Genomic DNA, 288,358 nt, shown 5'->3' with positions numbered 1-288,358 from the left:
AATAACTCAGATTACAACCAGCCTAAGTGATGATGTCTGACACTTTCTGGAATCCTGGCAAACAGCTTGCTGTGGCCTTTTTCTTGGAGGGAGGCATTTGAAAAACCTCATTTTATATATAATTCAAGATATTAAAATAAAGGGCAAGGATTATTAAATGTCTGATATATATATATATATATATATATATATATATATATATATATATATATATATACACACACACACACACACACACACACACACACACACACACACACACCTGAAATGACTTTGCTGGGGAGATACACATGTAGTGTAAACTTTGAAAAGTTTGTAAAACTTCAAAAAGACATGCAACATTAAAGTAGACTCATAAATCTCTAGTTTGTCCTGATCCATACTGTATATCAAATTATGCAGTTTTTCTGTGTGCTAGATATTTAAAGGGGGAAATGAAAAGGCTCTTCTGTTCTTCTGCCATTTTGCATTGGGTTTGTGTCCACACAGTTACTTTTAAAAAATGAAATGTTATAAGAGAACATTGATGTGTAACTGCTGCTCTCCCACAACAATGAGATACTGAGTGTCCATTTCAGTCAGAGTGGCACAACTTCAGCCCTCCAGCGGCTCTTGGATTACAGCCCCATTATCCCTTGCCACAGTGGCCAAAAGTCAGGGATAATGGGAACTGTAGTCCAACAACTTTGGCTGGAGGGCCAAAGTTGTGCAGCCCTGATTTAAGTTTTTAAAACTTAATTTTTAATGTTGGTTTTAAGTGATTTTAATGTTTACATGATTTTAATGTTTACATGATTTTGATTGTTTAATTGATTTAGTTTTGATTTTAATTGTTTTGTTTTAATTTTGATGTAAACCTCCCTGCACCATTTTTGGAAGGGCAGTATATAAACAAACAAACAAACAAACAAACTTATCATGGCTAATAGCCGTTAATCGACCTATCCGCCATGCTATTATCAAAACCCCTTTAGAGGCAACTACACATGTTCATTATATAGTATGCTGAGACCCTTCTGTCTATAGCTCTCTGTACACATCTATATATTTGTTTCTCTTTAGACATACCCGTTGCTGATCCCATGCGTGGCAGCTCTTGCGAGAGTTCGGAGAGCTGCCGGATAGTGATGGGGATGATAGCGATGAAAATGGACAGCAAACTGGTGGGCCTGGAATTAACAGTGGCGGCAGGCAGGCAAACGACGGTGCCGGTCAGCTGGAGAGTGAGGAGGCAGTGGCGGCGGAGGCAGGTGGACAGGGAGGAGGCAGTGGAGGTGGGTGGGGACTGGGATGAAACTGCAGCGGAGGTGAGTGAGTAAGAAGGAGGAAGGAAACAGTGAGGGGGCAGGCAGCTGAGCGGGAGGGTGAGATGGGGCGGGCAGGAGAAAGCTGCGATGGCGATGGGCGGGGGGAGGAAGGAAACGGCCAAGCGGGGAGAACTAGAGGCACAGATGCTCCGCGCCCAGCCCAGCTAGTTATAATGAATGCAAATAGGCTGAGGAAGGAGCTTGCTGCTGCAGTGCTGTACCCTCATGTATATTCATTTCAGCTCCTATAACATCTGGAAAGGGTTTTAGACTATGACAAGGACCAATAAGGGGTCCAGCTGGAGTAGGCCCCATATGCTGACAAGAACTGAGAGACACCAGAAGATAGTCTAGAGAAGCAAGAAAAGGAGACAGAACAAATGACAGACCCTGAGACTGGAGTGGAGCAGAAAAGTAATGGCAGCCAAAAGACAATACCCTTGCATACATTTAAGAAGGGATAATTTGTTTTAGCAAAAATGAATGCACCAGAAAGATTGTGTGCAATGTTTTTAGCCTACTTTTCAAAAGGAAGAGAGTTATTGATTCAGAGTGGCCCACACTTGGTTCTCTACTCTGGAGTGCTTTAACAGAAAGAACGCACTGGGCCGATTCACTCAAAATGCTTGTCTTTATATAGAGTCTGACTATTGGTTCATCTAGCCCATTATTGTCTCCTCTGACTGGCAGTGGCTCTCCTAGATTTCAGGCAGGATTCTTTCCCAGTCCTACCTGTAGATGCCAGGGATTGAACCTGGGACCTTCTGCATGCAAAGCAAATGATCCACAACCACTCAGTAACAGCCACATTCCCTAAGTTTGGTTCTAGTTATCTGAAAGATAGCTTTCTTCCCTATCCTACTCATCCTCATCTGTGGAAGCCAGGCAACCAGTCAGGGCTCAGGGACCAAACTAGTAGCCAGAGTTCAAGCTGAACAGAAGTCAAGAGTCTAATCAAAGAGTCAAATCAAACCGGTAGTCAAATGTCACAAACATACCAGAAGTAAAAGCCAAAAAGGAAGGAAAGAAGGAAGGGAGGGACAGAGGGAGGGAGGAAGACCAAAACAAAAAGACCTTGGCATTGGTCTCTTTGCCTGTCTCAGAAAGCCTCTTATCCTTCCTGCTACAGGGGCAGCCAGAGGGTGATCCCACAGAGTGGGGCTTGCCCAATGCCTAAAAGACCTGGAGCCTGCTGTAGTTCAGCAAGCTGCCACAAGGAGCAGCAACGTGCAGACCCTCAGGCAGAACAGATTGATTTTTATTAGCGAATGCTTAGCATATGATTTACAAAAGCAATGCAGCAATGAATAAAATTTCCCGATAAAACATGGACGCGTGCAAATGAAGATATGGTTGCAATAGCAGAGAGAAAATACTCCTGTACATGGGTTCCTATGGGTTTGGGTAGAGTCCAGTTAAAAGAGTTCAGTGAGAGGAATGTCCAAAAGGCCCAAGGGCGGGTCAGATCCCGGCCTCACCTTGAGTGTGGCCGGCAGGGTCGTGCCAGTCTTCTTCTGCCAATTGCAGCCTCTGGGAGTGGGTCCTCGATGGCAGAGGTTCTTCTCCAGGTCCAAGGGATCCTCCAGGGATGCTGTCAGCGAGAGTTCCTGGCATTCTTGGCCGTTGTGCTGGTGCAGTTAGCTTAGTATTATTTGTAAAATAAAATAATAGCATGCAAATATGCTAGAGACCACATTCCCGAAGCATGAGGTTAAAACGTGCAGGTCAAAAGGACTATAAGAAAACAAGTGTCCTTCTGAACTAGTCGCGAGCTGTAAGGCATCACCAATGTATGCAAGTCCTCCTTCAGTTTCATGTGTATGTGAATCTGGACAGAGTCCAGGGTAGAGTCCAAGCCAGGGGAGCAGGGGAACCCCATCTCATCTTGTCGTCTGGGGTGTCCTCTGGGGATTGCCAGGCAGTCCGGCATCCTCCTGCAGGGGGAAAACCTCACTGGCCTTGTCCACAGCTCCGGTAGAGCTCCTCTCTACCAGGGTAGGGTGGAGCGTGTGGTGGCTTGCCCCCTGTGGGTGCAGAAGGGCAAGCCATAGGAGGCTCCCCTCCTCAAGGTTTAGGAAGGTGAGCCTTGTCTCCATGCACCCAGTGGCCCCTCCCCTCTGGGGTTAGGGGAGGGGGCTGGTTTGGCTCCCCCCTCAGGCATTAGCGGGGGTGCGATCTGGTTCCTGGTACTGGTGGTGTTCCGGAATGTGTTCTGTGAAGATGTCTCAGGACCACTGAATGCATCAGACACCATCAGATGGCACATGTGTTTGGCATAGCATTTACGCACTCCGCAAGCTCTCAGTATTGGCTCGTTGCTGGGGTCCCAGCCCCCCAGGGCCCCGACCAGTAGGACATGAACAGAGACCTCATAGCCCCACTTTCTGAGTGCCTGTGCCAGTGGGGCATACTTCCGGTGCTTCTTTTCTCTGGCCTCCAACCTTGCTGCTTTCCAGTTTTCAAATGGAATGGTGACGTCAACCATGATTTTCTTCCGTTCCTCATCACAGACCACAATGTCAGGCCGCAGCTGGCTTCCCATCCCAGACACAGCTCAGTTGATGGAGAGCGTGCCTTTGGAGGCTGGGATGGCCACGGCCAGGCGGTGCATCACTGCATCGTGCTGGTGCCTCCAAGCCATCAAGTGGGGTTGGCAGCAGCACAGCACATGGGGCAGAGTCTTGTTAGGGTGGCAGCATTTGTCTCTGCTACCAAATGCAAAGCACGTGAAGCCACCCCAGGACATGAAGTGGTTACTGGTGTCCCACTGCAAGGTAACCTCAAACACTTTGCCCTGGTCTGGTTTCCACTTCAGGTCAGTGCAGTATTTTTCAAGGACCACTGATCTGAGGGTGCTCTCCAAGAACCTCCTATCCCAGGCAGCAAACATCTTTAGTTCTGGAGGATCTTCGCAGATCAGTGTCACCTTCAACTCCCTCTCTCCTCGATCCCAGGCCCACTGGCAGCCAGTGCATTTGTGCAGCCTGCTGGTGGCATTCCAGGTGCAGGTCCAGAGGCTGGCAAAGTCTCCTCCATCATGGCCAAACTCTCCCTCCAGGCATCCGCTCAGGTATGTGGCCAGTTATTCCTCAGAGGGATATCTGGCCATTCTCTTCCATGTTGCAGTGTTGAGGGCACCAAAGGCCACAGACCTGATGGTTATACAAAGTATATACAATACTTTGTATACAACCCAGTGTGTTAAATGCTCCATATGTCTTCTGGAGATCTGAGTTGGGAATCATTTTCAAGCCCAGAAAGCAAATATATACAATACCTGACAAAGCAACCAATGCACACCATACACACGCACAAACCAATTATGTCCATCTCATATTTCCTTCCCAAGTGAATCACTTTCCAAGTGAATAAAGCCCTTAATGACTTGGGTCTGGGGTACGTAAGAGGGTGCCTTCTTTGTCATGAACCCTGCTGCCTATTAAGATCATCTGAGGAGGTCCGGTTATGGTTGTTGCTGGCCCATCGGCAACTTGGAACCGAGCCTTCTCTGTGGCTGCCCCAGGGCTTTGGAATGCACTCCCTGTCAAAATAAGAGCTTCACCATCTCTGATTGTTTTTTTTACAAGACCCTTAAGACGTATCTGTTTTTTCAGGGTTTTAATCAAAACTAATTTTAAACTGTTTAATTGTTTTACTCTGTGAAATTGTTTTAATTGTTTTTATACTGTGAAAGTGTTTTACTTGTTTATATTCTGTTTTTATATTGTATTTTGGATTATGTACATTGCCTAAAGAGATATATGTCAGGTGGTATATAAATATGATAAATAAATAAAAATAATAATTTTCCTCTTCAAGAAAGACTTGGGAACTATAGTCATTCCTAATGATCAATGCCTTTACCAGATAACTGCTTTTAAAGTTGGAGGAAGAAACATCAATAACCTACGCTACGCACATGACAGCACTCTGATAGATCTTGCAGATCTGTCTGATTACTAGATTATCTGCAAGCTCTAGTAATGAAAGTCAAGGAGCACAGTGAAAAAATGGGACTATAACTAAATGTAAAGAATCCTAAACTAATGACAATGGGAGACTCAGACTCAACCAGACCCAACCAGACTCAGAACTGATAATGAAGACATTGAAGAGGTGGATAGCTTCTGCCTTTTAGGATCAAGCATCAACAGTAAAGGATCCAGCAATCAAGAAATACGCCACAGACTAGCACTTGATAGGGTTGCAATGAAGGCCTTGGAAAGGATATTTAGATGCCATGGCGTGTCTATACCTACAAAGATTAGCATCGTTCGGACAATGGTTTTTCCTGTGACACTCTATGGATGTGAAAGCTGGACTTTGAAGAAGCAAGATAGAAAATGTATTGATGCTTTTGAACTTTGGTGCTGGAGAAGACTTTTGAGGATATCATGGACAGCTAGGAAAACAATCAAATGTATAATAGAACAGATCAATCCAGAATTTTCACTCAAGACACAAATGACCAGGCTCAAACTATCATATACCAGACACATTATGAGAAAACCCAGCTCCCTTGAGAAGTCCATAATGCTGGGGAAAGTTGAAAGAAAGAGAAGAGGATGACCAGCAACAAGGTGGTTGGACTTGATTATGACAGCAATGAATGCACCACTGAGAGACCTTAAAGGCCAAGTTGAAGACAGATCATCCTGGAGAGAATCTATCTATGTGGTCGCTAAGCATCGACACTGACTTGACGGCACTTAATCATCAATCAATGTCTACTAATTTCTCTCCACTGAACAATTAAATGAAATTATATAGACATAATAGTTGCTTGTCTGGTATTCCTGAACATTTCATGATTCTACATTGAATTGCCACAGGCACTGTGCAATAATTCTGCCTTTCTCACACCTTCTTTCTAGATTCAGGCATATAATAGTGGAAAGGAGCCAATTACCTAAGCATCAGTTTTTCAGTAATGCTTACATTAAGTGTCTGTCTACTTGCACTATAATTACATCTATTATGCCAACAAATACCTACATACAGGTCTTTGGAGACCAGGTGTACCTAATATGTACTTGTTTTATCTACCGGGAAAGATACTCAGTGTTGTACAGAGGAATTTGACAAGCTTTGAAGTGATTACACCAAACATTTCAACAAAACCAACCATACACTTCAAACTTCTCAGTTCACATTGTTGCATCTAGCAATAATGTCTACCGATATCATTTAAAACAGAACATAGCTCTGTGAGAGACACTTTCCTACTGTTTACTGATAATTCCATAATTATAGTCACTTCAGAAAGTGGCTCTTAAGTTCTCTAGTGTTCGTCAAGGACATGTCCAGTTAGATTCTTAGCAGTCTGTGGATTGTCAACAGCCACGGAACTTGTCAGCATTTTCATGAGTCAGGAGATATGTTTATTTATATTATTTATACATTTGAGAGGAGCAGATTACCAGTCATTTCACAAAGGCCTTCTTTCTGACTAGGAGACGTGCATCTTTATCAGATGCACTACTGCAGTGGTGTTGATCTGAATGGTGCAGAGGGAAGTCTGTGAAGGTTTGTGGAAGGGAAACAGACTTGTGACCAAAGTCAGAGTTGGAAAGGACCATGGAGATCCTCTAGTACAGGGTGGTGGTACTCCAGATGCTGCTGAACTACAACTCCCATCATCTCCAGCCACAATATAGTTGGGGATGATGGGAGTTGTAGTTCAGCAACATCTGGAGTACCACCATTTGAGAACCCCTGTTAGTACAACTCCCTACTTCATGCAGAAATCTGCCTCAGCATTCCTGAGAGATAGCATCCCAGCCTTTGTTTGAAAAATTCCACTGGCAAGCCCACCACTGTGTGTGGCAGACTTGTTCCATTATCAAACAACTCTTAACAGTTAGGAAATTCTTCCTGATGACTAACTTGAATCTGCTTCCTTGTAATTTCAACCCATTGGTTCTAGTTCTTTCCTCAGGAGCAACAGAATATGCACCTTCTCCTATGTGATAGTCCTTCAGATATCTGAAGATAGCCATTATATCTTCTCTTTGTATTCTCTTTTCTATGCTAATCATTACCCATCTGATTTAATGGTTCCTCAGAGGAATGGTCTCAAGACTCCTCACCATCTTTGTTAGAATGTCTTAGAATCATAGAATGTTAGAGTTGGAAGGGACCTTGGAGTCTTCTAGTTCAACTTCCTGCTCAGTGCAGGAAACTGCTCCACAGCCCGGACAGGGAGCTGTCCAGCCTCTCTTTCAAAACCTCCAGTGAAAGAGAACCTACCACAGCATGACTGTTCCACTATTGGAGGAGAGATGGTCTTGTGGTAGCAAACATTATTATTAATTATTTATTATTATTTATTCACAGAGTCAGACAGGTGTTATTGACTGGTTTGTTTTCTCCAGACATCGAGTCCTTCTCAAGGACCTGGGATGCCAGAATTTTATTGTCAATGTTGTTGCTGTTGTAGATATCATCACAGAATATAGGCTGTTCCCAGTAAAGTTGCTTTTTGTAATTGGCTGGTGGTGATTTCTGTGGCCCCTATGGTGTTGAGGTGCTCTTCAAGGTCTTTTGGAACTGCACCCAGGGCACCAATTACTACTGGGATTATTTTGGTCTTTTTCTGCCACAGCCTTTCAATTTCAATTTGTAGATCTTTGTATTTTGTGATTTTTTCTATTTCATTTTTTTTCTTCTATTCTGCTATCCCCTGGTATTGCTATGTTGATTATTTTAATTTGTTTTTCTTTCATCTCGACTACAGTTTATCTGGTGTATTGTGTGGCATATGTTTGTCTGTTTGTAGTCGGAACTCCGAAGTCCCATAATATTTTTACATTTCATTTTCTTCAACCTTTTCAATTTTATTATTATTTTTATTTACATTTTATATCCTGCTTTTCCTCCAAGGAGCCCAGAGCGGTGTACTACACACTTAAGTTTCTCCTCACAGCAACCCTGTGAAGTAGGTTAGGCTGAGAGAGAAGTGACTGGCCCAGAGTCACCCAGCTAGTTTCATGGCTGAATGGGGATTTGAACTCAGGTCTCCCCAGTCCTAGTCCAGCACTTTAACCACTACACCAAGCTGGCCTTGAATTGTACATGAATTGTCCCCTTTGCTAAGCTGGCACCACATTCGCAAGTAATGGCAACCTGCTGGTAGATGAACTCACTGTTAATTTTTGTAACCGTAAATTGGCATTGCAGACTTTTGTCCAGCTGTAGCCCAACAACTTCTAATTTCAGGATAAGTGATCCCCTCCCTCTTCCTGGTCCAGTGAGTTCACATCCCAGCAAGGTCCGTAGAACTTGCATCAGAACATCTGCAGGGTGGCAGCCATTTGCCACAATCTTGAAGGGGGCGTGTCAAGCATGATTGTGCCGTTCCAGAATGGACTGCCCACCCTTGGCAGGGAAAGGGCATTTAAATCCCTTTAAATGGCATGCAAGTCCTTATTCCAACTGCAATTGCACCACCACCCTTGTGAGAGCCCTGGATCAAAACAGTCCTGCACAAGCACAATTTCTGGTAACAGGGGGATGTAGAGGGGCACTATTTTCTATTCCTCCAGGGAGGACTCACGAGGGCTTCCTAGGAGGAAATATGTATTTTATTTATTTATTTATTTATTTATTTATTTATTAGATTTATATACCGCCCTTCCAAAAATGGCTCAGAGTGGCTTACAACAAAATAAAAACAATTAAAGCCAGTTAACAATTAAAATCAAAACTATAAAAACAGAATAAAACCACTTAAACATTCAATTTACAGATTAAAAACCCTGGAAAACCATGGCAAACATTTAAAACAATTTAAAACAGTTTACAACAATGTAAAAACCCTGGAAGTCCAGGTCAAACAGATAAGTTTTAAGGGCTCTCCTGAAAGACAATAATGAACTCAAATTACAAATTTCTGCCAGGAGTGCATTCCATAGCTCAGGAGCAGCTAGAGAAAAGGCCTGCCTCTGAGTCGCCACCAGGCGAACCGGTGATAACTGGAGATGGACCTCCTCAGATGACCTTAATGTGAGGTGAGGATCAGGCAGAAGAAGGCACTCTCTAATATAACTCAGACCTAAGCCATTCACGGCTTTAAAGGTAATAACCAGCACTTTGTATTTTGCTCGGAAACATATCGGCAGCCAGTGTAACTGTTTTAAGACAGGCATAATATGGTCTCTCCGGGTTGCCCCAGAGACCAACCTGGCTGCTGCATTTTGAACTAACTGAAGTTTCTGAACTACGTAGAAAAGCAGCCCCACATAGAGCACATTGCAATAGTCATGCCTGGCGGTTACCAGCTGATACACCACTGGTTTGAGGTCATCTTCTTCAAGGAATGGGTGCAGCTGTCAAATCAGCCAAAGCTGATAGAAAGCACTCCTGGCCATGGCCTCCACCTGAGATACCAGGGTGAGGCCTTGGTCCAGGAGTACTCCTACGCTGCGGACCTGCTCCTTCTGGGGGAGTGTAACCCCATCCAGTGCAGGAAGATCTAACTCACTCCTCTGATTCTGAGCCCCTACAATAAGCACCTCCATCTTGCATGGATTCAGCTTCAATTTGTTATCCCTCATCCAGCCCATTACTGCCTGTAGGCAGGCATTTAGAGAATGAGTGCCATTTCCTGAAGATGAAAAGGAGAAGTAGATTTGGGTGTCATCAGCATACTGATAACACCCAGCACCAAACCTTCTGATGACCTCACCCAGTGGTTTCATGTACATATAGAAAAACATTGGTGAAAGTATATGAGGGAGGGCAAAGGATCCTGGGATCTGGTCCACTGTGACCAAAGATGCTCTTGTGATGGCAGGTCCTAGCAAAGCAGTCCAGGAACACCCAAGCAAAGTCCTGCCCCCATGTCAGCTTGCCACCCGGGGATTAGTCCTTTTATGAGAGGCCCAGTCCACTGGGGAGGACCAGATGCTCCAAGACCTCTGGTCCTCCCTGTCAGACTGCGCTCTCATGGTCTTTCATCAGACTGCACTCTCATGAGGTAAAGTGTGGCGTCAAGTTGATTTTGACTCCTGGCGCCCACAAAGCCCTGTGGTTTACTTTGGGTAGAATACAGGAGGGGTTTACTATTGCCTCCAGGCCATACAAATCAAGGGAGGCGTGCTTGTGTGAGGCCCCTGTTCTCTCTGGTAAATAATAGCCCTTTGCCCAATTCCTATCAAATAATTCTGGTAGCTTCCTTGCCCACCTTGGGAACCACCACCCACCACCCTCCAATCTAGGCTACCCCTTCCCCACAACGTGAAGCAATATATTTGCTGGAATCCTCAATTTTCCCTATGAGGAATTCAAAAATACTTTAAAAATTTACCAATAATTGGAGGAGTGTCTGGTTGCCTTGGGGTTTGATGGGTGGTAGGCACCCCTGAGTGCCTACCCCACTTTTGTGCCCCTAGGTGCTCCACAATAGGGGATAATGGTCTGGTTCGAGTCCCATTATACCGTAAGAGAAAAATAATTAAAAATATTTCAAAAATTCATTTTAAAAAATCATAGGAGTGTCCAATTGCTTCAGAGTTTAGGTGGTAGTTGGCACCCATGGGTGCTCCACAATAGGGAATAATGGGCTGGTTCGAGTCCCATTATACCCTATGAGGAAAAAAATTCAAAAATTCATTTTAAAATTGTATGAGTGTCCGATTGCTTTGGGGGTTGGATGGTAGGCACCCATGGGTGCCAACTACCACCTCACCCACTTTGGGAGGTTTGAACCAGTTTAAAATGGTTCATAATGGTTCAAATTCGAACTGAACCAGAGGGTTCAAGCAAAACCAAAACAGAACCTCCCCCTCCTGGTTCGAATTTGAACAGATCCAGGTGAACCAGTTTTGTGCACATCCCTACTGTGTACCAGTTCTTCTGAGTAATGCCATAGTGTGTTCTTGCACCCAAGGGGTGCACCCAAAGGGCTGGGGCCCCCTTTCCCAACTTTATTGTACAAAAAAATAGAGAAGAGACATTAAAGAATTCCTGGGTTGGGCTGCCTTTTAAAGCAGACACTGAGTATTGCTGCCCTGCCATTTGTTATCTTCCCAGCTATGTAAGTGGGTTGCCTGGTTTATGGTGCCACCGCATCTGCATGTGCTTGTTGAACAGTATGTTGAACATACTGTTTTATCAATTTATTTTTGGTCACCAAAACACATAGTGCCTGTCCTTCCATCCCACCCCCTTTCTCTTCTGGTTGTCAGAGGGGAGAACAAGAGGCACAGTGGAACTCAGGCATCCCACAATGTGACTTGTCCCTTTGACAGCCTTAGAAGCTAGGGCTGGAACAAGGCAATGGCTTGAGATAGGGGGCAAGTGTTCAGAGAGGCAGCCAGCACATGTAATTTTGGTTCCAGGGGGTGCGGCCACCCTGGGAAGAGCATTTGCATGCTTGCACACAGAAGATGCCAAGTTCCCTCCCTGGCATCTCTAGATTGGGGTAAGGGAGTCTCCTGCCTGTAACCCTGGAGAAGCTGCTGCCGGATTGTGTAGACAATACTGAGTTAGATGGACCAATGGCCTGACTCAGCTTCCTATGCTCCTATGAACAACTCTTAAAGTTAAGAGGTTCTTCCTGATGCCTAGCCTAAGTCTGTGTCCTTGTAATTTCAACCCATGGGTTCTAGTCCTGCCCTCAGGAGCAACACAGAAATCTACTCCTCTTGTGTGACAGCCCTTCAGATATTTGAAGACAACTATCATATCTCCCTTTAGTCCTCTGTCTCCAGGTTAAACATACCCAGCTCTTTCATCTGTTCCTCCTGGGCACTTGGTTTCCAGGCCCCTATCTATCTATGCTGCCCTCCTTTAAACCCATTGGACTCTTCCTTGGACCCCCAATTTTTCTCAGGGCCTATGGTGCAGCAGGGAAGTAACTTACCTAGGGAGCAAGAGGTTGCTGGTTCAAATCCCCGCTGGTATGTTTCCCAGACTATGGGAAACACCTATATCAGGCAGCAGCGATATAGGAAGGTGCTGAAAGGCATCATCTCACACAGCATGGGAGATGGCAATAGTAAACCCCTCCCGTATTCTTCTAAAGTAAACCACATGGCTCTGTGGTCACCAGGAGTTGACACCGACTCGATGGCACAACTTTACCTTTATCTTTATGGATGTCCTAATTCTGTACTTACCATACATACATCCCAGAAAAACAAAGGTAGCTCATTAGGAATTAAAATTTCTAGTCACTTTAGCCACAGTTTGCCCCAAAGTTCTTAAATATTCTTTTATGTCCAGGGATAATTAATTGCTCCCACAAATCATTCTTTTTCTGAATTAATTCTTTCTTTTACTGAATTAATGAGCCCTTTCTCACAATTACAGAGAAAGGGCTTGATGGAGAGCTGGGAAGAAGCCATGAAATGCTTACCTCCTCTTCAGCACCTTGGGATTGCCCGCCAAGACTATTGCCAGCTTCTTCTGGCAGTGGGGAGCATTGTGGGGGGCAGGAGGCCCCAGAACTCCCATAATGCACTGTGTGAGTACACAGTGCATTATGGGAATACCCCCAATGCCGGCCAGGAGCCCTGCCATCCCCAAGCCCCAGCTGCAAATAGCCAGGGCTGGCAAACAATTGGGAAAATTGTTGTTAGCCACCCAGAGACATACGTTTGGGCGGGGTATTAATTAATTAATTAATTAATTAATTAATTAAGATGAGGTTAAGGAAGTGCTTGGTCCTTTAACCGCATTTTGAATGCGGGCTCCGGAGGCACATTTGCCACCGCAGGCGAAACCGGGCTGGGCTTCCTTAGCCTGGTTTTGTCTGTGTGTGAGAATAGCCTCAATGTTTGCATGGTACAATTTCAAATCTTTAACTGGCTGTCTTACCTATGAGCCATTGAATGTTTGTGAACCTATGCTAAATATTCTCTTTTTCATATAGGAAACTATAGTTCTGTGGTATTGTAGGCAAACAATCACTAATTCTAGTCTAAATAAAGCTACTGCTCACCATATATGTTTGATTACATATCATTTTTGTGTGCTAGAGTAAAATAAAAGTGGAGATATGTTTAATAAGGAAAGCCATGAGCCAAAATTATTAATGGCTTTCCTGCAAACCATTCCAAATTCCTGAAAGCCATACAATTAATCCAATATGCCGTGTAGCCAAACAGAGTATTTATCCCAAGTTGTAAAATTCCTTTAAGTGGTATAAAAGTTATGTTTGAGCAAATTGGGGATTTTGTATCACTTTGATATCAAAGTTTACATCTTAATTAAAAACAGCCAAATTCAGTGTTGGAGGTCTTTCATATTTTGTTAAATAGTGTGTGCCATGTATGTCATGTGGTCTTTATTAACTGAACTTACTTTCTTTTTACCCTGGTCTTGACCTTGTCTTGGGAACCTCATAGCACATGCTATTCCAAATCCTACACCAATTTGTGGCTGGTTTTCTACAGAGGTACCTCTACCTGCAAGCTACGCCAAATATAACCATGCATTGTAACAGATTCACACCTGTTGGTCTACCATACTGGTTTTCTTTATACATCACTGCAGGGTGCTTTCCAGACTAGCTGCTCAACAGTGGCAAAATGCCTACGTTCAGGCAAGCTGCATTTGAAATGTAAACAGCAGGGGGAGCAGTCTCACAGAAACTAACAACCCAAAAAACCAACAACTTTCTTACGCCGGATATACAACATCCTAGCTCTATATCACAGCGATTAAATTTGAAACAAGGCATTGGAAATGTGAACGGCACCCTGCTGTCCATGTAGGGATGGCCATGTCATAACACAGGAAATGTGGAAGCACACTTCCAAGATACAATGTGACCCCGTTGCAGGATCTAATCTGGAAAGCGCCTGAGTCAAACCATAACATATACATGGTGCTCACAGGACATACAGTTATATCCCATACAAATCAACAGAGCAAACCAGTAAATGTGTTTTTACAAATGTGGTCACCAGGGATATGCACTATATCCCTGGTATTGCAAACGGTGTGGAGGTGAATGTTGTGAGGTGTCTCTGTGTGTGTGTGTGTGTGTGTGTGTGTGTGTGTGTGTGTGTGTACACATACAATGATCAGCAGATTAACAAATTCAGTGTACAACCCCCTCCATTCCTTGGGAGAGTTTACACACATACAGGTTTTTAATGTTATTTGGAGGATTAACCCCACACACCAAGAGCTTCCGTGTGTAAAATCCCTTCCCACTCAGAAACACAAAGGTTTAAATGAAAAGGTTTTAGACACCTTTACCCCTCAGAAGCAGAAGGGGTTGTGACCGTCTTGAGGAAGTATTCTTCAAGTTGAGAAGTTTCCCCCTCTTTTTGTTCAAACCCTCTTCCCCTCTCTTTGCCACTGAGTTCCATTAGCTCCGCCCAACTGGTTGCTTGTTAAGTGCCCTCTGAGTCTGTCAGCAGCTCTCCAAGGTTTCAGGCAGGAGTCTTTCCCATTCCTACCTGGAGATGCCAGGGATTGAATCTGGGACCCTGTGCAAGAAAAGCCTATGCTCTACCATATGCCCTTTGACAACAAAAATGCTAGAACAAAATGCTCTTCTGTTGTTTTGTTTGCAACTAGGATTGTTCTCACAACCACAGATTCCTGGGTAGGAGGAGGGAGTTAATGCAGAAATCCGTGGTCATCTGGGACAGGGGGAGTCCTCCCAACCCAGCAGTTCTGAACCTGTGTAGCCCAGATCCACTACCCAGGTTTAAAGTGAGGAAGGGCACAAAGAGAGCTGACCTACCTTTTTCTTTGGGTCATCTGGAGCACCAACATGTTTTAAATTGTTCCCAGGCAGCTTTACCAAAGAGTTCTGTGTTAAGTGAGGCCAGGGAGAGAAGGGCAGCTGCAGTACTAAGCATGCCTCTCTGCTGTTCCCACAATGCATTGTGGTATATGTGGAGGCCCCAGCTCCCAATTTCAGTAATGGAGAACACTGCTGCATTGTTTGTGTGAGTGCATGAGCTGCAGCCTGCAGAGTCCAAAGGAGGCTCTGGTCATCTGGGAGGCATGAGGTAAGAGCATGCCTAAAAGCCAACTGCCTTGAGGCTGGTGACAGCCAACACCTGGATGGCTTTAAGAAGGGTTTGGATAACTTCATGGTCTATCATCGGCGACTAGTTGGAGGGCTATAGGCCACCTCCATCCTCAAAGGCAGGATGCCTCTGAGTACCAGTTGCAGGGGAGTAACAGCAGGAGAGAGGGCATGCCCTCAACTCCTGCCTGTAGGCTCCCAGTGGCATCTGGTGGGCCACTGTGTGAAACAGGATGCTGGGCTGGATGGGCCTTGGGCGTGATCCAGCAGGGCTGTTCTTATGTAACGGATTGGCCAGGATGTTCCATATTACAGCAGGGAAATGGTCATCCGGGATACCATTGCCCCTGTATTTAGGCTGGTGCAGGGGTAGGCAGCAGCTCTCAAATTGCCCACCCAGCACCAACCAACGCAAAGCTCTCCCCTCATGCCTGCAGCCATCTGGAGGCTCTCCAGAGCACAGGGAGAGCCAGGCTTCTACTCCTGCCCCACCCAATGATCAGCTGTAAGTTGTGTGAGCAGGACTTGCAGAGGCAGAACAATGTGTGGGGAAAGCCACACTACTGTCCCTGGGCTTGCCTGCCTGTTACTGCTCTCCACTCCAGCCAGGTCTGTGAATCAAGAATGCTGTGTGAAACTATGGGGTTCTCCCCCCATCAGATGCAGTCTTTCCCAGACCTGTGGGTTTGTGGTGAATGATCAAGAAGGTGTGTGGATCCATTGGGGGTTGTGCAGTTATTTCCCTAGAAGTGTTCTGTGCTGCACTTGGTGTGTGTGAATGGTTCAGAAGGTGTGTGATATAATTATTTTTCTACAAAATATTGTGTTGCACTTGGTTTGTATGATTGCCCATGCCCCTGAGATGGCTCCACCCCTGAGATCCCCACCCCCGACTTGTTTCCCTTATTTGGGCAAGGGAATGTTGGCACGCCTAACTGCATGCCTTCCCTCCAGCGCACCCACATATGTCCATGAGAAGGAGCCACTGTAGTGCGGCTGCTTCCAGCCATGCAGAAAGAAGTCATTCTCCAGGATCTCCATAAACATGGCAAAATTAGGGTCCTTGAATTGGTGTGATGCAGCATTCAGCCATGGCAGTAGTCTCTGTCACCTCATTCCAGATAACATATCACCTGACTCAGACTACAGCTTCAGTCTATTTATATGGAATGTGAATGCCATCTTCAAACATGCTTTGCCTCAAGGAAAAACACCAGACTCAACACACACCATTTCCTAGTAATATTATGATCCTTAACCAAGATTAAGCGATGTTTTCTTTCTAGCCGTGTTTGCGCTCTTTTGTTTACCTAGGTGTGTTCCTTTGTTTCTTTGACTGTTTTCAATAAAAGGTGTGCAAAACTCTTGCAGTGCTGGTTTTGAAAGAGTGAGGTGGGTAGTTCCTTCCCACACAGTAACTAAATTCTTTGCTGGCAAAAAGTGCTGAGAACAAACAACCAACAAACAGTGGGGGAATGCATGGTAATGAGGAAGGGGAGGCAAGTGGGTTGTGTTTCAGGAGTTCAGCCTACATGCTCACAGCTTTTCTACTTCACAATTTGACCTTATCATCTCACAGAATTTAACTGACAGACTGCTTGTGAAGGAGAAACCACCATTGCACAGGGCAGACTCTTTCAATGTCAAAAAGCTTAGAGTTAAGAAGTTCTTCCTAGTGTCTAGCCTAAGTCTGCTACCTCGTAATTTCATCCCATTGGTTCCAGTCCTAGTCTCTTTAAGAAGCAGGAAGGTTAGGAACACAGGAAGCTGCCATATGCTGAGTCAGACCATAGGTCCATCTAGCCCAGTATTGTCTACTCAGACTGGCAACGGCTTCTCCAAGGTTGCAGGCAGGAATCTCTCTCAGCCCTGTCTTGGAGAAACCAGGGAGGGAACTTGGAACCATCTGCTCTTCCCAGAGTGGCCCCATACCCTGAGGGGAATATCTTACAGTGCTCACACATCAAGTCTCCCATTCATATGCAACCAGAGTGGGCCCTGCTTAGCTAAGGGGACAAGTCATGCTTGATACCACAAGACCAGCTCTCCTCTGTAAGGTTCAAAATACAGTAACAGGGATTTTCCAAGGGCCAACGCTACCATTATTATTTGTATCCCAGCCTTCTTTCACTGAGTTGAGGGTGTCTTTTAAGGATTCTACCACTTTATCCACATACTGGGACCATTCACATGACCTATGAGGGGGCGGGCAGGCAGATGGGGGACAGGGGGAAGGCTTCACAAACCTACCTTGCCCCTCCCCAGACAAACATCCTGTCCTTAGTGGAAATGTGGAGCATGCTCCCACATTATCTGCACTGCTCCATGCAGCATAGAGCAGAGCAGATTGCTCTGAGGTCAGCACTCATTATCTCAGCCTCCAGGTGCCTCACTGTGCGCTGAGCTGCACCCAGGGAAGGGCACACGAGGCCTCCATCTCTGTGTCAGCACAAGCTGCAAATAGTCCTGGCATCCGGGTTAAGGGCACATTTGGACCCTTAACCTCAGCTAAGAGCCAGGCTTTGGTGCTGGGCTTGGTGCTGCGGCACTGCCAAGTTCCACGTGGATCCCAGCAATTGGCTGTCTAAGCCAACAGAACAGCCTCACTGTGGGAGACAGTGATTGGTCCGACCCAGTGAGCTTCATAGCTGAGCAGGAGCCTGACCTCTGACCTCTTTAGTCAGAGTGAAAGGGGACATCTCAAGCAACAGATGTTAAGTACGCTACTAATGGCAGCAAATTGTCTATTCTTTCTTTATCCTTATTTTAAACCACCATATTTTGTATCAATTCATTTTTCTGCCTCAGGCACCTGAATATCTTGGACCACCTTTGAGGCTAGGGATTAAAATGCCATCTTGAAAACGAATCCCACAGCCTAGTGGTAAACTAGCAGTGAACCCCACAGGATTTATTGCTACCCACACAACAGACTGGCATTACACAATGCCACCATCACCTGCTTATGGGTGGAATATAGGAAGATGCCTTACACCAAGTCAGATCATTGGTCTATCTAGCTCAGTATTCTGGCCAAGGATTAAACCTGGGATCTTCTGCATGCATGCAGATGCTCTTCCACTGAACTCTGGTCCCAGCCCCCAAGAGGAATATCTTCCAGTACTCACATGTAGTCACCCATCAAAATACAAACCAAGGTGGACTCTGCTTAGCAAAGGGGACAATTCATGCTCGCTATCACAAGACCAGCTCTCCTTCCCTGGTGATGTGAGGAAAGACTCAATATAACTTTAGATGCTGCCTAGAACTTCCCTTTCACTTCGCTTAAGTTCTTTAGCTACATTGACTCATATAGGGAAGTGGCTGGTAGATGTCTATTTTGCTAAGCTGGTAATAATCAGATGCATGTCTCTCGTGTGTGTGTTCAGCAACCTTATTGTAAGCTGGTGTCTGTGTCTGCATCTGTGCACAGTGAAGTCCAAAATGCTATGCATATTCTGGACATTTACACATCTCCTAGGGGAAAATGGAGAATGACTCTTATAGCCAAATAAGCCAGTTGGAATGTCCAGTCCCTACCCATCACAGATGTATATAGCCAGATTCCAGCGCAGAGCCCAAATTCTAATGCTACAGAATCGAGGATGTACAATGTCAGCACATGTGACTAGTTCCAAAATTAACCACCTATTTTTCATCTATGGTGAAATTGCTGCTTTCCTTAAACAACAGATACGACCTTCAGTTCAGCAGTCTCCTCCTGACATCAGTTAGGACACTTCATAGATTGACAGTTTTCTCATTTTACTTTGGCTCCTTCAGTCAAGCAGAAAGATATACAAGCAATGAAGCAAGCATGGTGATTTTTCTTCCTCAGAATTTTGTAACCTTCATTTTTCATATGTCACTTGTCCTAAGGTGCCTTTCCTAGTTTTGGACACATTTTACTAAAATCCATTAATTGACAGATGAAATAAATTGTGATCTTGAAGAAGAAAAAAAGATCACAGTTCTTTCACTAAATTCTTTCACTATTCTTTCACTAAAAGAAATCTAGGTGGTATTTAAACATAGTAGGAGCCTTCTGCAGCAATGTCCACCTTTAAAAAAAAAGATAAGGATAACTGATGGCAGTGAAATAATAATGCCTTGCTCTTTGATGCCTGAAAGCTATTTGCAGATGCTATTTTTGAATTAGCCTTCCTTTCTAAACTGTCACATGATGGAGGCTTATTCTCAAATACCCCTTTGTGCTTATGTACTATATTTCACTTATGTACTATATATACAACAATCTTTTTTTTTTTCTGCAGAGGGAGCTTCTCCCCATGTGAACTGCACATTTTATTTTTCAAGCACCTGCATGTGTAGCTGATCAAACATTTGTTCAGCACTTTGTTCTTTTAAAAATCAGGGTTTTTTACACTTGAAAATCTGCTCCAAGAAGCAGAAGAGGTTCTATGCTTAATACAAGGGCCAAACCATTAGTAGTGTGCACAGTTCCTTTGACTACAAACTGGAAGAATGGATTTCTCCTGAGCTTGATCCAGGGGAGAAGAAAATTGTATGCCTGCTGCCCAAAACACAGAGGGCAGGTTCACACATAGTGTGGGGAACCTGCAGTTCAAGCAGCCCAAGTTGTAGCTGGAACCTGAATTTGGCACTAAAGACAGTCACATATCTTGGTTTGTTGGAAGTAGCTGAGCTGAGCCAGAGGTACACCCCACATCCACACTTCCCAGTGTGTCTTTGAATGCTATTCCAGCCTGACTTGCACTGCTCTTCAACCGGCAAGCCTTCTCTATGTCATCCACTTTGCAGTTATTGGTCATAGGAACACAGGAAGCTGCCATATACTGAGTCAGAACATAGGTCCATCTAGCTCAGTATTGTCTACAGACTGGCAGCAGCATCTTCAAGACTGCAGGCAGGAATCTCTCTCAGCCCTACCTTGGAGATGCCAGGGAGGGAACTTAGAACCTTCTGCTCTTCCCAGAGTGGCTCCATCCACTAAGGGGAATATCTTACAGTGCTCACACATCGAGTCTCCCATTCAAATGCAACCAGAGCAGACCCTGCTTAGCTAAGGGGATAAGTCATGCTTGCTACCACAAGACCAGCTCTCCTCCATTTTCCTAACTGCAAAGGGTGCTGGCTCACTTGGAACAAACCAGGGGGTCATTAAGAGTGTAGATTCAGATGTAGAACAACCTAAGGTGGAGCATTAGTAGGGCTGACAAGCCAACTTCAGTTCTTGGTTACACATCAAGGTTTCCCATCCTGAGGGAACATGCAAGTCCTGCCATAGAGCAGGTTCACACAATTATAGACATCTGGGTAACCGAGATTGGGTAGCTGGGTAACCTACATGTAGACACCCCACCCACCCACCCACCCCCCGCAAGTGAGTGTGATTTCACAGCACTCAGATCATTATTCTTCCTGAAGTTTCAGGTCCCAGACATCATGGACTTAACCTTCCTCACCTGGAGTAGTGATGGCTCTCAGCTTTTTTTTCAGTCTGAATACCACCTGCTTCTTCATGGGCTTTCACTGGAGTTTGAAAAGGACATCAGACTTTTTAACTGCAAGGTTTTTCTCAACACATCTAGATTATATGTCTAATTAGGTGTCAGAAACCTGCAACTGGATCTATTGTCTTTTTTGCATTTTAGCAAAAAGCAGCCACAAGAAGAAGGGGTAATTCAGACTGGAACTGTGGATCTGGAGGAGGATAGATACTTTCTCCTAGCACTGTGGTTTTGCCAATGAAGATCACACACATTCACACCAATGCTTTTATTTGTTATTAGGAGGAACCTACATGCTCCACATAATGGTGTAAATAGCAGTTTGGGGGAAGGTTTTCATGCAGAAAATGGTACTGAGATAGAATTAAAACTCAGCATCATGGTCCCAACCTGAATTTGGATCCCCTCCCCCTTGCCATGGCTGCTTTTTGAGAAAACGTAAAGAGATAGACGATCATAGCATAGATCTGCATCTGCTTCTCTAGTTAATACCATTTCAAAAGTATGTAAAAATCGCTCCATAACTTACAGACAGGATATGCAGTGCTGCATTCACAGCTGCCTTATAGCCCTAAAACAGGGCTATGCAACTTTGCCCCTCCAGCTGTTGTTGGATTACAACTCCCATTATCCCCAACCACAATGGCCAATAGTCAAGGATCATGGGAGTTGTAGTCCAACATCTGCAGGAGGGATATAGTTGTGCAGTCTTAGGCTAAACTGAAAAACAATTGGAAGTGGAAACACCAGAAAATAAATGGTGGAAATGCATTTATTGAGCTAATTTGTTCCCATGTGTCTAGAATATTTCAGCTTCTTGTTAAAGAAGAACATCCACTGGAAAATAAGTGAGAGGGGCTGGGTTTTTTAAAAAACTCTATGGCCACATTCACACATCACATGAAACCGGAGATAAAGGGACCTCTGATTTCATTTTCAGTACATCCGAATGCGGGCAACCACAGTTTCGCAGATAAATGGACCCACGGTTTCCCTCCCCAGACAGTGATTTGTACCTTCAGTTTGTAGTGAGGACCGCCGCCTGGACCTCCGGTTCCATGGTGCCAGTGTTACATCTGAACGCTGGCACTGCAGTCTGGTTGCTTTGCAAGCGGAGTTGAGGGAGGAAGCTCCTCGCTCACTCCAGCTGCTTTTGGCTGCCAGGGCTGTCCTTTAGTAAAGAAGGATGCCCAGGCACCCAGTTCCCCCTCCTCTCTGCAGTCAGCAAGACTACAGAGAGGGAGTTCTCCTGAACATCTGAATTTGGATGGGAGAACAGGGGGCCAAACCGCGGGACTGTTGGACCCATGTTCCATGTTACGCCCGAAGGCAGCCTATGTATAAAACAATTGCAGTTTGTTTAATTTGTTTTTGAATCAGAAGAGAGGCAAGGGAGTAGGCACAAGAGTCACTTACATAAGAGTGGGAAATCCTCTCCACTGAATACTGACAAATGCTACTGCAGGATTTTCCTGTGCCTTTGCTGACTCACTGCAGCACTGATTTTTTTTTTTTAAAAAAAACCCAAACTTGCCACACAAGGCAAGGCTCAAGGTCTGCCAGTCTGTTCAGTGAATCAGCTCTTTTAATATAGTTTTTGGGTTAGATCTTCAATAAAGCTGTGCTCCAATAATCTTACAAATGCCTTGGGCTATTTAGGTCCTCCTAAATGTCACCTAGATGGTTATTTTTCACTCTCGTTGTGCTTATACATTCTGTCCTAAGCACCTTAATGTCCCTAATGGAATATTAAGATGAAACCTCCTCCCACTGCAGAAAATTATGATATTTCCTATTACCAAATTAATATTGGCCTCCAAAAGCTCCCATTAAGGGTGGGTGAGTATTTGGGGGTGTTTGGAGGGACCACAAGGCATGTCCGAAGTGTTAGTTTTGGAGAGGGATCTGGATATGACCTCAGGGAAAAAAATCTCCAAAGAAGCAGAGAGTGCCTATAATTTTCAGTCATGGAATGTTCGAACAAAGGTTCCAAAAGGAAGCTTTTCTCCTCCTGTCAATCAACAGGCCACAACCAATAACACTGGAAATTTGGGGGGGATGGGAGAGAAAGAATTCCATTCTCACCAGACTCTCCCAACTTTACATTCACCTTCACCTTCCTGCTGTCCATCAATGCCCTGTTCTGTCCCTTCCTCACCAATGAGATTTCTGATCTTATGTGATATTTGTATCATGTGTTCCACTTGCTGTTGTTGCTGTTGTTGTTGTTGTTGTTGTTGTTAAGGTTTTCCCTACTTCTCTTTGAACATGTTATCTCTGCAGGCTATAAAGCACATGAATGTAGACTGATTCGTCAGCTACAAAATGGCCATGGAAAGCCCTTCTGAGAGGATGGATCTTGTGCCATTTTGGTAACAGCTATGACTACCTAGGTTCATAGCTACGTCGGAAGCTGCCTTCTCCCAAGTCAGACCATTGATCCATCTGGCCACATTGACTGGCATTAGTTATCCAAGGTTTCAGTCCCATGTCTTTTCCAGCACTGCCTGGAGATGCCAGGGCAAGGACCTGGGACCTTAGATGCTCTACCACTGGAATACAGCCGCAGCCCCTACTACCCCATGGTCTGAGCAAATGGCAAATGGCATAATTGCTTTGCACCCCAACATCAACAGACCCCAGGAAGGGGAAATGCTGGTGTGGAAATAGCCATGTAATTGGTCAGACCCACATGGATCCTGTTTGGTGTGGGGCAAAACCACACCAAACTCAGGTAACTTATGAGTAAAGCCTCACTTTAGCTCTCCATACAAACACTGACTGCATTTAGTGGACAGTGAGACTCCAGTGGCAACTCCACCCTGACTGACATGGGTTCACTAGACAGTATGGCCTCTACACACATGTAAGTTGTTCAGTTATAGGTTCTATGTATCCTGTCTTGTCCCATGTATCCTGTCCTTCTCGAGTCCATGAGGTCTATAAGGCAAGGCAAATTGCAGCACCACAGACAGTTCTGTGGGACAAGTTACTCCAACAGCAGTCAGAAGTAGACTGAGCTCTTAAATACCTCTGAGCTCAGGCTACCCATCCTGGGCTCTGCCTCCCCACCTGGAAAGTGGATGTCTTAAAGGGGCAACCTTCTGGTCTGAAGTCTTGCACTATTCCTCCTCTATCTGTTGCTGGCACTGGCATGCAGATATCAGGAACTTCAACCATGTGGGAAGGGACAGCTCCTCAGGGAGCTCAGGTTCCAAAGGAGCTGGTTCAGGGGGATCAGGCTCTGAGGGTACTATTTCATGGAGTTCCAATTCTGAGGCTCCCTGATGTTGAGACCCGGGACTGTGTCCAGTGCTGACCCTGCCTCCTCAGGCTCAGACTCAGAGTTGCCTCCCCAAGCCGAGGGTCATAACTGTGTATGGCTGGTTTTTGCTGGGGCCTAGACCACACATATAGAGCCTATGGGTGTACACTTTGCCCAAGGACTATATCGAAGGCCCAATGAATGTGCAGAGTGGCAGTGCTTATTGCTGGCCTCCCCCTCACAAACGCCATCAAGAACTCCTTCATTACTACCCAATGAGTCATTTGTGACTGCATTGGCAGTGGATCACCATTCTCCTTACTCTGGAAGATAAAGGTCAGGCACAAGTGCAGCCATCATATATGCTCCCTGCAGAAAAGATCACTTGCATACCTCACAGAGCAGCACCTTGGCAAGGTGATATGGCAAAGACTTCTTGTGGTGTACCAAGTTTTATTCAAGCAATATAAGTTCCCCATTCCGTTCATTCATTCATTCATTCATTTAGATTGTGAGCCCTTTGGGCTTTTAACATTGTGTGTGGGGAGGGGGGATCTGTTAACCGCACTGAGCTCATGGGATAGAGTGGGTTATAAATCAAACAAGCAAGCAAGCAGCAAGCAAGCCCACTCCATCCTATGCCTGCTGACTTCATATGTATTTGGTCATCTGAAAAGTGTTGGGGTTTTTTAACATGGAAGTTGTGCAAAACTGTATTAATATAGTTCTCTGCTGCTTGCTTTTTAGTTTATCCTTTTAACACAACCCAACATCACAAGGAAAAGGATCAAGACAATAAGGTTGGTCTGGCACTCAGCCTAACCCAGGCTAGGGCAGCCTAGCCTGGGTTAGGCTGCACATGTGAAACACTAGGATCTGTGTGGATCCTAGCACTCCTGCCCAGCCAAACCTTACTTTTAAGCCAGGCTTCTAGCCAGGGTTAAGGGCACAAACACGTCTTTAACTTGGCTGCCAGGATCGTGTGTGTTCTCAGTCTATTTACAGCCTGAGGGCACACAGAGATGAGCCCCTAGAATGCCTGTCTCATGTGAGTATCCCCCAATGCACCAAGCTCATTGTGTGGTGTATTGTTGTATATGTGGAGGCCAGGATAACACATTCCAGCCTCCGGAGATCCGCATTGCTTCCAGCAGTGCACAGAGGTGTATCTAGAGAAAATAGTGCCTAGGGCAAGCACTGAAATTGCGCCCCCTGTCCAAATATCTGACACCCATCTTTCAGATAACTTTACCATAATATCAGCTCAAAAATACAAGTCAAGGTCATTAATATGTTAATATTTCAAAAACTATTTAGCAATGCACATAGCCAGACCAAAAAATGCTGGAAAACTACAAATTTCAGTATGTGGGGGCTCATGAAATACCCAAATACTATGTAGAGGTGTACTTGGAAAACTAAACAGAAGTGCCTGTCTAATTCTCTACTATGCATTGTAGCATCACTATTATATAAGTTTTTAAAATAAATGAAGAATTTGACTTTTCCCAGATACTCTATATTCTAGTATTTCAGAAAGACAGTTAAATATTCTAGTATTTCATATATGAATATATGAAATATTCTAGTATTTCAGAAAGACAGTTAAAATGAGAGAAAGAGAGCAAGAAACTCCCAGTAGCCTTAATACTATGGATTTCACACTGATTCAAAGACAAACTCACAATTAACAGCCATATTATTAAGACATCACATTTAACTCACTTATCACAAGAAGCAAAGTAAGAGCAAATGAATACAATCCTAGCTCATAAGCTTCAGCTGAGTATCCACGAGCCCTGATTCTCTGTACATAGTGCCAAACTGAATATGTGTACAGTGACTTATATTATATTAAATTTTTTTAAATAATACCTGTAGCCCCTTCGGGGGCTTCCTAAAGGCTGTGTGTGTGTGGGGGGGGTGCCTGTAAAGGTTCCCCCTCCCCCCACCGGCCTCTTAATTCACCACCACAGCCCGTCCTGGGCTGATTTTCGGGCCTCTTTGGGCCTGCAAAGATTGGCATGGTGGCCATTTTGGAGACTGCCATGCATGCTCAAATGGCCTCTGTGAGGCCTGGCAAGGCCTAGGGCCTCGCAGGGACCATTTGAGCATGTGTGGTGGCCATTTTTTAAAAAAAGAAATTTTAATGGCTGCCACAAACAAAATGGCTGCCACACATGCTCAAATGGCCTCTGTGAGGCCTGGCATGGCCTAGGGTGTCACAGAGGCCATTTGAGCATGCCTGGTGGCCATTTCTTTTTTAAAAAATTCATTTTAAAAATGGCACCCCCCTTCAAGTGGCACCCGGGGCACGTGCCCTGCCTGCCTCACCCTAGATACGCCCCTGGCAGTGCAGATCATGTAGGAGTATGGCCCACACTTCCCACCTACATGGGATGCATGGGAAGGTAAGGGGTTTTTCCCCCTAAGCTCTATACCTTGGATAGCATTTCCAGATCACCTGAGGCTAAGAGACTAAGATTCAAGGGAGTGAAACCGGGGAACTCAAGCATCCCTTGGGAAAGGAGATGAAGCCTGGCAGTACTCTTTCTAACTGATCTAACTGATCCTAATAATGCAGGATTGTTGCCCTATTTTCCACAGGTTTGCAAATTTGTTTATATCTGTGCTGATGCCTGCCTTTCCATCACTTCTACACACAGACTTCTTCATTCAAAGAACATGCTAAGATAAAGAGGGGGGTTAAATGTTAGGATGGGGGAGAAGATATGATCTTGTAAGAAAAAGAGTAGGGGTTAAATTTTAGGATGAGAGGGCCTGAAGATATGATATAGACTCCCTTGCCAGAGATTTTGCCCTTTGCACCGGAAACCCTGAGAAAGAAGCAAAAAAGCACCTCTGAAACCAGATCAAATCTGAGATCCAGGAACCCTACTCTGCCCCCTTGACCCACCCAGCAGTTAAATCTAATTCTGGCCCTGCTGTGAAGAGCTGGAATCCATCTTGGTTCCAATCCCCGCTCTATTCTCAAGGCTCTACTCTCAGCCCCCTTCCCAATTTCTATTTTTATTTTTAATTTCAAGAGTTGTCACTTCTACTGCTTAGCTATTCAGGAAGTGAGAACATTGGTTGGGCGGATGCATAGAGCATCACTTTCCTAGTTGTCATCCATATGAAATATTTAACCAAATAGTCCATCTGAGCTCAGAGTTCCAATCTTTCCAAAAGCAGTGCATGGCTTCTGATCTTCCTTTCATTTCCAAGAAAAACATGTAGTGATATTTCAATGCTTTTACTGTTATTGTGCTCCTCTGAGGTCTAAATTACCTTATTTTGCATTTGTCATCTTATATCAGAATTTTAATTATTGTTAGGGTTATGATTATTGTGTACTGTCTCTTTAAGAAGCAAGGCCTCCGGATTTGGCAGGACATGTATGGAAACATTTATTATTTATTATTTATTATTTATTATTTATTACATTTATATATCACCCCATCCAAACAACTCTGAGCGGTGCACAACAACAAAATAAAACCCACAAATCCATCCTTTGAAAAACAGCTAGCTGATCCAGCCCAGAGCATCTGCACCCCTAGTCCATTCTCCTCCCTCACCTTCAGCTCCAATCCGTTCTCCTCCTCCCAGGCCGCTTTCCCTCCAGCAGGGCCTTCCCTCGTCGGCCAGCGTGGCTGGCACTTTCCCTCCCTCCCCGTTCACCGGCAGCACTTTCTTTCACTGGCCACCCTGGCCGGAGCTTCCCTTCCCTTCCCCACCCACAGCGCTTTCTCTCGCGAGCCAGCCAGGTGGCCTGGACAGTGCTGCCCTTCCCTTCTCTTCCCTTCCCTCCCCCACCCCCCACCTGCCAGCAGCGCTTTCTCTCGCCGGCCAGCCTGGTCGGCACTTCCTTTCCCCACCCGCCCGCTGGCCAGCACTCTCCCTCACTGGCCAGCTGGCACTTTCCCTCCAGCCAAGCGGCTGCCACCATCATTTTCTCTCCCATCCCCGTCACTATCCCCCGGGCAGCTGCTCGTAAACTCTTGCAAGAGCTGCCACGTATGGGATTAGCGACGGGTACGTTTAGGAGAATTATATCTAGAGATCATTACAGAACAATTTAAAAACAGCATAAAACTATTGACAAAACATTTAAAACAATTTAAAAACCCTGGAAGGCCAGGCCAAACAGATAGGTCTTAATGGCTCTCCTGAAGGCCAATAACGAACTCAGATAACGGATTTCTGCCGGGAGTGCATTCCACAGCCCAGGAGCAGCTACAGAGAAGGCCTGCTTTTGAGTCACCACCAGACGTACCGGTGGTAACTAAAGACAGACCTCCTCAGATAACTTTAACATACGGTGAGGATCATGCAGAAGGCAGCACTCTCTAAGGTAACCCAGTCTATCAGAGGAGGGCTGGTCTTGTGGTAGCAAGCATGACTTGCCCTCTTAGCAGGGTCTGCCCTGGTTGTATATGGATGGGAGACTTGGTGTGTGAGCCCTTAGGGGATGGGGCTGCTCTGGGAAGAGCATGTAGATTCCAAGTTCCCTCTCTGGCATCACCAAAATAGCACTGAGAGACATTCCTGCCTGAAACCTTTGAGAAACTGCTGCCAGTCTGTGTAGATATGGCAGCTTCCTAGGTTCCTATGACCTAAGCCATTCAGGGCTTTAAAGGTGATAACCAACACTTTGTATTTTGCCCGGAAACATATCGGCAGCCAGTGCAACTGTTCTAAAACAGGCATAATATGGTTTCTCCAGGTTACCCCAGAGACCAGTCTGTCTTCCAGCCCGGACAAAGGGCAGCCTGCCTGCCTGTTGTCTTGTTCCAGCTGGCTGCCTTCCAAGATTGCCTGACACTGACTACCTGTCACTTGGTTCAGGAGTTTCTCATGAGAGGAGGGGCTGTTGGGTTCTTGGAGGTATTTATACCAAGAAGGCACGCCTGAGGCATAGCTGGCAGTCCACCTGCAGACGGCTGCCAAAGCCAGCCACCAAAGAGGGGGCGGCCTTTAGTGCTGGGTCTTTGGGATGGAACTGAGGTCTGCAGGGGGAGGTTATATTAGGGTGGGGCAGGAGGTTTGGACTGGAGTTTTAAGAACAGCCCTGCTGGATCAGGCCCAAGGCCCATCTAGTCCAGCATCCTGTTTCGCACAGTGGCCCACCAGATGCCGCTGGAAGCCACAGACAGGAGTTGAGGGTGTGCCCTCTCACCTGCCATTTCTCCCCTGAAACTAGTATGCAGAGGCATCCTGCCTTTGAGGCTGGAGGTGGCCCACAGCCCTCCGACTAGTAGCCATTGATAGACCTTTCCTCCATGAAGTCATCCAAACCCCTCTTAAAGCCATCCAGGTTGTTGGCTGTCACCACATCCTGTGGCAGAGAGTTCCACAAGTGGATCACGCATTGTGTGAAAAAGTACTTCCATTTGTTGGTCCTAGACCTCCTGGCAATCAATTTCATGGAGTGACCCCTGGTTCTAGTGTTGTGTGAGAGGGAAAAGAATTTCTCTTTCTGGTTTTCTGGTTCTCTATTTTTATTGGGGTGTGTCAGGCCTCTCTGCAGGTATGTGTTTGGGCTCTCTTGAGAGGGATGGTGCCAGGGGTGTGCCCGGTGGCTCTGGAGCAGCTATTACTATAGTGGTGAGGAATAGAAGAATTGGTGCTGGCAGAGCACCTGGCCATTTCTGAGAAAGGGGAAGCAGTAATTTAGTAACTGCTTCCACTTCCAGCTGCCCTGTCAACTCTCAGGCCTTGGGGAACAGTTCCAACTACCCACAGAGTCTAACTCCTCTGCAATGCCAGGTCAGTTCAAAATAAGACCGAAATTGTCTATGATTTGATCATGGATGAGGGAGCTGACCTGGCATGTATAACTGAGACCTGGTTGGGGGAGGCAAGTTCTCCAGCTTCTTGCACCAGGTTACTCTAGTGTGGAGAAAGCATGGGGAGGGGGGGGTGGAGTGGCTGTGGCCCATAAGAATACTATCTCCCTTACAAGGGCCTCTGTGAGACATATTGAGTGCGTATTTCTGAGGCTGGCAACTAGGGATAGATTGGGGGTTCTGTTGGTGTACCGTCCACCCTGCTGCCCAACTGACTCCCTAACTGAGCTGACAGAGCTGGTCGCAGAGTTGGTGTTGTAGTCTCCCAAACCTTTGGTGTTGGGGGTCTTCAATATCCACTTTGGGGCTGGCTTGTCTTGTGCAGCTCAGGAGTTCATAGTGGCCATGACAAATATGGGCCTATCCCAATTAGCAATAGCAATAGCAATAGCACTTACATTTATATACCGCTCTATAGCCGGAGCTCTCTAAGCGGTTTACAATGATTTAGCATATTGCCCCCAACATTCTGGGTACTCATTTTACCGACCTCGGAAGGATGGAAGGCTGAGTCAACCTTGAGCCCCTGGTCAGGATCGAACTTGTAACCTTCTGGTTACAGGGCGGCAGTTTTACCACTGCGCCACCAGGGGCTCTTTGAACCAGTTTTTATTAGTTTTTGAACCAACTCATGTTGCCAGCCACACACTTGGTTTAGTCTTTTGTTCAGATCAGGGGGGTGTTCTGAGGGTGGGGGATCCTGTGGTTTCCCCATTGTCATGGACAGTCCACTACCTGGTTAAGGTTGGTTTTACAGTCACAATCCACCCCTGCAGGGGTGGTGGACCTATTAGGATGGTCCACCCAAAAAGGCTGCTGGACCCAGCAGGTTTCCAAAATGCCTTGGAGGATTTTAATGTTGGTGCTACCAGTGATTCTGTCGATGCCCTGGTGGGAACCTGGAATAGGGAACTCACCAGGGTGGTAGGCATGATTGCTTCTAAGTGTTCCTTCTGATCTGCTTCAAAATTGGCCCCTTGGTATACAGAAGAGTTGCGAAGGCTGAAGCAGCAGGGTAGGTGACTGGAACATAAGTGGAGGAGAACTCAGCTCAAATTTGACAGGACACAGCATAGGACCCATTTGAAGGCTTATGCAGTGGTGGTGCATGCAGCAAAAATGGGTTTTGGTCTGCACACATTGCGTCTGCAGGTTCGCATTCAGCAGAGCTATCCTGGATTGTGAGGAGTTTAATTTCCACTCCTTCTTTCTTAAATCAGCCCCCAGAAACGTTCTGCTGTGCTGCTTTTAATGGGTTCTTTGCGGACAAAATCTCTTGTATTCAGTCCGACATGGACTCCACTATTTCTGCAAAGTCTGTGAAAGGGGTGTCCAGCAATCCCTCCTGCAGTGTTAGATTGGGTTAGTTTCAATCTGTGATTCCTGAGGATGTGGGCAAGCTGCTTGGGGCGGTGCAGCCTACCACTGGTTCTTGGGCTGCTTCTATCTAGCAGGGAGATTGTTGGAGGTTAACATCATGAATGCATTGCTGAGGAGGGTAGGGTGCCTCCTTGTTTGAAGAAGGCAGTGGTTAGACTGCTTCTTAAGAAGCCTTCCCTGAATCCCTTAGCGATGGATAGTTATAGGCCAGTCTCCCTTGATTGGGCAAGGTGATTGAGAGGGTGGTGGCCAACCAGCTCCAGGCAGTTTTGGAGGAGACTGATTATCTAGACACATTTCAAACTGGATTTAGAGCTGGCTATGGGGTTGAGACAGCCTTGGTCAGCCTAATGGATGACCTTTATCAGGGAATCAACAGAAGGAGTGTGACTCTGCTGGTTCTTTTGGATCTCTCAGCAGCATTCGATACCATCAACCATGGTATCCTTCTGGATTGTCTGGGGGAGTTGGAGATAGGGGGGCACTGCTTTGCAGTGGTTCCGCTCCTATCTCTCGGGTAGATTCCAGATAGTGGAGCTTGGTAGGGGTGTGCACGGACCGGTCCGGGGCCATGCAAGAAGCCTCCAGACCGGTCCAGAATTCAGGCAGTCTGGCGGGGGGGAGTGTGGCTTTAAGGGTGGGGGGTAGTACTTACCCGCCCACACCGCTCTTCCCCCTCCAGCACTGGACTTTGCTAAGATGTTTTTGGTGCAGCAGAGTTCCTCCCTGCCGCCCCTGCCCCCGTCGTTGTCTCCGAGTTTGCAAGTAGTAGAAGCTGGCACCACACATGCGCCCATCACGGCACGCACCCATCGCCGCCACCGGCGCGCACACACCGCATACATTATTGTGATGTATGTGGGGCGTGTGGCGGCAACAGGCACACACGCGCCACGACGGGTGCATGCATGGCGCCAGCTTCTACTACTTGCAAACTCAGAGACAACGACGGGGGCAGGGGCAGCAGTGAGGAACTCTGCTGCCCCAAAAACATCTTAGCAAAGTCCAGCGCCGGAGGGGGAAGAGCAGCGGAGGCGGTTAAGTACTACCCCCCCACCCTTAAAGCCACACTCCCCCCGGTGCCGGACCACGCCTCCGTGGTTCCATGCACATCCCTAGAGCTTGGTGACAGTTGCTCCTCAAAACAGGAGCTGTTATATGAAGTCCCTCAGGGCTCCATTCTGTCAAAAATGTATTTTAATATCTACATGAAACCACGGGGTGAGGTCATCAGGAGATTTGGTACTGGGTGTTATCAGTATGCTGATGACACCCAAATCTACTTCTCCTTGTCATCTTCATCATCAGGAAAAGGCATTCATTCCCTAAATGCCTGCCTACAGGCAGTATTGGGCTGGATAGCAAATTGAATCCAAGCATGACGGAGGTGCTCATTGTAGGGGCTCAGAATTTGAGGGATGAGTTAGATCTTCCTGTGCTGGATGGGGTTACACTCCCCTGGAAGGAACAGGTATGCAGTTTGAGGATACTCCTGGACCCAGGGCTCACCCTGTTATCTCAGATGGAGACTATGGCTAGGAGTGATTTCTACCAGCTTTGGCTGATTCAACAGCTGTGTCCATTCCTTGAAGAGGATGACCTCAAACCAGTGGCACATCAGCTGGCAACCTCCAGGCTTGACTATTGCAATGCGCTCTACATGGGGCTGCCTTTGTACATAGTTTGGAAACTTCAGTTTGTTCAAAATGCGGCAGCCAGACTGATCTCTGGGATAAATACAGTTTCTCTTTTACAGCAGAAGGATGTGTGACTAGGCTGGGTTCAGACAAAATAAGAAAATGGAGATTCCTTCACCTCTGGTTTCACTAACCGAATGTCTGAACTCGGAGAACTACAGATAAAGGAAAAAATGGACCCATTGTTTCCTTCCCCAAACTCCATTTGTCACCTTCAGTTATCTTTAAGTTTCATTGTCCCAACCTCTGGTATACCTGTGGCAGCAGTATGTTCTAACGTGGCACTGCTGACTTCTCCCAAGCCATAGTTGAGGGAGGGAGGTCCTCCCTCACTCCAAATGATAGTGGCTGTGTGGGTTGTCCTTCAGGACAGTTGTAAGCAATACATAGTTGAATTATCCAAGAAGCATAGTGAGTGCTACTGTTTTCACAAAATCCTAAATAGCAATGTTATTACTGTAGGTTAATAATATCAGGATGTGTTATATTTCATGTGCTGCTTTGAAGCTTCTGCAGGAGGTATAGAAATTTCATAATGTAAAACAAACTCTTTAATGATCCTAATAAAACAGTTTCCTCTGAAGACCATGACAACATTCCTAGTAAAACCTGGTTGCTTAACGTTTCTCAAAAATTATTTGCTGTTATTTTTAATGAGTAAATTAAAGTCAAGTCTGCTAAGCTCCTAAGTGGAGATTAATTAACAAGCTGCATTCAAATATTTGTCTGCAAAGAAAAGACTGATCTAATCAAGGTGACTTTGCTCACAAGCAAAGCAGGGAAAATTTTATTTGCTGCAATAGCCTTTATTGGTCTTGCAAAGATTTTATACGGTCAACTTGCTAAGAAGCTTCATAACGCTTTCTGCATATGAATAACTGTAAAGATCAGTGCAGTGTATGGCAATTTTAGAATGAAGATGCATTCCTCTTACAACTCTTAAGTGCAAGATGTTCCATATATTGATGCAATAATCTTCTTAACCTGATCTGGTCGCTAATGGATGCAAGTGTAACAAAGGGACTAAATTTACAATCCTAAACACATGAATTAGAGAGTGGGTTAGGCTGCATGTAAGTACTGCCAGGATCGGGCAGAGCAGCGCTACCTAGCCCAGCTTTTAGTTGGAGTTAAAGGTGCCAGCACACCATTAAAACTGGCTCCCTATTGTGTGCAAGCTCAGGCTGTTTCCAGCCCGGCCCCACACAGAGATGGGCATCTAGAGCACCCATCTCCTGGGGGAATCCCCCAATGAAACACTCCACCAACATTCAGCATATAGTACATTGTGGTACACCCAGAGGCTGGGATATGTCCCACCCTCCGGAGCTCATCTAGGAGCACAGTCTGCTGCTCATCCGGGAGCAAAATCTGCGCTCCCAGCAACATGTGTGTGATCGTCTGGGGAGAAAGTAAGATTTGTGCAGCCTTCCACTTGCCTGCCCGGTTATGTGAATAGCCCCAGTGAGTCACATAGAACTCAGTGAGTCTTACTTCTGAGTAAACATGCTCAGGATTGCAGTGCACAAGACTGAGCTATACAACAAGAAGTCTCATCCCATTTGAGATGTCTTTTGCAACCAGGAACCAATGGGCTTCTGGGTCTCATAATCACTGCCTGCAAATGACATGACTCCAGTTCTCTCCAACTGGAGCAGGCATCCCCAAACTGCGGCCCTCCAGATGTTGTTGAACTACAACTTCCAGCATACACAGCCACAAAAAATTATGTCTAAGGATGCTGGGAGTTGTAGTTCAGCAACATCTGGAGGGCCACAGTTTGGGGATGCCTGAACCGGAGGAATGAGACACACAGTTCAGAGCATACAAGACACTGGGAAGAACCTATGACCCAGGCCTTGCTTGACCCTGCATTGCCAGGACCCCCCACACCAAGAGAACTACGGGGGCCATAGCAAGCACCCTCACCATATCCCAAGGACACAGTCCTCCATTCATCCTCTGGCTTGGAGGAATCATCCTCTGAAGATCTGCCAATCCAAGCAGAAGTCTCCCAGTGCCACCGGAGCCAATGCTTAGAAAACCATACAAAGTTCCTTTAAACAACAAAACCTTCCCCAGAGAAGGGGCAGGGCCAATCCACTCTGTTTGGTTAGCAGCTATAAAAGTCAGCAGTGAACTCCAAGTGTCTGCTGGGACTTTTACACACAGCAGGCTTTACCGCCAGTTTACTGGGAGGCTTTACTGCAAACTCAAAGTTGTCCCAAAAAACCAACGCAAATAGTGGATTTTTTTACCCTGGATATAAATTGAGCTACACTCTAACGTGCTGTGAAAAACCCGAATTGTGTGTGAACTACTCCCCAATAACAAACAGGGACTTTGGGGTACATCTGGCCAATATGTGAACACACATATCCTCCATTCCAAAGATGCAGGTTAAAAACCCGCATTAAAAGGCTTTTTAAAACCCATGTGAAAAACTTCCTGGAGCAACATCCATCTTATGCTTTTGTATCCAGATTTTTTGCTTGGAGCTATCCAAGGTCCTAATCTCTTTTCCTGGAGCTGTCTGAGGCCAGTGCCCTTCCAGATCCTGCCTCAGCAGAGGACCCAACTCACTCTGGAACAGGGCAGCAAGTGGATACAGCTGCAGGGCCTTCTCTTAGCTGTGTGGAACTGACCTTTGCACCCAAGTCCTATGATCCCCAACTACATTTGATGCTCCACTCACCCAACAGGCCCCTGCAAGGCCTCTTTGGCAGAATGAACTTGTAAAAATGGGTGCCTTCTTCAGGCTGACTGGAATTCAGTGAACACTCAAAAAAGCCTCAGTATTTGTTTATTTATAGTGCAGGGTTAGGGTTTGCAGCACTCAAATCAGACCAGTTTATTTTGGGGTCAGCAAAAGCAGGTAAACCATGTAGGCTTCTACTCAGCCTTTTTGTTTTCTTCTATGTGTCACATTAATCATGATCGTAACTTGTATAGTGCCGGGCACTTTAGGACACTCAGTCACTCTCAGTTATTTGTTTTAATGAGAGACTTGTCTATCCCATCAATCCAAAATCCCCACTGCTTCCCAGAGCATTATGCTCTGAAGAGTGGATGAGTCAGTGGTGCCATATAGGGGTCCACCAACATGGATAGGTGATGGAACATGACTTTTGGCCATGTCTCACTTTACATACCAAAATGGATCGCAAGAATAAACAATCTCAAGGCTGTCCTTAACTTTAGGGGATGATTGCCTGAGAATACTTTAAAGACATTGGGGGTTTGGGGTTGTTTGTTTGTTTGTTTGTTTGTTTTTCTGCCAGATCATCTGTTTCAGAGCAAATTCTGACATATTTCATCAGATTCTTAATAAAAATGCCTTTTTTCATATCAAAATGTGTTTAGAATATTCCCATGTATCATTTGAAACAATCTTTTTGTTTATTCCATCTGCACACCAAGCTCAAATGACTGAGGCATCCAAAGTAGTGGTTTTGATGGATGCTGCATAACTGTGGAACTCGCTAAGCCTGCTCTCACAGGTGGGCTGGAGGGGAGACATGTTCTTATCCTGTGCCTCCCAGAAAATCCAAGCCCCCAGTTGGGTTTTCTTACCCAACCCCCACACTCTCAGGCTGCCGCATGCTCTGGGTGGGAAGAAAAACTCGAGCTGGGTCCATAAGTATCCCACAATGCATTGTGTGAGCACCAGACAATGCTCTTAGTATAGCAACAGCTCTCATCTCCCTGGCCCCACTTTCCACCCAATAGTTTACCTGTCTGCCAGCTGCCCGGGAACAGTTTAAAATACACTGGCTGCACAGACAACCAAAACAAACAGGTAGGAAGGCTCCATTTTCATCCTACCTCACTTTTAACCTGGTAGCAGGTTAAAAGCACAGATCCCCTCTCTAGCCCGCACCCATTGTGAGCTTCTCAGAAGCACTGAAATGTCTCCTATTATATTTTTTAGGGGCTGAATGTGTATGCACTGCACTGTTCAAGCAAGAGAATTCACACATAGCACTATAGCACCAGGCACACATCTCTCTCTCTCTGAAGCAATACACTAGAATCTGTAATACTTTTCAATCTCTTCATTCCCTCTCACCAGCATTGTGAACCTCTTCCGTTTTAAATTGCAGCAGACATGAATAAAGCCATCCCACAAAGCAAGGCTAAGTGCAGACTGGATAGCATGCCATCACCACTGGAATTAGGCTAGCTCCAGCATAACATGAAAGGAATCGTGTGGGTTTCTTCTTGTTTGAGTCTTGGGAGATCATTTTGTCCTAATTCTTCTCTTCTCACAAAAAACAGCCATCCGCTTGTGCCAAGGATATCTCGTTTTTCATTAGATGCCCACTAGAACATTGTGTTAAATTCTGGTGTCCACATTTATAGCACGGAGGATATTGCGGAGAATAATTGGATGGCTGGGAAAGAAGCCTTAGTTGAACAGATTCACAGAGGGCAATCAGAATGTGCAATCTGCTTATCTTATGCAAAAGTGCAGAAGGGGGTTTGATTGCAGAGCATAACTTTAACCTTCATGGGAAGAAAATGTGAAGACCTACAGGGCTTCTCCTTCTCCTCAGTCTAGTAGATGAAAGCATAACTGGAATCTATCTGTGAAGCTAAAAACCAACACATTTCAATAAATTGCAAGACACTTCAAAATAAAAATACCCAAAGGAATTATGAAAGGGGGTGCGAATTCTCCATCTTGTACAGGCTGAAAATGCAACAGAGATACTTCAGTTACATGCAGTTTAACTGGTTTGACACAGTAATAAGAGGAAGACATTAACTTTGCCTGTGTTCTACAGGAATTTACATTAAATTATGTCAATGGCCTCTTGTGACTGCAAAACCAATTGAATCTTGGTCACAGTCCTGGTCCTATTAATAGAAATGGGGAAATCCCATTGACTTCAGAGTAAGAGCATCATGCCCTTTGGGTACTGCACTCAATATGGAAGCAACTTAGGTTTTAACAATATTATTTCCAAATTAATTCTCAGTCCCTTATGGGATTGCAACAGTGGGTTTGTCCGTGCCAAAACCAGAATTGCCCAAGAGATGTGCGGTATCAAATGGCAGACCAAGAGGTGTACCTCAAGATCCCTTGCAATATTGTGGAGGAACACAAGTGTTAGGAGACAAGCACCTCCCTAGACAACCTTTGCTGCATTGCAAAAGACTCCAGAATGCACCTCTCAGATCTCATGGTGCTTGACTGGCAACCTTTAAAATATTGCCACCCCAGGCAACCATTTAAGCTGTTTATGTATTCAAGGAGGGAACAAGGCAGCACCCAAAAAATAACCTAGAGGAAGGAAGAAGAAGCAGCATCCAGCTGGCACTGGAAAGCAATAATTTGTTTTGTGCAGGGTGCCCCATATATTTTTACTATGAGTGCACTTTGGGGGCAAAGTATCTTTGTATAACTTATTCTGGTAAGGGTAAGGTAGAAGTAACTCAGGTTGCTACTGGTGGGGGACTCAATGTTCATTTTGGGACCAGGTTGTCAAGAACGGCTCAGGAGTTCATAGCCATGACAACTATAGGCTTATCCCATTTGGTTTCTGGACCAGCACATGATGCTAGTCACACGCTCGATTTGGTCTTTTGCTCTGATCAGGGTGGTGTTGCATGGGTAGGGACTTATGCCATCTCCACATTGTCATGGATGTATGGCCATCTGGTTAAGGTAGGACTTGCAGCCACAACCCACCTCTGCAAGGGTGAAGGACCCATTAGGTTGGTCCACCCAAGAAGGTTATTGGATCCAATAGAATACCAAGAAGCCTTGGAAGAGTTTGGAGTTGGTTCTGCTAGTGATTCTGTCGACACTCTGGTGCAAATATGGAATAATGAACTCACTAGAGCAGTTGGCACAATCACTCCTAAGCATGCTCTCCGACCTGCTTCAAAGTGAGCCCCGTGGTATTCGGAAGAACTATGGGAGTTGAGGTAAACAACTAGAGCACAAATGGAGGAAGACTCAGCATAAGTCTGACAGGTTGCAACACAGAGCACATTTGAAGATTATCTAGACCCATTTCAAACCAGCTTTTGTGTGGGCTGTGGGATTGAGAGTGTCTTGGTTGGCCTGATGGATGATCTCAAATTGGCTATCAACAGAGGGTCTGTGACTTTGCTGATCTTTTTTAATCTCTCGGGGGGCTTTGATACTATCAACCATGGTATCATTCTGGGTCACCTGAAGGGTCACCTCCGCCTTCACGCTTTGGTGTATGTAGTCAAGTCAGCCCTGAATGGCCAACCCACTCTCCACCCCGCACTACAATCACATTATTTTATTTGCATTTAAATTGATATTCTATTTTCTGCCCCAAACTACTCAAAGCAGAAGCCATATCTTTGTACCGTAATTGCCTCATAGATACAGCTCAATCATAACTCTCTTAAGAGCAACTAGGATTTGTTTCTTTTAAACTGCCAATACATAGAGGCACAAATGTTAGGAAAACACCTTGATGGAACTGCAAGAAAATACCCATTTTCAAAATTCTATAACAATATATTTATACAAAGTACATATTTCCGTACATATTTACACACAGTTACAGAGTATCAAGGGAATGACACCAATTTGTTGAGACTGCTCTTTGTATGAGTTTTAGAGAGGTGTCAGATCAACAGCACTAGAATATATGAAGGCTCCTATATGTCCAAAGCATAGGAATAGCAGCAAAAAAAGCGCTTTCCCACATTACCCCCACCCAGCATAGTGCACTCTCCAGGCATCCAAGTACAACAGTATAAGAAGAAGCTTTAGCTATTTGCTTGCTAGAAGAAATAAGACTTGACTGGAATAAGCAACCATCTCCAGTGAACAGGTTGATGAGGCCAGAGAACTGGTGGACAGGGATCCACCACTGATGTTTTGGAGGTCAACCAGGGTGGCCCTTCCATGAGGCAGGGTGAGGTGGTTGCTTCAGGCATGGGTGTGAGGAGGGATGCAGGGGCCAGCAAATGCTGCCCATCCAGCCACCATTGGCACCCCACAGTGCCCTCCTCAAGAAGCAAAACTTCTTTGACCTCCTGAGATCAACACCCAAATATCAAGCAGAGGAGAATGTCTTTGTGTTAATTAAGGGAGTTAAGTTCCAGGACTCACCTGAGCACATCTCACACTGCTATTATAGGTGCTTAAGCCTCCAAGAAATGCTCACCACATCAGCAGGACAAGGGGAGTGGGCAGTGTATCTTTCAATCCTATTTTGGGGATTATTGCATAAGGAAAACTAGGGTTTGCTAGCTTCCATTCCCAGCCAGTACTGGGAAATAAAGTTCAAGTGAACACATACCGTAAGAAGTGAACTGTGGAAGTTAATTCTGGTATAAATGCAGAAATGGGATTTTGTTTTACAGAAGCAACCAATTAAACTTTTGTTTTACCTCTGTTAGACACTACGAGAAAAGACTCTATAGCCTGCTACCATGTATCAGAGCATTCATTTGCAAGATGATGTCTATGATATTTCCATATCTACAAAAATTCAATAGGTATATACACACCACTATGGGTTATTTGAATAAATTGATTACAGTTTATTGTATCAACTGCCATAAATTCATAACATTTTTTCTTGCTTATTTTTAATCCTTTCTTTAAAAATACAAAAAATAAATTAAATAAAAAACATGTTAAGTAATATTAATGATCTGTCTCTATGATCAAAAATACCAGCAATTTCCACATTAAGGCGAAAAAGTATGGTCTTATTATTCTGGTCAGTTCATAACAAGGTTGACCTTAGTTGTGGGTGTCCTTAACATTTTTGTGGACTTAGTGCAAATCCAGATACTTATTGCTACTTGAATCCACCTTTATATGATAAATATATAAACACACCTGTTTACTGCTGGATGGTGAACATGCTATATGTCCTTTAATGTCATTTCTTCAGTTAGAACAGAGAAGAACATCATCTTCTGATCCAAATTATTGAAGACCCAAATGGAAAGTAATTTACAACTAGGTAGGCCCATTGGGGACCATGGAATTATTCCAGATAAAGTGGTTTGATTATTATGGTCTTACAGCAGGCCTGCACAACTTGGGACTCACCAAGGCCTTCCAGGTGCTTGACAATCTCCCTATTTTTGCCATCGCAGGCAGACCGAGAAAAAAGGAGATGATCAAGCTTCAGGTGGGACGCCATATAGGGCTGGTAGACTGGTCTGGTGGCACATGTCTGTGTTGTGGAAATGTTAAAATGCAGCCTGTTTCATATCTATTTCAATAGTGATGCAAAGATTTAAAACAAACAACAGGTATTGGTAGTGCAAGAGCCACAATAAAAGGGATAAAGTTCTTGAATGATAATAAAGTCCTGTTCAACAGTCAAATCACTCCATATTGCTTGTAGTCAAAAGTGTCCTGGCACTTATTTACCTAATGTTCTTCGCAACGAATCTAGCTGTCAATTATTTACTTAATAAGATCTAATCCACGTCTAATATCCAAACATTTATAATGAATTTGCAACATATTAAGTTTGCTTAAGGTATGAGCTGAGAAAAGATTAGCACTAGCTTTTCACTTTAACACAATTTCCCCCTGTCCTGATCCCACTCAGGGGGAGTTGATACATTATGGTGCTCACATAACTATTTCAGTTATTAGTTACGAATGGGTGGAACTGATCTCATCAGTTTAGCATAGATGTCTACATATTATGAAATCTGAAAGTTACCCAACATTGGGTATTATGGATTGGCTAGCAGTAAGTAGCGGTGGGGCGGGGGGACTACACAATACATACGGTACAGGGCTGCCACTAAAAACAGTCTTCCCGCTCCCCTGCATTGTTTAAGCATACCTAATTCATCATCACATTTTCCTGTCCCTTCTCAACAACATTGGCTGCCACTAGCATGAATGGGGAAATGCACAACTTCAAGACAGCACAATAAGGGTAAGCATGGCCCATTGTAATGGTGGAAATGGACAAGAACGGCACAGGGACACCATTTTTGTCTGTGGCCTCATGTGGAACATAGTGTGACATTCCATCCTAAAACTGAACATGTGAACTCACCCAATACAACAGTCTATTTTATAACATACTTCTTTCCAGTGGACAAGTGTGCAACCAAGCAAAAGAACACTGAATTCATTTTGAACTTATCGATCACTATATCCAATAGGTTCACAAAGGGTACTTAATCTCTTTCTGCACTGGGCTCCAATTTTATTCTATATAGATTGAAACTTCAGTCTTGAAACCACTTGCTTGCTAAAATGTCCATGATACACTCAAGATGGACTGGTCACAATATCAGAACTGTCAGTAATTCCAATGGAAGTAGAATTAGATCATGAGACCATAATTGTCAACCCACTTAATCTACAGCAAGTAGCCTTAGGCAAACTGCATGAGCCATCCCTCCAGCTATTTTAACCACTGACTGCAACCCAAAGAAGCACAAGTTGCTCACATGAAGGAAGGTACACAACATTCCAGACTAAACAGAATCCAGGCAATGATCAAAGCCACGATGAGCTGACTGCATTAGTCCACAACTTTGTGCATTTCTTCTGCACACTTGTGTATATTTTTCTTGGAACAGCATTACAGTGTGTTGGACTGCAGTCATTATCAGCACTACTGCCTGCTTTGTGTTTTTCTCAAGGTTTTCAACAACCAGTCTCTTTTCTTAGGGCAAGTTCCAAAATTATAACCACTAACAAAAGGCGTGTTTGCACTTATAACGTTACATAATCCTAATGACAATACATTATGCAGTAGAGCCTGCATGAAATACTTTAGGAAATAAAACAAGTATAGTACTTTCCCCCTCATTGCAATTCTCAATAGAGATTTATTAGTTTCATTTTGCAAGAGTCTTACTTTAAGAAGGGTGCTAATATGTATTATGACAGTTCACACTGAAAGCAGTTTTTTCCATAAAAGATGTTACAATAATAACCCCTATGGAACTTGTATAATTTCAGAGTAGATAGTCAAGTGCACAATTAAACAAGTTTACAAGAGTGAACCTTGTCCCTGGCTTCTTGTACTAGTTGTGAGAACCTTAATTAGTACAAAATGTCAATATTAGGATGTTTCTGGCATTCTGCTTAAATAAAAAGAGCATATTTATCATTTAGCTTTGGTATAATCTGCAGTAGGTTTTAACAAGTAGAATATATACCAATCCTATTTTCTTTTTTGTCTTCTTCTTCCACAACTGTGAAGCTTACAAAGATGGAATAAGTCGCTTATCAAAGAGGAAATATTACAGACACAGAATTAAAGTTTTGAAGACCCAGTTTTATATTTAATCCTTTGAGAGGGAGGAAGAGGGGGGAATTTAAGCTATGAAACAAGCAGTCAGAAGAGTGAGCACTCAGTGTCATGAGTGGTGTGCATACTTTGACAATAATATGGGCACAAAAGAGATTGTCGCCTTTCGTACATTTAGGGTCACTAGATTTCTCTTTGCCTCCATGCACCTTTATGGTTGACTTGCATGAATTTTATCACAGGTTCAGAGTGGCCTTTGCCACTAAAATGTTTTACAGAGGCTAAAGCTTCCAAACTGCCTATCTGGCCTGTACATATTTCATTAAAAATAAACTCTATATAATAAATAAATATATAAAATAAATAAAATGTTGCCTTTGGAATTTCTATAAATAAATTTAACTTTTTATTTATTTTTTTATTTTTTTTTCTCTTTTTAAATTTTACTAAGAGGTCTTTGCTTTAAACTCAGTGAGGGGTGACTCTCACCTGAGCAGTCAAACAGAAAATAAGTATCTTGTGTTGTTTAAGTAAGACCGTATCCTCCATGCCTTTTTTTTTTTTTAAATGCAGCGTACACTTGAGCAGGCCACCAGCCAAAATTCCTGATGAGTCAAAGTATGGCAGCTATGCTGATATAGGATGAAGTACAACGGATCAAAAAAGTTAAAAGCGTGTCTACTTCCCAGCATGCATCAGGCCTTCCCCCCCATCCTTCTTGCTTCAGCTTCTCTCTTTCATCCTCTTTCTCTTTCATTCTCACACATCCTCATTCTTCCTTCTTTTCTCTCATAATAAATCAAGCGAATGGGCATAGACTCTCCTCCAGGAAGACAGACCCTTTAAGTGCAGAACAAAATCAGCATGTTCCATCCAAGCTTCCATCATACATTATGCATGCGACAAAGTTTGGCAACAGTGGAGCTGATGTGATGACACAGCTAATCAATTAAGAACCCACCGCATGAAACCTTTATAGTGGTTAATTTTTTTTAAGGGCTCAAGTGAAGGAAACGTCTTTGTCAACTTTGGCTTAAAATATCCTTATATAGTTCGGGGACCTTTTCGGGGTCCACAGGTCTAGGTAAAAAATGGGTGAACTTTTGATGCCGTTTAGTCCTAGTCCCTTCTCTTGGAGTCCCGTCTTTATTTAATGCAACATAATAACGTCTTCCAGTGTCCACATGCTTATATAGGTTCGATGAATATGTGTTATACCAGTTCTCTTCAAATTGTTCTCTGAACACACACTCCTGGGTTAACTTTTCCTGTAAAAGGAAACAGAAAAAAAGCAGTCAGGAACAAATGCAGAAACAGGTTTCCAAACACCAACCAGAGAAACCTGGGATTGTCATTTTGGGGTGAGGTGGCTGCTTCCTCCACCCTTACTCCAGTTTCGGCTCACATTTGAATATTATTCAGGAGCACCTATATCTCTAGCCAGCTCCCTGCTTCTACATGTCAAATAACTATTGTTATTACCTCAAGTTCAAGCAGCAGCCAGGACTCTGACCCAGAGGGAGAGGAGCCAGATGAAGAGGACCAGCAGCATAAGCTGTAGAGGCCTTAGACCCAGGCCCAAACCCAAGTCCCCAACCAAGATTTTGAGCCAGATTTGGCTTATTTTAAGCCAAACTGAGACAGCACTCCTAGGCCAGATTTTTCCACGTGTCCAGCGCCCTCCACACTAGAGGCTTCACACTCTCCAATACCTACTTATTAGCACACACAACACATCGGACAGGAATCAAAGGAGAGTGCTAGGCCCCAGGACAAAGTGCTGCCCCTTTAAGGCTCTTCAGGAAGGAGGCAGAATCTTGGAATCTAGGCCAATATGTATATAAGACCTCTCATACTCCAACAGACTTGGTTGGAGCAAGTTGCCAACTTGGAGCTGTCTGAGGTCCTGCAACTCATGCCTGGCCTACTACCCTCACTCACTGACTCACTAACAATGAATTTCCTCACTACTGTTGCTGATGTGTTGGGCATCTCCTCATGTCCTGTGAGAAGTGGTGTGCAAGGAACCAGTGCCTGCCAGTCCAAAGGTGGAGGGGAATATCTTTAAGGGTGGGGGAGTGTGCTCTTACCCCTCCCGCCATGTTTCCCCCACCAACACTGTCTTTTAAAATGGTTCAGTGGGGTGGCAGCATACCTCCTTGCCACCCCAGTGCTTCCTTGGGCCGGAAGTGCCTGGACGTGCCCAGTGTGCACATCATGCTTGTGTGCAATGTGCGTGCAACATGCAAGTGCACCAGGCACCTCCAGCCACTCCCGGTCCAAGGAGGCACTGGGGCATCAAGGAGGTACACTGCCACCCCACCAGACCATTTTAAAAGACAGTGCCAGTGGGGAAAATGTGGCGGGAGGGGTAAGAGCACCCTCCCCCATCCTTAAAGATATCCCCCCACCTTTGAACCGGCCAAACCACCAGACATTCAAACTGGTTTGGAGACCCATAAAAGGGCCTCCGAACCAGTTCAGGCACATTTCTACCTGTGAGTTCCCACTCATTGTCAGGACAGGGCAACTAGTGTAATAAACAGATAAAATGGGCCATTGCAAAAATGTACATGTCAGAAACAAATTAAAAATACAGGAGCACAACCTGCACAGCACCGTTTTGCATCTCCCTGGAAGCTAACAACAGAATTAGTAGTAGAGCAATTTTATTTGGGGGAGGGAGTTGTACCATCCTTAGTACCCTCCCATGCTTTCCTTCTTTTCCCTCCTCTCATACTTCTGCTATATTCATCCCTGAAACACACCTTTTCCCAGAATTCCTTGGCCAACCCCTTACTGTCCACTTGATATGGTACCTAAGCCTACATTCATGTACATGAAATAATTGTTCTTCCCCGTTTTCCCCTAACTGGCCCTATCCACCCCCAGCACAGTACCTCCAGTGACTTTTGCTCGTCTATATTCTATGTTTCTTTTTGGATTGTGAGCCCTTTGGGGACAGGGATCTATCTTATTTGTTTGTTATTTCTCAATGTAAACCGCCCTGAGCCATTTTTGGAAGGGCGGTATAGAAATCGAATGAATGAATGAATGAAAATAACTCCACATTCCTCCTCTTCCTCTGTTGACTCCCTTCAACCTCTTTTTACACTGTGACCCCTTGGGCAGGGAATGGTCTTCTTTTTGGAGAATAGCCTTGTTACTGTGCATCAAGTGCCAAGCACACAAATGGTGCTATATAATAACAACCCATACTTTATTTATTACACTATTCCAAGCATATTTGCTTAAACTATAAGAACACCAGTGGGCACTTCCGGGGCCCAACACTGGCTTTACCAGCTGTTTCCACTGAATTTGCTGTGATAGTAATATACTCACATTGGATCACATTCAATAATGGAAAATAAAAGAGACTGTTTATTTCTACATACCCAAATTTCAGTGTAGTCAATCCCTCATTCTTAAAAAATGTATGGCTTATTTGACATTTTGCGAAACAAATACAGTTCATAATGACAGAAATTAAAATAATATGTACACAATGCAGAGTTATCATATTGTAAGGACATAATTCCAAAATGTATAAATCCTGCATTATTTCTCTAGGTTATAATGCTCTATTATCTAGGAGATTAGTAGGAGATATTTGAGGGCTGAAACAGATACAATAGGGGAAACAGGTAAAACACCTGCCTGTTTAAACCATCCATGCATACTTTATCATATATAAATGCACTTACTATGCAGGGTAACACAGGAAGCATGCCAGCAGACTCTTGACATGGTGTTTATTTATTTATTCCACCCTTCCTCCAATGAGCTCAGGGTAGCACACAGCATTTCCACCCATTTTTTATCAGCTTCGGCTGATAAGCCAACTGTGTCCATTTCTTGAGATAAATGACCTCAGAACAGTACATCTGCTGGCCACCTCCAGACTTAACTACTGCAATGCACTCTATGTGGGGCTGCCTTCGTATGTAGTCCGGAAACTGCAGTTAGTCCAGAATGCGGCAGCCAGGTTGGTCTTTGGGTCATCTCGGAGGTCATTTATATCACTCCCATCTTAAAAGATCTACACTGGCTGCCAATAGGTTTGCGGGCAAAGTACAAGGTTTTGGTTATAACCTATAAAGCCCTAAATAGCTTAGGCCCAGGGTATTTAAGAGAATGTCTTCTTTGCTATGAACCACACCACCCACTGAGATCTGGAGAGGTTCGTCTGCAGTTGCCACTGGCGCCTCTGGTGACTACTTGGGGACGGGCCTTCTCCATTGCTGCCCCGATGCTTTGAAACACACTTCCTGCTGAAATAAAAGCCTCCCCATCTCTTACAACTTTTTAAAAGGCAGTCAAGATGCATTTGTTCACCCAGGCTTTTAATTAGACATAGTTTTAATAGTTTTAATGTTTTAAATTTTAATTGTTGAAATGTTTTAATCTTTTTATGGGTTGTTGTTTTTTTGTCTTGTTGTAAACCGCCCAGAGAACTTGCATTTTGGGCAGTATAAAAATGCATTAAATAAACTAACTAAATAAATAAATTTTATCCTCACAACAAGCCTGTGGGGTAGGACAGACTAAGAAAGAGTGATCTATCCAGAATCATCATGACTAACCAATGATCTGACACTGATCATAGTCCAGCTATATCACACAGGCTCTAATTGTATTTACTGAATATAATATGAGGAGGGGGTGCATGTGGAATGCCCCTACAGACAAGAAGTACTGTTAACCCATGGCCTTTGTCTTTTCTGCATCAACCCAAAATCTCATATTGAAGCAGTACCAATGGATTTGCACACTGAGACTGAATTCAGCAAAAAAAAAGGTAAAAGCTGAATGTGTTCTAATAGTCTTCCATAGCTTAACTAGAGAGAAGAATGCAGGCAGCTTTGTAATCAATGTCTTCTTTATATTTTTTGAATAGTCTTTAAATGCAGCTCTTGTTGTCTGAACATTTCTTGGATCAATTTTTTAAAATTACTTTATGTCATTTCAATTGCAAAAGCAGATGCTGAGCAGAAGTAGTGCATGCTGGGCTCCAGCTTCGGAGGGGGTGGAACATGAAACTCATTCAAATTAAGTTTTTCTGCTCTCTGCAGGCAAATCAGGTCACATGATGAGCACTGCAGAACTGCTTGGTGTTAAAAAAAAAATAGCAAGAGAAAACTCTTCTTAAAATGTCATTCTGTCCTTTCCGAAATCAGTTAATTACCCACTTCATCAACTTCTCATATACACTGATAAAGAGTTATTTGAAACCAAATGTGTATTTTAATACGTATCTTTTTCTCCAGAAAGCTTCAATCAGTTACGATACTGCAGTACACACCACCCGGCTGCCACTAAAAGTTATATCCTTTTACAAAATGGAAACAAGGGGTCTGTATAAAGTACTGTAACACAATATATAATAACACAGAACACACTAAAATAAGGCGTAACACCAAGGTACTGAAGAAGCCAAGATTATGTATGTTGTATTAGTTATTGAATATTACTCTCAAAGTTTTGTTTTAAAAAAATAGTAAACCTTTTTTAAAAAAAAGATTATATCACTCAGGGTTTTATATTCACTTTGCATTTTTACCATAAAATTAATTTTTTTATATATATATATATATATATATATATATATATATATATATATATATATAATTATTATTATTATTATTATTTTAAAGATTTCTGTGGTCACAGACATTGCCAGAATGGCAAAAGCAACAATCACAGAAGATACAATAGAAATAAAATTATTTCCAACCATTAAAAAAAAAACCTCTATTGCACCTCTGCTCAGCAACAGCAGCTCATATAGGATCACTCTTGTCCTTTGGGGTACAATGGATAATTTATTTCCCTGGCACTCTCCCCTAGCACACCCAACACTAGTGCAAGCAGCCAAGCCTCAGCAAAGCCATGAGAGACTAACTTGGAGCCATCAATCAATCAACCAACCTTTATTACAGTCATAGACCAGCCACCAATCAACTGCCTTTCACCAAAACTTCCCCATTTTTACCTTGGTAGTTTCCCAATTGGACAGACCAGTTGCCACAACCCCAGCCAATGAGCACTGCTGTTATTTTTGATAGTAGTGCACTGAATGTGCATGGGTCCCTTACAGGCACACAAGAAGACAAGTCCTCAAGGGCACCCTCCCCACCCCGGACTTCCAGGTGGAAGTCTGATCCCACCGAGGGGGTCCCAAATGCTCTTTAAAATGTCCCAGGGGGTGGACACACCACATCACCAACCCACACTGTGCCAGATGGTGCGTGACTGCAACCAACTCACGACCCACCCAATCTCCTCTCACTCGGCTGGGGTCTGACTGAGGGCCGGTCGAGTGCAGCCAGCCCAAAGCTGCCTGCTTCTGCGGTAGTGGCCATGCCGGGCTTGGCCAGGTAAGCAGGAGCAACCCAAGTCACTACTCCTGGTCAGCAGCGCACCTGCGCAGTGCAGGCAAGCATGTGACCTGTGCGTCGGTCAAGCTGGAGCATGAGGCGGGAGCGGAGCATGCTGTGAGGGGGCAGGTCTCCAGTTCCAGTGAGGCCAGCTAGGTGGTCTTCTCTGTGAGCCTCCCTTTCCTCCCTACAATGCGGGTTTTGGCTGCTCTGCACCAGGTGCCTTCCTTCCTGCCTGGGACAGGGGCTGAGAAGGACGCAGGGACACCCCAGACAGAGCCGCTGAGGTGGGCAGCAGCAGGTGATTTGTGCTAGTCTTTGCTGAGCAGCAGCAGCAGCGAGCCAGCTTGCAGGCGCATCTCTCTTCTTCCGACAGTCCTTGGAGGAGCCAGACTCGAGCAGGATGTAAAGAAATGTGACGTGGCCCAACCAGGGTCCTTAAACAAAATGGGGCTCGCCCACAGTTTGTCTAGGTTGGCCATTGCGGCCTCGGAGAATCTAACCCAGAAAGTTTCAAAAAGGGGACACTTTCCCAGATATTCCCTCAAGGTCTTCACTGGAAGCTCTCCCCAACTTTCAAATGCAGCTCTCTGTGCTCCTGTCTAGTGCAGTTTTGGGGAGGTTTGCCCACTCTCCCAAAAACTTGGTGCTGTTTATTGCTATTGCAATTGTTTAAAATCTGAGAGTCTAAAGTTGCCGGTTAACTCACGCTACTAAGCATGATTTGTCTGTGTGTGTTTTTAAGGGAGTTCTGGGGTGTGTGTGGGTGTGTGGGTGGGTGGGTGTGTGGGGGTGTGTGTGATGCTTATCTGGCAGTGGTGGGCCTAAAAGGCCTCTAGGTCCAGAATCCACAATTACCTAGGTGCACCTCTGCAAGTCCCTGCTAGTGATGACCCAAGACTTCTGTGCGCCTGAGACAGGACACCAAATGCCAAACCCCTCCCCCCATGCCTGGATGCTCCTCCCACTCTTTCCATGTCCCGCCCCTGCTGTCAAACTTGATTTCCTGCACTCACACAAAGATATATGGCACATGCATCCTTCTCCACCTTCCCCCTTAAGTGATGGACTGATTATGAAAAGGAGGAGGGAGCAGAAGAGGAAATTATGAAAGGGCAGTATACTAGATACACTACAGTGTCTTCAGTACTCAATTGCCCTTTCCTTTTCCACTTCCTCCCCCTTTTCACAACCAGCCCAGTGCTCAAGGGAGAAGGTGGAGGAGATGAAGGAAGGCACACACACCCTACACCGAGGCAGGTAATGGTAAAGAGGAGAAGGAGAGTGGTGCCTCTTTGCTGAGTGGGGACAGCGGGGGGGCATTAGGGGGAATCTTGCCATCCCTCTGGCACCCCAGTAATTCACTGCTTGAGGCAACTGACTCGCCTTGCCATATGGGAAGACCATTCTGGCCCCTGCCTAAAAGAATTTACAATCTAAAGGCAATAGAATGAGGGGAAGAAGATGGAGAAGAAGGTAAACCAATAGTAATGTAATCAGAAGTTTCCCTGATCTCTTATGTGAGAGTAAGGGAACTATGCACTACTGGTTCTTTCTTCTAAAGTTTCTCTGCAGAAGTTCCCACAACCAATGAGTTAAGTTGCCATCCCATTTAAAAACTGACTTTTTTTTTTTTGTGGTGGCCTGTACTTTGAGTGAGAAATCTGAAGTATATCAAGGTAGAACAATTAACCTGACAGACTGTCAGGGATGCTTTATATGTAATCTAATATCTGAAGCACTGTTTTAGTTTTTCCTGTTTCTATTCACCTTAAAATAATATTTTTAAGAAGTTTTTTGGGAGCTTATTTTCTGCATCATGTAAGATTTACTTTAAGAGAGTTCAAGAAATGGGGTGGGGTGGGGGGAATCTCCTATACAGCTTTGTCTCACAAATAGGCTAAAACAGCTGTTTCACCTTTCATTAAAGTCTAGCTAAGCCTACAGTCTTTTGTTGAACATATCTCCTGTGCTGGAATCCATCAGTAATTGGTCAAGACTTTATCCACAGTTAATCTCAACTTTGATGAAACCTTATGTCAATTACTTAATAGATAATTACATATTCATTAAAATTTCAACCAAATTGATGAGTGAAGAGGTCAGAGAACAGGCAGCCATCTTGCCAGATGTCATGTGACCCTTTCCTGTACACAAAAATATTCTGTGCTCGGGCTCTGAACTACAAAACGTATTTGTGTGATTATTTTACTATTTTTGAAAGGCTGCACAGGTGGCCAGAGAGACAGGCTTGTTTTTCAGCATTATACCCTATTAAAATAGCTAAAATAAATTCCTTAACATTAGTGGGTTGGTTTGTTTCAAATCAAAAATATTGTTTAAACCCAGAACAAGCACTAGACAATCAGGCGCACACAAATGTTTACAGAATAAACTGTAAATAGATACTGGGGGTATTCACACGACTGCACGCATGCACGGTCAGTTAGGCGGGGGGAGGCAGGGTTCGAACTATCATCCCCCAGATGACTGTTCTGAGCCCCTGCAGCACACAAGCCACATGCCCACATGAACTATCTGCAGTCTCCCAGCAGTACGGATAAACAGAGGCCAGGACTTGTTGTCCCAGCCTCCACATATCCCACAGTGCACCGCACGGCAAGGGCAGTGCAGTGGGGGATTCCCTCAGGGGACAGACACTCTAGCCATCCATCCTCTGTCAACCCATCTCTGTCAGCAGCTTGTGCTGACATATGATTCTGGGAGCCAGGTGAAGGGCGTGTTTGTACCCTTAAGCTCAGCTACGAACCAGGCTTCAGCACTGGGTTTAACACCACAGCATCGCTGGGATCTACACGGATCCTAGAGGATCTCACTGGCAGCCAAGGCCCGGTTTGGCTGCTCATGAGATCAGCCTCACTATAAATCACCATTTTCCAATCAAAGTGTTGCAGCACACTAGTGAGCTGCAAGACACTGGCCAGAGAATGCTGTGACATTCAGAGTCAACTCCAAAAGCAAGGAGTTTAAACACCCTGCCTTTGGAGCCGATTCACCCCATAATGTACCTCTCCTGGTGCATGAGGGACCAGGCCAGCTCCAAAAGTGGGACATTTAAGCTTTTGAAGCAGTAACACTGGCTCCCAGTGCATTACCAAACTAGAATGAGGCCAAGACAATTGTGTTTTGCTCATTCCTTTCTCTCTCCTAGCACAATGTCTGGTCCTCAAGTATTGCAAAATACAATGGTGGGTATTAGCTAGGGATATGACATACCCCAGACAATTAACACAGAACACAGGAAACTGCCTTATATCAAGTCAGACGATTGGTCCATCTAGTTCTTCAAGATTTCAGGCAGGAGTCTCTCCCAGCCCTACCTGGAGATGCCAGGGATTCAACCTGGGGGACCTTCAGCATGCAAGCTCTACCACTGAGCTATGGCCCCATCCCCTACTCTCTACGCAGTAGACAGTGCTCCTATGTAACCACCCATGGAGAACCCTGCTTAGCAAAGGGGACGATTCATGCTCACTACCCCACAAAGCCATCTCTCCACCCAATGCTACTCCCATGCAATATGTAAACATACCCTTGAATTATTGGGCATTGAGTCCTTTGACTACTAAAAGAAGTAGTATCTAAGTAGTATCTTTAGTACTACCAAAAGTAGTACTAAAAGAAGTGAGAATCATAAGATGCTTGTAACAGGACCACTGCTGGCAGGGCTGAATGCCATGTCATCACTTCTGTGTTATGCCACTGTGTGCTATGATCTTGCATTTCATAATAAACTAAACAAGTGAGGTCTGTGGAGCACATGGAGCAAAGCCTTCCAAAGACAACCAAGGACTGGTGGTTCAGTGCTCTTTCCCCAAAGTCAATAGAGAATGAAAAGGATGTTAACATACAGCACACTGCCAAGATTTCAAATGACAAAATAATCTGCAAAACAAGCCCTTATTTTCAGATTTAATGAAAGGCATGTAGTTGACAGCACTCATGGCTGATTACCTGTTGCCAGATCCATATATATATGGATCTGGCAACAGGTAATCAGCCTATATATATATATATATATATATATATATATATATATATATATATATATATGAGACTCAGGTTTTAGAGGGCTGTCTTTGGGCCTCTGCACACTTTGTGCAACCTTTATGCCCTTCTTTTAAAATGTAGGTACCATAAGTCCCTAGTATTTTTTTCCTCACAAGGAAACTAACCCTGTAAAATCACAGATGGTATTTCCTAACCTTCAAAGAAGCAGGGATCAGAAAGCACTGCTGACATCCAGACTAACATTTTGTGCACCAAAAAATGTTTCATGTGTGCATCGTGGGAGATTTTTGCTGATCCCCCCCTGCAGTCCTTTGTTCCTTTTGAAAATAAGTCCTTGAGGGTCCTGCAAGTTAGTTCCGGGGCACAGAGGAAGATCAGATAAAATTGCCTCTTCCTCATTGGATCTCCGCCTTTCTAAATACCTTTCAAAAATGTAGTCATCCTACTTCAAAGCACATTCTCAGCTCTCCTATGTAGGGGAACATCATTAAGCCTCATAATATACTATATTATCTCTCTTTGAAAACATAAGCAGTTTGGCCAACAGTTATCTGCAAGGTTATCATTTGTTTCCTATCTGTTTTCACGCTATATCCAAACGAAGCAAACGGGTTTCCCAGATTATATGGTTCTTCTTTTTCCTTTCATAAGAATAAGCATTTATCAATGCCGGGTCATATATCTTATTTCGTGCCCCCCGTTGTTTTAAATTCAAGGTCACTATAATGTGCTCTGGTACACATTTTAAGGAGAAGGGAGATCAAGTTGCATCAGATGCCTGTATGCTGACAGGAAGAATCCCCATGAGCTGAATGTATAAAATGGACTGCATGGAATGCAAAGCTTGCTACCTGACTTCCAACGACTCCAGGGTCTTCTTGGATGCAATAGATGCAGACGAGAATCAAGGTCACTGCAAGCAAAGGTTCAAGCCAGTAAGTCAGATCTTCTTGGGAAGAAGGCCAGGCAAGTTCCCTCAAAGTCCTGAAGCAGAATGAGCCTTTTTTTTTTAAAGGGGAGTGGAGCCCGGCCACACCCCTTCCTCTGGAGGGCTGAAAAGCTTAAAGGGCCTGTGTCCTATTCTGCAGATGCAGGGTGTGGCGGGGCAGGGGAATCTCCCCCTCAGCTAGTGGGTTGTCTGCAGAGTCCTCTGAGTCCGAGGATACGTAATGATAATGATCATGAGGATCATTAGGAAGGGGATTGAAAATAAAACGGCCAATATTATAATGCCCTTATACAAAACTATGGTGTGACCACACCTGGAGTACTGCGTACAATTCTGGTCACCACATCTAAAGAAGGACATTGTAGAACTGGAAAAGGTGCAAAAGAGGGCAACTAAGATGATCAGGGGCCTAGAGCTCCTTTCTTATGAGGCTAGGCTACAACACCTGGGGCTATTTAGTTTAGAAAAAAGACGACTGCGGGGAGACATGATAGAGGTCTATAAAATCATGCATGGTGTGGAGAAAGTGGAGGGAGAGAAATTATTTTCCCTCCCACACAACACTAGAACCAGGGGTCACTCCATGAAATTGATTGCCATGAAGTCCAGCGCCAATAAACGGAAGTACTTTTTCACACAATGCGTGATCCACTTGTGGAACTCTCTGCCACAGGATGTGGTGACAGCTAAAAACCTGGGTGGCTTTAAGAGGGGCTTGGATAACTCCATAGAGGAGAGGTCTATCAACGGCTACTAGTCGGAGAGCTATAGGCCACCTCCAGCCTCAAAGGCAGGATGCCTCTGAGTACCAGTTGCAGGGGAGTAATGGCAGGAGAGAGGGCATGCCCTCAACTCCTGCCTGTGGCTTCCGGCAGCATCTGGTGGGCCACTGTGCAAAACAGGATGCTGGAGTAGATGGGCCTTGGGCCCGATCCAGCAGGTCTGTTCTTATGATACCGGCTGGGGTACATCCTCTGGTCATAGTGGAGGGATAGAGCTGGTACAGCTGGAGCTTCCCATCTTGACTCATTTGCATCACTACCTGGCTGCAGTGCCTTGGGATATGAAGCGTCCCATCCCAACTCGTCCCTTTAATGGTCTACATCACCCCCTGGCTGAGGGAGTTCAGGGCCCACTTGCAAAACGGCAGCATTTGGCAACCTGTCTCAGCCACCAAGATGTCTTGGGCCACCACTGTCCCTGGGCCTGAATTTATGCCACAGCCAGGCCAAGACACTCTTCAGCCCCTGTCCAGACATCCGACAACCACTGGCCATCACTTTGTTAGGCACCCATGCCACAGGTTAGCCACTCATACACCACGTCATACTGCAGACATGCCAATGGAAGGGAAAACCATTTTTCCCAGCCACAAAATGTTATGGTTTGAGCTCTTGGCAGAAGCAGTTTCATCAGAACTGCTGTCTTGGGGCTCTCCCATAGTACAGTAATAACTGCACATTTACTGCACTTTCAGCAAAGCCTCAAGATGTGGGGAGTTGTTTTTCAACACTGGGATTTTTTTCTCCTCCCCTCTGTATGTGTACACAGCAAACTGGTCATATAAATTGGCCTGTCTTCACCTATTTCCACAGCTGAAATGATTTGTGTCTATAGCAACCCATTGTACATAACCTCTTTGCCATGTGCACCTTGCAGTACTGCAGAGGGAGGGCACTAGATGAAGTGAAATGTATCCCCAAAGCAGTTATATGGATCAGCTGTCAGCCTCTTGCAGAAGACCATTCAGTCAGATGGCATGCGTTTGTTTGTTTGTTTGTTTGTTTGTTTGTACATGTTTTTATCCTCTCCATCCGAGAGGCTCCAAACAATTACAATAGATTTAGCCATATGTAACTGAAGCTAAAATAAAATTAAAGAAGGGTTAAACCCTTCATTCCATCCCCTTGTGAACAAAGCCCAACACATCAAATATTTGCAAACACATTGGTCTAGTGCTTTGGTTGTCTTGCCTCCTGCTCTAGAAAGCTCTTTCATATTTTCCCACTGAGGCTGAAATATCACAAATAAGCAAATGGGGTGGCAAACCAGTCTCTGGAGAACATCGCTTCAAAAGGTAGGTAGGAGCCAGGGAACCATCAGCACATACTGTAGCTCCTTTGAGGGCCCAAGCACAGGGGGGGGGGGGCACCAAGTTTTCAAAACATTAGGCTCGTTCACACAATCCCAAACCGGTTCGGAGGAGCACCTGGCCAAAGTAGGAGGGCCGTGCGCATTCCGATCCATGGTCATGTGAATTCAAAAATTGGAGGGGGGGGGTCATGTGGGAAGTGGGTAGGATGGAAGTGTCTTACCCAGTGCCAGATTAAAGTCTTTGTAAGGCCCTAGGCACTCTCTCAACCATAGGCCACCCAAGATAGATCTATAGATAAATACTTGCATTGCATACAATGTATAGGTCCCCTCATTTGTCTCCTAATATGTCTAATGTCTAGGCTTTGGAGGCTTTGGAATGCACTCCCTAGTGAAATAAGAGCCTTCCCATCTCTGACATCTTTTTAAAAGTCTCTAAAGACGCATTTCTTCACCCAGGCTTTTAACTGATATTGATTGTTTTAATGTTGTTTTTAGAATATTGTTTTAAGAACTTTAAATTGTGTTTTACATTTCTTGCTTTTAAATTTTTTTGTTTTTGTTTTTAATTAATGTTTTACTTTTAACCTTGTTGTAAACCGCCCAGAGACATAAGTTTCGGGTGGTGTAAAAATATGATAGATAGATAGATAGATAGATAGATAGATAGATAGATAGATAGAATGAATAATGTTATGGGGCATATTTTATATTTGTTGTTTTAGATTGTGTTCACCGCCCAGAGATACAAGTTTTGGGAGGTATAGAAATATGTTAAATATTTCTAAAAAATAAATAAATACACTGCCTAGACTAGAGACACATATCAAGCAGTATATAAATATGACAGACAAACAGACAGACAGTGTGTCAGAAGGGACATCCACAGGGCCTGATTATCCATTGACAGCAGTTTTCTTTTCTCATTTTTTGAGTCATCTGAGATTGGCAGGGGGGTGGGCTAAAACCTATTCGTAGGCCCTTGGGAGCTTCCTAGGCCACTGTGCCTAATGAATAATTCAGCCCTGGCCCTCCCCAGCTCTTTACTGAAGATGGACAAAAAGCTGTTCTCTCCAGCTCCCACCTGTTCACCCTCCCCACCCCCTCCATCCTCCTCCCTTGATTCTTGAATTCACACGACCGCGGCCTGGGAACACGCACCTGTTCTCCTACTCTGACCCTTGTTTAGGGTTGTGTGAACAAGCCTATTAATAGTGAACGTGTGGGAGGGATGGCTGTCTCTGCATCATACCCGCCTCCAGTGTGTGGTTATTGGTTAGAGGGCTGCTTGCACACTATGTGCAAAATAAATGTGTTAAATAAATAAATATCAGGAACCCTGCAAAGGGACACTCGCAATTGGCGTATAAAGAATGACGACAAATATGGATAGACCACCTTTCGACAAGAGTTTCCAAAACGGTCTACAGAGATATAAATAAATAAACCCTCTGTTGTACATGCAGGAGCCATCTACATGCATTCTAATGAACCCAGGTAGGTTGTGGAGCAGAGCCTGTTGCCAAGACACTGCCCCCTCCCACAATATGTGCTCCTAATGCATACTTGGGACACCTGAAAAGGGCTGGAGAGCAGAGAAAACAAAAGGAGGGAGAGATAAGGGTAACAAGGGATACGAGCAGGAGCCCTATTGTGGTTCGGTATGAGATCAAAAACAGAATTTGACAAAGGGCTTTATGGAGTAGTAAGTGTTAAGGAGGCACTTTTCAGATATTTTACATGACTTTTGCAGTTGTAAGCACCCTAAGTCCCAAAGAAGAAGTATGCTAGAATTCCCAATAAATTAATACAGCTAAATCATGCCATTTGACAGGGATCCACACATTTAGTCTTAGCTCACTAGCCAGACATTCTCGTGCTCGCCGCCAATCCTCTCTCTTCCCTCAGATCCTTTTCTGGTGCACACGCAGAGGGCTTAGGAGAGAAGCGGGTCTTCTGTCATTTGCATTGGGATAAGGAGATAATAAACAGTGGTTCTTATCTACTCTCTACTGCTCAGAAAGGATTCCTGCCATTTCTTGGTTGGTTGGTTGTGCCTTCAAGTCAGTGTCAACTCCTGGTGACCACAGAGCCATGTGGTTTTCTTGGTAGAATACAGGAGTGGATTACCATTGCCTTCTCCCGCACAGTATGAGATGATACCTTTCAGCACCTTCCTATATTGCTGCTGCCCAATATAGGAGTTTCCCATATTCGGGGAAACATACCAGCAGGGATTCGAACCAACAGCCTCCTACTCTCTAGGCAGGTTGCTTCCCCACTGCGACTTACCTTCTCAAAAATGGCAGCGGAAAAAAGCCCTCTGGTGAGGAGATCTGTGTGCTGCTGGATATCCTGAAGATTTTTGTTTTTAGATAGATATATAATTTAAATTTTAATATGTCATTAATGTGTTTTTCTCTATTATGATTTTATCTTTTTATGAATTTTAAATGTGTTATCTTTTATGTTAACATAAAAGGGGACACTCGCCACTGACGACCTGGCAAGTGAGGAGGATGTGGATTTGTAGATGCCTGCCATTTGATGTCCTGCATGATTTGCAATGTGTCCCTTTCAATGCAAGTATTTTTCGGGGGGGGGGGGAGACACACACCGATCACCCAGCAAAAATTAGTACTGAAATGTCAGCAACCAGCCAGCAAAAGTCATGTGGCTTTTGCACCCTGCGGCACCTCGAAACTCCCGTTTCTACACCGTGGCACCAATGCAACCGTTGGTACAACACAATATCCGGAGCACTTATCTGTTGGCATGCAAATCAAGACCCAGAGGGAGAAGGAAACATACTTTGATTCCAGGCCACAACAGTGTTTGCACAACTGTTGGCAGCCCTTGAAATATGGGTACTAATTTTGCCAGTGTCAACAAGGCCCTAAAGGATCATGAATATTAGATGTTATGTTGCATTGAAGTTAATGGAATTAGATCACAGCCACTGTTCATCACGCTGCAGTCTGACTGAGAGACCAATAATCTGCCGGCAGTTTTTCAAGCCAACTCAGGCAGCCTAGGGGTAGAATCCAACAGGAATTTCTCCCACGCAAGCCCTGCCAGCGGAAATGGGAATTGCACAAAAGCACAGCTTATGCCCCAGATGTATAACTGGCAAACACTTCATCAGCTCCTTGTACATTAAATATTCAGCAAAAATAGCTTCTGTAGTTCAGCATGACATTAAAATTCTCATAAGCGCCAATTGCAAAATTAGCACAGCAAGGACAAATGCCAGCTCATATTCAACACAAGCAACTTTCCAAATCAATTTCATGCCTTGTTTTATGGCATATCCAAATTTGCTTCTTTTTAACCCCAGGACTGGCCTGTTTATAATACACTAAAGCAGGGCAACACAACGTCAACCATCCTGCAGATGCTGAACTACAGGTCCCATCATCCCTGACTATTGGAGACTGTGGCTGGGGATGATGGGAGTTGTAGTCCAGCTAGAGGGCCCAAGGTGTACAGGCCTGTACTCATGAGTTCTGAAGATAATAAAGTTGAGGCAATTAGTTATTTTCAGTCACTCTACTCCTATTTCCTTATTCTTCCTTCTCACATGTCACCAACACACCCTACTTGTTCTATCCCCCATCTTTTACCATTTTCACTGCTTAGCATAGGGGGTGCCAGAAACGGCAAGTGCCCCACAGACATGCTGGACCCTGATGGGAATGAAAGGAGCTTTTACATATTCAGAGTCTTTTCTTCCTTATCATCTATATGATATATATCAATTTAAATTTTTTTAAAAAATATTCCCCGGAGCTCACAGATCTGCTTATTTTAGAATGCAAGCATTTGTTTGAAAGCTATTTCTCTTTTAAAAATCTAATGTGTTGGACAAAGTCTGGCCCTCCAGAAATGCACTTTGTCTCTTCTGTGCCCATCCCCATTTTTTCCTGGTGTTATTATTTTAACAGTTATAACCACTATTAAAGAGCACCTGCCAGTTCTGTGTGTTCTCCATTTTCACCCATTCATCATTCCACATTTCTCCCTAATGGCGCAGAGGGAAAATGACTCGATTAGCAAGCCAGAGGTTGCCGGTTCGAATCCCTGCTGGTATGTTTTCCAGACTATGGGAAAGACCTATATCAGGAAGCAGTGCTATAGGAAGATGCTGAAAGGCATCATCTCATACTGTGTGGGAGGAGGCAATGGTCAACCCCTCCTATATTCTACCAAAGACAAACACAGGGCTCTATGGTCACCTGGAGTCGACACCTACTCGGTGGCACACTTTACCTTTACCCAGACTCAGCCCTGTTGAGGCTTTCAAAGCATGTTCAATGAATGCACATGGTGGGTGGAAGGCTCTACCCTTGATCTGTGTGGGTTCACTGAATGCCTGATCAGAGTCTGTGTGCATCCAGCTGTATGTGGGGAGCGGAGTGAGCTCTATCCACACAACTAGAGATGAGCAGAACTAATGTGCAATCGAACTGGGCTGGTTCGTTGGTTCAACCAGCCCAGCTGGCCAGTTCAACCAAACCAGAGTGGTGGTTCGGTCTGAATGGTGGTTCGGTCTGAACACTTCTATTGGTCTGTGCACACCCCTAATTCATACATTGGAGGAACCCTGCAATCCACACGTTATGCTTTGCATGTATCTTTTAAACTCCAGTTATACCTATTCCAGTCATCCTCTGCATAAGCCCAAACCCTTCTTTTATATATTCTTTCTCACAGACCATATCCACCCTCCAAATACTGCATTATCTTCCAAATATTGCCTTTAGTCCCATCGCTTCCCTCTTGTCCCTACTATGACAAGCAATGTTGCTAGAGGAGAGATTTTGACACCTGGAGTTTAAACAGTCCTTATAATCAGCAAAGTAAATAGTCATGTGTGGATGTATCTTCACAGATCTAGCACCAAACAGAATGTACATCATCCAATGTCGCCTCAAACACAATACTTTTCAACTGAGTCTGTTCACACACTCAGCTGCCAGACATCCAGTGTTGAATAACCAAGAGATAAGTGATATGTATGTAAGTGTGAACCTGCTCTTAAAGGTGAGGCTGGCCCTACCATTAGGCAGAGAGAGAGATCGAGAGAGAGAGATCATTCACACAATCAAAATCAGTGTTCTACCTGGATTTGGGAGCTGTGCATGCTCCCGATTTTCAGATGTGTGGAAACAAGGTAAGAGGGAAACCTGGGTAGCTTTTCCTCCTACCGTGCTTCCACACAATCACTTCTACCCAGGTTTTCCGCCTACCTTGTTCCACACAACCAAAAGTTGGGAGCACACACAGCTCCCAAGCCCAGGAAGAATACAGTTTTTGATTGTGTGAATGACCTCTCTCAGGAGTATAGCTGGAATAACAGGTTAGTGTTTGTTTACTTACATTTTACATGCAACAGAGAGAGGCTGGCCAACAGGAAACTACAAAGCACCTTCAGGAAAGCCCTCAAGTGCCTCAGGGGTACGCAATGTTTTGGAACATCTCTGCTTTGAGGCAAAGGTATAGCAATTTTAATCCCATTTCTATGTCTTCCCCAAAATTTTACACAGGAACATATGAAGCTGCCTTATACTAAATGACATCTCTGGGTCATCTAGCTCAGGACTGTTTTCTCTTACAGACAGCAGTTAGTTCCCCACAGTCTTAGGCAGAGGTTGTTCCCAGCCCTACTATCGAAGAACAGTTTTTGAGTTGCCAGGGACTGACTATAGACCTCTGACTCTGAAAGACCCACTGCTGGCCTATGGCTCTTCTTCATCCTAGGCTTTCAGATAATTCTGCTCTCCAGGTAGCCCTCTGGTGAAGAGAACTCCTAGCAATCCGCAATAGACTCTTGGGTTCCAATTTGGAGAGGGAAAGCAGCAGAAGTTTTTTCTTGCCGATTTCCCCCCAAACCTCTGAGCAAGTGAGAGGAAACTCTGGGGCTATTCACTCGACTACGTGCCTGCGTGGTAGGCTGGGTAGCGGGGAAGGCAGAGTCCAACCTACCTTCCCCCAGATGACTGCTCTGAGCCCCAGCAGCGTGCAAGCAGTGTTTCCACTAGCAGGGATTACCCAATGACTACAACTCCCAGCATCCCCATCTGCAATGGCCTTTGGCTGGGAATTGTGGGAGTTGTGGTCAACATCATCTACGCATCCCTGTTAGAGGGAACACAGCATGCAAGCCGTGCGCCCACATGACCAGCACTGCTGGTAGCAGCATGGATTACTCTCTGCGCTGCTCCTGGAAATGTGGGTAAAGATGCCAGGATTCCTTGTCCTGACCTCCAAGAATTCTACAATGCACTCTGCGCTGAATGCTCTAGGCGCCCATCTCTGTGTCAGCACGACCTGCAAGCAGCTCGCGCTGACACAAAATCCCAGACCTGAGGTGAAGGGCACTGTGCCCTTAACCTTAGCTAAAAGCCTGGGCTTCGCTGCTCATCAGAACAGCCTCTCTGTCTCCAAGCTCTGCAGGAAGGGCAGAGGGCTCAAGCAAGAGGCAGACTCTTCTCTCACTTACATGGAGGTTTGGATAAGGAAAGAAACAGATATAGATATAAATATAAATATAGATATATCCTATGTGTCACAATAGAAAATAATCCTTAATTATTTTTTAAAAAGTTTCGAAAATTGTGGACGATGCAAGTCATTTAATGGTACTAGAGAAAGACATGCTGTTCTGGTAGCTCCAGGTCTTAACACTCACATCAATTTCGGAGGATGAATACAACTGAACGAAGCCCGGGCGGGTGTGCGGCTGGGGGAGTCAGTCAGGTGACTTGCCTCTGGGGGCCCCCAGACAACTGTCTCCCCTTGCCCTATTATAGTTACGCCCCTGCCACCCCCTCATATTTGTGTGGCGATTTAAATAGGATATGAAACTGCAGGATACCCGATATTTCTTATTTTTCAAAGCTTCCACAGGAGAGATGACTCTACCTCTCTTCCAAGGCCTTTAGGTGTGCCGGGGGCTTGAGGCAAAGGTGTAGCTTCCTCTCACTTGTGCAGGCCTTTGCAAAAGACTACTTCTGCTTTTTGCCTACTCCATACTGTGCAGCACAGCTGAGCAATCCCTGCTACTCCTTGGCACATTTCAGAGGACCGTGAGGGTAGTATGCTCCTTCTACCCTAGGGCCTATTTTTTATCTTAAAAAAAAAATGTATTGGCACATCTCTTGGCACCAGGAATTTGGCAGCTTGCTTATTTATTTATTTAAACATATGTGTATACTGCCCACTACCGACGTCTCTAGGCGGTTTACCGCAATTAAACAAAACAAGAAACTTTAACAATTAAAACATATTTAACAATCCAATTAAAATACCCATAAAAACTACCAGACAGCTAAAAAGCTTGGCTGAAGAGATGTGTCTTTAGTTTTTTCCTAAAAGCCTGTTCCCTTTCCCTTTTGTTTCCTAAAAGGGATGGAGCAGCTCCAATCTCAGCAGGAAGCGTGTTCCACAGCTTGGGGGCAACTACAGAGAAGTCACCAGATGAGCCGGCGGCACCCTCAGACAAACCTCCCCTGAAGATCTCAATAGGTGGCAAGGTTCCTAACGAAGAAAGCATTCTCTTAAATACCCCGGGCCCAAGCCATTGACGGCTTTATAGGTAATAACCAGCACTTTGTATTTTGCTTGGAATTCTATTGGCAGTATAGTTCTTTTAAAACTGGAGTGATCTGGACTCTTCGAGACATCCCGGAGACCAATCTGGCAGCAGCATTGGGCACCAATTGCTGCTTCCGGACTATGTACAAAGGCAGCCCCATGTAGAATGCATTGCAGTAGCCAAGCCTGGGGGTTACCAGCATGTGCACCACCATCTTAAGGTCACTCACTTCCAGGAAAGGGTGCAGTTGGCAAATCAGCCAAAGCTGATAGAAAGCACGCCTGGCCACAACCTCCACCTGAGGTATCAGGGAGAGGGTTGCGTCCAGATGTACTCCCAAACTGCAAACTTGTTCCTTCTGAGGGAGAACTGGCAGATCTGTTCCATTTCCCAAATTGTGGCTTCCTACAGTGAGCACCTCCATCTTGTTTGGATTCAGCCTCAGTTTATTATCCCTCATCCAGTTCATTACTATCTTGAGGCAGGCATTTAGGGACGTTATGCCATTGCCCAATAAAGCTGACAAGGAGAAATACATTTGAGTGTCATCAGCGTACTGAAAACACCCTGCACTAAACCCCCTGATAATCTCTCTGAAGGACATCAAAAGCTCTCACATTGTGGAGCAACAGTCTCCAAGTAACACCTTCTGAAATCTACCCGAGAGGCATGAACGGAACCACTGAAAAGCAATGCCCCCTACACCCAGTCCACTCAGGCGATCCAGGAGGATACTAGGTTTGATGGTAAGAAAAGCCACTGAGAGATCCAAAAGGACCAAAAGAGTCACACAATTTCCCTTTGGAGATCATCTATCAGGCCAACTAAGGCAGTCTCCACTCATAACCTGCCTGAAAGCCAGTTTGAAATGGGTCTCGTTAATCTGTTTCATCCAGGACTACCACGAGTTGAGAGGCCACCACCTTCTCAATGACCTTGGGCAACCACAGGAGATTGAAGACAGACCTTTAACTGCCTAACTCAGAGGGATCAAGTGTAGCCTTTTTAAGAGGTCTAATAATTGCCTCCTTTAAACAAGGAGGCAAATCTACCTTCCCTCAGGGAATCTTTTATTATCTCCATATTGTTATCCCATAATACCACAAACATTGGCCCCCTTCATATGTAATTCGGGCCCCCTCCCCATGCTCCCCCATCAGCTTTTGGACATGCAGGACAGCTCCCTCTCTGCAGTCAGCGAGACTCCAGAGAGGCAGGGGAGCTGGCTATGCAGGCTTCCTTCTTAACGTAGCATAGCCAATCCACATAGCCAATCTGGAGGTGTGAAGAAGGAGCTTCCTCCCTCAACTCCAGCTCCATGGGTCCGAAACGGCAGTACCAGCATTCAGGTGTAACACTGGCACCGCAGAACCAGAGTTGGAGGTGCCCAAACTCCACTCTGAACTGAAGGTTCAGAGTGCAGTTCGGGGAGAGAAACTGTGGGTCTCTTCTCGCCTTCAACTGAGGTTTCCCAAATTCAGGCGTGCATCCAAGAAAACCAGAGGTGAAGAGATCTCCGTTATGTCTGAATTCAGCGATTATGTCAATGTGAGGGGGAAATAGTTGCTGCCAGAATAACAAAATGACCCCCACTTCAGGAACTATTTTTTTGCAAAACACTCAGAATAACACAACATGTCAGGCACTGTGCGAAACTAAGATGGCAACCACCAGATACCCAGCACTGAGACTATGGCTGGCAGCAAACCTCTACCTCTGAGTGCCCCATAGAACTTGAGGAAAGCTGACTTAGGATAAGCCCCCTTGGCTGACCCCAACACAAGTAGAGGCTTCACTAGTAAGCCAAGTGGATATACGGGTGGCCCTCATTATCCACAGTTCCAGCAACCACGGTTTAGTGTATCCATGGTGAGGTCCTAGAGACCTGGTTTCCATATCTGTGGGTGCAAAAATAGGCTACTTTCACCTATCTGTGATTTCAGGGCCACTGGAAATGACTTCCAGAGTCATTTCCGATGCCATTTCCAGTCTGGAGACAGCCCGGCGCCATTTTGTGGCTCTTTTAAAACAGAAAACAAAATTTCCCACAATTTTTTGCTAAAAATTGGAGGGGTTGGGGCACATTGCTGGAGACCTGGGGAGTAAGGTAGAATACATTATTTCTCTTATTTATGCTCTCCAGCACCCCCATTATTTTTAGCCATGTGTGTGTGAGAAAGTGAACCTAACCCCTAGATTCCCATAGGGGTAAGGTCTCGTTATTCGCGGTTTCCGTATTCGCACCTATAGCTGAGCACAGAATCCCCACGGATAATGAGGGTCAGCTGTACACAGATCCACAGCCATGACATTGCACGTATCCCAGCCTACATTTTGCCTGATTTGATGGCAACAAGATCTGTTTGTCAAACTTAGAAACTTTATGTCTGCACATTATAGCCAGACAATATCCCCTATTTGTAGAATCATATCTGTTGTCCTAATTGGACTCTAGGGTCTTTTACTAGATGTTTACACAATTTCTGGTACTAAAGGGCCATGAACATATGATTTCTTAATGCTACTTATTACTATTTAGACACTAGGGATGTGCAAGGAACCGCCGACTGCTGGTTCGAAGGTGGGGGGTGGATAACTTTAAGGACTAGGGAGGGTGCTCTTAACTCCCACCACCACTGTTCTCAAAAACAGCCCCACCAGGGCGGCAGCGTACCTCCTTGCCACCCTGGACTAGAAGTGGACGCTGCACTTACACTCATCACAACATGCGCAGCGGCGCAGCAAGGAGGTACACTGCTGCCCTGGCAGGACCATTTTTGAGAAGTGTCGATGGGGGAGAACACGGCGGGGGGCGGGTGTAAGAGCACGTTCCCCAGTCCTTAAAGTTATCCCCCCACCTTTGAACCAGCCAAACCACTGGTCTTTCAAACCAGTTCGGAGGCCCATAAAGGTCATAAAGGGCCTCCGAACCGGTTCCATGCACATCCCTATTAGACACAACAGTAACCATAACAATAATTTGACTAGAAAAAGAGCCAAAATTCTGAAAAACTTACCGAGCCATATAATTCCCCTTTCTCATTCATTCCAAGATAAAGTCCACTGTCTACCCCTCGAATGCTGACCAGGCCCACTGCTATACTGATAAACTCCAGGATACCTGCAAAACACATAACACAAAAATGTACATATTGTTTCCATTCACAAATTTAGGACTTTGGACTGACTTTTAATCGACTCAGAGGTGTTATTAAAATGGCAGTGTTTTACACCACAAGGCTGAATGTCAACCAATGAATAGTCTTTTGACATACAGACATCCTCAGCATATAAAACTCACGGTGCTGAGCCTTTTCCTGAAAGTATGCATTGCAGACAGCATATGGGTGTCAAGCAGAAGCTCCTCCTTTCAGTTAGCCATTTGTGCAAAAAGGTTTTTCATAAAAAGCATGCCAGTCCAAATGTTTTAGCAGTCCTTGGACATGTGGAAAGACTTGTGTGTAGGATGGTTAAACACAATAACCCACGTGTTGCACAGGCTTATATGGGTGTTTCCCAGTGGCCTGCAGAGGGCATCTAAGAAAGCACTGGTGGTCTTTGCAAGAGTGCAAGTGTGCAAAAACTTATAAAGTATAAATAAAAATAAAGTTGCATACCCGAAGTGCAGGGTAAGTTGCATTCCCAAAGTACAGTACACAACTTCAAGTATTTGTGCACTTGTGGTCTTGCACAAGTTTGCCAGCACATGTTTAGATGTCTGCAGTGGCACAGGCCAATCAGAAAAGCTAGCAGAAGCCTGCACAACATGTTGCCAATATATTTGATAGGTCAAGAAATAGTATTCAAAATCTGTTGAAAACTGAAGCAAAACTGAACACTGAGTTCATATTCACAACATAACAATGTGTTATACACACAAATGTGTAATCAGACTCCAATGGCCCTTCAGCTCTTTTACTGATGGAAACACCAAGGGGAGTGAAGGAATTTGGAGTGGAAAGTGGCATGATAAAGGATGTTGGAATCAGCTCCATCTGCCATCTTTATTCATTCGTTCAAGACAATATAATGGCAATGATATACACATACTTCTGTTCTTCAAACAAGTTTTTAGACCTCTTTAATGTGTAATAGAATAAAATAAACAGTTCTTCTAAAATTGAGTAACATTAAAGAGGTCTAAAAATGCATTCACTTGTGTATTTATCAATCATATTTATACACCACCTGATGTGTGTATCTCTAGGCAGTGTACACAATTTAAAACCCAAATATAAACAGAGTTAAACAATTAAAACAATTTCACTAGAGAACAAGTTGTTCTAATAAGAACTAATCTGCCTATTTTCCTTTCACTATCCCTACAACTGGACTAAATTTGGTCCAAATTGGTTAAGCAGTTCACAAGTTAGCTCACATGTGCCTCAAATGTTCATGAGTCTGCCATCTTGAATTAGGGTGGATGACATCATCACAAACTATGTGTTTGAGGTGTCAATATGAGTCTCTACAAATGTGCCAAATTTGGTCCAAATCGGTTCCTACTTACACCTCAAACATTCATCTGTCCATCATCTTGAATCAGGGTGGGACATTATTACAAACTATGACGTTGAGGTGTCCTTGAGTGTCACTCAGTACAACTGAACCTAATTTGGTCCAAATCACTTAGGCAGTGCACAAGTGAGCCCTCTTGCACTCAAACATTCACACATCCGCCATCTTGGATCGAGGTGGATGACATCATCACAAACTACACCATTGAGGTGTCCCTGTGTGTCCCTAAAACTGTACCCAATATGGTTCATATTAGTCCAGGCATTGCAATGTTGATAGGGAAACACACACACGGACACACACGGAACGCTGGTTGATTTCATAAGCCTACTGGAAAGTAGACTAAAAACAATCAAACCGTTTAAAATTAATTTCAGTTAAAAGCTTGAGGAAACAGATGTGTCTTGGGGGTCCTTTTAAAAGCAATTACAGGTGGAGATGCTCTTATTTTGGCAGGGAGCATATTCCAAAGCTCTACTCTGCTTTTCAGTCAAGAAGACTAGATCACATTTATACGTCAATCACACTCTGTCCTCAGAAATAATTTCTGTTCTGGGGTTCCAAATGTGTTTCTGAGAGTAAACATTAGGGATGTGGTTAGGGATGCACATGAAGCCTTTTGTGCACATCTGGGGTGTGGAGAGCAGGCGCTTTAAAAGGAGGAAGGCAGCCTCCTCACCTGCTCCTCCGTCGTTCCTCCACTACAGTGCCCCATCGTGATGCTATCGGTATTAAACACCGCGCCGCGCAGCTGCAAGGCTGCTTCCAGCAGCCTGCAGGCAGCGTCAGCATGCAACTGGCATCTGCACATGTGTGGATGACATTTGTGTGGTCAGCAACACCTTGCAGACCATGCAGATGCCATCTGTGCATGTGCAGAAACCATTTATGTGTTGCCCACTGGCAGCCGGGAGCCTGTAGCTGTGTGACACGGTATTTAATACCTACAGCGCCACAGTGGGGAGGCGGGAGGTGGTGGAGGAGTGGCAGAGGGGCAGGTAAGTCCTGTCTCCCTCTCCTTCGAAAATGCCTGCTCCCGCCCCCCACCAAAACAATTCCGCTGGAGTAGCTCGAAGTGTTCCAGCACCTCAAATTAGAGGCACTGAAACATTTCATGCACATCCATAGTAAACATTCATTTCAAACCCTGTGGGGAGGATATGTCTGGAAGGGTGATCTGCAGCAGCAAAACAAAGGGTCAAGGTTACACATCTTCTCCCTCGCAAGCAAAATTCTCTCTCAAGATCTCTCTCCTGAAGCTTCGTTTTCTGCCACAAAAACGCAATCTGGGATAGATTACACACATGTACATACATTGTCTTGTTAGGCCCAGGAGTGTAGTGATTGGTAGAGAAATGGAGCAGTGCCCCCTCAAATGCTAATTCTGCCCCCTATACAATTTTCTTTCAATCTTCAAATTCCTAACATTTCAGTAACTTAAAACTTCAGCTTCTAGGATGCATCTAGAGCATACCACATGGGGCAAAATTAATTGGTCAAACCAAGAAAATGTAAACACAGATAACAAATACAGCAGATAAAGGTACTGTGAACATCTTGAATGTCTCACTTTGCAAGTCAGAGGAGTTACAATACATGAACTGTTCCAAAGAGGCACCTTTTAAAAGTGGTAATTCTCCTTATTTAGCAAGGGGAGAGCAACTGGCCCTATCCATCCCTACACAGCATCCCCCCAGTGACTGTTGCTGGTCTCTATCTTATATTTCTTTTTAGACTGTGAGCCCTTTGGGGAAAGGGATCCATATTTATTTATAATTTCTCTATGTAAATTGCATTGGAAACTTTTGTTGAAAAGCAATATATAAATATTTGTTGTAGTAGTTGAGCAAACAAGAAAGAGCCATCAAAATTTGTAAACTTCAGCATCAAAATGTTACCGCCTCCTGTGCTATTATTGCTGATGCCTTGAGGGGGTGCTTGTTAAGCACCATTAGCATCCCATTCTGGTTACCTATAAGAGCAATACAAACCAGAAAACAACGTAACTGCCCCTATCCACCCCCAGCACAATACCTCCAGTGACTGTTGCTGGTGTCTATCTGATGTTTCTTTTTAGATTGTGAGCACTTTGGGGACAGGGATCCATCTTATTTATTTATTATTTCTCTATGTAAACTGCCCTGAGCCATTTTTGGAAGGGCGGTATAGAAATCAATCAATCAATCAGTCAGTCAATCAAATAAATATTTGGTGACCTCAGCTTACCAAACCCATTTTCTGTCAATCAATTCTGTCCCTAGACTTTTTCAGAAGTTTTTCCCCATCCCACCTTACTCTTGGCCTTCCCTCAAATCCCTTCATTCCTCTTCCACCTCTCACTGCTTCCTTTGCAACCCACAGCCTCTCTTACCTAAGCCCAGTGAGATTTTCCATCCTTCTTCTGCCATCATCACTGGAGCTCCTTACACAGGAAGCGGCCTTTTACTGAGTCAGACCATTGGTCCATCTAGCTCAGTACTGTTTGCACTGACGGACAACATTCTCCAGAGTTTCAGACAGGAGCAGTGATGTAGTTGCGAATTCAGAAGTGCAGGCACTCTCCAAGACAGCCCCCACGGCCATGCCCACCCAACAGTCAGAGAAGCTAAGAAGTACCGGCGTTCCGTCCCTGCTGCGTGTCCCCCACAACACTCCTGGACAGGAGTCTTTCCCAGCCCTAGCTGGAGATGCCAAGGATTGAACCTAGGACCTTCTACATCCCAAGCAGTTGCTCTGCCACTGAACTACAGCCTCATCCTTGGCCTTTCACCAGCTTACCTTAGCAAACCCACCATCTCCCCAGTGTCCTACTGCACACAGTCCTGCCTATAGGCCCTTGACAACATTTCCCTTTCAACCCAACCAATCTTCCACTTCTATGGCAGCAACTTGCTATGGCATGATTAATGTCAACAGACATTAAGCCCATTCACACGACGGGGCGGGTGACAGGCAGACGGGGGGGAAGGTGGAGTTCAACTTACCTTCCCTCCCCACCCCACCCCCGATGAGTAAAGAAGTGCTACTGGGAGCGCATCTTGCACTCCCAGATGATCCACGCTGCTCCAAGCAGCATGTATTCCAATGCATCACGGCCTCCGGATATCCCACAATGCATTGGGGGATCTCTCCATCTAGGCACCCATCTCTGTCTTCTCAGCACCCATATAGAGCTCTGTGCTCTAGGCACCCATCCCTGTGTGCACTTGGGCTGCAAGCAGCTGAGCACCCACACAATCCCGGTGCTGGGATTAAAGGCACACTCAGGTCCTTAACCTTGGCTGCAGGTCGGGCTTAACACTGGGGTTAGGTGGGCAGCCTAACCCACATGGATCCCTGCGCTACACACGAGTAACCTAGCCCAAGCTGGGCTACCCTATCCTGAGTTAGGTTGCTCATGAGAACAGCTTTATTATTTACTCCCAATACTTAGTGTTTGTTATGATGTCACAATTATATCAAGTCAGACCACAACTGGAGGATTTTGCAGACAAGTATTTGACAAGAGACAGGTTTTAACATATAGTGAAGCTTTTCTCACGCACAGCCTAACCCAGGCTAGGGATACCTAATCTTGGTTAGGCTGCATGTGAGAACCACCGGGATCAGGCCCGATCCTCATGGGGCAGGCCACCTAGCCCTGTTTTAAAACCCAGCTGGTAGCTGAGGTTAAGGGAGAAAGTGCTCTTTTAACCCGAGCTAACTGCTCATGTATTCACTAATTTATTTATTATTAATTACATTATTAAATTATCTATTGTCTATTGTCATTATTATCATTAGTTAAAATGTTCATATCACCAAAATATTAGTTAGATGCTGTAGAAGGGTAAAGTTTAAGACAGACCCTAGCCACAAGCTCAAAAACTGTTTGAGAACAAGACAAGAGATCCATGGAAGAAAAGAAAAAGGAGCGTGTTTATTAATGAAAAGTCAAAGAACAACTATAGGGTTTGAGGCCATGTTTGAATAAAAACATGGCTGCAACAAAAATAATCTGGCACCAAGGAGGGAGTTCCAGTGGAAGAAAGCAATGAAAAAGAAAGGATGGAGGGAAAGGACTGAAAAAAACAAATCCTGGGCATTACAAGGAGAATTAACAAAGAACTAAAGAGTGAGAGTGAGAGTGAGAGTGAGAGTGAGAGTGAGAGTGAGTGAGAGAGAGAGAGAGAGAGAGAGAGAGAGAGAGAGAGAGAGAGAGAGAGAAATACATTTTAAGGTTAAAAGGAAGAGAGAGAAAGCCAATCGCAAGAATGAAGGGGGGTTAACATGAACAATCCAGTGAGCAGTGAAAACTAAATGAGCAGCAGAGAAGGACAAAAGAGAGGGTTTTGAACACAGAGGCATGAAGGCTGGCTATGAGGTATTATAACAATCAAAGTGAAAGAGTCTGTATGAAAATATTGTAAGATTTTAGCAGTGTCCTCCTGAGAAAGAAAAGAACAAATTGTAGAAAGATTAGTAGGTTTAATGCAGCTGGATCTGAGGGGAGGAGGGAGGATGAAACATGAGGATACATGTGATTGACAATGTAATTGTCAACTATAAGAAAAGGAAAGGTTACATAGGAATGGAAAGTGCTTTATATGGAATCTGAGCATTGGTTCATCTCGCTCAGTTTTTTCTACTCTTGACTGTCAGCAGCTCTTCAGGTTTTCAGACAGAAGTCTTTTCTCAGCCCTACCAGGAGATGCCAGGGATTGAACCTGAGATCTTCTAACATGCAAAGCAAATGCTGTATCACTGATCTCCAAACCCCATCCCTAGAGAACATGGTCGAGGGAGATGAGTTCAGAGGGAAAACTAAGCTTAGTCTAGATACACTGAGTGGCAAAAACCAGACCCATGTGGCAAAAACCAGAGACGCTGGCAAAAAATCAGAGACAAAAAACCGCCCGCCCAGAGATGGAAGTTTGGGGCGGTCTACAAATTAGATAGATAGATAGCCAGCCATTAGGCAACAGATATGTTTGCAAGTGGAATTGCTCCTCTACTGCCACCTGAGGGCACATCTACGCTACAAATCTATATTGGTCTTGTGCCAGTTTAACTGTCATGGTTTCACACAAAAAGTTCTGGGAATTTTTGTTTAGAATTCTGTTAGGGATCCCTGCCCGCAGAACTATAGGTTCCTGGAAGAGAGAATGACTATTAAAGTAAATAATGTTGAATAGAGTAATTGGTATGGCTAACACAAATATATGAAAAAGGAAAAGGGGGGAAAAAGGCTTGGTCGAACTTACATCCACTTGAAACAGAAAATAATAATTAGCATTGGGTGGTGTGTAACTAATTAAAAAAAAATTGGAACAATTTAGTCACAAAACAATCACCGCCCTAATCACAATTTGAATATATATCTAACAGGAAAAAGAAGCCCATGGTTAAAATTTTGTAACCAAAATAACATAAATATGAGAAGTACGATTGCACATTCTGTGTGATAGCACATTGCACATTGTTCTGTGTGAACAAAATACGATTGATCAGTGTGTGTATATAATAAACTATATTTCACACACACACACACACACACACACATATATATTATGCATTGTAAAACTTAACATGTTTACAATTCTGATAACCTGACCCAGTAAAGTCTATCAATTTTAAACTGCTTTGAATGTGGACACATGTAAAGAATAAGGATTCATAAATATTGTGCAAAGAATAATTAATTCCATAATGTTCCCCAAGTAGAGAGGGGGAAATCAGTATTATATTAGGTGTAATATTTATGGTAGAATCTCCAATACAAACAAACCATTGAAACTATTTAAACTTTCACCTTGTTTGGGGCTACATAATAGTCACCCCAAATCTTGTTAATGAGGCTTCTTCTGTGAAACTTTCACCAAACTATCATGTTACCTATATGTACATATATCGCCAAGTAATTTTTAATTGAGGCCAATTCTTAGGTTATATATCTACTGCCTGATATTGTAACTTTTAAATCTGGTATCTTTCATGGTAGTGTAAAAGTAAATTGGGAGTGAAATTGCTACTCTAATTTCAGGTGGCTGGGCGCACATTGCTGACCACCTGAAAGTTAAAGAAAGGCTGTCTATTGTTACCACAAACCCTGCAGCAGATTTTTCAAGTTTGTTGGAACTGCATGCCTGAAATGTCTGTGAAACCCACTTACTGCACTTTTTATATATTACAATGGAAAATGCTTCAGTTATGTTACTATTTGCTCTGCACCCCAAGACAATCAAGAGCCAGTTAGCCACATCTGAGTCCAATGGAAATCAGAGTACAAATTGTTCTGGATTGGAGTCATTATATATAACTCTTGTTAACTGGGCAAAGAGAAACCTGTTAAATTTGACAGCTCAGTAATATTTAGCAGGAGGAGGACAACTATTCAACCCAACATAGTGTTTCTCCCAATAGCTGTTGCAAGTGTCTCCCTTTGCGTTACTTTTTACATGATGAGTCTTTGGGGACCAAGAACCACTTTCTCATTCCTTTTGCTACATAAATAGATTTGAGAATAGGAACATAGGAAGCTGCCATATACCGAGTCAGACCATTGGTCTATCTGGCTTAGTATTGTTTTCACAGACTGGCAGCGGCTTCTCCAAGGTTGCAAGCAGGAATCGCTCTCAGCCCTATCTTGGAGAAACCAGGAAGGGAACTTGGAAACTAGATGCTCTTCCCAGAGCGGCTCCATCCCCTGAGGGGAATATCTTACAGTGCTCACACTTCTAGTCTCCCTTTCATATGCAACCAGGGCAGACCCTGCTTAGCTAAGGGGATAAGTCATGCTTTCTACCACAAGACCAGCTCTCCTCTCCTTTTGCGGGGGGGGGGGGTGTTGAAAAGTGGTATATAAATAATAACTAGCTAGCTGGGCCGGGCACAGAGCATCTGTGCATCTAGTTCTCTCCCACCACCACCGCTTTCTTCCCCCAAGCACCCACTGTCATTTTCTTCTCCACCTGCTGCCACCACCACCGTTTTCTTCCCCCAACTGCTCACCCACCACCACCCTTTTCTCCCCCCTCCCACCATTTTGTTTCCCGCCCCGTCCGCAAGCTTGTCTGCCGGCGCTTTCCTCTTCCCCTGCTGGCAGCTCACTCGCAAACTCTCACAAGAGCTGCCACACATGGCATTAGAGATGAGTACACCTTAGAGAAATAGAGAGAGAATATGGATTGTTGCCTACAGTATGGATTTTGTCAAGACTGCATTATTTAACTTAAAACTCATTTGAATGTTTTCTCCTTATGCGAACTACAAGCATATTTTATACACATGTACAACTTGTAAATGTAAAATGTAAAAATAATAACTTAAGAGCTGAATTGTATCATAAATGAAAGGATAGGAAAGAGCAGAAGATTTCAAATTCCCTCCCTGACTTCTCCAAGATAGGGTGGAGAGAGATTCCTGCCTGCAACCTTGGAGAAGCTGCTGCCAGTCTGTGAAAACAATACTGAGCTAGATAGACCAATGGTCTGACTCAGTGTATGGCAGCTTCCTATGTTGATAGCTGAAGTCTGAGTCCATCCCTGCCAATATCTGTTAATGTTGAAATATCTGTAAAATGGTCTTGGATAATCTTTCAAAGATGGCACGTTTATAAAGATCAAGCATAACTTTGCCACTGAGGCCAAGACTTCATTACTTTACCAACAGGACCAGGGAGAGCTCTCCCATGAGGCCTAGTGAAGTGACAACCTCAGGCATCACGCCACCTACCTGCTGTGATACTCTGCCCTTGCTCTGGGCTTTTTCCTTTCTTCTCCCTCATTGGCCCTATCACACCTCATTGGCCCCACCCATATTTCTGGGAGAGACAAAGTGGAGAAGTTTGGCACTGGAGAGACAGCAGAGGAGAGCAAGCTGGGAGCATGAATGAAAAAAAGAAATGGGAATGAAAGAAAGACAAGCGGGCAGAACTGGGCACATGGGGCCTGCAACAGCAGGCAATGGAGTGAGTCAGAGGACAGAGAATGCCTCGTAAGGATGAGGCTGGCCAAAAGAAAGAGGAGCAGTGTCAATACTGAGCTGCAACCCAGGGGGAAGACCAGTGAGCAGGGCCAGTGCAGTGGGGTCTTGCCTCAAGGGACAAAAGGTACCGGCTTGCTTCTGAACAGGATGTCTACTGGCCCGTGACATTTCCAACATATCAACTGGCCAGCTGGTTTATACTTAGCTATTTGCAAGACTGAGTTTTGATTTCTCTAGTTAACTTCAAAACCGAAATGCACTGGTGAAGCTACCTATGAAGGTGCCATGGAGATAATAGCATGTTCTGTGATACCGGCAGGGGCGGATCTCTCATGAGGCAAGGTGAGGCACTCACCTCAGGTGACAGATTACTGGAACATAGGATGCTGCCATATACTGAGTCAGACCACTGGTCTATCCAGCTCAGTATTGTCTTCACAGACTGGCAGAGGCTTCTCCAAGGTTGCAGGCAGGAATCTCTCTCAGCTCTATCTTGGAGAATTCAGGGAGGGAACTTGAAACCTTCTGCTCTTCCCAGAGTGGCTTCATCCCTGGAGGGGAATATCTTACACTGCTCACACATCAAGTCTCCCTTTCATATGCAACTAGGGTGGACCCTGCTTAGCTAAGGTGACAAGTCATGCTTGCTACCACAAGACCAGCTCTTCTCTCCTCAGGAGCCAGCAGGGCAGCAAGATGTCCCCTGAGGTTGCTGTCAGAGCAGCTCTGTGGGACCAATCTGACCTTTGCAAGCCATACAAGGAGAGAAGACGAAGCTGATGGCAACCTTCCCTCCTCCTCCCACTTCAGGCCACTTTCAAAGGTTTGAAAGGAGGATGGCCCCTGCCAGCAATACCTTGGGCCACCCCAGGAAACTATGCTGAGTCACAGTTTGGAAATATCATCCTAAGCACTTCTGTGCGGATGCAATGAGTCTTATAATCCGGTAGATGGGCAGAGATTCCCCATACTGCAAGAGATTTGAGTAGGGGTCATCAGGCTGCCAACATTATTTAAATCAGAATACAGGGTGGGTGCATGCAAGCTACACTAACTGTATTCACACAGACTCTTGTATTCACATTTACTCATTTACATTCGCATCCACAAATATATTCACATTTACTCTTGGACATGCTATGCCGCCTGTAATGTTTGCAGTTGACCAATAGTAGTAACTGTTAAATTAAGATGATTGGCTACCATTTCCCCCAGGATGCTTGAAAAGAACAGGACAAACAGTTCTGGAGTGCAGAATAACTATCGCTGCCCTTCCAGTCAGAAATGATTAGGTAACGTCACTTATTGGGAAGCAACAGCAGGAGAGAGAAAGAGCATGCCCTCACCTCTTGCCTGTGGGCTTCTCAGAGGCATCTGGTGGGCCACTGTGTGAAACAGGATGCTGGACTAGAAGAGCCTTGGGCCTGATCCAGCAGGGCTGTTCTGATGTTCTTAATGTGCCCTTTCCAAAAGCAGCCTCTTCCATACTCTATCATTCACTCTGTCATAAACTCTATCATTCAGTTCAAGGCAATATGTCACTCCTTTGCTCACCAGGAGTGGGAGGAAAGCAAGAAAGCGCAGCAGTAGATTGATCTCCACCAGAATTGCTATACGGAAGTGAAGTCCTTCTACAGCTGGGCAGGACTCTACTTCCGTTTGAAAAAGCAGGTGCAGTTTTGCAGTTTACTACTTCCCTGCTTGTCTGGGGCAACTAGAAACCGCTGCTGGGTAAGCACCCAAGGTGGCCACACTGTCCACTTCATAAACCCTGAGGCAACAGCCATGCCCAGCACTCTCTGTGCCTTCTGGGGCCAGAAGGCACACTGAGAGCTACTGCCGGAGGACAGAACTGGGTCACGTGTTTCTTCTCTGGTTGTTATACCTCTATGGAAGGGCAAGGCAAGATGTGGACAGAGCAGAGCTGGACCAAGCTGGTAGCAGCTGAGGGAGAAGAACACGGATGAAGCTCGAGAGGGAAGAGAAGAGGGTGCAGGAGGAGAGCTCAGGGAAGGAGAGCAGGAAATGCATGAGATGTTCTATACCTCTGCAAATGGAGCAAAGAGATTTCCCAGATGGGCAGCTTTAATCCAGCAGGAAGTCCTTGCAGTTTAAGCCATTTTGGGCACTGCACCAAAGTGCAACTTTTTTAGAGCACATATAATGCACACTAACTGCTAATCTCCAGAAACAAAGCTGAAAATTATCACTGGCTGCACGAATGGCACTTCCTGCCATGGTCCTCCCTGGTTTGCTTCCCTCCCTGGTATGAACTGCCCCACCCCCCACCCCAGCCTATGTGTTGTGAAGCTGCATTCAATCTCCATTTGGAAAAGCTCCAAGAGGTACCTTTTAAAGTGGTAGTTTTTTTTAAATATATACATATACATATACATACATATATATTATATATATATATATAGCAGGAGGAGAGAGCAACTGCCTCCTATTCAACTCAAGCACAGCCACCCTCTAGTAGCTGCTGCTGGTGTCTCCTTTGTGCTTCTTTTTAGATTGTGAGCCATTTGGGGTCAGGGACAAGGAACCATCTTTTTCCTATTATTCTGTTTTCTCCATAAACGACTTTGACAACTTTTTTTGTTGAGAAGCAGAATATAAATATTAATAATAATGTACCACATTTCTCAGAGAAGGTCATGTACCACATATTGAATATGTGAGAACAATAGCACACAGCAGGCCTCTTCTAATAACTGTATTGCTAGCAACTCACTAGAAAATCCCAGTACATAAAAACTTAAGATTGTGATTTTTTTTTAAAAAAATCACTGATTTATCTCCAAATTTTCTTTCATTTCTAGCCAATCTAGATCTAGGACTTCTGAGGTGATCATACAGGCCCAACCTCCTCAGCTTTCTGAGGAGATCATACAATCCCAACCACTCACACAGGCTTCTGCTGCAACACTAAAACTGTTCCCCCTAGTTTCCTCACATGGCCTTTTCATCCTGAGGCATTCTGAGCTTGCCTTAGCACACACCACCACATATTTAACTTGAGCACGTGAGTAAGAGGCAGTGACCTTTTTAATGAGTTGAGAATATATTCAGGATTAAAACAGCTGAAGAATACACATCCCTACGTTTGTATTTCATCTGCGAAAAAAGTACTTTTTGTTAGTTTTACCTAAATCTCTCCTGATATTTCCTGCAGTGACTAGTGAAGGAAAAATGAATTTTTAGATTTTGAATCCTAAGCTGGCATAAATGGACTGTAGGTTTACTTTCCTGGACACAGAGGCACAGCGACCACTGAGCAAGGGGCAACTATTGTCCCCAGGCCCCAAGGGTCTGGGGAAGCCCCAAGGCTTGCCCTTGCCCTTGGCCAAGGCACCCCTTCCGCCCACCCCACAGAACCCATCTGGTGAGCAAAGCGCTCACTGGCTGGGAGCACGAGGAACACCCCTCTCCTCTCCAGCAAACATTTCAATGAAATGCTGGCTGGGGAGGGATGGACTCTGCCCCCAGGCCCTGGCCTTTCCCCTTAGTCCAACATCAGACGCAAGTGGGGTTGGGGCAGTGCCGAGAATGGGGTTTGCACAGCCCCGGCAGAGTTTCATTTCCCCTGTCAGTGGCTGGTGGAATCACTGAAAGGGAGCTCCTTCTACCAGTCCTGGTCTACAGGTAGAAGGCACTTCATTATCTAACACTATCATGCACACATCATTGACAACCTGTTGGCATCAGCACTAGTAGAGGAATAAGACAACCACAATGGGCTTTGTGTTAGACCACATTGTGTTACACTATTACGAGAGCCAGTGTGGTGTGATGGTTAGAGTGTTGGGCTAGGACCAGGGAGATCCAAGTTCAAATCCCCATTGAGCCATGAAACTCACTGAGTGACTCCGGGACAGTCACGTAACTCTCAGCCTAACCGATACCTCAAAGGGTTGTTGTGAGGAGAAACATAATCTCCTCACAACAACGCTCTGGACTTCTTGAAGGATGAGCGGGATCTAAATATAAAAATCAATAAAATAATATAATAAATATATTTGGCAAGCAACACAGCACTTCCAAGCATTGCTCCCAGTGTGATGATAGTAGCAAACCAAAAATGAGAGGAAAGGTAACTAGCATTGGTTATGGAGTTACCATCATTGTCCGGGAGCAATGGTTGTTATGCCATCCAGGCTGATCTTGCTGGTCTGGGAGATGGCGTCTGTGTAGGGGGAGACAGTAAGTTGCAACCCCAACCTAGGGAAGAAGTATGGGTTGGAAAGAGAGGGGATCTCTTGGAAGAAAAACAATAAAACCTAAATCCCACTTCTATTCCCATGATCAATCATGACCTCTAACATTATCGTCTGCGAGCATGTTTCAGACAGCACATGCAAAATACACCAATAATGGCATCAGTAATTATGTCCAAAAATCCTGGTTTTGTTACCAATGTATTTTGCATGTTTCCCATACACTATCGTATTTAAGGGTTTTGTAAAAATAGATGTTCTCTTGCCAGTGGCTATATTGCATACAATATCAACTTGAAAATTTGCTTCTGGCTACAGTCATTGAAAAAGTGGTAACATGCCTGATACCCCTTTAGCCTCAATTAGGAAGAAGGGTGTTACACACACCCTGCTCCTTCTCCTCTGTCACTCCTAATGCTCTCCCGAACTATGGACAGACATTACAAAGAACTCAGCCTCTTTGGCCTCCCACTTCCTCTGCCTTTTTATACATTTTTCAAGCAATGCCCACTTCGTGCCTCCCTTGCTTTGCTCTTAAATAGGCCTTGAATATGAGGAGCAATAGTCTGTTTAGGGTTATTGCTCTTCCAGATCAAGAGAATGGATCACCTAAGAGAGCAACTGCTGCTTCTCAAGAGGCCCCTCATTCCAATCAGCCGTCCTCTTCTGCCGATACGCCTGTCCCATAGACTCGGCTCCCATATCATGCGGTAGAAGCCTTGATAAGGTGCCTCCTGAACACCCACAGTAAATACAGTATTCTCAATGGATGGCTCTTTGGTACTTCAACAAAATCTAAGACTGGGTACCTTCTGGAAGTAGTGCAAGGCCTTCCAGTTTGGGAAGGGCTCAAGGTTAAACCAGCAGGTTGAGAGGGCAGTTATTATTTTTTGGACGCATTCCTAAGCAGACAGTAAGTGTCCCATTGAAGTCTGTGGGGCTTGTCAGTAAGCATGTTTAGCATCAGGCTGGGCGAAGTCTGGCTGAATCTTGCTCGCTTTTAAAGCAATATTTTAATGGGATTGTATATGCTCTTTTAAATTAGATGTACACAGCAAGTTTTAGGAATGGGATGAACTATAAAATCTAAATAAGTTTTTAAACTATGAACAGGGGATGAGATAGGACAATGTTTTACCTTCCTTTTTTCTGTATGGACTTCCTTCTTATATACAATTAGACTGTAAGCCTCCATCACTGGATAAACATATCTTTTCCCCCCTTCTTCTTTGGAATGTTTACATGTCAAAAATGTAATTCCTTTGAGTCTCCGACTGATCTTCAAGGGGATGTGAGAGATGCAAGGGAGTCTTGGGCACTGAGTTCTCATTAGGCCAAAGGGCCATCTGTTGCCATTATTTTTCAAAACAAAATTCTCTTGCTGCAGAAAACCCAGACAAAACAAACTCAGGTCTTCTGGGAAGAAGGAAAATAAAGGTAGGAGCAGCACAAGTTGAACAAGTGTCAGAACTACAGACCCCCTCAAATGCAGGCTACGGAAAAGAAGTGTACTGCTATATGTGCACTGAACATAAGGTGTGAATACTGTACATGTGTCCAATGTACACAGATTGTACATGAATTGAGCATAAAGTGTGGATATGGCCACACTCAGCACACAAGTTAAAAGACCAGTCCTGCTAATTGCCTTGGCACAGAAAGGGCAGGCAGTGAAATCATAGAAACTTCATTCTGTGCTAGAGAGAGCAAGAACAGTCAGTTCATCAAGGACTGGAAAGAAGAAGCAATGAGACAAGACACAGGCGCCTTTCCATTCCTACTACCTCACCTCTGTCATTGCACTGTACTTCCTTTCCCCTTGATACCTGGGGTCATTTGCAGCACATGTGATGCTTAAGTTACAAAAGATTAAGTTCACGAACCAAACTGAACACTTGAAGTCTGCTATATAAACACTTAGCTCCATTTTTGCATTAAGTGCTTATGTAATTCAAAAGCAATACCTATGCTCCCTAGAAGACATTTCCTAGATGATAACCCACCTTTTCCATGAAGCCTCTGCCACTACCCTTTATCCCCATACTCTACTGCAACTAAGTCAGTGTACGTGAAATAATCACATATGCTTCCACTTGCGTACCCCTTCCTCCATTCCTCTCCCCGTCCTCTGTCATTTCCCTTGTGTTGACATCGAGATTGCAAGTCCCTCGGGGCAGAAACCTATCCTCTCATTTGTTGTAAAGAGCCCTGTACATGGATGAAGATGAAGTAAGTAGTGTGTGAGTGTGTGTGTGTGTGTTTTACACTCTCAGTTTTAAAATAGCTGTCTTCACTATACCACTTCAAGCACACAGCATTAATAGGACACAGGCTCAAAGGTATTTCATGTGCAACAGTCCACATATATTGTCCGATCTGAAAGAAAATAATTAGGCATCCCCAGTCAGTCAGTTGGAACAAAAATATCCTGCCAATCACAGCTGTCATCCTGTTTGGCCTCATTAGCCACTTTTTCCAAGACTGAAAGGAGTGCCTGGCTGCCTCCCATGAAACAGCTGGCAAATTAGTTGAGTGTGTGGAGCTGCTACTGCAATTCATCTGCAGTTCTGGTATTGCTCAGATGTGTTGCAGCAGCAGGCAGCCCTCGGCTTTCCCCCTCTGCTCTTCCAGTGATTCTGCTGCTGCTGCATCACCACCTACGAGCAGAGAGAGCTGGAGTCACGAGCTATGCATGGAAGGTCACAGACTGCAGAAGAATCAAGAGCGGGGACAAGGGCATGTGTGCTTTTACAACACCTTTCTGTACCAGCCTACAGGATTTGTGGTTCACCTCCCATCCAGAGACTTTACCTGGAAAGGCAGGTAAGGCAATCTCTCCTTGAAGCCAATGGAGAATGTAATGAGCAAATGTTCCAAAGGACTGGTGGTTCCTATCCCAAAATAGCATGAGTTTATATGAAAGCTAGCAGGCATCTCTTATTTAAGTAACATAACTCGGGGGGGGGGGGACACAAACACTCATAGAGTGTCTCATCATTAGGGTAGGCAGGTAGGGGTGGGTGTGACCATGACCAGCATACTGCAAAAACCTAAGCACTGCACACATACCCTGAAGGACTGCTGTGGTTGGGCCACTCAATATTGGGGCAGAGGGCAGATGTTCACTGCAACACTGCAACACTTTTTCCTCACTGGCATGGGCACTAGGAGAAAATTGAACCATTTCCCATTGGATTCAATGGGGCATACTCCCAGGTATGGAGTATGGGCGTATTGGATTGCTAGTTTTGTGCCCCACCACCAAGTCCTGTGGACAACCATGCTCATAGGAGCGAATAGCAGCCACCATTTCCAAGGGAACAAATAAAGGGGTGCACCCAAGGACAGTACTGAAGCAGGCTTAATTTGCTTGCTCTCTCTGGTGAACTGAGCTGCCCTATCTACACAGCTCAGAGGTTCTCAAACTTGGGTCCCCAGGTGTTGTTGGAGCACAGTTCTTCAATTATGTTTCTGTTTGCTCAACAAAGTGGCCTCTGCCACAGTTTTGCACGCATGCACACACAATGTAACATTCAGAGGTGCGAGGACAATGCTAGATGCTACTAGGAAATCAAAGGTCCAGCAAGCAGCATGCGCTGGACAAGATTTTTGCCTTTAAGAGTTTAGAAACAGCCTAAAAGTAGTGCTACATAACTCCAGACCTCACGCAGATGCTGGACTACAATTCCCATCATCCCAGACTATTGGCCACTGTGGCTGGAGATGATGGGAGCTGTAGTCCAACAGCTGGATGGAAGCTGTGCAGCCCTGGTTTTAAAGGCTAGAAATGAAGACCTGGACCTGTCCTTTATTAGTTATAGAATCACAGGCCAAGCCACATAGCTCATGCAGTTTCTTGTGAGGCAAGAACACTACAAAGCAAGTGCAACATAGGAACACAGGAAGCTGCCTTATACCAAGTCAGACCACTGGTTCATCTATCTCAGTATTGTCTACACAGACTGGTAGCAGTTTCTCCAAGGTCACAGGCAGGAGTCTCTCTCGGCCGGTCTTGGAAATGCCAGGGAGGGAACTTGGAACCTTCTGCATGCAAGCAGGCAGCTGCTCTTCCCAGAGGGGCCCCATTCCCTAAGGAGAATATCTTACAGTGCTCAAACATGTAGCCTGCCATTAAAATGCATACCAGGGTGGACCCTGCTTCACAAAGGGGACAATTCATGCTTGCAACAAGACCAACTCTCCTCCTCTGTTAAGTGCCAAGTGTTTAGTAATTAGGTACGGAATGATAAGAGGAGAGAATGGAAGGGAGCTGGTGTGTTGTGGGGCAGGGGTTCAGATCAGCTCCCCAGATGTTCTTGAACTACAACTCCCATCATCCCCAGCCACAGCAGTTGGGAACCTACCTCTGGTGTAGGGAACAGAGCCTTGAGAGAACCCAGTCTCCTCTCAGGCATGAACCAGACTGGGTGACCTTGGGCCAGCCTAACCTAAACACCTATATCCAGCAGCAGCAATATAGGAAGATGCTGAAAGGCATCATCTCATACTGTGAGGGAGGAGGCAATGGTAAAACTCTCCTGTATTCTACCAAAGAAAACCACAGGGCACAGCACACTTTACCTAACCTACTATACAAGACTGCAGTGGAGATACACACTTGCCTCACATAACGCCCCCACCCCACACACACACACACACACTTGCCCCCCATAGCACCACCCAAGTACCCCACAGCAGTTGTATTTTTAATCTTCTGTGACTAATTGAACTGTGCAGCTCTCGTGTTTCAAGGGGGGCGGGGGCGGGGAGAGAACCACTAGGCCGAGGGGAGGAGGGGTTGCTACCCTTAGCCTGCATTGTGTGCTCGAAGCTGCTTCGGCTACAGCAGCAAGTACCACTTCTCTGCGCTTCCAAGGTATTGTCTGCAGGAAAAGGTGAGCAGATGTCAGGGCCGGGGAAGAAAGTGTTCTGCCACCGCCCGATCCTCTCTGCCGGTTGGCTCGGAAGTCCCAGCGAGGTCAGCAGGGCCGTTTACTCTGTAGCAAGCAAGTCTTGAGACTGCAGCCTCGTCAGGTGCGCTGCTGCTGCCGCCTGCCCGCGCACTTTGAGAGCCTCTGCAGAATGTCACGCTAAGGACACTCAGCAGCCGGGGCGTGACAATACAGGGCGAGTATTTTTATGCTGATCTTCGCCACCCCCGCATACAAATATCTTATTGTAAAAGTAGTCCACCGTTTGCGCGTATACGCGATGCGTCTCCCAACTACTTGATCTGCTGCTGCTAGAACGGAGTTTGTATAAACCCCACCCGCATTTCTCTCGGGGAGAAACCGGGCCCTGCGCGAGTGAAGCACCCAGCCGAGTGGGGCGGGTGCTACCATCTGCTTGCTTACCTTACCCGTGCTGGGAACTTGTGAGCAGATCCCTCTGGACTGGGGTCGGGAAAGTGGCTCTAACTAGCTCTCTCCCCGTATCTTGCAGAGCCAAGATTTTTTTTTTCCCCCTTTTAAGTTTTTTTAAAGCTTCTCCGTGCAAAAAAGGCACGCGCACGCCTCTCTTCTCCTCCGCTCCACTGTCCCAGAGTTCTTAAATTTACACTGACTCCACTGTCTAAGCAAACGCCCTACTAAAAGGAGACTGCATTAAAAAACAAAAAAAGAGCAAGCACCCAAGAGATCTCGAACGCTTTTGATTACATAGGATCGCATTCTAGGAGGATCCAGTTTACAAGTAGGTGAAAATTTGAGTTTGCTTTTAAATTAAATACTTTTTTCAAAAAGCAAACAAACCTTATATATCAGCAAAGGCAAAAGTCAGCATTATCCGTGCCCGCCCCTAGGGACTGATCTAAAATAGAGTTCAGGTCGATTTTTTCCCCTTTCCTGCACAAACTGCTGAGGTGGTGGGCCCTTTTGGCCTTTTTTATCAGTAGTTTTGTTTCTGATATGGCCCCCATGAGCGCTCAGATACAAGGATAACTGTTCTTATTCTGGAATCGAAAGTATTTCACCGGTTTCTCCTCATAAAAGGGCTCCTTGAAGCTCAGAAACAGGCTTGGCCCACACCAGCTGGAGCCGGAGGTGATAGAATGGACTGTACCACTTCAGACTACAGGTGCAAGATTCTACTTTTGAATGATCCACCACATTTAAAACAAACAAAAAAATCCCTAGAAACAGAATATTCCACAGCAGGGAGAAAGACTCTGTTCCTATTATTTCCCTGTTGTCGTTTTTCGTTTGCAAGTAGGGGACGAGTTAAAACCCACCTGCAATACGAAGTAGTACATTCCATCTCACCTCCTCCTTGGGAGCTAGGCACAGGCTGTACTGGAAGGCACAACACTTGTAGCCGGTTTCCTAAAACCCATGGAAGTATATGGACACATAGTACAAACTGTAACTATTTTCAAAACAAAGGTTCCTTCTATGGACTTAATCAAAGAACCCTTGGAATTGCAGGGGTGCATACAATTGTGATGGTGCTACTGACATGCCCAAACATCTCTCTTGAGTTTGGGGATCTGCAGCCACACCATTGAACTGTAATCCCCAGAGTGTCTTGGTTGGAACCAACCAGCACAGTATTTCTTTATATGTACCTTAAATCCACATGCATCTAAGATTATGAGGAATCTTGAATTAAAAAGTGTGAAGTCTATGCAATCTGAAGCTCTGACACTTCTAATTTTGGAAACTGTAAAGTTGACTCCTGACAACCACAGAACCATGTGGTTTTCTTTGGTAGCATACAGGAAGGGTTTGCCATTGCCTCTTCCTGTACAATATGAGAGGGTGCCTTTCAGCACGTTCCTATATCACTGCTGCCCAATATAGGTGTTTCCCATAGTTTGGGAAACATACCAGCAGGGGTTCAAACCAGCAACCTCTTGCTCCCTAGGCATGTTACTTCCCCACTGTGCCATTAGGTGGCTTTGGAAACTGAAATGACTTCATTTTAGGTTCACATACATTCCAAGAAACAAAGTGTGCCCCATTCACTAGCAGTCAAATTGCCTCTCTCTCTTCCTCCAGTTTGCTCCTTGGAAGCTGCTAGCACACTTCTTAGAAGAAATTAATGGAACTTACTTGCAAGGACCACTACAAGTAATCCATTTGAAAGTGCTATTGAAATATATAGGCCTGTTTTCAAGTAAACGTGTTTAAAACATAGAGTCCATATATCTAGATTTACATTTTTCTTCACTGCCCAGTCCTGACTGGACTATCATTATAGTAAAAAGCTGAAGCCTATATCTAACCTTTCATTTACAACTGTAAGCCTCTGAGCAGGGGTTGTTTCTGTATAGAGCCTACCACACCAGTATTCCCTCTAAGGTGCGTGCACGTTCACAAGTTTTTGGATGTCCGCTCAGTTCATTTTAGTTCCTGCTCAGGTTGAATCAGGAAGGCCCCATTGTGAATGCATGTGTGCGCACACTGCCTTGATACTGCTGCCCAGAACAAAACTCATTCTGCACAGAGATGAAAAAAATTAGAGGGACCACTATAGCACACCCGTGAATTTTGGCTGGTGGTGAAGCGAGTTGTAGTTCAAAAAAGCTGGAGAACCTCAGGTTGGTCAACCCTGAGCCAACATATTATTGGGGCCTGAATTGCATTATGGGGGACAGGCTGTCTTAGTAAAAGTAAAGTGTGCCGTCAAGTTGGTGTTGACTCCTGGAAACCACAGAGCCCTGTGGATGTCTTTGGTAGAATACAGGAGGGGTTTACCATTGGAGATTATGCCTTTCAGCATCTTCCTATATCACTGCTGCCCAATATAGGTCTTTCCCATAGTCTGGAAAACATACCAGCAGGGATTCGAACCAGCAACCTCTGGCATGCTAGTCAAGTAATTTCCCCACTGCACCATTAGGTGGCTTGGCTGTCTTGGTGCACAAGCCTAAATGAGTTGCCCATTCAGAAAGGGACCTGTATGAATCATCAGACCCATCCAGTGGCTTTTCCAAGGCCTGTCATGAGCCAGTGGAATGGATCGTGTGTTGGGCTAGGACTAGGCGGATCCTGGTTCAAATCCCACCCAAGCCATAAAGTTTACTGGGTGACCTTGGGCCAATCACATTCAACTTGACAAAGTTCTTGTGAGGATTTTTTTAAAGAAAGGGTGGGGGAAACAATATCTTGGTTGACTTGCTTGCTTCCTTTGAAGCTATTTGCCCTATGCAGGTGCCATACATGTATGGCATATATGCAGGGGCATATGTAGGCTGGATGTGGCAGGAGAAGTCATTACCTCTTCCAAGTTTACCATTCTATTGTGTACGTCTAAGAGATTCAAGACCCCTTGGGACAACTTGACATGAAAGCAGAATGTGGGCCTTGCAGGTGGTATCTGTGCAGTCCAATCCTATACATATTTACTCAGAAGTAAGCCCAATTGAGCTTAAATTAATTGTGCAAGAGGATTGCAGCCTTACAGTGCAATCCAATGCATGTTTATTCTGAAGCAAATCCTGTTCTAAATTAGGATTACTCCCAGACATGTATTTCTAACTGGGAAATACTTAGTTACAAAGTAGAACCCCCCAGTCTCTGAATCATCACTTTGTACTGTAGCAGGGAGAGCTTCAGCTGAATAGAGGGGATATTTTTATTTATTTTACATTTTCTTTCCCCTCTTCCTCCAAGGAGCCCAGAGTGGTGTACTACATACTCGAGTTTCTCCTCAAGTATATATGTGACTTCACCATATTAACCACTCTGATCTCACCTAACTACTACCAGTTAGATCCTTCTATGCTTTGCACCATTCATAACCTACACCACACCTTCCCAAATAAGTGATAGGACAGCTGTATCAGCTGCAGAGCAGGACAAGGGTCCTTGGGCTATTATCGTACAGATGGAATTTCAGCAGGTGTAACTGCCTGGTAAGAAACAATTCCAAAATTCTTCCTTCTACATGACTATTAAAAGACCCAAGATATCCCATCTTTCCTCACCCTAGACCATGGTTTCCCAACGTGGATCCCCAGATTTATTTATTTTTTTAAGGAATACTTGTATATCACTTTTCAACAACAACAAAAATCTCAGAGCAGTTACCAAGGAGAAGAGGAGGAGGTTCTTGGTCCCTAAAGGGCTCACAATCTAAAAGGAAACACAAGATAGACCCCAGCAACAAGCCACTGGACGGATGCTGTGCTGCAGCTGAATTGGGACAGCTAAATATAAAGGAGTCTCCATCTTAAAGGGTGCCTCTTAGCCCAGTCAACGAGGGTCAGATGTACCACACTGCCAGTTGTTGCACTACAATTCCCATCATCCCACGGTTGGGAACCCCTGGTCTAGACAAAGACCAGGACATTCTTTGGCCTCCTCTTCTCCTCCCCACCACCCCCGGCCGCCAACGAGAAGCTTGCTCGCCTTTGCTTTTCCTAGAAGATACTTAAAAAAAATAAAATCTGCAAGATAAGGGATAAGTGTTTGGTCCAAGTTTATATAAAATAATATTATACACACATAAACATACATACACACACACACTGCAGCGCATTCCTCGTATGCCTTCTCCCTGCCCCCGGCAATACATGGGGAAATCCACTTTCTCGAAAATAAAATTAGCCGCCTCCCTCTAACGCAGTCTCTGCAGGCAGTATTAGAAAGCGGCAGCTGGTGTGGCCGAGCTCGGGCGAGCGGCTGGGAGGAGAGGAAGCGGCGGGATGTAGGACCCTGCAGAGACCTCCTGCTGCTGCCAAAGCAAATGCGCGAGGTAGCAGGAGCGGCAGCTCGGCTGCCGTACACCTGCTAGCGGCGTGAGCCCGCGGGCTGCCGCTGGGCTCAACCACAGCGTGCAAATCTCGCCTCTTAACGCACCAGAGCTTCCTGCTTTTGATCTCGCACAGCAAATGTACCGTAAAGACTGCAGCCGCGTCCTTTAGCGCGCACGCACAGTCCTGCTGCAGACTCCTGCAGCAGACCTCGCTTTTCAGCAGCTTTGCACTGGGCGTGCAGAACCACCCTGGAGCAAGAAGTAGGTGTGTGCGTGTAACAAAATAAGACCAAGCTCCGTTTTAATCCTTCAGCGTTCTGTCTCCACTTGGGAATTACCTACTGATTTTTGTGTCGCTTTGCATCCCGCCCCCCGCTCAAGTTTATCTGCTTTCCGGTGGGGAAAGCATCTTCTGCCATCGTTTCCTAAGAGTTTCCAAAAATTATCAGACTGCACAATTCTTACTTCCCCAAGAAACTGTGCCCGGTTCTAGGCAGCGAGGGTTCCAATGCACAGAATTAGGGGATTGCTCTTTAGGCTCCACTCCAGGCTGCCAGGATGAAGTCTGGCATAGCAACATAGGAAGCTGCCCCGAAAACTAAGTCAGACCATTGGTCCATCTAGTCTAGCTCAGTATTCTCTGTACTGACTTGGCAGCAGCTCTTCAAGGTTGTAGGCAGGAATCATTTCCCAGCAATACCTGGAGACGCCAGGGAGCGAACTCGGGACCTTCTGCATGCAAAGCAGATGCTCTGCCACTGAGCTATGGCCGGATGACTGTGCATGTTCACGCCTTCCCTTCCAATTAGATGGACCCTTTGTAGGTCATTTCTTTAAAACTACTATTGTCTAAACAGTGTTTTGAAAGCAGAGGGTGGGTGACACAAGGTTTAGCTCTTTTTCAGCAATGGCCATGCAGAATCCTCAATAGAGTTTGATTTTTCCAGCCTGCTTTAAGCTGTCAAGTGGATTCATTTTAAGTTAACTCCTTTCAGCTTGGTACTCTTTTACCCCAACCTTCATATGGATCGTATAATTTTAAAAAGTCACAGGGGCGCAGACTGAGGGAAAGCCTGAGAAGAGTGTCCTCTATTTTGGGAGGGATGAGAAACACTTTTTTCGGGAGGAAGGGGGAGATAAGAAGTTTGGTGGGAGGGGAGTTTAGGAAGATGGGATGGGGGGACTCCTCGAATGCTTGCGGGGGAGATCTGCACCCCTGCTGTTCCTGCCCAACCAGCCCATTCTAAGAAGTGGGTGGCATTTCTGCAGGCGACCCGCAACGCCTTTGAAACGGACGCGCAGGCCCATGTCACACTTGGACCATGACTTTGAGGCGTGTCTGAAACCATAAGCCCCTCTAGTGCCGCTGAGTCACGAGCAGGGTCCCTTGCAAATCAAATCCACAGACCGGTCTTAAGATCGTTAGCCGGCACTTCGCTCTAAAGGAAGCCTTGCGTGGTGCTGCTGACGGAGGAGGACAGGCGTGGGTCTTTCATTTGATACCTGCACTCAGGCGCGCACACAGAAGCAAGCGAATGCCTCCTCACCCTTCCAGAGCGGCTAGTATGATTATCTCATGCTTAAGAGATCGCTGCTTTATTATGCAGGCACCTACAGCAGGGCCGGCTGGCTGGCTGGCTGTCCACAAGGAGCTCTCGGCAGGAGCTGGAGGTGGGGGTTCCCTCCCTACGCTCAGTTTTGTAGAGGGGGAGAGACAACTTATAGGAGGAGGGGGCACCTCATTTGCCCCAAAGATACTATCCTTTCCCGCAGGGGTGAAAAGAAAAAAAGATGGACTTGAAACTGGAAACAAGTAACTGACTCAGAAGCGGGGAGGAAGAGGATGAAGATCTTTATCTCAGGAGGACACTCCCCTCCACCACAAATCCTAGGGGGGGGTCATATCTTCTTTATGTCCGTAGGACACCTTATTATCTATTTTCCCCCCCTCTTCCACAAACCTGCGAGCAGGTTCTAGTTTAACGTTTCCATACTTGTGGCTCTTTGGTTAAAAAAACTCTTACTTGCACGGTTGCAGGGGCATCCCCTGTGTGCATGCCATCTGCAAATTCCGGAGGCATTTCGTCTTCGGAGCTGTTCAACCACCACAACAAACAATAATCCTCATCATCGACTCTCCTCCTTTGGCATCCCTTTTTTTTTTTTTTTAATTTCCCCTACCAAAAAAAAAAATCAGAACAACTTCTTCTCATGGCCATCCCACGGCCACCAAAGGGTTAATCGCCCATACCTACCAAATCTGTTGTGGTCTTGCCTGGTGCCTTGGATCGTACCATTGGGAAAAATTTCTAAATGAAATCCAGTCCTGCAGTAGAGCTGCCTCCGCCTCAGGATCCCTTTTAAATGATCCAGGTCCGTCACGGCGGGGCCCCTGGGGAGTCCTCCGGCTTCAGACTGCCCCAGGTGGTCGCTTAACAACACCGGGCTATCTGCTGGCAACACCGGCACGTTCCCAAAGGGTACCGCATCTTGCACACCGAAATAGTTCCCAACTTCACCTAAGGGAGCCATCAGGAGAAAGAGGGGCAGGAAGGAAGGGGAAAGGGGGAGGGAAGGCTGGCTCTTTTTTTCCTCTCTTTCTTCCCCCCCTTTTTTGCAGCAAAACCGTAACTCTGGTGCCCAGACCCAAGATCTTTTTTCCCCTTAAAAAAAAAAAAAGTGTTCCTACTCCACTCTCCCCTCCCACTTGCAGTTACATTGAGGGGAGGGAAAAAATGTTCTTTAATCCATCAATACAAAAAAAAAAAAGTAATTGCTGTTGTGACTGGTTCAGGTTCAAGGTCAAACCGCTGTTAGTCTTAGGAAACCACCACGTTCGACTCGCGCTCTGACATATTTATAAACACAGCACACAGGTCTAGAGGTATAGGGCGAGATCATCTATATTCCTCAGCTCTTAGCAAGCAGTAAGGTCTTCTGCCCATCCGAGCGTAAGGAGGATAAAAATCCGTAGTTTCTCCATTGGGCTGAGGAGCAGAATGAGCATAGCAACTTCAACGCCTAGGCGTTCTGGAGGGAGGTGCATCCATAAGAGATTGTTACATGCATTGAAGATGCACGGGCGACGCCAGGATTTTTATGGATTCTGACTCCAGAAAGACATGCGCTGTTTTTACTCTACAACAGACTGCATACATCAGCATGAACCCTGCAAGGAGAGGAGGGGGGAGTGGATCTCACATCTGCTGGCTGAAGCGAATCCCCCCCTGCCCGAAAAGGGAGAGCTTTTAAAAATAATAAAAGAGAAAACTTTTGGCGTCCAGATCTATCATCCGGAATTCTCAGCAGACTCAGCAGATGCCCCTCGGTTCAGCCCGGCTGACGATCCACCCCGAGCAACGCGAGAGGCTGCAGCGTCCCAGTGCTGGTGGCGTCTAATCGCTGGCTGGCCTCAGAACAGGTGTTGCTTCCGCAGAGCTCGCCGTGCTGCAACGTTGCACTCCAGCCCCGAGCTGCGGCTCTCGACTGTGGCTCTTCCATCCAAGCACGCAGGGAAAAGTGGCGCAGGAAGCGGCATTGGGCTGGGTTTAAGGTAGTCCTTGCTGACGGCGAGGATTCCCCCAGGTCCTAGCGCTCAACCTCACCTGCTGCAATGGAGCAGCCGCTCCTTCCATCCCAGTCCCAGCTCGCACCACGCAACCGAATCGCCTCGCCCCGCGCAAAGGCAAGGACTGGAGCCCTCTCTGTGCGAGTCCCTCTTTTTATCTCACTGCTCTGCGGCACTCCCGACTCGGCGGAGAGAGAGAAGCAGGGAATAAATAAATAAGGGCACGCGCCAAAAAAAAAAAACTTCGATGCCGCGACTAAAACTTGCGCTCGTGGACAACGGGAGAGAAAGGGGGAGGGCGGGGAAACAACATGAATAAAGGCAAGAAGAGAGCTCGGTGGATGGCTGTGCGTGGCCTCGCATCAAAGCGAAGCGCATTTTCAATTCGACGATCACGACATATATGCTTGGTCATTGACTGCCGATGGTGGACCTGGGTGTAGGGAGGCGGCAGATAATAAAACCTTTAGCCTCGCTCCTCTGTCATTTTATTTGATTTGCTTGCTTAGAAATAAAGTCCCACTGGAGTTTAGCGAGGCTAGATTAGAAACTGCACCTTGGCAGCCCGGCCCTCTGCGTGCTTAATAGGAAGTAAGCCGCACTGTGTTATTCAATGAGGCTTACCCCCAGGTAAACTAAGCAGACACTCACCTGGGCATAAGCGTCATGGTATACCGTGGGAAGGAGCAAACGCTCCCAGGATCAGGTCACTCGGATACCTACGCAGTCCGTCCGGTGCGCAGGCAAGTTCTCACGTGTATAGTAGGACAGATGCGTACAAGAAGCCCTCCCACCCGAATGACGTCCATCATCCTTTTAAAAAATGGGAATTCGGTTGATCGAGGCCAGGATTCCGAAGTCACATTGTCTCCCAGTGTGATTCTAAGGCTGCAATCCTGTGCACCTTTACTAGGGAGAAAGTTAAACTGAATTCGGTAACACTTCTGAGTAAATATATACCCAGCACGAACGCTGACTGAAATGGCAGTAGCACTGAGACCAACGGGACCTGCTTCCACACTAAATACATATAGGGCGGCGAGGCCAAGTTTTTTCTTTCCAGAACACCCCGAAGGTGCTCCGTCGTCCGCTTCTGCAGCATCCAGCAGCATGCGAGCGAGAAACAGCCGTAGGGAGGCGCTGGCAAGAAGAACGTCAGACCCGCCCAGCTGCGCCAGCACGTGGCGAGGCAGACTGGAGCAGCCGCCACGTGCTTGGTGCCGCGCGGGCAGGTTTTTGTGACCGGTCGCGCTCTGTGGGAAAGTGCCAGATTCCGACGCAGTGCCAAAACGCAATCGGGGCTGAACGTAGACCTTCCCGCCAGAACCTGATAGTTATGTGAGCTGATGCCTGATAGCCTGAAAAGCATCAGCTGCCTTGGCTCCAAAGGTAATGTGAATCGCGCCCCCAGCTGATGACACGGCACTCCTAAACTGCAGTTAAACAGCAATCATCACGACTTGATTTGAGCTGGGGCTCTGGAGCGCCCGACTCTGTTTTTGGTGCTAGGGATCAGCCCTGGAACATGTGGAGTAATAACAAAGCTGGTGGTGTCACTACTGAGCGTGTGCAGAGTGTTGCCTGTGATTAGGTAGCAGTCAAAAGGTATGGCTTCCATTTGCCTTACAATCCAGAGCAGTTTCAAGTTTATCAGCAGTTTCCTCAAACCATTTTCAGAGTGTACCCCACTGGCTTCATTGTGCAATGGAGAGTGCCATCTTAAAGGAATGACTCCTGATCACTGAAGGCTTCAGTAGTAGTACTCCATGTTTAAACGCAAGTACTCCGGTTTAGTTTAGATGTGAATTGGGAGTCCGTTGCAGCTTGCACAAGGGACCCTTAAAATAATAATAATAATAATAATAATAATAATTGCATTTCCCCAAGGTTGTATAAAGCAAATGAAAAGGCTGCATAGACTGTGCACTCTCTTCTTTCAATTTCACATTTAACAACACTGGAAAAAGATGTATTAGGATGTTTTCACAAGGGACACATTAGGCACAGTCTTACACAAGATTGTGTGTAAGGCCCAGTGAAGCACACTTACTTGGAAGGAAGTCCCATATACAACAAAGTAAGCATGCATAGGCTCAGGCTGTACAAATGCTTTTTAATCTGAAATGGTCTGCTTTTTGTGAATGTTGTTTTATTAATTTGTGACTCACCTTGGGCCAGTGTTCTAGAAAAAGGGTGGTTAAGAAATTTGGGGATTCTCAAACGTGAGTCCCTAGATGATGCTGGATTCCCTTCACACTTCGCCACAATGGCCTTGGCTGGCAGTAGTAGTAGTAGTAGTCCAACAACACCTGGAGCCACAAGTTTGAGAACCCCACAGTCTTATCTATTGCAGCGGGGATAGAAAATGGAAGATAGCCACATTCAAGTCAAATGTACATTTTACCTAGTCTACATATTTCATTGAATTAGAAACACAGAAAATGAAAATATGAAGGTGTCGCTTGTGCAGAAGACCTCAAAGAAACGCATAGTGTTACTGTCAAAAGTGCCTGATTTTTTTTGCCACAGTTCAGCTGAATTCTTTTCTCCAGGGAATTCCTGTTCTTCCATTCAATTGCTTTACACATGTTTCCAATTACAAAAACTGCAGCACCAGGTCCCGATATGGCCCATCTCAATTATTAAAGAAAACCAGGGAGTCCTAGCTGATTCTCTTTTTAATCCATGTCTCAGTCTCTCTCTCTGTGGTGCTGTAACTATGAAACTACTGTAACAGACTCTTTCAAATGAAATCTCCATAACCGGAAACTTGTAAGAAGGGGCTAGATAGTCATCTGTCAAGATGCTTTAGCTCCGCTTTCCTGCCCCAGGGCTGTGGGTATTTCCTACTCTATGATTGCATTCACCTGAACAAAGGCAAAGAACATTAGGTAATTCATTAAGAGTTATTCAAGCTGACTTGCCTGGTTTCTGTATTGCTGACATACTGGTATTCTGTGAAGCCTTATTTTTGTTTTATTTATTTCTTACCTTTCTATACTGCTCCATACAAAAATATCCCTGAGCAGTTCACAATCTAAAAAAACCATTAAAACATTGACACAAAACAACTTAAAAATACAGATAAAAACTCTAAAACCCCAAGCTTTAAATCTGTAAACTAAAAGTCTGGCATACTGCTTATGTAGACATACTCATTGTTTCTAAAGTGTATCGTCTGGTTCCTCACCACCCCGATTTAGAGCTTCATAGATAACCAGCAGCACCTTGAATTATGCCTAGAAACTGACCAGCAACCACTGCCAGCACAGTTGAAGGAGTACCAGCATGGTATGCTCCTTCTGCTTTGCCCCTGTCAAGCTCTGAGCCAGAACATCTATAACCAGCATAATTTAACATTTCTATGGCACATTCTGGTATATATAGAGGTTCAGAAATGTCTTGATTAGCAAGCCAGAGGTTGCCGGTTCAAATCCCCGCTGGTATGTTTCCCAGACTATGGGAAACACCTATATCGGGCAGCAGCGATCTAGGAAGATGCTGAAAGGCATCATCTCATATTGCGTGGGAGATGGTGATGGTAAACCTCTCCTGTATTCTACCAAAGACAACCACAGGGCTCTGTGATCGCCAGGAGTTGACACCGACTCGACGGCACACTTTGCCCTTAGGTACCTGATGGCCCTAGGTCATAGGGGCTATAGCAGGGGATGGGGCCATAGTTCAGTGGAAGAAAATTTGCTTTTCATGCAGAAGGTCCCAGGTTCAATCCCTGGTATCTTCAGGTAGGGAACGACTCCTGCCTGAAACCTTGAGAAGCTGAGGCCGGTCAGTGTAGACAATACCAAGCTAGAGGACCAACAGTCTGACTTCCTAAGCTTCCTATGTCCCTATGACTAACCCGCCACCATCAGTCTGCCTGGAAACTCTCCCTTGGGTGCCCCACCTTTTGAGGTGAGGCAGGTAGCAACTGGAGTGGGGGCTTCCTTGATTATAGTGTTCTGTCTATGGAACAGAAGCTGTTCTGAAGTCATTCCTGTGCCAGGTGAATACTTCCCCACCCCCCCACTCAGGCCTTCACATGGCCATGGCCTGTTTTATCTGTTGTTCCTTCCTGCTGTGTTTTGTTGCTGTTGCTTAGTTTTTATGCTACTGTTCTTCACATTTTGGTTTTTAAAATGTGAGCTGCCCTGAGACTGCTTATGCACTGAATGGCAGAATAAAAACCTATTAAATAAGTAACTGGATAAATAAAATTATTTCACTAATCGTTGCAACCTTTAAGGTGAGCCAGTATTATTATTTCAGTATTGCAGAGGGGCTGGGCTAGAGAAAATAGTGGCTGGCTTACCTAAAGCCATCTAGTGCAAGCAAGACTTCCACAGGGGTGCAGATCCCTCCTAAACATTTGAGGAGTTCCTCCCACATTTTACTGAACTCTCCACCCAAAAACTAAAAACCCATATCTTCAGTCCTCAAAGCATGTTTTTCTTCTCCCCAAAGGTGTCTTTCCTCTCCCTACCAAAAATTGTAGTTGAGTTTCCAGTTTGCATCCCTGGAACTGCATGTTACACACAAATGTGTGTAATAAAGGCTCAATGCCTTCTTATCTGTTTTGAAGAGCTTGTGTGTACGCATGTATGTATGAAATAAAGTCATACTTCCCAAAGATATACAGATCCCAAAACATGCACAATCCTTCTACTGAAATTAGCAGAATGCACTACTTTTTACACCAGAATATGCTTGGTGAATATTTAATATTTTTTTGGTAGTTTTAAAAAGAAATTCTGAGGATCATACTTCCCAATTACCTACAGGCACCAAATTTTGCATGAACAATCCTGCCACTTAAATTAGCTGAATGCACTACTTTTTACACCAAAACATGAGGACATGTTTAAATTACAATTTTTGTATGTATTTTAGCAGAAATTCTGAATTAGTCATCATATTTTAACTGCTGTTGTTCTCAACTGATTTTCAACACTCAATCAGATCAATAATTCCAAAATGACATAATTCCCATGAAAAGCAGATCTTTCTGAGGTTCAAATGTACTATGATTCAAATTGGCCATATATGGTCATTCTGCAATAAAGTGAATAATGTTTGAAGGTGAAATCCTACAATTTTCAAATTGTTCTTTTACTTCCCTTTTGCAAGCACATTAATAAAAAATTCTATTGCATATATTTAATTTCTTGAACTTCCCTAGAAGTGTGATCTATGCAAAATGACGTTGCCCATTCAATGACGGGCCTCACCTATCCTGAAAACATAAAGCTGCCTTATCCCATCAGATCCTTGGTCCATCTAGCTTAGTATTGTTTCCACAGACTGGAAGCAACTCTCCAGGGTTTCAGACAAGTGGTGGTTTCAACCCTGTCTGGAGATTCCAGGGGTTGAACCTGGGAGCTTCTACAGGCAAAGCATGTGCTCTGTCACTGAGATACAGTTGCTTCTTCTCAGCAAAGCAACTTTAGGAGAAGGTGATTTGCAATAAAGAAGTGGGGAGAGGGGGTGTTTAGTCCTTTCCCCATGGGCTGCTTCTATGCTGCAATCCTACTCACAAGTTGCTTTTTCTCTGTGGGGTTTCAGATGCATTATTTGCACAGTTGGAATTCAACAGAGTGAAAAAAATAGACCGGGGAGGAGTTGCAGCATCGCAGTGGCAGGCAAGGAAAGAGCCCCTCTTCCCACACCATGTCTCCACTGCAGATCGCCTCTTCCAGAAGATGCTTTGCCTTGTAGAAGTAGCTGCTGGGGAGTATATTACATGTATTTTGGGGTGCAGCATCTAACTTTACCCTAGATCTGTGACTAGATGAACCTGGGAGTTCTCTTGTACTCTGCTTTCTGGAGAAGTCTCCATGGCGGACAAAAGCCACCAGGGGGCATTCTTGAACCAGTTGCTCTCCTGCAGCACCCATATAATGGCCTGTCAGCAAGCTGGGCAGATCGGGACTCCATGGAGCAAGGGTGCCCTCTAGCAGGCCATGCTGGGCTGAGCACTGTTAGCTGATTTCTAGCCTGGGGTCTGGGTCCTGTGACCCCAGCATGAACCTGTGCCCAGTGCTTCAATATGAGGCTATTCCAGTGGTGCCTGGTGGGAGACAGCAGCTTCAGCACAGCTGGAAGGGGAGAGGCAGAACTTCTGGGCTCAGATGACATCGCCCAAACACAACAGCTGAGCAGCAGGTTAGGAAGGAAGGCAGAATTAGGGTTAGGGAGATTGAAGACACCACGAGACAGGGCAGGAGTGGAAGATGAGACCAGAAGGTGGTCGGTGAGGTTTGGAGAGTCCCCAGGGCTCTTTGAACAGGGTGATGCTGGGGAGGAGGAGGAGAGACAGAAGACCAGAACCTCCTCCCTTGCTGGAGACCAGAGGCTCCCAGTAAGGGACCAGGTCCATAAGCAGGCCAGCTCATAAGATGGCTAGGGTGGCCATCAGGGGCGTAACTACTATTAGGCAAGGGGAGGTGGCTGCCTGGGGGCCCCCACACCTCAAGGCCCCCCCCAGAGAGGCAAGTCACATGACTATATATTGTGACGTCTGTCTGTGTGTATCAGCGAGGGGCCCGTTTTAAAATTTTGTCTCTGGGCCCACTCCAGCCTTGTTACGCCCTTGGTGGCCATAACCCACTGTCCTAATCTGAGGTACTTAGATAACCCCAGAAAGGGGAAGGCAGCCCTAGACACCTGGTGGTCAATTGACCCCTTAGCCCAATGCAGAGGTATCAGCCTTATAAAATTCCTGCTTCCAATCCAGCCGGGCAGTTGTCATATCAAACAGCTATATAGACTCACCTTGTCTCCTCCAGTTAGTACCTGGTCCTTGGCCTCCACTTCATTTTCCCAGTCTGTCTTCACCCACTCCTCGTTCCCTGGCCCTCCACTCTCTGCCTTCCTATGCCCAAACTGAACCACCCCTGCCTGTCTTAGATCTTGGAAGGTCTGATGAGAGGGGAGGAAGAGATGGAACAAGCCCCTGTCTCTTGAAATGTTTGTGTCGGTTTTCATGTACATTTCAGGTACTTAAAGAGGAGCCCATTTCCCTCCTATCTCCTCACTTTCACTCTTCTCTTGCACCTGATGCAAACATTAATGTGGCCACTCAAAATGAAGCCAAGCGGAGGCCGCTCCATATAGCAAGCCATGTGTGCAATGCAGTTTACCATGCAGTTGTAGCAACTGACACCACATTGCTACGGACTTGAAATAACAAGACACAGATTGGCATGGCAGTGAAAACTGTGGCTCGATACATGTGGCTGACTGGCCACATGGAGTTCTCTGTGCTGTTCTGTTACAGGTCGACACAATGCGGATTTGTATGTGTGGATCAGCTCTGAGGGTCCAGGCATAGGCTGATCCCAACACGCAGTTCTCAAAGTCTCCAAAGGGGGATTCTCCGGAGCAGACGATGGTACTGGCGCAGAAATAGATGTGGGGAGCAAGTCTTGGCCACCATAATCAAGGGACACTGTTCCAGAGTCATCTCCAGTGCTGCCAGCCTATCAAGACAGAGGCTTCATCTAGGGTTGTGTGAATCGGTTCGAATTCGAACCAGAGTGGTTCGAAGGTTCGAATTCGAACCGAACCAGCCATCAGGTTCGAGCTGCAGGTTCGAATGCGAACTGAACCAGGGGGTGATTCGATTCAAACCGGTTCGAACTGGTTCGGACATCCAAAAATTGGTAGGATGGTAGCTGGCACCCAGGGGTACCTGTCACCCAAACCCCAAAGCAATCGGACACTTGTACTATTTTTTATGAATAGCTTCCTTGCCCCTACCTGGCACTACCACCAACCCCACACTGCTCTAGGCCACCCCTTTCCCCCTGACGTGAAGTGATACACCCTCCATTATACCTAATGGGGGAAAACCTTAAAGACGCGTAAACTTCAACAATTCGCCAAAAATCAGCCCTCTGCCCAAATCCTTTGAAAAAAATCAGGTAGCTTCCTTGCCCCTACCTGGCACTACCACCAACCCCACACTGCTCTATGCCACCCCTTTGCCCCCGACATGAAGCTATACATTTGCTGACACCTCCATGCTTCTTTATGGAGAAAAACCTTAAAGACGCGTAAACTTCAAAAATCACTTAAAAATCAGCCTTTTGCCCAATTCCTTTCAAATAATTCTGATAGCTTCCTTGCCCACCCTAGGAACTACCACACTCCACTCTACGACACCCCTTTCCCCCCGATGTGAAGCTCCACTCTACGACACCCCTTTCCCCCCGACGTGAAGCCCCTACATTTGCTGCAATCCTAATTATTCTCTAAGAGGAATTCAAAATTACTTTAACAATTCACCAATAATCAGAGGAGTGTCCAATTGCCTTGGGGTTTTGTGGGTGGTAGGCACCCCTGTCTGTCTACCACCCACCCCACTTTTGTGCCCCTAGGTGCTCCACAATAGGGGACATGGACTGGTTCGGGTCCCATTATACTCTATGAGAAAAATAATTAAAAATATTTCAAATATTCATAAAAAATCATAGGGGTGTCTGATTGCTTCAGGGTCTGCATGGTTGTTGGCACCCATGGGTGCTCCACAATAAGGAATAATGGGCTGGTTGGAGTCCCATTATATCCTATGAGGAAAAAATAATAATAATTTTCAAAAATTCATAAAAAATCGTACGAGTGTCCGATTGCTTTGGAGTTTGGTTGACAGGTACCCCTGGGTGCCAGCTACCATCCTACCAATTTTTGGGTGTCCGAACTGGTTTGAACTGGTTCGAATCGGTTCAAACTGGTTCAAATTTGAACCGAACCAGGGGGTGGTTTGAACAAAACCAAAACCGAACCACCCCCTCCTGGTTTGAACCTGGTTCTAATTCAAACCGAACCGGGTGAACCGGTTTTGTGCACATCCCTACCTTCATCATTGCCACCTTTGCTGAACGCCTACTTTGCTTTCCCCCCTTTTTAGTAGCACCCGATGACCCCACCCCTTCATCGGGCTCAGCTTTCTTGGCCCAGTCTAATGCCTCCATTCTAGCGATTAATGCCCTCAACTCACCCATGTCTGCTTCGTCCTCAGATGAGAAAGTTGGAAAGGGGGTGCTTCTTGGGATTCCGGACAGGGTGCCCACCCGTCTTACCTGTGGGTGGGGGGGGGGCATGACCAGTCCGAATTTTACTTAAGACCAAACCACTAAAGGAATGGCCCACAAACAACCCTGCTCCATATATATCAATATATCATAAATGTTGCCCCAATGCTACAGAGAGATAATGTCCAAAATTAAAGGGGATGCAGGCCCCAAAGCTACTGCCACAGGGAAATAAGCAGGAAAGTACACAGGCCTGGTGAACTGAATAGGCAGTTCCAATGGAATTCCAATTCCAATGGAATTGAATAGGCAGGGCCTATTAAACAGGGAGAGCCAAAAACACTTGGTGGAGGGGTGTGTGTGTGAGACTTAACAGGCCTCAGTGCCAGCCGTTCCCAACAAGGAGCACGGTGTGGCCCCTCAGCCCTCTACTGCCCCAACACAAGTGGTCCTCCTGCCAGGGAAAGGCACTAAGGCCTTAAATTGTTTTAAATTGCTGCCCTGATTTCCAGGGTTTTTTAGCTGTTTGAATTGTTTAATTGGTTTTATTCTGTTTTTATAGTTTGATTTTAACTATTAACTTGTTTTAATTGTTTTTATCATCCTGAGCCATTTTGGAAGGGCAGGATATAAATCTAATAAATAAATAAATGAACGGGTCAGAGCAAGACTCTGCCCTGCAGCACCACCGAGGCGTCAATGGTCCACCTTCCAGGCCCTGTGAAAATGGAATGGGGCTTTGCAGACAAAAGAGCGGGAAGCATTGCTCATTGCCACCACCCACAGCTGCCTCCCAAGGAGGAAAGCTGCTGTTGAGCAAGCCACCGAATCTCGCCCTCATGCTGACTGCTGGATCGCCAAATGGCCCATCTGGCTGGGAAGGAGAGATGCAAAAACACTCTCTTCCCAAAGCCAGAACATGGCGGACTGGGCTGGGAGGCAGGCGGACTAATCGTCCACTACTACCCACCCACCCACTCTCTTCCCAGCAACCAACAGGGCCCTGCCTTGCAGCTGTGTGTGCAAGGATGAGGCAAACAGCTACCTCCCAGCACAAGGCAGTGGGCTTGCCCAGTATTATACAGGATGATGATTCTATGCTGGCAGGGTTTCCCTTTCTTTAGAGAGTATTATGAAGGAAATATAAAAGGAAGTACAAAACGTCCAGTTTTCTCATGTTAATAAGGCTGTAACAATTGTGATTGGGTGGGGAGTGGTGGGGGCAGGTTGGTAACTTGAAATTTGGTGTTGAGTATCAATAAGATTTGTTTATTTACTTACTTACTTACTTATTTATTTAAAATGAACCTGGGTACAGTCCCCTCAAATGCATGGTACAGATAGGAAGTGTGTTGCCATTCAACATAATGTGTAAATAGCTGTACCGGTGTAGAGCTCCGCACCTGTATATACTGTACATTCACTGTGTGAGTGTTGAACACAATGTGTGGATATCATGCACCAATCAAAGGCTGCAACCCTACACAAACCTACCAGGGAGAAAGTTCCATGTCACTCAGTGGAGCTTACTTCTGAGAAGACATGCCTAGGATTACACAATTAGATTTCTTTTTCTGTGCTCTGCCCCTGAACATGTTCAGGATGAATGCCCTTCCTCACTGCTGGTTCTCTACAGCCAAACAGGGGCATTATTAGGGGCTGGTCCAATGAATTACTCCAAGCCCCAAATCTCAACAGCTACCTCCCTCCTTCATGACCTTTTCAAGAAAGCAAGTGCAGCAGTGGAGGCACCTGCTAGTTCTCTGCTGCTTCCACTTTCATAAGTGCTGTATTATAGTATTAGAGACTTTTAAAAATGTATTCTTGGGTGGGGGGGTGTAATGATTACATTTAATTATCAAAACGGGGTTGTGAGCCTGAGGCTCGGATCTTTTAAGTACCTAGCAGTGCCCTTGTAACCAACTACTGGTTCCCCCCCCCCCCCCGGGGTCAGGTGGCAATGTTCAGGGGGCTTCTACCACACCTATGTCCATTGGTTCCACCTTGCAGTCCAGCTGATGAAAACAGGTGTATTCCGCAAGTGATGAAGAAGGTCAACACAACAGTGAAAGGAATGTGTGTCACAAATCATGTAATGGGACTAGACAGCTAAAGGTCAAGTGTCCTGATTTCAGTGGTAAGCAGATTGCACCGATAATCAGAATAACATTAAATGTCAGGGATGGTCTCAATAGAAAGAAATTTAGTCTTAGAGCATGCCTGCATTGCAGCATCCTATGTTCCCTAATTAGCCTTTCAGCACAAGACTAGAACAATGTGTTTAAATAAAAGGTACTGTGCTGTGCTGGTTCTTGAGCATCCTTCTCCTTTCAATAATCTCCTTTAAATAATCTGTGCTGATTCTCCCGGTTTGCCATGTGAACAATGAAGTGGTCAACAGATTGTAAAGAGATCTCGGTACCAAGAGATCTCCTTACCAAGAGATCTCTTGGTAAGGACTAGGTCTGTTATCACATCAAAGGCTCTCTGTCTCCCACCACGCCATGTTATATGCTTATTTTGGGGATTTCACTCTAAGCATTATTGTGTGTATTTCACAATTCCATACAAGTACAAAATTTGATACTGGATTCAGTAAAAGAAGGATATGCTTTTGAAATGCTCAGGGGAATCTGTACCCCTAAATGGGATAATGGGGGTGGTTTTTAATTAAAATCAGGGGGGGTCTACATTAAACAAGGGAGAGGTCTAAAAACAACTAGACTAAAACAAGGACAAAATCTAAACTAATATCTGCATGGGTTGCTTTAGGAATTCTAGGTGCAATAGGTACAGTACCTATTACCCCTTGAATTCCCAAAGCAACCCATTCAGGTATTAGGAAATCTTGGGACTGTGAAGTGGGTAGGCTTGAGATTGTTACTTGCCCAAGATCACCCTATAAGTTTCATGGCTGAAAAGGGATTTGTATCAAAGTCTCCTACATCCACTAACGTTGTCATACACACATTTCAGAAATGCACGTGCCAGACACATTGTGGTTCAACAGGGGCACAAGGCTGTAAGAAGGCTTTGAATTTAAATTCAGTGGGATAAGCAGATGCACACTTCTGAAACAGAACATTTTATTTTTCCCCACCAAAGAAGAGCTTCAAAACCACTAACTTGGGACTTTGATGTTGCCATTACTCATGAGTTGCAAACTCAGAATGGGATTGCAAGCTATCATTAATCATCGGTGAGTAGGCGGTGTTCCAGCCAAATCTCATGTGAAATCTGCATTTGCTGTATAATATCATATCTTTCCTCCCTCCTGAGTTGTGGTCTTCTTAAGAATTATTATGCAATAATTAGCCAGGATTTTACCAGTGAAGCACAATTCCATGGGGTTTCCTGTTCTTCCCCGGGTTCTCTTTGATCACATAGCTGGCATGTTTGCCTCTTTTCTGAGTAATAGTGGAGTTTAAAAGCTGTATCTCTCATGATAAGTCATCAAAATTTAATTATCAGCCTCATGTATAGAACTCTAACTCAGACCAACAGCTAGTCAGCAGAAGTGATTTCTCCCAGTTGGGTTCCCTTGGTTCTTATAGTTTATTTTCACCGTCCCATAAAGCTCTACTTAAACACAATGACATCTCTCAATTATCATTTGTGTAAATATTGTAGATTGTAAATTAATGCAATCCAACAAATATCATAACTTTATCAAACAGAAAAGAAAACACATCTATACAAAGTATGAAATGTGTAGATTGTCAAATGGAAAGAATACAAGTGTGTATGGGGAAAGAGAATCAGAGAAAGAAAAAGGTGGGACCATAACTCACTGGTAGAGCATCTGTTTTGCATGCAGATGGTCCCAGGTTCAATCTCTGGCATCTCTGAGGAAAGCTAGGAGAGGCCATGGTGCCGTTGAGGTTGGATTTCCGGGCACAAGTCCAGAGCCCTCTATAGTCCTCCACTCCATCCCTAGTGTGTAGGGGAAACCCCAGCTTCTCTGAAGGAGCACAGAAAGCACCTGAAAAAGTCCTCCTCCATAGCCACAGAGCCAACTTCTTCCTTCCACCCTCTCCCTTCTTGCCGGAGAATCTGTTCAGGCTGAAAGTCCGCAGACAGCAGTTCACCAGGTGAGCCATGGATCAGAGGCTGTGCCAGGTTTATCCCCGGTAGCCAAGGTGAACCACAACTCATAGTCTCCTTTTTGGTGCCTTGAGGGTCTGGGCTCCCAAAAGGCTGCTGCAGAAATATCAGTGGCTTCAGCCTGCAAGATAGAAGTTAGGGCACGCGTCCAGGGCAGTGTAGTGATCGTTGAATGTGATGGAAGATTCATGCTAAGCTGAAACCTTGAGTTTAGTTGGCATTGTGTTTAGCTGGCCAAACAACCCCCTCTTCACTGTCATCTTATTTCATCTTCACACATGCCCTCATTATGTTTTGAAACTGGTGACAACACATCCAGTTTATTGTACTAATTGTATACCAGAGACAGATCCAGGTACTTCCTAGATTTTATGTTTTTTTAAAACATGAGAATAATTATTTTTGCTTTTTTGGGCCCCTTGGTGTAAATTGAAGTTTTTCTTCCATCTAGCAAAAAGTGTAATTTTTTGCAATTGAGTCCTGCACTCCATTGCAAGACTTTTACAACCTGCAGACTTTGGGGCTTTTCTATTGTGCCCCACCTTGTCTGTTCCCTCCCCCTTGGTATTTTGCTTAGGTTTCAGTCTGAAGAAGATTTCAGAGAAGCCAAAAGTTTGCTCACTACTTTGTGGCATTTTAATTGATCTTAATCAAGGTATCATCCTATTTTGGATTTTTCTTGTGGATCAACACACAGCTTCCTGTGGTGTGTGTGTCCCTATCAACTTAGTAATGCTTTATTGGAATCTGTCTTCACTTTGTAAATTTTGCATAGTGATAAGACAGACTTTCAAGCCCTGCAGTGCAAGTTATTTCAGTTATTGAGCATATTCTTCCATGTATTCCACAAGGATCAACTCAACCAAAGTTAAGCATTTGTAAACCCTATTGATTTCATTGGGAGAAAGTTAAATATGTGCTTCAGCATCTCACTGAAATCATTAAAAGGAATTAATGGGGGCCCAGTCGTACCCTATGTTTTCTTTTACCTTTTCAAAGTGCAAAGCTGAACTTTACAATTAAAAATACCATTCAGGTGGTTGACTTCTCACTAGAAGATCCATAGACACATGCTGCATTGTTGTGCTTCTAGGACAAGGATAACAAAACTAATTTTACCAGCAATACCAAAATAGCTAGGGTTGGCCAGCCTGGACAATAATAGCTATCTTGTAAACAGCATCTCTCTATATAAAGACTTGGGCCTCACTCAGTCACTGACAGGGGTGTCAACATTCTTAACGATCTTCCACAACAGATAGGAAGATCCAGTTCAGAAGACATGTAGTGCAACAAACCCCACTTACTGGAACAGTCTAAAAAATTGAAATTTATAGCAGTGTCTCAAATTCACAGCATGTATTCAAATTTATATTGGTGATCAGCAATCTAGCACAGAGTAAACCAAAGTACAGGTGGGGTGAAAACTGGGCTATGTGAATTCCTCTTTCACACTCTCAAGGGAGCCTATGTTTTATTTCTTTATTAGGGAGTTTTCCTTACCCCACTTTTCCACTCACTTTTCCACTATAATTATAATATATAATATTATAATTATAAGCCACTTTGGGCACTCTCTGAGTGGAAAAGTTTGGTTAAACCAAAAAAATCAACAATAAAATAACAGGATAAATTGTTGACTTTTCCTTCTGGATCTTTGTTGTTCTCCTTCTTCTTCCATGGAAGAGGAATGGAAGTATGATGGTGGTTGGTTGTTGTTTTTAATTCTCCTGTTCCTCTGTTCTCCTGGCTACCATGGGTTGCTTCTACCACCCTTGCAGAATGGTGGGCAGGGCCAGACCGGAGGCAGGGTGCCAGATTCCTCACTTTCCCCACCCCTGCCCCCTGGCTTGGGATCATAAGAAGCCCCATCCCACCTGTCCACTGCTGCCACTCCACTTACATTTGAAAAGGAGAGGGACAGAGCAAAAAAGATAGAGGAGAGAGTGGTGGGCTAGGACATCTCCCCACCACTCTATCCCACCACTCTCCTCCACTTTCTCTCCCACTCATCCCTCTCCTCATTTCCAACTGTGAGCAAAGTGGTGGCAGTGGGCAGGTGGGGTGGGCACCCTCATGCTACTGTGCTAGGTGACAGCAGCAATGGGTGGTTGCCCTCATGCTGTGCAAGGACAGGTGGACACTCTTTTGACCCTGCCCTGTAATAATCCACTGCTTTGGGGATAGCACCTCAAGTTGCCTCATTATGAGGCTAGCCTGGCCTGATGTGTGTTTGTTTTTTAATTTATATACCACCTGACTCCAACGGCTTTAGGTGATTCACAAAAATAAACAATAAAGACAAAATAAAACAAACTCTTAAAACATCAATTTATAACAATTTAAAACAATTTAAAACATTCAAAGACTACTAAAAACCAAGCTTTAAAAAGTGACTTAAGGGCTCTTTTGGAGGCTGGTAAAGATGTTAAAACACGAATGTCTATAGGGAGTGCATTCCACAGCCCAGAAGCGACTACAGAGAAGGCCCACTCTCAAGTCACCGCCAGATGGGCTGGCGGCATATGGAGACGGATGTCTCTTGATAACCTTAATGTGTAGTGGGGATCATGCAGAAGAAGGCACTCTCCCAGGTAACCTGGTCCCAAGCTGTTTTAAGCTCTAGCCCTGGAAATGGCTGCTCAGATGGGCAGGTATCAGTTCCTGCAAGGGGGCAGGGTCAGCTGATCTGGTTGAGATGTTCCACTGGCTGCTTCTTCTCCTGTCTGCTTGTTGGTCTGTCTTACCTCACCATTTCAGCATTAGAGGAGCAGGGCCTAAAGGTTGGTGTACCGATTGCCCCACTGCCCAATGGAGTCCCTAACCGAGCTGACAGACTTGGGCTTGGTGTTGGTGTTGGAGTCTCCCAGACTTGTGGTGCTGGGGGACTTCCATGTTCACTTTGGGACCAATTTGTCCAGGGCGGATCAGGAGTTCATAGCAGCCATGACTATAGGCCTATCCCAGGTGGTCTCAAGACTGGTGCATATTGCTGGTCATACGCTTGATCTGGTCTTTCACTCTGAACAGGGTGGTGTTCCATAGGTGGGGACTCCTGTGATTTCCCCATTGTCATGGACAGACCACCATCTGGTTAAGGTTGGACTAACAACCACGTCCCACCTCTGCAGGGGTAGAGGGCCCATTAGGATGGTCCGCCCGAGAAGGTTACTGGATCCAATAGGATTCCAAGAAGCCTTGGAGGAATTTAGTGTTGGCTCTGCTGATGACCCTGTCGACACTCTGGTGGGAAATTGGATTAATCAACTCACCAGGGCAGTGGACACGATTGCTCCTAAGCGTCCTCTCCGACCCGCTTCAAAACTGGCCCCTTGGTATACGAAAGGACAACAGGGGCTGAAGCTGCAAGGCAGACAACTAGAGCGCAAGTGGAGGAAGACTCAACTTGAATCTGACAGATTATTACATAGAGAGCATTTGAAGATCTATGCTCAGTCGATATGTGCGGCAAAGAAGTGATTATTTTCCTCCCGTATTGCGTCCACAAGTTCACGTCTGGTGGAGTTGTTCAGGGTTGTGAATGGGCTAATGTGCACCCCTTCCCCCTTGAATCAGTAGTACCTAGAACCAACTGTGACATTTTAAATCATGTAAAGCACAGAGACCACGTCAAAGAAAAACAGATTTTTGGCTTTTCTTTTTATTTAGTGCATTTATTTATACACCAAACCCAAGTGTCTCATGGTGGTTTACAATTGGTTAAAAACAACTATAAACAATGAAAACAGTTAATAACAGATGATTAAAATTAAAGTTTTTGTTTCTTTTTAAAAAAGACAGATGAGTGGCATCTCATCCTGCTAACTTGGCAAAGAGGCACCTTTTAACATGGTGATCCTCTTTATCTAGCAGGGGTAGAGTAACTGGCCCTATTCACCCCTAGCACTGTACCTCCAGTTACTGTTGCTGGTGTCTATCTTGTGTTTCTTTTCAGATTGTGAGCTCTTTGGTGACAGGGATCCTATCTATCTGTCTGTCTGTCTGTCTGTCTGTCTATCCTCTGTGTAAACCGCCCTGAGCCATTTTTGGAAGGGTGGTATAGGAGTCAATCAATCAATCAAACACATCTGGCGGCTACTCGGAAACGGGCCTTCTCCGTTGCAGCCCCTGGACTTTGGAATGCTGTTGAAATAAGAGCCTCCCCATCTCTGGCAACTTTTAAAAAGGCACTGAAGACACATTTGTTCACCCAGGCTTTTAATTAGATTTATAGTTTTAAATAATTTCAATACTGGGTTTTAAATGTTTTTAATCTTTTAAATGTTTTTAATCTTTTAAATGATTTAATGTTTTAAATGACTATAATTGTAAACCGACCAGAGATGCACGTTTTGGACATTATAGAAATATTTTAAATAAATGATTAATAATAATAATAATAATAATAATAATAATAATAATAATAATAATAATAATAATATTCACCTCAACACCATCGGGGCCACAGAAATCACCATCAGCCATTTACAAAAAGCAGCTTTACTGGGAACAGCCTATATTCTGGAACAGCCTATATACTGGGAACAGCCTATATTCTGCGACGATATCTATAACAACTGACAATAAAATTCAGCCATCCCAGGTCCTTGGGAAGGACTCGATGTCTGGATGGGACAAACCAGTCGGTGGCACCTGTCTGACTGTGTAAACAAGAGATAATAATAATAATAATAATAATAATAATAATAATAATAATAATAATAATAAATAATGGCAAAAAAAGTCTCTTCTGCTTCTCTGTGCTTCTGGATGGTATGGGCTACTTCTGCTGCCAGGCTGGGGTTGGTGGGGTCAGACTTGATGTTTTTTCCTCAGTCCTGGAAATGGCTGCTCGGCTGGGCAAGTGTCAGACTGGGGGAGGGGAACTTTCAGTGTTAATCAGGAATGTATGCTTTAAAATTGGTCGTGTAAAACTTCCTTGTTCACAAACTTTAAAACTCTTCAAGTTGGCAGAAAAGATAGATTTTTCCCAAAACCCAAAACCTATCTGCTTTTGCAGAAATGCCAGTAGCATTTACTAGCCACCATATGTTTGATACAGGAAATGTCAGAAATTGTATAACTGTCAATAACCATACGGGAATGTTGACAACCTTTGTGAATGTCTGAAAATGCAGAAATAGTACAAGTAAATTTGAATATCTTGACATTTTCCTGCATTTATGAAATGCATCTGGGACTGTCAACATATCTGTCAAAGGGGTGGGGGTGGGGGGGGCTGATCTTGGAGTAGCAAGCATGAATTGTCCCCTTTGCTAAGAAAGGTCCACCCTGATTTGCATTTGGATGGGTGACTACATGTGAGCACAGTAAGACATGCCCTATAGAGGATGGGGCCAAAGCTCAGTGGAAGAGCATCTGTATGCTTGCATGCAGAAGGTCCCTGGTATCTCCAAGTAGGGCTGGGAGAGATTCCTGCCTGAAACCTTCAAAAGCTGCTGCCAGTCAGCGTAGACAATACTGAACTAGATGGACCAGTGGTCTGACTCGATATATGGTAGCTTCCTATGTTCCTATGTTACACATTTAATTATGGCAAAAAGCACTGAGAATAAGTTAACTACACAAGAGCATTTTTACTATTATAACTTAACTATGAAAGTTGAAAATTTGGAAAATATATCCTGGAGAAACAATATGATAATGCAACATATCCCCGATAGCTGAGGAAACAGCTCCTTACCTTCATGGAAAACTGTACAATTTCTTATTATATTTACTGGTAGAAGAAACTAAGATGCTTTATTTTGTGGGTTATGCTTTTTGTTTTATCTTGCATGCTTTTTAAAATTTTAATAACTTTGTTGTTGGTGCTTTTATGACTGGTTGCTTTTATTATTGTTCGCCATCCTAAAAGCTGTTCTAATAGTGTGGGGTATATATATATATTAGATAGATAGATAGATAGATAGATAGATAGATAGATAGATAGATAGATAAAAATCAATTGTACTTCCAATGTTTAGACTAAACACTATTATACTGGCTCAGATAAACATCTCAGAGATGTTCTTATAAAACTACATGACAATTTTATAGGCTGCAGTTCTATGTACTTACTTGGGAATAAGCCCCATTGAACTCATTAGGACCTACTTCTGAGTAAACAGGCAAAGGATTGCACAGTTAAAGAAGTTTTGTGCATTACCTGGGAATAAGCTTCATTTAGCACAGTGAGACTTACTTCTGAGTAAAGATGCATAGGATTGCTTTGTCAGTCTACTATATGAACATTTTATTTGGTAAAAATTAATGTTACTCCTGCTAGCTGAGCAAAAATACACTTTTTAAAGTGGTGGTTCTCTTATATTTAGCACTGGGGGAGAAAAACAGCCCCTACTGAGTCCATGAGCCAGGTCCACAGATTTTGGTCACTGGTTGCAACTCAGGGGAAGAATGCTCATACTGGTTTCAGAAAATATCTACCCCCCTCCACCTAGAAATAGAAAATAGGTGATATAATTGTTGCACTTACAGCTTTCTCTGTGTTATCACCCCTTCTTTATCCCTACCCGCAACAATTGTGGTAAAACTGTAGTCCTTTTTTGCACAGGTGAAAGGAATGTGGGTCAGGATGAGGGTAAAAATTGGGGGGGAGGGGTGTACTTTCTTCATGGAGTAATGTCTGAAGCACATTCCTGCCCATTTTAATTTCCATTCCTCTGATAATATCGATACAATTTTATAGTGGTTTTTGTTTTTTTAAACTTTTTAAAAAATTAACACACCATTGCAAATTTGACTGCTTCAGGCCCAATGATCACAACCAAAAAAAGCATGATAATCCGCTGAAAGCTGAAAGTACTGGAGTGCTATCACTTATTTTCCATTTCTAGGAGTGTAGACCTTGTCAAAAAGCACAATGAGCATTTATCCCCCCAGATGTTACCAACCACCCTAGCTGGCTCAAGTACTAATCCAGCTTCAGCACAGAATCCCTCCAGTGGCTGTTGCTGGTGTCTACCTTCTATTTATTTTCATATTGTGAACCTTTTGGAATAGGGAACCATCTTATTTATTAATTCTTTCTTTTTCTTTGTAACTGCTTTGAGAACTTTTGATGGAAAGCAGTAGATAAATATTCATAATACCATAGTACACATCAAAATGTGTTGATTGGTGCATTTTAAATTCAGACACTGACAGACTTATCATCTGACACTTAGAAAACATAGGTTTTTTAAGATCACTTCTGCATTGCAAGAGGAATAAAACTATTATCAGTGGGTTTTCTCCTTTCAGTGTAAACCTTTTTTCAAAGAGGGCAAAGACTATGTTTTGTTTTGTTCATTTTAAAAGAATGCTAAAGGTTAAAGGAGACTTGATTTAAGTTATTGTATGATTGTTTTGAATAGTTCTTTCTCCTGTATGGCAAGATAAATTTCTCTAATTTCTTATGGTCCATGTGTTTTCTGGGTCTGTATCTGTGCTTATAATTGACATTTTGGTTTGAATGCGATTAAATGAGATATTGTGGTATGTTCTAGCAGCTTATGTTACTTTTAAAATTTCTGGATAACAAAAATTAATGTTTTTAATGAAAAACAATAGAACATGAGTTTGATCTCACCAACTGCCTCATCTGTTGTAGAATCAAACACTGGGACATCATTCATATGAGTACCAGGTGGTGATTTGGGCACTCCATATGGAGACTATAAATGCAGAAATCTGATTTACCCTATCTTGTCCACCTTTTGTATCTGAGGGTGAAGAATCATGCAAATTGGGACTCTACACAAACACGGAGGAAAGGTGGTCTTGTGGTAGCAAGCATGACTTGTCCCCTTAGCTAAGCAGGCTCCACCCTGGTTGCATATGAAAGGGAGACTAGAAGTATGAGAGCACTGTAAGATATTCCCCTTAGGGGATGGAGCTGCTTTGGGAGGAGCAGAAGTTTCCTAGTTCCCTCCCTGGCTTCTCCAAGACAGGGCTGAGAGAGATTCCTGCCTGCAACCTTGGAGAAGCCGCTGCCCCAGTCTGTGAAGACAATACTGAGGTAGGTCTGACTCAATATATGGCAGCTTCCTATGTTCCTACATGTTGACCTCTCCATACATATTGCCCCTATCTCATCTTACACTGGATACATAGGGAAAGAAAAGAATAGACCAGCTCCTCTCCCACAGGAATTGGATCACACCTGGAAAAGAATCTATACAAGATGCTGGTGTTCTTTGACAATGTCAGTTGACAAAAACAATTAAGCTTTGCAGCAGGGGCTTCATTAGGGGGTAGCCCCTTCAATGAATTGCATAGTGCCCTGAACCTCATCAGCCACCTTCCTGCTCCATGACCTCTTCCAGAAAGGAAGGGCAGCAGTGGAGGCACCAGCACAGAGCAAGGGAAAGCGCTCTTAGCCTCACCTAGCTCTCTGCTGCTTCAGCCTTTATAGGTGCTGTATTATAATATTAGAGACTTACACATAAGAAAAGCCCTCCTGGATCATGCCAAGGCCCATCCAGTCCAGCATCCTGCATCATGCAGTGGCCAACTAGGTGCCCTTGGGAAGCATACATAATTGTTCGGGAGGGGGAGGAGGTATTATTGAGTTAAATCAAAAGGAGGGCTGTGGGCCCAGGCACTTAGCAATTCCCCATCTTGCAGCCTTCATACTGACAATGAAACATGTTGGAGTCCTACATTAATGAAAGTATCAATTGCACACACTAGAAGACCGAGCCTAGAGCCTATTCCAATGTAATATCCTGTGCCTGCGGATACACTGTTTAAATTGACTGCATGAGCACCTCCCTGTGGAATCATCGTATAGGAACCAGTCATTCATGCAACTTTTCAAGAGCTGCATTTTTGTGTACATGACCCGACAGAAACCTTGGATTCGGGTTTTTTTTTTTTTTTAATCCACTTGGGAAACCTTTCAGCACCCACATAATGTTTTAACTCGGGCGACTCATGAGATCACTTTTAAAAGCCCATCTGTGGGTGCAAAATCTTACTGTTAAAAGTATAGATGAAGATTCATAGAAAGAATAAGGATAATGTCACTACAGTTGCAAGGAATGTACTGAAATTCATTGCTGTCAAATATTTGTTTACCCTATAGTGAATGCAATATTTCTTGAATAGTTTAATCCAGCCTTATTAGGTGGCTAAAAGCCTTTAGAGGGTTGGATAAGTAGAAGAAACAGGTGCAAATAAGATTAAAATTGGAGCCCAAATATACAGACTCCAAAGTAGACCTCAGAACACAACACAACAGTTTGTAATTACATCAATTGCTCCAAGACAAACCTGCCACTTTCAGTGTTATTCTTGATTTATGGCTGCAGTTCTATGCTCTGCATGAATATCCTATGACATAATGATGTTTTATCACTTCTAGGAACTGGCATAAGCCCATAGAGAAAGCTTACTCATCCTCCTGGTGAGAGCAAGGATGGCTTCAGTCTTTGGGAATGAAGTGATTATGTGATTTCAAATGTCATGGCTTAAGAACAGGAGTAATAATCCCATTATCAATCATCCAGAGCCCACGGCCTCGTTGTAAATACTGATGTGGTTTTATATAATTTATATCTGTAGAATATATTTTAAGATAGATAAGAAGGAAGCGTATGTTGAACATGCCAAAAATGCCTGAGGTTGCTCCCACACATTTCTCTTCCATGATCAGGCACATACGTTAATTGGTTGTTCATATCTGGTGTTAACTGGTGATAATTAATTATACTCCTTGTGCTGTGAAGGCGCTGAAAAATACAATGTAAAACACATTAAAATGAAGATCTTTTAACTTCCAACATTTCACAGATGGAGATAAGTGTGCTCCTGCCGTATTCTCACACCAAGGATAACTGGAATCTCCCCCCACCCACTCACTAATACACAATACTTAAAATCTCCTCTTCATCTGCTATATCTTGTATTCCTTTACTCTATTATTCATTCATTCCAAAGGGTGTTAGAAAACTGACCATAATACTTTCCTTCTCATGAATGAATCTCAGGGCTGGTTCTCACAATCACCCTAATGTCGGATTATCAGAAATCTAGAGATTTCCGCTACACTACACGCTCCCACAGAGTCATGTGAACACAGAAGATGTTGGCAATCTCAGATTGACGCCCTACGAAACTGACATAAAACCACAATCATCAGGCTAACTTCAAATCTTAGATCACCAATCTCAGTTTCCTGTCAGGCTGCCACAGTGCCAAGTTCACACCACTTGATCTGCCAGAGTGCAACGGTGGCAGGAATCTTTAAATTCCCAGTAATCTTATGTTAGGGTGATCATGAAAACCAGCCCTGAGAATCGTTACTGTGTAATCCTACGTATGTTGACTTGGGAGTAAAGAAAAGGTAAAGTGTGCCGTCGAGTTGGTGTCAACTCATGGCGAAAACAGAGCCCTGCGGTTGTCTTTGGTAGAATACGGGAGGAATTCACCATTGCCATCTCCTGCACAGTATGAGATGATGGCTTTCAGTATTTTCCTATATCGCTGCTGGCTGATATAAGTGTTTCCCATAGCCTGGGGAACATACCAGCAGGAATTTGAACCAGCAACCTCTGGCTTGCTAGTCAAGTCATTTTCCTGCTGTGCCATTAGGTGGACTTGGACGTAAGTCCCGCTTTTTACCATTTTAGCTCACTCATTTTTTGAGGGGTGGTAGCAATGGACTGGCAGCCGGCAGGTGGGGTGATAACCAGTGGCGGAGCCAGACCACGAGCGGCCTGTGCCCGGCCGCCACGGCAGCCCCGCTCACCCCACCCCCCCGTGTCAGACGTCAGATGTGGGGGCTAGCCACACCCCCACATCAGACGTCAGGCGCGGGTGGGGGGGTGTCTGTCTCCCAAACAGCCTTAAAGGCAGGGGAGTGCCGCTTCTGGCCGTGCTGCAAATGCAGCGTTGGCCGTCCAACTCCTGGACGGAGCCTCGCGGCCCCGTTCAGGAGCTAGATTGTGGCTGCTCCTGGCCACACCATGAATGCAGTGCTGGCCATTTAACTCCCGAATGGGGCCCCGCTGCCCCACTCAGGAGCTAAACCAGCACCCCCCACTTCTGACGTCAGACATGGGGGCGTGTCGGGGCCACGAGGTGCAGCCCCTGAGATGCGGCGGCCCGGGTTCTTTGAACCCATTCCCCCAATGGTGGCTCCGTCCCTGGTGTTGACTGTGGCAGGTGGTGGGGTATCTGCACTTGCCACCCAGGAGCACATGCCACTTGAGGCTAACTCCTCAGTTGGCCTCATGAGAGATCCACCCCTGACTAAGCATTTGCAGACCACTAACTCTAAAGTGAGGAGCAGCTGTTGAGCAATCCTTCTCAGGAATGCCACCACACCCATATTAGCATAACACCCATAAATACCTTTCTAATAAAATAAAATAAATAAACCTGTTTTCTCTAATGGGTGCCATTAGTCTAAGGTTTTTGCAAAAGAGCACAGAAAGGGAATGCTGTGCCTCTTTAGATTAGGTTAGGCATGAGGGACAACTGGCTGGGCTTTTCCACACTGTCTCAGGGTTAAGCCGCTGGTGGCAGCAGCATCCCACTGGGTCTCTTTCCGTGCGAGCATTAAAAGGAGAATCAGTGGAAGCAAGGAAGGAGCGTCCTGCTGCTGCTGACACCTCTGGCTTAATAAGGAGGGAGCCCAGGCAGCCACTCCAGGCTTCCTCCCGCTGGGCACACTGGGAAGAAGCTGAAGTGGCTGCCACCCCACGGTGGTATTATCAAGCCAGAGGTGATGGCGGCGACAGGTCTCCCCTGCCTCACTTCCACATGAGGCTGCCATTGGAAATGCTTGAGAGAGCCTCATGGCAGCGCATAGCTTGTGCTCGCTTGAATACTCAACGTCTGAGCCCTAGTCACACACCTGCAACATACACAGTATTCACAGAACAGATGCGGGGGGGGGTGAGATCGTGCCCACTTGCTCGGCCTCCTGGTCTCTGCATCTTCAGCAGGTGTGAATGAGGCTCGCTGTGTGATCTCTGCATCTTCAGTGTTGGCTCTTCCATGCGGTTGGGGACTCTAGACTATCAGGGGCCCCAACCACATCTGCAGAGTTAGAACTCTGTTAATGTCTTCCGCAGAATAGGGATGTGCACGAACCGGTTTGGAGGCTCTGTTACGGACCTCTGAACCGGTTCGGAGGATCACCGGTTCGACGGTGGGGGTTACCTTTAAGGAGCAGGGAGGGTGCTCTTACCCCTGCCCCCGCTGCATTTCCCCTGCCAGGAGTGTCTTAAAAAACAGTCCCGTGGGGTGGCAGCGTACCTCGCCGCCCCAGGGCACATTGGACTGGAAGTGCCCGATGCACGAGCACACATTACGCACATGTGCATACACATCACACTCATGCACGTACATCATACATACGTACATGCACCAGGCACTTCCAGTCCAACATGCACTAGGGCAGCAAGGAGGTACACTGCCACCCCGCGGGACCATTTTTAAGAGAGCACCGGTGGGGGGAATGTGGCGGAGGGGGACAAAAGCACCCTCCCTGCACCTTAAAGGTAACCCCCCCCACACACACACCGAACCAGCCACCGCCAGTTCCGTGCACATCCCTACCACAGAATGCATAGAAGGCCAGAAAGTGCCCATGGCTGTGGTCCTGTCCCCACCCCCATCATTTCCCCCTGCCATGTGTCCAGCAACACATTTATAAGGTTTGTGTCAGGTTCTACCTGGGCTGAGGCTCTGCATTCCGCTGCCCCTTGTGGGGCAGATTAGATTGTGAGCCCTTTGGGTGCAGGGATCTATCTATCTGTGTAAACCGCTTTGAGAACTTTGGTTGAAAAGCAGTATATGAATAATAGCAGCAGCAGCAGCTTGCTACACTGCAGCAAACTTTTGAGCTTCCAGGCCCTGGCAAGCCGCACCACATGGGGTCAACTATTAGCTCCCCTCAGGGACATAACTATAATAGGGCAAGGGGAGACAGTTGTCTGGGGGCCCACTGCCTTGGGACGCCCCCCAGAGGCAAGTCACCTGACTGACTCCCCCAGCTGCACACCTGCCTGGGCTTCCTTCAGTCGTATTCATCCTCTGAAATTGATGTGAGCGTTAAGACCTGGAGCTACCAGAACAGCATGTCTTTCTCTAGTGCCATTAAATGACTTGCATCATCCACAATTTGCAAAACCTTTTAAAAAATAAGTTAGGATGATGTTCTATTGTGGCACATAGGTTATACATATGTATATGTGTGTGTATGTGTGTATATATATGGCTGTACACACACACACACACACACACACACACACACACACAACTGTGCTTTTTGTTACCACTATTCAGCCTCATGTAAGATTTCTTTACTTCATGAGCTGAGCTTCAGTGAGGGGGGGGGGCATTTAAAAATCTTGTCTCTGGGACCACTCCAGCCTTGCTACGCCCCTGGCTCCCCCTTACAGCAGGAAGGGTATAAGTAGCTTCCTGTCCAATGGAAGACTTGCTTCTGTTTCAAGGTTTCTTTGCTCGTGATGTATTGTGTCGTTGCTAGCTTGACTACTTGGCTTCTCTGACCTTTGGCTCCCTTCCTGACTTCCAGCTTACTGCTTGACCCTTGACTTCTGATTTGTTTGCCCAGATTGACCCTCTGTTCCACCTCTGACATATGGCTTGTTGCCTGATGCCCTGATCAGCTGACCTGGTTCCTGACTTGAACTCTTGCCTGTTCTTCTGCCTCTCAGTTCTTGATTGCCTGCTGGACCCTCCTGGTCTTAGCCTTGAACCCTTTGCCACTTCAAGGAAACTACCCACAGCCCAGCCCTGACAGTAGTAAAGTAAAGGTAAAGTGTGCCATCGAGTCGGTGTTGATTCCTGGTGACCACAGAGCCCTGTGGTTGTCTTTGGTAGAATACAGGAAGGGGTTACCATTGCCATCTCCCATGCAATATGAGGATGATGCCTTGCAGCATCTTCCTATATCACTGCTGCCCAATATAGATGTTTCCCATAGTGTGGGAAACATACCAGCGGGGATTCGAACCGGCAACCTCTGGCTTGCTAGTCAAGTCATTTCCCTGCTGCTCTAATATGGTATTAATGACTCACAACTTAAGCTTTACAGAAACAGCAGACCCTGTGCTCAAACTTCCCCTCCATTGTTAAACAATATCAGGCTGCAGGTGGCAGGTGTGTGTGTGTCACATGACAGAATGTTTCCCACAATTCCTTGCACACAGAAAACTAGATATCCAGGGAGGAAGGTTCTAACCTAGCCTTCTCCCTCAACAGGCTCATTTTCACTGTAAAGATTCCATTCCTCTGCCAGCAGCTGTTATTTCAAGGAAGCTCTATAAACTCTTAACAAAAGGATCTGACAAATGCGGCACCAATGAGAATTCGCTTCTTGGATTTCAACTCCAAAATAGGCCCTGAAGTGCTTTCCTTTTTGTAGCACAGCAGTGTGTGGGGGGAGCAGGGGATGAAACTTTACAAATTATTAGGCGAGATGTCAGCTTGAGGGAGTTAAGCACTCTGATCCACCCCGACTTGTAAGTCTTAACATAAGTCTCACTGATTTTAATTACACTTACTTTTGAAGTAAGAGCCTGTTGCAACGTCCCACTTGATTCAATTGATTTATTCCCAAGTAAGTGGATATACAGCTACAATTCTAAGCACTCCTAGCAAGAAGTAGGTTCCACTGAAGTCAAAGGCCTTGCTTCAGAGTAAGCATGGTTAGGACTGGGCCCATGTCATTTTTCTTTCTTTCAGGATTTGAATTTTTTAGTTTAATTCCTGATAACCTAGTATCAGCTTGAGCCGTGGTATATCATATAGAAGCACATTCCACTTGCTTTCACAATGTGCTCAGAACTGGTGTATGAATCACCAGAAAAGGTGGTTAACATGGAAGCTATTCACACATGCACTGAAATCCGGGCTAAGGAAGCCCAGCCTGGTTTTTGGTGTGTGTGTATACTGCCAGGGGCTACGCAGCTCCCACCAGCTGCACAGCAGGAAGCCCGCTTAGGGAACCCTGTGAAATGCTAAAGCTGCTACTAACCAAAAGCCCAGTAAAGGCATGAACTGGCTTTATATATTTAGCTTTAAAATCTCACAGTGCATACAAACTAACAAAGTAACTGCAGTGCAAAACCATCAGGACAAAGAAGATTGATTGCTGGATGGAAACCGTTCTCTGAGGTGCAGGTGGTAAGAGCTGCTTCCAAGAAGGTAGTGGCAAGTGGTCAGGAAGCCATTCTCATGGCAATACTCCTCTCGGCTGCAGATGGGAGAAGCTGTCAACCCAACTGTCTTTGGCCTTGTGGACTTCATTTGTAGCTTTGAAGAAGTGAGGAAGAAAGCCGTCAGTAAGAGGTTTCCAAACCAATCATAGCCTCAGCTGCTGGTGGTAACAGAAAACCTCTGCCCCTATGAACGGCTTTTGTAGCTTCCAAGGGAGGAGTGGAAAGTTGCTTGAGGTAATAGTTCTCTTGAAAACTTCTGCTAGTCCCGAGTTGCTTTTGTAGTTTCTGAGGAGGGAGTAGACAATTTGAACACTGTCAAAAGACAGTTTGAACACTGTCCTCTCAACAGAAACTGGATGTGGTCAATCATCTGGTGTAACACTGAGTATCAAAGAGTTGGTGCAACTTTCAACAGAAATGGTGAAGTTGGCTGGTTCCCTAGAAAGAAGGGGTCTGCTGCCCTGTGCAGTAAGAGCTTAATCAGCCACTATGTGGTATTGCATAATGAGGAAGAGACATGGCTCAGTGCTTTAGCACGTGCTTTGTATGCAGAAGGTCCCAGATTCAATGTCTGGCATCTCCAGATAGGGCTAGAACAAACTTCTGTCTGAAGCCTCGGAGAGCTGCTGCCAATCACTATAGTCAAAACTGTGCAAGATCGACCAATGGTCCGATTCACTCTAACACAGTTTCGTCTGAAGAAAGCGCCAAATAAACAATCACTGATATAGAAGATCAATTGTCAAGGAACAATTTTAAGTATGTGTAATGGACATCTGAATAATTGCTTTTAACTGACCATCTAATTCACAGGTCTACATTGTATCAACTATTGCAGACTCTTATCATCCCTCTTTTACAACATTCTCTCTCTCTCTCTCTCTCTCTCTCTCTCTCTCTCTTTGCACACACAACCTGATTTGCAGCTTTGGCCATTGCTGCTGCTGCTGCTGTTGTAGTGGTGCTGCCTGGGCCCAGTTGCTGATTTCCCCCTAAGAGCAGGCACCTCACAGGCACAGAACTTGGATGGCCAAGCAGATGATTGAGAGAGGCTTCTCTGCAGCACCAGTCTCTGGTCAGATGCAGATCTCCCTACCGGTCTCCCTCTGCCAGAGGCCCAGGCGGCTGAGATCTCCCTCCACTTTAGCAGAGTCTCCCTCAGCAAAACATTCTTTGGGTCAGATAGAACTCTCTTGGACTCCTGCTGACACCAGCTGATGGCCTCCTATTGTCTTTCTCTCCCCATCACAATATTGCGTTTCTCCCCAGCAACCAACCACATGTCAATCACTCTCTAACCCCAGCCCCTCACAACTGGCCACTTCTTGTACAAGGCTCTGGGCTGTACCACCTCAGGCAACAGGTGGGGGTTCATATAATAAAACACTCATCTATACTCCCTCCAGTCCCCCCTCACAGAAAAGTAGCATGTCAGGCTAGGGCAGGAATCTGCTTATATTCAACTAGATGTCAGGGAAACTCTGCAGGCTTACTGAGAGGGTTTACTGTGAGTTTGAAGTTGCCCCCAAAAGCCTAAGCAAAAAGTGGATTTTTTTAAACCCCGGATATAAATCAGGCCACATTCTAGCACGCAATTAAAAAAAAAAATCTGAATTGTTTGCGAAGTGCTTCCCAATAGTTCGCAAGGACTTTGGGGTAGATCTGGCTGATATGTGAATGTACACCTCCATTCTGGAGGAGATGTGAACTAAAAGCTGGGTGTGAAAAACTCCCTGCTCTATGCTGGCCCTAGGCAGGTCAACTCCCCACATTACCATGTGTGGAAGAACAAACTTGAGGAGCTGAAGTGAGGAAACCAGATAGTGGGGCTATTCACACAATGGTGGGGTGGGCAGGTGGTGGTGGTGGTGGGAGGCAGCGTTCAGCCTACCTTGCCCCAGATGACTGCTCATTGCCCTTGCAGTGCACAAGCCACGTGCCCACATGACATGTGCTGCCAGAAGCAGCGCGGATCAACAGAGGCCAGGACTTGTTATCCCGGCTTCCGAGTATCCCACACTGCACCATGCACCAAGCCCATCTCTGTGTCAGCATGAACTGCAAGCAACTTGCGCTGACACACAATCCCAGGAGCCAGGTTAAGTGTCAGTGGTGCACGTTCCTGCAATAAATTAAAGGAGCTGCTAGAGTGCAAAGGAGTGAAGCTGGTGTTTAGCAGCAGCCCAAATTATGTAAAGTACACGGGGGATGGAAACAAGGGAAATTACCCCTCCTAGAATCGCCAGTCCATAAATTGTAGTCAAAGCCAAGACCAATCAGGGTCGTCGCCAAGAGAAGGGCCAAGTTGTTGGTTCCATGGTCTAAGGGTTACACATCGCTATCCAGAGAAAGTTACACATCGCTATCCAGGCCAAGATCGGGGGTCCAGGAGCAAACAGCACAAGGGTTCTGGGAGCTGGAAACTGAATGTGCACGCCAGAGCAATCAGTTGAAACTCAATTGATCAGCATGATGCAGAGTGAGCAGTCTGGCTTTATAGTTCTTCAAGGTCCCACACCAGGTGAAGCCAATTAAGGCCCCCACCTTCCTTCGGGCTGCAAGTTCAGACGCGCGCACCCCTGTCAGACTTTGCAGCCAACTGGCTGCGTCTACATTGCCCAACACGCTGCTCCTTTCTGTGTTCTCTTCGGCATTCCACATGGCTCGCTCCTCTGCTGCTTGGTCCCGGTTCCTCCCCATCGGAAGAAAGCAATGGCTCCCTGGCAACCTCTTGCGGTTCTACAGCAAGTAAGTGCTCCGTCCAAGGGGCTTCTTCCTCAGCATCCTGCAGGAGGGTCCCCTCAGGGGACTGTGAATCAGACCATTCTTCCTCAGAGTCAAACCACTGCCTGACATTAAGGGCATGTTTGCACCCTGAACCTTCAACGCTGGGCTTCAACGCTGGGTTTGGTGCTGCGGGACCACCAGGATCTGCATCGGTCCCAGAGGTTCTCACAGTCAGCCAAGCCCAGGCTAGGTAGCGAGCCTAAGCCTGGGCTTGGCGGCTCATGAGAACAGCCTCAGTGAGTGTGTTTCTATCTAATGACATGAACATATCACTTGACTGTCAATGTAGACAAGGCTGCAGTAACATGAGGACTGAGCAGACTTTGAGCCGGGTCTCACGATCAGTGAGACCCGGTTTTGTCAAAACTGCGGGGAGAGCGGGCTAAGCGGGGAGGGAGCCCTGGGCGGCCGGATCGGCCGCCCACATGATGGCCAGCTCCGAGACAGAGCTGGTGGGGGCTGGGGAGCTTGGGGGCTGGGGAGCTCAGGGGCTGCGCAGCCCCCAGAAGCCCCAGTATGCCCTGCGTGAGTGCGCAGGGCATATTGGGGAGACCCCCGAGCCGGGAGGCTGCTTTTAAGCCTCCCGGCCAGGGGTCTACTCGCAAGTAGCCACGGCGCGGAGCCATGCCACGGCTACTCACAAGCAGTTAGCCCGGGTTTGTGGAGCACTCGCTCCGCAAACCTGGGCTAAGAGGTAGGCTACAGGAGTGGGTTAGCCGCTCCGGAACCACCGGGCTCGGCTGCGAACGGGGTGGTTCTAACAATCACAAAAATCGGGCTAGGATTTTCCTAGCCCGATTTTTGTGATCGTAAGAATAGCCCCTTTATCTGCAGTTTGTTGTTAGTCTGTATCAGTGTTTGTAGTTTTATCTGACAACTGGGAGGGTAGCTCTTTATGAAGTTACCATGAAGACAGAAAAATACTAGAGTGATAAACTGTTTGACATTTCAGTTTTGGTAGACCTTGCCACAGCCACCACCCATCTCCAGCCCTTGAGCTGCCCAAAGAATCAATGGAGAACCCCAGAATTCTAGTATTGCTAATTTGTCACTAGCCTCTCTAGCCAAAAACAAAAGATAGCAACATGATACTGCCCATCCTTTAAAAATTCGACAGCTGAGGTGCTGCCACTGGGAGAGCCCCATGCTTGGTATTGGCCAAATGAATGGGCATCAAAGGCTGGCCAGAGAGCAGGGTTCATGAGGCGGACCATAAGCCCAAGGAGACTCATGTGGGCAAGGGCAGTCCTTAAGATAACCCAGTCCCTAGCCTTTATCCAGGTCTCCAGCAAAAATCCACAAAATACCAATGAATGCTGATGTGTGTATATTATCCCAGTCACAGAAATTGAGTTTTTCTAGTCAACAGGTTTTCATGGTATTTCGGCCCCCTCTGTTTACATTTGCAGGCTGATACAGATCACATTAACTAATTGAGGCAATCCAGCTGCTCAGATATTTCTTCTAAGATATACCAAAAGCAAAATATTTAGATCTGCTCCACAGATAAGGATGGAATCCAAAAAAACCAATCATTTTTATCTTTACGTTTCTACCCCACCTTTCTCACTGTAGGCCTCCAAGGCAGCTTACAGCCGTAATAAAATGCAATTGAAAACAATGCTATCTGTCCAAACAAGAATGAAAAACGAAAGAAGGGCAAAATATTAAACCATGGCCTAACAAAATAGTACCTGGGACAGCCCTTCCATTCAAAGAAGACTGTAGCCTCCGGCAGGAGATTGTTGGAGCTTGGTGTGGCAAGATGCCCTTTTGTCCCCTTCTTTTAAAAAGGCGGGCGGGGGGGAGGGGAGGAAGGTGCACACCAGGGGAGGGGGCATTTGGCATCCTGCTTCAGGCGCCATGGAACAGTGCAGGGCAAAAATGGTTTCCAAGCAAGGAACTGAGGCAAGGGACATTCCTCTCATGTTTATATGGTAGCTCTCTGGAGCATTTCCAGACAGCAGGCTTTACTGCAGGTTTATTACGAGGCGCTACTGTGAGTTCGAATTTGCCCTCCCCAAAAAAGATGCAAAAAGTGGGGGTTTTTTTTAACCCCCGGACATAAATCGGGCTACATTCCAATGTGTAATGAAAAACCCAAATTGTGTGTGGCGTGCTCCCCAATAGCTTGGCTTTCAGGGACTTTGGGGTAAATCTGGCTGATATGTGAATGCACACCCTCCATTCTGGAGGAGAAGCAAGCTAAAAGCCCCATCTGGACATGCTCCTGGTGTTATTCAGCTTTATTCTCGATCACTGATATCCAACTGTACAGTGCAATAAAATAAATAAATAAATAAAAATATTGCTGTTATGGATGCTCAGAAACATTTTTGCTTGTGCAGTTTTGACATCCCTCCCACAGCACTTTGATTTATTGTATTATTATTATTTTTGGTTAAAGACATAATTGTATCCCAATTCCCATATCATAGTTGGATGAAATGCAAGTATACAACTCTTCTATCATAAGAATCAATCTGGTTTTATGGAAATCTAAAGTGTTGGTCCAGGCTCACCGCCTCTGTAGTGAATGTGTGGCGTTCTTGTCCTAGCTCTGCTCTTTGCATTCTGTGTCCTTGGTCATTTCACTTATGGTGAGTTTAGGCACACCCTTTGCATTTTGGGAATTTCCCTATGTATAAATTTTACACATAATGAAATGTGTATTTTACTGCAGACTATTTTGTGTTCAATGCAGCTGGAGAGATCTCTATGGGATGAGAGCCTTGTTTCCTCCCTCCCCACCAGGGCCAGGCCACTGTGGGGAATTAGAGGTCAGTTTGCCTCCAATGCTCCCTCTTCCACTCAGTCAAGAAACATGCACTCTGAGCTTGCATTCCTTGACTAAGTGAAGAGGGCAAGGTGGATGGGGGACAGGAGGAGTGCAGAGGCCTCCCATTCTAGGGATGTGCACGGAACCGGTTTGGAGGCCCTTTATGGCCTCCGAACTGGTCCAAACGATCAGCAGTTCTGCCGGTTCGAAGGCGCGGGGTTGACTTTAAGGGCAGGGGAGGGTGCACTTACCCCTCCCTCCGCTTTCCCACTGCCGGCAGCATACCTCCCTGCCACCCCGTTCCCTCATCAGACCCTACATCTTTGGAAGTACCCGACACATCAGTGCTCATGAGTGCGCTTGTTGGGTACACAAGCACGATGTGTGTGTGCGCACACAGGTGCACCAGGTACTTCCGGTGACATAGGGTCCAACGAGGGGATGGGGCAGCAGAGAGGTACGCTGCCGCCCTGACGGACCCTTTGCTAGCGGAGCACCGGCCTGCCTTTGGACTTCCCCCACCCGGTTCCATGCACATCCCTCTCCCACAACTACACAACTTTGGCCTTCCAGCTGTTGTTGGATTACAACTCCCATCAGAAGTGGCTCTTTTCTGCCCACTTTGCTTTCGCAAATTCATGCCCAGTGGGGTTGTCTAGGGTTATGAGAGGGCCAATATGTGTCCCCTCCCCCTTGAATTTGAAGCTGGAACCATCAGTCACTCGCTGTGATGTCTTTAATGACTTTTTTTTGCAGATAAAATCTCTCATATTTGGGCCAAACTGGATGCCACAGTTATTACAGAGTCTACTATGGAAGTATCCGGCAACTCCTCTTATAGGATTAGATTGGATCCCTTTCAGTTTGTGACTCCTGGGGATCATGTGGACAAACTGCTTCAGATTGCATGTCCTACAACCTGTTCTCTTGCCCCTTGGCCAACTTGGCTTATTTCATATGGCAATTTACCATCAGAGAGGGTCTGGTAAATATTCCCCTATGATAAATATGGCAGCTTCCTATGTTTCCTAACCCTATTTCAATTTGAAACATTTCATCATTTCAAGCACCATTTTGAAGGCCTGTTTTTTCCTTGCTGATTGATTTTCTGGCATAGGGTAGGTAGCACCCATCATGCCCTACCACACAACCCACTTTGGTGTCCCTAAGAACTACCCATGGGAAACAATGGGGTGTTCTGAGTTTCCCCATTGTTCTCTATGGCCGAAACACTTGAAACGCTTTGAGTTTTGTTCCGTAGAAACAACCGAGCACTGTTATGATGAAACATTTCAGCTGTCTGCATTTTCTTTCGAGCTCAAAACAAAATGCAAAATCCATTTCATGCACATCCCTATTAAGTTCATCTGGGAAGGTCTGGTTAGGGTTGCCACCAGTTTGTTTGAAGAGGACTCGGGGCTGGGCCTTCTCTGTGGCTGCCCCAGGGCTCTAAAATATGCTCCCTGTCAAAATAAGAGCATCTGCATCGCTGATTGCTTTTTAAAAGACCCTTAAGACATACCTGTTTTCTTAGGCTTTAAACTAAAATTAATTATAAACTGTTTGTTTTTATTCTGTGAAATTGTTTTAATTGTTTTTATATTTGTTGTGTTTTAAATTGTGTACTAGTATTCTCCACTAGAGATACGCATATCAGGCAATATAGATATATGATAAATAAAATACAAATAAAATCATCCCCAGCCACAGTGGCCAATAGTCAGGGATGATGGGACTTGTAGTCCAACATCTGTAGGAGGGCCAAATTTTTGCAGACCTACCCTATGGGGATCCCTCCATGTGCAGCTGCATACTTGTTGGGGACTGCACTGAACCCAAAACAGTTTGCAGTAAAATATATACTTAATCTATTACACACTTAAAATATATACTTTGTTAGCCCCTGCTAACTGAGCAGATGCATCTTGGAGACTCTCTTATATCTAATAGGGGAGAGTAACTCTCCTATCCAGCCCCAGCACAGCATTTTTCCAGTGGTTTCAGCCTTTCAGCTGGTTCCTACTTTGTTTTTCCTTTTAAATTGTGAGCCCTTTTGGGACAGAGAATAAGCTTATTTATATTCCTATGCAAACTGCTTTGAGAACTTTTTTTGGTTGAAAATCAAAATATGAATATCTGTAGTTGTAGTAGATATTCATGATATTTAAACATGGGGTAATCCCCCCCCCAATTGCAAAGGGAATACAAAAGGGTGTGCATAAACTCACTTAAGTAGCATGACCAATGACACAGAATATAGGCAGTAGAGCTGGGATCAGAATGCCATGCGCATTTATTTCCAGCACAGTACACCATGTCAGGTGCTGTTGCTGTTTTTAATTGCTGTTGTTCATGATTGAGCGAATACTAATTACATCTAACTATCCCCCACTGCTGGTGTTGGCTTGGTGGAGGGTTGGCAATGAATAAAGTTGAAAGCTTTCTGAGAAGGTTGAAGATAAAAGCAAGGTTTATATAGTCCAGATACAGGGATACCCCTTGATTTTGTTGCATATGGATATCTCAGTGAATCAAATGTTATGTTGTTTTTGGCCAGGGAATTTTTACAGCTGCAGGAAAGGAGGTGGAACCTGGATTTTTATTTAATAGTTTTAAAACTTGGAATTGGCATTTACTACACAAAGATTTTGGGCTTGCTAAGTTTGCACAGTGAGAAGGAGGAATGGTAGTTTTGGAAGAAAAGGAAATACAGGTTTATAGCCCACTGGGTCGTTAATTAAAAACCTTTCTGTACAACCAATATTTGTCCTTAAGGCTACTTTTGCAAGAGACACAAAGACCACGTACTGAATGTTATTTTTGTTTGGAACTCATGAAGGTTGTCAATGAGGTTTACAAGACAGGAAACAGCCATGTTTCTCCATTTGCATGACAGTCCCTACAAATGTCTCTCTTTCATTGTAATGGTCCAGAGAATTGGGATTTCCTGTGAATATGCATTATCAATTACTGATCACTTTTTGTGTTGCAGAGAAATTGCATCGCATCCTTTCTTCAGGGAGTGGAGGTGCAGTTGACTTCTCCCAGTGTAGAAAATGGTAAGCATGGTATTTCTGGAAAGTGTGAAAATGTTAATATTTGATGATGGGTAATGTGGCGCATTTATTGTCACTATCCAGAAGCAGCAGATATAGATATAGATATATGTGCCTAGACAGACACTAATTGTGCTGTTGCCTCTTAGATGCCAACTCATTCTCTACTATTTGGTTGTGTTGGGGTCGCTGCAGGCAAATAGTAGTTTGGGGAGGGAAGTCAGCCCTCCCATGCGCCACAGTCCCAATCTAGATCCTCCCCCACAGCAGCTATTTCTAAAGACTACCTACCAAGTGTGGGAGAGATGATCACATGTTTAACAAATCACCTAGTTCCACGGGAAATATGTTGTAGTGGTTAATTTGGACCAAAGAGAGAGTGCAGAGCAACTTTGAGACCTTCTCGCATTGTCAGAAATTATAAGTGTTGTGTTAGGCAAGGCCTCTTTTCGGTTAAAAGGTTGGCACCAATGAAGGAAGGAGGCATGGTTATAGAAGGAAGAGGTGAGACCAAAGGGGCAGGGCACAAGGGAGCCTGCCCTGTGCCATCCCACAGACAAGAGTCTATACAGTAAGTGGCCAGGTCAGGCTGCAGCACTATGGACAGCTCCAAAGGCCAAGTTGATCCAACAGCAGTCAGAGGCAGAATGAGTTGTTAAATACCTCTGAGCTCAGGCTATCCCTCCTGGGCTCCACCTCCCTGCCTGGGGAATGGAAGCTTTAAAGGAGCAGCCTTCTGTGGTCTGGAGCCTGACCCTCCTCCTCCTCCTCCTCTTGCTGTCTATCTGATCCTGTCTAGCTTTTTGCCAATGCTGCCATGAAGATATCAAGAAGTGTGATGGTATGGGAGGACTCCTCACGAGGCTAAGGTTCTGAGGGTGCTGCTTTGGGATGCTCAGGCTGGATGGTGTTTTGGAGGCTCCAACTCCAGAGCGCTCTCAAGCTCTGGCCTGGTGACAGGGCCCAGGGCTGTCTCCAGTGCTGCCTTCAGTGCTGTTCATGCTTCCTCAGTCACTAACCAGGATGGAAGTCACGATGGAGTCCAATGATACTTTGTTGCCCAAGGGCCTGCAAAAACCTGGCGCTTGTCCTAACCAGTGTTCCTTGTAACAGGGAATCCCAGATGTTGTTGACGGCAACTCTCAGCATCTCCAGCTGCAATGGCCTTTGGCTGGGGATGCTGGGAGTTGCAGTCAACATCTGGGATTCCCGGTTACAGGGAACACTGGTCCTGACCCTAAGTCCTTCCTGCAGTTTAAAGGATACTGGGGGGGGGGGGCGGGAATTAGACATGTGCCCCTCTCCCCTTATGGGAAGCAAGCAAACCACAAACCACTTGCTTCCCTTCAGTTTGATTTCCAGCCCAGCCAGCCAAGAACTTGCACCTGTGCACTGGTCTTTGCTGCCAACATTTGGAGACGACAGGGTGCGAACAGTATGTATGCACAACCATAAGCCCTGCCAGTTTTTAGGGCTGGGGGATAGAGGGTTCCCTCTGAAACATTATTTGTGGCATACTTTGGAAATCCTGCCAGCCTTAGGGGCCCACACCTCATCAGCCTTCTCCCTCCATCTGTTTAGATGCCCAGAGTGCTCACATACGAGCAACCCACTTTACTAATAGGGGGAGTGATGCTCCTGTGAATAAATACTTCCCCCAGCCTAAATTGCACCTCCCAGTTTCATAACATTATAATTACATCAAATTATATTACTCACGTTGTATTTTAAGGTATCAGAGTCCCTAATAAATCTTTCCGCTTGTTTTAGAGACAAAAATTAGCTCTACTAATCTTGACATGTTTTATTTGTAGCCTGAAGGACAATTTCTCTCTCTCCCCCTTTATGTGTGGCATATCGTAGAAGTCCTTTTAAAAATAAAGACCAGATCCTTCCTCATAGTGCTGGACACCTTCCAGGTCTTTCAGTGCAACTTGCACAATAGCAGAGTTTGATGGTTTGTGGCCAAAGAAAAGTTATACATGGACTGGATTAACCAAGTTATTATTAGCACAAATGTAGCATTAAAAATACGCCTTATTAAGAATTAAAATAAACCTGTATTAATTCCCAGTTACCAAATGTCTGTGCAGATGTAAACAACTTACATGTACAAATTCACTGTATATTTGGATCTGTTTTAAAATATGAGAGGAGAGCTGGTCTTGTGGTAACAAGCATGACTTGTCCCCTTAGCTGAGCAGGGTCCACCCTGGTTGCATATGAATGGGAGACTTGATGTGTGAGCACTGCAAGATATTCCCCTTAGGGGGATGGAGCCGCTCTGGGAAGAGCATCTAGTTTCCAAGTTCCCTCCCTGGCTTCTCCAAGATAGGGCTGAGAGAGATTCCTGCCTGCAACCTTGGAGAAGCCGCTGCCAGTCTGTGTAGACAATACTGAGCTAGATGGACCTATGGTCTGACTCAGTATATGTCAGCTTCCTATGTTAACATGGGTCTTGGAGCTGGGGCAGGGTAGGAATTCTGTAGCAGCTGGCCCTAATGAGCCAGAGGGGCACTGCCTCTGGCTCCCGGCAGCCCAGTTGCAGCCCCAGTTACACCCCTCTCTCTCATTCTGCCCCTCCCTGATGCTAATGAGAGCTGCTCTGCCTGCAGGCTGGCTGTTTGTCAGGTAGAACTGAGTGGGCTGGTTCATAATTGATCAGTTCTACCTGATGAATGGCCAGCCTGCAAGCAGAGCAGCTCTCGTTAATGCCAGAGTGAGTGGGATGGCAGGGTGGGGCGGAGAGGCACAACCAGCAATTTAGTTGCAAATTCAGAAGTGCAGGTGCTCTCCATGACAGCAACCATGGCCATGCCCACCCCAACTGCCAGAGAAGTACCGGCACTCCATCCCTTCATGTGCCCCCTCCACTACACCTCTGGGCGCAACCAGGGCTGCTGGGAACCAGAGGCAGCTGTATCTCCCATGATGCCCCCCCTCCACCTGTGCTCAATAGGATGAGCCTCTGTTGATAAAAATGTAAATAAAATCTTTGAATAATGTCTTTCCAAATATGCCTCTGTGGAGCTGCAACATCACACATTAAATTATCCCTAAGAAACCTAAATGTGGATGGAACACAATATCCTGGCAAACACTTGTTCCTAAATCCATATCTATATTATTAATTCTCCAAGACGGGCCATGCGTGGGGATGTGGTAGAAAGGAGGCGATTGGCTGACAGAGTTTTCAAGCAGAAGCACCTGATTGGGCAGTGGGGATTCCATATGCAGATAGGGAGAAGGAGCCCGTGAGAGCAGAAGTACTATGGTGATTGGGCAGTGGGGATTCCATATGCAGAAGGGGAGGAGGAGCCTGTGACACTCTGGTGATTAAGCAGTGGGGATTCCCTATGCAGATAAGGAGGAGCAGCCTGTGATGGTTAAGGTCAGTTGGAATGCAACTGTTACTGGTCGGAAGATGTTCTTGATTGTAGAGGAGAGAAATCTATATATATATAAGGATAGCAGGCAGGGGTCTGCAAAAAGACGGGTCATGAGGGAGGAAGGAGCCCCTTCAGGAAAAGAAGGATGCCGTTGTGTGAATTAAATCTGTTAACTCAAGGAGGGAGGAAGAGAGGGAGAACACATCAAGGGAGGTGGAAGAAAGAATGGGGAAGAGTGAGTGGAGGAAAGAGAAAGAGAAAAAGAAAGGAGTGGGAAGAGAGACAGAAGGAAGGGCAAGGGATGGGCACGACCAAGAAGGGTGAGGGGGATGGAAGCAATGGGATGGAGGAGGAGCAGGAGTGCAGCTCAGGTGAGGGTGGGGAGATCTCTGAGGTGAGGGGAGCAATCAAGTGCTAACGCGCAGATGCTCTAGAGCATGCAAGAGTTCCATCATTGAAGCGGGGAGAAATAATGGCGGCAGTCAGGATGCAGAGGTGGAGGGCTGGCAGGCAAAGCCCCTCCAGCCAGAAGAGGTGAGTGGATGACGGGCGAAGCCCCGCCAGCCAGGAAGAGGAGGTGGTGGCGGGGAGAAATAATGGAGACAGCGAGGAGTTGGGCAGACGGCAGGCAAAGCCCTACCAGCCAGGAGGAGAAGGTGGGAGGCAGCGGTGGGATGGCCTGGCCCTGGCCCACCCAATGGGAAGAGCTGCGGGGAGAGAGAGCTGCAGGGGGAGAGAGTGAGCGAGCGAGGTGCGGGGGGAGAGAGCGAGCGAGGTGTGGGGGGAGAGAGCGAGCGAGCGAGCTGCGGGGAGAGAGAGAGAGCGAGCTGCGGGGGGAGAGGGAGCGAGCGAGCAAGCGAGCTGCGAGGGAGGAGAGGGAGCGAGCGAGCGAGGTGCCAGGGGGGAGAGGGAGAGAGCGAGCGAGGTGCCAGGGAGGAGAGGGAGAGAGCGAGCGAGGTGCCAGGGGGGAGAGGGAGTGAGCGAGCTGCGGGGAGATGCCACAGGCTCAGTGCACAACTGCACAGATGCTCTGTGCAGGGTCAGCTAGTTATGTATTATTCCATTTATATACCACCTCTCATAAAAATCATCCCAAGACGGTTTACAAAAATTAATACAATAACATCCATAAGATCACACTAAAATAATAAAATCTAATTGAAAATCTTAATTAGGCCATTAAAAAATTAAAAACACCATTGCTAAATGACAGCTGAAAACAATATACATCTATTAAATGTGGTGGGCCACTGTGCGAAACAGGATGCTGGACTAGATGGGCCTTCAGCCTGATCCAGCGGGGCTGTTCTTACTTTCTTATGTAAAACTGAACAAATGATAATGTAGCAAAGGCTGTGTCCATGCACTCATGAAGATCCTGGTTAAAGAGTTAACCAGGATTGCTGCGCCCTATGAAATCAATTGCGTGAACCCGGAATTTCTGTGTTGTGGATTCCAATGAGAGGTTCTACACATTATTTAATGGTAAAGTGTGCTGTTGAGTCGGTGTCGACTCCTGGCAACCACAGAGCCCTGTGGTTGTCTTTTGGTAGAATCAGGAAGGGTTTACCATTGCCATCTCCTGCGCAGTATGAGATGATGCCTTTCAGCATATTTCCTATATCACTGCTGCCCAATAAAGGTGTTTCCCATAGTTGCGGAAACATACCAGAGGGGATTCAAACCAGCAACCTCTGGCTTGCTAATCAAGTCATTTCCCCGCTGCACCATTAGGTGGGCAATCTTTATTTGGTGAAAATCTGCCTGTGAATACACAGATATAATTATACAAGCAGAAATGTGAAAATACATTACAGAAAGTGTTCCACTAGAAAACATGCTATATAAATATTAATTGTAAGTGGTTTAGTCTGTCAGCGAAAGCCCTGAGCAAGAGAGGAAGATATGAGAAATGAGGGGTGGTTGCCACCATTCTGGAAAGAGACAAGGGCAGTACTGACATCCATCGTCATACCAGTTTCTCATGCCCACTGTGGGAGGATGTCAGAGTAGTTCATCTTATCATTTGCCTCACCTCTTTTCCATAAGGTGTGGAGAAACCACCTGAAAAAATTCTGAGATATTTCTTCTTGGGAGTTACCCTTAAATTTCTCTTTGAATTTTGTGTGTTCCTTGTTCCTTGTTTTGGTTAATCCATTCCTTGATCCAGGCCAGATTTTGAATGGGGCTTTAGTTACTTATATCCCAGTCCTGGAGTAAAGGTGGGGCTAACAAACAGCCAACAGCAGGAGCACAAAAAGCAGCCTGCGCTTGCCTCTCTGCACATCTTCTGTATATATATTTCTCTATGGCATACCCATCACTAATCCCAAGTATGGCAGCTCTTGCAAGAGTTCACAAACAGCTGCCCAGAGAGCAACGGGGACGGGTGGGGGACAGTGATGGTGGCCGGTGGTGGGCCAGAGGAGGTGGCGGGCCAGCTGGCAGGAGGCCAGCCGGCGAGAGGGAGCAGCTAGGCAGCTGGCGGGCAGGAGGAGGTGGCTGCTGGTGGGAGATGGCTGGCCGGCCAGCTGGCTGGCAGAGGCGACCAGAGGGAGGGAGGGTGGGTGGCTGGGTGGTGGGCCGGCCAAGAAAATAAACACTGGCGTGGGGCAGTAGTGGCGGGCGGAGGGGGGGTGAGAAAATGGCTGTGGCAAACTAAAGGTGCAGTTGTCCTGTACCTGGCCCAGCTAGTACTATCTATTTCATTAAACTATTAATATTCCTGATTCCACTTCACTGCCTTGTCCTTGCATTCTACAACTCTTTCCCTTGGATTCTCCACCTTGGAAGAACCCTGAAATCCTTTTTCAAAGTTCTGTTTTGAGACATTTCAGTTCCAGCTTGGTCAATGATAGTAAACAAAGGCCCCATTTCTGTGCCTTTAACAGCAACCTGGCAGATGGAAATAAAGCAGGTGAATCACTAATCTCTATGTCAAGAAAAGTTTGTTGAACTGTTGTTAAAGGCTAAGGAGCAGGGCTAGTTCTGTGGGTATTTTTAAGGTGGCAACCCTAGAGGTGGATAAGAGAAACAGCCCTTTCAGGATTGATAACTGGTTAAAAAACAGGCAGTGGATAGCATGGACATTTGTAATGGAAGAAGCAAGAAGGTAAATAGTGGGGGCCTCCAAGGATTTTAATTGGGATGTTTGCTTTTTAACTTCAGTGAGATGGAGTCAAGGGTAAGCAGTGAGTCAGCTACATTTGTGGGTGATATTAAATGATTGAGGATGATGAAATCCCAAGTAGACTGTAAACAGTTGCGGAAGGATCTCTCCAAGCTGTGCAAACAGGCAACAAAATGTCAGGTGCTATTTCATGCAAGTGCAATGTTTTATGTTGTGTTGAGGCAGGTGGGCTTTATGTGTTAATAGTTTGCTGCTAGGATGGAACAATGGAACTTTGCTTTTTTCTTTTTTTTTTTTTTAACAGGCTGTTGGGTTGTAATGGAATGGATCTTGTCACATGATTTTGATGTATCTGGCTTGAAATAGGGATCAAACTTTGTAGCATGTGTTGGGGGTCTCTATGGATTTTGCCTTGTGAATTACTATCTCCTCCCTTTTTCTTGGCAGAAAAAAATGGTTGTGTAACTACGCTTTTAAAGATACTATGTTACTGTCCCTATTCATTGTAATTGTTCCCCTATCGGATTATTTATTTATTTATTTATTATTTTTATTTAACTTATATACCGCCCAAACTTTTGTCTCTGGGCGGTTAACAATGACATACAAACAATTAAAACAAATATAAAAGGTTAAAACAGTTTAAAAATTTAAAACAGCATAAAATTTAAACCTACAAATTTAAAAAGCTGAAAAAGCTTGGATGAAGAGATGGGTCTTCAGATGTTTTTTTTAAATAGTCAGAGATGGGGAGGATCGTATCTCAGCAGGGAGTGCATTCCACAATCTCGGGGCAGCAATCAAGAAGGCCCGTCTCCAGACAAGCTGTCGGTAACTGGAGATGGACCTCCCCACCCACAATTGTTCCCATTAGTGTCCCCTACCCCCACATATCCATGATGTGGGTAAACACGGGGTTGGTCATGCATCCCCTGCCCTGCGACTTGTGCAATGAGAGTCCCTGTTCAGCACAGCACAGCATCTCTCCATGACCTTTCCCAGACAGCAGGCTTTCCTGCGAGTTCAAAGTTGCCCCCCAAAACCCAACGCAAACAGTGGATCCCCACCCCCGCCAATATAAATCAGGCTACACTCTAACGTGCAATGAAAAACCCAAGTTGTGTGTGAAGTGCTCCCCGGTAGCTTGCAGGACATTTGGGGTAAATTAGGCCAATATGTGAATGCACACCCTCCATTGCAGAGGAGATTGAATTAAAGTTTGGTGTGCAAAACTTCCACGGGCTTTTACTGGTATCTGTGAGTGAGTCCTTTTTGCACCGAAAATCATTTAAAAAAATATTTTGCTAAAATACACCACTTTGTGATTTTCCCCCTTGCTGTTGAAAAGCAGCATATAAATATTTTATTAATAATAATTTGCTGACATAATAGCTTGTCTTCCCCAAAGTTACTGTAGAATTTGAAATCCTAAGACTTTAGCTTTTAGTGAGACATCTACCTCTTTAGATATCAGATGGGCAGGCATAAATGGCCAAACAACTAACATTACCAAAATTCAGATTGTCTTAGCAGTCACAAGGCCCTGATTTGAAAGCAAATTTGCCATAAACCTGTAACCTTAGAGAAGCCCCTGCCAGTCTGTGTAGACAATACTGAGTTAAATGGACCAATTCAAACCATATAAGGCAGCTTCCTATGTAGGGATGTGCCCGAACCGGTTCGGAGGCCATGCTGGAGGCCTCCGAACCGGTCCAGATCCGAGCCGGTCTGGGGCTCGGCACGGAGGGGGGTTGTAGCTTTAAGGACGGGGGGGTAGTACTTCCCCCCCCCCGCCGCTCTTCCCCCTCCGGCGCTGTGGTTTTTTGTAAAGTTTCTGGGGTGGCAGCGTTCCCCGCTGCCGCCCCTGCCCCCGTCGTTAGCCTACCATTGCCAAAATACGTAACACGCATGCGCCCGCTCCGGCGCACGTGCGCACCCGCTGCCATTGCCGAAGTACAGTGGTCCCTCGACTTACGTATTTAATCCATTCCGAACGCACGTTTGGAGGTTGAAATTTTCGTAAGTCGAAGAGCGCACCACGGAAGTCTGGAAACACTCGTAAGTCGAGGAAACCGCATCTAAAAATTCGTAGGTCGAGTAAGCTGAATCTAAACCAGCAACTACTTCCGGTCTTTTTTGTCGCTTGTAACTCGAAAACATCGGATGTCGAGTAGTTCGTAGGTCGAGGGATTACTGTACGTCGACGTGTGACGTATGCGGAGCGCGCACGTGGCGGCGAGTGTGCACGTGCACCGGAGCGGGCGCATGCGTGTTACGTACTTCGGCAATGGCAGGCTAACGACGGGGGCAGGGGCGGCAGCGGGGAACGCTGCCGCCCCAGAAACTTTACAAAAAACCACAGCGCCGGAGGGGGAAGAGCGGCGGGGGGGGTTAAGTACTACCCCCCCACCTTTAAAGCTACAACCCCCCCCCCCCCCGTGCTAAACCGGACCGGTTTGGAGGCCATGCACATCCCTTTTCCTATGTTCCTATAAACATTTATTTGTTTTATCTGTCAGGTTGTAGAATTAATAGACGAAACATTTAACTCATTCCTGCCCTGGTTCAAAATACCCCAGACCAAATTGCAGGCAAAAACCTCAAACTGAGAGGTACAATTCATGATGTTTTTTCAGACAGCAGGTTTACCACAAGGCTTTACTGCAAGTTCAAGGCATAATCAGAGGTGCACCTAGATAATTTTGGAGCCTGGACCTAAAAGACATTGGAGCCCCCCCCCCCTTCCCCAGCAAATTAAAGCATTATCATGCTCGGATGGGTGACCACACCACCTGGGACAGACTAGAGGATTTGGGTGGACCCAGGGCCTATAAGGGCCTCTGGGCATAATGGATACTCTGACGCAAAAAGAGGATATGTTTACCTTGGACATAAATCAGGCCAGGTTCCAATACGGAGGGGAAAACCTAAATCTTGTGTTTAGTGCTGTCTGAAATATCGCATGAATTTTGGGGTAAATCGGGCCGGTATATGAACGCACACCTACCCTCCCAAAGTAAAATTGCGGTAAAGTCGTCATCTGAAAACACTCCAGGATGGCTTCTGGCTCCAGTTCTAAATGGTTTATAATTATTTTCATTCTGCTTTAACTATTATTACATTTTAGTTTATAGTTTTATTATTATAGTATTAACTTTTAGTACTTATTATACTAAGTAATTCTACAGAGAGGTTGTAGTTGTAAGTTGCTTGAAACATTTCTCTGTTTCCTTGGCTGGTCAAAGACCATAATAGAGACTACTAGCTGACCCCGCACAGAACATCTGTGCAAGAGTACACTCCCCCTACCTTCAGGCTCTCCCGCCCCCCCACACCTGCCCCAGTCTACTGTTCCCCTTCTGCCCCCCCAGTCCCTCCTGCCCTCCTCTGCCCCACCTCCTGCTTGCACATGTTGCCCCCTTTGGGCCCGCCACTGGTCGCAGCTGCAGCGGGGGCGGAGCTTGCCACATCCTCACGCATCCCCCTGGTCCATCTACAGGAATTAATATAGATATAAGATTCTATTCTATTCTATTCTATTCAGTTTTAAAGGATAGAGAGAAACTACTTTGAAATAATATTAATCAGGAACACTAATTTAGCTTCTTCTAACATTTCTACAAACCACAAAGTCCGAATGCAAAAAAAGAAAGAAAGAAAGAAAGAAAAGGCAAGGAGACAATTATTTCACACCTTCACCATCACCACCCCACTCATTGCCCCCTCACACGCAAACTCATATGACCTATTCTCCCCGCAGAACAAGACCTGTGTGCATGAGCACTAAAGGATCATGTGATTGTTAAGTGCAAGTGAAAGCTTCATAGATATACGAAAAGATGAGAGTAGCAATTGAATTATTTGGTGACTAAACTTACTCATTCCTTTTAATGCTATTTTAAACCTCTGGGGCAGAACTGACAGCAGCCCTTAGAAAGCAGTTATTATAGAATCGTAGTTGTGAGTGGGCAGCAGCATGTCCACTTAAGAATACTGCAACCTTGAGGACCGTGTGGTGTGTATGTGTGTGAGAGATTTATAATAATCCTGTAATGTAGGACTGTTAATATTGCAGGTTAAAAGGTGCTGAGCCTTGATTTGGATATGCAGCCCAAATCCTGCATACAAACCACTCCTCAAGTTGTACCAAGCATCAGTCTACTTAAATTGTTTGGCCAGCCCCTAATCCCACATGCACAGACTTGTGCTACGCTGACTTGCATGCAGACACGCAGTACTTTTAAATGTTTAAAAGCTCTGTTTGTTTTTTAAAATCATTTTTCATGCAAAATTGGACCCAAATTAGGCAAAAGCATGAACTCTTCTTTGCTGCTACCTTTGTTTCTGGGCAGACGAGCTGCCGCCGCCGCCATCCAATCACAACTACGCTAAAATCCTGGACTGCTCAATTCTTTATGGACAGGCTGTCTTCTCCACCTTGGGTAGGACCAAAAAAAGTTTGTTTAAGGTTAACCCGGAAACTTGAAACCGTACTTGGGTTTACCCTTTCTGGTCTATGTTATGGCTTTGTGTTGTTGTAGGAGTCCGGTGCTCTTTCTGTTTCCGGGAAAATGGCGGCGGCCTGGAGAACAGCCTTGGCGGCTCTTGCCCGAAGTCCTGTGAGGCGCGGGGTGTCCGTGCTCAGCCCTTCCAGGAACCAGAAGCGTGGGGTGGGCCTCCGGGTTGCAGCTGCCGCGCTGGTGGGAGGTGGCACGTCGGTGGGCTGTTACAGAAGATGGAGCCGGCAGAAGGGGACCGGCGGCGTCATGACAGTCGTCCTGGCTGCTCAGGTAGATGGCAAACGCGCTGCTGCATGTCAAGCAGCTCTGGAGGCATGACAGCAAAAGCGGGGTGTCTGTGTGTGCTGGAAAGACCTCACCTGTCCCTCGGCTTTTGAGGGGCAGTTCCAGGGTGGCGCAGCGGGGAAGCAGCTTGCCTAGGGAGCAAGAGGCTGCTAGTTCGAATCCCCGCCGGCGTCGGTGTGCTTCCCAGACTGTGCCTAGTAAATATATATTTGTAGTCCTCTATATCGGGCCTCAGCGATATAGGAAGCTGCTGGATGCTCACTTTAGTGACAAACAGTATTCCCTCTAATTTTTTCCATCTGTGTGCGAAATGAGTTTTGTTCTGGGTGGCAGTATCAAGGCAGTGTGCGTGCACATGCATTCAGAGCGGGACCTCCCTGATTCAACCTGAGCGGGATCTACAATTAACTGAGCGGACATCAAAAAATGTGTGTGCACACGCACATGCGCACGCCTTGGAGGGAACACTGGTGACAACGGCAAAGGCATCATCTCTTACTGCGCAGGAGGAAGGTAATGGTAAACCACTCCTGTATTCTACCAAAGTCACCTTAAGTGGCGCAGCGGGGAAATGCTTGACTACCAAGCAGAAGGTTGCCAGTTTGAATCCCTGCTGGTACTATACTGGGCAGCAGCAATATAGGCAGATGCTGAAAGGCCTCATCTCAGACTGCGCGGGAGGAGGCAACGGTAAACCCCTTCTGTATGCTGCCAAAGAAAATCACAGGACTCTGTGGGCGCCAGGAGTCAAAATTGACTTGACAGCACACTTTACACTTATTCTACCAAATAAAACCACATGGCTCTGTGGTCACCAGGAGTCTATGCTGACTAATTGGCACAATCTTGCCTTTTTTCTTCCCTTTTTAAAAGCCAGATGATTTACTATCCAGCAGAATAGCCCAGTTGCCTTGATCCAGTTTTGTTTCATGGTCCCAGGTCGCTTGAGGGAACCCTGGTTAGAGCTGCTTTTGGCAGCTTTTTGCTCTTCCTTCAAATCCTTGTAACACTCCTAAAGGGGGAGGGTTGTAGTCTTCTGGACTTCCCTGGCTTTTTGGAGAGGGGCGTTGGAGATATCCATTGCTGACACATGGAGCAGGTTGTACCGAAAAAGCAAAGGACAAAGTCTCTTTAATCTCAGTACTGCACTAGTCTGTAGCATGTGTAGCACTGGCAAGTTGAAAATGAGAAATGTGTAGGTATAAAGCATGCGAAGTAACTCTGACTCTGGATGATGTATGAAATAAATACATTAATGGCTTTTCAGTGCCAACACCTTTACTCAGGGCTGCCCCTAGGGGTGTGTGGTACTGGGGGCAAATCAGCATGTGCAGAACCTCATGGGGAGGTGGATTTGGGGCCCACATGGGACCAGCCGCCCGCCCACCCACCCATCTTCCAGCTGAAGGGAGAAAGCACATAGATGCAGGTGGTGATGGGGTGGGGGGGGAGAGATTACCCAGAGTTCCTCCCAGCCACATGCCTACTCTGTGCAAGCAGAAAGCGCATGCAGCTGCAAATGGTTGGAGGAGGAGTCTCCTCCCCCAGGTCCAGCCCAAGGGTCAGGGATGTCCCAAGCAAGGCCCGTCTGAGCGCCCCTCATCCACCCTGCCTGGACACCCTCTTAGCCACAACAGGAGGTGGTCCGGAGGGTGATGGGGAGCAAGCGCCGGACCTACTCACTCCTGTGCCTTTGGGATGCATGGAGTTGAAGGCAGCGGAGGTGAGGAGGGTGGGTGGACAAGCAGGTGGATGCTTGCCATCGCCAACTCATCCAGCCTTGCTGCCACTGCAAAGTGGTGGGTAGAGGCGGTGGTGAGGAGGGCAGGCACATGCTCCCGGCACCCATCCTCCTGCCCATTGCCTGCTGTGGCCAGGATGGTGAGTGGGTGGGCAGGCAAAGGTGGGGCAGAAGGGCAGCTACCCTAGGTCCCATGTGACCCAGACCCTTGTGAACTTTGCGCCCCGGGCCCCTTTCTGCCCCAAACCTCAGTGCGACTGCCACTCAGAGGAGGCGTGCAGGCTGGGCCAAGACTCATAGGAACTTTCAGCACCCTCCTCCAGTTGGAGAAAGGGGCCCAGAGTTCCTCTGAGACCTGGGCTAGGCCTGCACACACCTTCTCAGAGCGGCAGCTGCTTGGGGTAGCTACAGGTGGGAGGAGGAGAGAGTGTGCGTGCAGCCTGTGCCCGGGCTGCAGGGGGGTGGTTGGGGCAGGTGGGACAGTTGGTGTGCGAAGCCTGGGGAAGCACGGGACAGGGGGCAACTGCCCCGGTTGCCCCACCCAAAGGATGGGCCTGCCGCCACCTCTACCTGCAACTTTGGCGGCAAGGAGGGCAGGTGGGAGGGTGATGGAGACTATCCACCTGCTTGCCCACCCACCCTCCTTGCCCCTGCTGCCAACACATCCATCTGCTGCACATCCACCTGCTGCTCTCGCAGTGAGTGTTGGCGGCAGCTGCAAGAAGGACGGGCAAGCGGGAAAGTGTTCGCCATTGCCCAACCATCCTCCTCAATGACACCTCCCCCTCCCCTGCAAAGTGTCAGGTAGAGGCAACAGCGAGGAGGACAGGCGTGTGCTCTCCGTTGCCCACCTGGCACCCACCCTCTTGCCCACCACCTGTTGTGGCCAGGAGGGTGCTCAAGCGGGTGGGGGGGTTGCTCAGACGGACTTTGCCTGCGGCACTCGTGACCCTTGGGCTGGCCCTGGGGAGGAGGTTCCTCACTCAACCATCTGCAGCTGCATGTGCTTTCTCCCAAGTGGCTGCCACATGGAGGAACTCAGTACACTCCCGAGCACCATCATCTGCGTCTATGTGCTTTCTCCCTGCAGCTTGGAGGAGACATGCGAGTGGGAGGAGGCTGCCCCTACATGGGTCCCACATGCACTCTCCCTCCCAACTACTTCCCATGAGACCCTGCACATGCTCATTCGCCCTCAGCCTCGTGCCACCCTAGGGACAGGCCTGGGCGGTGGTGTGGAGGGCAGGCACATGCTCCCTGGTGTCCACCATGCACCCACCGTCCTGCCCACTGCCTGCTTTTGCCTAGGGGTGTGCACGGAACCGCCAACTGTGGTCCGGCACTGGGGTGGGGGGTACCTTTAAGAGCGGCGGGAGGGTTTACATACCCCTCCCGCCGCTTTCCTGCTCTGTTGCCGTAATGTTCAAGGTAATTGGGGCGGCAGGATACCTCCCTGCCGCCCCTTCCCCGACGTTGCTGGGAAAACCTCCCAGCAGTCCTTTGCGCGCGCGCGCGCGCACGTCACAGAGACGAACGCGCGCTTCACGTCTCTGTGACGTGTGCGCGCGCAAAGGACTGCTGGGAGTTTTCCAAGCAACATCGGGGAAGGGGCGGCAGGGAGGTATCCTGCCGCCCCAATTACTTTGAACATTACGGCAACAGAGCAGGAAAGCGGAGGGAGGGGTAAGTAAACCCTCCCGCCGCTCTTAAAGGTACCTCCCACGCCGAACCAAACCACCCAGGTCCGGACCGGTCCAGAGGCCTTTTCAATGGCCTCCGGACTGGTCCAGGCCCATCCCTACTTTCGCCAAGAGAGAGGGCAGGCAGGCAAGCAAGGGGCAGGAGAAAGGGGTGGAGGGTGATTATCCTGGGTCCCATGAATGTGACCCAGACTGTCACCACCTCTGTGAGCTTTGCGCCCATAGTGGGCACTTATCTTTCTTTAATGGGTGGTCCAGCCCTGAAAATGCTGGAAATTCTGAGTATAGTAACTGGATACCTTCTTAGAGCTGTCCTAGGGGTACACAGGACTGGGGGTGAATCAGCATGTGCAGGGTCTCATGGGGAGGTGATTGTGGGGGAGGGAGTGCATGCAGCTGCAGATGGTCAGGGGCAGGAGACTCCTTTCTAGGGCCAGTCCAAGGGACTGGGGCAGTGGGCACCACCGACAGAGCCCATCTGGAAGTGCCCTGCCCACCCCCCTTGCCTGCCCGGGCACTCTCCTGGCCACAACAGGAAGTGGGCAGGAACATGCCAGGCGCATGATGGGGGACGTATACCTGCCCTCCTCACTGCCTCCCCTCCCAGCCACTTTGCAGCAGAAGTGGAGGCAGCTGTGAGGAGGGTGGTTGGGAAAAGGGGAACACTTGCCCACTCGCCTACTGACCTGCCATCCTTGCCGCTGCTGCCTTCACTCACCACGAAAGTGAGGAGGGTGGCCAGGCGTGCAGGTGGATGCTCCCCATCTCCCACCTGCCCTCTTTGCCACTGTTGCAAAATGGTGGGTAGAGGTGGCGAGGAGAGCAGGCGCCAGTTAGGGCACCCGTTTGGCACCCACCCTCCTGTCCAGTGCTGGCTGTGGCCAGGAGGGAGAGCAGGCAGGCAAGCAGGGGCGGGGGGAGGAGAGGGGAAGCAGCCCTGGGACCCATGTGACCCAGGCTGTCACCACCCCTGCGAGCTTTACGCTCCGAGTGGGTGCATAGTTCACTTTAATGGGTGGGCCAACACTGGAAATGTCTTCAGACCACAGCAGCTGGATACTAGCACAGGGCTGTCCCTGGGGGGCATGGGTCTGGGGCTGAATCAGCATATGCATGGCCTTGTGGGGAGGTGGATGTTGGGGAGAGTGCACATGTAGCTGCAGATGGTATGTAGCATCAGGCTCTTCCCCAGGGCTGGCCCAAGGATCTGGGGCACCCAAAGCAAAGCCCATCTGGGCACCCCTTCCTGCCCCCCTTGTGTGCCACCCAAGCAGTGGTGGCCTCCTGGCTGCAGGAGGTGGGGTGCCAGGGAGGGAGTGCCTGCCTTCCTTGTCACCACTCTCTCTACAGGTAGCCTGGTCCCAAGAGTTCCTCTGAGTCTTGGCCTGGCCTCACACACCGTCCCCCCATTGAGCAGCAGCTGCTTCAGGGACAGAGTCCTGGGGGATCTTCCAGGGCCTGCACTTGCACTCTCCTAGCTGCCCAACCAACCCCTACAGCCCAGCACCCAGCAGCAGCAGTGCAGCTGCCGTTCAGAGGATACGTGCGGGCCCAGACTCAGCTGAACTTTCAGCATCCTCCTCCAGGAGGAGAGAGTGCCCTGAGTTCCTCCGAGTCCTGTGCCCAGCTCTCACATGCCGCTTATGAATGGCAGCTGTTCAGGGGACAGGGTCAAGTTAGAAAGCATGGGCAGCTACTGGTGGGGGGATGAGCCCATGTAGCCTGTGTGGCACTTGCCAGCCGCACTCCTCCTCCAGGAAGCAGATACACTGCTGCTGCTAGGCTGCCGGGGGGGGAGGGGTGGCAGGCAGGAGAGCATGCATGTGGGGCCTGGGGAAGCACGGGGCTAGGGGCGACCAATCTGGTTGCCCCACCCAAAGGATAGGCCTGCTAACGTGCTAAAAAGACAGAGATCTGTTGTGTAGCATGTCTGTGTTTGGAACAGACTGGCACTTCCTAGTGCTTATAAAAGGAAGTGGGTGTGTGGCAATGGCGGCTGGTGGTTCCTGGGACTGGGGGATGCTAAGCAGGGCAAGTGATGAGTGGAGCCACAAGTAGTGAGAAGTGGAGCCAATTGTGGGCAGCTGCTGAGGTGGAGCCAGGTCTGGACGCGTGCCTTAGTAATAACTAGTAAAGTATAGATTTGTAGCTAATCAGTGGGATCAAAATGCGCACACACACACACACACACACACACACACACGCAAGCACACAAATCTCAATTGCTCATCAGTAGAGATACAGAGAAATGTGGAAAACATCAGTTACTTTATAGTGCTTAACAGGACTGCAGTAGTGTGTAGATTCATATCTAACATGACAGGATCAAAACACAAGCGTGTAGACACACACACACACACACACACACACACACAACAGCCAAGAGCAAGATGGTGGAAAGATGGAACTCGAGCCTTGATTCAAAACTCATCTCAGCCATTATTTGACTAGAAAACAACTATTTCTTGGTTTTCACATATGTGCACTCCCACAAACTCATTTGCAGTATGGAGATAATATTGACTCTTGCAGGATTCCTGTAAGGATTACAGAGATAAAGTATGTGAAGCGTTTTGTGATAGAAAGCAGGACTTGTCCCCTTAGCTAAGCAGGGTCCACCCTGGCTGCGTATGAATGGGAGACTAGAAGTGTGAGCATTGTAAGATATTCCCCTCAGGGGATGGATCCACTCTGGGAAGAGCAGAAGGTTTCAAGTTCCCTCCCTGGCTTCTCCAAAATAGGGCTGAGAGAGATTCCTGCCTGCAACCTTGGAGAAGCTACTGCCAGTCTGTGTAGACAATACTGAGCTAGATGGACCAAGGGTCTGACTCGGTATATGGCAGGTTCCTATGATACTGTGAACCCTTTAAATGTCCTACTCACTAATCATTTGTGCTACCCACCTCCAGAAATAAATTTCTAATAAATGTATTACTATTTAATACGATGTAATATAATAATGTTCAATTTCTAATAATTCAGTGTACTGACTTTCATTATTCTTCACAGTTTTAAAAATAGTATTATGAAACTCATTAAATCAAATGATTAATCATTTGTGATCCTCTTTTTCTCCCCCCTCCCCCAACATAAAAACAGCCCTGCTAGATCAGGCCCAAGGCCCATCCAATCCAGCATCTTGTTTTGCATAGTGGCCCACCTGGTGCCTCTGACAAGCTCACAGGCAAGAGGTGAGGACATGCCATCTCTCTTGTTGTTGCTCCCCTACAACTGGTATTTAGAGGAATCTTGCCTCGGAGGCTGGAGGTGGCCTATAGCCAACAGACTAGTAGCCATTGGTAGACCTGCCCTCCGTGAATTTCTCCAAGACCCTTTTAAAGCCACCCAAGCTAGTAGTCATCACCACATCCCATGGCAGGGAATCCCATAGATTAATTATGTGCTGTGTGAAAAAGTATTTCCTTTTGTTGGTTCTAAAATTCTAGGCCTTCAGTTACATGGGATGACCCCTGGTTCTAATACAACACTAGAGGGTGAAAAAAATTCTCTGTCCACTCTCTCTACTCTATGCATAATTGTATATACCTCTATCACATCTCCCTGTAGTTACCTCTTTTCCAAACTAAAAAGCCCCAGATGATGTAGCCTTGCCTCATAAGGAAGGTGTTCCAGACCCACAATCATCTTGGTTGCCCTCTTCTGCACCTTTTGCAGTTCTACATTGTTCTCCTTAAGATACAGTGACCAGAACTGTACACAGTACTCCAAATGTGGCTGCAAAATAGATTTGTATAAGGGCATTATAATATTAGCATTTTTATTTTCAGTCCCCTTCCTAATGATCCTTAGTATGGAATTTGCCTTTTTCACAGCTGCTGCACAAGCAGCTGTGAAACTTTCAATGAGCTGTATGCCACGACCCCAAGATCTCTCTCCTGGTCAGTCACTGACAGCTCAGACCCCATCAGTGGATATGAGAAGTTGGGGTTTTTTGTCCCAATATGCATATATTGAACGGCATTTGCCACTTTTTCGCCCACTCACCCAGTTTGGAGAGATCCTTTTGGAGCTCACAACCTTCACTATCCTAAATAGTTTAGTGTCATCTGAAAATTTTGATGGTTATCCCAACAACCTTTGCTGGCTATCCTAACTTCTAGGTTATTTATGAACAAGTTAAAGAGCACTGGTGTCAGTACAAGTCCTTGGGGGACCCCACTTCTTACTTCCCTCCATTGTGAAAACTGCCCATTTATACCTCCCCTCTGTTTCTTGTCCTTCAACCTTCAATCCACACGTGAACCTGTCCCCTTATCCCATGACTGCTAAGTTTACGCAAGAGCCTTTGGTGATGAACTTTGTCAAAAGCTTTTTAGAAGTTCAAGTATAGTATGTCAACCAGATCACCTTTTAAGGTCCAACCACCTCCCTGGCAGGCTTTCTGCTTCTGATATATTTAAAGAAGCTTTTGTTATTCCCCTTGACACTTTTAGCTATATGCTCCTCGAAACTGTCTTTTTGCATCCCTTATTGTCTCCTTGCATTTCCTTTGCCAGAATTTATATTCCTATTTGCTCTTCTCATTTGGGTAGGACTTTAATTTTCTGAAGGAAGTCTTCTTCCCTTTCATAGCTTCCCTGACACTACTTGCTAGCCATGCTGGCGTCCTCCTGAACCCGGTGGTACCTTTCCTTATTGGTAAACATTCAAACTGAGCTTCTATTATTATGGTTGTAAATAAGTTCCATGCTTTCTGGAGTGATTTTACCCTCCTGACTTGCGCTTCCAGCTTCTTTTTTTACCAATCGCCTCATTTTTGAAAAGTTTCCTCTTCTGAAGTCCAGTGCATCTCTGTTGGACTTCATTGGCAGTGCTCCACTGGTCTGCATCTTTCCTCTTCTAGAGTTTAGGATACAGTATTCACCAACCTTCTGCAATGCTCAAATAATCCCTTTTCTTCAGTACGGATTCCGCGTAGCAATTAGCGCAGTCCTTTTCCGGTGTTGTTGAATGCCAGACATAGTGATACTTCATACTTGTTTATCTTTAGCACTGTATTTCCAATATCGGAGTCACAGTAATGTACTGCAGAAGATTTTGAGATGGGACACTTCTGTCAAGCATATGTTGGCTTTGACTTAATGCTTATTTTTAAACAGCTTGCCGTCCTCTGCATTAATATGCCTCTAATGACATGGCCTTCTCATTAACCAACTTGGGACTGGAATGTCTTGTCTTCACACAGGTTTACTTTTATGATTCTAAGCCTTAAGCTCAGCCAGTTCTTCTGTTCTGTGATTTGTTTTTGCATTTAACGTTCCTTCTAAATTCTGTGTATTAACTCAGACTTCTAAATCAAACTAATCTTTTATCATTTCTTCAGATATATTCTTTGGACACGAAAAGCTTACAGTATTCCAAGTTGCTTAGAGGCTTAAAAAAGCAAAGCTGCTGCCTAGATGGGCTTATAGATCAGACAAATGCTCTAAGGAGTGCAAAACACTTTGGGCCTTGAAGCTGTTGCAGACGTGATTGATAATCTAACTATGCTGTTAATGGTGGGTGATTATGAGCAGACTGTGTACCTGCAGTAGTCTTGGCTGAGGGAAAGTGTGCTTCACAAATGGCATCGAAGGAACGGAATGGTCTAAGTTGCAAGATCCCAAGCTGCTCCTGGATGTCATTATAATAGAGAGGGGTGACCAAAGGCCAGTTCAGACATAACTGGCCCTATCCACACCAGTACAGAACCTCCAGTGACTGTTTCTGGTGTCTATCTTATGTTTCTTTTTAGATTGTGAGCCCTTTGGGGAAAGGGAGCCATCTTCTTTATATATTATTTGTCTGTGTAAACCGCCCTGAGCCATTTTTGGAAGGGTGGTATAGAAATCGTATTATTATTATTATTATTTATTTATTAATGCCAAACCACAGTTAAAAGTACCTGAGGCAGGCATTTCTCACTGTCCAAATGCGGGATTACTTCCCAACTGCTGTTCTGTTGGTGCCTCAAAACCTTGATTTGAACCCTTGGTTTAAAGATGGTCAGGTTGCTGAAACCACAGGTCTGGTAGCCCCATTTGTCATTCAAATTCAGTGCCCACTGTAACCTGGGGTTTGTTTGGAAGCTCCTCCCACAACCATAGAGAAGGAGGCTCAGACCAGCTCCAAAAGACATTGGCTCTAGGTATCTTTTATTGGCTGTTAACTTCCACCTTCTGCTGCCTAGCAACCCATCACCAGGCATGCTGCATTCCTAGGTTTTCCTCATTTAAAGGCACAGAACCAAAACTGGGCATAAAAGCACAGGGGAAAGGGAAAGTCTTAAGAACCATGCCTCCTCTTGCTTCCTTGGCACCTTATCCAAAAACCACCTTTTGTCTACACATTGGGTATGCGTTGAATGAAATCGGCCACCATGCGAAGCAGCACTACCCCTCTTGCACATGGGGCACCTAAAAGCTAAGAAACCGGGGGCCCCGCCAAATAAAACAATATTAAAACACCACACTGGACACACAGTGCAAAAGGGCAAAGCCCCACCACCACTCCAGTCAGACTGTCATGTGATTACACCAAAGGGCATGAAGCTTTCTTCATATTTTTCTGGTTTCTGTTTTTTAACCGCTATATTGGGGGGTGGTTGGGCAGGTTTTGAACACAGTTTCCAGCTCCATACCGGGGGGGGGGCAGTTTCAGCTTTGTAGCAGAGCCATGTGATGGATGGGTTTGGAGGGAATAAAAGGGTATCGCTTGTTGGCTTTTTGGCTAAGATCAAGTGGGAGGAAAGGGTTAGTTTGTCTTTGCCCTTCTGAAGAAGTCTGCCAGATGACAAGAAAGATATGGTGAATGCAAGCGCAATGTGCATGCCCCAAATTCACACAACAGCCAATGACTGCTGGGTGACTGATGCACTGATGCCATTCTCACTCCAGCAGTGCAAGCAGTGTTGCAAATGGTGGGATTGAGCTTGGGAGGATTAGGAAGAGGGAGGGACGTCTCTAGCCAGCAGGTGGAGGTAACAAAACCTGAGTTACTGGATCCAGTGTGGCATGATTCTTAGCTTCAGTGCTTAACCAAAGGTAACGCCTAACTGCGGTTTGGCATTATGTTCAAATTGGCCTCAAGTCTCTGTGGCATTCTGATATTATTTATTTACTAGTATTTTTAAGCCCGTTATGATAACGGGCGCTAGCTTTCTCTCCCGGCTTTAAGTGTTGTTCTTCCCCCCCCCCACCTTTCTGTTTGTCTCTCTCTCTCTCGACGGTTTTTCTTTTTCTTTTCTTTTTCATTTTCCCCTCCTCCCTCTGTCCTCCCGCCGCCCGCTCACCCGCCCTCCCAGCTTTCCAAAATCCCCTTCCCCGCTCCTCCCCCCAATTGATTAAGGGCCAAAATGGCCCATGAGAAGGCCGTTGCCCCCGCCTATTGCCCACCCACCCACCCAGCTGCCGGAGCCCACCTTACCCAGCCGATTGCGTCCTTAGCGTCCATTGCAACAGTATGGGCAGCAGCTTAGCACAGAGAGGAGCTCTGTTCGTGAGCTCCTCACTTCCACTTTGCGAATTATGTTTTTTCTTCGCCCGACTGCCGCGGGCTGGAGCGGGTAAGGTGGGCTCCGGCAGCTAGGTGGGCGGGTGGGCAATAGGCGGGGGCAACGGCCTTCTCATGGGCCATTTTGGCCCTTAATCAATTGGGGGGAGGAGCGGGGAAGGGGATTTTGGAAAGCTGGGAGGGCGGGTGAGCGGGCGGCGGGAGGACAGGCTTCCCCTGCCGCCTCTTCCCCCTTCAATCACCGGCCGGGCGGTCTCTGGAGGCGCCGCTGCCATCCTCTGCGGCCGGGCCGGGCCCTTCGCAGTCGGCTCTGTGCCGCCGGCCTCCGTTGGCCTCCGCTCCATCCCCCGTCTCCCCGGCTTGGTCGCCGTCTCTTTTGGCCGAGCGGGCCGGGCGGTCTCTGGATGCGCGGCTGCCATCCTCCGCGGCCGGGCCGGGCCCTTCGCGGTCGGCTCTGTGCTGCCGGCCTCCGTTGGCCTCCGCTCCGTCCCCCGTCTCCCCGGCTTGGTCGCCTCGGCCAGTTTCCCCCGCCACCGCTTCTCTGGCTTCTTCAGGGCGGCTGCTTGTGGCCAGCCAACATGGCCGCCGGGTGCTGGCGGTTGTGCCTCCCTCGGACTGTTCTGAGCATGCGCTCCGCGCATGCTCAGAAGGTCCGAGGGAGGCACGGACACATGCTTGGTTGTCCACGGACGGACACCAAGCCTTTTATTATAGAGGATTCATTTATTCAATTTCTATACCGCCCCTCCAAAAATGGCTCAGGGTGGTTTACAATTTAAAACAAAACAATTAAAATCAATTAACAGTTAAAAACGGAGACTATAAAACACCATAAAAGAATTAACAGTTAAAACATTCAAAACAATTTGAATGCCTGTTGCATTTGAATGGAAAACCATGTGTGCACATTGTAAGATATTCCCTTTAGGGGATGGGGCTGCTTTGGGAAGAGCATCTGCATACTTGCATGCAGAAAGTTCCAAGTTCCTTCCCTGGCATCTGCAAGATAGGGCTGAGAGAGATTCCTGTCTGCAACTTTGGAGAAGCCATTGCAGTCTGTGTAGACAAAACTGAGCTAGATGGACCAATGGTCTGACTCAGTATTTGGCAGCTACCTATATTCCTATGCATACCCTGCCCTATCAAAAGGCAGGCAACAGCAATTCTGTCTGAATACATGGCAATTTCCTTGCTCCAAACAGTTCATAATGTAAGTTACATCGTGCCTTAAGAATAAAATAAGGAGCATGGTATAGATGTTGTGTTCTTACAGCATTACACTGTTCACTGGCTTTTACAGAATCTTTGTTGCAGAAAGTAGGAGACGGTGTTTGTGAGCATCACTACCTACACTCTCCACTTGTCTCTTCAATGTTATATATTTATTACACATTGAAGACCTGGTTAGTAAACAGCATAGCATCTTCAGGTTATTGCCTGTAACTCAATTTCTCTCATTAGTAGCACATTTGTCTATCATAAAAGTTATTCCTGGAACTATTTTCATCAAAACTTCTTTAATACAATAGTAAAACATTTACAGTCCCAAATGATTTCTTTTCTGTGTATAATACAGCTGAGAGCAAAGTCCAGCTTCACAATGTCGAGAAGTGGAGGACATGGTTGATCCTCCACATATGCTCAAGATCTCTGTTCTGCCAGAAACTTCTCCCAGATGACTCGCTTGAGTGCTGGTAAAGTCCAGATTTCCCATTTTACTCGCTTTCTTGATATTAAAAAACAATTAGTGAGCAGTGTTCCCTGTAAGAAGGATTTGCATATGTTGGTGACTACAGTTCCCATAATCCCTAGCTGCAATGGCCTTTGGATAATGGCAACTTTAGTCACCAACTACTGGGAATCCTTCTTACAGAGAACATTATTAGTGAGCCTCTTCAAGCTGGCTGGCAGGCAGCTATTGCTGAAAACAAATGAAAAATTCCTAGTAGTGTGCAAATTGCATAATAGGGATTAGGGAGTATAAAATGTACTTACTGATGCTGCTATTGTCTTCTTAAGCAGCTTGCAAGCGATAGTTGTTGTTTCTCTCTCTTAATCTGTACTATAGAAAAGCAATGCAAATGTGATCTGTGTTCCAATAGTCCCTCAGCACTGATGTCAACATGGCTTGTCTTAGTTTACCACTTACTTGACCTAAAGGCAACTGGATGTTTTCTGAAACGGTTTTTCATTGTATGTTAAAATCAAGTTAGGCAAGCTCCCAAGTGTTGCTTTTAATTCTGTATCAAAATGTGTTAAGGATGTTCTCCAAGTATCAGATATCCACCAAGCAGTTTAAATAAATAACTGGGGTATTAAATATATCGTGTGCGTCATACCCTGCATTAGTGACATACGGACATTGTCATGCTGAGTGACCAAAACGGTCAATAATATAGCAAGTATGGAATCTGTAAGGCCATAATGTTATGTTTAAATTTAGAAATGAGTTTTACTTAGCGGTGTACATTGGCTTTACAACTTAGTATCACTTACAGCTTTTTGAATACGAGATATAAATATACTGAAGCTTTTACTTTAATGTTATAGTTCTGCATTCCTACTTTTTTTACTCTTTCACACCGATTTCTAGAAAATGTTCAGCGCAATATTGTATACTGTAGCTTAAGTATTCTAGTGTAGTTTGTCACTCTAAGGATTTTTCAGTTATAATCTGAGGTTAAAGTGAAAGGCTAGTGATTTTTGCACATAATTTTGACCGATGTGGATGTGTATAGTGTAAATAAATCTATTTACATGACAAAGAATCAGTAGTGTTTGTCTCTCTTGCTATAAAAGAACAAGTATATTGATTATTACTAAACTGATCTACTGAGCTACTGAATTATTGTACTGAACTACTGAATCATGGGCTTCCTCACAGCCGGCTTTGACTTCATGTTGGTTGATTACTGTGCCTCCCCAAATTTGACTTTGGAGACAATATTTTGCAACTCTGTCTCTGAAATATGTTGTAAGCTGCCACGAATGAAGAATGGCAGTATATAAATCTCATAAATAATGCTGTTGAATAAGGGTCAAATTATTTGGCTGCCAAAGTGCAATATTATTAAGACTTTTTAAAAAGTCTTTAAAGACGCATCTGTTCACCCAAGCTTTAAACGGATACTGTTTTGATTGTTTTTAATGTTGTTTTAGAATATTGTTTTAAAATTTTTTAATTGTTGTGTTTTAAATTTCTTGTTTTTGTTTTTAACTAATGTTTTACTTTTGTTTTTATCTTGTAAACCACCCAGAGATGTAAGTTTTGGGCAGTATAAAAATATGTTAAATAAATAAATATCTGAAAATATTCTGTAATGGCGCAGCAACGGAGAAGGTAAAATTCTCTGCCATGCTCCTCTTTTGTCTAGTCTTGGGGGGGTGTGTGTGTTTTTAGTACAATCTGGCCTTCCAGCCAAGTTTTGCATGAATATCTTGTGAAGTGTGATATTTAAACACTCTGGCAAAATATTTATCTAACCTGTTTTTATCAGTGTTCCTTCATATGAAACTGCATGGCCTGTCCAAGTCTTATAACTTAAAAAACAAACAAAAACAAAAAACGCTTTGGTGTGTCTGATGGACATCTTTTCACCTTCTGTTTGTTTGATACTTCCGTGTTTTAGCACCTATATCCAATTTCCCTGCTTATACCACTTTTTCTTAGTATTTGAAAACTTTCTTCATACTGCTTGCACTTATTTTGCTTAAGCATACTTTCATTCACTGTTTTCATTGATCTTACCAGAACCTTTGCCTTTTAATATTCTAATCCGAACACTCCCTAGTTTTCATGTTGAACTTGGGGCCCAGAGCAGCATCTTTACATATGATGTGAGACAGTACGGGTATGTACATGTACAGCCTTCTCCTGGCTAGAGCAACCCAGCCTGGGTTAGGCTGTACATGTGAAGCACCAGGAGCAAGGTAGCTCCCAGCACCACCCCTACATCAAGCCCCATTTTTAAAGCAAGTAGTTAACCGAGATTAAGTGAACCCATGGTTTGCTTAACCTCGACCAGCAATCTGGGCAGTCACTGCTGGGTTAAACGGCTCCCCCAGCCCCCCAGCCCACTGCCAGTAAGGCAAGATTAAAACCTGGGTAGAAATGATTGTGTGGAAGCAAGGTAGGAGGAAAAGCTACCCAGGTTTTCCTCTTACCTTGCTTCCACAGAACCGAAAATTGGGAGCACCCACAGGTCCCAAATCTGGGTAGAACACAGTTTTACTGTTTTGTTGCTTTTGTTGATTATTGTTAGCTGCTTTGGGCTTATATTTATGAGGTTAAGCTGGATACACGATAAATTGTGATTCATAATAGTTCTATATAATCTTCAGCAGTGATGATTTTTAAATTGGGGAGGAGAGCTGCTCTTGCAGTAGCGAGTATGAATTGTTCCCTTCGCTAAGCAAGGTCTGCCCTGGTTTGCATTTGTGTGCGTTATCTACTGGCAGATATTTTCCTTGGGGATGAGGCCATAGCTCAGGGACAGAGTATTAGGGATGTGCCAAAACCTGATTCGGGCATCCGAATTGCAGGCACATCCCTTTAAAAGCGAGTGCTTATACAACCCTTTAAAGTGGAGGAGAGCTGTTTCTTACTTGTTCCACCTCTGATGGCCACCATTGCCGTAATTTTGGCACTCTCCCCAGCTATGCCCATGTTTGACAAGGATATCTCAAAGCTACCCCTGCATGATGCCAGCATGCACATGGCCTCTGTGCATGCACGGCAGCCATTTGCCTAGTAAGCAACACTAGTTCACACAATGGAAAAAACTGATGTATCAGTGGAAGGTTAGTTTGAATATCAACCCTTTTCTTTACAGTTTAACCTCTACATGAAACCTCTGGAAAGATCATCAGGAATTTGGTGCAGGGTATTGTTAGTATGCTGATGATGCTCAAATCTTTTTGTCCATGGCACCATCATCAGGAGAAGGCATAACCTTCTTATAACAAGCTGAGGCTGAATCCAGATAAGACGGAGGTACTTATTGTGTGGGGTCGGAACTCAGGAGATGATTTTGATCTGCCAGTTCTGGATGGGGTCACACTTCCCCAGAAGGAACAAGTATGCTGTCTGGGGGTGCTTCTGGGCACAAAACCTATCCTGGTGTCCCAGGTTGAGGCAGTGGCCAGACGTGCCTTTTTATCAGCTTCAGCTGATATGCCAGCTGCGTCCATTTCTTGAAATAAATTTATTTTTTGATTTGATTTGATTTGATTTATATACCGCCCTTCCAAAATAGCTCAGGGCGGTTTACAGTTAAAACAAACCACTAAAACAGTAAAGAGCTAAAACAAATTAAAAACAATATAACAACTAACAATTTAAAAACATTTTAAAACAACAATTAAACCACTACAGTAATTTTAAAAACCCAAAATCAGGTTTTAAATTTTAAAATAAACCAGATTTTAAAACCCCCAAAATTTAGGATGCTGAGTGAGCTCGGGTGAAGAGATGGGTTTTCAGGTGTTTTTTGAAAATTGCCAGAGATGGGGAGGATCGTATCTCAGCAGGGAGCGCATTTCACAATCTCGGGGCAGCAACCGAGAAGGCCCGTCTCTGTGTAGCCACCAAAAGAGTTGGCGGTAACTGGCCACGGATCTCCTCAGAAGACCTCAGTGGGCGGTGGGGCTTGTAATGAAGAAGACGCTCTCTTAGATACCCAGGGCCTAAGCCGTTTAGGGCTTTGTAAGTTATAACTAGCACTAAATGACCTCAGAACAGTAGTACATCTGCTGGTCACCTCCAGACTTGACTACTGCAATGCGCTGTATGTGGGACTGCCTTTGTACGTAGTCCGGAAACTACAGTTGGTACAGAATGCAGCAGCCAGGTTGGTCTCTGGGTCATCTCGGAGAGACCATATCATTCCTATCTTAAAAGATCTACAATAGTTGCTGCTAAGGTTCTGGGCAAAATACAAGGTTTTGGTTATAACCTATAAAGCCCTAAAAAACTTGGGCCCTGGGTATTTAAGAGAACACATTCTTCGTTGTGAACCACACTTCCCATTGAGATCATCTGGAGAGGTTCGTCTGCAGTTTCCACCGGCTCATGTGGTGGCTACTCAAGTATGAGCCTTCTCCACTGCTGCCCCGAGGTTTTGGAACACGCTTCCTTTTTTCAATTATTATTAGAATATTTTTATTTAGAGAATAAGAAAAAACTTGATTACATCTTGTGAGCTTCCAACTTACAAAGGCTATATATAAAATATTACAGATAGCCATCCAAAAAGGAAAAACAAAAAATCCCTCTCCCACCCTATCGCAAAACTCTACCCTGTTACCTAGTTAAAGAAAAGTATGAAGTTATGAATAATACAAATCAAATAGCATTATTAATAAAAGCCAAGTTTCAAATTTCGGTAATAACCCTGCTGATTATGTAAAGCTTGTAAAAAATTCATAGATAATGCAATTAACCCATCTAAGCTAAATCTCAGGCAAGCTATAATCCTGGCCATCAAAGCACACTCCCATAGTTTTTTGTATTCAAAATTTGCTGAACGTAAACTACCTGATTACCAATTATTGCCATCTATTTTTATTGTACTATTAAACTATATTAACAGGGGCATAACTATAATAGGGCAAGGGGAGACAGTTGTCTGGGGGCCCACTGCCTTGGGGCCCCCCCCAGAGGCAAGTCACGTGACTGACTCCCCCAGCCACGTACCCGCCCAGGTTTCCTTCAGTTGTATTCCTCCTCCAAAGTTGATGTGAGTGTTAAGACCTGGAGCTAATTTAAGCTAATTCCCTAATTTAAGCACACCTGTTAAAAAGCTATTAAGTTCTTTGGGATCCACAGTATAAAAACACTGTATTTTGAATGAATTATGATTATCGCAGTATCTCAACAGTTTCTCTAATTTAAAACACACCTATTGAAAAGCTAATATTATTTCTTTGGGAATACAATGTTCAGACTCTATAGTGAATATACTATTATAATCACTGTATTAATGTAGTCCCTGGATAGTGACCAGATTCGGTGTTACATTATTCCATCAGCAGCTGAAGAAATAGAAAAAGAAAAAATAATGTCCCTAATTTAATAGCCAACCATTGAAATAAAGTTAGTTATAAACTTGCAAAAGCTTTTATGTTACATTGTGTTGAGTTGGGACTCTCCAGAACGAAAAGCTTATCAATCCAACAAACATTCCGTTTGCATAACTGTAATGTTCAAATAAAGTCTCCTAATTACAAAATCTCCAATACTCTAGAGACAGTAAATGATGTTCTGGTTCCCTCCTGTAACAATTGGTCAAAATTACAATCTAAAAGTAAGGCATCCCGACAAAAAAGAACAGAATAAAAACGACCTTAAAAAAAAGTCCAGAAGATAAGAAGAAAAAACAAAAGGGGAAGAAAAAATGGAATGGAATTCGTTCCGACTGTGATTTTTTAACTCTCTGCGCATAAAAGATCTCAAATTTAAAAAAATCAACTGGAAATCTGAAATTAAATTAAAGAATCTTTTAAAAGTCAAAAAATAAAATTAGTATTCTTTTCAAATTTCTCCTTTAAGTTCAATTAATCAAAATAGCCACATCAAGAAGTCTTTTCCAAACAGGAGCTATAAAATCCTTCCGCAGCCATTCAAAAACATTAATGGATATTTATAAATGTTCCCAACAGAATCCAGAGTTAAAGTCGTTAGTAAAAGAAACCAGAGCTTAACGGCATTTTAAAATGTTTTTTAAAAGCAAAATTTTATATATATTTATATTTATATTTATATTTGTTTATTTGAGTCTTTTTATATAAGAGGGAAACACAACCAACAGAACAATAAAGGGAAATTCTTGGACTTCATGGGCGAGGAGCAAGATGGCGACCAGCTAACAGCTCAAATCTCAAACTCCTGCTTCTATCTGGACTTCTCCCCACCCCTCCTTCCTAGGTATGCTTTCTAAGGGATTAACACACACACACCCCAGGGTCGGGGGACAGTCTCGGAAAAGTCTTACCAACAAGAGCCCTCCTGAGTATGGGGTGGGGAGCAGGGAAGAAAAAACAGCTGCATATCGAAAACCTCCCCCCCCCTGCACAGAGGCAGTGGCAGCGAGATTCTTTTACTGTGAGTACCAAGAATAGATTCACAGTTCTGGCCACGGATGCTCCCTCTCCACACCAAACAAACTTTGAAACTGTCTTATCAGAGGGCTGAGCAGGGAAACACCTTGAACAGGGGGCTGGGGTTGTATAGCTCCTGACCATGCACCTTATTTCTTGCCTGACTTTGTCACCCACCAGTGATGCCTGTCTAATTTCTGCTGAGAAACTGGGAAGATATACTGGGAAGATTATACTGGGAAGATTACATGAAATTGGAGGGAAATTAGAGAATTTAGCTTTTGCCCGTTTCACTGCTATGAATCAACAGGGGCTTAAAAGGTCAGCTGATGTTAACAATTCCTGGCCAGCTCTTCCCTCTACCTCTGCACCTGACTCACTACGCAGGACACATCCTAAAGCCTCTGGAAATAACAGGGATATGAAGCTGTAAATAATTTTTTAAACCCACCAAATTCTTATTCTATTCCCTTGGAAGAATTCCCATTTATGGGCAAGGGGAAAAAACTATTTCTGTCCTCCCTCTCTGAACTTTTAAAGCACCAAATTAGATCCATAGAGCTGGAGAACTTTCATTTCCTGCCCACTCAATCAGATAAAAGACTATTCTTAATTTTTAAAACAGCTCGTGTGCCTTCACTACTCCTTCGCTCAGCCCAGCATTTTAGGCAATTTAAGTTTTCTTCATTTATTTAGGGACTTTGGCACTAGATCATTAATCACGGGCTTACTAACTACCAACAACAACCTGTTATTCCTTACCAATAAATTACCCCTTCCCAGCCATATCAACTTTTCACAAGCTGAGCCACTGAAGGCCAAATTAAGGCCGTAAGTATCTAGCCTAACAAACTTTCCAATCAAGATAAGCCCCAACCAACTCTCTCTGCAGAGACAGCTAATTTCTAGCCCCACAGCCAAGATGATTTATTGCACTTAAAAAATAAGTTCACTGTGCTTATGCAGAGACTAAGCCCACAGCCAAGGCTATGAGGGGATGTGTGCCTAGACTCAGATTCTGAAAGTGAGCTGGAGCACGATATGGAAGTACAACCATTCCACACTATAGCAAGACACTCAAGCCCCCCAATTCCATCATCAGGCCATGGCTCAGATAACGACAGCCAGACCACCCTACTGGAAATGTCTTCCTGTTCCAAATGGCTCCTTAAAGTACATCCTTTGGACTTTGAAATTGAATCAGAAACAGAATCTGATTTTGAAAGGGAATGTGAAAGTGACTGTGCCCGATCCCCCAGGCTTTCTCCTGACTCCACTGGATGCTTTAGGACATTCAGTACAAAGGCCCCAGACACAGCAGATATGCACCTGGGAGTGCTTCTTGCCTCAGACCCACACTTTGATAGTGTTACTGCTGTCCTTGCTCCAGGCAGGCTGCCTGTGTCATGGACTCCCCAAGCCCTCCCCACAGTGCCTCCTCTCGCATCTATAGAGACGGCCTCTACGATGGAAATCCCAACTCACACAAACCTCTCGGCAATCAATGAGAATGAAGGACAGCCTCCCAGCACCCCCCTACCTACAGCATCCCTCTGTTACCAATCTGTTAAATCTGAAGATGCACCCACCGCTCTGCAAGAGATGAGTACAGAGGTACCGTTGATCAGTGATTCTCATCTTGAGAATATGGGTGAGTTGAACAACCAAGGCAGACTACCAGGGACAGCGTGCACCCAGATCCCTCCTGCTGATCTCCCTGGTATGGAGATCCAGGCCCTTACTATAGCCCCAGAGGACATAGATGCACAAGATGTGGGTCCAGGAACTCTCCCCGACAGCGATGAACCTAGCACCCAAGGTAGTCTATCAGAGACTACCGAGCACCAAGGTAGTATACCCAAAGTAGTCTACCAGAGACTGAGAGTATTCAGGTCTCTCCTACTGACCTCCCTGGACTTGATCTAGGTCAGTTGGCTGCTGGGACAGAAGTGTGGGATTACCTGAGTGATCACATGCCAAATCATAATCAATTTAGGACATCAGGAAAACTTTGTTTAGTGTTTTCGAAGGGGGGATTTTGCATGGGGAATTTTTCCAGTTCAAAATTTTATGGAAAACCTGTATTTAATTCAATTTTGGATAGGTTGGTGCCTAATTGCTTGCATGCATTCCATTCTGAACTTTGGAAACAGGTATGAAAAATGCGTATATTTACTAATTAATATTGAGTACATTTTCTAGAGCTTCTGATCTCCCCCCCCCCCCCCTGCATTTTGTTGCAATTGGGAATATACCATGACTGAACACATGACTGAAGATTATTTCGAGAGAAATGATGTGGTTCATGATATAATAATCAGTCTTTACCATATTGGTTTGAGATGCCATTTGGCAAGATACTGAATAACATAAGTAGAGTTGCAACTCTCACTGAAGATAATCCTGGAGACCTTTCCCCCCAATACAGGTGAAACTTGGAAAATTAGAATATCGTGCAAAAGTCCATTAATTTCAGTAATGCAAATTAAAAGGTGAAACTGATATATGAGACAGACGCATTACATGCAAAGCGAGATAAGTCAAGCCTTAATTTGTTATAATGGTGATGATCATGGCGTACAGCTCATGAAAACCCCAAATCCACAATCCCAGAAAATTAGAATATTACATGGAACCAAGAAGACAAAGATTGTAGAATAGAACAATATCGGACCTCCAAAAAGTATAAGCATGCATATGTATTCAGTACTTGGTTTGGGCCCCTTTTGCAGGAATTACTGCCTCAATGCGGCATGGCATGGATGCTATCAGCCTGTGGCACTGATGAGGTATTATGGAAGACCAGGATGCTTCATTAGCGGCCTTCAGCAATTCTGCATTGTTTGGTCTCATGTCTCTCATCCTTCTCTTGGCAATGCCCCATAGATTCTCTATGGGGTCAGGTCAGGCGGGTTTGCTGGCCAATCAAGCACAGTACACTGTATACTTTTCAGAGGTCCGATATTGTTCTATTCTACAATCCTTCTCTTCTTGGTTCCATGTAATATTCTAATTTTCTGAGACTGTGGATTTGGGGTTTTCATGAGCTGTACGCCATGATCATCACAATTATAACAAATTAAGGCTTGACTTATCTCGCTTTGCATGTAATGCGTCTGTCTCATATATCAGTTTCACCTTTTAACTTGCATTACTGAAATTAATGGACTTTTGCACGATATTCTAATTTTCCGAGTTTCACCTGTATTTTTCACAATATCAAGCCATTACAGTCCAGGATTGTTTTCAGTATGACCTGGAGATTCATGCAGATTCCTGGGGACACTAGACCACGAGGGTTGGCAACCCTAAACATTAGCCTGGCAAAAGGAGGGGTTTTAGCAGTTCTTTAGAGCTCCCTTGTGTCATTAAAATCGTAATGGCTTTTCATCAAAATGGCTAGGTGTTTTTATACTTGGTTCTGGCAGGCAAGCATTTTTTGAAACTAATTGATAGGATTCACCTGAAGAGAATAATCAACTGGAAAAGACTGTAGTTAGAGCAGTTCTATATACAACACTGGCTGGACATATACAACATCTAACTGTTGTAATAGCTGTACTGCTCTTTCCCTTGTTCAGGAAGGAGATAAACATTTATAATTGTCACTCATAACTGTGAGTATTACAGCTGTATTTGTTCAGTGGTTTCCCTTATCGGCAGCATGCTCTTTGACCATAAAAATTGGAGATGTTAATCGCATGTAAAAGTTAATGTATATTGGCTTGTTAAGCACTTAGTGCTAGCAAGAACTGGGTTAAGCATTGCAAGCAAATATGATGTTCTTCTTTCATGCAGAGAGGTTGAAGTAAGAACTGAAGATAAAATAGATTACGTCTTTTGTTGGGTGAACTACTTTCTTTGAGAAGGGAATGCAAGCTTCTGCACATTACACGTCTCGGGTTTCTTTTCCGTTTTTGTCTCGTGTGATTTATAGGAGAATGTTTTTGTCCTAGGTATAGCTGCGGGACATGCTTTGAGTATTTTATGAAAAGTACACTACTTAGCAATATTTCCTGGCTATCTTTTGTCAAATACCATGTATTGGCACATAACACATGTTCTAGGATTTCATATGGTTATTTCAACTCAAATGACACTGAAGTTTCTCAAAGCAACGGTTGTCAAAATGTGATGCAGGACTCCATAGAATATTAGACCGCTGCTTCCTTGTGTATCTTTATTTGACCACATGCAAGATGTACTTGACCATTCTGGCCACTTCTAGTGAGTGCACTATGGAAGACTGGTCCCGTCTTACATTGATTGTTGGTGCTTAGGGTAGCTTAAGTAGACTTTTTGCTTCTGTCAGAATCTTTACCCAGGAGCTGTGTGGACTGATGTGTTCCATCTCCAGAGCCAGCATGGTGTTGTGGTTAAAGTGCTGGACTAGGACTGGGGAGAGCCGACTTCAAATCCCCATTTAGCAAAATACTTGCTGGGTGACTCTGGGCCAGTCACTTTTCTCTTAGCCTAACCTACTTCACAGGGTTGTTGTGAGGAGAAACTTAAGTATGTAGTACACTGCTTTGGGCTCCTTGTAGGAAGAGCAGGATATAAAATGCTAAATAAATAAATAAATAAATAACTTCATGTTTCCATCAGCCATCAAAAGACTAGAGTGAGCTCTGCTAGGTGCCTTTATTCACCATATAAATGCACTTTATGGATATGCAGTAATAGTGTTGCCTTGAAAATACTGCAAAATCTGCCTCATTTATTGGTTTTTGTTTAAGTAGGGGTGGGTGTTTGTGTGTGGTGTTGTTGTTTTTAAGTAACTGTACATCGATTAACTACTCTTGTCATTGGTGATGTTATATCTTTATATTATTATTATTTTATTTATTATTATTATTATTTATTATATATCTTTATATAAGTTGCAAAACATTAAAACTCTTTTAAAACTGAGAAATGTCAGAATGCAGTCACAGTCCACCACATAAAAATACAGTGTGCTTTAAATGGCAAAGAGAGATTCCACTGACAGGTAGGTTCAAACAAAATTACTGGAACAGATCAAAATGAAGGTGGTATGGCTAATAAAATAATAGCAGTCTTGAGGCCTGTAATTCCTCCTTAGATTAGATACATGATATTTTGTTGGCACAGAGTTCAAACGCCTATTCCCATACTATTAGTAATTTGACTTCAGTCATGCACGGGCTTGTTGACAGCTATTTACTAGAAATCTCCTGTAAAGTTGGGAAGGTAGACCAGGTATCCTGCTGTGCAGCAATAAAGGTATTGGCATACCAGCTGCAAGGGTTATTTTTAGCCTGAGCTTTAGGTTTATGGTGGCATTGTGTATTAGAGTAATAAATGCTGTAAAATTTCAAAGTAGTAGAAATCTGAACATGTTTTGTTCCTCCTTTGAGCAATGAGGAAATTCAAGATAGCCTTTTCAGGCTGTTGAGATCAGGATGTGTAGAGAACAAGGGGTCAGATATTGCCTTTCTGGCTTATCCTTTAACCAAATTCTCTTTGGCATCCTGAGTACTGTGTACCAAACGATTAAAATATAAATACAATATGTAATGGGTGATTATGAAACAAAAAGCAAAACATAATGACAAGAATTTAACACTTAGTATAGGGTGTTGTTACTTCCTGTACCATATATCTCTATCATTAGAGCAGCCTTGGAAGATAGGTCTGTATTGTTGTGGCAATTTATTGTCATTGCCATATTGTAAATTAAGGTCTGAGATGAAATTTTAACCAGCACCCCGCATTTCACTCCTCATTTTCTCAGCTGCTAACCATGCTTACTGGCCTAAATACAAAGAGTTGTGCGCGGGGGAGGAAAGATTGTACTGTCAAGTCAGTCTCGACTGCCAGCAACTACAGAGCCATGTGGTTTTCTTGGTAGAATACAGGAGTGGTTTGCCAAAGCCTTTTCCCCATGCAGTGTGAGATTATGCCTTTGCCATTGTCACTGAAGTGAGCATCTGCCTCCAGCATCTTCCTATATCGCTGCTGCCCGATATAGGTGACTACAAATATAGATTTACTAGGCACAGTCTGGGAAGCACACCCGTGGGGATTTGAACTAACAGTCTCTTGCTCCCTAGGCAAGCTGCTTCCCCGCTGCGCCACCACATCTGATTTGTGCATAGAGAGCAGAGGTGATTTTCAGCAGTTTCCCTCCTTTCCTCTGCAGTTGCCTATGCCTCCAGAAAATGTCCCTGAAACTCCCACAACTGTTGGGGACATATTTTTGGAAAGCACAGGCAGCTGCAGAGAGAAACACTGAATGTCCAATTCAAAAATTGGAGGAGGAGACAGACAATAATAATTCCATTTTATGAGTTGTGTTTGATTTTGTGGAATACAGTTTAAGAGATTAGGCCTTTAAGGAATGGAAATCATAGCATTCTCATTTTTCCAAGACCTGCCTACCTTCCACTATCTCTTGTTGGATTCTTCTTGAAATAATGTGTATTCAATGCTCTTTTTTTATCTAGTTCATACAAGGAAATAAGTACTGAAGCTCATCTCTTCATGTTGGTCTTGGAAGGCTAGAAGTAAGCAGTGCTTATAGAATATGGCTTGGTTTGGAGGACAATGGCAGGCAGTTGGGAATATTACCACAGAATGGTAGAAGCTGTGGTACTAGTGAGCTCTACATTGTTTCTTGGGACCTTTGTATGATCATCATTAATTTTGTGTGGCGCAACTGTAGGGCTGTATCAGCACTGACTGTCTCACATATTAGGGGCTGAAGACACAGCATTGATGCCTAAACCTAGAAATCTGAAAAAACTCTTTCCCCCAGCCCCAAATGATAGGCTCTCTTATAAAACACTTTGCTTTAGAAACAAATGATTTTGTTGCTTGCTGTTTCTGGAAATGTTCCCTCCCTGCAAAAACTAAAGATGTTAAATTTCCAGAAATTTTAAAGCCATGGGCAGAGGGAGGTGTTTTAGGTTGTGGTAGTTGTCTTTTAAAGGAAAGTTTGGGGGTTGGCCGGATGAAATACATATATAATACTTACTGTATAGATTTCAACGAAAGCTAGACTCTAAAGAAGCAAGATGCTTTTGAACTTTGGTGCTGGAGAAGACCTTTGAGGATGCCATGGACAGCCAGGAAAACAAACAAATGGATCCTAAAACAAATCAATCCAGAATCTTCACTTGAGGCACAAATGACCAGGCTCAAACTGTCATACTTCATGCATATTATGCAAAAATCCAGCTCCCTTGAAAAGTCCATAATGCTGGGAAAAGTTGAAGAGGACAACCAGCAGCAAGGTGGATGGACTCCATTATGACAGCAGTGAATGCTGTTCACCACTGAGAGACCTTAAAGGCCATGTCGAGGACAGATAATTCTGGAGAGAGTCTATCTATGTGGTTGCTAAGAGTTGACACCAACTTGATGGCAGTTAATCAATCAATATTTCAAATTTGCTCAAAATTTCACACACACACCCAATGAGAAAAGATTTCCCCCCATTGTTTCACGTCTTCTGGAATTTATGTTTTTAGTGTTTTCAGGGAATGAACATTTCCAGAAACAGTGTGTGGCAAAATTTTTTGATACTACTACTACTACTACTACTACTACTACTATGAATATTTATATACCATTCTTCAACAAAATTCTCAAAGCGGTTTACATAGAAAAATAAATAATACATCAAGAAGATGGTCCCCTGTCCCCAAAGGGCTCACAATCGAAAAAGGAACATAAGGTAGATACCAGCAACAACCACTGAAGGGGTGCTGTGCTGTGGTTGGATAGGGCCAGTTGCTCTCCCCCTGCTAAATATAAAAGAATAGCCACTTAAAAGGTGTCTCTTTGCTCAGTTAGCAGGGGTCTTCTAAGCAAAGTATTTTATAAAAGAGCTTATCAGTGGGAACTGGGGGGGGGGGGGACACTTCTAATTTCTAGCCTCAGACATCAAAATTCTGTATTCTTGTGCAGACCTGTTCCTGGGATTTTTCCAGAATCAAAATCTTTAGATGCCAGCCAAATAAATCTACTTTAGAGAACTTGTTTTCTTTGGACCACTAATACTGTTTGGCATCCTGGTAGATTTTAGTAGAATGTTTTTAAAGCAAATTAGACTCTAGATAGGTGTTAAGGAAGATGACGTAATGCCTGTCGAGACACAGTGAGGCACTGATAACCCCTGTCCTACTCCCTACCGGTATTTAGACTGGGAGTTTAAGAAGGGTTAGCATAGATGGCACAAAGAACTATGGCAAGAGAGTGCAAAGATGGGATTTGCAGTACTGCCATGGGCTAAGGATGTTCTGTTTTGTTACAGAGGACTTCCTATAAAATTAAAATTGTTCTCAAGATGAGAGTTTCGCCCTCTTGCACAATTAACTTGATATTTTTTTCAGTCAAAGCTATACACAAGCAACCAATCAATCCAAGAAATAGGGTAAGAGAAATTTGGTCCTTGAAAACCACCATACCTCCCTAACTGCAAAACAACGTAACCTTTATGTCTGTTGAGTCATGAGCAATTTCTTGGCATGTAATAGTGAAAAAAGCCTACAAAACTTCTAAAATTAAACTCGCCATTATACTCCTATTCAAATCTGTATTAATTACATACATAGTCATGTTTATGAAAAATAGTATTAACAATAAGAATATAATTTCAGAGTACTGTACTAATGTATTTAAATATAACAGTAGGTTAAATTATAGTGTATTTTAAGACTTCTCTGCCAAGGGCAATAAACTTAACAACATGGTTATTAAAACCTTTGTATGAAACATCATAAGAATAATGCAGTCTAAACCATTCTTGCATCCGAAAAGCTGGAATGTAAAGAAGCTTTTTATTCTTTATTGCCCCAAGTAAAAACTCTGTGGAAACAGATAAGTGATGACAAAGCTTTGATGTTAATAAATCCAAATGGAAGTCAAAAATCAAAGTGTGTAAACGGCTAGGTTATAAAAAGAGAGATGACAGAGTTATACCCTGTAATTAGGTGTAATTTGTGCTTTTGGCACAGCTATTTGTCCTGCATGAATGAGAGGCTGTCTTACGTTTTCTTTGCTTGTATAATAGAATTACAGTACTGACACATCCCCTTAAACATGTTAAGTTTTTTTCAAGTATTTGACAACAGCGTGATCTGCCACCCCCCTGATGCCTGATTTGTAGATACATAATTTTAAAGATGGAAAAATCCAGTCAATAGTTTTACCTGATGCAAGTGTTGAACAGAAAAAGTAGCACAAAGTTTTGGTAATGGTGAAGGTAGTGAACTACAGGAAATCCACATTTTAGTTTGCTGGCACAAGTCATAACCACAGAGACACTATGAGTTGTCCACGCAGACAAGAGAACAATTGAACAATGCAGTTAAATAATGTTGTGACCTTTCATGTTTAACTGTCTGATCAAGGTTCCAAAATTTAGGATAAAGTCGTTACACACTAAAAATTAATTATGTTGGCTCTGCTACTGGTCTCCACTCCATTGTAACTGCAGCATAAGCAGAGTTATTGAACTGTCTTTACAACTGAAGAGATTTGAGAGGGAATAAACAAGAAATCTTTCTCTTCAGAGGGGCCAGGATTCCATATAAAATTTCTGAGGCTGTATATTAAACTGATGGGTTTATAAAAGACAAACATCCATTTTGCTAAATGAACATTTTTGATATGCCATTGGTTTAACATGTCATCTAGATAGCATTTATTTTATACTGATGCCTTTGTATTTTCTGAGGGGCAATTTAATTGTGACCATGTTTAGCTCTGTGGTAACATTCATGATATACTCCCAGTCATTGTATTGTTCTTTGATCCTTGCTTTTCTATGCTTTTCTGAAACTTAGACACTTGTTACCACATTAAAGCAAATAATAGCAACCTAAGAGGAAATGCAACTTCAATTTTCTTGTGTGTCAGAAAAAGCAACAGATTGCTGAATTCTTGGATTTGAAATGTAAAGTTTCTTAAAGTCGTCCAAAGGTATGGCTTGAAACTTTTTATATGATTTAATATAAATCATTGTAAGTATCTTTATTCTAAGATACTTTGCCAATACCTTCTAGAGACTTGACTTAACATGCATTAATAATATGACCCTTTTCTTTGCTTAGAGGTCTTGAGAAATTTGTAAATACTTTGTTTGTTATAAAATAGGACATAAATTACTGTAGTAGTCACTTTTGTTTAAAGAATGGAACTGTCTTTTTCTAGAAGGACTTTTCTCTCCATTCTCACATCACAGATGCTTATAAAACAAGAGATGCAACTTTAATTTGTTTCCAAAACTTTAATTGGTAACACAAAGCACCTGTTTTAGCAATAATATTTACTACTTTCTAGGGTAATAGCACCAGAGTTGAAACAACAATTTGGCCAAGAAAGGTGTGTGAGCTTTGTATGAAATGTTCCATTATGTGGGCAGTATCCCATTTAGTATGTATTTGCTCAACATTAACTTATTCCTGCCAGGAGCTTTTTCACACAGGGCTTGTAGTTCGCATCTCTTCCAGAATGGAGGGTGTGCATTCACATATCGGCCAGATTTACCCCAAAGCCTATGCGAGCTGTCAAGGAGCACTTCACCCACTATTCGAGTTTTTCATTGTGCTTTAGAGTGTAGCCTGATTTATATCCAGGGTTAAAAAAAATCCACTTCTTGCATTGGTTGTTTTTGGGCAACTTCGAACTTGCAGTAAACTTCGTAAAGCCAAGTTTGGCTTTACCAGCTTGGTAAAGTGTCTTGGTAAAGCGTCTGAAAATGCTTCAGCTGCAATCCTTTCATGAGACAAGGTGAGGCATTTGTCTCAAGCAGCAGATTATTGGGCACCAAGCAGGTGGCAAAATGCCCCTTACCATCACCATCAAAGCAGCTCTCTGGAATCAATCTGACCCTTGCTAGGAGAACCTCTCCTCACGCTCCTTTCAAAGCTTGCAAGAAGCACAAGGAGAGAAGAGGAAGCTATTGGCAACCTACCTACCTTCCTTCCTTCCTTCCCATCCTTTGCGCCACTTTTGAAACATGCAAGGGTTGGTATTGAAAGGAGGCTGGCCCCTACCAGGGGCATGCATGGGGCAAGGTAGCATTTGGCACCTTGTCCCAGGCACTGCAGTACCTTGGGCCTGTCCCCGATTCCTGCTGTGCAACCAAAGACTAGATAGTCATGACAAATAACTCCTGTTTGAACGAGAAGCATAGCTGAAAATAATCTACCTTAGACCAACATTGCTTACTTTGTCCACCATCTGTTTTTACAGTTAGGTTCAGAGGCATCAAACTCTTCCTTCCTTGTATATGACTGCTGCTAACTGAGCAAAGAAGCACCTTTTTAAAAATGATGATTATCTTTATTTAGTAGGGGGAGAGCAACTGGCCCTATCCACTCCCAGCAGAGCATCCCTCCAGTGGCTGTTGCTGGTGTCTATGTTTCTTTTTTAGATTGTGAGTCCTTTGGGGACAGGGAGCCTGTCTGTCTGTCTGTCTGTTTATCTGTCTATCTATCTCTGTGTAAACCACTTTGGGAACTTTTGTTGGAAAGCGGCATATAAATATTTGTCGTCTGTGACTACTGATATTTATATGAATGAAAGGTGATTGGCATCTCACAGGACTGGCTCTCCTTTAATCAAAAGTAATGCTTCAATCATGATCAAATGGGCCACCCACAGGAAGCTGTCTTGACTCAGTTAAGAAGTGGATGTGAGCCCACCGTGCATACCAGTTCCTGTTGAAAGGGGAGGCCCCCAACAATGTGTGTGCTTTGCAGTGCTTCTCCAGCTATTCAAGGTGTGTTGCTTATTTATTTATTGTTAAATTTATATACCGCCTTTCATTAAAACAATCCCAAGGCGGTTGAATGCTGCTTAAATGTTGGTGGCTTCTAAATGCTCACCAAACCTTTCTGTAAACCTATCCACTTGATCTGCATCATGTGGGCCTAGCTGTAAAGGCATTCCAGTAAAGCAGGGATTCTCAACGTGTGGGTCCCCAGATGTAATTGGACTTCAACTCCCATAATTCCTACCAAAGGCCACTGGGGCTGGGGATTATGGGAGCTGAAGTCCAATCACATCTGGGGACCCACACGTTGAGAAACCCTGCATAAAGGCATTAATTTTTGAAAATAATTTTTTATTTTCAATTGGATGACAACTGGCTTTTCTTAAACCTCAAAAAATGAGATGTGGTTTGAAAAAAAGAAAAAGAAAACGGCATGCATGTGTTGAATGGGAACATAAAGGAAACCTCTTGAAGCACCACCAAGCATATGGCACAATACAGTCTAGTTCAGAGCTGCACAGCTTTGGCCTTCCAGGCATTGCACAGCTACAGCTCCCATCCAGTGTTCCCTGTAACAAGGATTCCCAGATGTTTTTGACTACAACAACCATAATCCCCAGCCCAATGCCATTGCAGCTGAGGATGCTGGGTGTTATAGTCAAAAACATCTGGGAATCCCTGTTACAGGGAACACTGCGTGGCAAATATTCAGGGTCAGGGATGATGGAAGTTGCAGTCTAATACTTCCTGGAGGACTACCAGATACCTAATACTACCTGAGTTGTGCATCCCTGGTTTAGCTGCCGCTGCACTATTTAAAAAAAATTCAAATTTCTAAAATAAACCTAAGGATGGGGCTCTTTTTAACCCTTACCTTATCTTAAACGTAACAACATTGAGTTATGCTACACTTAATTTTAAATTACTGGATGTATGTATTGAAAAGTGTTACCAATGAGAATTCTTTTACTGAATGGTACACCATGAACCTTGTTCTGTAAATATTGATGTATGTTGATCATTTTGGCTAGGGGGTACTAAGGAGACAATTTGCAGGAATGGAGTGTTGGAAGTTTCACATGTCAGGTGTGTGTGTGTGTATAATTTGGTGGAGAGCACAGCAGGTCATTAGGAATAGGATTTAAGGAAAATATAGGGTAGAAATTACTTAACTGTCACGTTTACTTCATATTCACAAACTGAATTTGGCAGAATGCATGCTTGGATTCAGCAGTAATGCTCATAAACACGGAGCTGTATTAATGACCCTGAATGCAAACTCAGGCACTTCTTGAAGCATATAGATCTGAAACTTTGCAATGATGCTTTTAAAATCCCATTAGACTGTAATGACCTAGTCCTTAATTGCAATTATTAACCGTTTCAAAATTTTGTAACCTGTGTCCCATTAAGTGCATTCATAGCATGAGCATGGATTTTAACTGATGTGTGTTGGATACTATTGGCATTGTAGTAAACAGCTGAGAGTGTTCCTGATTCTCAAGCTTGGAATTGGCTTTGGAAAATCTTTAACACTGTTTACTGCTTAAGGGAAACTGAGTGTTAATGTCTTTACAATTTCAATTATGTGTATTTTGAGAAATTGTGTTGTAACTGGTTAACTTTTCACTGTACAGTACATAATCCAATTAACCAATTTGTGATTAGCGGAATGAACAATTGATCTGTCTAATGACAATTCAGTGTTGTAGTAACACAAAGGTGCCACTCATCCTCTCTAATAAAACGCTTGGTGTCCGTCCGTGGACGGACACCAAGCGTGTGTCCGTGCCTCCCTGCCCTGTTCTGCGCCTGCGCAAAGCGCAGGCCCAGAACAGGGCAAGAGAGAGACGCTCGCTGGTACCCGGCAGCCATCTTGGGCGGCCAGAAGCGGCCGCCCCGAAGAAGCCGGAAAACCGGCGCCGGGGTAAACTGAGCGAGGCAGCAGCGGAGCTGCTGCCTCGGCCAAAAGAAACGGAGGCCGGGGGCGGAGCGGAGGCCACTTAAATATCAAAAAAAGCACCCGCCGCCGACCCTCCCTCCCAGCTGACCCCCCCCATTAAGGGCCAAATCGGCCCAGCCACTTGCCCCCGCAGCTTCCGCCGCCGACCAACCGCCCGCCCACCCAGCTGCCGATACCTCCTTGCCCCCGGAACACGTCCTCCGCTTGATCCGCTGCTCAATTAACAGAAGGAGAGAGGTGCTCGCATGCAGAGCTCCACTCTCTTTAAAGTCTCTTCCCGAACTGGCGCTTTGCGTCCTTGCCGCCCAAACCGCCAGTTCGGGAAGAGACTTTAAAGAGAGTGGAGCTCTGCATGCGAGCACCTCTCTCCTTCTGTTAATTGAGCAGCGGATCAAGCGGAAGACGTGTTCCGGGGGCAAGGAGGTATCGGCAGCTGGGTGGGCGGGCGGTTGGTCGGCGGCAGAAGCTGCGGGGGCAAGTGGCTGGGCCGATTTGGCCCTTAATGGGGGGGGGGTCAGCTGGGAGGGAGGGAGGGGGAATGGCAGCAGGGGGACAGGAGAGCCGTTACTAGGGCCCGTTGTTCAACGGGCCAAAATTAACTAGTTAGAAGTATAAAACCAGTACAAATATGCAGTTTATAATGCATTATGAGAGCTTATATCTTGCGGCATTATTAAAGAACAGACCCTGCACAACATATTGTCATTGCATCTGGAACCTGCCAGTCTCTTTTGAATAATTTTGCTAAAATGGTGCTAGCCATTCCATACGATTATTGCTGCGATCCAATCTTCTTCTTGGGACTTGGTTACCTTATAATGGTAAAGCTAAAAATTAATTTCTTATAGAGAGACCGAGTCCCATTTCTGAGTCCTGAAATGAAGCTGAGATATTACAGTGGTCCTTGCAAAGCACTGTAGGAAATGAGAGCAGTTACTCTTGCTCCCCACTGGCCACATGAGAACCATCTTGGTGAGTAAGCAGGCTCCGGATTAGTGTCTGCAATTTTATTCTAGACATTTACCAATGTGTTTTGCAGTGACAGAGTGTCATATTCCCTAGATGCTTGACAAGAGCACACTTTTACCATAACCTCCATTTTTATATCTGTAAGATTATTGTTCATTAGATTTGCACACCTGTTTGAATTCCTTTGGTAAAGGTGGGCTTCCCCCCCAAAAAAATGTTAATAGGGAAAAGCAAGAACTATAGTTCACCTGGAATGAAACGCAAGTACTTCCAGCCTTAGGACTACTTTTTTAATCCATTGGGCCTGTGAACAATGTAATTCTTTGCACTCCCTTTTGTTTGAAGACAAAAATGGTTGCCCTTATGAGTGGTTATGCTTGATAATAGGATTGTTTGATAGCTATTGGCCATGCATTGTATATATTGCATTGTAAACTGAAAGAAAGAATGGTGGAATCCACTTCATAACTTTGGAAAGCAGTTTTGTTTGAGAGTGCTGGACTAGAAGGGCCTTGGGCCTGATCATATATTTATACCATCTAATATGTACTGTACATCTCTTTGGAGAGGAGAGCTGGTCTTGTGGTAGCAAGCATAACTTGTCCCCATAGCTAAGCAGGGTCTGCCCTGGTTGCATCTGAATGGGAGACTTGATGTGTGAGCACTGTAAGATATTCCCCTCAGGGGATGAAGCCGCTCTGGGAAGAGCAGAGCAGAAGGTTTCACGTTCTCTCCCTGGCTTCTCCAAGATAGGGCTGAGAGAGATTCCTGCCTGCAACCTTGGAGAAGCTGCTGCCAGTCTGTGAAGACAATACTGAGCTAGATAGACCAATGGTCTGACTCAGTATATGGCAGTTTCCTATGTTCCTATGCTCTAGGCAGTATACAAAATTTAAAATATTTTTTAAAAAACACTGATTAAAATATGCAAGACACAATAAAAACAATAGTATAAAACAGTTATTAAAACAAATTATTAAAATTTAAATGCTTGCAAGAACAGGAGAGTCTTGAGGATCTTCCTGAAAACAAACAGAGAAGGAGATGCTCTTATTTCAGCAGGGAGCATATTCCAAAGCCCTGGGGCAGCCACAGAAAAAGCCTGGTCCTGGGTCACCACCAAACAAGCTGGTGGCAACCATAACTGGTCCTCTCCAGAAGATCGTGACAGGTGGCAGGGTTCATGACAAAGGAGGCACTCTTTTAAATAGCCTGGCCCCAAGCTGTTAAAGGCTTTATAGGTAATAACCAGCACTTTATATTTCACTTGGAAACATATTGGCAGTCAGTGCAATTCTTTTAAAATTGGTGTTATATGTTCCCTTCAGGTTGTCCCAGAGACCAGTCTGGATGCCATATTCTGTACTAATGGTAGTTTTCGGACTACATACAAAGGCAACCCCACATAGATTGCATTACAGTAGTCAGGCCTCAACGTTCCCAGCATATGTACCATTGTTTTAAGGTCATTTGCCTCCAGAAATGGGTGTAGCTGACATATCGGCCAAAGCTGATAAAAAGTGCTCCTGGCCACTGCTTCAACTTGAGAAACTAGGTAGAACTTTGGGTCCAGGAGCACTCCTAAGCTACATACCAGATCTTTCAGGGGGAGTGTAACCCCATCCAGAACAGGCAGATCTAAACCATCTCTTGGGTCTCGACCCCCAACAATTAGTACCGCTATCTTATTTGGATTCAGCTTCAGTTTGTTATCCCTCATCCAGCCCATTACCACCTCCAGGCAGGCATTCAGGGAAGATATGCCATTTCCTGATGAGGTTGACATAGAGAAATAGATCTGGGTGTCATCAGCATATTGATAACAACCTGCACCAAACATTCTGATGATCTCTCCCAGTGGTTTCATGTAGATGTTAAAGAGCATTGGAGACAGTATTGAGCTTTGTGGAACTCCACACTTTAGTTCTCGCTTTGCAGAACAGCAGTCTCCAAGTGACACCATCTGGAATCTACCAGAGAGGTAGGAGCAAAACCACTGTAAAACAGTGCCACCCAATCCCACCTCCCTCAGGCGGTCCAGAAGGATATCCTGGTTGATGGTATTGAAAGTCGCAGAGAGATCTAAAAGGATCAGCAGAGTCACACTCTCTCTGTTGATAGCCATTTGGAGATCTTCCATCAGGCCAACCAAGGCAGTCTCGACCCATAGCCCACACGAAAGCCAGTTTGAAATGGGTCTAGATAATCTGTATCTAGCGAGAATTACAAATAAGGAAGTTTTAGATCGAGTTAAACCAATAATATCGCTAGAAGCTAAGATTACAAACATAGACTGACATATTTTGATCATGTCATGCGAGCTGACTCATTTGAAAAGACAATTATGCTGGGAATGATCAGCGGGAGAAGGAGACGGGGATGGCCTTGTACTCGGTGGCTGAATATTATAAAAAACGGCACTGGAATGACCATGGCGGACTTAAAGGAAGCTGTCAGAGATAGGATGGCATGGAGTGCAGTGATCCATAGAGTGACTGAGAGTTGGGCACGACTGAACAGATAGAGAAACTGCATCATCCAAAACAGCCTGAAGCTGAGAGGCCACCACCCGCTCAATCGCCTTGTCCAACCATGGAAGGTTAGAAACAGGCCTGTAATTGGCTAACTCAGAGGGATCCAGTGTAGCTTTCTTCAAAAGTGGTCCAATAATAGGTGCCTCAAGACAAGGAGGCATCCTGCCCTCCCTCAGAAAAGCATTTATAATATTTACCAGACCCTCTCTAATAATATGATTACCAGATGAGATAAGACAAGTTGGGCAAGGATCAAGAGAGCAGTTTGTAAGGCACACAGTCCGAAGCAGTTTGTCTACTTCCTCAGGAGTCACAAACTGAAAATGATCCAATCTGATCCCATAAGAGGAATTGCTGGACACCTCCACAGTAGACTCTGGAGTAACTGTGGAATCCAGCTCGGCCCTAATGTGAGAAATTTTATCTGCAAAAAAGTCGTTAAAAATGTCACAGTGAGTGACCAATGATTCCAAGTTTAAATTCAAGGGGGGAGGTACATACTAGCTCCCTCACAACCCTAGACAACTCAGCTGGACATGAATTTGTGGAAGCAATGAGGGCAGAAAAGAGCTTCTTCTTTGCCACCCGCACTGCCAGAGCATAGATCTTAACATGTGCTCTGTGTTGTGCCCGATTAGACTCGCACCGAGTCTTCCTCCACTTGCGCTCTAGTCCTCCAGGTCCAGATTAAATTTTGTGCATCAAATCTAACTAGGGAATATCCTTGACATCAAGGGGAAAATTTGATATGTAGGAAGCAAATGCAGATGTCTGCAGAGCAAACAGTTATAATGAGCTAGATGTATGTAGTGTGGGGCAGCCAGGAGTTACTGGATAGAAAAATGAGTGGAGATATCTTTCAAAAACAAGATATCAAAAATGTGAGAAGACTCAAAAGGTATGACTGTGAACCCTTTGGGGATAGGGTTCAACTCTATTTATTTATTTATTTTATTTTTTATTTCTCAATGTAAACCACTTTGGAAACTTGGGTTGCAAAGCAGTATATAAATATTTCTTGCTCTTGAAATTTGCAGAGCGCGGCGGGGGAAACGCGGCAGGGGGTGTGTGAGTACACCCTCCCCGGCCCTTAAAGTACTACCCCCGCCGGTGCCGAAGACTATTCGTGCACATCCCTATTGGAGATGCCAGGAAGGGAACTTGGAACCTTCTGCTCTTTCCAGAATGGCTCCATCCCCTGAGGGGAATCTCTTACAGTGCTCACACATCTAGTCTCCCATTCTTATGCAACCAGGGTGTACCCTGCTTGGCTAGGGGGACATGTCATGCTTGCTACCACAAGACCAGCTCTCCTAGAGAAAGGAAGCTGCATCTATTAATAAAGAATTCATGCAGTGCCTCATCTCCTCTAATGTTAATATTCAACAGACCAAAACAAAAAAACAACCCATGCTATGGGCTTACCCCATTTACTCATGCTTCAAAATGTCCGGAAATTGTGTGTGTGAAGGCTGTCGCCCCCACAGATGCATTATTTAGGCAGTATTGATATGATGTGGTATGTTGTGGTGAAACTAGAACTAAACACTACCTTGGAGCTCAGATGGTTGGCAATGGCAGAATGGTGGAATTACATCACATATTTCTGTTCACTGGGATTTAGACATGGAATCTGCAACTGAAGCTAGCCTTACGTCAGGGTTGGCTCCTCCATGATGTCAAGTGAGGGCACGGCCTTGGGCAGGAGGTGCCCCACAAAGTGACAAATGCAGTTCCCTCACTTGCCTCACCCCACAGGCATCACCCCAAGCCCCTGCTGCTGTTACCCCCACCTCCTCTTCATTTTTGCCTCCTGCCTCTGTGCTTTATTCCTTGCTGGCCTTCCCTCCAGCCAATTGACTTCTTGTTCCATTCTTTGGGCCAGCATTCCGACACTGATCACTTCCCTCCTTCACTCTGTTCTCTGGCCAGAGTCCTTAACCTATTAAATGGAAGGGGTCTCTTTTCTGATGGATTTGTTTATGTATGCATTCACTTTTTATACCACCTTTCAAAATGTATATCAAGGCGGTTTGTGAAAGTTAAAATACAATAAAATTCCATAAAAGTTACATTTAAAACCTTGAAATCAACATTAAAAACCATACACACACGCACACACACACCCCAATCAATTAAAATGATAAACGGAAGCAAAAAACTTGGCAGCCTCTAAGAGGCAGAAGTCTAAGTTAATAAAAAGGTCTGCTAACTGAGCAAAGAGACCTTTTAAAGTTGTGATTCTCTTATATTTAGCAGGGGGAGAGCAACTTACCCTATCCAACCGCAGCACAGCATTCCTGTAGTGGCTGTTGCTGGTATCTGCCTTTATGTTACTTTTTAGGGTGTGAGCCCTATTGGGGACAGGGGACCATCATATTTATGTATTTTTTCTATGTAATCCACTTTGAGAACTTTGGTTGCAAAGCGATATATAAATATCTGTAGTAGTAGTAGTAGTAGTAGTAGTAGTAGTTTGTTTTTTTACAGCAGCCACAGATTTCAGAGAGCGAACATTAACTGGGAAAGCATTCCAGAGCCTGGGGGCAACAACAAAGAAGACCCTGTCCTGTGTGCACGACAATTTAATTCTCTCAACATAGGCACACGGAGCAAAGGCCCTTCTGATGATCTTGTTGGGTGGGCAGAAACCCTTGGAAGCAGGCGGTCCCTCTGGTATCCAGGGCCCAAGCCATTAAGGGCTTTAGATTTCATCGCATTTTGAGATGGCTAAGTACAGAACTCAGCCAAATTAAAACTTAAAATGCACACCAATAAGCTCAGAGAAGAAGAAAATATTTCATGATCAAAAAGAAAATAGTCCTGCCACACAATCTCATACAGTCTACACTTTATCTATGAATGATTGATTTGATAATTTGAAAATCAAGTGTGGTCTTTGACATGTAGGTATCAAAGACCAATCACAGCTTCTCTGGAAAGTTTCCTAATGTCTTCTGATACTGATATTACATATTAGCCCTCATCCCAAGCCATGGACAATATCAAGTAAGGCAAAGTAAAGAAAAAAGATTACAACAAAATGAATGTGCAATGGGAGTTTGCAATGGTACACTCCAAAAACTGTAGAAGTGTACATTGGTGTGTAAAAAGTGAAGCCTCAGGTACAATCCTAGACTAGGAAAAGCTCTTAGACATTCAAAATAGTCTCTCCAAGACTGAGTCCTAGGATCATAGAGGATAATGATCCTAGGATCATCACAGGCTGCAGAGATGAACAAAGATACACAATATATTGAACAAATCCAACTACAACAGTCTTCTTTGCTATGAACCACACTGCCCATTGAGATCATCTGGAGAGGTTCGTCTGCAGTTTCCACTGGCTCATCTGGTGGCTACTCAGGTACGGGCCTTCTCCATTGCTGCCCTGAGGCTTTGGAACACACTTCCTGCTGAAATAAGAGCCTCCCCATCTCTTACAACTTTTAAAAGGGCAGTCAAGATGCGTTTGTTCAACGTTTAATTAGATAGTGTTTTAATTGTGTTTTAATAATTTTAACTTTTAACTTTTAATTGTTGAAATGTTTTCATCTTTCTATTGGTTGTTTTTATTCTCTTGTAAACCGCCCAGAGAACTTGTGTTTTGGGTGGTATGAAAAAACGTCAAATAAATAAATAAATAAATAAATAAATTCAATATACCAGAAGTCCAAGTCTGTGGAAATTCAAGAAAATAGGTTACAGTCCTCCTAATACATACAGTGCATTAATGGAGCTCAGAATATTTATGAGGAGATTCGTTGCACATGTAAATCCTCTATAAAGAGTTGATTCAGAGAGAAAAATGTTGTTTGTTCAGGATTCAGAGGGAGGGTGGGGAAACCCTTAAGCCTGGTGGGGAATCCTGGTATGTGTTTTCTTTTAATGCATGATCCTAAAGTTGTTGGGTCTCTTCAGCATGTGCCTTGGCCATGGTCAGCATTGTGCTCAGGAGAGCATGAAAACTGGGAACTGCCAGTTGTGCCCAAACTGCTGGGTCTCAAGAGTTGCCATTTAGCTCTTACCATATACCAGCCCTTCACCTAATAAGGTTAGTGAGAGCTTTTTGCTTCGGACAGGAGGGAAATGGGGAGCTGCCATCCCTCTCCATTGAGCTTGTACCTTGAGGGAGAGGTCTCCGTATTGCTGTGTGGCTTTTTCCTGTGCTTCAGCCCTGTGCCTCTTAAGAGAAGGGAGGAGCTGCTCACTTAGGAGAGTAAGGGGGAGACTACAAATGGTCATTGCTCCCCATTGTGTTTCTGACTCCAAAGATTGGCTCCATTCCTTCTGTAACTAAACTGCTGAAACTGTATACTGCTGTTTCGCACATTTAATCATGCTCCAGCCATGTACTTGATAAAGCGAAGGAGAATCTATTTGCTCAGGAAAGAAGAGACAGATTTGTGTCAGCCTTCTCCATTTTGTTTGCACTTTAACTGCCACAGTACTGCAATATGGCACTTGGCATGCCGCTGTGCTTCATTCTGGGGGAATCCCCTAATGCATTGTGCACATCACACGGTGCATTGTGGGATTAACAGACGCTGGGAAAATAAGTCCCGGCCTCCAGGGGTGTAACTATAATAGGGTAAGGGGAGACAGTTGCCTGGGGGCCCACTGCCTTGGGGGTCCCCCCAGAGGCAAGCCACATGACTGACTCCCCCATCTACGCACCCACCCGGGCTTCCTTCAGTTGTATTCATTCTCTGAAATTGGTGTGAGTGTTAAGACCTGGAGCTACCAGAACAGCATGTCTTTCTCTAGTACCATTAAACGACTTGCATTGTCCACAATTTACGGAACCTTTTAAAAAATAATTTAGGATGATCTACTGTGGCACATAAGTTTATATAAATTTTACTATGCTTTTTGTTACCACTATTCAGCTTCATTTAAGATTTCTTTACTTCGTGAGCTGAGCTTAAGTGAGGGGGGGCCCATTTTAAAATCTTGTCTCTGGGCCCACTCCAACCTTGCTACGCCCCTGCCGGCCTCAGATCAATCGGCCCTGCACAGAGCAAGACTGATGGTGTGGGAGCTCCGGAGTGTACTCCCACCGAGTAACCAACAATCATGGGGGGAAAGGTTTAAGAAGCTTTCCCCCCACCCGCCCACCTGGTAGGTCGTGCGAATGGCCCCTTTGACTAATGGGAGAACAGTTATAAACTCTGCAAAATAAGGAACAATTGAAAGAGCTGCTGCTTTTCAGCAACTGTTAAAATGTTCCGTGGTTGCCGCAGGCATGCTGAAAATGCAGTCTAACTGTATACTGGATATGAGCAGAACGTTTGGGATGGGAATGAGTGAGATCTGGTGTAATGTGTTACACACAGGGAATGTGAATTCACATTTGGGCAAATGGCAACAAGCACTATCCAGGCATTTAGTGGAGCACTGCTCCAGCGGAAGCTCCTTCCTTGAACAAAAGGAGAGTTGGACTTGTGAAAGGAGTCTTTCATAGAACCCTCTGTTCATGGGTGGAGCTTCCACGGATGGCTTTCTGCTGAAGGTCTGCATGCTACTCTGTGATCAGTGCAAATGGCTAAGCAACTGGGACTATGCACCCTCTATCCTCCCCTTCCATTCCTTTCTGGAATACAAACTATTGCTGTTTGCCTTAACCAAGGTTACATACTCCAATAGCAGCAGTGTTAACCATGGTTAAGACTAAATAGAGCACCTCCTTAATTAGAGTTCTGATTTCAAACCTCACTTAAGCAAAGCTCCCATTGTCCCAAGAGTTTTTTACTTTGTGAGCTGCCTGGACAGTCGATATAGTTGTTGCTTCCACCCATGGCTAAACAATTGGAAGCATTATATCTGTATCAGCTCTTATAACCAGAGTTCTCAGTCTGTAAAAGATTAATCACAGTGATCTTCCTCACAAACTGACCCAGAGGTGGCATTAAAATCCGTGCATCAATGTAAAACATTCAAAGCAATGCTCCCAAAAGCTAGATAAAAGAAGATTGGTTGTGAGGGACAGCCCCAAATAAATAAAATCAAAAAGGCTTTTGCTTTAAACAAATTTCACTTTCCTGCTGTGGAATGTCTGTTTAATGTCTTAAGAATTGATGAACCAAAGGATGAAAAACTGCAATTATACGATATGCTGGTTGGCTTAAACATGTAGCCTACAGTGTTCAAATTCATTTAGGTGCGAGACTTTATTCAAAGCACATTTTGATGTAGCACTTCAGAAATCAAACTGAATTACTTTTGTAAGTTATTTATTAGTACTTTGAATCGCTTTCCTACTCGAAACTTGATTGGCAAACACCAGTTGGTGTTGGGGAATTTAGGACACCCATTTGTAGATATGTAGCGATTTAAAAATAACACATTCTTTTAAAAACCTCTACTAGCTAGCTTATTCCTTGCAACCTTTGTTTTTAGAGATGGCTTTAGAAAGTATGGTGCATTTAGAATCTGAGCATGGATTTAGCACGGCTTTTGAAACTGTTCTTATTGTGGCAGAACAGAAATAGTGTGACATAACTACTTAATCTCTAGCTGGAGCAAAGATTCTTTTTACACAATTCCAACTTTCTTACAGGTTGTTAATGCATGCATGTAGTTTACTGAGAGCAGTTTTAAGAAAACTTAGTATGCCCATTAGAAGCAGTAGTATTTGTTTAATTGCTTTTGAAGATTAGTCTAAGTTTTTAGATTTACGTGTATTGGTATTGAGTTTGTGGAGGCCAGCCAAGCATATCATTTTGTAGGTCAAATTATACTCAAAGATGGCATTGCCTCCCTTTTGGTTAACTCTTTTTTTTTTTAAACTATTAATCAAAAACAATAAAAATTCAGAAACGTTTTGCAGTTGAACATGAGGCTATTTGGCAAATATAGAAGTTCATCAGCTTGTAATTACAGCATATCAAGGGGTTCTTTTTATACTAAGGATTTCTGCAAATTTAAGACTAATAAAGGCTTTTGTTAGCTGTCAGCTAATAAAATAGAATTCAGCCAGTGTCCAAGTTTGATGCCAAAAACACACTCCAAATTGTTTTTAGAATGATACTTAGTATGTTCTGCTACTAGATTTATGTGAAACTTCTTTAAATTAGTCTCCAAATTCCAACTTGTTGGGCCTGTATTCAGAGTTGTAGCTTCAGGAGTGAGTGTTTGTGTGTTTGTGTGTGTGTGTGTTTAAAATGTTTTAGTACCATTAAAGGAATATCACAGATATTGAGTTGGATCTTGGGTTGTGGTAGCTGCTTGCACAAGGTGCATCTATCTGACTTTCAGCAGGGTCTTCCCTCCCCCTGCAGCCACCCATGCCCCATCCCACCCTCAGAGTCCACCAACCCTAAGGAGGTTTTTTGGAGGAGGGGGGACAGGAAAATTGCACTGTGTTAGTGGACTTCTCACACAACTCTATTGGATCAAACCCATTGAGTTTAAATAAAATACTATTTTTCCCCTTTTATGGTAAATAAGACTGGATTTAGTTATTTAGATCTGATTAAAAATATGGATTTTTCAGCCTTGGTTTAATCAGAAATATTTTCCTTGGATAAATACAGTGCTTTCGAAGAATGCATAACTTTTCTTTCACACAAATATTTCTGGACCATTTCCTTTAATTGAAAGCATATGTTTGGTTGTTTCATTTGTTAAGTAAGGTTTAGCAGAACTGAATGGGTAGTTCTTAAATATGAATGGAAATAAAACTGAAGGAAGTGTAAATATTGCAATGTTTTTCTGAAGCTACTGCAAATGAAAAAAGTGAATGTAGTGGATTTTTGAAACTAGTGCATGAAAATAGTGGATTCTTTTACCCCAGATATAAATCAGGCTACACTCAAATGTGCAGTGAAAAACCTGAATTGTGTGTGAACTGCTCCCTGATAACTCGCAGGGACTTGGGGTAAATCTGGCTGATATGTGAATGTACCCCCTCTATTCCAGAGGAGATGTGAGTTAAACGGCTTTAAAAGCCCCATGTGGAAAAACTTCCAGGTCACTAACTTCTGGGTGCTTTCCCCATTACATGCTACAACACAGTGTCACTAAGTGTCCAAGAAGTGTCCTTCCATACTGTCTGTGTTTCAACATTGCAGTCCCTGCTCTGTCAGTAAAGTGCTGTTCACATTTCTGATTCTTTCTTTCAGGTTTTATCTTTGTGTTACAAAGTTGCAAAAAAAACCAACTGTCTTTTCCTTATGTAGGAGGTTAGGTTTAGCAAGCTAGAAAAGCCTGCTCCCCCTGCTAGTGGCTTTGTGCAACTTTATTTACAGTTTCAATACAATCCTGCCAAGCCAAAGTAAACTACCACTGTTGTAGTGTATAATCTGGAAAGCGCCCTGGTGAGAGGAGCTTGCATCCTTGGAGCCTAGAGAGGAGCATGCATGCCAGTGGACAGCTGTGACTGAAGTCTAGGATGGCCTTCAGCTAGGGGCGGGTTGGATTCAAAATGCCTAGGATACCTAGGATGTGTATACATGGAGGATTCTGTGTCGGTGGGAGGGGATGGGTTATGCCATAAATGATTAGAACACCCGACTGAACATAAAATGAAAATATTTGATCAAAAGACTGAAAGCTAGACATGAAGCTAAATTTAATGTTTTGGTGAACAGTATGGTTGGGAGGAAATCTTATTTTATTCTAAGATAGGCAAACAACAGTGGATCAACAGACAGAAGAGCTGGAAAATAAAAGCTAGAAAAATATTACAATATATAACTTGTTAGAAGAAGTACTGTAGATGGTAAACAACTAGTCTCACTTTAGAACATCAAATTGCCAACTTCATCTAAGTGATCAGAATGCACACCTGAGATATTCTGAAAAACAAATATTTATGAATATAACTAATAAGCCAAATGGACATATTCAGAGGCCCTAATGGGGGTGATTTACTATGTTTAGAGTTATTTATTGTTTGATGAAGTTTATTTTCTCCTTTGATTCCTCTGATGAGGAAGAAAGCTTTCCTCAGAGTTGATGAAGTGATGTTCTCTTTAGTTTTGTGCATGGGTTTTGGTCACTTAATATTGTGGTATCATTTTAAAGTGAAACAAATGGGGGTACAGTGGTGGTGGGAGTTTCCATTAAGCTGCTTAGTAAGTTTAGTCCCCAGCCCTCAGTTTTTTAATATAAAACAAAGAGCTTTAAGTGGCATGTCAGATTTTGACGGAGTGTTCAACATGCTTTGAATACTCAAACATATTACATCATTATTAAATTATTTTTATTTATAAACCACTCTCCAACAAAGTTCTCAACGCAGCTTACATAGCAAAAAGGATGAGAGAGTTGTGAGCCCTTTTGGGACTGGAAACCCGCTAAAAATGTAATTCTTTAAGTTTGTGCTGTAAGGGGAAAAGTGTACCAAGAAATTCAATTTTTTAAAAAAATGCAGCAACTTTGCACTGGTTTTGGTTAGAAAACTCACTTTGTGCTCTGTGATGGACAAGAGAAGCCGCAGCCTTTAGTTGTTGCCTTCTGTAGCTAATGGCTTCTGTGTAAGTGCTGTGCACTACATATACTTAACATGAGCTTTGATGTCTGAGAAATCGCTAAAGGATCTTGTTTGAAAAACAAACCTCTTGCCATATGTGTCGGAACAATGAAACGAGCGTCTTTTGAAAGTAGCTATGTTGCTGTAGGGTATTGAAACAAATGCCCCTCAGAAATCTGAGTGAATTGTAAGGACAGCTCAGTTGCTTTATTCTTTATGGAAATTTTGTCCTTCATGAACCAGCTGTGTGGGCTTGCATAGTTTGCTTCTGTTCTTATGAATGACTTGCTAAAATAAATGGAACTAAAGAGAACTGCATTGGGGTCAAGAGGTTGAGTGAATTACTTAGCGACATTAAGGGCCTCTCCTGACATGCCCATTGGACATATTGCTGGGATAACTTTATGTAATGTTCTCATGTGGACCCATATAAACGCTTCGTCAGCATTAGTTATCTGGATGAGTGGCAAACTAATTCCATATCTTTGATTTAGTCTTGTGTTGTTCTGAGATAAATAAATAATAAACAAACATTGAAACAATAAAACACATCAAAATCCTTGTCGAACTATACAAAAACTATCAAATTATGTTCAGTTACACCAAATGAGAGTTTCTGTTTTGTTCCAAAAATTCATAAAAGGACTCTAGTTAATAACCAATCTGGTAGCAGTTAGTAAGGAGGCAATCAGCTGCCTATCTTCAGAGAGTATTGTTAAAGGAAAATTACAGAACCTAGCAGTCAATGGTTTTATTGTTAATTGGTATCAGTCATTTCTTCGATACTGTATAATGAAGAAAAAAATCCAAAAATATTTCATCTTAGAACAGTTCCAAAACATGAAAAAGATCTTCCTACATCTCAACAAAGAACTAAACACATTGGATAAAGTACTAGTGTTAAGTACTAGTGTATGGCCATTATTGTTTTTTAAAATCTCCTTCAGGTTGGTAGCAGTAATGTAAGCTTAGGGACTTTCATATTTGAGCCCATGTTCTATCTGTAATATAACCCAAATCCATTTTCCATCTTAATTAATGTTTTCCTTTATTTAATAAGCAACATGTAATCAGTCAAGGCTCTTACCAAAATATGCCAGCAAATTTGGAGAACGACACAATGGCCAACTGACTAGAAGAGGTCAGTCTACATATACATACCAAAGAAAGGGGACTTATTAGATTGTGCAAACCATTTCACAATATCCTTAATTTCACATGCTAGCAAAATAATGCTCAGGATCATCCAACGCAGATTAGAAACCTACGTAGAAAGGGAAATGCTGGATGTTCAAGCTGGTTTCAGAAAAGGCTGAGGAACAAGAGACATCATTGCTGATTCATGCCGAATAATTGAGAAAACCAAAGAATAGCAAAAAGAAGTCAAAATGTGCTTTATTGACTACAGAAAATCCTTCGATTGTGTTGACCATGTCAAGTTGTGGAATATTCTTAGGAAAATGGGCATCTCAGGAACATCTCATTGTTCTCATGAGAAACCTATACACAGGACAGGAAGCCACAGTCCAGACGGAACATGGTGAAACTGATTGGTTCCAGATCGGCAAAGGAGTAAGACAAGGCTGTCTACTTTCTCCTTATTTATTCAACCTATATGCTGAACATATCTTGAGAGAAGCTGGATTGGAAGAAGATGAGCATGGTTTTAAAGCTGAAGGAAGAAACATCAATAACCTGTGCTACGCTGATGACACCACTCTGATAGCTGAGAATGTGGATGATCTGCAAGCTCTAGTAATGAAAGTCAAGGAGCACAGTGAAAAAATGGGACTACAACTAAATGTCAAGAAGACTAAACTAATGACAAGGGGTACAGCAACCAGGCTCGGAACTGATGATGAAGACATTGAAGTGGTGGATAGCTTCTGCCTTTTAGGATCAACTATCAACAGTCAAGGATCCAGCAGTCAAGAAATACGCTGCAGACTAGCACTTGGTAGGGTTGCAATGAAGGCCTTGGAAAGGATATTTAGAGGCCGTGATGTGTCTATACTTACAAAGATTAGAATCATTCGGACAGTGGTTTTTCCTGTGACACTCTATGGATGCGAAAGATGGACTTTGAAGAAGCAAGATAGAAAATGTATTGACACTTTTGAACTTTGGTGCTGGAGAAGACTTTTGAGGATATCATGGACAGCTAGGGAAAGAATCAAATGGATCATAGAACAAATCAATCCAGAATTTTCACCTGAGACACAAATGCCCAGGCTCAAACTATCATACTTTGGACACATTATGTGAAGACCCAGCTCCCTTTAGAAATCCATAATGCTGGGAAAGATTGAAGGAAAGAGAAGAAGAGGACGACCAGCAGCAAGTTGGATGGACTCTCAGCATTATGACAGCAATGAATGCAGCCCTGAGATACCTTAAAGGCCAAGTTGAAGACAGATCATCCTGGAGAGAATCTATCTATGTGGTTTCTAAGAGTGGACACTGACTTGATGGCTCAATCAATCTATATATATATATACACTGAGGGAAATAAGTATTTGATCCCCTGCTGATTTTGTCCATTTGCCCTCTGACACAGAAATGACCAGGCTATAATTGGAATGGTAGGTTTATTGTAGCTGTGAGAGACAGAATAACAACAAACAAATCCTCAAAAGCCCAGTGCCCAAAAGTCAGCGATGGATTTGCATTGTAGTGAGGGAAATAAGTATTCGATCCCCTATCAACCAGCAAGATTTCAGGCTCCCAGGTGTCTTTTCACTATATGCAGGTAACGAGCTGAGATGAGGAACACCCTCTGTAAGGGAGTGCTCCTAATCCCAGCTTGTTATAGTACCTGTATAAAAGACACCTGTCCATAGAAGCAAGCAATCACTCAGCTTCCAAACTCATGCCCAAGGCCAAAAAGCTGTCGAAGGATGTCAGGGACAAGGTTGTAGACCTGCACAAGGCTGGACTGGGCTACAAGACTATCGCCAAGCAGCTTGGTGAGAAGGTGACTACAGTTGGCACGATAACTCGCAAATGGAAGAAACACAAAATAATTGTCAGTCTCCCTCGGTCTGGGGCTCCATGCAAGATCTCACCTCATGGAGTTGCAATGATCATGAGAACGGTGACAAAGCAGCCCAGAACTACACGGGGGGAACTTGTCAATGATCTCAGGGCAGCTGGAACCATAGTCACCAAGAAAACAATTGGTAACACACTATGCCGTGGAGGACTGAAATCTTGCAGTGCCCGCAAGGTCCCCCTGCTCAAGGCAGCACATGTACAGGCCCGTCTGCAGTTTGCCAATGCACATCTGAATGATCCAGAGGAGAACTGGGTGAAAGTGTTGTGGTCAGATGAGACCAAAATCGAGCTCTTTGGCATCAACTCAACTTGCCGTGTGTGGAGGAGGAAGAATGCTGCCTATGAGCCCAAGAACACCATCCCCACCGTCAAACATGGAGGTGGACACATTATGCTTTGGGGGGGTTTTCTGCTAAGGGGACAGGACACCTTCACCACATCGAAGGGACGATGGAGGGGCCATGTACCGTCAGATCTTGGGTGAGCACCTCCTTCCCTCAGCCAGTGCATTGAGAATGGGTCGTGGATGGGTATTCCTGCATGACAATGACCCAAAACACACAGCCAAGGCAACAAAGGAGTGGCTCAAGTAGAAGCACATGAAGGTCCTGGAGTGGCCCAGCCAGTCTCCAGACCTTAATCCCATAGAAAATCTGTGGCGGGAGCTGAAGGTTCGGGTTGCCAAACATCAGCCTCGAAACCTTTCTGACTTGGAGAGGATCTGCAAAGAGGAGTGGGACAACATCCCTCCTGGGTTGTGTGCAAACCTGGTGGCCAACTACAAGAAACGTCTGACCTCTGTGATTGCCAACAAGGGTTTTGCCACCAAGTACTAAGACATCTTTTGTGAAGGGATCGAATACTTATTTCCCTCACTACAATGCAAATCCATCGCTGACTTTTGGGCACTGGGCTTTTGAGGGTTTGTTTGTTGTTATTCTGTCTCTCACAGCTACAATAAACCTACCATTCCAATTATAGCCTGGTCATTTCTGTGTCAGAGGGCAAATGGACAAAATCAGCAGGGGATCAAATACTTATTTCCCTCACTGTATAAGACTCATCAGCTGTGGTGGCGCAATGGCGAAGCAGCTTGCCTAGGGAGCAAGAGGCTGTTTTTTGGAATCCCCGCCACCGTGCTTCCCAGACTATATATTTGTAGTCACCTATATCGGACAGCAGCAATATAGGAAGGTGCTGGAGGCGGATGCTCACTTAAGTGACAGTGGCAAAAGGCATCATCTAATACTGCACAGGAGAAAGTCAATGGTAAACTACTCCTATATTCTATCAAGAAAACCACATGGCTCTATGGTCACTAGGAGTTGACACCAACTCAATGGCACAATCTTTCCTTCCTATATAAGACTCAGTGTTCTTTTAGCTCAAAATCACATAAGTGTTTATACGAAGTTTGTCAATTCCCTTAAAGGCCCAGAATCCTATATATCCTGTTTGTAAATACTGAAACCATGGATGTCTAATATCTTCCATTAGTTAGGTGATTTCTACCAATATCTTAATCGTGTTTTCTTGAATTAAACTATTAATAGATAGAAGTAGTTTCCTGATTAATCCTAAATTGCATTATCAAGTATCATTCATTTGGACAGGTTTCTGTGTATTCAGTTCTGCTGTGAATGACAAACCTTGTATCTTAATTGGCCTCAAAGCTGATACTGGCTGAATGGGGATTTGAACTTGGGTCTCCATGGTGTTAGTCCAACACTCTAACCACTACACCATGTTGGCTGTGATGTTGTGGTTTTAGACTGTGAGCCATCTGGGAACAGGGGGCCATCCTCTCCTTATTCTTTTTCTACATAAACTGCTTTGAGAACTTTTTTTGTTGAAAAGTGGTATATAAATCAGGCATTTAGCCATGGTGGGGAGGTGGTGGCACATGGGCTGCCAATGCTGAGGGCCATGCCCTCCCGCACCCCTTGGGCATGGCCTCCCCTGCACATGCACTACCTGGCCCATCCATCCTGCCTCCTTTTGCCATCCACAATGCAGAATAACGACATCACTGTTTCAACGCCTGTTCTCACTGGGATGAGGCAGCTGTGCTGGTGTTGATTTGGTGACATAATTAGACCACATCATGGCCAGCAAAGGGAGGTAGGATGGGCACCCAACTCATGCAAGCAGCACATGGACGGAGGTCGCCTCAAATCTCACCCTGGGTGGCTCAGTGTTGCTACTCGCTTGATATAAATAATAGTATTCATAATATTGTTGCATTGGGGAAAGTAACAGCTATCCTTGATGTTGACAACTGAGTAACTATAGTGAAGGAGCAGGATGACCTGGCTTCTCTTCTGTAGTGGAAGGAAAGGAATGCTGAAAAGGGCCAGAAGAGTATGTGCTTTGCATGCAGAAGGTCCCAGGTTCAATCCCTGGCATCTGCAGTTAAAGGATCTCAGATAGCAGAACTGAGAGAGACGGCAGTCCGAGACCTTGTTTGTTAGTCGGAATAGACAGGCTGGATGAACCAATGGTCTGATTTGGTATCCGGCAGCTTCACATGCTTAAAAATAGCGAGAAGCTCAATTCCTGTAATTTTTCCACTATTCATACCCTTTTAAAATTACAAGTAGTGATGCATTGCCTGGAGCAGATTATTGTAAAAAGCAAATATTAAAATTGTAAAGGGTAAATAAATGACAACCAGATCTGTTGCTATATTTATGCTGTGTCTGTTTTTGCCAGGAAAACTATGTGCTATGTATGTGACCTTAAAATGGTTAACTGAAATCCTTTTAAGACAGAAGCTTCCATACCACAGTATAAATAACTGTGTAGGTGCCAACCACAAATGTGCAAAAAAACATGTCTGACTTTAAAGTCACATGATTTGCTTGCATCACATTTAAAAAATAAACTGGAGGGGAATTTTAGTTAATGGTATATAGTACAGTTGAGCTTGTTTCTAACACCTGTGAGGTTTGAGGGGAAATATGTTAATGAAAGCTCAGGCTTTCAGCAGCTGGGATTTCAAGAAAACACCTGAGATATTGAAGGTGGTAATAAAACCATAGTAACTTGTAAATAACTGGTGGGGGGGGGGGGGTTTGTTGTTGTTCTTTGCCTGCTATAGTGGAAACCTGAAGCTAATTCGGAAAATGGGACAAAATAATGCCCAAAGTCGCACCATTTCATATAATGCATCAGTAACAGAGCTATTTGGTAGTTAGATAATGGTGAAATAGATTGCATAGAAAAAGATTAAATATTTCTAACAACTTCTGCTAAAATGATCTTTAAGGAAATAAACAAGTAGAATAACAGGTGCTTCCACTTTTGTTCCCCATAACTTATAGGAAACAACTGTGCTGTTGATTTGGAATCTTTGTAGAGCAGATAGTGCAGAAGGATGGCACAACTATGATGGGATCATAGATGTACTTGCATATATCTTTGTGAGCAAAACATTGCTTTTTAGTTATGTGAACGGCACAGTTTTCTTCAAAAGCTTGCCAAATGCATTCAGTTGTTGATTTTATAATGCCTAGAGGCTATTCTCACAAGCAGCCAGGCCCAGGCATAGGCAGCCAAGCCTGGGCTTGACTGCCTGTGGGAACCGCCGGGATCCATGTGGATCCTGGCAGCCCTGTGGTGCCAAACTCAGCTCCGAAACCCGGCTCTTAGCCAAGGTTAAGGACACAAATGCTACTGGGATTGTGTGTCACTGTGAACTGCTTGCAGCTCGTGCTGACACAGAGATGGGCACCTAGAACACCCGTCCCCTGGGGGAATCCCCCAGTGTATCACGCTTGGTGCACGATGCACTGTGGGATACTCAGGGGCTGGGATAATGACTCCTGACCTCTGTTAATCCATGCTGCTCCTGGCAGCGCGGGTCATGTGGGCACATGGCTTAAGTGCTGCAGGAGCTGAAAATGGTTATTTGGGGGAAAGTGGGGTTGAACCTTGCCTTCATCCCACCCCCTGACCACATGGTCATGTAAATAGCCCCCTAATTTGCTCTGAGCAGGTTACATGTTGAGCACTGTGTTTAGCTGGTCTACAAGCTAAATGTGCATATTGTTGAAGCTGGGGCTAAACCGATAATGGAGTCCATACTGCTTTTATTTGTTTGGTTTTCTAGTATAATATAATATAATTATATTACAATCAGGGTTGAGTAAATTTTGAAGGTCTCAGACAAGTTCTTATGAGAATTATGCAAATGTATAGGCTCAAGGCAAGTTCCAACAAACTTAAATAGTACTTTCAAATATGGACATCTAAATTTAGAATTCAGATACTTCACTCAGTTTTCCTACTATTCTGTGCCAACTCAATCCTCACCGATTCAATGCAGGTAAGCCCAAATCTGAAGGTCTTGTTGCTCGTTTCAGACTTAGAGTCCCAGGAGAGAATACCAGGTTACCCCTTGGCTAATTGGGTGAAGAGGCACTTTTCAAAGTGGTCATTGCCTTTATACTTAGCAGGATGAGAGTAACTGGCCCTATCCAATCCCAACATAGTGTCCATCCAGAGGCTGTTGCTGGTGTTTACCGTGTGTGCATAAGATGAGCTTTTGGGGGACAGGGAACTTCCTTCTCCTTCTATGTAAACTGCTTTGAGGTACAAAGCAAAGTGTCTTGTAGAAAGGTGTCACAGGCATATTGGATTGTGACACTTTTGTACAACAGCCTTCCATTCACATTCACTGTTACAGCAGACATGCTGAGTGGAAAATTCATTTTTCTTCTTCTTCTTCCTTGGATGATAAAATATTGTAACTTGAGTCCTGGGGAAATAAAGTTTCCTTGCAACAGTCATGCTCACTGGGGTCATCTACAACAAGTGAGTAAGTAGTAACAACTACACATTTATTGTGCAATCAGTGATTGTCTGTAACATCTCTAAGAAGTTAACTTTCTCAATGTTCATTGCAATGAATTGGGAAAGGAAAGAAAATACTTCAGTCAGTTAGGTAACTGACCCAACAGCTGGCAACTGCAGCTGATGTGGAAAAATGTAAAACAATTTGTCTGGAACTGGAAACCAGAGGAAATACAGTATGTGTCTAAATGGAACAATCATTCAGCACCCGAAAAGGATTTGAAGACTGCTTTGATGGAAAAAATAATAATTGGGATAAAGCAGCTAGTGCACAGCTGCACCAAAGTTACCAGGCTGCACTGGCAGATGGCAAGAAAGCTGTAAACTCCACCTGAAGTATCTCTTGGTTACACGAGGAAGGTGGGTTGCTGTGGGGACAATGCAACTGCCCACAAAGAAAAATTGCAAAAATTGTTAACTGGAAAACCAGTTTTTAAAAAATAAAGTTGGGACACATGATCCTGTAAAGCAGATCTCTAGATTTGACGTTGGGAAGAGATTCTCAATAGAATCTTAAGAGCATAAGAACAGCTCTGCTGGATCAGGCCCAAGGCCTATCTAGTCCAGCAGCCTGTTTCCCACAGTGGCCCAACAGGTGCTTCTGAGAAGCCCACAGGCAAGAGGTGAGGACATGCCCTCTCTCTTGTTGTTGCTCCCTTGCAACTGGTGTTGTGAGGCATTGTGCCTCTGAGGCTGGAGGTGGTCCACAGCCACCAGACTAGTAGCCATCGATAGATCTGTTCATAAATTTGTCCAAGCCACTTTTTAAAGCCATCCAAGCTAGTGGCCATCACCACATTCTGTGGTAGAGAATTCCTCAGATTAATTATGTGCTGTGTGAAAAAGTACTTCCTTTTGTCAGTTCTAAATTTCCTGGCCTTCAGTTTCATGGAATGACCCCTGGTTCTAGGGTTGTGAGAGAAGGAGAAAATTTCTCTCTGTCCACTCTTTCCACACCATGCATAATTTTATATACCTCTATCATGTCTCCCCTTAGTCGCCTCCTTTCCAATGTAAAGAGCAGAAGTTGGTAACTGGGCAGAATTTGGTAACTGGGCATTTCAGTGGGTTTGGATAACTTGCCTGCTGGGAGCTCACACACCTCGAGAACCTCCTGTTTCCTCCTCCTCACTTTATTCTTACAGATGATTGTGCAAAGTTGCCCATGGTCAATGCTTCAGGGGCTACAGAGGTTGCTAAAGGCTTGTAAATATTTCCTGAACAATGCTGACAATCTGCTTAGACAAGGCAGATATTTTTCTTTTTAAATCACACCATGATGTCCCACCTTATGGATTGGATGACATTCAAGAGTTAAACTAGTTAAAACTTCCTATAAGTGATAACTATGCAAACCCTTTCCGGATTAGGATCAGTCTAGCTACTTTAAATGTGTCACTTGTCTTTGTTGTAAAATACAAATTGGGCTGGTTAATAAACCATCAGTTTACAGTTAATAGTGGCAATTAAGAAAAAATGAATTACGCTTTATTTTTACCTGTTAAGTCTTGACAGCCAGGTGCCATTCTTGCCGTACAGTCATTCCTTGCCAGCCTCAGGTTTCCCAATCACGGTTTTGCGTATCTGCGACTGGGGAATTTCGGCAGGTCTCGCCAACCACAACCTGAGTTCACCAACCTGGGTTGGTGAGATATTTTTTCAGTGGGAGGTCATGGTCATTTGTCGGGGTCAGAATCATTTTTGCGGGTCCCTTTCACTCCTGTTACTGACTCCTGGTGATTTGGGGGGTGGGTTCCTATTTTTTACTGTATTTTTCACTGTATTTTTCAGTCTTTTTGTGACCACAATTCCCCTAGCCACTGTTTGCCATTGATTTCAGTGGCTCATCTACCTCAAATTCGCCAAGCGCAAGCTTTTCCCAGAACGGAACCCTAACAGTTGGCAAGGGGTGACTGTACCATGATGGTCCACTTATGTGTGGAAATGTGAGCATGCAGTAGATCTACGTGCAGAAGTTGCTTGGCATATGCCTGTGCCTTACATTCTTCTGCATATTTGTTTGTTTGTTTAACATTTTTATACCGCCCTGAACTCAAGTTCTCTGGATGGTTTACAACAAAACAATAAAAACAACCAATAAGAAAATTAAAACATTTCAACAATTAAAATTTAAAATGTTAAAACTATTAAAACAATATCAAATTAAAAGCCTGGGTGAACAAATGAGTCTTGACTGCCTTTTTAAAAAGTTGTAAGAGATGGGGAGGCTTTTATTTCAGCAGGAAGTGTGTTCCAAAGCCTCGGGGCAGCAATGGAGAAGGCTCATCCCCAAGTAGCCACTAGACGAGCCGGTGGAAACTGCAGACGAACCTCTCCAGGTGATCTCAATGGGCAGTGTGGTTCATAGCAAAGAAGACATTCTCTTAAATACCCAAGGCCCATGCTGTTTAGGGCTTATAACCTATAAAGCTATAACCTAAAAACTTTGTACTTTGTCCGGAAACTTATCGGCAGCCAGTGTAGATCTTTTAAAATAGGAGTGATATGGTCTCTCCAAGATGACCCAGATACCAACCTGGCTGCCGCATTCTGGATTAACTGCAGTTTCCGGACTACGTATAAAGGCAGCCTCACATAGAGTGCATTGCAGTAGTCAATATGTAGGTATCTGGTCAGGACATTATTCTTAAATTCCTCCACTGAAATAAGAAAATCCTGAAATGCAGGCATCCACCCTGGCATACATCCCAGCTACTACTGCCATTTTCCTTTATCTGGCTTGGGCTGAAATCCAGCTGACCTGCTAATGAGCCTCTTGCCTCCCCTCCTTCTTGGTGTGACTCCTTTCTCCTCAGGCCCTGCCCTTCCTGCTTACCTTACTTTGTGACACACCTGAGTGAGGTATTGGTGCTGGCACTGCTCTCCTCTTCCTCCTCCTTCTCTGCTCCCACTTCTGGCATTTTAAAAAGTCAGCCATGAAAGAAAGGATCAGAAGCCAGTGGAGAGTAGGGTGCTGCCCTAGCACAGCACTAGGCTCTCCTCCTCCACACTTTCCTCCATTCCCTTCTCATCTGACTTTTGAAAATGCCAGAAGCGGGAAGGAAGGAGGAGAGCAGTGCCATATATATATCCACATATAACTGAGTAATTTAAGGGGGAAGGGCACGGCCTAAGAAAGGGGTAGTGTTCATTCTAAGGCGTGCATGTGTGTGCACACTCACACATTCTTTGATGTCTGCTCAGTTAATTTTAGATCCCGCTCAGGTTGAATCAGGAAGGCTCTGTTCTGAATGCAGGTGCGCACACACTGCCTTGATACTGCTGCTCAGAACAAAACTCATTCCACACACAGATGAGAAAAAAATTAGAGAGAACACTGGAAAAGATTTGCTTGAAAATCGAGGTGAGTTGGAGAGGAAGAGTGGTGTGCTCCTCACTGCCAAGAAAATGGGAGTGGGGATGGCAGCTCAGCTCACGGCCTCAGGCACTTGGGCTGAAAAACAGTACAAAATCAGACACATCATGGAGGTTTTCAATGTTTATATGCACAATTCAAATAGAATTCTGTTTCAGCAATACTACACGACAGGAACACGTCTTTCAGGCTTGATGTTATTTGTTTTAATCAGCTGTCATGTTTCTGTGAAACAAGTAAGATGGAAACCTAGATGATTTGAATAAATATATTTTTGGATGTATTATTTGCTTTGGATAAAGCTTGAAAATGCCCAAATTAATTCACTTCCCCCTATATTAATTCACTTCCCCCTATATAATTCACTTCCCCCCTATATGAAGTCATATAGATTCCACCCCCGGCCCGAAGAGTCTACCTGCTGCATTTTAAATACATCCTTCTTGTAAACCAATTTCTCTCTCTCTCTCTCATATCAGAATAATACAGTTAATATAAAATACTTTTTTCTGATGGGAGGGAGAGGGGGGCGCGTTTCCAGGCAGCAGGTTGGTTCTGACAATAGCTTGGCCCACCACAAGCAATAAGGATATGGACAATCCATGAGCACACACACCCTGTCCCCAGTGCACAGGTCGCCTTTCCTTAATCACATGGGCAGTGCCTGATTTCAACCATTCCTCTACACATGCTAGAAATGCTAGTTAAAACTAGTATTTCTAGTGTGTGTAGAAGAGGGGCCACGCATGCAATGCACACATTCTTTTCATTTGTGGTGAGCCAGGGAGACAAAGTAGCCCAAGTATGTTCAGGGCCATTAATAGTTCTGCCCTTGATGCTAGGATTCTGTCAAACCAGAGGTCTGTCAGGCCAGAGGTTGTACACTTTGACAGAATCCAAATTGATTACTAAGGGAGAAATGGGACAGCTTTATCTGGTACTCCAATGTATCCTAAAAGGAGTGCAGAATTGTTTATTTCATCTTTATTGGACACCTCTGTGGTTTTTTCAGAAACATATGATAGCCTCCCCCTCATGTTGCTATTGGAACTGCTGCTGAGGGATTGTTAACTCTTATGTCATACAGTTGCTCCGCTTTGGCTGAAGGTCATCTCATGTTTTAATCTGGTATTGAAGGGAGTTCTTAAAATGAATGACTAACATCTGTCAGGGCTATCTGCCATGGGTTTGGAGCATATTTTCTGGGCATAGGTAGGTTGTGGCTTTCCTGAGCATTGTTGATGGCTAAATGCAGTATTGCAGAACTAGAAGATTAATATAGTCCTTCAGTACAGCCGTGGATGGAAGATCTCTTCTCTTTAGTATTATCTGAAGTGACAACATATAGTCAGCTTTGGAAGCAAGATACCTACACTAAATCTAGAAGTCATATATGAGCATGTTCACTTGATCTTGTCCTTCATGGGATTGACTGAACCCACGTTCACTTCTGTGTGCATCATTTTGAGGTTCCTCTGTCACAAACTTGCCCTGTTTATGACTCTGATTACTTCCCACTCCAATCCCTTTCTTTCTCTTTTTTTATCTCCTAAGATCCTGGTATGTTAAGTATTCTGAAAAAGGGGGGGAAATCAGTAAAATTATAAATTAAAACATGGTTTTGTGTTACATCTGAACCAAGCCTAAATGTTTAGTAGCTGTGAAAGTAGGTTTCCTATTTTTTTTAAAAAGTGTTGCTAATTTTAAAAAAATTCTAGCATTGCCTTATGCCATACATTACTTACATGCTTGTTTAGCACAAGCATTGTAGGCTAGTGCTGCGATTATTCATTTTAAACCCAAAGCAGCAACACAGCTCTGAAGAATGATCCTCAAACCGAATGCAAAGTAGCTTTCTGCACAGAGGACCAAATAGACTAAAGAAATCTAGGGAAGAGATATTTAAATACTTGAGCAGAGCAAATTGTGACTGCTAACTTGATTTAAAACTCAGTGCTAGAAAAGACAAAGGTGTGGGGAATGAGTAAAAAGGTTGACTTTGCTTCAAGAGGAAGTGATGTTGGAGAGGAGTAACAAGGTATTCACAAATAAGCTTGAAGGATTTCTTAGAGCTAGCTGGGCAGGGCACAGAGCACCTGCGCCTCCAGCCGGCCCTCCCACCCACCCTCTGCCACCTTTTTCTTCCTCTTTTAGGCTGGCTGGCCAGCCGACCCACTTCTTCTCCCCCCACCGCCTCTGCACCCTCCCATTAGGCTGGCAGGCCATCCAACTGCCTGCTTCTTCTGGCCGGCTGCCCACCTGCCAGCCATTTTTTTTCGCCGGCCGCAGCTGCCATTTTCTTCCCTCCCGCCCATACCCATGTCTATCCGGCAGCTCTCCAAACCCTTGTGAGAGCTGCCACAAATGGGATTAGCCATGGGTATGCCTTAGAGAATTAGATAGATAGATGAATAAACTTAGTTTATATATCAGAAAAGTAACATGAACACTATAAAGATTTTCAATAACAAACAAAATCATTGCTTGATCTTCCAGTTTGAGGAAGATTTTGTTAGGTGAAAACACAAGATGGCTCCACTAAACAATAATATTAACACACTTTCCCTTATAGAAGTCTGAAGAAGGCGTGTTTGGTGGTGTCTAAAGGTATTTTGGGCCAAGAAACTGGTTTTTCTCAATGTGAAACATTTATTGAGTTCTAAAATAGTTTATTTTGAACTTTAATGGGTCTTTGTATATAGTTAATACTTAACAAAAGCAGATACCTCAGCCGAATATGCCATCAAAGACACCTTCCTATGTAAGGGGGGAAATGTATTTTTTTTTTTTTTAAAGACTTCTCTGAAAGGGGAAAATGTATAAAAATTACTGATTGGTATTCACCATCTCCAATGTTTTAGCTAACTTCAGATTTTTGTGAAGGTCATCCTGGCCCAGTTGATCCTCCACTGTTTTTAAGACAGCCCCATGAAATGGTCACGAAATCCTGTTATTACCTCTGCTATTGCATGTTTAAAAACAATAGGTTGTGTCTAAAGCTTTCCTTCCTTTGGAGGAAGTGAACCTTTGGATCCAACCCATTAGATTGCCGTTTCAGCCTTATATTGCATTGTTTGATTTATTCACAATATTTATATCCTGCCCCTCCAGTACAATACTGCTCAGGGTGGCCCACAACAGTAAAACAATAAAAATAATATGAAATTGAAAACAGTAAAACAAATAAAACACACTGTAAAATAAAATCAGTTATAACACACCCAATTAAAAATTAAAAACGCCTCAAACTGTAATTTAAAACATTAAAAAGCATCTCTAAACAAGTAGATTTTAAGATGTTTTTTAAAACCCTAAGAGAGGGAGCATGGTGAAACACTTCTGGGAGGTCATCTCAGAGCCGAGGGGGCAACAACTGAAAAGACTAACACCTGCGAGCATCCTTGCGGCAGCATTCTGGACCAGCTGAAACTTTCATACCATTTTCAAAGGTAGCCCCATGTAGAGCACATTGCAGTAATCCAATCTGGATGTCAGCAGTGCATGAGTGACTGAGGTTAGGTCCAACTTCTCCAAATAAGATCCCAGCTGATGTACCAGCCATTGCTGGTATAAGGCACTCTTGTACACTGCCATCACCTGCGCCTCCAAGGACAGCGTCTGGTCCAGAAGCACCGTCAAGCTCCGAACGGTCTTTCAGGGGGAATGACCCCATCCAGGACCAAATTTACCTCACTACCCACATAATCAATTTTACTGACCCAGAGCACTTTAATCTTATCTGGATTAAGTTTCAGTTTGTTTGCCCCCATCCATTCCAGAACAACTTGCAGACACCAGTTTAGGACATCCACTGCCTCCTTGGCATTAACTGACTTAAATGACAGGTAGAACTGGTTATCAGCATATTGATGGCACTGCAGCCCCTACCCGTGTATGATCTCTCCCAGTAGTTTCATGTAGAGTTAGAGCATGGGGGACAGAATAGAACCCAGTGGTACCCTCTAGGCTGATGGGTAGAGCAGGCATCCCCCAGCTCCACCTTCTGGGTACAGTCCCCAAAGGTAGTACATGAAATGGAAACAAATTCAGCTAATCCAAACCTCCCTGTCCCTCCCCACTTCCACCACAGCTAAAAGCGACTTGGACAAAAATAAAGCAAAATCTTATTTACAGTGATAGCCAAAAATACCACCACCATGTATAAATAAATACTTTGACAGCGTTGAAAAATGCAGGCGTATGTGAAATCTTGAGATATTTGGATACATTTATTGAGCAAAAGGAGATAGCACCAATTTGAGTGTAACTTGACTCAACCTGTTTCATGCATAACTTCATCCTTCTTCAAATAAACATTATTGCACAGAAACTACTTTTGAAAAAAATCCAGAGATGTGAATAGTGTTGAAAACCTATCGCAGGAGGTGAAAAGGATTGCTTTGCTTTGAATTCTGGACCTCCCAAGGAAGTTTAATGGGGTACTATCAGCCTGCTTCCAAGAATACAGGAGCTTCTGATAAGAGCGACTTCATTGGAAGGAGTGGAGGCCTAGAAAAGGGAAACCTGCACATTCTTTCTCCAGAACAATCTATTATGATGGATTGGAATGTAATCCCGTTGCTCAGTGTTTGAACCCAGGTTAGGTGAACTAAGCTCGTAGGCAAGCCAAGCAGGCTACAAGGCAGGGAGCTGGAGACATGGGATCATAGAGGATCTGTTGAACCAGCAAAGGTGCAGGTGAGATCCTATACATTCAGCAGGAGCTCTGCCCCTTCCTGGACTCTTAGGGTAGCCCTTAAAATGAGACATTAATGCTGGTTTCCCCCTGCTCCTGTGGAGACAACATGTAGCCAAGTATGTACTCCATCTTTACAGCTGGAGCTTGACCCAGGCCCAGCATCACCTCTGCTCCTGGGGGCCTGGGAGTGATGGAGGGGGCTTGAGGGAAGGGAGGAGGGTCCCACCTGAGTTGCCTGCCTCATTTCATTACCAGTGAATTGTGGTGGGTGGGGTGTGTATGTGTACATGTCCACATGAGCCTACTTGAAGAGCAAACGGATTAGTTGTTGGCTCCTACAGTTTACCAACCAGAATATCAATAGCTTTATGCAAAATCGAACTGAAACACAGCCATGCAAGAGACAGAAGAATGGAACCTTTCACAATGCACAACATGGCTTAGTATTGTGTTAACCCTTTTCTAGTATCATTACAAAAGAGAGGAAAAACTGGAGACAAAAATAGATAAATGCTACATTCTGGTTTTCTGTTAAACCGGGTGTGTTTTACCAAGGGGAAGCTAAAAGCGCAAAACAGGTAATAGTAGCCTTTATTTAAAGGCTTCCAAGCTTCCCCGTACTGCTGCTCTTGAATTCCAAAATTTTCTATAGAGTTCTAGGCAAAAATTAAATATATCTACGCATCACTTAGTGAGTTTAAAGGCTTTATTTTCCTCCTGCACTTTCAAATATGAAGTGATCAGTTGAACCGGTTGTCCTTATTTTTAGATGTTTGTCAGCAAATGTTTCAGTTCCCTTGACTTCCCTTGATTTTGTTTCTCATAACATGATTCAGAATTGTGCTGGAGACAACAAACAGTTTTGGTATATTTGTTTTAAAGCAAACACGGAAAAAAACCCTTAAAGCGAAAAGACTGCCAAGGCGCAATGCTGAATTTAGAGACAAGTTTGTGTGTCTCTGGGGGAAAGTGGAGTGAGCCCCACAGCAGGGCGCTTTCCAGATTGCACATTATTGCCGTGTCACTACGTGTCTGCTAAGTGTGCTTCCTTACTGCCTGTGTTTCGACATCACCGTCCCTGCGCTGTCAGCAAAGTGCCATTCACATTTCCGATGCCTTCTTTCAGGGTTTATCTTTGTGTTTCAGTGCTACAACCTTGCATGTGTGTTGCAGGAAAATAGCTGCTTTTTTCTAGTTATGGGAGGGCTTAGGAGGTTTGCACAAGCTATAAAAGACTGCTCACCCTGCTGGTGGCTTTGCACAACAAACTGCTTTCATCATTTATTTGCATTTTCAATATGATCCTGCCAAGCTGAAGCTTTTTGCCGCTGTGGAGCTCACAGTCTCGAGTTAATCTGGAAAGCATGCAGGAGAACCTGCATTGGCTCCTGTGTGGAGGAGGTATATCTGTATACATTCTTTAAAATGTATCTTTGATACTGATAGTATAACATTACTTTTCATTTAATAAATACTGAGGCTGTTCTCACAAGCAGCCAAGCCCAGGCTTGGCTGCCTGTGAGAACCACATGGATCCCGGCAGACCAGCAGTGCTGAGCCCAGCACCAAAACCCAGCTCTTGGCCGAGGTTAAGGGTGCAAATGCTGCCGGGATCATGTGTCATTGTGAACTGCTTGCAGCTTGTGCTGACACAGAGATGGGCACCTAGAGTACCCATCCCCTGAGGGAACCCCCCAGTGCACTGTGGGATACTTGGAGGTCAGAATGATGGATCCTGGCCTCTGTTGATCCACGCTGCTCCCGGCAGCACAGGTCATGTGGGCATCCAGCTTGCGCACTGCAGGGGCTGAACATGATTGTCTGGGGGAAGGTAGGTTGAACCCTGCCTCCCCACCCACCCATGTGCACAGTCCCCACTGTGTGCATTGCTACTATAGGCTTCTCTCATGCCCTCTTTTAACCCCTGCTGGTCATATCTTCTCAAGCTCTGCTGTGTAAACTGTAATGATCCTCCAGAGTTCAAAATGATTTACTTCTCATCAGCCATTTCTGAAATAATGTTTCCCTCTGTGTGCTAGGGTTCAGCTTCAAAAGATGTTCAGCTCCATAATTCTCAAAGGGTTTGTGTGGATATATGCAGAGTGCTTTCCCCATCTCAGTCTGCAGTCTCTCAATGGAGAATTTCAGAGGGTTAGCCATGTTTGTCAAAATCAGTGTGCGTGCGCACATGGGTCCACACACACACACACACACACACACACAAACAAACACACACACACACACAGTCTTGTGACACCTTAAAGTTTAACAAATTTATGTGGCATAATAGAAAATCATAAACAGTGGGATGAAATGGCCACAAATTCAAGTAATGTGATCTGTGACATTTCTGTGTGAAGCTCAGATGTACAATGACTATTCACAATAGGAATTCTATCTAACAAAAGTTACTGTTACTTGCCAGTTACTTTGTGGAAGATCACTGAGCTTATTTTGTATACATCTGAGTGTAGCCTAGAGATGTTGGACTATTCTACTTGCATTTCATGGCTTTTTGGCCCCTCTGTTTACAGTTTCCCCCCTCTATAGTCCTATGCATGCATGCACATGCATGCATGCATACACCCCTTGCCCTCCGCCAATTTAAGATAACACTTAATTCACCTGATGAACTGGGCTGTAGTCCATGAGAGCTTATGCCACAATAAATCTGTTCACCTTTAAGATGCCACAAGACTCCTTTTTTTCCTTCATTGAGGAAAGACTTCCCAGTCCAGAGACGTCCTAGTGGACGTCAAACCTGGCACCTCTCAATTAGTCACTGTCTAGAAGGTACTGGAGTGGAAGAGGAGCAGGATACAGCAGTGGGATTCCTCTTCTTCAATGTGTGTAGGCCCCTCTCTACAAACTGGCTCCTAGAAAATCTGGCTTACTTCTAACATGCAAAAAATGTTGCGTCCCTGGATGTGTATATCTATCTATCTATCTTCCAAAGTGATGTGTGCAAGCAATTATTACTGTATTGTAGTGTCATTTTGAAGCAGTGCAATGCGATAACTTGCAGGCTGGAGTGTAAATATATAGCTTGTTAAACAAGTTGGTTCCTATCTTGTTGGAACTTGTGGTCCCTCCCTGCCTTTATGTTCTGTGTAGATGTCGTTTTAGCTCCTCACCCCCTTCAGCTTATATTTCAGGGAAAATCTGAACCAAGCCAGAGCTTGCTAGATTAAAAAAATGAAACACAAACTGAACAATGTAAGGCTTGAGCAGCCAAAACGGCAATATTAGTGACACATTTTCATTCATAATGCAGCAGCTGCCAGAAGGATTACAATACAATTGTAATTGGAAACTTCCATCTACTGTGTGTGATTTCTCTTCTTTTTTGTATCATGGTTATGAGGACCTTTTTAACATTTTGTATTGATAGAGGAGAGATCCTGGTTGCTTTCAGGGATGCTTCAAGCACTGTTACAAATGTCTGTAGAAACTGAATTGCAACCTGCTTGTAGAAGGCCATGTCTTATGATAGAGCGTGTGTGTGCTTGAGGTTTGGGCTTCTTTAAATAAACACAGCATGCTTCATCAAACATAACAAAATTCTGACAAACAGTTCAGTGTAGCAACTAGCACACAGTTCACATGTCCATACAGCAAAACACATTTTGCTTTTTGTATGCTGCTGTTCTTTTCTCCCCCCACCCTACTGCAAATACCTGTTGGTTTGATATTGAATTGAGATCATTTATTTGTTGGATAAATAAATGACAGTAAACTACCCCTAATGACAGTAAAGGCTGTTGTTAGGGGTATCAAGAATTCTGCTTTTGCACCACACCTTGAAACAGAACAATGATGTTCACGAATTTTCAAGTGGAGGCCCTTTGGCAAAACACCTTCAGTGTAAGAGCTTTTAATTTTATACTTTTATTTATTGTTCAATGTATATACCGCCTTTCATAAAACTTATCCCAAGATGGTTTACAAAAGTTAATACAATAAAATTCAAAATCAATTAAAACCATAAAAACATCAAAAAGCAACAGCAATTTCCTACTTTGCTGGCCTCTGTGCAGTCCTGTGCTTTCCTCAGGCCGAAGAAGGGCCCTTTAAGAAAAATGGAGCCCTAGGGCCATCTCAGAAGCTGTTCATGGAGGGCTGGGAAGTATCATCCTTCCCAGAGCTTTTTATGGGGAAAGCGCTCCATACGCACCTTCCAGCATGGTGCTGGGGCTTGAGAGGTCCATAAAGAACAATGAAACGGGATGTTTAATTGAATCAAGTTACTGCTACTGGGCTAAGCAAGTGATAAGGTGACCCATGCTCCTTGCTTTTCAACCCCAAATATTTCATTTATTTAATAATTAAATCTCCCCCATATCGAATTAATTAGTGGCTTTGAGCCTTTTGGATGGTATGCAGAGCAGACCTCTTGTGTTAAACCTACAAAGTTTGTGTATCGTTCACCAGCCGGATACTAGCAAAAGTAAAGCTGAATCAACTTTTCATCCACATGACTTGGAAAGACAGTAATACATCCTCTGTTGAAGCCTAGGAAGTAGCCTGCTGTGTTTGAACTGGTGTTATGTTGCTTGTCCTTCCATGCATGTGGAAGGTAGGTCCCCCCCCCCCGCCACACACACACACACCTCTTATGACTTTGGAATACAATTATTGGTCTCTCATTTGAGGCATAGGAAATCAACATTAGCTTTAGGAACTACGCAGAGCTTAAGCAGTGCAGGTTAAAACAAGAGGTGTGCATACCACCCCAAAGGCCTGAAGTTGCTTCCAAAAAGCTCTCACCCATGGAGCGCATCCATATGTCAGGAGTTAAACACCGAAAGAAGCACTTCCACATTCTCTGGTTTAATTGTGTGCAGTGTTAGCATGCCAGCCAGCATCAGCTTAGTATTAACGCTTTTTGTGTGTGTTTTTGAGAAATGCATAACTGCTTGAAAAGAGAAGAGGATAGTGTTGATCCTGACCTGCTTAACTTGGGTACTTTAATTTTACAAGCCCTACCTCTGTTTCAGGAGTCTGCAAAGTAGTCCTAGTGTGTATGTGTTGTGTTGTCTTTTGTTTAAACCTGTCTGCCACACGGAATGAGTGGCTCTTTGCACCTTTTTATCAACCAGACTCGCCTAGAAAGCAAATTGCGTATTCCTTCTAGTCTGCCTATACAATCTTCTTTGTTACTTAGTGAAGGTATGTCCTTAGTGAAGGATATCCTGGAGGCATGGATGTCTAATCTGGTTATTAAGGTGGGAAGTTTAAGTTTTTTCAATAAATAAAAGTGGCAAGTTTTATGTGAAAAGTATTAGAATTATACCTGGATCCTTTCACCTGAATTGCATGGCTTGGCTTCTGCTACTGTAGATGGGGCAGGACCAGAAACAATGGGGTGAGGTGTTTTTGTTAAGGTTAGGGTTGTGGGGTGGTTGTTGAAATGCTGAGCTCCAGGAAAATAAATGTGTTTAAAACTCTATTTTGATAAATCTACCCATGCTAAGTAGCAAAATAAAGCAATACTTCAGAGTCCTTTCTTCATTTAGTTATATGCTACATTTTTCTCCTGGGCATTTTCACACAGCAGGATGTACCACACAATTACTGTGAGGCTTTACTGCAAGTTCAGAGTTGCCAAAAAAAGACACAAAAAGTGTATTTATTTTTTTCACCCTGGATATAAATTGGGCTACACTCATATGCAATGAAAAACCCGTATCGTGTGTGAAGTGCTCCCTGATAGCTCTCATGAACTTCGGGATAAATCTGGCCCATATGTGAACGCACATCTACATTCCGGGGGAGATGCAAACTAAAAGCCCTGTGTGGAAAGCACCCTCGTGGTTTCTGCTGCTACCTCTACCAATTGATTATGGTCCTACAAGATGCTTGGCTTTCTGCTCCCTCAGCTCAGGAACTGGAAACAATGCAGTTGATCTGTTTTGATCTGAATTGCTAGAATTGCAGTGATATAATGTGGGATACCAGTATCGGTCTCAGGTGATTGTGTTCATGCTGACTTTTCTTTTCCTCCTCTGAGATTTAGTTAGGGCTATGAACCCTGGAGGGGTGTAGGAATTTATTCAGTATTTTGCTGGAGTTGTCTGTCTTTGGTGCTTTCTGCTTTTGATAATGGAGGAAGGGGGAAAGGGACAGTCTCTTCAGCCATATAAGAAGTCTGACTGCATCCTAGGATGTGGTTTTATTACTAACTGATGGGTATGGCACTGGAGATAACCCAAGAAGGGTAACTCTCATTCAAGAACTTAGTTGACAATTGTGCTGCATCTCTATAATAAATTCATTTGATAGGTTTTGTCTAAAGGGTATCAGAATGCACAAATGTATTATGAACAGACTGTCTGAATTGCTTCATTGCACGCTTTCTTAGAAAGAGGCTTTATGCCCAGATTAGGAGAACCCAAAACTCTGGCTGGGACATATGGGGAGGTCTGGGGCCTTAAAACAGTTTTTCTACATGGTGTGTGTGAATGAGCTGTTCAGAGCACCTATAAGACCCTGATGGCGGTGGCAGCTGTTGCAAAATAGTCCGTGCTAACAGATTAAATTGCTGGATTGATTGTGTGCAAATACACCCAGGAATTTAAAAGCAGTAAAAAGTAGAGAGCCCTTACAGGAGTTTTATCTGTAAAATGACCAGGTGAGTTTTTTCAAGAATTAGCAGAACAAAAATGTATGCCCAGATATATGTGTGCATGGGGCATTGTCGGCAATGGTTTTTTGGCAGCAAGCAGGATGTGAGAGTGCTTTAGCTTCCCCAAAACAATTGGGAATGAATACTGATGTATAGTTAAGAAAGAAACTAAGTGGAAACAGAAGAGGGAAAATAAATGGGGGTGGGTGGGAAGAACAATACAAGGAAGAAGTGGATTGTTTTAGACTATACTGGAGAAACAAGATGCCAGTAACAATTAATCAGAGAAGGAAAATATGGTCAGTGAAATACTCTGCTGTAAAAATGGTGAAAGAACATGAAAAAGAATAAACACCAGGTATTTAAAAACCTTAATATCTGTTATACACATTAGGATCCAGCTTGTATGAAATCTAGTTTTTGAAACTACACAATATAACTGACGTACTTAACATATTTTTGGTACATGTTAAGATTTGAAGAAACAAATGTGCAAAGCTCTTTATTGTTTCTTTGTAAGAACTAAATGATCTATAAGTAAGGTCTATTGTTCTTCTCTGAGATAAATTAAACAGCTTTAACAGGGCATTGTGGATGGATGGGGAAAGCATTGTGTATTTGCTGCTGTAGCTGCCTTAGGCCAGATTACCTACGTAGATCAAAACGTAGAGGAAAAGTCTTGCCTTTAAAAATAAAATAAAATCAGTTAACCTAAGAAGATTTATAACTCAAACATAAAAATTAGCTTGCGGGGGAAATAAAATTGCTGCCTTCAAGTATGACTCTCTGTAAGCAGCAGATTGTGTGTGTTCAAATAGTGCTCAGACATAAAATTGCTTCCTAACAGCTGATCAGTTGCCACGTCAATGGAAAGGGAAGACACTTGCGTCACTGCAGACTTCTTTGAAGTAATTCAAGTCTAATTCACCGTTAACTATCGGAGATCTGCCATTAATATTCCCAGATTAACACTGGAGGTCTGGTTTAAAACCACAAAAGCCGCTACATTCAGAGTTAATGTTGAAACCCCATCCTTCATTCATTCAGTTGTGCCTTGCTATTGTGGAACATATGATATGTGGGAACGCCCTTGCTGTGTCTAAGCACAATAAAACTACTGAAGTATTTAGTTGAAATTCTACTCTTCATACTAACTGAATATATTTCATTGTGATTTAATATTTTTCTAATATGATAATAGAAAAGACAAGACCAAATCTGTTTGGTGTGCTTACAAACATATATTTTAAAAAGAACATTTTGCCACTTGTCTTTTTTTTTTAAGTTTTAATATTAAATACACGTCATTGAATTCTCTTTAGCTTTAAAAAAAAAATCCTGAGCAACGAACACAAAGTTCACAATATTTGTTGTTGCAGTTTGTCATTGGTATCAACACATGGAGCATTGGCATAGGTTTTGTATTTGCAGTAAGAGGTTTCAAATCGGAGTGAATACTTATATCCTTAATTAAGACTGCATAAAGATAACATTGTACCGTTGAGTCCGTGTCGACTCCTGGCAACCACAGAGCCATGTGGTTTTCTTTGGTAGAATACAGGAGGGGTTTACCATTGCCATCTCTCGCACAGTAAGAGATTATGCCTTTCAGAATCTTCCTATATGGCAAGTTGTGGCTAATGTATTGTATAAAAATCAATACAGGTAATACTCTATTTCCAAAGTCAAAACAGATCAGTGAATTACAGTGATTGACCACCAGCTGGATACAGCCATTTGAATTATTTCCAGTGTGTAACTTGTATTTGACTAAAGATTGATTTTTGTAAGGAGGTTGTTGATTTTGTTCTGAAAACTGCCAGAGGTAGAAAACCCACTGCGTAGTCTGGTCCAGCCCCTTTTTTCTTCCTCAGAATGGCATGTCAAGAATTAATTGCTTGTCTTCTTATACAAGTCTTCAGTAAAGTAGAAAACAAATTATACTGCTTATGTATTCCCTCTTAATGCATGCACATGTCGCACGCACACAAGTTTTTTAATATCTGCACAGTTAATTTTAGATCCTGCTCAGATTGGATCAGGAAGGTCCCACTCTGAATATATGTGCATACACAGTGCCTTGATTCTGCCTCCCAGAACAAAACTCATTCTGCCCACAGATGAAAATAATTAGAGAGAACACTGGTTTGATCCACTTCAGATGTTTAGAGATGTCTCTTTATGATGATAAATAATTAAAAAATAAATGACAACACTGTTCTACTTGTTTTCAACAAATGACCAAGATTCTTGTGGAGGGCATCCTGATACTTTTCAACATGGTTCTGAGTTCAGGAAAGCCAGAGTGCTTCTTACCAGCTGCAATTGATTCGACAACTCTGTCTGCTCCTCGAGGAGAATGCCCTGAAAACAGTGGTACATCAGTTGGTAACCTCCAGGTTGACTACTGCAATGTGTTCTATGTAGGGCTGCCTTTGTGCATAGTTCAGAAACTTCAGTTAGTTTGAAATGCGGCTGCCAGATTGGTCTCTGGGGTATCCCAGAGAGACCACATTATGCCTGTTTTGAAGCAGTTGCACTGGCTGCTGATATGTTTCCGGGCAAAGTACAAAGTGCTGGTTATTACCTTTAAAGCCCTGAATGGCTTAGGTCCGGGTTACCTGCGAGAGCGCCTTTCTCTACAAAATTCTCACTGCTCATTAAGATCATCAGGAGGGCTCCATCTTGGGTGCCACTGGTTCATCTGGTGGTGACCTAAGATTGTGCCTTCTCAGTTGTCACCCCTGCATTGTGGGACGCACTCCCTGTTGATATAAGAGGATTATCTTCCTTGTAGACCTTCAGGAGAGCCTTAAAGACCCATCTTTTTAGTCTAGCTTTTAATATCTAATTAAAATTTATTTTTAATCTTGTTTAAATGGTTTTTTTTATTTTAACTGTTTTGTTATGTGTGTTTGATTTTCATGTAAATCACCCTGAGCCACTTAAATCACCCTGAGCCACTGAGCTCTTCCACTTTAAAGGAAGAGCAGTACAGAAAGTGAATGAATGAATGACACATGATTGGGCTAAATTATAAAAATAGAAATGAACTTTTAATATTTTGGCATTCTCCACTAAATAGGATTATACAACTATTGTAGTAGGCAAAATAGCAAGTGTGTGTGTGTGTGTGTGTGTGTGTGTGTGTGTGTGTGTTAGAACTAAAACAAATATGAATCCTTTTACTCTTGCAGACTACTCAAGAGAAAAGTAAACATTTTCTGGTTAAAAGTTTTTTTTTCCTTCTTGAAGTGATAGACTGGCCATTGAAAACTGAGATAGATAGAAACTATATAAATCCAAATAATTTCACTTCTTCACCTAAGGCCATGTTTCATTAAACTCTTGCACAACTATAACCTACTCAGCATTCCTAGATGCACAAGTACACCCTTTAGCTTCATCCAGATTGCTTTGTGCAGTTGCAAGTCTGCACAACCCCACCCATGAACAGGTGCATTGCCTAAGAGTTCATAGTTTTTATAACAAATTGGCTTATTAAATAAGCTATAAGATGTCTAGCATGAAACTACATAACTGGACATGTATGAAGCAGTTTAGTCCTATCCGAAGCTCTAAGGTTTCATTGCACTGCTACCTTAAATAAGCATTTGATCATCTTTCCTAAAATCTTTCAAAGCTTAGTAACAGCTTTCCACTTCAAGAAAACTATGAAAGAGTAGAAGATGACTCCCAAAGGGATGAGAAAAATAGATGACTTCCATATTTTTCTTCAGTTTAAGATCAGAGTCCTCGGCAAAGACAAGAAGCAATTTAGAATAATTTTAAAACAATCCAAACTGGTGTCATTAAATTCTCTATCAACACCTTGTGGCAAGATGAAATGTGATAACTCTTCGTGGGCAATAGCTTTGCATAGTCCTACCGAGAGACTGAAAGTTCCAAAGCTCTTCAGGATGCATGTCGGCCTTTTGTCTGAAGCAGCTTGTTTAAAGCACTCTTGCTTCAGTTTTGAGCATAGATGTTAGAAAGTGACTTTATTTCCTTTTACAACCTGGGGTGTGGAGGAAGCTGTTCTTAACCTACAGGTGAAACTCGGAAAATTAGAATATCGTGCAAAAGTCCATTAATTTCAGTAATGCAAATTAAAAGGTGAAACTGATATATGAGACAGACGCATTACATGCAAAGCGAGATAAGTCAAGCCTTAATTTGTTATAATTGTGATGATCATGGCGTACAGCTCATGAAAACCCCAAATCCACAATCCCAGAAAATTAGAATATTACATGGAACCAAGAAGACAAGGATTGAAGAATAGAACAATATCGGACCTCTGAAAAGTATAAGCATGCATATGTATTCAGTACTTGGTTTGGGCCCCTTTTGCAGCAATTACTGCCTCAATGCGGCGTGGCATGGATGCTATCAGCCTGTGGCACTGATGAAGTATTATGGAAGACCAGGATGCTTCATTAGCGGCCTTCAGCAATTCTGCATTGTTTGGTCTCATGTCTCTCATCCTTCTCTTGGCAATGCCCCATAGATTCTCTATGGGGTCAGGTCAGGTGAGTTTGCTGGCCAATCAAGCACAATACACTGTATACTTTTCAGAGGTCCGATATTGTTCTATTCTTCAATCCTTGTCTTCTTGGTTCCATGTAATATTCTAATTTTCTGAGATTGTGGATTTGGGGTTTTCATGAGCTGTACGCCATGATCATCACAATTATAACAAATTAAGGCTTGACTTATCTCGCTTTGCATGTAATGCGTCTGTCTCATATATCAGTTTCACCTTTTAATTTGCATTACTGAAATTAATGGACTTTTGCACGATATTCTAATTTTCCGAGTTTCACCTGTACTCTTAGGAAAATGTCACATAAGTGGTTTGTTCCACTGGCATTACCCTCCCCCACCTCAGCAAAATACCAGTTGCAGGCGAGTAACAGTAGGAGAGGGGGCATGCCCTCAGCTCTTGCCTGTGGGCTTCCCAGAGGCTTCTGGTGGTCCACTGTGTGAAACAGGATGCTGGACTAGATGGGCCTTGGGCCTGATCCAGCAGGGCTGTTCTTATAGCACTTACAATAGCAATAGCACTTACATTTATATACCGCTCTATAGCCGAAGCTCTCTAAGCAGTTTACAATGATTTTAGCATATTGCCCCCCAACATTCTGGGTACTCATTTTACCGACCTCGGAAGGATGGAAGGCTGAGTCAACCTATGTACTTATGTGTTCTGTATTGCAGAACAATAATAACTTACTTACAGCCTTGACTTGCTTTCAGAGTGTTTGAAGGGCATTGCTGTGGGTGCGCCCTTTTGGCCATGTTATTGTGAGCGATTTATAGAAGGAGTAAATATTTGAGTGATAGGAAGAATGTAGTTGAATATGAGGGGATGCTGTGCTTCACTTTATCCTTCAAATGTAAGCGAATGCAGCGTTAAATCTCAGTTTTTGAATAGTCCACACAGCAAAAGACACAGAAGCGCAGGACAAAGCGGGCTTTTTCTAAACTTTGCTTTGTACCCTCAGTCTTCACTTGCATCTAAGCTTCCTTGCCCAGTCTAGCAAAGAAGACCCACATGTAGAAGCAGCCTTCTGTGCATATGTTACTATATCAAAAACTGTGGGCCTAAGGTGGTTATACTCCTATGTGAACTGCTCAGCACAGATAGCACATATCTTTGCAGCAATCCTTTTCAATGGAGCAAACACTTGGATGTGCATCTGGATGGAGATCAGTGTATTGGCATTGAGAGCAATATTGTTCAAAGAGACTGCATCTTCCCAAGTACATATTTGGGTGCACATCTAATTCACCTTACAAACCACCTTTTCAGTGGTGACTCTCACACTTTTGAACTCCCTCTGAAGGCATGTATGTCTGACACCTTCATTGTTATCTTTTTGGTGCCCAGCTAAATCCATTCCTTTTCTCTTGCATATTTTTAACATTGGTTAGCTGTGGTGTATTGGCATCTTGGCCATTACTGACTCTTATGCAGGGAACCTCTCAATTTGAATTCAGAATAGCAAGAAGAGAGCAGACAAACTGTGACTCCACCCCCAAGCCATTACATAGACACATTCAAACATAGGCCGCATTCACACGTAATGGGGTACTGTAAATTCAGGGGCCCACAGTACCGTTACATCTGAACACGTGCAACTCTGGTTCCATCCGTAGCGTGACCCAAGGTTGTGCTGAGGAGGTTCCAGTTTAAACCCTCGGTTTGTAGTGAGTTCCACTGCTCCAAACCAAGGATCAAGGGAGCATCTATCCCTCCCTAATGCAGCAGTGGAGGCTGCATTCAGCTGAACTGGAGTTGAGGGAGGAAGTTCCTCCTTCTCTTCCTCCCTGATTGGTTGTATGGGCTGTCCTTCAAGCAAGAAGGAAGCCCGCACAGCCAGCTAACAGCAGAGAGGGCGCCCTCCAGTACGGAAGAGCAGGGCGGGGGGGACCCACAGTTCCATGTGAATGTGACCATAGACAAGCATGTCTAGTACAAGAACTAAGACAATGTTCATGGCAAAATCCCAACGTTAGCAACTGTGTGTGTGTGTGTGTGTGTGTGTGTGTGTGTGTGTGTGTGTGTGTTTAATTATTGTGTTTTTTCAGCTGTCTTGATTTTCATTTTGATAAGGTGAGATGGATCCTTTATCATGGAGGATTGGTTTATTTTAGCTGTTTCTTTTTGCTCTCAATATGTGGTGCTCTGATGGTGATTCTTGGATACAACTAAATTAACTTGAGGTACATGGTGTGTCGATTTTAACTTTCATTCTCAATTGTCTTGCAGATTTTGCTGTTGCTAATGCTTATGTCTTTACATGATTCTATTATCTAAAGAACTTGAAACATAAAACACCATTTGACAGAGCAATGGTAAAACAGGATTAACTCTGATTTCTTTCAAAAATATCAACTAAAGATTAGCATTGTTCTGAAATATCAACTAAAATATGACTACAGAGCAATTTTCTGATTTCAAATGTTCTTCAGGGCACAAACTGACATAGTGGAAAGAAGATTATTCTGATAATAATTTTGAAAGTTAATACCTCACAAATATGTTGTTCACATGAAAATTGGAGCAGCATTTGTCAAAGCCTGTAAGAAAGGAACATTCATAATTATGAGTCCTAGTTATTGGCATTCAGTCCTGAAGGATGTTTGCACAGTTACACATTTCTCTCTGCTATTTATCCATGCATCTTGTGTAGTTAGAACATAAGAACAACCCTGCTGGATCAGGCCCAAGGCCCATCTAGTCCAGCATCCTGTTTCACACTGTGGTCCACCAGATGCCGCTGGAAGCCACAGGCAGGAGTTGAGGGCATGCCCTCTCTCCTGCTGTTACTCCCCTGCAACTGGTACTCAGAGGCATGTTACTCCCCTGCAACTGGTACGCAGAGGTGTGATTTGTTGATGAGTTATAAAAGTGTAAAAACAAAAACGCCAATGGCTCATAAGAGTGGTAGATAAGCAAACAAGGTGCAAGAAGAAAATGACACAATAGCATCTGGAGATTGGTTTGGCACAGAATAGCCTACTGTGGTGTAAACATAGGAGTCATTGTGAATACAGTAGCAGCAGAAGATAAGTGGTGGGAACTTTGCGGCATAGACTTGTGCAGTAATAGGAACAATCTAGCATCTGAATTTTAAATATCGGCTGGGATTTAAAGAGTACCTTTAGTCATGCCTAAGGGCTTTGGTGTGCCCAATGCATTTTTTTCTTTGAACAGCAGACTTGCACATGCATGTACATCCATGGAACTGCTGTGGAAAGCTCCCTCAGTTTTAACAACTTGTTTTGGTAAGAACTAATCAGCCTACTTTCGTTCCACTATAATCTTAATTGATAATTACCATCATCACAAGTCCGCCCACTTCAGCCTATGTATCCCTACATCTGGACTAGACTTGGTCCAAATTGGTTCCCAATTGCACCTCAAATGTTCACACATCTGCCATCTTGAATTGGAGTGGCTGACATAATCACAAACACTGCCATTGAGGTGTCCCTTTGTGTCACTCACTACAACTGCACCAAATTTGGTTAGAATTGGTTAGGCAGTCCACAAGTTAGCCCACTTGCAGCTCAAATGTTCACACATCCACCATCTTGAATCATGGTGGATGACATCATTACAAACTATTCCTTTGAACTTTCCTTATATGTCACTACAGTTGTAGCAAATTTGGTTCAAATCAGTTAGGCAGTCCACAAGTAAGCCCACTTGCACTTCAAACATTTGCATGTCCATCTCGAATGGGGTGGATAACATCATCACAAATTACGCCGTTGAGGTTTCCCTACATGTCCCTACGACTATACCTGATTTGGTTCATATTGGTCCAGGCATTGTGAAGTTGATTGGCAGGGGACACGGACACACACACAGAACTGCAGGTGGTATTGATCTCATAAGCTTACTTTCCTTAAGGAAAGTAGGCTAAAAATGGTTTGCCATGCACCTTTCTTTTGTGAAACAGCAGGACTAGTGCGATTTTGGGGGTCCCAGCTTTTTGATTGTGGTAATTAATTGTATTAATTACAAATACTTTGTTTTAGAAAGAAGACGACGAAGAGATGGTAGAAAAGCTCTCCATTCGGAAGAAACGCTTTATGCAATTTGCTTCCATGGAATATGAAGGAGAATATTACATGACTCCAAGGGATTTCCTCTTTTCAGTGATGTTTGACAAATCAGGACGTAAGTTCAGTTATTCTTCTTATTAAAACTGGGCTATTGAATGAATGATCACTTCTGCTACAGGCAAATGATGTGTCCCATTTTATTTCAGTAAATTCTATGTTGTCTTATTTGTGCATTAATTTAAAATGTGATAAAGCCTTGACTAATGCAATGCGCTCTATGTGGGGCTGCCTTTTTACATAATTTGGAAACTTCAGTTAGTTCAAAATGCGGCAGCCAGATTGGTCTCTGGGGGAACCTGGAGAGACCATATTATGCCTGTTTTTAAGCAGTTGTACTGCTTTAGATGTTTTCGGGGCAAAATACAAAGTGCTGGTTATTACCTTTAAAGCCCTGAATGGCTTAGGTCCGAGTTATCTTAGAGAGCGCCTTCTTCTGCTTGATCCCCACCGCATGTTAGAGTCATCTGAGTGGTGACGTTTGGTGGCGACTCAGAGGCGAGCCTTCTCTGTAGCTGCTCCTGGACTGTGGAATGTACTCCCAGCAGAAATCTGTAGTCTGAATTCATTGTTGGCCTTCAGGAGAGCCCTTAAGACCTATCTGTTTGGCCGGATTTTCCAGGGTTTTAAAAACTGTTTAAATGGTTTTAATAATAGTTTTATGTTTTTATAGTTCTTGATTTTAACAGTTAATAGATTTTAGATTTAGATAGAAATAGATTTAGATTTTAACTGCCCTGAGCCATTTTTGGAAGGGCAGTATAGAAATCCAATAAATACAAATAAAATAAATAAACAGAAAATTAACTCTGACAAAGCCACATAAATCACTTTATAAAGTACAACCTTTCAACTTTGTTATACTGTGGTTAGTTATCCTTTCTGAAGGTACTTATAATAGTAAATGTTTGTGAAAATAGTTAATACTAGCCTACCTGCACAGAGCATCTGCGTGCTCTTTGAGGCCGGCTACTCCCTACTGCCCCACTCTCTCTTGTTCTCCCTTCCCCTCCCTCCTGCCCCACACTCTCGTGCCCTCCCTCCCCCTCCCTCCTGCCCCACTCTCTTGCCCTCCTTCCTGCCCCACAATTTCTTGTCCTCCCTCCCCCTCCCTCCTGCCCCACTCTCTTGCCCTCCTTCCTGCCCCACAATTTCTTGTCCTCCCTCCCCCTCCATTCTCTCTTGCCCTCCCTCCCCCTTCCTCCTGCCCAACTCTCTCTTGCCCTCTCTCCTGCCCCCTCTCCTGCTCTCCTTCCCCTTCCCTCCTGCCCCACACTCTCTTGTCCTCTTGTTCCCCTGCCCCCTCCCTCCTGCTCCCCTCTCTCTTGCTGCCTGCCCTCCCCTCTCACCCCTCTCCCACTCCCTCCTGGTCCCTCTCTCTTGCCCCCTCCCACCCCACACTCTCTTGCCCTCCCTCTCCCTCTCTCTTGTCCACTCCCCCTCCTGCCCCACACACTCTTGCCCTCCCTGCTGCTCCCCTCTCGTCCTCCCTCCCCTTCCATTCCTCTTCTCCTCCCCCCCCACCTGCACTGTGCATCTTACCTCAGTGGGTGGCGAACAGGGAACCTTCTCCCAGGCAGTGAAGTCCTACCGCCCGTTTCCCTCCCACCCCAGCTTCCAACGGGAGCCGGGGCTTCACACCGTCGCCTGTTTCCCACTCACCCCTCTTGCCTACGCCTACTCTGGCCGTCCTGCCGCCGCCTCCCGCTCCCACTCCCCACGGCCAGATCAGGCTGCGCCGCCACCTCCTTGTCCTTACCTGGGGTGGCCTGACCTGGCCGTGCCTTCCCACCACCTCCTGGCGGCCAGCCAAGCCCGCCTCCTCAGGCCGTTTTGTGGCCCGCCTTTACCACCTGCTGCCATTTTTCTAGCCCAAAACTTTTGCCCTTTGGCGGCGGAACTCTCGCAACCTGTCGCGAGAGTTCCACTGCCAAATCCTGGGCACGTATGCTGGCTAAGCAAATTAAATATATAGATAGTACTGTTACTATTAGTTCATTATTTTGTCTCTCTCCCCCCTAAACAATCAGTGTTTCATATTTAAGTGATACCTATGGCCAATCACTCTCTTGATTGTCCATGCTCACACTGTCACAGCTCACAGGATTTAAAAACATATATATATAAGAACAGCCCTGCTGGATCAGGCCCAAGGCCTATCCAGTCCAGCATCCTGTTTCACACAGTGGCCTACCAGATGCCGCTGAAAGCCTACAGGCAGGAGTTGAGGGCATGCCCTCCCTCCTGTTGTTACTCCCCTGCAACTGGTACTCAGAGGCATCCTGCCTCTGAGGCTGAAGATGGCCCATAGCCCTCCGACTAGTAGCCGTTGATAGACCTCTCCTCCATGAAGTTACCCAACCCCCTCTTAAAGCCATCCAGGTTGTTGGCTGTCACCACATCTTGTGGTAGAAAATTCCACAAGTTGATTATGCGTTGTGTGAAAAAGTACTTCCGTTTGTTGGTCCTAGATTTCCTGGCAATCAATTTCATGGGATGACCCCTGGTTCTAGTATTATGTGAGAGGGAGAAGAATTTCTATCCACTTTCTCCACTCCATGCATGATTTTATAGACCTCTATCATGTCTCCCCACAGTCATCTTTTTTCTAAACTAAATAGCCCCAGGTGTTGTAGCCTTGCCTCGTAAGAAAGGTGCTCCAGGGCCCTGATCATCTTGGTTGCCCTCTTCTGCGCGTTTTCCAGTTCTACGATGTCCTTTTTTAGATGTGATGACCAGAATTGTACACAGTACTCCAGGTGTGGCCACACCATAGTTTTCCATAAGGGCATTATAATATTAGCCATCTTATTTTCAATCCCCTTCCTAATGATCTCTAGCATGGAATTGTCCTTTTTCACAGCTGCCGCACATTGAGTCGACACTTTCAGTGAGCTGTCCACCAGCACCCCAAGATCCCTCTCCTGGTCAGTCACCGACAGCTCAGATCCCACCAACATATACTTGAAGTTGTAGGTTTTCGTGCATCACTTTACACTTGCCAGCAATGAACTGCATTTGCCATTTTGTCGCCCACTCACCCAGTTTGGAGAGATCCTTTTGGAGCTCCTCACAATCCGTTTTGGATTTCTCTACCCCAAAGAGCTTGGTATGATCTGCGAATTTGGCCACCTTGCTGCTTACCCCTACTTCTAGATCATTTATGAATAAATTAAAAAGCACCAGTCCTAGTACAGATCCCTGGAGGACCCCAGTTCTTACTTCCCTCCCTTGTGAAAACTCTCCATTTATCCCTACCCTCTGTTCCCTGTCCTTCAACCAGTTAGCAATCCACACATGTACTTGTCCCCTTATCCCATGACAGCTAAGTTTTCTCATGAGTCTTTGATGAAGAGCTTTGTCGAAAGTTCCTATACATACATATGTACATGTATACAGAATTTATACATTATTTATTTTTGTGTTTACTGTATATCCTGCTCTTTCTACAAGGAGTAACTGGTAATGTTTATCCTCACAACTACTTTGTGAGGTAGTTTAGGCTGAGAGATAAGTGGCCCAGAGTAGGGTTGCCAAGTGCATATGGTGAAAAAAGTCGATATCCATCACCAAAAAAGTGGAAATAGAGGATGATTTTCACCAAAAAAAGGAATCTCCAAAAAGTCTCCACTCTGCATAAAATTTTCATAGGTTTATTGGTATTATAACTGCATATTTTGATATAAATTGGATAATTTGAGAATAAATACAGCTCACCACTGTGAAGCTGATGACCAGGTGAGCTGAAAGTCTGCTGTCTAGGTGCAGAGGTCTCAAGGCCCCTGCTTCTCAACCATTAATTCATCTCCTGGTTCGGTTTACCACACACACAGTCCTCTCTCCTCCTCCCCACAGAACACCCAGCCTGCTCTTTCACCTCTTGGCTCAAGGCAGGGTAGCCAGCTACTTACTGAGCCAGCCTCTTTGCATGCTGACACAGTGGTGCATGCACAGCCACCCACTCACTACTTGCTCTCTAGGACTAAAAACATGTATAGATCATTTTTCAACAGAAGGTTCCACAGTGGTTTTCAAAGAAAAATAAATAATAAGATGCTCCCCTGTCCCCAAAGAGTTCACAATCTAAAAAGAAACACAAGATAACCCCAGCATCAGCCATTGAAGGAATGCCGTGCTGGGGTTGGATAGGGCCAATTGCTCTCCCCATGATAAAATAGAAGAGATTCACCAAGTGCCTATTTATTTATTCATTCATCCATTCATTCATGTCTTCCCCATTGGATGAATGGTCAGCAGGAAGGGGGAAAAGACAGAGGAAGAGAAGCTTCTCATGAGAGTAAAATGTTCTGAGCAACAAAACATTCCAGCTGCTCCCCAGAACTTCGGACACCACAATACATGCAAAAAAGGGTGCTTGGTCCCCAAAAGAGTCGCTTGTCCTCTCTAAAAGTCCCCAGTTGGCAGCCCTAGCCCAGAATCACCCAGTGAACTTAGTGGCTGAACAGGGATTTGAACTCTGTGCTCTTAATCCAACATTCTAACATTCTAATCATGACACCACATATATTTTCGTTCATATTAGAATGGATGTTTTAAAACTCAACTAAAGTTTAAATTAGTTGTCTCATAGTTAAATTAGTTGTCTCTCATATTACCAATAAATAATTATGCATCATGAGAAATACCTCAAACCCAAAAAGGTGAACACCCTTGAAAACTTCCAAAGTTAGGAAGTTAAGTCCCTTTACTCATTGTGATATTCCCTTAGTTTACTGGTCAGACATTTGGACCATTCTTTTAATAAAATATATGCACTTCCTGGTGAGTATTTTTCTTTTCTAGGGAAAAGAGCTGGAAATTATATGTACTGAGATTTGTTTCTAGTTTGCATGTTTCCCTGCATAAACAATAGGGAAAGAATACGGCAAGATATGGAAAATTCTGCTTCATTCAAAGAGAAAAAATATGCACTCTTTCTTTGGCATTAGATGCCCCAGTCTCTCCTGCCCCATGTCCTCCTCTGTCCCGGCCCTCCAAAGGGTGGTGGGGCTTCGCCCGCTGCCCGTCCTCCTCCATCTCAGCCCTCCATCTTCCTCGGCTACCTCCCCACCGTTTTCGGGAGCCCCGTTCCCTCAGCCTCCTCTTTCCTCGGCCCTCCAAAGGGCGGCAGGGCTTTGCCCACCGCCCATCCTCCTCTGTCCCAGCTCTCTGTCCTCCTCAGCACCCTCCCTGCCAGACGTGGCATGGCTCAGTCGCCCGCCCAGCTGGCCTGCTTTCGGCAGCATGGCTCTGCCACCCGCCGTCTCCGCCTTTCCATTGGTCGTGGCTGCAGTGGGGGCAGGGCTTGCCATGCATCCCCACGCATTCTGGCTAAGAAAATTAATTATATATATAGAAGATAGATTACAGAGATTAGGTTTGGAGAAACCTGAGAGCCATTCACATAGGACTGCTTTAATAGGGTTCCTGCCGGTTCTTTCCCATTTTCCCCCATGCACCGTTCATACTGTGCACTGTTCAGATCTATGTAGGGTGTTCCACTCCCTGAGTGGTGTACCACTCCCAGTGGTACTTTGTGGTGAACATAAAAAAGAACATAGTCTTTGGAAGAGGCGGTATATAAGAAAATTTTAATTAATAAATAATAGTAAATAATAAATAGGCTTTTCTTAAAGCCTCACTTTTTGCTATGTATTCATTTTGACATTTGCTTGGTGATCTTATGGAACATCATATGTGCCCACCCTGTGCAGATGTGGGTGCATACGATGTTCTGCAAGATCACCAAGCAAATGTGGTTGGGTTTTTTAAAAAAGAAAAAAGTGAGGGCTTAAGAATAACCTACTTATGTTTTTATGTTCACTATAAAGCACCACTGGGAGTCAGTCAGGAGGCTTTTCAAAAGGAAAAAAAGAGATAAATTTTATTAAGAGTAAAATAAAATTCACTGTGTGGGTGCATAGAACGATGGTCCGCAAGATCACCAAGCAATTTTTTTATAAAAAATGAAAAAGGTGCGGCTTTAAGAAAACGTGTTCTGACAGCATGGCCCTTCCATACATCTCAGAAGAAACATTGGTGTATATTGAATATCTCAAATATCCCCAAAAGCTGTTGTAAAAAGTAGAACTTTTTAACACAGAGATAATGTGGGCTAAGCTCCAACACGCACAGAAAAATCCAAACCTGATCTCACACTGACTTCAATGTAAATCCGCCCTGTGTGTGAATGCATACCTGCCCTTCCCGTGGTGAAGCAAAGTAAAATAGCCATCTGGGAACGGCCCTGGAGGACTCAAAAGTTTACTGCTCACAATGCTGACATTTTGCATTGTCTTACACAACTGTGCCTTCCAGATTATTTTGAATGGACCGACACGGCCACCTACTATTTTTATCACAAATGGTTTCTCTTGATAGGGTTGTGTTTTTTTTTAAATGATCTTTCCTTCCAAACATATTTTGTTTGTTCTAAGTCTTTTCTAGCTGCATAGAAATAATGTGTCCAAGAGCACACTAGCCTAATCCATTACCATTGTAATACTAATCCAGCACTGATGTCAGGTTCATTTTGAACATTTGTGAAGAAAGGAGCTGATAGATGACAGAAAATCTGTTGTTAACATTTACATGGCAAAAAAGACCACACCTGCTTATAGCAAAGTAAGGCTAAACTAGGGGTGTGTGTGTCTGTGTGTGTGGTTTTTATAGTTGTGGCTGTCAACAGATTCTCTTGACCTCTGGAAAAGAATTTTTGTTTGCATATGTAGCCTTGATATTTAATGTGGTTTTATTTTTAAAGCTAAAGATGGCCCTTTGCCTGTAACAAAATGTGCTTGTACCAGGTTGGTGCTTCATGGTTATTCTGCATATTGTTTGAAAACCATATAATGGAGTCTCCAAGAGAGGTGGGAACATTCTTTGAAAAACATTCATTTTATTTTCTGAGCCAAAATTCCATCACAGTCTTGGAAGATCTGAGGCTTGAAGTAGTTTCCATTCTTTCATGCTCATAACAATAAAAATTCAAAATTGCATTTTTAAAGCATTGAAGGTTACATTTTATTGCTGCAAATAAGTTTCATCATCTTTGCCATCAGTTTGCATGAGTAAAAAGTACATGGAGTGAAAATGATAAAACTGTAGAAAAATTGAGCCTTGTACTTACCAGAACTTATTTGGTATGTATCTTGAGAAGCAGTTCAAGACCATAAGTTGACTCCCAGGAAGTGTTACAAAATGTGACAGTAAAGTGGCAAGCCTAATAGCTTTCATATGCCCACTGCATGCCCACTGTAGATTGTGCGAAATGGTGCAAGGATCCTTTTCTTAGAAACATAGGCAGCTGCCATATACCAAGTCAGACCAGTGGTCTATCTAGATCAGTAGTGTCTACACAGACTGACAGCAGCTTTTCCAAGGTTGCAGGCAGGAGTCTCAGCTCTATCTTGGAGAAGCCAGGGAGGGAACTAGAAACCTTCTACATGCAAGCATGCAGATGTTCTTCCCAGAGTGGCCCCATCCACTAAGGGGAATTTCTTACAGTGCTCACATGTAGTCTCCCATTCATATGCAACCAGGGTGCACTCTGCTTAGCAAAGGGGACAATTAATGCTTGCTACCACAAGACCGACTCTGCTCTCCTTATTCACACTGAACTCTTCAAATAAGAGCAATCATATTGATGTCGTGTTGCTCTGGAATAAGTGGAGATGTTACATGTGAATGCTAAGATATCTTGTTAAGACTCACTTCTTTGCCTCTTCTTCACCAAGCCAACTGGGTTTATAAGATTTTCTAGCATCCATAACTTTTTGTGTAATCTATTATTTTTGTTTTGTTTGCTCGTTACATTTATAAGCCGCCTAACACCTAGATCTCAAGGTGGTATACACAACACAAAGCAATAAAGAAAACACAATATTTAAAACTCAATAAATAAAACTGACTGGCTGCCGATACGTTTCCGAACAAAATACATGGTGCTGGTTATTACCTATAAAGCCCTAAACAGCTTAGGTCCCGGGTATTTAAGAGAACGACTTCTTCACCATGAGCCCCACTGCCTGTTAAGATCATCTGGAGAGGTTTGTCTGCGGTTGCTGCCAACTCGTCTGGTGGCTACTTGGGAACCGGCCTTATCCATTGCTACCCCTGAACTCTGGAATGCACTCCCAATTGAAATAAGAGCCTCCCCATCTTTGTCAAATTTTAAAAAGGCACTGAGGATACATTTGTTCATCCAAGCTTTTAATTAGATTTATCGTTTTACATTTTTAATGTTGGTTTTAATGATTTTAATGATTTAATGATTAATGATTTTAACTGTTTAATTGATTTAGCTTTTATTTTAATTGTTTTGTTTTTATTTTGATGTAAACCATCCTGAGCCATTTTTCGAAGGGCGGTATATAAATCAAATAAATAAAAATAATCAAAACAATTTTTAAAACATGGACATTTTAAAATAGTTTTAACAAAAAAAAACTTAAAATAAATTTAGCAAAAGGCCTGAGAAAACAGGTGTGCATTAGTGATTACATAAACAAAAACAAAAAACCAGGCAGCTGACAGGGAGCACATTCCAAATCCCTGGGGCAGCCACAAAGAAAGCTCGGTCCTGCGTCAGCACCAAATAAGCTGGTGGCAGCCATAACCAACCTCCCCATGTGATCTCAGTAAGCAGCGGGGTTCTTGACAAAGAAAGTGCTCTCTTAAGTACCCTGGACCCAAGCCGTTAAGGGCTGTTGAAGCAATCCAATAGAATCTTCAGTTCCCCTGTTTTTCAGTACCTTCTCTTACAAATCAGTTTTGTCTCCAAAGTCAAACTGTGCCCCCCCCCCACCTCCAGCGTTTCTACATTTGCCAGACTTCATGAACCCATTAAATCACCTGGAAGATGGAAGCCCAGCTGAGTTGTAAATGTGTGTTGACAAGACTTGCAGAAGGGCAGCCAGGAAGCTTTTGGGCCACGTGTCAAACAAAGTTACTCTATAAAACCTCATGAACATTTCTAGTCCCTAACACTCTGTCGCACACTAGCAAAACCAGGATGGTATTATAAAGAGAAGAGCAGGCTTGTGGCATCTGGTGGGCCACTGTGTAAAACAGGATACTGGACTAGCTGGGCCATGGGCCTGATCCAGCAGTGCTCTTCTTCTGTTCTTGATTCTTAGTGGCTGTGATTACAGGGTTCAAGGAGTGGCTTTAGACCCTTTCCCAATGGTATACCCATTCTTATATATGTGAACAGCTGCTATGGAGAGAAGCAGAGTGTTTGTATTTGGCCAAGTTCTACCCTCGCCTGCTGTAGCGTTGTCCTCATCACCTTGGATTGGGAGTGACTGGTCTCCTCTGACTGGAACACAGTGGGGAGAGCAGATTGTCTCTTACCTCCTAAAGGCAGCTCCAGGGTGGTGAGGGGATTTGACAGTATTTCTGGAGTACGTGTGTGCATGCATTGAAGAGGAGGGAGGAGGGGAGACAGCAGCATGGAGAAAGGTAGAATTCCACACTGCCTTTGGGGGGCCTGGAAGTCGGCTTCAGTTTAAAGGTATGGCGGTAGGGCTAGGCTTGGAAGAGCAGGCCTGGCCCCACCTCTTCCTCTGCAGGTAGCTCTTGTCATTTTCCTCCACACTTCCCCTTCCCACACTTAACATGGTTCCACGTTTATACCATACAAGCCATCCCATGTGTTTTTCCCCTAGTTCTCATTGAGTACCTTGGCACTGCAGGGCGCTCTCCAGATCGCATGCTACCACAGTGTCACAGCGTGTCCCTCAAGTGTGCTTCCAAACTAGCTGTGTTTCAACATCGCAGTCCCTGTGCTGTCAGCAAGGTGCCGTAAATATTTCCGATGCCTTTTTTCAGGTTTTATTGCTGCGTTACAGCCCTATAACTTCACAGGTGCGTCGCAAAAAAAAAACAGCTGTTTTTTCATGTTGTAGGAGGCTTGCCCCGTTGTTTGTGCGTTGCAGTGTGGTGTAGTGTGGAGAGATCAAATTGCAGTGCGATTATTGGTTGATTTCTAGAGCCCCTTTCCCTTTATGAAATAATATTTTTTTAATGTTTTCACCTTGAGTTCTTGCGTAATGGTGAAAACTGATTTTAATTTGCTTTCTGCTTTTGTTTTTGATCACATTTGTTTTTTGGAGGGCTGCCCCACTGTTTCCCTGTTCTAGTGCAGTGTGGAGGGCTCATTCCACAGTTTGAGGAGGTGTTGATATGTAAAGCCCTTTTCCGCATATTAAATCCCCCCCCCCACTGGGGTTCTTGTGCAATTCCCTTTTAATTTGCTCCTTCGGCCAGAGACTCTCACTAGTGCAACTGAGTGGATTTCGGAATCCAGCCTTCACCTTTTCTCTTTCACTTTTACTGAATAGGAAGACCATTGAATTAAATCATTTACTTCTGTGCAATCCCATTTGTTTACTAGAAGGTAATGGACTTTCCTCCCTTATTTAATGCAAGGAAGCCCATTGAACTGAATCATTTACAAGTAAGCTTGCAAACTGTTCTCAATGTGATGTGGTGCGGAGGGCTCATTCCACAATTTGAGGATTTGTTGATATCTAAAGCCCCTTTCCATATATGAATCCCACCACCCCCCACTCAGGTTCTAGTGCAATGGCACAATTTCCCCATTCTATTTCCTTAATATAGAGAGGCAATCAAGGAATTGTAGTTTGAACTATGGTGCTCCCCCCAGTGGTGGTTTTGCGCAAGACTGCCTAGAGGAAAAAAAATTGTAAAGTAATAATAATAACCTCTTGACATCATCCCCCTCTGCAACCCCATTGGCAAAACGAGGCAGGAGGAGGGAGTGGAGAACACATTTTAAGCATCATATATGAATTGTCCCTCCTGAGAAAACATGTTGCAATGGACGTCAGTATGTGTACCTCTGCCAGCTTACTACGGACCATTAACATGATTTTGACTGTGGTTTGAATACGGCACCACAAGTTGTCGCAGTTTACACCACTTTCTGCCAGTGTAAAACCCGCTATCTGGAAAGTGCCCAGCCGCAGCAAACCAACACATCAGGTGAACATAGGAGCTCCCTGTTGCAAACACTGTAAATAACCATCAAAGTGGGGAGGTGCATGGGGAAAGCATGAGACGAGGAAAGCATGGAAGAATTTGGTCCACCACCCCACTGCCATTTGTGCTTCCCACTCCCACCCCACCCCAAGACTATTACTGTTCCTAGTCGTTTTCCCAGTGGTTTGTAGGGAAACCCTAGGGGCTTCCTATGATATGTTTATTAAGCACCTTCTTGTTCTATGATTTCTTCAATGTTATATTTGGCCCTACCCAACACAGCATACCCTATACTGGCCCTGTCCATACACAGCACAGCATCGGTCCCATGGTTTTTGCTGCCGTTTCTTATGTTTCTTTTTTAGATTGTGAGGCCTTTGGGGACAGGGAGCCATTTTATTTATTTATTTAATAAACCACTTTGTAACTTTTGGTACCAAACTCTTTGGTATGTAAATATTTTTTGTATTCATATAGTTGGTTTTACGCTCAACATTCCACATATTCCAGCTTATTCCAATTTAGGCCCTGGGTAAGTCACCATGAACCCATCTCCCATTAAGATGGTCTGGAGAGGTTCATCTGTGGTTGCCACCAGCTCGTCTGGCTGCTACTTGGGGATGGGTCTTCTCCGTTTATGCCCCTGGGTTTTGGAATGCACTCCCTGTTGAAATAAGAGCCTCCCCATCTCTGGCAACTTTTACAGAGGCATTGAAGACTTATTTATTCACCCAGGCTTTTAATTAGATTTATAGTTTTAATACTTTTAATGTTGGATCTTAAATGATTTTAATGTTTGTTTAAATGATTTTAATGTTGAAATGATTTTAATTGTAAACCACCCAGAGACACAAGTTTTGGGCAGTATAGAAACATGTTAAATAAAATAAATAAAAAATAAAATATTGCATTACCTGTTATGTCAATAAAATAGATCCCCCCCCCCATGTTGTAAGAATGTTTGAACAGCCTGTTCCTATTTATTTTGAACATTTGTGCTTCTTGAGCATTGTGGGAATTAGACTATTTTGAAGCTGGCAGTTCTGTTTTATATTACTTCCATTTCCCCCATAAAAATCTTAAGAAATGCCACAGGACTTGTTGTTTGACTTGGAGATGATTGAGTGGTGATATGTACATTTTTTCTTTACAGGTAAAACTTTGGCCAAGAAACTGACAAAAAAGGTAAGCAAAGTGCTTCTGCTGCTTTTCAAGGGAACTTGTGTTCTTTCTGCTACTTGTTTTAATGGATTCCTTTTTCACAACTGACTTTTTATTTATTTTGTTTACTCAAAGGAGGTAGATTCTGCACTAGCAAATGTTGTAAAGGCTAAACCAGGACCAACCTTTTTTAGAGACCTCGGAGATAAAGGTAATGGTTTAAACCAATGGAATTTCTTTTTAAGAAAATTACACTTCAAATACGTACTTGCACTTACCTGTCAAAAATCTATGCTGCTGTTTGTTTATTTCAGTGGTTAGTAAGTATTTATTTACTTCATTTTTATCCCAAGTTTTTTCAAGGAACTTAGGGCAGTGTACAGGGCCCTGCTAACTAAGCAAAGAGGCACCTTTTTAAAATTGGTGAACAGGGGCATAACTATAATAGGGCAATGGGAGACAGTTGTCTGGGGCCTACTGCCTTGGGAGCCCGCCCAGCAGCAAGTCATATGACTGACTTCCCCAGCCACGCACCCGCCCGGGTGTTCTTCTCAGTCGCTGCCCCGAGATTGTGGAATGCGCTCCCTGCTGAGATACGATCCTCCCCATCTCTGGCAATTTTTTAAAAACACCTGAAAACCCATCTTTTCACCCAAGCTTTCCCAGCTTTTTAAAATAGTCTGTTTTTAATTTTATGGCTATTTTTAAATTGTTGCATTGTTTTAACTTTTATATGTGTTTTAATTGTTTTTATGTTAATCACCCAGAGATGAAAGTTTGGGTGGTATGCAAGTTTAATGAATGAATGAATGAATGAATGAATGAATGAATAAAATAGGTTAGTTTACCTAAGAAACCTCTCGCAAAATAATTAAGATCGATTATTTCATATCAGTTATGAAGTGCCACTAGCAGAGCACAGTAATTGGAAGTGAATGTGCTTCAACAAGTCAGGCATAGGAGAGGGACTGCCTGCTTATCACTTACATAAATTTAAATTACAGCAATAGTTTTCCTCTGGATAGCGCAGCTCAAACATCTGTTTTCACCAGTTTCTTCCATTAAGCAGGATGGTATTTAATTATGCCGTGGTATTTAAATTTTGGTTTAAAAAGGAGGAAAGGGTTATTTATGAAAGGCCTTTCCCTCCCCCCCCCAAAATCTCAAAGTGCTCTTACCGAGGAGATGCTTCAGATTCTTTTGTTTAAACCCTACTCTTTATATACTTCTCTATCTTTAGCTGGCATGTTGCTATTTTGACACTGTCGCATCTTTGTGTTTGTTCAGGCTCTTCATTTAAGTCGGCCTTTCAAAGGGAAATGCTGGAATTTTCCTTCAGAAAGGAAGGGGGGAAATACACTTTCACCTTGCCGAAAGGACGTATTCAGATTTTTTTCCTTTTTCAAGTGAAGCCTCTTCTTGGCTTAAGGCCCAGCGGCCCTATCAGTGCAATCTAGCAGCTTGGCAGCTTTGTGTTGCCATATTCCCCTTGAGACTCAGAGAAAATCTGGTCTTCGCTTTTCTAAGACTGCCAAAGGATGAAATACTTTGATCCTTCAGAGTAACGTTAGGGTAGCTCTCCTCCCAGGTACTAAATATGACAAAGCACACTTAATTTATTCATCCTTCATATAAACACAGAATATTTTCTGGAAAAATCCAAAGATTTAGTGTAGGTCTTTTATTAATGCCAAATAAACCCAAGTCTTTTAATGAGACGTCAACGTGATGGGGATATTAGAACAAGAAGTTCACTGCCAGAGCACTAGAATTGGGAACAGAAAAATCTGACTTGACTGATAAATAATGGCTACTACTTCCTTTAGCTGATGCACTGTATTAAAAATCCTTTTAAAATGGTATTGAGTTTATAAGCTCTACTGTAAACAGAGCACATTAATGTGCTGATTCTAAATTCCACACTGTTCACATATTACTGTTGTGTTCCTTCAGGGTTGATCTCCTACACAGAGTACCTGTTTTTGCTGACTATACTCACAAGTAAGTATTCTGCTGGTGAGCAGACATTGTAACATGAAAAAATATTAACCATTTTTATTAGCTTCTGTGTTACTTTGGATTCTTTATGACATCATAGTCCAATTTCAAGGTTCAGTTAATAAAGAAAAACAGTGAAATGACCACCCCCACCCCAGTTCTAAAATCGGCTTGAAATGAACTAAACTGTCCCAACCCCCACAAACAAACAAAAAATTAGAGAAATAGTTCTGATTATTCTGAACCAATTCTGAGATGCAGCAGGGCCTGATTTAACTTAATTAGTGGCATGACCAAGTGCCCAAACTACCCATCCATCTTCCTTGCTGCTGCTACAGCTTTGGCCGAGGCAGTGGGCATAGGAAAAGGAAAGAGAGTTCTCCCCAGTGTTGGGCAATGCTACAGCAGCAGACCAAGAGCACTGGGAAATGGGAAGGATGGGATGGAGACTCGTGAATGGGAGATAGCAAGGGGCAGGAGGATGGAGGGAGAGGATGAGGCATTTGGTTCTTGCTAACTTGGAATAACTCAAGGGCCAGTCTGTCCTGAGCCAAGCATTATGAGTTGCTTGAGTTTGTAATCAGAGTGTAGGGATTACGGCCTCCAGCATTATCTCTAGTTATATTGTGCCAATTTTAGCACATCATTGGATAATCAACATGATTTAAAAGCCTTGACAAGCTGTGGAATAAAAGGGAATATTGTGTTTCTCATTTTTGGCATAGCAGACAGTGGGAGAGCTCATCGTTCAATGGCAGAGCATGTACTATGCCAGTGATCTTCACTGTTTTTCAAGAGGGGGCCACTTTGGCCAAAAAAATCCTTCAGTGCAAGATCCATTTCTCTCCACACCATACTGTTCTTTTTTCAATACTGGGAGGGCCCTTTAGTAGATATGAAGCCCTCTCTTAAGAGCTCCATGAGAAAAGCATTTCCCAGCACTCTGTGCATGCCTTCAGAGTTGGTGCAGGGCCTCAAGTGGGCTCAGTTTCTCATAAAGGAGACCCGCTGGTGGCAATGGTCACCTCTGCATGGTTGCAAGGGGACCATGCAGATTATTCAGCTTCAGTCGAAGCTTCTTAAAGAACCAATAAAGCATTAGTCCAGGAACCACACTTGGGGTTGATGGAAGCTGCCACTGGCTCCCAGATCTTACCATGATGAACACTATACTACACTATGCATGCAGAAGATACCACATTTGAGAACTATCATCTTGCATTTAAAAACAGGTTTCAGGTAATGAGACTGAGAGAGTAGTGTCCTGAGACCTTGAAGGCCCATAGCCAATAATGAGCTAGATAGACTAATATCACAAGGCACCTTTCTATATATAAATAAAGTTTAAGTGGTTGTAGCCTAATTGCTCATAGAGCAGAAATCCAGCTTGTGCAAGGGGGAGGTGTGACTTTCTCTGATTGCCCCCCCCCACACACACACACACTTCCCTTTGCTGTCCCCTCTGCTCTGGGAGTCCTCCAGAGCAGGATCACATGTGGCACAGAGGGCCGCAGCAGGAAGGGATGAATTGCTTCTCCACCTTGTACACGCAGAACCTTTTCCACTCTCTAGAACCACTTAGAAGACAACCCACAGTTTTTCTAAATTAACCCTAGAAGAAACCATAAACCTTATTGGAACTAATAATGTTCTAGTTTCATTACCATTCATCTTTCCATTTTTAATGATGTGCCATATTTTTGTTTGTTGAATTTGTAGACCTGAAGTGGCTCAGGGCAGTTAACAATTAAAAGCAGAAACCATTTAAAAGCAGATTAAAATTAAAACTGGATATCATTAAGCCAGGCTACAAAGATGGGTCTTTAAGGCTCTCCTGAAGGCCTCCAAGGAAGATAGGAACATAGGAAGCTGCCATATAGTGAGTCAGACCATTGGTCTATGTAGCTCAGTATTGTTTTCACAGACTGGCAGCAGCTTCTCCAAGGTTGAAGGCAGGAATCTCTCTCAGCCCTATCTTGGAGAAGCCAGGGAGGGAACTTGGAGCCTAAATGCTCTTCCCAAAGCAGCTCCAACCCCTGAGGGGAATATCTTACAGTGCTCACATGTGGTCTCCCATTCAAATGCAACCAGGTTGGAATCTGCTTAGCCAAGGGGACAAGTCATGCTTGCTACCACAAGACCAGCTCTTATATTCCTCTCATATTCACAGGGAGTGTGTTCCACAACCCAGGGGCAACAACTGAGAAGGCCCAATCCCAGGTCACCACCAGATGAACTGGTGGCACCCACGTAATGATCCCTTCTGTGGCGTGTTTGTAACTTTCCTTCTGTAAATTGTTTGACTTTTAATTTTAGCTGAACAGCTTTATTGGTCTTGTTCATTTGGCTCATTGTTTATAGTGGGCAAACAGATCTTGCCAATCAATTCCAAAACACTCTAGATAAAAACACCGGTGATTTTGATATTTGCACTGCCTTGTCTAATACTGCAAGGTGAAATATAGCAATTGAGTAGGGGCAAGAGGAACAGGACAGCTTCAGGGTTCATGCTGCAAGTGAGGTATGTATTTCTTCAATCAGAGTAACTACTCCAGACTTCCTATATTTGAATATATGTTTGTATATATTCAGAAAATGTCCAGTAGTAGTGTCTGAATCTTAGAATAGAAAGCTGAAACCTAGGCATGACTTGCACAGTAACTGAGCATTTTGTTTGCTGCCATCTCCACCACTGTTGCCAGAATACACAAGTAGACGCCATACACACTGGCAACATGGCGTGGGAACAACCATGGAGATAGTGGCAGTGGTGTTGCTCAGGTAATGTGAAAATCAAGCTTTAGCTTACCCTCAATTTTTCTCCTGCATATCATAACCCATCAGCCAGTACTTTGGCCTGACTTTGTGACACATCCAATCCTTTTTATGCATGTAGTCTCACTCAGATAATTAGGACTCTGAAACAGGAGCATCTCTTGAAGCTAAAGCTCCTCAGTAGTAGATGCTCCTAGTGGCTATTATTTTTAGGCTGGTGTAGACGCAAAGTTCGCAGTTTTAAATGCCTTTGAGTCATGTTTTAAAGGTTAGCTGAGCAGCTATAAAAGCTAGGGATTGTGTTTTTGTTGGCTTTTGTAAAATGAAAGCTGAGATTCTAGAGAATCACTAAGTGACCAAATCAAAATGATGGAGAATTATGCAACCACATAAACATGTTTTACAAGGGTCTCTATAAAATGTCACTATAAAGGCAATACATGTAAGAAATATACACTCCCTCTACCAAGTGGTATTGACCTCCAGTGCAGCTACATCTTTTGTTAAAGGGAGTAAGTCCTTTTCCATGGCATATCACACTAAGCTTTTATAGGCCTCTTTGAGGAAAAATTACTCTCTTCAATATTTTTAAAAGAACGTGTTGCCTCAAGCGCCTGCTTTTGTCTGGTGAAGTGCCTTTTTCTGATACATTGTGAAAAACACTTTTCTGTTCATCATAAAAGATTTTTTAAAAATAAGCACTTATAGAAATTGGTCATGGATAACTGTACAGTGGGTGGTTTAAAACACCTCTGAGAACAATACCAGTTATAGGCTGCTCTTTCAGCAGAACAAAGCAGTCCACAAAAACCGGTATTGCCCTGCTCCCCTGGGCATTTTTCACACAGCAGGCTTTACCACAACTACTCTGAGTTTGAAGTTGCCCCCCAAAAATCAACACAAAAAGTGGAGTGTTTTACCCCAGATATAAATCTGGGTATACTCTAACACGCAATGGAAAAACCTAATCGTGTGTATGAAGTGCTCCCCGAAGCTTGAAGGGACTTCAGGGTAAATCTGGCCACTATATGAACGCACACACCCCATTCCGGAGGAGATGCGTGCTAAAAGCCCTGTGTGGAAAATGCCCTGTAAAGATATCTAATCTTATGAGAGCGATCCTCTCAGAAAAGTGATATCTCTCACACAAGTTTAGGAAGATCTTGTATTCAAATAAATGCAAAATCTCCTAGTTTACTTGTTGGCTTCTGTCCATGATGAGATAGTAGCATGCAAAGTTGGGACCTAGCTAAAATTCTGTGGCTAAAATAATGTGTGAACTGCCCCAAGTTATGAAAATATTAAATTCTGAGAGAGAGCCTAGATTCATTTTTGAATAGCAGCATGGGAAGCTGCCTTATACTGACTCTGACCATTGGTCTATCTAGCTCAATATTATCTACACTGACTGGCAATGACTCTCCAAGGTTTCAGGCAGGAGTCTCTCCCAGCCCTACCTAGAGATGCCAGCAAGTGAATCTGGGACCTTCTGCTCTTCCACTGAGCTATAACCCCATTCCCTAAGGAGAATATCTTACAATGTAGTCACCCATCCAAATGCAAACCAAGGTGGACCCTGCTTAGCAATGGGGATAATTCATTCTTGCTTCCAGAAGCTCTCCTCCCTATGTTTTTTCCCCATGACTGTTCTGGGCAGGGCAGGAATGCTGAGGTCTTTCGGTAAGATTATTAGTATTATTTCTGTGTAGACAAGCATCTCCATTGTCCTCGATGATGTCAGGCAGAACTTGTACACCTCAAACAAATAAGCCATGAACAGTTCCTTTCCCTCTCTTTCTTCTTTAGTTACAGCTGGCAGTAAATTGCCTTGAAATGTAAAATGTCAGAGCCATAATATATGAGGCAGCAATAGCAATCTCTTACCTAGTGATGCTTGCCTAGGGTATACTGAGTATGGGTGCTTTGCAAGGCCATTTTCAGCCCATCAAAATTAAACAATGTGCACCCTTTTAACGTGCATTTGATGTATGTTAAACATAGGAACACTCCTGTTGCAGTACCAGCTTTCCTTAAACCAGTGTTCTTCATTGTAAGACCCGGGGACCAGCAGCAGCTCCCATCAACCCTCAGTGCAACTCCCTGACTAATTGTTCATTGGACGTTGTGTAAAGCTTCGGCCAAAGCTAAATACTCTGTACGGTCCCCCTGGCACCATGCAGAGGTGGCCATTCTCACTGTGCAGAACTGAGTTTTGCCCACCATTGGTGGGGGGGGGGGGCTTCGATAAGGGGAACAAAGCCTTCTTGAACCCCTGCACCATCTTGAAAGGTGTGCACACAATGCTGAGAAGTGTAGCCCTTCCCAGTGTATTGTTTTCCTCCTAGATCTCTGAAGAGAGGGGTTTGTTCTCGTTCTCTCTCTCTCTCTCTCTCAGTCTCTCTCATGTAAAGGACTATCCCAGCACTGAAAAATGTGCACTACTGTTGGAGGTCAGCAGAGTGTGAAATGGCCCTCACACTGAAGGTATTTTGCCAAAGTGGCACTCGCTTGAAAAACAGTGAAGTTCACTGCCTTAAACCATGTTTTAGTAATGAAGCAGAAACAGCTTGGTAAGTGATAAGGCTGTCATTCCTGAGGCTTGTGCTAAATAAGTAGTTGATGTTGATCCACTGAGAGAGGGAAACTTCATGGCATCAAAGCAAGCCCTTTCCCACTCTCTTTCAAAGGACTGAATGACATTATTTCCTTGGTATTTAAGAACTGACTGAATGTCAAAAACAAAGGAAGCCTTGTATGTGGAGGAAAACTCATGCTCCTATTGCTATAAGTTCATCACATACATCATTTTGAAAGAAAATGTCAACAGGTGCTGCTGGTATCTCCATCTGTATCTAACAGGTTTCCCATTTCAATCTATCCTTGATACTTCTTAGTTCTGAAGTATATATGAAATTCTAGTTTATCAAAAGCTACTAGATTATTCAGAGTAGCTGGCTTCCTACCCCAACCGTGGGATCACCTCGATATTAAGTGCACCTACTAGGCAGACTGGAGTTCAAGCATCTTTCCTCAGAAATATTACCCACTACCCAATTCAAATTCGAGCTCTGTTACTGCTGGGTTTTAGCACTTACTTGGCCCACTCCACCCAGCTGGGTGTGGTGTTTTTGGTTAATCCATTCCTTGATCCAGGCCACCTTCTGAATGAGGCTTTAGTGGCTTGTATTCCAGTCCTGGAGTAAAGGCGTGGCTAACAAACAGCCAGTAACAAGAGCACTGAAAAAGCAATCTGCCCTTTCTGCTCTGTACATAATATCTATTTCATTAAACAATTAATATTTCTGATTCCACTCCACTGCCTTGTTCATGCATTCCACAACTCTTTCCCTTAGATTCTACACTAGGCACGCTGCTGCTGTTGCAGTTTTTCCTCCTATTCTTGAGAGTAGGGTGGAGAAGGGGCAGCAGGTGCATCAGTAGACTGAATGTGGGGAGAAAGGATGGAAGTGTGTGTTTCTTTGCTACTACTCACATAACTTGACATGATAGATGTATAAAATCATGCAAGGTGTGGATAAAGAGAAGTTTTTTTTTCTCTCTCTCTCATAATATTAGAACCTGGGATCATCCAGTAAATGCTGGAAGTACTACTTGACACATGTAGTTAAACTGCAGAATTCACTGCCACTTGATATGGTGATGGCCACCAATCTAGATGGTTTTAAAAGGGCATTAGACAAATTCATAGAGGATAGGGTTATCTGTGGCTACTTGTCATTGTATTGGGGGAGACATGACCCTGAACACCAACTGCTAGGGGACACCAACAGGAGGGGACAGTTGCCTTCTTTTCTCCGCTTGCAGGTTTCCCAGATGCACCTGGTGGGTGGGCCACTGCGTGAGATAGACTGCTGGACTAGATGATTACATAGCTCATTTTTTCCTCCAGAAAACTTTGAACAACGTACAGGCCGAGCCCCTTCTCCCCCCACCCTTGCCCAGGAGAGCTGTGCTTCAGTGTCTGGTCACAGGGTCTTTTGAGGCTCCTGTTGATATAAGAACAAGTTGAGTCACACTTTTTGAATCTTGTCTCTTCCCTCCCAGCAATTCTAGTTAAGTTAGAAATGGGAGGAAAACATTTTCTGTCCTCTAATTGTGAATCACAGTGGGTCTCGCCAACCCTCAAGTGGGTTGCCACTAGCCTAATAGCCAATCTAAAATGTTGGGAGTGGGGGAACGCACTCTCCTCCCCTCCCTTCAATCTTGCATGCTCTATTAAGGTATTGGGGGAAGCATTTAGGATAGGGCATCATAGGGAAGTCCCTCTTTTCTTTCTGATTTTTCCCCCTGATACTGTTTCTTTCCCTCCTTACAGCTGTAAAGTATGGTAAACTGCTCCAGTTATAATTACAATATGTTTCTTAGACTTCGAATGAAATCTTACAGTAATTTGGAACGTGAGAGGTTCCTAAATAACTGGTATGATCTGGGCAAGGCAGGAATAGTTTCATCTTGGTTGATGTCATCAGTTTGAGGGCTCTGCTACCAGGAAGTGATACATTCCTGAAAGGCAGATTTCCTTGGGTCCTCTAAGAGAAAAAGAAAACAGGCAAGCTCAAAATTCCATTTTCTTGCCATTCCCTGCTCTGAACCCTTACTACTTTTTCCAGTCAGAGAAGGATTAAGGCATTCCCTACTTTGATGAGGAAACTTCAACACTGGAATTTTATAGCTGTAAAATTAATGAAAAGTTTAATCCAGCCCTGCTTCTCCACCTCAAACTGTATTGCAGAGAGCCATTTTTGAAAGCTGTCTCATTTCAGGCTCTCTTTGCACAACACACCTGAATATAACTTCCACAAACAGCCTGTGTGAAGATTTGAAACTCACATGTTAGAGTTATCATTTGTGTAATTAAATGCAAGTGTGTCGAGCTTTTCTTTGAACCTCACTTATTTTATAAATGCATACCATTGAAGCTGCATCATATCAGATAAAGAGTGTCATCTTGTGAGCTGTATGAGCAGCTTTAGCTCCTACTATGTTTTACGTGGGACTTCCTTCTTATCAGCATGTTGCAACAGATGGTATGCATCACTGGAGAATAAATCATTCTGCTTTTATTCTCCAATAATTTTATAGGCTACACACATATTATTACTGACTCAAGTTATACTTGGTAAAGTGTTTAGAATGAAACACTCCACTGGGAAGAAATCAGCTGTCAACTTCAATTATTATGGTGTTTTCCCTCCAAAATTATTAGCACTCTCTGGCCCACGCTAGATATTATGTTAAACACATAATTGTCTAGTTTGGGGGGAGGGGGACTGTTCCCACTTAAAATAGCAGCTGGATTGGGCCCATAGCACAGGAGGTAGAGAGCATTTAACCCTATTAATTCCACATTAATCCCACATCAATTCCAAAATTCCATTTTTCTCCTGAAAATGGCACTCTCCCCAAAGTGGCTGGCTTGTCTTACTGCAGTGCCCCCTTTGGGGGCAAATAGCAGCTCTGAGGAAGAAGACTTCAGCAGAAAAATTGTGTGGAATTAAAAGGATTAAATACCCTCTGCTCCTGTGCTATGATCCTGATCCATCTTAGGGCTGGATATTTTAAAAGGAAAAACTAGACTGGTGTACAGGTGGACCCAATTATCCATAGGGATTCTGTTCCTGCCAATTTCCATAGGTAACAAAGCCACAGATAATAGGGCATCAAGTCTATGGTGATACGGGGAGGTCAAAAAGGCTGGAAACTGTAGTAGTGTCATACCGTGCACTGCAGGTCTTCTGCTGTCCAACAGTAGGAACATAGGAAGCTGCCATATACTGAGTCAGACCATTGGTCTATCTAGCTCAGTATTGTCTTCACAGACTGGCAGTGGCTTCTCCAAGGTTGCAGGCAGGAATCTCTCTCAGCCCTATCTTGGAGAAGCCAGGGAGGGAACTTGAAACCTGCTCTTTCCAGAGTGGCGGCTCCATCCCCTGAGGGGGAATATCTTACAGTGCTCACACATCAAGTCTCCCTTTCATATGCAACCAGGGTGGACCCTGCTTAGCTAAGGGGACAAGTCATGCTTGCTACCACAAGACCAGCTCTCTTCCCCCTAGAAGCTGTAATTCCACATTTTTCTGTGAGAAATCGCAGTGAAGGAAAAAAAATTATTTAAAAAGCCACAAAATTGACAAAATGGTAGCAAACCATGGATATGCAAAATTATAACCCCTTTTTTCCTCATATACTGAGGTCAAGTGTCAATTGCCGAACTGCGGATATGCGGAACCATGGATGTTGGCGCCACATATGTGGAGGTTTCTAACAGCAGTAACAGTTTTTTTCTAGTTTTTGTGCAATATTTGTGTCTCCATCAATTCATGCTCGGTCATGAATGTTGGTTGTCTACCCAGAACTGAAGGAATTTGAATGCCATCTAGTTTAAACCCATTACAGAGACAAGACTCTTCACACCTAAACATGGCTAATTGCAAATTGTTTGGCAGCAGGAGAGAACAGGAATGACCACAATCAGTGTGTAAAATATTTTTGAGAGCGCTTTGAGAGTGCTATGGAAACACTGAAAGCTAAGGTACAGTAGTAAGAGTGATTATCAACAGATTCATCATTTGACATTTCATTTTTTATTATGTTTTTATATTGCTTCATCTAATAGCTCTGGGCAGTTTACAGCAAATAAAAACACCAACAAACTAACAATCTAAAACAACTTAAAACAAAAATGGGCTTAGATAAATTCATGGAGGACACAGGTCTATCAATGGCTACTGGTCTGATGATGCTTCTAAATACCAGATGCAGCGGAGCAACCATAGGAGAGAGAGGACATGTCCTTACCTCTGCCTTGTGAGTTTCTAAGAGGCATCTAGTGGACCACTGTGTGAAACAGGATGGTGAACTAGATAGGCCTTGGGTGTGATCCAGCAGGGCTGTTATTAATTTTAAAATCTTGGGACTCAGACTAAGGAAAATTGAGCGAAGGGCTTTTGTGAAGGCAAATAAGATTGTTAAGCCTCACATTTCTATGGGGAGTGAATTCCATTGTCTAGAAGTTGCTGCAGAGAAGGCCCAATCCCAAGTCACCACCAGGTGGGCTGGTAGCAGCTGGAGACGGATTTCTCCAAATGACCTTAATGTGTGCTGCGTATCATTCAGAAGGATGCATGATGTTTAACATAATTAGTTAAACTTAATTAATCTACTAACAAAATATCAGTATAGATGCCCTTTTTTTTGTTACTGTGGAATTTGCCTATTTTCTCCTACATGAGAGAATCTTACATTCATTCTTACACAACGCCACTATGCACAGAATTTTTAATGTTGGTTTTTACAATAATAATAGACTAGATTGGTAATATTTTATGTCTTATTGTTTGACTGTAGCTGGGTCTAGAAATGGTGTCACAGCACTTTACCACATTCAGTTATAGCTGTTTATGGACCCTCTACCTCTATATGAAACCAGAAGCATTTGCTTCATTATGGGAAACTAGAGCAGCAGGCACTATTATCTTATGCGTATATTATTTCTGAAGAAATCTATGTGCTACACTTCATTGCAGAACCACAGACTGGATTTCATATTGCTTTTAAAATGTTGGATGCAGATGGGAATGAACAAGTAGAGAAGAAAGAATTCTTTAAGGTATGATTGTCAATATTTTAAAATATTTCCATTTCTTAGTAGAAATACAGTAAACTGCTCAATGAAGGGTGCAATGGATTAAAAAATATGCCTTCCCCATCTGTTTTGTGATAATGGTGTGCACATGGGAGCATGAACATGCTAGAACTGAAGGAATTCACACCTTCTGCCTTTTTTTTTCCTTTCAAGTTCTGAGTTGACTCAAGTACACTTTTAACTTTAGGCCAGATTTCAAATGTAAAAAATATGATCACAGCAATGAGCATATGATATACACACCCTTCCTTTACTAAGATATGTAGTTAAGAGTAATGTTGTAGTGTTGCATTATAGGACCAAGCATTTTTTTTAATTTAAAAGTTCTCAGATTTCTCAGGAAGAGAGGGAATAACAATATATTCCCGAACACAAAAACAGAAATTATGTGAGCACTTGACTGTTGAAAACTCATAACCACTGTAGAAACAGAAAGAGAAAGTACATTTACTGTGATGTGATAAAATATATGCTTATTCAAGAACAAATTCCCAGGCCTTCAGTTAGCTTGAATAATGGAAAATGTGGCCTTCTATTCAGACCATCTGGAGAGGAGATGAAACTATTTCCATCTCCGTTTGAAAAGAAAAAGTAGCATGGCAGATATGAAGGACTGAGCACTTAGCTGACCTGTCCAGTTCTGACAGACATGCTTCCTGGAAGTTTTTTACACCCGGATTTTAGTTTGCATCTCCTCCAGAACAGAGGTGTGCGTTCTGGATTTACCCCAAAGTCCCTGCGAGCTAACGGAGCACCTCACACACAATTCAGGTTTTTAATCATGCATTAAAGTGTAGCCCGATTTATATGCGGGGTAAAAAAAAATCCACTTTCTGCGTGGTTTGGGGGGCGGCAACTTTGAACAGTAACGCTTGCAGAAAACCCGTGGTAAAGTCTGTTGTCTGGGAAAGCTTCTGGAGGTGGATGAAAATGATGCTTCCCATGGTCTAATCAAGGTTGGGTACCATAATGCACAACTTGGAAGAGCATCCTTATACAACAGTGCCTCCTTGCTCCTCATCCATAGGCAAGGAGGTACTGATTTTGCCTTAACAGCAAATGGCAGCTGCTTGTTTATGGGCACAGTTGTTTCAAAGTGGCTCCGCCCCATGCCCCTCTGTACCTTATTTAGTAATCTCTGAGCACTTGCTTGAAGGTTGGAAGGAGCAGAGGAAACCTTACCTATCCCAGCTTGTCTTGCCTAAACAAATGGATTCAGGGATGTTTGGTCTTGCTACATGCAGTACTAGGACAAGGGTCTTTCTGTGTTGAGTTTCTACAGGGACCACTCTTCGAGAATGCCTTGACAAGGCCAAGTGCAGAATATTTAAGGAAATGCTGCCATTTATATCCTAATATACCAAAACTCTCATCTTTTTTTCTGGTATGAGGAATCAGAAAAGACAGTTAAGGACAATAAAGCAGGAGACTCGGGAAACATTGTTCAATCACTGTATTCAGAAGGGAAGTCTGAAAGAGGCTGTCAAGCTGCTCACAGTGATAAACATACTTTTAAAAGCACCTCTTCTAAGCAACTCTAAATCCTCTGCTTTTGATCTCTATCCACGCTGTTATAAATAATAAGTCCCTTGTTCTCTTATTTTTGCTGTCCATTGGAGGACTGGTGCTAACATCTCTGAAAGGTAGGTGTATTTTGCAGTGTGCTGTGTTAAATCTCTTGTAAGAATCCTGGCCTCAGAAGAGATTTGTGAGTAATTATAAATGTTTTACAAAGAGAGCTTGCTTCTGGGAGCCTGCAGAATGATTTGCTAGAGATTTATAGGAAGTTGCAAATGGGTTTATTTGCCAGAAGCCTTGTATGGGATCTTAATGTGTTAAAGAACAATATAATACAAAAACATCAGATCATGTCCTGGTTTTATTTATTTTATTTTATTACAAAAATACTTCAGGTTTTATAGTGCTTCTTGAGTATTCAGGGTGCTTCACATACTCTCAGTAATCCTTACACAGCCTTAGGAAGCTGCCTTATTCAGAGTCAGACTGAGGTCCATTGAAGGAGGAGAGCTGGTCTTGTAGCAAACATGACTTGTCCCTTTTGCTAAGCAGGGTCTACCCTGGTTGCATATGAATGGGAGACTTCATGCATGAGCACTGTAAGATATTCCCCTTAGGGAATGGAGTCGCTCTGGGAAGAGCATCTGCATGCTTGAATGCAGAAGGTTCCAAGATCCCTTCCTGGCATCTCCAAGATAGGGCTGAGAGAGATTCCTCCCTGCAACCTTGGAGAAGCCGCTGCCAGCCTGTGTAGACAACAGTGAGCTAGACCAGGGATTCTCAAAGTTGGGTCCCCAGATATTATTGGACTTCAACTCCCATAATCGCCAGCCCCAGAGGCCTTTGGTTGGGGAGTTGTGGGGACCCAACATTGAGAATCCCTGAGCTAGACCATTGGTCCAACATGATATATGGCAGCTTCCTATGTTCCAGCTCTGTAGCTTTGACTGGCAGCAGTTCTCCATGTTCTCAGGCAGAGGCCTTCTCCAGCCCTGTTGCCTGTGATACTTTAAGTGAAGATGGCAGAAGTTGAACCTGGGACCTTCTACTTAAACATGATCTGCTACTGACAGGGTCATCCTGTGCATGCTTGCTCAGAAGCCACCTTACTGTGCCCAGTGGGGCTTAATCCCAAGTAAGTGTGCACAGGATTGTGGTGTGAGCCTTGTAAGATAAGTCAGTATTATTATCCTGCATTTCAGATAGGAAGGCTGAGGTGGAGGAAGAGTGGTTTCACTGGCTTGCCTAAGGCCATTGAATGCACTCCTATCTGAGGTGATGAACTGCGACGGGTTCAGCAGAAGGCAACCCAGATGTGAGAGATCTGGAAACCAAGTCCTATGAAAAACAGTTGAAAAAGCAGGGAATGCTTAGGCTGGAGAAGACTCAGAACAGAGAAGACAGCTGTTTTCAAATATACAAAGGGCTGTGAAGAAGATGAAGACAACGATGAAGACGAAGAAGACTATGATGAAGAAGCCGACGATGAAGAAAGAATTGTACTCTGTTGCTCTTGAGAGCAGGACTAGATAGAACCAGTGGGTTGAAATTATAAGGAAGCAGATTCGGGTTAGGCATTAGGAAGAATGTCCTAACTGTAAGGGTTGCTCTGCAGTAGTGGGCTCTTTTTCACTAGAGGTTTTAAAACAGAGGCTTGACAGTCATCTCTCAGGGATGCTGTCGCAGTTTCCTCCAGGGAGCAGGACTTAAAGGCCTCCAAGCCCTTCCAACCCTGGCATTCTATGATTCTGTGACGTTTGAATCAGAGACCTCAGGCTCACAACTCAGACTCAATTAGGCTTAACATTAGATTGTTGTTGTTGTTGTTGTTATTCGATTTCTATACTGCCCTTCCAAAAATGGCTCAGGGTGGTTTACACAGAGAAATAATAAATACATAAGATGGATCCCTGTCCCCAAAGGGCTCACAATCGAAAAGAAACATAAGATAGACACCAGTAACAAGCTCTGTAGGTATTGTGCTGGGGGTGGATAGGTAATGGGTGGATAGTAAATGTGTTGCTTGCTTTTACAGTAAAGTAGCAAGTGCTTAAGGCCCCAATCTGCATTAAAAATATGGTGCAGAGGTAGTGGGGGGAACCTGTGAAGCCTTCTCAACAACAACCCCTCCCCCCCCCCGTATCAGCTGTTTTTGGTGTCTGTCCTTACAGTAGTACTTTCCGGATCACACAACTGCTCGGGAGGGGGTGATTTTTTTAAAAAAGTGTGAAAACTGCATGGATGTAAAAGAGTAAACACCCCCTCCCTCTGTGCCACATTTCTGATATGGTTCAGGGCCCCAGGCAGCTGCGACTTTAGTGTAAAAGCAAGCACTTAACTACATGACATGTTTGACTTTTGCATCTAGGTTGGCTTTTCGCCACTGCACTAGCTAGCACTACACTTGCTTAAGCACATACTTTGAAGTTTTCAGTAGATTGTTGTTTTTTTTTAATGGTTCCAAAAGCAGCTACATTTTCCTTACAGTACTTTTGTCTGATGTCACCTTAAGTGGCGCAGCGGGTAAATGCTTGACTAACAAGCAGAAGGTTGCCTGTTTGAATCCCAGTTGGTGTCTTTCCCAGACTATGGGAAATACCTATATTGGGCAGCAGCGCTATAGGAAGATGCTGAAAGTCATCTCATACTGTGCGAGAGATGGCAATGGTAAACCCCTCCTGCCAGAGAGAAGCACAGGGCTCTGTGGGCACCAGGAGTTGAAATCAATTTGACAACACACTTTACCTTACCTTCATCATGCACTCCAAAACCTTATTTTAAAAATGGAAAATCACCATGTAAGATTGCCATATGAGAACCTAGAAGTGGGCTTCATGTTGATTCCTGCATGGAAGTGTTTTCTGTATAAGGACTTCAGTAATGTCTGAAGAGGCCTTGAAAGACAGGCCCAAAACATTACAATAAGATACTAAATGGGAAAATAACACTTTTGTTCTAGCTTCAGAAAATAATTGGGAAGCAAGATGAGCTGAAGCCATGTTCAAGAGACAAAGTATTATCTCAGGTAGGCTTTTTTCAGAGAATAAGCTATGTTCCTTTCAACAATAGTTATGGCATGAATGTGCTGTTCTCTTCTAGCACTGATTCATTGCACAGCTTATATGGACTGCACCCATGTCTCTGGTTTTTAATTAAATGAAAGTGCTTGGTCTGCCAACCTTGCTTTTGCATTTCTGCTTTTGTTCTTCCTTTTGGGTCTTCTAAAAAAACCACTGTGACTTGGAATCAAAGGTGTCCTCCTGTAGCAGAAAGCCTTTTCCTCTCATAGAAGGGCTGTTATGGACAGTAGAAGAGTGGTGCGTGAGATAAATGATACCAAATTCAGATGAGTTTCTCTGTTTTGTGCAAGACTTTGCACAAACTCTCTTAAAAACCATGTTTATGGTCCACTAAAGTTTGTGTAGAGTCCATGCTGAACTTTCTCCCCCTTAGAAGTAGCTCAGGACTTCATGGACCTGCTAATTAAGTGTCCAGCCCTACACATGTGGCAGGTCACATTTCTGATCTGTTGCATTTGCGAGAGAGGCTGCAGGTGAACTGAGGGTGGGGGGATTTGTTATAACTAGATTGTCATGGATAGATACCTATCAAATAGGCTTTAGGTTCCCTGCAGCCAAACCTTTGCAGGGGTGATGATGGCCTGAACCCATCAACCGCCAGTTCCTGCCTTCCGCCTGAGATTCTCCACCCAACTTCAAACATCAGTGGCAAGCTGGACAGAAGTCTTGAAGCAGCCCAGGACCCAGTTTTGAGAGGTAAAATCATGTATTTCATACTTTGATTGGGGGCATAATTTTCAAACTTTGCCTATAGTGCACAAATGCCTTGTCCCAGCTTTGTGGAACAGCACTAAGTAATTTTCTTCTCCTGTTCTCTGTTCTTCAGATCCAAGTGATTGAGCTGATTTACTAGATATGAAGTCACATGGTTTTAGAATTCATAAGTGTGTATCAAGGGAACCTTTAACATTGTTTGGTTGACTTGATTAAAAAACCAACCAGGGCACTGCCAGGCTTGAGAATATATCTTGCCACATAGGTGCTTTTCAGGTCACCACCAGTTAAAATTAATCCACAAAAACCCTGCCAAAAAAATCAGTAAACTACTGCGTCGGACTGAGAAGCTAGAAGGTACATTATTCTGCCCCTCTCTCCTGTTCCAGATGTCCAAAGATATTTCAAGGCTGTACTCACAAGCAGCCTAGCCTGGGCTAGGCTGCTCGTGTGGAGCACCAGGATCCATGCAAATCCTGGCACCCCTATCCAGCCTAGTCCTGCTCCTAAGCCCAGCTCTTAGCCAAGGTTAAAGGAGGAAGCACTCCCTTAACCCAGCCTCTGGGCTCGTGTGTCTCCTCGTGTGTCTGATGGGGGGATCCCCCAAGGTAGCATGTGGTGCCTTGTGGGATATGCAGAGGCGGGGGAAACGAGTCCTGGCCTCTGTTGCTCCACGCACTACACGTGGGCGTGTGGCTTGTGCACTGCAAGGGCTGCAAATGATCATCTGGGGGAAGGTAGGTTGAACCCTGCCTCCCACCACTCCCACATGTGCAGTCATGTGAATAGCCACACTATGTAGATAAACTACGCTGTTAGGAACATGTGTTTCATTTTAAGCCTCTTTTTAAAGATTGGATAAATATTATTTAATAAAATGTTTTACTTTTCAACTTTCAGTATATAAATTTCCAGGTAGCTTAACATTGGCTCAGGCTACTTTTATATAGTGAAAAGTAGCATAGGACAGAAACGGCGAATGCTACCTGAACTATAAAGTGTGTTGAATCATATGTGCAGTAAGCACAAAACATGCTGAACTAATGTGATGATGTTACTGAAAGCTAAATAACCATTAGTATTAAATCCTATGAACAGATGGTTGCTTTTCATCTTGCCTCTTCAGCAAAATAAAAGACACAGAAGCAGTTTACGTAGAAAACTCTTACATAGGAACAGTTCTGTGGAAATCCCTGTGGACTGCATGTTGCATAGTGTGGTGTTGTGTTAAAAGAAATGCTATTTTGACTAAGTGGCGAAAGAAATGCATAGCACAGAAATACTGCACTTTACTTGTTGAAAGGATGAAATTACTGACTTAAGTGAAATACATTTTTTTGTTTTCTGTAGACTCCATTCAATTGAACAACATACACAAAATTCATAGGAAAAAAAGAAACATACACTGCCCAGAGCCTCTGGATGGGGCGGTTTATAAATGTAATAAATACATAAATAAAGCCTTAACTCATGCAGACTTAGGCTTGCCGGAAACCCTACTGCATAGGATTGAAGCTGAACACAATACCCCAAGACTAGCTGATGTTTATATCTTATATCTAGCTGATGTTTATACCCCAAGACTAGTTGATGGTGTATATCTTTGTATTCTTTACCTCCTCCATTCTTTCTCATACAAGGCTGAAGGGTTTTTCTAGCAAATCATGGTTTCTTAATTGCCGGCATTCAGAACTCACAAAGCTGACCTCTGTGAATGAATTCTACCTCCTTGGAATTAGGCTCCATTGAACTTAATATTTATCTATCTATCTATCTATCTATCTATCTATCTATCTATCTATCTATCTTGACACATCTACCCTGCCTTTCAACCTTCACAAGGGCCCCAAAAGTGGCTTTCACGCTTTAAAAAATACAACAGAACACAAAGCAAAACAAATGTTAAATAAAACTATTAATGTTGAAAATGTTGAAATTGTGATTGTTGAGGGGATTGTCAGGGATACAAGGCCCCAAACCAATTCCCCACCAAACCTTCTTCTAAGGAAAAAACTGCTCTCCAGGGGGCAGCCTGTAATGTCTTTACTGAGTGTTGGCAACAAATTGTTCCTGGGTTTCAGCTCTTGTGGGGTACAAGAAGGAAATGGCAAAGGGACAGAGAAGGGGGGCTTTGTGGCTTAGAGAGGAGATTTGGGATGGGGTATGCTGTGTGGCTCCAGTGAGAGTGATACCTTTCCTGATCTGCAAAGTGTTCCTAGGCCTGAAATGGAAGTGAAGTAAAACAGACCCGTGCCACAAAGGGGTTCTGTCTGGGAGACAGCAGGTCATTCTCTCTGGTTGAGTGTCAGACTGTGCTCTGAGTAGCTGATCTCAAAGTGCAGATCTGCAGACTTGGCAATTATACCCAGATTTGATTTGATTTTTAACAAAATATTTCTGTAGGCTTGATTGTCCTGTAAAGGTCAGTCTTGACATAGGAGCAGGCAGAAGAAAGCAAGATACAAAGGGTTCTTCCCTTGCTCACCTACCTATGGTAATTTGAGGATTGATTCGCTGTGGATAGGTGTCCACCCTCTTTCCTGAGAAAACAGATTGATTGACTTAATTCCTGTTATCTTGATAAAGTTACAGGGGACTTCTGATTGGTCTTTCCATGAAGTGGGTTACATATGGGGCAACCTTGTCCTTATTTGTATTTCCATGGTATTTGTATTTCCAAATTTCCATTTGATTGGATTTATTCATATTCGGGTTCTCTGTAGAGGAAGACTCTGACTAAGGGGTCACATACTTCCTAAGTTAATTTGCTTTCTGCTGTCAAAAGGGCACCTTTGGTCACCAATATATTTCAAAACTACTATCATTCTTATTTTCTGATATAAGAAAATGTTACCTGTTCTACATCAGAGTAACATTGTGCCTCATGTTATACACTGTAAGGTCTAACATCTAAAGAACTGCCCAAGTAATCAAATGTACTGTAGAGATTTGGAATTGTATTTCCTGAACAGCAACTCCCTGTTGCTACACAGCAAGTCAGTTTTTGAAATGATTTTGGGTAGGCATAAAGTAGCCCTTTGGATCTCAACCAAAGTCCATAATCACTTAGCTATATTAAGCTGGAGAAAGATGTCCCATAAAGGAATGCCATAAGTTTTTCCAGACCACTGTATTCCATCTTTCTTCTTCCAGCCATAAATATAATATTGTTTCATTTCATGATTTCTGGCTTAATACCTTGTTCCTTCACTTGAAATTCACATTGTATATTGCATAGTATTCTGCAAATGCAACATTCAGTCTTTGCTTTGGAACATTCAGTGTGTGTTAGCTAGAAGAAGGATCCCCACCTCAGGGAGCATTCTGACAATATTGATATGCATGTCTTTTCAGGAGCCAGAACTAGAAGATTCTGATATTAATACCATGTTGCTTGTCCATTTCTTTGGAAGAGGAGGGAAAGATAAACTTCAGTATTCTGAATTCTACAGGTACTGCACTCTGTTAATGGTTGTTGCTGCTTTCTCTGTAGTGTGGGCTGGGCAGTTTAGTTACTGAACTATTGCAAATGAATTTGGTGTTTTGAGTGTGGTGCTCAAAATTGATTTTTTTTTTAATAGCAGCTCTTAAAGAGATGTCAAATAACTTTAAATAGCTTTACATACTTGGCACATTGCTGGAATGTCATCAGCCATCTTGTCAACAGAACGCTTCCCTTTGATCTGCTTCCATAGCACCAGTTTCCACTAGTGGATGTGCCCACAACAATGACATTGGTTTTCTTCCAACCGCTTTTGCAAAACACTTTGCCCACTCTTCTTCTTGTTGACGCCATAGAATAACTTTGATTATAGTGGTGCCTTTCAGAAAGGGTGGAGCTTAAAGCCAAAATGGCTCAGAGCACCAAGATATGGACATATAATGTATCAATACTGTGGCCCCAGCATGAACTTGAATTGTTTTATCTTTTTAGCTGCTTTATTGTATTTTAAAATCTTTGTTCCCAATCATTGATTGATTTTAACTGTTTTGTGATATTTGTCCTAGGACCCATGTCCTAGGTAGTATTATTTATTATTTATTTATTTGTTCGATTTCTAGACCGCTCTTATAGAATAGCTCAGGGCAGTTCACAAATATCACAAAACAGTTAAAATCAATCAATGATTGGGAACAAAGATTTTTAAATACAATAAAGCAGCTAAAAAGATAAAACAATTCAAGTTCATGCTGGGGCCACAGTATGACAGTATGACACAGAATGTTGCTTAACTTTGCTGTAACAAATAAAAAGTGGTGAAACCTGGAATGCATAAGCTCCATAGGAAAAATAAGGCAGTTTGTCCATGTTCTGTTTAAGATCTAGAGAGCCCAGTGAATCCTAGATTCACATAAGATTTAGTCTGTGGGTATGCCACATGTTGTGGCGCTGCAACTTTGGAATGCTGTTCTAAGAAAAGCATGCCTAACCCAATCTCTTATTTTCAGATGCATACTAAAGACCTGTTTGTTTCATCATGCGTTTATAGTTAGCTATTGATAAAGGTACCCACTCAGGTTTATCCTTTTGTTGTTATCTGGCTTATATGTGCATTGTCTAAAATGAATTTGAGATATTTGTTATCTTATGTTGTGCACCACTTTGTGTATTCTTTGAGCAGGCAATGCAAAAATGTTATAAACAAAAATAATCTGCAGAGCTAACTAAAACTGAACTTGGCGTGCATAAAATTAGATTTTAGTAACCAGAGCTTAACCAGAGCTGGCATTAATTCATGATAGAAAATTTGTTTTAAAATCATTCAGAATTATGCATCTGTATTTGGGTTGCAGTGGGTGATCCATCTTGAAGCTAGGCATCTGTCTACGAAAGAAAAAGAAAAAATCTAATTAGTACAATTAAACTTATGTGGCTAACTCAATTAACTCCTTTTTTCTTCCTCTTTTTTTTTTTTTTTAAAGAACCATCTTGCAAAACAGGGTTGCTTGTTTGAACTCTGTTTAAAAAAATACTCTTTCAGGGCCACTTATGTGTTAGTTTTCATTCACAGAGGTTTGCCTATAAATCACGGCTCTCCTGAAAAGCACAGCTTGGGAAGTATTTATACCTGTGTGTATTCAGGAGTCAAAATAAGTGTTTAGAATCTAGGAGTGGCCTGGCTTGCCATTTTCTGATGTAACATGTTTTTATGCAGGAGTTGGGAAAGGGGGATTCTGAAAAAGCAACTGGGGGAGAGGGAGAGAAATTGGACTGCAAGAAGCATGTTGACAATGCCCATGGTCTGGAAGTTTTCACATACCAATCCACCAAGGTCTGACATCACACTGAACTGACTGCCAACTTTGCAGGCTAACTTACCCTTCCTTCCCACCCATGTAAATTCTCATCTCCCTTTTCTGCTTAGTGTTAACTAGTGCATTTGAATCAGCATAGTCATAATTATTACTGCTAGCCATAGTTAAACCAGAGATGGCAAACAGCTTTCTAAGGCTAACTGTGGCTTTATCTGTTCATACTTTAGCACAATAAACATTGGCCAGAGTGGTGGAAATAGATTTCTCACTATGATCTGGGCTAACGGGGAAATGGTAATCCTAGATCCAAGCAGTATATGTACTTCTGATTTTATGTGGTGAGAACCCAAAAATTTAGGACTTGCAATTGCACCCAGCCCACACATCGACCCCAGATCAGTGATCTAGGATTTGATCTGGGGTGGCTGCTCTGGGGTCACTGTGGGCTGGGCACAACTACAAGTTCTAAAGTTCTGGGTTCTCACAAGACAAAATTAGGAACACATGTGCCACTTGGATAGTCGCTTTCCCACCAGCCTGAATCATTGGGAGAAGGCACCATATGTGGTGATGTACAGTCGTTGGTCCTAATAAAGCTATAACCCTACTGTTGTGTGTGGATTCCTTCCCCCGCCCCTGCAATGCACCACCAACACAGCTACCTGCAATTTTTGTCTACTCTCAGCAGAATTCTTGTTTTGGCTCTTTCAAAGATGAGTGTGGCATTCCTAATGCTTTGTGAAATAATTTCTTCTACTGGTTCAGGTGCACACTGGCCTTCAAGCAAACAAGCCTTTGAAGTCCTTAAACGTATTTAGATTCCTATTAAGCTAACATTCCCTTTGCACCCATTTCTCCCAATACAGTAGGGCCTCTTAACAAAGCAAAGGCCAGAGTGCACCCGTAAAAGACTGTTTGCGTTTATAGTGTGAACTGGAATGTCTCGGGTAATTAGATAAAATCCTGCATTGACCCAATGAGGCATAACACTGATAATACTGTGTACCTACTACATTCAGCAAATGTGGGTTAAAGACCTTTGCCTACCACACAGATAGAAGCCTGTAATCAAAATTGGACTCCCACATCTTGCTCTTAGAGCGGTGGGATAAGTGTAGAGTCTAATATAGGTAATTTTTCAACAATGGCATTTATTTTTCATGCACTTGGAGTCTGTCTCCTTATCACTTCCCATATATATACCCGCTCCATTTGCATTGTGACATGACAGTAAAGTTTGTTCTAATGCATAGAAAAGTGAATGAAAGAACCGGTGTGTGTCTCCTAAAAAGCTGTGTGGAGATATCATTTTTCACGTTATTTTATTTGCAAGTAACTCAAGCACATCATTTCTGGGTTTCTGTTGTTGGGGGCAAATGTGATTTCTATCTGGCTTTTCACAACATTTTTACCTCACATGGGAAACCATTGTTGGCTTTTTGATCAAAGTGCCATGATGTTTTTACAAGAGATGACTGATGAGCTGTACAGACATAGATCATTGTCAAAGCTGGGGTGGGGTGGGGGGATGGTAAATGCTTTTATCATTTTCCAAGTTCTTGTTAGAAAGGCTTTCCATTGATCAGCAGAGTAGCTAGAGAAAGCAGGAGTGATTACATTTGATTAGGCTGCCTTAAAAACCTGTCATACAAGCTTTAGATATAGTTTTACCTGTGTAATTTATTTTCCTTAACACAGAACAAAATCACTCATAAGGCTTAATAGTGTTTACATGTGGTTAATAGACTTATTTTATTGTTTTTCAAAATGCTATAATGAAACTCTTTCACCTCTCAGGTTTTTCTTGTTGACATAGTTTGGAGCTAGTGTGTCTCACGGAAGCCATTTTAAATCATGCCACGCGGCAGCCTATTCTTGTGTAGCGCTTCGCTACATGGATCAAGTGATTTATTTTTTCTCTGTGCCACTCCAGACCTTTTTTCTTTTTCCTTTAACCATTTATGGTGGCATGGAGAAACTTGCCCAGTCTGCATGGTGGACTGCTGCACATCTGTGGTTGTTCTAGCACTCAGACTAGCTGTGTGGTTTTTCTTCTGACTCTTAGGAGACATAGGAAGCTGCCTTATACAGAGACAAACCTTTGGTCCATCTAACTCAGTATTATCTACACTGACTGACAGTGGCTCTCCGCGGTTTCAGACAGGAGTCTCTCAGTCCCACCTGAGCACTTTCCAAATGGCAGCTTAAAATGGCTTTGCAACATAAAGGCTTGGTGTGCGTCTGTACAATCTAGATTTTGACACCGTCTTGCATAGGGGAATGTTCGCAAATTGGCTCTTATCTTGACGTTTCAGACTTAAATCATTTTGTGTGAAGAAAAAATAGCTGTGTTGGGGTGTTTTTGGTTTTTTTGGGGTTTTTTTTGTTTGTTTGTTTGTTTTTTGCAGGCTTGCTCCATTCCCCGCCCCCATCTCTGCCTCTCAGCTTCCCCACATGCGCTCTCCCTCTTTGTGTGGTGTGTATTTGTCTCTCATTCCCCTCACCTCTCTCTCTCTCTCTCTCTCTCACTCTTCTCATTCTCTTCTACACCCCCAACACCACCCCATCGCAACTCCCAAGTTTTGCAATTTTCCTCGTGTGGGGGTTGTTCTCTCTCCTCCTCCTTGCTCTCACTCTCTCCCTGACGCCTCAAAAAAGGTTTAGAAAGGATAATAAATTCTTCAGAGATCCTTTGTGGAACACTCAAGGCTTAGTCCAGGCCTGCTCAACTTGGGGCCCCCCAGCTGTTTGGGGACTACAACTCCCATAATTCCCAGCCACAGTGGCCAAAGAGCACATTGTATGTGTTGTGCCCAATATGCCTATCCCCTGCAATCTGATGGTAACTTGTTTAAAAGGTGCAATCCCAGGGCTAACTTTATACAGTACTTTGCTAGACTGTTAGTCTAATAAAGCCTATCTATAACCCATTTTGGGGTTCTTTCCAAGAAAAATAAGCGAGAGACTGAAAGTGGGACTTGAGCTCATGGGCTCCTTAGCCTGTTCTCATTGCCCTGAAAGTTTGCCCTCCTTTTTTTTGCTCTAACTCCTACTTAACTCTAAATTCTTAATTGAATGATAGGAACACAGGCTTGAAAGGCTTCAAGTACAGCAGAATAAATTATTTTCACTTGCTGTTAATTATCTTGGTGATTTAAAATGTGCATGTTGTTTTTACCTTGAACTCTTGTAAACTACAGCTTTCAACTGTGTGGTGACCTTTTGGACTGTTAAAAATGTAGGCATGAACATCAGAAATCAGTGATACAGTTTAATCAAAATATAACAAAAGAGCCAATATATCTGGTGCTATTTTACGCCCAATTTCCCTACCCCTTCTCCAGAACACAGATATATCTTAGATTATGTGTTAAGTTCACAGAAATGGAACTCACCCACCACATGTGAAAGCATCTATCGACGGATATTGTAAAAGATTTCTTCATTTCCTTCTAGGTGTCAAAAGTGAAGAACTGTTGTAAAAAGGGAGGAGAGCTGGTCTTATGGTAGCAAGCATGAATTGTCCACTTTGCTAAGCAGGGTCTGCCATGGTTGAATTTAAATGGGAGATGATATGTGTGAACTCTGTAAGATCTTCCCCTTAGGGCGGGCCTGCTCAACTTTGACTTCCCTGCTATTTTTGGACTACAACTCCCATAATCCCCAGCCACAGTGGCCAGTAGCAAGGGATTATGGAAGCTGTAGGCCAACATCTGCAAGAGGGCCGAAATTGAGCAGCCTTGCCTTAGGGGATGGGGCTGCTCTGGGAAGTGCACCTGAATGCTTGCAGGCAGAAGGTTCCAAGTCTCCCCCTCTCCACTGCCCGGCATCTCCAAGATAGGGCTGCGAGAGGCTCCTGCCTGCGACCTTGGAGAAGCCACTGCCAGTCTATGTAGAAAATACTGAGCTAGATGGGCCAATGGTCTGACTCAGTATATGGCAGCTTCCTACGTTATTACAGCAGCAAAGATAGTTACAATTAACTGTCAATTGGCAAAGTTCAAATTCTTTTCTCAATTAAAGAAAATCTGGGGAATTGCTCAAATGGCAAAGGTAATGTGATTAGCATGAGAGGGTACACACACAGCCTGATCGTAGAAATGAAGATGCTGTTAGTTTCTCCCTACCTATAATGACATCTCCCCTTTCCCCCTCAGGAACATAGAGGAGAACAAATAAGAAAATCCTCCTTTCTATTTAATTAATATAGAGGAGATTAATATTTCTCAAACTGATATCTGTCTTTTGCACAAGATTGATCATTTATTCTATTATAGGACTGTTGATGCACCTGCTGTTCTCCTGTTCTAGCGGTTGATTTTCAGCTTTCCCAAATGATCCCTATTGTAAGGCCTCAAACCTCTTTTTTCTTCACTCTTCCATATTTTGCTCACACAAGTTGTACAGCACTTCCCTGTTAGTTTCACCTATCTCATTCAACACAAGTTAACAGCTAAACATGCATGTGGTTGCACAGGGTTTTTTCCATCCCTCAGCTTGTTGCTACAACATCCATAAATGTACATGGATTTAGAGAGCACCCTAGTGGTAGAAGCACTGAAAGACAAGTTTAGAAAACTTATTACCAAGTTCTAATTCCCACTCCCTTCTGTCAGCCACATAAGCAACTTAACCTGCAAGTCAGTAGCTCATAGACATCTTCAGTCTCACCTTATTGTAATCACCAATGGTCTGAAAGGTGTCTGAGATAATAGAAATTGTTGATACCTGGAAACTAACAGAATATGTTGCATTTTCTACATAAGTAAATAATATCTGTGAATGAAACCAGTAGACCAAGTTGCTGCTGCTTATTGACATAGTGCCTGCCATTGGTACAGATCTGCAATGTGCAAGCTAGCTGTAAATCTGAATACAATAGTTGCCGTCCAGACTAAAGCTGTGCTGGTGCAACAGTGTATTCCATTACATGCAGAGGAGAAGGATATTTTCTACAATTCCCCCTTTCTTCTGTGTCTCCTGAAAATATGTGCCTGGGAGTTGTGGGACCCTCAGAGACATATTTTTAGGAGGCACAAGCAGCTGCAGAGCAAAGGGAGGATTGTTGTAAACTGCCCCCTTTCGTGTGATGGAAAACACTGTTGTGTCCACATGTCATTAGTCAGATGCCAGCCATTATTCATCACAAAGTAGTGTTGTATTATTTTTCTACTCTTTCTTAGATTTATGCAGAATTTGCAAACAGAGGTGCAAGAAATGGAATTCATCCAGTTTTCTAAAGGTCTGAACTTCATGAGAAAAGAAGACTTTGTAGAATGGTTGCTATATTTCACTGATGAAGAAAACAATGACGTTTATTGGCAAAATGTGAAAAAGAGAATCCAGGCAGGAGAGGTTTGTACTAGAGTGCCTAAAACTGAATGATTGCCTAAAAGTGAATCGGTTGTCATGCACGCGGGACAGGGCCTTTTCTGTTGCTGCTCCCGGATTCTGGAATGCTGTCCCAGTGGCTATTTGCTCCTCGGTCTCCATCATGGCTTTTAGAAAGCATGTGAAGACTTGGCTTTTTACTCAGGCTTTTATGTGATTGTCTCTATTGCTGCTTCTTTGTATATTGTATGGTTATTTTTATGAATATATATATATATATATAAATTAATTAGATCTGTTTTTATATTTTAACATAATATTTTAATTGTGTAATTTTTATAGTTCTGTTTTAATTTTTTCTATGTGAACAGCCTTGTGATTGTTTTTAATGAAAGGCAGTATATAAATTTAACAATAAAAATAAATAAATACATATATAACTTGACTTTTCTGTTGTTTAGGTCAAGAGTATTCTTAATAAACACTTATGTGCTGCAAAAATGTTACTTTTTATTTTATTTATATTTTACAATTTTGACTAATTTTATATCTCAGCATGATAATCTGACAAGTTCCTTAAGAATATATTTGGTCTTAGAGCTTTTGCCTGAAAGCCTTAACTTACTCTTTTTTTATGTTCTAGAGTATCAGTATGGAAGAATTTAAGACTTTCTGCCAGTTTACAAACCACCTAGAAGACTTTTCAATTGCCTTGAAAATGTTTACTGTAGCCAGCCGTCCTGTTAAACGCGGTAAGAAGTGTATTCTTTGGTAACTGACATCCTGACTAAATTTCTAGAAAGAAGTCCTAAATAGATTAAGTGATAGGGATGTACCGAAACGTGATTCGGCTGTCTGAATCATGGGCAACTCCCTTTAAAATCGAGGGCTTACACAGCCCCATTAAAGTGGAGGAGAGCAGGCCCATACCTGCTCCTCCTCCACTTGCCACCATTGCTGCCATCCTGGCAGCAATGCCATCCAGCTCCCCGTAGCTATGCCTGCACACTGGCAGGGCGTTTCCCAGCTGGCTTGCACATGGCCTCTGCGCATGTACAGTGGCCATTTGCATGGCCAGAATGTTTGATGGCCACGCAAATGGCTGCCATGGATGCGCAGAGGTCATGTGCATGCCGGCGCCATACAGGGGCAGTTGGGAGACACCCAGCCAGCGTAGGGGCATAGCTGGGGGCAGTGCCGGGATGGTGGCAAAGGCGGCGAGCAGAGGAGGAGCAGGTATGGACCTGTTCTCTGCTTTAAAGGGGCTCTGTAAGCCCTCGATTTTAAAGTGAGGGTGCCTGCGATTCAGACAGCCAAATCGTGTTTTGGCACATCCCTATTAAGTAATCCTTTTAACTCCGAAGTAGTACTATTGAGTAATGTAGTCTGGGATGTCAGCCACTACATTTAAATTTTAGTACGGTAAATTTTAACTAAAGGGAAGGCAATATGATGTGCATGGTGTCTGAAAATATGTACTGTAAATCCCAGTCATAGAAGAAATATCTTCTTTTTAAAAGATTCTGAGCCAATTAAGGCAAAATCTCTGAATACCTTACTGACCAGAGGAACACAGCAGATTGCCATCTTCTCTCAAAACAGGACCAACAGCAATGGAGATTGTTCCCAGCATCTACTCTGTCTCTGTAGGCAGGCAGGGGCTCTGACTGATCCCAAGCCACCACAGCTGCCAGTTCTGGCTGCTGGAAAATGGTAGCTTGATGGTCAAGTAGTAATGAATTGGATCCACGCACTTCCTTGTTAAGATGATACTGTGCAAATTGGCCCTTTAAAGTACAATATTTCTAAGTGACGTTTTGAAAGGCACAAGAGGCACATACATGCTCTCCAGCTCCTGCATTTTTACCCAACTTGCAAATGGGTTGGATTCCAAAAGTTTGTAAGTTGGATGTTCATAACTCAGAACGAATGTAGTTCCCAAAAACGATGACTTGTTTGTATATGCAGATTGGCTTTTGTAAGTTGGGAACTTCCTTAATGTAATCTGTTGTGGAACTTGGTTTGGATGGATGGATGTTTGTAGCTCGGGGAGTGCCTGCATTTGCATTATACAAAAATGGGAATGTGTGCATGTCCTCCGTGGTGAGATCTGTGGATTTTTCTCTGCAGGGGAGTGATGCAAATTTCTCATCCTTTAAGACATGGCTGCAGAACTTCAGCCCTCCTGCAGATGTTGGGCTGCAACTTGCATCATCCCTGACTATTGGCCCCCCGTAGCTGGGAATGGGAGGTTGTTCAAAAGTAGCTGGAGGACTTAAGTTGTGCAGCTCTGAGAGAAGTGCTAAAAACAATCTTCTAACACACACACACGCATAAGTTTTTCCTCACTGTTTATGACATGTGAAGTTGTGCTTAAAGGCGCCCTGTGTTTCAGAGCTGAACAATAAAGAGGGAATACAGAGAATCATTTTGGCAGTTCCTGTTTGTCTTGGCTATTGGGGAAAAGGCATTAGAACTGGAAGATGTAATGAACCAACCTAGTATGATATATTCCAAAATAGCAATATCTACTGGCATGCTGTTTCATCAATACCCTGTTTCTCCATTGTTTTATCTGCTGCTTCTCCATAGCCAGGGCAATGGTCTTTTGCCATGCCCACACAAAAACCCATATCTGAGGTTAATGTGTATTGTTGCTCAGATTTCCAGGCAAATGTCCAGCCCCCCACAACCCCTGGGTGCCCCAAATCCTGCCTTAAATGTTGCGGGTGGCTACACTGCCAGGCTGCACCACCGCCCACTGCCAGGCCAGAGCACAGTTGAATGCAACTGTGCTGAGGGTGGTGGCTGAGTGCTGCGGCCAGCCCCCTCTCTCCTCCGCCATGCGTGCGAGCCACACACCCCACACGTGGACTCTGGTTGTCTGTGGGGAAGGTAAGCTGGATATTGCCGTTCCCCCCACCCCATGCCCTCCCCACCCACCAACAGTGGTTGTGTGCACCATCTTATTGTTTTGCAAAAGACTAAAATTACACTGACACTATTTTTGTAGAATTTGTGGAGCAAATTTTGCAAAATGCATATACAGTCAATATGGCTATTATAAAACTGTGCATAGACCAGCTTTCCTCTATTCAGTGTCATAAAACTAATCTATAATCTTACTCGTTATTTTTTTTTTCTTTTTTAGTAATTACATGTCATATGCTGGGTTTTTTGTTTTTTATTTGCTAGCTGAGTTCAAAAGAGCTGTGAAAGTGGCTACAGGACAGGAGCTCTCAGACAACATTTTGGACACCATCTTCAAGATCTTTGATTTAGATGGAGACAATTGCCTCAGCTATGCAGAGTTCTTGGGAGTTCTAAAGAACAGGATGCATCGTGGTTTAAGGGTAACAAAGCCTTAATAACCTAGTATGTGCAATTGGAATGATTTACTGTCTAACTGCCAACATCACACAGTAATGGAAATACTTTGTTACAATAGATGGTGATGAAAATTGTATAGGCTACTGCTTTCAAGATGATGGAATTATAAATGGACAAATAGTGAGCTTTCTAATTAAAATGAACTTTCCACAGAGTTAGCTAACCTATTAAATTGTTTACTGTTGATATATGCTCATTATTTTTAGTTAGACATACAGTTCCATGGATTAAGGCGTGATTCAAGTAGATCTGTTAAGCATTTCAAGAAATACAGGGACCTGAATGTCCTCTATCATAATCCCTTGTGCTGCCACAGAATCCTTTCCAGTTTGTCCATCAGATTAGCCTACATTATTCAGATTGCTCTATCACAAGAGGAGATTGGGAGTGGGTAGAGTGCTTTGGGCCAGAGATGCCAGTAAGCTAAGAACGAAGATTAATTATATCCAGATGTCTCAACAATAAGATGTGACAAACTACTGCTGGGTGGGGGGTAAAAATCTGTCTTTTTGGCAGGGTGGGGGAGATCTCCATTCTGAATCCAAAGAGTTGAACAGACCCTAAGTATGAAAGCAAAAGCCATGACAGAACCACCCTTTCTTTGCTGCCACCATAAACCTTTCCCTCTTAGTAGCTGATTCTGGCTTTGGGCATGGTATGGAACCAGATATCTGGTAGATATCTTGCAGATAAGCTGATAAAGTTGTGGCTTCGCTCAGAGGATCCAGTCACTCCCTCTGTTAAGTTCCGCTTGCCAATTTACCCTTTTTGTACTAAGTTAATTCTTTACACTCTTTCCTTAATTGCCCAATGTGGTTTTTTCCTTCTTTTCAAGATCAGGAAGTTGGTCTGTAACTTCCTATAAAGCTCTCAGCACACTGTCCCCGTCCCATCACTCCCCCTTCAGCATTTTTTCAGGCTTCCTTCTTGGTGACCAAAAACTTTTTTTCCCTTTCAGGGTTCCTTCCTTCAATTCTCCAGCAATTCCTGTTCATCATCAGGCAACTGTAAACCTCCAGTTGATAACTCCCAACTAATACCTTTCCCCATTCTCTTTCCCTAACAGTAATCTCACCAGCCCAGTTGAAGCCATATCCCTTAACAATGCCCCTTGCAACAACAGTTACATTCCTTCCTAAAAACATGTCAGTGGGGGTGGAGGAGGGGATCAGCACATTGCCCCAAATAAAATGGACTCTACAGAGTTACCATTTGACCCACACCCACCCCCATTAAACATTTTTCTTAGTCCTACAACACAAAGCCAACAATAGTTATTAGAACACACCTAAAAGCTTCACTAAAGGTACAGGTAGGATCTTTCTTGCCCTAGACAGATTACTACTTGGAAGGATTAGATTAAAATTCGCTAGATATTTTACTATACAGTATACAGAATAGCAAGGTCTAAAACTGGATTCTCAGTCACTTAAATCCGTTATGTTAATACTTGAGGCAAACGATTGACTATGTAGTCCTACACTATAGTTGCCTCCAGGGCTTTGTTATCTCCTCCAATGAAATTTTAATAGCAAAGTTTTAATAGCCTTATTGAATCAAGGGTAATGGGACTTTAAGGAATATTGTACTAATTCCTCAGTAACTATCTAACTCAAGATAGTTAACAAATTTAAATACTAGCTTACAAATTTAATTTGAATCAAAATAGATTATTTCAGTCCACAGAATATAAAAGCTTACAAATTTAATACACTGTGCAAAAGGAAAAAGAGATAAGGGGCAAGAGCAAAATAAGCAAATTTCAGGTACTGTAGTTACCTGAATCTAAAACTAGTTTTTCCCCCAGTTATTTGAAGTTAGAAATCAAGGGGTCATCTTAAATTCAGGGCCCTCTTCCTTTTGGGGCAAATATAGGTATGAACTGTACTTAACCTCTATTTTTGAAGGGGCGTGCCTTTAATTGAGAAGCGCTTCATATGAGCAGTGTTAAGTGCCGAGAGGAGGTTTGCAGGGAGAATGGGTTTGACCCACTCTCTCCACAGATAATCACTCGCCCGTTACCAGGTGGGCATATCGTCTGCCCAGATGAGTGGCGGCTTGTCTCCAGCACACCCGGCTGCAGCTCTCCCTGCAGCTCCGGGGTCGGGCGCAGGGAAGCACCGCTGTGCAGCGGCCCACCCTCCGGAGCCCCAGTAAAGCACCATGCAAGGGGAAAGGAGGAGGAAAGCTGTGCATGCACTGCAAGTGCACGGTGCATTTCTGAGATCCCCCTTCCCCCTCCCTCCCCTCTGAGTGTGCCCACCAGGGCTGCAAACAGCCACAGCAGACACACGATCTGGAAAACAGGGTTAATGGAGCACTCGCTCCGTTAACCTCTTTTAAGGGGGTGGCTACTTAGGCGGGCTTGCTGCCGTGGAGCCACCGGGCTCACCCTCGAGCGCACGGTGGTTCTCACAAGGGAGCAAAACTGGTCTCGGCTCCCTTTGTCTGGTTTTCTCGCTCATGAGAATAGCTTCAGAGTCTTCTTATATTCAGGTAAATATGGTACCAACTCTTATGTCATGATTATAGAATCACCAGATAGAATGGTTACTATAGAGATTTCTAAGAGGAGAGAGACCAAATAGCAGTTTGTCCCAAACAAGTTGGTGATGAGGCATTCTGTCTTGCCTCTTCCTCCGATGCAGTCAGGTGGAATGTAACTCTTACACTGAATGATAACTATACGTTATTTTTTTAAAAACAGGTACCTCAACAGCAAGGAATACAAGGTTACTGGAAATGTGTGAAAAGAGAAAGTATTAAAGGAGCAAAAGAAGTCTGGAAGCAAGCTGGGAAAAGCCCTTGTTAAATACACCAATAAGAACGTCATTTTAAAACTATAAATAAATACCCGGGTTTGCTGCTTTCTTGATGTATTCTTGTTTACATGTTGGTTTTAGTAGGTACAATACAATCATTGTATACAGTTAAGTATGGAATGCATTTATTTTCTCATCGTGATTTTACAGTATTTATCAATTTAATCAGTTTTGTCTTGGGGACAATTATGATTTCCAGATTTCATAATTCTGTGGTCTAATTCCAGCTAGGACTGAAGTTCTCAGAAAATGATACTGTCAAAATCCCTGTGTTGATCAGAATCTGCCTAGAATTTAGTTTATGTTGCAGAACACACACAAAAAGTCTTGTTGATGATGCTGGGAGATGTAAAATGCCCTCCTTCCTTATAAGAGCTGGGGAAGGGGGGGAAACCATGAAACCTACAATTCCACAGTGAATTTTTCAAGATCAATAGCCTTTTAAAATCATTAGTCACTCATTAATGGCCCTGTCAATTTTACTAGTTCTGAAGGGATTACAGGATTGCAATTTCATCCAGTATATGTCACAAATCAAAATTTAATACTAAAATGCTAGGCAACAAAACTTTGTAGGTATTGAAATCTCTCTTGCCTAGGGAAGATTGTTTCATATGTTAATGATATTCTTGTATATTCCTGTATAAGTGTTTCTATTAATTTATACAAATGTATTTTTGTCTATTATGTATTCAGTAGGATTCTTGGTGTCTCTCACTCCAAACTGGAAATATGAACATGTTTACATAAACTAGGAAATGTAAAATCGTGTGAATGTTATAGACTAAATGTTCTATCCAGTTAAGTGAAATGAAACAATGGCCTCTTGAGTGGTTATAAATGAAATGGCTTCTGATCTTGCTTACCACCAGGATTCAGTGTGTAATCTTATGACAAGTGGCAAACACATTTGCTTTGTTTGCTACAGTTTTTGTAATCACTTAAGTAGTCCACAGCCTATGCTAAAGTAGTTCCAGGAGAATATATCAAGGCGAAAAGCAGTCTAAAGACAGCATAAATAAAAAATATGTGCACATATATCACTTGAATACAAATTGTGAGAAACAAACTCTTTAATATAGAGATCAGCCACTAAAGGTCTCAGAGTAAAATCTAGTCTGATGAGGAGTAATAGGTAGGCCCAGTAGCCAGTCCAGAGTAATAATAGCCATTTAGTGGCTGTAGCAACGGGATTTGCTGGCAATTCACTTTGCGGAATGGAGGAACTAGCCTACCATTCTCCATCGCCTCCTAAGAGTAGACCTGTAAAACTATGTGCTGTCTAAGGCCATAAGCCTTGAAATGAGGATCAGAAATCAAAATCTGCATATAGCAAATATCTTTAAACCTTGGCTTGCCTGTAATTTGCTGTATGAGTTAGTGCTGCCTAAATACATAAATGCATGTGTTTTGTATGGAAGAGGTTAGTATAATTTTATTTTTTGTAGAATACCAGTGACTCATATATAAGATTACATTTCCTTGGGCTGTTCCCTAAAAGTTGACATTGTGCTTTTTAAAATAAATGCTTATTAGTTCCATCTCCAGGGCAGACACTTTAGGTTTCAAAAATGGCTGCTTTCAGAGACAAAATATGTGCCTGTTGAACTCAGCGTGAAGCTTGCAAGACATGGAACAAATGGTAAACAAGAGGAAAATTGTGTCTATGTAACTCTCAGATGCTTACCGTCATAGTGGGGGGAGGGGAAATATTTTTTGTAATGTTAAACATAAATTACATAAAAATAAATAACTCCATTTGTATATCACCCTGTTTTTGAGTACCAAGAGCCACCGAAATAAAAGCTTCCAGAAGAGCTTTGGGGCCAACTACACATTGTATGTCAGCATGCATAACTGTGCTCCTTTAACCTTTTTTTTTTTTTTAAGCAAGGACAGTTGGAGAGGAGAGAACTTGAAGAAGTAACAGGGGAGGAAGAGGTGCTAAACTCTCTTTCCTGTCCAGTTTCTCTACTTCAAGTCTTCTGCTCAGTAGATTCCTCCCCTACTCCTTTTTGCAGGTTCAAAATGCAGTTAACAGCTTCTGTTAGGGCTGCTGGGCACTTTCCAGATTACATGCGACAACAGTGTCACTATGTGTCCGTTAAGTGTACTTCCGTACTGCCTGTGTTTCAACATCGCAGTCCCTGCACTGTCAGCAAGGTGCCGTTCACATTTTGGATGCCTTCTTTTGGGTTTTATCTTTGTGTTGCAGTGCTACAACGTTGCCAAAAAATAGCTGTATTTTCCCATTGTAGGAGGTTTGCACGAGCTAGAAAAGATTGCTCCCCCTGCTGATGGCTTAGCACAACAGTCTTTATTTACAGTTTCAATACGATCCTGCCAAGCCGAAATAAACTACCACTGTTGTAGCGTGTAATCTGGAAAGTGCCTTGGAGACATCTACAACTGGAATGACCAGGTTGTAGCATCCGACCCAGAGCTCCAAGACCATCAGCTAATCATCACCTTTTGAACATGACTCTGTGAGGCTGTTCTCACAAGCAGCCAAGCCATTAGAACTGCCAGGATCAATGCAGATCCTGACAATGTCGTGGCACCAAACCCAGCACCGAAGCCCAGCTCTTAACCAAGGTTAAGGGTGCAAACTCTGAAGGTCATGTTGCTAGAACATTGTTCCTCTGCAATAGCTCTGGTTTAGCCCCCACTAATTTTTTGTCACTGTAGGAATGTAATATGTTGGTCATAGAGACATATGACCATCTGCCCTTGACCTAGAAATGCTACTTTTTCTTTTGGCCATTCTGTTGCAATGGCCAAAACCATTGGTTTGGTAATGACAAGTTAACCATTAGTCAGTAACCACTACCTTACCAACTTCCAAGAAAAAACTCTGCAATATGTTCATTCTTTCAATCTGTACCCAGAGTTTTATTATAAGAAGCTTGAAGGGGGAACACCCACCTAGTTGTGCATTCAAATGCATAGATGGTAGTTAAATCTCCATTATTGTTAATGTTCCATAAATGTCCAGATAGAAGCCATCCTGTGAAAAGGAGTGTGGAGGGAGACATGGGCCATTGTTTGTGGTGCAGTCAAATAAGAAAAGGCTTAGGTTTCCTTTATTAAGATCTCTCTCAGAACTTCCACAATAGGATGGTCTGGGTAGCAAGTAGGATAATGCTACAATCCTGTGCCCATTTATTTAGAGGCAAGTACAGTTGTACTCAGTGCCATGCATTGGATTGTGATATAAGTGCACTGATAACCAGTGTCTCATTCCAACACTCTAGTGGATTTGGTCAAACTGTAATGTCCATTATTCATTCCAGGGAAGAATTGTTGTTGTAAACTTATGTGAGCTGACAAATTTGGGGATATAAGAAGATGCAGATTTGTCTTTGCCATGGTAGACAAATAATGCCAGTTCCGGCCTCCCGTTTTGCTAGCATGAACATGTGTTTAGGACCTCCTTAAAACTAGCGGTATAATGTTAGAACACCAAAATTTTTATTAACACAACACAACCCCTGTTGATCTGCATTTCCCAGGACAACAACTAACCCTACCCATTTTATCCTATCTAAATTCAGGATTTAATGAATGCAATTTAGCTCTGCCTTTATAATTGTGAGGGCTGAAAGTTGCTCTTGTACCTCCTTATATCCTATGGGTTTTTCACTTTTTTGTTTTTATACTTTGTGTGATTTCTTTGTTTGCTAATAAATTTTTGATTTGGAACCATTTAACCTTTAACCTGTATTGTCCTGTCATTGTTGGTGAGAAAATGCATTCAGTAATAAATGTAAACATTGTCCTATTTCAGTCAAGGAGGGGAACTGTGTTACGTCCTCATACTAAAAACACTTCCCTTGAAAGAAGGTGAAACAGCACACTAAAGATAGAGCATAGACTATCAGCACTAGCTGTATGTAATGTTGATTTTCCAGCTGAATAGCTTGAGTCACATTTCTGAGTCTCCTCAACCCTTGAGCACTGATCCTGCTACAAATGGAAGAGGTAGTAGCACTACACTGGCCTGATTTGTACAGAGCCCAAACCCATGGTAGCATGGAAAGCACTTTGGAATCTCCTTGTTGACTAATCATGTTTTTACAGCTCATTACTTTGAGCACCTTTCATGAGCACCTCAACTTGAAGGCATTGTCACTGTGGGTATGGAGTAGGAAAGATGTCTAACCTGCATCTTCAATCCAGAAACCACAATCATGGAAGAGTGAGGGAGTGGGGCCTGAAGAATTGGTACACGTGATGAAGCCCCACCTCTTAGGAACCCACGACACCATAAGAGTTCTAATAAACAGAGATCACAAATGTGTACTGTTGACAAGCAGTTATGTCTACAATCATACTGGGCTGATGGGAAACCACTTACATTCTACCAGCATGGTGTAGTGGAATGCAGAGTATTGAACCTTGGACCAGCCATGAAACTCACTGGGTGACTAGGCCAGGCACTTATCTCTGTCTACCCTACCTCACAGACTTGTTGGGATAAACATAACTCTGGGCTCCTCTGAGAAAGAGTGAAATATGCATGAACAACTAATAAACATATCTATGCTTAAGGGACAATTATCTCTTCACTGAGGAGGCACAATATTTCTTAATGATCTCTCACACTCATCAAGGTGAATGCAAAACACCATAACTATAATATCAGTGGTACCACATGGGCTTACACGAGAGGCCCTTCTTGGTTATATTGCCTTTTTAAAAAACCAATGTGGAAGGCCCTCCCTGTGGTGATCCATTGGGCTCCCTCTCTTTCTGTTTTAAGTTGACCTTTTTGTTTCAACAAAAACCCAAAATGACCAGGGGTCTAGAGCTCTTCCTTTATGAGAAAAACTGTATCATTTGAGCCTTCTTAGTTTAGATAAAAGGTGACTAAGGAGAGACATGATAGAGGTTTATAAAATGGTGTGGTACAGAGAGAGTGGACAACAAGAAAGTTTCCCCCCTCTCTCACAACATTAGAACCAGAGGTCTTCCCATGAAACTGAAGGCCAGGGAATTTAGGACAGACAAAAGGAAGAACTTTTTCACACAGTTCATAATTAATCTATGGACTTTTCTCTCCCACGGGATGTGATGGCCATCAGCTTGGATGGCTTTAAGCAGGGCTTGGACAAATTCATAGAGGACAAGTGTAATGATAACTACTGGAGTTCAGAACTAAAAATAACATGGAACAAAAGTGTGTCTGAAACGTGTCTGAAATATTTAGCATGGAATACACCTCCCTCAGTCCTAGATCATACCGTAGTATACAGAGGCTGGATGTCCCAAAGCAATTCGTAGAAAAAAACTAGTAGAGACATGCATGAACTGGCTTGGAGGCCGTTTTACAGATCTCCAGGCTGGTTCAATGACAGGGGATTGTTACCTTTAAGGAGCAAGGAGGGTACTCTTGTCCCCACTGCTGTGTTTCCCCTGCTGGCACTGTGCTTTAAAATGGTCCTGGAGGGTGGGGGCAGCAGCGTGCCTCCCTGCCATATTGGACCAGAAGTGATGACCACTAGCTTGGATGGTTTTAAAAGGGGCTTGGACAAATTCATGGTGGACACATCTATCAATGGCTACTAGTCTGCTGGCTGGCTATAGGCAACCTCCAGCCTCAGAGGCAAGATGCCTCTGGATACCAGTGGCAGGGGAGCAACAGCAAGAGACCAGGTATACCCTCACCTCTTGCGTGTGGGTTCCTCAGGGGCATCTGATGGGCCACTGTGTGAAATAGGATGCTGGACTAACTAGGGCTTGGGCCTGATGTAGGACTGTTGGGCTGTTCTTATGTAGATATTGGGATACATTCCAGCTCTGCTGAGATTTTAAACCTGAAGTTGTTAGTTTGCTTTAGGCTGATTCAGACTATACTGGCCCTAGGAGACCTCAGCACATGTGAAGAGGGCTCCAGGAACACACTACAGAGAACACCCACCTTGACGTTACAGAAGGACATCCTCATGTGCTGATGGGACATCCTTTGATCGTGTTGATCTGAATCACCCCTCTCTACATGCACCCTGAAACCCTTTTCCAGTTTGTTGTTGTTATTTCAATATATATTTTGTTACATTGTTTTATTAGATGTTTTATACATTTTGTATGATGTGCAGTTTGGGAACGTTTGAAGAGAAATGTTAGTACATTATAAAAACACAAGATTATAATATAGGAGATTTAGAATTAAAACTATGAGGAAGTAAATGGATAAAGTGGTTGCTAGTTCATACCTGTAGCAAAGCACCTCACAGATCACTGGCCCAGCTATCGCAAAGAGATAAATTGTGTTACAAAGTGGAGTTTGTAGAAACAGAACTGACTGAAGCAAATGTGAAGAATTGTCTTTTGTTTTAATTAGGTTTTGTGGCTTTGCCTGGAAAAAATATATATTGCCATTTTCCACAAGATGGAGCCCTAACTTTTCTAATCATTTCCCTCTTAAATAATGTGCTCAAGCTAATTAAACCTTTTTTTCAAATGGAAGAGAGAATATATGGCTTCAATAAGCTGGTTAACTTTCCAGATCTAGCCCAAGGGTGCAATCCAGAGACAATCAGGCAGTCCTAGGTCAATGGCATTTAGATACTAACCTATCATTCATTTCAATGGAACAGGGGTACATCCAATTTTCTCTAGATTATGCCCATGTCTTTTTGTTCTTCATTGTGTCTAAAATTTCTTCTTCCTGATCTGTAGGGGTTGTTTGCACCCCTGTAATAGGCCAATAATAAGTACATATTCTAATTTTATGCATTTTAGAATCACAGAGTAATAAAGTTTATTCTTCACCAGATTATTGTTACCATGCATTGTTTAGCATCTACAGATGAATTAGTCTAACAAATAATTAGATGACCAGTTCCTTTTCCCAAGGGGCTTGCAGTCTAAAGTCAACATAAGGGAGACAGATGAACGTGGTTTGTACTTTGGGATCCACCTACCCCCCATTAGTATTTTGGGATCCACCTTTGCTCCTGGAGCCCCAGCCGGTCAAAGCTGTGGTCTGGAGTGCCTTTGCCCTGCTTAGAAGGCACCTACTGCACCTGTTTCTGGATTTAAAAATGAGCATTGTTGGCTTCTCGCCGGCTTCTCATTTCAGTTTAAGACCAGGATGTTTAAGATTGTCTCCTTTCACGTTTTATGAGCCTGCCCATTCATTCAGATCAAGTGGTGATGCACTCTTGTGTGCAGGGGCGTAGCTAGGGGAGAGGGGGCCCGTGTTCATCCCTCTCTCTGGCGGGCCCCCAGAGTGAGGGAGACAATGAAGAAAATAGGGAGGGATGGAACTGGAGGGCCCTCAGAAGCTGGGGGCCCGTGTTCTTTGAACCCTTTTGCTCAATTATAGCTATGCCCCTGCTTGTGTGTCCTGCCACCCTCTGAAGTGCAGTTGGCAGGACTGGGTGAGGCCTCCTCTCTGTTCCTGCACCTAGGCTGTGGAACTCATGGCCAGGGGACAGCCATATTTCCTCCCAATCCCATTTGGTCCTCAGAGCCTTTCTATTCCAGCAGGCATTTGGCCTGATGGATATTTGATTTCATGATGCTTTCATCATCTCTTATTATTGGGTTTTTAATTTGCTTCTTTGTTTTTTATGCTTTTGGTTATAGTTGACTGTTCTACATTGCCTTGGGTATTTCAGCTTGAAATGAATTAGAATTAGAATTTAAATGAATAAAATGTTGTACAAAATTCTAGCGTTAATAATAATTGTAAATTTAAGACCTTTCTCAAGGTCTTAAATTTGTACAGGTTTAGGGCAGTCCAAGTGTTTGTTTGTTTGTTTGTTTGTTTGTTTGTTTGTTTGTTTGTTTGTTTTTAAATGATTCTACACTTAAAGGCCAATCAGCCAAGAGGACATCTTACCACTGGGGACTGAGTGAGCCATGCTGCTGAACCACATCATGTTGTTGTTGTTTGTTTGTTTGGTAAGAGCAACTGGATTAATACTCCACCAGGGGAACACACAGCCATGTGGAAATAAGAACAAATTTTAACAAGCAAGTAAGGATTCCTGAACTTGTAAAGATATGTAGGGGGAAGGGAACACTCTTGCCTGCTTTTTCCATTTCTGTCCCTATGCTAGTTAGCACTGGATACATGTCTGGAGACTTTGAAACAAATGTTATAAACAAAAAGTGTTTAAAATGGCTTGGGCATGGCATATACTTGTATCACTCATCACCAGTGATGGCACAGGCACTATTCAGTATGAGCCTGTGATGCTTGAGGAGCCACATTGTGTACAATTCTCAGAATAAGAACATAAGAGTCCTGCTGGATCAGATCTAAGGTCCATCTAGTCCAGCATCTGTTTTCCCACACTGCCTCTGGGAAATCTCAAAGTGAGGCATGTAGGCAAATAGCTCCCTCCCATTTCTGCTTCTCAGCAACTGGTATTAGGACAGGGCCATATTGTCATTGAAATTGGAGGTAGCATGTCATCCTCATGACATGCAACCAACTTGTCTTCCATGAATGTGCTAAAGGTAAAGTGTGCCGTTGAGTTGGTGTTGACTCCAGGCGACCATAGAGCCCTGTGGTTGTCTTTGGTAGTAAACAGGAGGGGTTTACCATTGCCGCCTCCCGCACAGTATGAGATTATGCCTTTCAGCATCTTCCTATATCACTGCTGCCCAATATAGGTGTTTCCCATTGTCTGGGAAACATACCAGTGGGGATTCAAACTGGCAACCTCTGGCTTGCTAGTCAAGTCAATTCCCACTGTGCCATTAGGTGGCTATGAATGTGCTAATCCCCTCTTAAAGCCATCTGGGTTTCTAGCCATCACCATGTCATATGGCAGTTAATTTTATAAACATACACTAACTGGAGAAAGAATTAAACTTTTTCAGTGAGAAAACGTTATCTTTTGAGTGTTGGGAATATGCAGTGTGTCTGCAACAGAAATACGGCCTTAAAAAAGACATCTGGATTTGTTCCAACAAATGAGTAGAAGATACTCATTTATTGCTGGTAAAAACTAAGCTCGAGGGAACTAAGCCTATTGAACAAATAGAATGCTGCTCAGTAAATATGCTTATGAAGGGGGTGTTAGTTAATAGTCATCTTTCATAATATTTGGAAGTATTTAAATGAAAGGTCAATATTTGGCTATCAAGGCCAACAGCTGCTGCGGGACCTATTATTCATAGGTGTGATTAATCCTTTTTAAAGCCATATAATCTAGTGCCCAGAACATCTTGTGGCAATAAATTCTATTCATTATTTATGCCTTGTGTGACATAATTCCACCCCCCCACACACACACTTTTATTTTACCTGAACCTATTGGCAATCAATTTTAATGGTGGCTTCCATTTGAAAGCCAGGAAACATTAAGACAGATGGAGCTTTTTTATTATATTTTTATGCTGCCCTTCCTCCAAGGAGTGCGCCGCACCCATTTTATCTTCACAACCACCCTGTGAGGTAGGCTAGGCTGAGTGATTGGCCCAATGAGCCACATGGCTGAGTAAGGTTGTGGTTCTCCATGCATTGCGATGTGCCTGCCCAGTAACTTCTTTGGGAAGTTGCCTCAGCTCCTCACAACACTCCAACCCTGCCCTCATATGCCCAGCGTGACCATTAAGAAAGGCTGGTTGGAGTGTCATCTTCCTCCGTTCATTTCTGTCCACACATCAGCAGCATCATGGGGTCACTGCTGTCTTAAAGAATTGTTTCTCATCGTCCTCCTGAGTGAGAAGGATGTCCAGGTTATTGTTACTCTTGCGCTGTGCTTTTAGAGCATATCTGTTTCACTCATGGACATTAAAAAGTGCAAGAACTGCTGTTCTAAATTACCACCCACAGACCACCATGAGCTTTGCTTAATTTGTCTTGCAGAAAACCATAAGATTAGTTCTTTCAAAATTTATTTGTCTCCAAACAAATGAAAAAGTGTACAGAATTAAGATGATGAACGGCATTCAATGATCTGGCATCAGGCATGTTGCTATAATGAAGTTGGGGGACAAATGTCCCTGGGCCACCAGTACCCATGGGACTTCCAGGGGCTGCTGTAGTCTCACCACCACCCTCACCCCCATACTCTGTCTCTTGATCACCTGGAAAGCGCCCGCCGGCCCTTTGACAACCCATCTGCCCCTACATACACTGCCACTGCTGCAGGCCTGCCTACTTCGGCCAGCCACATGGTTAAATAATGTGAAGCACTGGCTCGCACCACTGCGGTGAAGCAACCTGGGTGGTTGGGCAGTGTGTGACCAGCAGGTGGGTAGTGGGGGAGTGTGTGAGCATGAGCAGTGCACCAGCGGCAGGTGGGTGATGGGTGTGGTCACAGTGACCGTAAGTGATGGGTGGCGGTGGTGGCAGCCAGGGGTGTAGTTAGGGGAGAGGGGGGCCGTGTTCACCCCTCTCCCTGGCAGCGCCCCAGAGTGAGGGAGATAATGAAGAAAAGAGAGGGGTGGAGCTGGGGGGGGCCCTCTGGAGTTTGGAGGCCCAGGTTCTTTGAACCCATCCGCTCAATTATAGCTACGCCCCTGGCGACGGCAACAGGGACAGCTATACCACTGTCTGACATTCTGCTATCTCCCTGGTCCCTAGTCTGATGCTCTAACCCAGGGATTCTCAACGTGTGGGTCCCCAGATGTAATTGGACTTCAACTCCCATAATTCCCACCCAAAGGCCACTGGGGCTGAGGATTATGGGAGTTGAAGTCCAACAACATCTGGGGACCCACACGTTGAGAAACCCTGCTTAACCCATTACATTCCACTGGCTCTCAGGTTACAGCTCTGAGGCGGAGTTCTTTGCCTTCCCAGGATGTTTCTCTTACCTTCTCGTTCTTACCATTGGTATACCAATTATAATCTCCAATATAATGCAATATTGGTGGTGATCTTTGATCATAAAAATAAGGCCTAAATGGCAGATGAGAAGCAGACCCTGAAAGTGGGTCATTTTGAACCCAAAGGACTCGCATTTTTCAAAACAGACTCCTGTTTTGACAAACGTCGTCCTAAGAGCATTCTCTTGCAAGCTAGCTGCCCCGACTCCTTGGGAAGCTTGCAAAACAAAACAAGCCATGAAGGCCGGCACCCAAGAGACCCAAATATTGCTCATGCAGTTCTGGGCAGGGGTGCGCAAGAACTCTACCAGCGGTGTGTTTATTCAGCTGTGAGAAACATGTTTCTGCATGCAGAAGAGACTCCCTGGAAGCCGCTTCGTTGTCGTTCTCACACACGGTTGCTGCACAAGCTGCTGCTTGTGCAGGGTAAATAGCTGTTCTGCATGCAGAGGACGGTTGCTGGATTCTGGCCAAAGACAAGCACATTTCATTAGACCAGCTCATATTGATTCCAGGGAACGGCGTCAGCAACTGACCTGAGTCTGAAGTCTTGGCCTAAAGAAGTGTATTGGATAGAGGGTGTCACTTGGCACCAGAATGTGCGGGTTAATATCTCTAATCATGTATAAACCCTTTTGGGAAATTCGCTCTCTGTCTCAGCAGGGAAATGCTTGACTAACAAGCAGAAGGTTGCCGGTTCGAATCCCCACTGGTACTATATCAGGCAGCAGCGATATAGGAAGATGCTGAAAGGCATCATCTCATACTGCGCAGCAGGAGGCAATGGTAAACCCCTCCTGTATTCTACCAGAAGAAAAACACAGGGCTCTGTGGGCGCCAGGAGTCGAAATCAATATAACAACACACTTTACCTTTACTTCAGCTCAGTATTGATATCCTATCTGTCAGTCATGGTGTATACATGTCAAGATACTAAGAGTTACTTTAAAGGACATAATCACAGAAATCTTATGACTGACCAATTGTTGCCTTTGATTTCACTCATCCATTTGCCATTCTGTTTATGGGGCTTAGAAAAATTCATGGAGGACAGGTCTATCAATGGCTACTAGTCTGGTGGCTGTGGGCCACCTCCAGCCTCAGAGGCACAATGCCGCTCATTACCAGTTGAAGGGGAGCAACAGCAGAAGAGAAGGCATGTACAGACTCTTGTCTGTGGGCTCCCCAGAGGCATCTGGTGGGCCACTGTGTGAAACAGGATGCTGGACTAGGTAAGTCTCAGGCCTGATCCAGCAGCGCTGTTCTTATGTTCTTATTATTTGTCAGTTTGCTTGTAATGCAATAACTTCGCTGACTGATGAAGTATCATAATTGTTTGTCCTGCCAGCTTCTTGACCTCGGGAAGCAGTGCCAACTGCCCACAGTGCCTCACCTTGCTTCTTTGTAATGCCAGGTCAGTCCAGAATAAATCAGAAATCATCCATGATCTGATTATGGATAAGGGGGCTGACCTGGTATGTATCACAGAGACTTGGTTGGGGGAGACTGGTGGCCCAGACTGGTCCCAGCTTCTCCCTCCAGGGTGCTTTGTTGAGGAGCAGGTGAGAGGACATGGGTGGGAAGGCGGCATGGGTGTGGTCTATAAGAACAGCATCTCCCTTACCAGGATCCCTGTCAAAGTATCTGACCTTATTGGATGTGTGTACTTAGGTTTGGGGACCAGGGATAGACTGGGACTTTTGTTGGTGTACTGACAGAGTCGCTAACTGAGCTGATGGACTTAGTCTCGGGTTTGGCATTGGAGTCCCTCAGGCTTGTTGTGGCAGAAGACTTCAATGTTAACTTCGAGACCAATTTGTTCAGGGCAGCTCAGGAGTTCATAGTGGCCATGACAACTAGGGGACTATCCCAAGCAGTCTCCGGACTGACACATGTTGCTGGTCACATGCTTGATCTGGTCTTTTACTCTGATCAGAGTAGTGTTTTGTGGGTGGGGACTCCTGTGATTTCCCCATTGTCATGGACAGACCATCATCTGGTTAAGGTTGGACTCAAATCACATCCCACCTTTGCAGGGGTGAGGGGCTTATTAGGATGGTCCACCAGATAAGGTAATTGGATCCAATAGGATTCCAAGAAACCTTGGAAGGATTTAGTGTTGGCTCTGCCAGTGATCCTCTTGATGTCTTGATGGAGAACTGGGACAACAAATTCACCAGGGCACTAGACATGATTGCTCCTAAGCAGCCTCTCCAACCTGCTTCAAACTTGGCTCCTTGACATATGGAAGAACTACAGGAGCTGAAACAGCAAGTTAGATGACTGGAGTGCAAGTGGAGGAAAACTTGACTCAAATCCGACAGATTACATAGAGCACATTTGAAGACCTATGCTCAGGCAATACGTGCAGCAAAGAAGCAATTCTTTTCTGTCCGTATTGCATCTGCAAGCTCTCATCCAGTGGAGTTGTTACGTTTGTGATGTTTTTAATGAGTTCTTTGTGGATAAATCTCTTGTATTCTGGCTGGCTTACTCAGACCCCACAATTTTTGCAGTGCCTAATGCAGAGGTGTCCAGCAACTCCTCTTATGTGGTTAGGTTGGATCAGTTTCAGTTTGTGACTCCTGATTATTTGGATAAACTGGTTGGAATGGTGCAGCCTACCACCTGTTCTCTTGACTCTTGTCTGATATGGCTTATACTATCTGGCAGGGGGATCCTTGTAGAAGGCCCAGTAGATATTATAAATGCTTATCTGAGGGAGGGCAGGAGGCCTTCTTGTCTTATGGAGGTAATCATTAGACCTCTTCTGAAGAAGCCTGCATTGGATCCCTCAGAGTTAAGCAGCTATAAGCCTGTCTCCAACCTTCTGTGGCTAGGCAAAGTAATTGAGAGAGTAGTGGTCTTCCAGCTCCATGCAGTCTAGATAATTATTCCTAGATAATGAGGAAATGGATTATCTAGACTCATTTCAAACTGGTTGTTGGGTGGGCTATGGGGCGGAGACTGCCTTGGTCAACTGATGATCTCCAATTTGCTACTGACAGAGAAAGAGTGACTCTGCTGATCCTTTTGGATTTATCTGTGGCTTTCAATACCATTGACCATGGTATCCTTCTGGGTCACTTGAAGGACATGGGATTGGGTGCGGTGGCACTGTTCTACAGTGGTTCCATTCCTACCTCTTGGGTAGATTCCAGATGGTGTCACTTGGAGACTGTTGCTCTGCAAAGTGAGAACTAAAGTATGGAGTTCCACAAGACTCCATACTGTCTCCAATGCTCTTTTTCTCCATGAAACAGTTGGGAGAGATCATCAGGAGATTTGGTGCAGAGTGTTGTCAATATGCTGATGACACCCAATCTTTTCTCACTATCAGTTTCATCAGGAAATGGCATAGCTTTCCTAAATGCCTGCTGGAGGCAGTAATGGGCTGGATGAGGGATAACAAACTGAAGGTGAGTTCAGATAAGATGGAGGTACTGATTCTGGGGGGTCAGAACCCAAGAGATGGTTTAGATCTGCCTGCTGTGGATGGGATTACACTCCCCCTGAATTATCAGGTACATAGCTTGAGAGTACTCCTGGATCCAAAACTCTCTCTGGTTTCTCAGGTTGAGGCAGTGGCCATGAGTGCTTTTTATCAGCTTTGACTGATAGGTCAGCGCCCATTTCTGTAGGTAAATGGCCTTTAAAACGTAGTGCATATGCTGGTGACCTCCAGGCTTGGCTACTGTAATGCACTCCTTTGTACATAGTCCAGAAACTACAACTGGTACAGAATGTGGCAGCCAGGTTGTTCTCTGGGACAACCCAAAGGGACCATATAATACTAATTCTGAAAGAACTAGCTGCCAATACATTTCTGAGCGAAATACGAAGTGCTGGTCATTACCTATAAAGCCCTGAATGGCTTAGGTCCAGAGTACTGAAAAGACCTAGTTCTTTGTCATGAAACTTGCCGCCTATTAAGATAATTTGGGGAGGTCTGGTTATCGTTGCCGCCAGTTTGTCTGGTAGTGCACTCAGCCTTCTCTGTGGCTACCCCAAGACTTTGGAATGCACTCCCTGTCAAAATAAGAGCTTCTCCATCTCTGGTTGCTTTTAAAAGAGCCTTAAGACACACCTGTTTTCTTAGGCTTTAAATTAAAATTAATTTAAAACTGTTTAACTGTTTCCATCCTGTGAAATCATCATAATTGTTTCACTCTGTGAATTGTGCTTATTCTGTGAAAGTGTTTTGTTTGTCTTTGTTTGTTGTAATTTGGATCATGTACAGCACCTAGAGACGTATATATCAGGCAATATATAAATACTAGTGGGCCCAGAGCAGAGCATTTGTGCCTCTAGTTGGGCCCAGCCATCCCCCCCAACCCTAGGCAGCATGCCCGGTTTTCTGGCTGACTGACCGGCCGCTCCCTCCCATGGCCATCCCCCCAAGCCAGGCTGTCGTGCTGCCGCTGGCCAGGCTAGGCTGGCCCGCCGCCACTTCCTCCATGTGGCCAGACCAGGGCCTGCTGCTGCCACCACTGCCTCACCCCACTCCTCCTTTCAGATGACAGGGCTTTGCCCGCCATCCGCCCACTTTCCACCCACCTCCTCGCCACCACCATTATTTCTCCCTGCTGCCGCCTCCTCTTCCTGGCTGGTGGGGCTTTGCCCGCTGTCCGCCCACCTCTTCCAGCCGGCGGGGCTTCGCCTGCTGGTCCTCCACCTTTGCCTCCTGGCCTCCACCATTATTTCTCTCCGCTTCAATGCTGGAACTCTTGTGCGCTCTAGAGCATCTGCGCGTTAGCACTTCATTGCTCCCCTCACCTCAGAGATCTCCCCACCCACACCTGAACTTCACTCCTGCTCCTCCTCCATCCCGTTGCTTCCATCCCCCTCACCCTCCTTGGTCGTGGCTGCAGCATTGCTGCCGCCTATTGGCCAAGCTGCAGCCCCCTATCCCCAGAGACCTGCCCACCCGAGCCCGAGCCCCGCTCCCCGCTCCTCCCTCCAAGAGCAGCAGCAGTGGTTGACCGAGCCGTTCCTCGCTGCTGCCACCACCATGGCCGCTCATTCCCCTCGGGCTGCTGACAGGCCCAGGCCCGTCCCTTGCCTGACTGCCTCCCTCTTACAATGGCCTCAGTAGCCCCAAACAGCAGCAGTGGTTGCCTGGACCCTTCCTTGCTGCCATTGCCACCATGGCCACTCATTCCCCTCAAGCTGCTGACAGGCTCAGGCCCCTCCCTTGCCCTTCCTTCTGTCTCTCTTCCCCCTCCCTTCTTTTTCTCTCTTTCTCTCTCCTCCACTCGCTCTTCCCCACTCTTTCTTCCCCCTCCCTTCATGTTTTTTCTCATCCTCCCTGAGTTAACAGATTTTGTTTCTCTTGTTTCCTCATCTAATTCACACAACAGTAGCCTCCTTCTCGTGAAGGGGCTCTTTCCTCCCTCACGACTCGTCTTTTTGCAGACCCTCTGCCTGCTATCCTTTTAAATATATATAGAGAAATTCCTCTCCTCTACAATCAAGAACATCTTCCAACCAGTAACAGTTGCATTCAAACTGACATTAACCATCACAGGCTCCTCCTCCTTATCTGCATAGGGAATCCCCACTGCCCAATCACCACAGTGCCACAGGCTCCTCCTCCTATCTGCATATGGAATCCCCACTGCCTAATCAGGTGCTTCTGCTTGCAAACTCTGTCAGCCAATCGCCTCCTTTCTGCCATGTTCCCATGCATGGCCGGTCTTGGAGAATTAATAATATAGATGATAGATAATAAAATAAAATAATAAATCTGGAGAAGACCGTCTGCGGTTGCCACCATCTTGTCTGGTGGCACACAGGTCTTCTTTATTGTTGCCCCAAGGCTCTGGAATGCGCTCCCTGCTAAGATAAGAGCCTCCCCTTCTCTGTGTGGTCACAAAAAATAAAAATAAAAAGACTGAGGGGCGATACTGATGCCCAATTTCATTCAGTGACAAGGCTACCACAAGAAATGATTGCAAAGGGAAAGAGGATGTGAAAATCAAGCAAGTACTGTGAGCTAGGAACCTAGCAACATCTCTGGCCAAAACATGCAAGAAATAACAAGGATGTCCTGCTGATTAATGGCTTTTAAAAATGGATGTTGGATCCCTTTAGAGAGCATGGAATCAAAAGTGGAGGTGGGGGGTGGGCAGGGGCCCAGATTTGTTAAGGGCCTAGCAGTGCCTCTGGTTTCCACTCAGTTTTTCATTCCGTCAAGGTCATTTTGAATTTTATTCATGTCTCTTGAGGTGTTGGCTACCCCTCCCAGTTTCATGTCATTTGCAAATGTGATGAGGATTCCCTCCATCCTGTTTTCCAAGCCATGGATAAAACTGTTGAGAGTACCAGGCCCAAGACAGAGCACTGTGGCACCCCACTCAGAATTCCCTCCAGTTCAATGGAAAGCCACTGATGCTCCCAGAGCATGGTCTAACTAACAGCACATGATACAGCCACCTTGCTGTAGCTAAGCAAGTGTTGGTGTTATCAGTGCCTGCCTGGATGGGAGACCTATCATGTATCTATGCTACCTTTGGGGATGAGGCCATTGCTCAGTGCTAGAGCATCTGATGTTTTAATTGCAATGGCAGCTGGATTATTCCTAGCCAGACAGTAAAGAGTTAACTTGAAGGGAGCTGGGGGATTAATATGGTGATGGATTCTCTTTATACCAGCTTTTAGTCACATAGGCAGGTTGACACTGACTTCTCTCTCTACCCAACTAAACAGACATGTGGCCCAGCTGAAGTAAAGTAAAGTGTGCTGTCAGGTCGATGTCGACTCCTGGTGACCAGAGAGCCCTGTGGTTTTTCTTTGGTAGAATACAGGAGGGGTGTACCATTGCCATCTCCCACGCCGTATGAGATGATGCCTTTCAGCATCTTCCTGTATTGCTGCTGCCTGATATAGGTGTGGAGATTCGAACCGGCAACCTCTGGCTTGCTATTCACATCATTTCCCCGCTGCGCCATTAGGTGGCTAGCCCAGCTAGGTTTTCCCTGTTTTAAGTAAAGTCTCTTACAATTATGAATTATGATTCCGAATGGTTTCTTCAGAACCCAACTCTGCAAACATCTGCTTTGCATGCAGAAGGTCCCCGGTTCAATCTCTGGCATCTCCAGGTAGAGCTGAGAAAGATTCTTCTTGAAACCTTGGAGAAGCTGATGCCAGTCAGTGTAAACAATACTGAGTTACATGGACCAGTGGTCTCACCTTGCTATAAGACAGCTTCCTATGTTCCTCTGTCCTTTCAGTACATTTGCCAGCCATATTCAGCCAGAAGGTTTAGACAGCATGAATAAGGCATACAGCAGAATCTTACATTATTGATGTGCTAATTTTATCCCTTACGACCCTTCATGTTGCCTAATGGCACAAACAAATGGCTCATATTAAAAATAAGATGAGACAGGGAAGAGAGAGCATCCCTGCCTTCTTCCCCCATGGCAGTAGTTCTCAGCCTTGGGTCCCCCAGGCCATTGTGGGTGGGAATGATGGGAGTTGTAGTCCAACAACATCTGGAGACTCCAGATTGGGAACCCTTGCCCTGTGGAATTTAAGGCTTAAACCAGATGTCTATTGATTGAACTCTGGTGGCTGGAATACTGTACAAAAGTTTAATCCAGTTAATGCATTGTGTAGACCTGCCAATTTTTTTCAGTTTGAGTAAAGCAGTAATGGTATAGTAAATCCAACTCAGGCAGGATTAAGATGGCAGTATTGATTGCATAGTAGTTAGGATTGTAGGAGGAATGTTAAAATCCATATTTAATAAAGATTTGGCAATAATCCATATCATAACTGGATCTTGTTTAGACATTAGTATTACTGAATTTGGGCCAAGCCACATGTAACTCTAAATGTGTCATCGATAGACATGTTTAAGTATGGCAACATCTTTCTCTTTTAAAAAACATGGGAGCCTCAATCTGGATTAAGACTGCAGCATGCAGAAAAAAGTTGAGAAATGCTGGGAAAAGTTGAAAGAAAGAGAAGAGGATGACCAGCAGCAAGGTGGATGGACTAGATTACGACAGCAATGAATGCACCACTGAGAGACCTTAACGGCCAAGTTGAAGACAGATCATCCTGGAGAGAATCTATCTATGTGGTCACTAAGTCGACACCGACTTGGCGGTACTTAATCAATCAATCAATCATCAATCGTGCAGAGAGGAGTGACAATTATTGCTGCTGCTGCTACTACTACTACTATGGGTATTTATATATCATTTTTCAACAAAAGTTCTTAAAGTGGTTTGCATAGAATAAATAAATAAATAAATAAGAATAAGTAAATGAGTAAATAAATAAATAAATAAATAACCTTCTGCACTGCACTAATTGTTTGCCAGAGGCAGGCTGCCAGATTTAAATATGTCTCTTGATGACACATTTTAAGTCACAATTTCCCCCTGACACAGAGAGAGGTAACTCCAGGATGCTGTTTTGATAGCTGCTTCAAAGGTTTTTGATAGAAATGTCAGTAATTCATCTTTAGTCATTTTATTTTTAACACTTCACGTTAAAAATAGCTGGTCCATTGTTTTTCAGATTTTCAAATGATGTTTTATATCATCAAGCACTCACTTATAGTCACTATCCAAATGCAAACCAGGGTGGACACTGCTTAGCAAAGAGAACAATTCATGCTCACTACCACAAGACCAGATTGCCTCTGGTCTTTAGCTGACAGTCTTTTCTTAAGGCTCAGATCTTTTAGAGAGGGTTAAGGACCTAATTAAAAGCATTAGAATGGGATGGGTGCCCAGTTCTATGATTGCATAAAAGACCTCATGGAAGCAGGAGTCAACATTAGGACATAGGATCAGCTGTTGGTATAAGTTCTGCTTTCAGTATCAACAATAGGGTATTTGTATGAAGATTGCTACATCTCTGACTCTTGGAGATGATTCTACTGAGAGTGACCTGGAGATGGAGAAGCAAATCATAGAGGCATCAAAGGCAGACAGAGCTGAAATAATGGGTAACTTCAATCACCCTCACATAGATTGGGCAAAGTCATGTGCTATCATTGAAGGAGAGGCCAAATTTCTAGGCATGCTAAATGACTGTGCCTTAGAACAGTTGGCCACAGAATCAACCATAGAAAGGCAACCTTGGACTTAATCTGAGCGGTGCCAGGACCTGGTATAAGATGTCAGCATCTGTCTTCACGGCAGAGGATATTGACCATATACGCACTCTGGAACTGAGCTTCTCAGGCTTGGAGGCTGAAGAACTGGGCCAATTTGAGGTAACAAGGGAGAATGTTGTAAACTGTCTTGAAAAACTAAAAATTAACAAATCGTCAGGGCCAGATGCCATCCACCCGGGAGTTCTGAAGGAACTCAAATGTGAAATTGCTGATCTCCTGGCAAAAATATGTAACATGTCCACACAATCAGGCTTTGTACCAGAGGACTGGAAAGTAGCTAATGTTACTCTGATTTTCCAAAAGGGATCCGGGGGAAAACTACAGGCCAGTTAGCTTAACTTCTGTACCAGGTAAATTGATGGAAAGCATACTTAAGGACAAAAACACATAGAAGAACAAGTATTGCTGAAGGAGAATCAGCATGGCTTCTGCAAGTCAAGTCTTGCCTCACTAACCTTTTGGAGTTCTTTGAGAGTGTCAACAGGCATGTGGATAAAGGTGATCTGGTTGACAGATCAAGGCTAGGCTGCTCGTGTGGAGTGCTGGTATCTGCGTGGATCCCAGTGCTTCCATCCAGCCTAACCCTGCTTCTAAGCCCAGCTCTTAGCTGAAGTTAAGGCAGAAAATGCTCCCTTAACCCAGCTGCTGGGCTTGTGTGTCTCTGTGAGACACAGAGACAGGCGCCTAGAGCGTCTGTCTGATGGGGTAATCCCCCAAGGCAACACACTCATCACGTGGTGCCTTGTGGGATATCGGGAGGCTGGGAAAACGAGTCCTGGCCTCTGTTGATCCATACTGCTCCTGGCAGCACAGGTTATGTGAGCACACGGCTCACATGCCAAAGGGCAAAGATTGATTGCATGGGGGAAGGTAGGTTGAAACCTGCTTCCCCCTCGCCCCCATCTGCATGGTTGTATGAATAGCCTCATTGTATACTTGGACTTCCAAAAAGCTTTTGACAAAGTTCCCCATCAAAAACTCTTGAGTAAACTTAGCAGCCAGGGGATAAGGGGACAGGTTCAGCTGTGGATTGGTAACTAGCTGAAGGACAGGAAAAAGAGCGTAGGAATAAATGGACAGTTTTCACAATGAAGGGAAGTAAGAAGTGGGGTCCCCCAGGGATCTGTACTGAAACTAGTACTTTTAAACTTGTGCACAAATGATCTAGAAGTTGGGGTAAGCAGCAAGAACTCTTGCGTGCTCTAGAGCATCTGCGCGTTAGTACTTGATTACTCCACTCACCTCCGAGATCTCACCTGAGCTGCACTCCTGCCCCTCCTCCTCCATCCTGTTGCTTCCATTCCCCTCACCCTTCTTGGTCGTGGCTGCAGCATTGCTGCCGCCTATTGGCCAAGCTGCAGCCCCCTATCCCCAGAGACCTGCCCACCCAAGCCCGAGCCCCGCTCCCCGCTCCTCCCTCCAAGAGCAGCAGCAGTGGTTGACCGGGCCGTTCCTCGTTGCTGCCACCACCATGGCCGCTCATTCCCCTCAGGCCGCTGACAGGCCCAGGCCCAGGCCCAGGCCCATCCCTTGCCCTCCTCCTTCCCTCCGCCAATGGCCTCGGTAGCCCCAAACAGCAGCGGTGGTGGACTGGGCCCTACCTTGCTGCTAGTGCTGCCATGGCCGCTCATTCCCCTCAGGCTGCTGACAGGCTCAGGCCCATCCCTTGCCCTTCCTTCTGTCTCTCTTCCCCCTCCCTTCTTTTTCTCTTTCCTCCACTTGCTCTTCCCTACTCTTTCTCCCTCCCTCCCTGAGTTAACAGATTTTGTTCATCTTGTTTCCTCATTTAATTCACACAACGGCATCCTCCTTCTCCTGAAAGGGCTCTTTATATAGATTCCTCTCTACAATCAAGAATATCTTCTGACCAGTAACAGTTGCATTCCAGCTGACCTTTACCATCATCATCCTCCTTATCTGCATAGGGAGTCCCCACTGCCCAATCACCACAGTGCCCCAGGCTCCTCCTCCCTATCTGCATATGGAATCCCCACTGCCCAATCAGGTGCTTCTGCTAGCAAACTGTCAGCCAATCACCTCCTTTCTACCACATCCCCACACATGGCCCATCTTGGAGATATATATATATACACACACACACACACACACACGTTTTTTATTCATTGAAAGTTTTTAGAAGTGCACACCACGCATGCACAGAATGCTGGACTAGATAGGCATTGGGCCGCCTGATTCAGCAGGACTG

The 288,358-nt window shown here is 44.1% G+C and overlaps 2 protein-coding genes across 2 annotated transcripts; one reads left to right on the top strand and one right to left on the bottom strand.

Moving 5' to 3' along the window:
* Window positions 1-39,470: 39,470 nt before the first annotated feature.
* On the bottom strand, window positions 39,471-94,267 carry FGF9 (fibroblast growth factor 9). Its single transcript, XM_053312111.1, has 3 exons — window positions 92,931-94,267; window positions 67,297-67,400; window positions 39,471-44,495 (listed from the first exon to the last, which is right to left on the bottom strand). The coding sequence occupies exons 1-3, from the start codon at window positions 93,205-93,207 to the stop codon at window positions 44,250-44,252; spliced, it is 627 nt and encodes a 208-aa protein (XP_053168086.1). The 5' UTR covers window positions 93,208-94,267; the 3' UTR covers window positions 39,471-44,249.
* Window positions 94,268-142,116: 47,849 nt separating this feature from the next.
* On the top strand, window positions 142,117-269,939 carry MICU2 (mitochondrial calcium uptake 2). Its single transcript, XM_053309540.1, has 13 exons — window positions 142,117-142,162; window positions 142,262-142,510; window positions 219,424-219,565; window positions 231,665-231,696; window positions 231,808-231,883; window positions 233,626-233,673; window positions 243,993-244,075; window positions 248,589-248,654; window positions 252,778-252,875; window positions 259,863-260,034; window positions 260,654-260,762; window positions 263,206-263,363; window positions 266,108-269,939. Exons 1-13 carry the CDS (start codon window positions 142,136-142,138, stop codon window positions 266,210-266,212), a joined length of 1,365 nt encoding a protein of 454 aa, XP_053165515.1. The 5' UTR covers window positions 142,117-142,135; the 3' UTR covers window positions 266,213-269,939.
* The last annotated feature ends 18,419 nt before the right edge of the window (window positions 269,940-288,358 follow it).

The sequence above is a fragment of the Hemicordylus capensis genome, chromosome 3 (assembly GCF_027244095.1).
Source record: "Hemicordylus capensis ecotype Gifberg chromosome 3, rHemCap1.1.pri, whole genome shotgun sequence".
NCBI classification, from domain to species: Eukaryota; Metazoa; Chordata; class Lepidosauria; order Squamata; family Cordylidae; genus Hemicordylus; species Hemicordylus capensis.
This window is presented reverse-complemented; position numbering and strand designations above follow the sequence as displayed.

Coding starts and splice junctions, on each gene's coding strand:
- FGF9 (XM_053312111.1), bottom strand. CDS start 93,207: ATGGCTCCCTTAGGTGAAGTTGGGAACTATTTCGGTGTGCAAGATGCG. Junction 67,401..92,930: donor GCAAGACCACAACAGATTTG/GTAGGTATGGGC, acceptor TGTGTTTTGCAG/GTATCCTGGAGTTTATCAGT. Junction 44,496..67,296: donor AAGGGGAATTATATGGCTCG/GTAAGTTTTTCA, acceptor TTCCTTTTACAG/GAAAAGTTAACCCAGGAGTG.
- MICU2 (XM_053309540.1), top strand. CDS start 142,136: ATGGACAGGCTGTCTTCTCCACCTTGG. Junction 231,697..231,807: donor CCAAGAAACTGACAAAAAAG/GTAAGCAAAGTG, acceptor GTTTACTCAAAG/GAGGTAGATTCTGCACTAGC. Junction 260,035..260,653: donor AGAGAATCCAGGCAGGAGAG/GTTTGTACTAGA, acceptor TTTATGTTCTAG/AGTATCAGTATGGAAGAATT.